General features: G+C 45.7%; 6 protein-coding genes across 14 annotated transcripts; 2 read left to right on the forward strand and 4 right to left on the reverse strand.

The window, feature by feature from the left end:
- Positions 1 to 3,287: 3,287 nt before the first annotated feature.
- On the reverse strand, positions 3,288 to 99,527 carry Kiaa0319l (KIAA0319 like). 4 transcript variants are annotated; one of them, XM_040756618.1, is made up of 21 exons: positions 99,409 to 99,527; positions 96,072 to 96,241; positions 63,231 to 63,757; positions 42,303 to 42,552; positions 40,102 to 40,203; positions 34,105 to 34,202; positions 30,010 to 30,097; positions 28,894 to 28,986; positions 26,774 to 26,906; positions 21,409 to 21,637; positions 20,393 to 20,516; positions 19,706 to 19,838; positions 17,882 to 18,030; positions 16,821 to 16,972; positions 16,432 to 16,570; positions 14,972 to 15,131; positions 10,529 to 10,671; positions 9,780 to 9,902; positions 9,307 to 9,397; positions 8,321 to 8,412; positions 3,288 to 4,412 (listed from the first exon to the last, which is right to left on the reverse strand). In XM_040756618.1, exons 2-21 carry the CDS (start codon positions 96,211 to 96,213, stop codon positions 4,225 to 4,227), a joined length of 3,156 nt encoding a protein of 1,051 aa, XP_040612552.1. In that variant the 5' UTR covers positions 96,214 to 96,241; positions 99,409 to 99,527; the 3' UTR covers positions 3,288 to 4,224. The 4 variants fall into 4 exon arrangements, with proteins under 4 accessions (XP_040612552.1, XP_040612551.1, XP_040612553.1 ...); XM_040756617.1 differs by lacking the exon at positions 99,409 to 99,527 and adding an exon at positions 99,068 to 99,268; XM_040756619.1 differs by lacking the exon at positions 99,409 to 99,527 and adding an exon at positions 99,209 to 99,232.
- LOC121143933 (40S ribosomal protein S12-like) lies at positions 72,980 to 75,688 on the reverse strand. Its single transcript, XM_040756621.1, has one exon. It carries the CDS (start codon positions 73,384 to 73,386, stop codon positions 72,991 to 72,993), a length of 396 nt encoding a protein of 131 aa, XP_040612555.1. The 5' UTR covers positions 73,387 to 75,688; the 3' UTR covers positions 72,980 to 72,990.
- Positions 99,528 to 99,615: 88 nt separating the features above from the next.
- On the forward strand, positions 99,616 to 109,134 carry Ncdn (neurochondrin). 4 transcript variants are annotated; one of them, XM_005079456.4, is made up of 7 exons: positions 99,616 to 99,746; positions 100,946 to 101,086; positions 102,143 to 103,111; positions 104,393 to 104,634; positions 105,685 to 105,909; positions 106,324 to 106,466; positions 107,641 to 109,134. In XM_005079456.4, exons 2-7 carry the CDS (start codon positions 100,964 to 100,966, stop codon positions 108,075 to 108,077), a joined length of 2,139 nt encoding a protein of 712 aa, XP_005079513.1. In that variant the 5' UTR covers positions 99,616 to 99,746; positions 100,946 to 100,963; the 3' UTR covers positions 108,078 to 109,134. The 4 variants fall into 4 exon arrangements, with proteins under 4 accessions (XP_005079513.1, XP_012975645.1, XP_012975643.1 ...); XM_013120191.2 differs by lacking the exon at positions 99,616 to 99,746 and adding an exon at positions 99,777 to 99,912; XM_013120189.2 differs by lacking the exon at positions 99,616 to 99,746 and adding an exon at positions 99,929 to 100,094.
- Positions 109,135 to 115,769: 6,635 nt separating this feature from the next.
- Positions 115,770 to 133,947, forward strand: Tfap2e (transcription factor AP-2 epsilon). Its single transcript, XM_005079453.4, has 7 exons — positions 115,770 to 115,796; positions 116,099 to 116,581; positions 117,134 to 117,185; positions 127,920 to 128,142; positions 129,725 to 129,843; positions 130,827 to 130,968; positions 133,202 to 133,947. The coding sequence occupies exons 1-7, from the start codon at positions 115,770 to 115,772 to the stop codon at positions 133,482 to 133,484; spliced, it is 1,329 nt and encodes a 442-aa protein (XP_005079510.1). The 3' UTR covers positions 133,485 to 133,947.
- Positions 133,948 to 138,524: 4,577 nt separating this feature from the next.
- On the reverse strand, positions 138,525 to 171,522 carry Psmb2 (proteasome 20S subunit beta 2). The gene is made up of 6 exons (XM_005079451.4): positions 171,326 to 171,522; positions 165,592 to 165,714; positions 163,326 to 163,396; positions 141,926 to 142,088; positions 140,699 to 140,748; positions 138,525 to 138,760 (listed from the first exon to the last, which is right to left on the reverse strand). Exons 1-6 carry the CDS (start codon positions 171,414 to 171,416, stop codon positions 138,653 to 138,655), a joined length of 606 nt encoding a protein of 201 aa, XP_005079508.1. The 5' UTR covers positions 171,417 to 171,522; the 3' UTR covers positions 138,525 to 138,652.
- Positions 171,523 to 270,914: 99,392 nt separating this feature from the next.
- On the reverse strand, positions 270,915 to 276,316 carry CUNH1orf216 (chromosome unknown C1orf216 homolog). Of its 3 annotated transcripts, none has more exons than XM_013123834.3 (2): positions 276,178 to 276,316; positions 270,915 to 273,316 (listed from the first exon to the last, which is right to left on the reverse strand). In XM_013123834.3, exon 2 carries the CDS (start codon positions 273,309 to 273,311, stop codon positions 272,637 to 272,639), a length of 675 nt encoding a protein of 224 aa, XP_012979288.1. In that variant the 5' UTR covers positions 273,312 to 273,316; positions 276,178 to 276,316; the 3' UTR covers positions 270,915 to 272,636. The 3 variants fall into 3 exon arrangements, with proteins under 3 accessions (XP_012979288.1, XP_012979289.1, XP_040612557.1); XM_013123835.3 differs by having other exon boundaries at positions 276,124 to 276,258; XM_040756623.1 differs by lacking the exon at positions 276,178 to 276,316 and adding an exon at positions 275,887 to 276,003.
- Positions 276,317 to 288,358: the final 12,042 nt, after the last annotated feature.

Here is a 288,358-nt window from a genome sequence, read left to right on the forward strand (position 1 = left end):
CACTGGTTAGTCTTCCAGGGGTTCTGAGTTCAATTCCTACCAACCACATGGTGGCTCACATCATCTATAATGAGATCTCATACCCTGTTCAACACACTGCATGGTAGGTAGGTAGATAGATCTTTAAAAAATCCTTTGGTGTTTATCTTAAAAAGAAAATCCCAATATGAATGTTTATGGATTATTGATCAGTGTGAGCAAAGACACCACAGCTTCTTCCTCCCAGATGCTTACAGCCTGAGACGGTTCATCTGCAGAGACTTCCTGCTGAGAGTAGCCAACCCTTCTTGTGCTGTACATACTGAGTAAGCATAACAACCTTCCTGGTTCAACAGAGAGTTAGAACCACTCCTCCATCACAACTTCACTGTACATAGCTGTCCTTTCTTCATCCCTTCACCACCCCCTAGCTAGAGTTGCAGGGCTGAGGCACCTAAGATTGGGGCAGGGATCGCAATACATGTTATAGCACATATGGAGGACAACTTCATGACATTGGCTATCTCTTTGCACTGTAATTTGTAGGTTCCAGGAATTTCGCTTATACCTTCTCACCTGCCCCCCTTTCTGCCTATTTAAAGTTAATAATACAGGGACTGGAGAAAGATTACTCAGGCTGTCAAGAGCATCGCCTGCTCTTGAAGAGGACCCAGGTCAGTTCCAGGGATCTAATGGCCCCTTTGGGTCTCCACTGGCTCCTGCACACACATGGCACATGTACAGGCTTATACAAATACACATTAAGTGTTTTAAAGTATTTTTATTAAAAAATACACTCTTTTTCAATTTTATACTTTTGGTTGTGAGCCTAGCCTTTAACATGGTGCCATCTTTCTAGCCCTTTAATGTTTTAAAGAACAGCTTGCTACAGTTAAGCTGGCTTGGAACTCATGCTCTCCTTGCTCCTGCTGTTAGTCCTGGGGTTACAGGCATACTGCAGTGCTCCCAGCGAGCTGTGCCTCTTCATATTAAGCATATTTACCCTGTTGCTTTAGTGGACCTTAATCTTCCTGCTAAGATTTATACTCTTCTACTCCTTTGATCTTGTCTACACTTACTGTATTACAGTTAGGGTTCCAGAATGCTAATAAATGTTTTTTTGTTTTCATAGTATTGGCTATTTCTGAGTACAGTTTTCGCAATGGTTACACTCTATCTAAAATGTGCTTTTTGACCATTTCTCCATGAGAAATCCTCCCTTCTCCCATTCCCTCTTAGGTTGGCCTTGATGTTGGTATGTTGGTAAGGATGACCTTGAACTTGTGACCCTCCTGCTTTTTGAGTCTTATCCTTGAAAGTATTTATTACAGTTAGGTGAAATGAATTTGTGTATGTGTGTGTTCTGAGTATGTACCTCATTCATTACATTTTCACATACTTCTATGAGTTCTTGTTTCCACTTGTTAGATTTTATTCATATTGACTTTTTGTGCCACCACATCATGTTTAATATATAGGTGTGCATGGGTCTTTTGTCTGTGCACCATGTGTGACTGACACCCGAGGACGTTAGAAAGTGGAATTGGCACTCCTGGAACACGAGAATTAAAGAGTTATGAATCACCATGTGTATGCTGGGAATTGAACCTGGATATTCTGAAAGCAGCTGGTGCTCTTGACTTCTGAAGCGTCTCTCCAGCCCTGTTGCCTTAAATTGCTGTTGTGGAATTGCTGGTGTAGATAGTGTGTTCACTTGCTGTCAAATTTATGAGTGAGTAGGAGTCCACAGCTGTCTGACAGTCTTTTTTTGGAAAAAGAACAAAGCCAAGCTCTGTACTGCCCTTGTAAGTGGCTTAATCATGATCTCCAGGCATCTCTGGGTTGCTGTTGGGAACTATTGGGAGCTGGACCTCTGGGAAGCAGCAGCTCTGGGAGGAAGGAAGTTGTAGACATTACAGACCACCACCACCACCTGCTGCTGACAGTAACTTCAAGGTATGCTGATTAACCGTTGGCATCAGTCTCACATTCTCTATATTTGGGGAAATCTTGATTATTTTGGGTTTTAGTTTGTTGGTAGTAACTCCTCTTTGGAGAAAGAGATTTTATTAATAGGAAACAAAGCATTTTATGTTTTCAATCTTGGTTATATTTTAAGTGCCTCCTATAAATAGAAATTTACCATTATTAATGGTGTATGGGGCAGGCAGGATCAGGAGCATAAGACAGAGCCTCACTTTAAGGCAGGCCTGAAATTCACCATATAGCCTGGACTGGCCTCATGCTCATAGCAACCCTTCATCCTCACCAGTGCTGAGTCACTGTGATTAGTTCTGGTGATACTTGTTGCTTACACTCCTGTAGTTTTTAGTAACTGTTTCCACCCCAGTCCTGCCTTGTGTTTTTGTTTTTAAGGGTGTGTCCCTTTGGAGTTGGAATCCTAGAAAGCCACCCAATGTGGCAGTTGGGATTCCAACTGCCCTCCTCTGTAAGAGCAGCAGGTGCTCTTAATACTGAACCAGCTCTTCAGTTCATTTCTTTTTGAAGCCCCAGCCTGGTCTCAGACTTATGGCAAGGTTACCTCAGCCCTCTGAATGCTGGAATTACAGGCGTGGCACCACTGCACCTGGTTCTATCCCTGTTTTCTGATTGGTTGGTTGAAATAATCTCTTAGTTGGTTTATGAATTGTAATAGGTTCTTGTCCTGATATTTAGGGGTTCTCTCAAAATATTTACAACATGGAACAACCCGACTTAAACTCTAAAAGTTATGAGCATTTTCCTATAGATGATCTTACATACCCATGCTTACCTCTTCTTAGCCAGGCCATACAGAAAGGATTATTTATTAACACCCAGTAGGTAGACAGAAGTGATAACCAGATGTTCACACTTGGCTGTTAGCTTGTCAGTCTCTTGTGTCCTGGCCCTGCTAGCTGTTCCCTGATGGTGTTGGCTAGAGTCACTATCCGTTGTACACTGAGACCTGCATCCCAGCCTCTCTCTGGAATATGTGACAATGGGTACATTCATTTTGGTATTCTTGAAATGCTGAGAACTCAAAAAGGAACACTACTGCCCAAAAATTCTTAGTACATCCTAGAACTTAGGATGCTCTGTGCCCCTCAGCTTGGTCAGAAGTCATTTTTGTGTAACCAAAGGTCAAAATCAAGGAGCATCTATGGCCAGCCAGCACTCATATGGCACAAGCCCACCTACCACGGCAGGCTGGGGCCCTGTACCACCAGCCAGTGTGCTAAGGCAGGTTTTAGGATGATGACCAGTGGTGGGCCCTGCAATGCAGGTCATGGGTGTAGCATGAAATAGCATAACCTAGTAGCCAGGCACACAATTAAATAGCATGTTTAATTATCTCACAACAGATAGTGCAGTAGTAGAAATTGTAAGTCCTTTTTAAAAAGTCACTCTCCCTGAAACTCCAATTCCTCAAGTGCCCGACACCATGGCTGAGGAGCTGGTGACAGGGCCAGAGGGATTTAATAGTCTTTCAAGGAGCCGAGAGTCTCCAGGTTAGAGTTGCCTTGAGAGCAGCCAAGAGACCTATGAGGAACAGGTACACATACACTCAAGCACTCACACATGCAAAGGACACAGAAAAGACATGGATGGAGGGACAGGGAAGGGACCACAGTGGGGCAGTCACACACATGCACTCAAATGCCACACAGTTCCAGTCTATCTGTGGCTATCTCCTCTGGGAGAATGAGGGGTGGCCCGAGCCTGGAAGCAGGTGCTGGTCATCCCTAGCAGCCCCCTATATCCCTGATACAGTCAGTACACAAGCCAGCTCTTGAGCTGAGGGGCCGGGCAGCATCAGTAATGGGCAGGGATTGCTCTTGGCCTGGGGAAGGCAGGGCACACTGTCCCAGGGAGCAAACAAAGACTATGCCGAGGGCTAGGCTGGTGGCACTCGGTTCTGGGCTCACCTGCACTGCTCTAACAGCAGAGAAGAGGCTAAGGGGCTGGCTGTGCTCTCACTCAGGCAGGGAGGTGTGTGCAAAAAGTGAGGCCCTGAGATGAGGATATTTGGGGGGCCTATCACATAGGTTTATAGAGGAAACCTCTTCATTCACAGCTTCATTCAGGGGCTCCTATAAAGTATCTGTAGATTCAAGTACCAACAGCTCTGCAGGGGCTGTTGGGATGGAGTGACCAGCACATGCTGGGAGAGCAGCTGCCCTCAGACCCAGGAGGTCAGGAACCAACCTAGAGGTGCTCTGGCCCCTGGCACTGAGGCCCAGTTTGATGAGACAGACCCAGGAGCTATAAGATCTCCTCCCGTGGGCTCCTGGTCTTCAATGGTGTTTGCCCATTCGGCACAGATCCATTCTGACCATGCAGGAGTTTGCCTTTCTCCCGGTCAGGCCATGTAAAGATTGCATCATCGCTGTCCAGCTCCGACTCCGAGTGCATCAGGCTGCTGCTCAGCATGGGGCCTTTCTGTTTGCTGCCTGCCAAGAAGACAAGCCCAGTGTCAGCAAAGTCCTGAGGCCTGAGTCGCAGCTCACGCTCATCTCTACCTGGAGACAGGACGCGTGTACCCTGTGGAAGAGCAGGTGGGAGGAGGCCTGGGCTCTCTAAGAGACTCCAGAGAGCAAAGCCTAGAGATGAGACCTGAATTCTCCTGCATCCGAGCTTTAGCTGGTGTGATCCAGTGGTGCTCTGTTCTCCTTCAGACAGTGCTTATGTCCCTAGGGAGCTATACAGTGAGACTCTCACTCAGAGATAGTCCCAAACAGTCGGTCACTTCATCAGAGCACAGCAGGTCCTTTAAGGAGCACCCAGGCCTGGACTGCTCAGCAGTGAGAGCAGCAGTTGCCGTTCTGTCTAGCACCCACAACAAGAAGGTCCTGTAACTACAGCTCCAGGGGACCCAACACCTCTCAACTCCAAGGTCATGTGGACATACACTTGTGCAGATGTGTGCACTTGCACTATCTAAATAATCTTAAAGATCCATAAAACTGAGACTCTAAAGGCCACAGCAGTCACCTCCACAGCTTTTCCCTCACTGTAGAGGCCAAAGGGATGAACTGTTATCTACATTCTCAGAGAGATGATTGTAAGCAGGAACAGTCAACAAGATCACTCCAGCAGTATTCTGGACCCTGGCACTGCCCACCCACAGGAACTAATTTTCAATCCGTTACAAGTGGTGGCTGTCAGGTACTCCTGTCAGGCAGGCCACAACCTTGCCATCCATCCTTCTCCTAAGCATCGATGGCATCTTAAAAGGATTGGTGGCCAGCCTGGCAGCTGTGAATGCTCTCTGGTCGCCCAAGACTGACATTCAGACCCTGACCACCTGCACTGAGGACCACCATTCTGGAAGGCACGGCCCTGGGATATGCCTCAGTCGTCCAGAATCTCAACACCAGTACAGCAGAAACACAGAAGGCACCGGCAGCATGGCCTCTCCAGTGTAGTGGGGACAGTGACAATGGGACGCTCACAAGAAGGCCCTGCTTTTCCCCATAAATACTGTCCCTTCTCCCACAGTCCCTCGACTGGAGACCTTTAGAAAGCAGTCACTTCCTAGTAACCCCACACAGCCTCCTCTCTTCCCCACAGCAAAGGACACAGGCCTTTAAGGAGATCCTCCCGGCTGCGCAGCCGCATCTCACCTAACGTTAGCCTGTCTACCACAGCTCTTATTCATGTACCTCACCCATTAAAAACTGAACACTCACATTGCTGGGACACAACAGTTCTCTGAGTCTGCACTAAGAAGAGGTGTGTGTGTGTGTGTGTGTCTCAGTGATGAGCAGTACAACTGGTCAGTAAATACATTCCTGTCAGTAAGGAACGTGGGCAAAGCAACCCAGCACGTGCTCCATTTGTACTCTGATTAGATACTATTAACTTAGGCACTGCCTAGATGGTAGTGCACGGGGAGGGCGAGGGGCTTGTTAGGCGTGCTCCCCTTACATGCTGTGTTTCCAATTTTCTGATGACTTAGTTGAGTCACAGAGAATTGCCACTTTTATGGATAGTAAAAAGTAATTTTGGCCAGGCAGTGGTGGTGCATGCCTTTAATCCCAGCACTCAGGAGGCAGAGGCAGGCAGAGGTGTAGACAGAGCAAGTTCAGAAACAGGCTCCAAAGGTACACAGAGAAGCCCTGTCTCAAAAACAGACAAGTCAGTAATCCTTTGGCCCAGCCTATGATAATAGAAGGAACAAAGCAAAAGCAGATGCAACCCCGCTGTCAGACTCTCTGGGCTCTCCCTGCCGCATGCAGCACTTCACAGCTTCTCAGAAGCTCTCCTGCAGCTCCCCCTTCATGACACTCCCCGCCCCCAGGAATTCCACCACCTGACCCTGCCCTGCAAAGTGCAGTCTGGTCTCTCTTGGTCCTCTATCCAGGACTCAGTTGTGACTCAGTTTTGAAAAAGGCTTCAAAATCCATAGGGCATATGTTTCCTCACCCCCTACCTCTACAGTCATGCCCCATTCTGCAGCCCTGCAGGCAGCTGCTAGGGTCTCTGAAGTCATGACTTCTACGACAGCTCTTCCTCTCTGCAGTCCATCTTGGACCCCTGGGTCTCTTTAGGGCTGTGACCCACTTTTGAGGTTCTGATCCTTACTGGCAAGTAGAATCCCATCTTTCAGTCCTGACCATTTTGCTATTTTCAATTTAATTCTTCTTTTGCCTAAAAGTTCTGGTAACAGCTGTCCTGATTCTATCAACAGCTAGGCAGGATCAGCCTGGACTGCCTGCTCCTCTGTGCACTGGCACCACCTCCTCAGACCAGACTCCCTACCCGCAACATCTCCCTTGAGCCTGCTACATGTTATCACTAGACTCACTGTACTTAACAGCATCTTCGAGACACCTTATCTCGGTACCACCCAGACAGATGGGGTACCACCCAGCCCTAACCCCATTTAAGACACCCCACTACTCTTAGAGGGAACCTCAGCAAACACTGGCTCATCTATCCAGCCCTGGGTCACTCGCTGTGGCTCACGTGGCCGGTGTATATAGCTTTTGTCCACCTTCCTAAATGTGCTCTGCCCTCCAGGCAGCAAGGCCTCACCACACTAAATGTCCTCTGTGTCTGCAGTGCTCTTGACTGTCTGATGCTCCTTATCCCTCACACTCAGCTTAACTGTTACTTTTTAGATTTCTGAACTATTATCACCTTTCTTCCTTTTTATCTCCCTCCTTCCCTGCTGAGTGTGCGAGCGTATGCACGCACACACGCTTCTTCCTCCTTCCCTGCTGAGTGTGCGAGCGTATGCACGCACACACGCTTCTTCCCTCCTTCCCTGCTGAGTGTGCGAGCGTATGCACGCACACACGCTTCTTCCCTCCTTCCCTGCTGAGTGTGCGAGCGTATGCACGCACACACGTTTCTTCCACTCTGGTTCTGGAGCTTGAGTGCAGGTTGTCAAAATTGGTGGCAGGAGCCTTTGCCTGCTGCAGAGCAGAGCAGCTCTCGGCCTTCCTTCCAGGTGCTCATTACCGAGATTTTCCCTATCATTCTGTGTAGTTGTAAGTGTGGTTTCGGGAGGCTAAACAGGGATGAGAAATATCTGAACATGAAGAACCTGGTGAGAAAAGATTGGAGATGGACAAGATGGACGTTTACAGAGACAGAGGCCATGTAAGCAAGCCAGAAGAGCATGACAAGGGAACATGGACAGGAGGAAAGTGATGGGCCCCGAGGCTGGCCACTCTGTGGAAGCTAGTGGCACGTATTATTTGTTTTGGGGGGAGTGCTCTGATCGCTGCTCTGGTAACTTAGGCTCTCTTCAGACCCAATAGAGCTGCCTAGGTGCAGAGCCCAGTTGCTTGTGAACACTCATTCCCTGTAGCCGTGTCTTCTCTGAGGGCAGAGCGTCTTAGGCCTGACTCCACCACAGCCTCTCCTAACACAAATGCTTTCTGTAAACAGTTTAGAAATGACTTACATGGGAGAGCCACCCCACAGATAGATGACCCATCCTGTGGCCCTCATGAGGGAACCTCATCTAATGATCAGACCCAGGGAAGGAAGCCCATGGTGCACCTTAACTCTTCTGGCCCCACCACTCAGTCCAGGAAGGGCCTCTGAGAAGGAGCCCTAGTGGGGGGCACCTGACTGCCCAGCACCAGCCATAAGACAGCTGGGGATTTGCCTAACAATAGAGAGGGATGTCACAGGAGAAGGTTAGAGGAAAGCAGGTTATGATCTGCTCTCTGCCTGAAGGGACAGACTGACTGCTCAGGCTCGAGAGATTGAGGCCCCTGACAGTGACCACAGGGCCACTGAGCAAGAAGCAAACCTGAGATGAACGGGCGAGGGCGCAAAGGGCCAAGGAACTCGGGGACTGAACACCCAGTCGACCCCTCAGCACCAGTGCCCAGAGTCCTACCTGTTCGGGAGGTCGGCTTCAGCTCCAGGCTTTCCTGGTCCGTAGCATCCAGGATCTTGTATCTGCTTTTTCTCTTGGGTTTTCCTTTTTGCCTAAAAGACACAACACCCATCTGCGCTCAGGAAGGAGTCTGTGATTCTCAGGAGTGCCCGGGCTGCCTGGGGCAGGTACCTCTCTCTCCTCACTTCTCAGCCAGAGCAGATGGTACCCTGAGAAAGACAGGAGCTGGGACCACTTTGGGGTGAGCTTAGCAACACAAAGCCCATAAGTACGGGCTGGTTAGAAAGCACGGGAACAACAGTGCAGCTGGAGGGCGTGAGGAGAGAAGCAGGGCATCTTTCTAAGGTTCAGATAAGGCAATATGTCGGGTCAGCACCAGCCCTCTCAAACCGCTCTCAAACAGGTGATTCTATTAAGCCATGGTTTCCTTATCCGTGGATTGCGAGAAGGCTGTTGGGGGTATAAAAAAAGATAATGCCTTCTGAACGTTATGACACACAAAAGTCGTACTTTTGGTTCAGTTACTAGCACCACACACAAAATTTTTGCACATACCACGCAAGTGTTCTACCACTGCGCTATATATGCCCTTACCCTGAAACCATGCTTAACAATGAAAAACATACAATAATACATATTGTCAGTTAGGCTGTCTCAAGTAAAAACAAATGACTAGAACAACCAGTCATGAACTCAAGTCTGTAAGAAAGTGGCTCATCGCACTTCAAATGATATACGCCCAGCCACACCTACACCAGGGTCCCCACCTTGCAAACCTCTGCAATGACACCCCTTAAACGAGGGCAGTGCTTCTGGCACAGGCTTTGGGTGGTCAAACCCCAGTACAGTGACTGGAAGCCAAGTATAATCCTACAAGGAAGGTGCCAGATACCAGAAAGTTCTGGGACATGGAGCCAAATGGACTCCAAAAGAGAATTCATCTTCTCTGTCCTCCACTCATACTCGTCACCTCCCCATCGTCTTACCTCTTGCAACAACAGATAGTAGTCCAAGACAGGATTCCCAAGGCAACAACAATGACAAAGGTCGCAATAATAACATACAGTACACTCCATTCTGCAAAGAAAATCAAAGTGGCGGCTTCACAATGGTAAGAATGTGCCTGGCTCCCTGGGGAGTGTGAGTGGAAACCTGCAATCTTCTAAAATGCCCCTGCGTGCCAGGCCCCACTCCAGCAATGTGCAGAGTGCAGGGACACAACTTAAAGGTAAGGAATGTGGGTTTCCAGGAGGCCACAGCATGCAGGCTCTGACTGCTCCAGAAGCCCTCCTGCCGTTGACTAAGTGTGGAGGAAGGAAGGAAGAGACCTCCGCAAACAGAAAATACAGAGCTCTCCTGCCTGCTCATCTGCCTTGAGCACCAACACCCCCCCACCCCACCCCCAGCAGCACAATGCCACTCTGCAGCCAAGCAGGCTGGCCCAAAGCCACACACTCACCACAGTTGCTGTCTCCATCCCTCAGCTGCACCTTGATGAAATTCTCCATCCAAAATGGGTCACAGATACAGCGCTTGGTGAATGAGTCACAATGGCCGTGGTCAGAACAGTTCAGCTGACATGCTGAAGGTGGCAGGAAAGAGGTGATCATCCGAAAGAGCCAGGAGGACAACCCCCTTCCAGAACTCAGGAAAACTGAAGTCCCCCTTGTTTCAGGTTGGCTTCATGTGACAGACAGGTGCCAGACCCTTGTCAAACAGCTCCCACGAGTCCCCTTTGCTGTCTATACCAGTGGCCCTCAATCCTGCATGCCTCTTCTTCAGAGTGATGTAATTCCAGAAACAATAAGTAAAATATTATAGACTAATTTTGAAATCTTTAAGAACCCAGATTCTAAATTCTATGTGTATCTATTAAGACATTCATTAGGAAGAGGCTCTGCAGTGGGCCCGACAGCAGCTAACTCTGAAGCGGTGCCTGTGCAAATGCTACTGCGAGGGGGCAACTCTGTCAGTCAGTTCTCTGGCCTGAGTCGCCAGCAGCTCTGTTAATACTGCCTGCCTTCAAAACTGAGAGTGATGGTGAATTTGGAGGCCAGGTTGGATAAAATGGAGATGAACTATTTCCTTAGGCTCACAGTTCCCCAGAGCACTGTCAGGGCATGTGGGCCCTGGGGTAAGAATCTCCAAAGAATCTCCAGGTGAAAGGTTGCTTGCAGTGGGTTTTGCTCCCAGCTTCCCACGACTCACTGACAGTGTTGATTTCCAGGGCTCTGAATATCAGGAAATCAGCCTTCTGCTTCCGCAGCTCGCTCTTGAGCATGGCTGCCACCTCATGGCCTTTGAAGAGCTGGTGAGGAGGCTCATTCTGAACGAAAAATAACATCTTGGTGCTGGAGAGACAGACAACAGTGAGTGTGCTGGAGCGGTCCACAGTGCAGCCATAGCTTCATCCACTAAGCACCTTGGATCTGTGAGACACAGTGCTCAGCCTGTGGTGACACACACTGTCACAGCAAGCTGGTGAGAAAGATGCTTTCTGTGTACCTTCACTTCACAGAGCACAACATGGGGGCCCAGAGGAGTCGACTAACCTGCCCAGAGTCCCATCGTGTTACACAGGACCCTAAAGCTAACACTTTAAAAATACCCTGACTATCAGAGACACTGACACAAAAGCCAGCAGGAGGGTAAGAAGAGGAGGGTTGTAGTCCTATCCCAGCCACCAGGCTTTGTTAGCTAAGATAGCAATGTAGCTGGATTTGTGCGGGGTGACTACTAAAGCCCCCCACATCATTCTGCAAACTGCTGTAAAGATTGCTATAAGTCAAACAACCTACTGTGACTCACAAAGACAGACCCTACACAGTGGGGATGCTGACCTCAAGTGATGCCATTCCAAGCTCAGAATTTGTTAGCTTTCTGCCTGCTGTCTGAACTCAAGAACTGAGCACAGCTTTTTTTGTTGGTGGTTGAGTTTTTTGTTTGTTTTGTTTAAAGAAAGGAGTCCTGGGGTTGGGGAGATGGGTCAGTGGTTAAGACTGTACACTGACTGCTCTTACAGGGAGTTTGATGCCCAGCACCCTTGGGAGGTGGCTCACTACTATCTGTAACTTGAACTCCAGAGGAATCTGATACTTCCAACTTCTGCAGGCACCTGGACTCATAACACATGCATGTATACGAGAAATGAAAAAAAGAAAGAAAATGTCCTAATCATGTCACTGACCCAGTCGACTGTGTCAGATTCCTTGGAAGCTTGTGCACTGCAGAGGCCCGTCCCACTCCAGGATGAGACCTGGGCCTCACTAAAACTCCAGTGACTGCCACGAGAAGTTGGAGTGACTGCTCTCTCTGATGTCTTAGCTCTGACTCCAGTGCTGTGCAAAGTTAGCATCCCTCCCCCTGCTCCTGAGCTCAGCATGCATTTCCCTGCGCCCCACACAGACTCAACAGGACCTAGTGCCACCAGTGCTGTCTGAGTCCCACACCCCAGTTCCCTAGACTGGCACTTTGCCCCAGGTAACAAAAGGGGGGGCTATCTTTAAAAGGCATGCCTGTATCCAGTCTCCATCTTCCACCCAGCAGCAGCTTCTGCAGAGATTTCTATGCAGAGTAACACTGTCCTGTCTTTGGCGATCTGCAGAGCACACTCCTTGTGCTAATTTTATGTTCTCACTGCACTGTTGGCAGCCCCACCAGGCCATGCCTAGCTGTCAGACACTCTCTCCCTGTGGCTCTTTCCAGTTGGCCATTTCTTCCTGTTTTCCCCTTAAATGCTGTGGACTCCAGGGTTCTGCCATCACCCTACCCCTATGTCATGTCCTAATGTCATCCATCCATCTTTCTGGCTTTGGTTCCTGGTCTTTGGTGGGTTTTTTCTCCCCATTCCCAGGTTCCCACCTGTGATGGTTTGAAGGAAATGGCCCCCATAGGAAGTGGCACTATTAGGAGGTGTGACTCTGTTGCAGTAGGTGTACCCTTGTTGAAGGAAGTGTGTCACTGTGGAGATGGGCTTTGAGGTCTCCTTTGCTCAAGCTATGCTCAGTGTGACACACAGTTACTTCTACTTAATAGTGGGGCTTAACAGAGCTCACTAGTAGGAGCATGGAAGACAGAGTGATTTGAACTGTGGGTTCCTGGCTCAAGAGGTTTCAGAGGCAGGCTGGAGAGATGGCTCAGTAGTTAAGAGCACTGACTGCTCTTTCAGAGGACCCAAGTTCAATTCCCAGCACCCACATGGCAGCTCACAACTGTCTGTAATTCCAAAATCTCTCTGACATCCTCACACAGATGTACATGTAGGCACACCACCAATGCACATAAAATAAAAGCATAATATTTTTTTAAAAAAGGTTTCAGAGAAGAATGTTAGTATGTGATCTAGACACTGTTCTTGTGATATTTTGGCAAAGAATGTGGCTGCTTTTTGCTCTTGTCCAAAAAGTTTGCCTGAGGCTAAATTGAAGAATTCTGGATTAATTCTGTTTACAGAGGAAATTGTAAAACAGTCTAGTATTGACTTTTTTGTGTGGTTTATTAGTGGTCACTCTATAATAAAAGGGAGCAAGCTGAGAAAGGAAAAATACAAAATGTACAATTTGAGGAGAAAGGGGGCACCAGAAGTGGAATGGAGCTAAGTCCTGTGTTCAAGGAGACAAACAGATTTAGAAATGGAATAAAGGAGTGGTGACTCATGACAACACCCCACCCAGCTAAGCTTCCAATTTGTGAAGAGGAATTAAAGAAAATCTTAGAGCATGGTGATACATGCCTTTAATCCCAGCTCTCAGAAGGCAGAGGCTAGAGAATCTCTAAATTTAAGGCCAGCTTGGTTTACAGATCAAGTTCTGGAGCAGCCAAGCTTAGGCAGTGAAGGATACTGCCGAAAGCAGAGAGCCAGTGCTGTAATTGAACAAGGGGGCCATGCTTGAGTCCCAGCAAGCAGGAGAACTTGGCAGTTTCAGTCACATGGTTCTGGCTTTAGAGTCAAGCCTAGAAGAAAGGGGTTATGGAATTGTCCTCCATGACTAAGGAAAACTGTTGAGGCCAGCAAGTGTCAGGGGTGTTCCTGAATGGAGGACTAGAGAGGCCATTGCGTGAAACTGTGAAGGCACACACATTACATTGCCTGTGCCTGGATTGCCTTGGGGATCCCAAGATGTTAGAGATGCCAGACCCATGGGATACCTGCAGAGAAGCGCGCTAACAGGGAGTGGACCAGCCCAAGAGAGAGGAGTGTGTAGCAGTCAACAGAGCCGAAAGGACTTGGAGATCTGGCATTAGACATGGAGATGCAGAGTTTGGAGTTTGCCCTGCTGGTTTTCAGTCTTGCTTTGGCCCAGTCTTTCCTCACTATGCTCCCTTCCCTACATTTTAGAATGATAATGTATGTATGTTTTGTGCCAATATATGTTGGAAGCATGAGACCTGCTTTTTTATTTTGATTTTATAGGAGATTACAGTTAAAAGATTACATGAATGTCAGAAAAGACTTAGAACTTTAGACTTATAAATAAGGTTGAGATTATTATAGATGGTGGGGACTTTTGGAGTTAGACTGAATGCATTTTGTATTATGATATGGCTATAAGTCTATGGGGACCAGGGAGTGGAATGTGGTGGTTTGGAAGAAAATGGCCCCCATAGGGAGTGGCACTACTAGAAGATGTAACTTTTTTGGATTAGGTGTACCCGTGTTGGAGGAAGTGTGTCACTTTGCTCAAGCTACACTCAGTGTGACACAGTTGTTTCTGCTGCCTGTGGATCAGCTCCTTTTCTACATGCATGCTGCCATGACGACAATGGACTAAACCTCTGAAACTATAAACTAGCCCCAATTAGATGTTTTCCTTTGTAAGAGTTGCAATGGTCATGATGTCTCTGGACAGCAGTAGAAACTCTAACTAAACATCAACTATAATCCTATCTCTCCTATCTCTCAGAAGGTCTGGAGGAAGGAAGTTCAGGGGTTCAAAGTCACCTTAGGCTACATGAGGGAAAAAGGCCACCCTAAATTCAATAGTCAGGTGAGTCCCTTTTTCCTCTCTAAATCTTAGTCCAGAGCCTGCCTTTGGAGATGAAGGTGGTCGAGGGTAGGCAGGCAATTCAGGCTCTGGAGAAGCCCACAAGCTCCCACCTGCTCCTTCCACAGGACTCATTTCCCTGGAGACAAATCTAAAATGGGATTTCCTTGCTTTTAAAACAAAGTAACTCGAGTGCTTTTGTATGCAAGTCTCTTTATCTCCACTGGCCTTCCCTTTGACCAAAAGTCTTCCAGAAGCCCTTGCCATCCCACCCTGGGCCACAGCTCATGCTACTCCCTTCTCAATCTCTTAACTCCCATATGCTGGGCAAGGAAGTTCATTTCTGGAGCATCTTTGGGGTCCCTCCTCCTCCAGCTCTCCTGGCTGTTTTCTGAAGGCCATGCAGTGTGCCCCCTGCTGTGCAGTGAGGACATAACTTATTATCTCCCTTTTCAGACTATAGCTTATAAACATGAAGGATCTCTTCTGACCTTGTTCCCAGAGCCTGTTTAATTTCTACCACAGGGCCTAAGGCCTGACTGGCAAAATGACTCACAGTGGCTCCCAGTCAAAGTGCCCACCCTTCACCATCTAGCCCACTGTGACTCCACTGGGAAGCTGGGGACCCCAGGCTTTCCCGTCCTCCCCACATTCATTGCCCAGCTACCTCTGCTCTGTGTATGGCTGAATCTTTTGCACAACGATGTCGGAATCCAACACCCCCAGGAGGACCCCGATCTGGCGGATGAACATTCCCTTCAGCCTCTCTGTCAGCTGGCTGACGTTAACATCCAAGATGATCTCCACCAGGTTGTTTTTCCTGGGGTCTGGAAAACACAAGGACCAGTCATGGCTTCAGGAGTGGGAGAGTTAAAACAGAGCTGTCACTGTGTTTGCTTTGGCACAGGAGGGGAAGTGGTGACAGGGTTACGTGTTCTTCAGGTGGGAAACGAGGAGTGAATGAGCACCTAGTAAAGCTATCAGGAGCTGGCTTGGACAGCTTTCCACCACGGCCACACAAGTTCCAGGGTGACGCACAGACCAGGAGCCCAGGCTCCATGGAGGGCAGGGAGGGAAGACACAGTGGCCTTAGCTCTCCGGCTAACCATGTCAGCAGCCTCCCCCAACGCCACCTGACTTTCAGGGATGTGCTGTACTGTGTTTAGAAATACGGGAGGGAAACACCCCCAACTGTCCTAACAGTGGTGTGAATGCAGCACACACAGAAAGTTCAGGTAGCCACGAAATGACCTCAGCGCCACACTGTTCACCTCTAGAGCGGGGACATGATTATGTTTGCTGGGCACATCTGAAGCAACCATGAATTGCTCAAAGAACCTTGCCTGTACACTTGGATGGGAGAGCCAGGGCACACTACCTGTGGCCAGGTTTTGAACACAGATGAGACCCTGTTTGTCTCAGTCACTGTTCTTCCTAGAGGCAAGGCAAGGACTGAAAAGCCCTTCCTAAAAGTTGAGCCATGCCTGAGGCTGGCCGAGCATAAAGCGCTAACATCTCTAGCAGGGACCATCAGCCCTGCCCACCCTCCTCCCTATCACCAACACAGCCACCTCACAAAAGAAAGCTTCGATTTAAGGACATTTCTAACTGAAAATCCGACAAGTGTGCAGAACATCACTTTACCTTCCTGGATTGTCAGATAAAGCCTGAGGCCCAGCTTACAAAGATGTTTTCTGGGGCTGGAGAGATGGCTCAGAGGTTAAGAGCACTGACTGCTCTTCCAGGAGTCCTGAGTTCGATTCCCAGCAACCACATGGTGGCTCACAACCATCTACAATTCAATTTGGTGCCCTCTTCTGGCATGTAGGAAGAACAGTGTATATGTAATAAATAAATAAATCTTTAAAAAAAAAAAGATGTTTTCTGCACTTGGGTGCTGATGAGACATCCTGACTTATACTATCCCTGTGTTCAGATTCCCATGGTACCCTGAGCCCACTCTCAGTCATGTGCAGAGAAGATACTAAGCTGGGACACAACTGCTGTGTGACTCTCAGCAAGCCTGTCCTCTCTGAGACTAGGTGTCTGTCTGCGGTGAGGGGAGGCGGGTCTGTGTGACTGGAGGGATGGCGGTGCAGGCAGAGGCTGAGCTGGCTGAGCGCTCACCAGGCTTCACTTCCACGGTGGTCCGGTCTGTGTCGCTCTCGCCCTTTGCATCTGTTACTTTCAGATGAAACGTGTAGGTTCCCTCCACCAGGTTGGAAAGGAAGAGGACAGGGTGATGATCAGAGTGATTCAGCACCTCCTGTGGGGGGAACAACATGGATGTGCTCTGGGACAGGGTGCCACTCCTTGAGCCACACAGCTCCTAGGGTCAGGACACAGAAGTCACTGTGCACACCAGGGATGACCCACAGGAAGGCATTTGACTCCCTGATTCCAGAGCACAAGCTAGGTTTGATACAACAGCTTCATGGGTAAAACAGATACTGGAGGGTAGGATCCCCCTCTTCCCCCGCCCGTACCCGACTTCACACAGCGTTCCCACTACTCACGCCTGCAGCTGGGCTGGTCTCATCTCGAGTCCACAGGAAGCTGACTATCCCCTTGTCGTCTGAGGACCTGGAGCCATCCAACTCTGCTGTGCTTGTGGGCAGGGTAACCACCACATTCCCGGTGATCTTCGCTACTGGTGGTTTGTTTATTTCTAACCAAGGAGACATCATTGAAATAATGTGACATTCTGGGAAAGCAAGATGCCGCCTGTGACGCTGATGAGGAGTTAACACTGGGAGAACCTTCAATGGAGAGCTGTTTAGTACCTGTCTAGGGTTGTAGAGCAAAAACCACTAGACCCCTGAGGCACCCTCCCGGGCTCCTGTTGCCACACAGAGGGGAGAGTGTGCTTTCTTCCTGTGATTCTGAGAAGCTCTCTGCTTTAAAGGAGTTTAGTGACTGGAAAGGAAGGCTTTGTCAATTAACACCCTATCCTCTCCTTCTCTCCTTTCAAATGTTTCTCAGGGGTCGAGGTCCGTCCCCACCGTGTTGTCCCCCCCCCAGCCACCCTCCCCCGTACTTCACAAGGGAAAGAAGAGTGTGATCCCTCTGATCCAAGGCCCCACAGATTCTATGGCATAGAAGCTCGACTTGCCAAGTGTTAACACAGTTTCGTCAGCATGACACTGTTTGGATGTCATCCACTGATGCGGTGGTTTTCTACTACCAGCCCATGGCCTCTCCTAATTCTCTCCTGTGAGGCCAACACAACCAGGCAAATGGATAAGCCAGATCCCTGACAACTGCAGTGCAACCGTCATTCCAGCCCCTGACAGCAGGTGTCACTATAGTTACCAGAGAGTCACAAAAACCCCGGGTTTGCATAGGGGCAAACTCAAAATGTAAAGAAAACAAACCGCTTAATACTTGGTGCAGAGAGGAAGGGGGCTTAAAAATCACCTTAGAATTACTCTAAAAGATGGTCTAGAAAATTATAGCTGCCTTCCCACAGTCTGCTTCCCTATCTCACTTCTAATTAATCCTGCCCCAAACAGGATGAGGTGGATTCCTGGGCTGTCAGACAGAGAGAGGCTGAGGCACCGTGCACAGCAAAACGCACCTTCTTTGACAATGACGTTCACAGAGCTCTGGCTCTGCAGGTTCCTCTCATCCTTGACAGTCAAGGTGAACACGTAGGTCCCCACTTGCAACCCAGTCACAGTGGCAACACTGCTGTTGGCGCGCTCCAGCTGCACTCCACCAGGGCCCCTAGACAAGAGAGCAATCAGAGGGCGGAGTTGTACCTGTCTGCTGCTCTCCTGGTAACAGGAACAGCAATTATTGCCTCAGCTAAGACAGGAACAATTGTTTCCCAAACCTTGACAGGAAATGTTTAAAAATATTCTATTTGGAAAAAGGATCACTTGGCCCCAAACACAGGCTCCTTCTGGTCAGAAAAATTTCACTCATCAGCTTTTAAACCATCTAGGCTTATCTTTTATATGAGCTTCTAGAATATTTAAACTCTTCATTGTCTAGTTTTTATAAGAAATAAAGTCCTCTGAGTATCTCTGTGTTCAATAGAATGGTCCAAGGATGAGGGTTCTGAGAAGCATTTTGGGCCCATTAGTTGATTTGCTCTTGCTAGCAAAGAAGCAAAACACACTTCATATCCACATTCCCGAATCCCTGTTGGGGAAAAGTCAGAGGCAGGATGCCGGCCAAGGCTGCAGAGGGGCTCTTGGGACAAAACTATCTTCTCCCTGCTCTATAACCGAGTCTCCTCCAGCTCCTGGACAGCGCCACAAAACACCAGGACACCACCTCCTGTCTCCTCCTACTGTGTCTCACCCGTACAGCAGCCTTCAGCAGGCTTCCGGCCAACACACAGACAAGGGCTGCACATAGCCAGAGCCCTGCACACCCACGCATCCCTCCACCTAAGGACAACCAGGGAAAAAGCTGCCAGCTGCCAGCTCTGATTTTGAAACTCTAACCTGAGTGGCCTCTCCTGAGTCAGTCTCATCCAGGAAGCACCATCTCTATTGCAGCCACACTAACACTCTGCCTGAGGGCCTCTCAGGTCTGCCTTCAATAAATAGCTACAGGAAGAACACATTGAGCTAAGGGAGACTCAGCTCTCCAGAGCAGCCAAGGAAAAGGACGTCTGATGCCTAACATGGACATCCTAAGTAGAAATTAAACCCTTCCCCACCCATCTCCAAAGCTATAATAAAGTATCATGTGTGTGTGTGTGTGTGTGTGTGTGTGCACGCACGTCATATATATTAAGACTAAACCCTAGCTTGTCCTGTGGCTATTGTTTTTGAAAATAAGAATGTTTTCAACTTCCCTAGAATCCCCTCATTTCCTGCAGGATCCTGTATACAATTTAAGTTCCATTTGTTATGGTTCATAAGAACTGAAGGAAATTGTACAAACAAGAATGGCTCAAATAGGTAATTTCAATTTAAAAAGTATTATCTTGGCTACAGTCTTTGATCTTTGGTTAACTTAACTGAGAAACAATGTCCCCCAAGAACAATAACATAGGCATGCTTTTGCTTTATAGATAACTTTCAATTCCTCTTAGTAGCTGCTTGCCCACCCCTCAGCTAACCTTACCTGTTAATTTTGAACAATGGTATTTTTCTGCTCCATTACCCCTTCCAGCCTGCCTCAAGTGTAATTCAACTATGCATTTAACAAACAGACTGTACCTGCAAAAGCCCCAGGATCACACTCCCTGGGGCTAGCTGATGATACATATTCTTCTCTGAAAAACCAGAAAGTCTTTCTGAGAAGTTGAAATTTAGGATTATAAACATTTCTTTCTCCTCTCCTGAATAAACTAGTGGGATCCAGTCAACCCTTAAAAGCAAAGGAGCCTCTGAGATGAACCTCTGAGATGAACCTCTGAGGTGGGGCCGATGTCAACACTCACTGGGTCTTCTCCCAGACATAGGAGACAATTCTCTGGTCGTCTGTGCTCTTGCTGCCATCCAAGGTTGTGCTATCCACGGGCAAGGTCAGCTCTTTGTCTGGGCCTGCGTCTGCCTGAGGAGGCTTGTTGTTCTCTAGGACAGAGAGATGAGGTCATCAAAAGTAATACTCAGGTGGCAGAGGAGGGACCCGATGGGGCATCTGTTCTGGTAGCCATGGGAACTCTGCCTCTTAGCCAGAACATTACAAGGTGTGGGGGAGAGATGGATGCTGCCAGGGACTCACAATGAAGAGTTAGACTGAATCGTGTCAAACGATTCTGAAAACTGTAGTTTCAACACCACACTAGCTCTGAAGTCTAATGCAATAAGGTGACAAGAATGAGACCCTTTCTAGATGAAGTGGGCTGAACACCATCCCTCTGAACTGATGTGACATTTGCTACGGTGGTGACTCCCTCTCCCAGGCTCACATGAATGCCCACAACCAGCAAAGGAAGGGCACACACTGAGGCTGAGCAGCCTCCTCCAGCTGCAAAAGGGGGTGAGGCTGAAAGATGTGGCTCTCCGGCCCTGTGGGTGATGCTTTCTGCCTCTATGCTCCTTTAGCTCAGAACTTAAACCCTTCTCTCCCCAAGGCTAACGGGACCAGCCATGGCATGAGCTGGCACCTGAGGAAGGGAACTTACCAGGCTGTACGATCACAGTCACTTGAGCGGTCGCCTGCTGTCCTATTGTGTCAGTCACTGTGAGCTGGTAGGTATAATCTCCTTCTTGCATTGCAGACAGCTGCAGGGTTGGCGTTCTAACTCCCTACATGCAGAAATCCAGGCATGGGCAATGACTCCCAGGGTCACAGCACTGCATGCAATGCTCACTCTGGCAGAAATGGTTCAGCCAGGTCTTTAGACCTAACTTGGCCCCAGGTTGTTACCTCCCAGCTCAGCATCATGAATGACCATAGAACATGAGACATCGTACTATTAAGAACTTCTATAGATTCTGTGACTACAGAGAAAAATGTCAGAACACAGGAGCTACACCTGGGTAAAACATGCCTTGGGTCATGTCTAGAAGCCCAGAGATGTAGAATCCTCACATATCAGAAGGAACATTTAAATAATAGGAGGCAAACCTCCAACTCAGGTGCTTCCTATAGAATAATAGCAAAACCTGGTAACCTGGGGCTGAGGCCAAATTGTAGGCATTTTGCTTGGCCAATAGTGCTGAATAGCTGGAAAATCCCACCCAAAAGTCTCATTTCTGTCTGCTCTTATAAAGCAAGATAGGGCCAAATCTCCATGTGACAGCAGCAAGCAGGACTGAGAGGCCAAGGGCCATCCAGACCAGATGGCTCTATCTAAGTGTCCTGCCTATTCCTAAATTCTTGTGGGGAACACATCAATTAGCTTATGAAGATTTGCACTCTGGTGGCACCTGTGTGGTTTGAGTCTCCGGGGTGGGTCACCCATAACAGACACATTTCTTACATAGCCTTATAGTGTGAAATGTTTCATATAATCTGCGAGTCAGAGTTTCCTAAAACTTTCTGAATTAGTTTGAAGATTTTGAAAACAAAATCTAAATGCACAAACCTGACTTTGGTAACTAAAGTGGGGCAGAGATAAACCTTGAGTGGCTGACCCCAATCCAGTAGCCCCCGTCAGCTGAGTGGGAGAAGACACTTTTGAGTGTTCTCTCCTACCTGCATCTCCACCACCTTCCCTTTGCTGGTTGGGCTGAGTGACCACTCATAGCTAGTGATGCCATGGTCGTCGGTGCTCTGGTTTCCAAAGAGGGTGATGGAGTTCTGAGGCAGGGTGATCACTTGGTTGGGGCCTGCGTTGGCCACAGGAGGATAATCCACAGCTTTGTTCACTGTCAGGCTTGCAGTGGTGGAGTTGGTAGCCCCATCAGAGTCGACAACAGTCAGGCTATTGGTAGAGAAGAGTTCAACAGGGGGGTTACGGGAAACGGAACAGACTCGGAGGACTGAACATCAATACTGGGCAACACCACGGAGGCAGGAATTCCCACTCCTACCCATCCTGTTGGAAAATCAGAGTGATGTTAGAAGCTGAAACTGACTGAGGGTTTCCTATGTTCCAGGTGAAGTTCCAAATGCTCTCTATTTACTGAACACATGCAAAAGCTCTATAAAGTCTAACCTCTGTGTTTCTCTACACCCATATGAAGAGACTGAGAGGCGAAGAGAAAACATAAGTTGCCCACAGTTGCACAGCTTGACAGCAGTGGACTCAGAGGTTGTAATCTGGCCCCATATGCCAGCAGCAGCAGATTGCTCTACTGCCTGTGTGTACCCGTGTGCTAAGGTCCTAAACTGTTGCAGAGTACGCATTACGGATGCCAAAGCCCAGAAACCCTGGCTGGCCTTGAACTAACAGATCTGTCTGCCTCTCTTCTCCTGCCTCTGGAGTGCCAGGGTTACAGTCATCCAGCTTACCCAGCTCGGAAACCCATTCCTAAGAAGGAATAATCTCTGGCTCCCATTCTTGCGGAGCTCACAGACAGCACACCACTCTGCAGCAGGCTGTCCACCGCTGCTCTGTTTCAGCCACATGCTCATCACAAAAATGAATGTGGACGTCCTGGGCACAGAGCTCTGGGACAGACCAGGAAGGCTGGCTTTAGCAAGGCAGGCGTTTGAGATGGAAATGAATGCTCCTACGCAACATGCCCACAGCATGTGCAGTGAGAAGCAGGGTTTGCAAGGGGAAATGTTCCTTTATAAGAGCAGGCTTCCACCTAAATGATGCCTTCCAGCTGAACAGCCTGAAGCTTCTCACGCCACCTCAGATGTGAGTGTGAGCGAGCGGGGAGTTTGGGAACCTTCCATTTTGCTGACAGAAAGAGGAAAAGCACTGAAGAGACATGCCATTTGTTTAATTCTCACCAGCAGCCTCAGACATCCCAGCCATCTGCGGGGCTTCCGACCAGCCTTACCTTTCACCACAGGTCTGCAGGGAGAATGGGTGCTGCAGCCTTCCCAAAGAGGCACAGAAACTTGGACACATAAACAAGATCAAGTATAGGGAAAGGGGGATCGTGGTGTTTGCCTCTTTCCCTGGTCCCCTGACTCCTCATGGGTTTGTGATTGGGAGCTTGCCACCTATGTCAGGAGGAGTTACAGGAGCGGGTTACAGACACGTGGGCTGTGGTCCGTTGTTCTGACTCATCTGGAAGGGTCTCTGGATGGTCTTCAGAGCCTTAGAGTCAAATGGCACCTGGCTACAGGCAGGGCAAGCTAATGCCATGTAAAAGTGGAATGAGCAGATAGATAAGCAATCAAACAGAACCAAAATGCTAATCAGGTCTACTCTCATCGCATCATAGACTTTTTAAAGGTATTCCCTATACCCATTTACGCCCCTCCCCCCAAATTGTAGGTTACCACTGTGGTTAAAAGTTCAGACTCTGATGTTGTAGAATGTTTAATGATGTAAAGATGTGTTACATTGGTGTTCCAACATGGGGCTCATATTTCCACATAGGGCCTAAAACAGCTGAAAAAAATAAGGGGGACTGGGGGGAGAGAGAGAGAGAGAGAGAGAGAGAGAGAGAGAGAGAGAGAGAGAGAGAGAGAGAGAGAGAGAGAGAGAGAGAGAGAAAGCAAACAAACAAAAGCCAGATACAACTCCTTTAAGAGGTCCTGCCATACAGTGAGCACTTGAGTAGCCAGCATGTTAAATAGGAACAAAAAACAAAACGAAACAAAAATGCTTGCCACCATGAGGGCAGCAACTTTCTAGAGCGGGGGCAGTTACATGAAGCTACTAGTTGAATGCAGCCCTTGGCCAGGCTCACAGTACATAAAGCTTGGCTCTCAGGGATCCGAGCAGGAGGGAGCCAGCGCAAATGCCACTGAGCAGTTTAAGGTTTGGCTCACACAGTCAGAAAAGGCTAGAGACATGAAGTAAAGATAGGTTCAGATGAAAAAAACCCTCATCAGGTTACAATGTGTTTAAAAATGTGCTAAGGCTTAAGAAAGAAAAGAAAATAGGTATAGCCAGTCACAGAAAAAAAGTAAATAGTTTGTAAATAATAAATTCTTCAAAGAGATTAAAGTAATATAACGGGGAAAAGCCACATAAAGATGGGAAATATGGGGCTAGAGAGATGGCTCAGTGGTTAAGAGAGAGCACTGACTGTTCTTCCAGAGGACCTGGGTTCAATTTCCAGCACCCACATGGAAGCTCACAACTGTCTGTAACTCCAGCTCCAGGGGATCCAAAACCCTCACACAGACATACATGCAGGAAAAACACCAATTCAAATAAAATAAAAAATCATTTTCAAACAAAAAAAAAGATGGCAATATACATGGAGTCTGGATCCTGTATGGTAATGTACTGACTTTGAATTTTTTGAATGAACATAAGCTGCTGAGAGACTTGGGATTATAAAAGACATGCTGAACCTAGATACTTTATAGATGCTTTAACTTTAAAACAGAAGTAAAAAAAATGTATTGTGTTGGGGAAGAAGTTATACTTTTCTTTCCACAGGAAAAAAAAGGCTGTAGATTCCATCAAGTTTAATAAAGATCAGGTTTGATTGGGGGAGACCCGAAAATCTTGGCTACACACATAAAGAAATAAAGCAAGAAAAACTACAAGACAGGTGCTCTCTCTGCATGGGAAAAGTTCTGAAACTGGATTACAGATGTTACAACTAGTTTCCCAGTAGTTGAGCATTACCTCAATATTCGTAAGCATCCCCCTAAAGCTGCTGTTGCCCTCAGACAAAAGGAAGCAGTCTAGAGAATACAACACCCACATTCCTAAGAGGTGGGGTGGGTGGCTTTTGGTCATTTAGTGGGTTACAGATGTTTGGCATTATTTAGGGGGTATAGGAAGATAGGATAAAAAGACAACTATTGATCCCAACTATTTTACATTGGTATGGTTCTAGCATATTGATACAAATTTGAAGTTAGTTTTGCTGTACTGTATGTATGTTTCTACTTTTGTTTGGGGTATTGTGCTTATGCAGCTCAGTTAAAAATGTAACATATAATTAAGAAATGCAGGTTAGTAGTCATCTTGTTAGTATTAAGGCATCTGTACTGGCCTGTCCTTAGGGTTCTGACAGGATACGCCCTCAGCTGCAGCCACTAAGAGCACCACCTGTGCATATTCACTAGGTTCTCTTTTAAAAGGGCCCTGCCCACCTCCCATCCTTCTCTCTCCTTACTGTCTGTTCCCTACTCTCCCCCCCCTCTCTCTCCCTCCCTCTTTCCTTTTCTCCTCTCTCCTGCTGCTCCTGTCTCTGGAGGCCAGTCTCCCCATTTCCCTTTCCCCTTTTTTATGATCCCTTTCCCTAAAAAAAACAAAAACAAAAAACCTCTGCTTGAACCCTGTCACATGGCATCTTTCTCTCAAGTGTCACTTTTCTTAAATTACAACATATCTATAATAATCAAACTTGTAGTTATGTTAGATATATTTTCAAGGATAAACATAGATATGTTTTACATAGATGGATAGTCTTCAAACACTTCAAAGACCTATAGAATATGGTATTTAAAATGTTTAATAACCTAAGGTTTTTAATGACAGTGACATATTTACTCCTGGCAACACCAATCTACTATAGAAAAGGATGATGGGCATTGAAGAAGCTGCATTTGGAGTTTGCTTTCAATGTGAAAGGGCTAGCCATTTGGGCTAGAATCTTGCTCTTGCCTTGATTACTGACAGTACAAACTGTACAAGCAGGACACAAAGGAAAAGACTGCCAAAACAAGGTGGGACAGTCCTTCAAAATTCCTGCTACTCAGCAAAGTCTGCCAGACATTCTAGGACGAAGACGGATGCCCAGTGCTGCAGAGGAACTCTGGGTGATTGTCCAGGCAGCCAGATGTCTCTGTTTCTATAATACTGGAAGTTGCTTGCTTTGCACTTCCTGTTTACTCAGGTAATATTATGTCCTTCTCAGGTTTGAGACTCTGTATGTGTGAGAGAGTGTGTGACTATGTGTGAGTGTAAGAGTGTGAGTATGTGTGAAAGAGTATGTGAGTGTATGAATTTGTGAGAATATGTATGAGAGTGTGTTTGTGAGTGTGTAAGTGTGTGTGTGAGTGTATGTATGAGAGTGAGTGTGTGTGAGAGAGTATGTGTGAGTGTATGTATGAGTGTGTGTGTGAGTGTGTATGTATGTGTGTATGTGAGTGTATATATGAGAGTGAGTGTGTGTGAGAGTGTGTGTGAGTGTATGCATGAGTGTGTGTGAGTGTGTGTGTGCGTGAGTGTGTGTATGAGTGTGTGAGTGTGTATGAGTGTGAGTGTGTATGTATGAGTGTGTGAGTGTGTATGTATGAGTGTGTGTGAATGTGTGTGTATGCGTGAGTGTGTGTATGAGTGTGTATGAGTGTGTGAGTGTGTATATGTATGAGTGTGTGTATGAGTGTGTGTGTATGAGTGTGTGAGTGTGTGTGTGTGTGTCAAGTCCAGGAGTAAAGTGGGATGAGCCCTTACTGAAGAACTGAAGAATTAGAAAATCTTTTGGCTTCTAGCTGTGTGAGCTCAGAGGAGTTACTGAATACAAACAACTTCATTCTCCCCTATCTTCTGCATAAGATGCATGATACTCATTACAAATAGATTGTAACATAAATTATACAGATATAAAGTACGTACTAGAGTCAGCCTGAAGCCCTGTGAAGCACACTCCAAATGCCAATGCTAATTCTCCAGAGGACTTTCTTGAAGCAACTTTTCCAAAAGTCCCAATAAAGAAAGATTCTACAAATCATCTTCAGACCGCTAGTGAAAAGTAAAGCTACTGGCAGTGGTGGCGCAGGCCTTTAATCCCAGCACTCGGGAGGCAGAGGCAGGCGGATCTCTGTGAGTTCGAGGCCAGCCTGGTCTACAGAGCGAGCTCCAGGATGGCCAGGGCTACACAGAGAAACTCTGTCTCAAAAAAAAAAAAAAAAAGTCACCACTGTTGTGATCAGTCACCATTTGGCCGAATTTTCCACCAACCCCAACGTGGACTGTATTTTCAGAGTCACACCTACAAGGTCAACTTGAAGCTGAGTCCTAATTTACCTGAAAGTGTAGTTCCCGGGGATGAGCTTACTTAGTTTTAGTATGGCTGTGTCTTCAGAGATCTTCACTTCTCTCAGAGGCCCCTTGAGCTCCTCCCAGTGGTACTGGACAATTTTATCGTCGTCAGTGCTCTCTGGACCACAAGGAACATCAGTTACAACACAAGAATGTTGGGCCTCAGCATTTACCCAGTTTAAACAAACCAAGAGCTCAAGCTGGAAAAACAAAATTAAACTCTCTCTCCAAAGCTGTTTTTCCCCAGGAATACTGACTGGGTCAGCTGGCCCCTTATAAATGTTCCTTCCTGTGTCATTTTCTAATGATTCATACATAGTAAATCTCATTAAAATGCTATTGTATGAAAAAGAAAATAATTCTTAAAGGCATGAAAACATATTGAACCCTCACCTAAAAAGAAATGCAAATGTAAAAAACCTCTTTCAGATACTGTTTTTTTTAACCTATAACATGGGCTTAAAAAAAAAAAAGGTTTCAGGCCATCAAGATGGCTCAACAGGTACAGACATTTGCCACCATGCCTGACCACCTGAGCTCAATCCCCAATGTGACAGAAGGAGGGAGCCGACTATCACAAGTTGTCCACTGACCTCCACATGTGTACACCACCCTCCCCAGTACATACAATAAGAACTGCAATGAAATTTTGTGTTTCACAGTATGGTAAATGTATAGAGAAAAGGGCCCTTACTCATTATTCTACATGGCAATATGTATCGTCACTCCTGCAATGATTCTAGAAGTTTATCTTAAAGATATACTTTCATGTGTGTTAAACATGTTGACAATATTATGTGGTGGCACTGCTCATCATAGAAAAGAATTAAAGTACTCTAAATGGTCACCAACAGATACTGTAAACAAGCACAGATTCACACCGTGACATTCTATATTCAGCACAAGTCATCTTCGAAAGTGGGATAAGCATTCCATGCACTGATTAACAAATCCTCCATACACAGGGTCGAGCTTCATCACAAACGACAGTGCATGTGACATGTGAATAAGAGGAAAGACGCTGCATGTGCAGTTTCCAAATATGCAGAAAAGCTCTGCAAAGACACAGGCAACAATGCATTGCTGGCCGTCTAGAGGCCAGGGAGACACTCTCTTCTTGGTGTCTTTACATATGTTCAACTTTGACCTTCTAAACTATAAAGCAAAAAGTGATGTTTGGACCCCTGTACCCCTTCTTCTGACACCTGCTTCTTCCCCATCCCTTCCTCTTAGCTTAATCTTTTGAAAGTGTCCTCTGCTACAGCACAGGCTGCCTTAGCCAAAGAGTGTCAGTGAGCCGACACAGGCAAGTGATGGGGATGGAGCAGATCAGAGCACAGGACTGAAACTCCCTGAGCGCTTTGGGTTGGGGCTTGGTTTTCACTGTTTTCCCAGGGGACTAAAACACGGCATCACTGAGCCACATCCACAGCTCCAGAAACCTCAGTCCACAGTCACAGTTAACAAAGACCTAGGAGCTGGACAGAGGATGGCTCAAGATCACATGGGGCTCTTCCAGAGAACCAGCAGCGTTCAGTTTCCAGAACCTACCTCTGGTAGCTCACAACCATCTATAACTCTACTCCATCTGGAAATAGAATTCCTCTGGCCTCCTTAGACACCTGCACTCACATGCACATACTGACATGCACACACATATAATTTAAATAAATCTTCAAAAATCACTAAAAGAAAAAACACACACACGCAGATCAGGCAAGGTGCACAGTGGCCCCTCCAGGAGGCTGATCAGAGTCTGCTAGGAAGTGACGTCCACTGAACACTCCTTGGCAGTCCTTTTGGTTCCTGATGTAACCAAAAACTTGGTTTCAACAACCAAAAAAAGGAAACACCATCTAAGCAAATATGAAAACCAGTTTCAACTAAAGTAATTCTAAATGTATGCATAATTCTATTTTCTCAGAGTAGAAATATTGCTTCAAACAAGATTTTAACTGGCCTGACTGGTAACTTCCCAGTCAGTTGCTTTGGATGGCCGACCTTCCTGTAACTTGGTTAAGAAGACTGGCCTATGCAGAATATGGACACAGCTGGCTCTAGAGTTCACAGCGACTACCATTCTATAACACTAGACAAACACTCACGGCTGCCATCGATGATGGTTGAAGTGGTTGGCAGCGAGATCTCCTGGAACTGGGGCGACACAATAGCGACAGGAGGCCGATTCTTACGGGGCTCTGCCAGAAAGTGACCCAAAAGAAATTGAGAGAGAAATGTTTAAATGGCAGGAGAGGTAGGGCATATCTGTGTTGATTATAAATAATTTTCAATGGATGACTGATGAATGACTATCACCAGATAAAAAAGTATCAATATACCTGGTCAGGCCTGTCCCAAACCTGACTGTTCTAAGACCATGCCAACACAGAGCCTGCTAGCTGTGTAGTCTGGACTAACCCTCAACTCACAAACCCCAGAGCTAGACTGAAGTAAATGCATCACTATATGGCCTGTACGTTCTTTCAGCGTATCAAGCTAATGAAAGTACCATGGCTACCGATCACTACTTTTGGGTTAGCCCAACTAGAGGTGGGGGAGAAATGAGTACTAGCAAGCAAGTGTCCTGTGGCACAAGTCTGCCTAAGATATGCCATGACTCCCAACTATCTGAGCCAGTGTGGAGCTAACACGGCCCAGTGATAAGAAGGTCACAAACCTCTCCAGTCCACCTTAATGACTGAGATGGGAACCATCTTCATGCTGACCATGAGTGAATACATATTCTTCATGCCTTTCCTGCCATGCTTAGGATTGGCATATGGCTTCGCTCTTGCAAATGTCTGTCCAAATGCAAACTACGATGCTTTACTATTGTTTTGTCCTCTGCCAACAGGGCTCATTTTAAGAGAATGACATGGGTTTAGGGCTGAGTTTCCAATGAGGTCACTTGGCTGGTCACTTGGCCAGCTCTCCTGTGTGCTTCTCCAGGGCTTCCAGCTCCTTCAGCAGGAACTGGGTCATCACTCAGCCCTGCCCACTGGAGTCCCTGGTAGACAGGCCATTGCTTAGGCCTTAGGGTACAGACCCATGCCCAGTCCAGTATACTTTGCTACAATTACTCTGCTACAATTACTCCGCTGGTCTAGGAACTGCCCAATAATAGAATATGCCCCCCTTCCTAAAAGAACAGGAATCTAAAAGCCTGAGCCAAATGTCCCTCTTAAGAGTCCTGCAGAGGGAGTCATGGGGTGGAGGCATACCTGGCTTCACTGTCACATTCACGTAGCCTTCCCCATGGGCATTCTGACCATCCACAATCACCTTGAATTCATACAGGCCTGGAGTCAGCTGACAAAAGACAAGATCATTTAGATAACTGCAAGGAGCAGAAGCTGTGCTTAAGGCAGCAGAGCACCCACACTCTCTTGGGTACTGAATCCTGCACTCTTTTCCTGCCTTACTTTCAAAGTGGAAAAAGTAAAGTAGCTAGAGGAATTAAAGATGGGTTAAACTAATAAGAAACACAGTTTTTAGTGAGACCATTACTGACTGCTTCTAGAACAAAAGAAGCACTTCGCTCTCCCTATACTCCCATTTTCTCCTCAGAGAAACACTGAAGAGTCAACCATCCAACTTCCCAGTTATGAAACTAAAGAAAAATCAAGTCTTCAAAGAAAAACTTCTTATAAAAATAAAAATAACAAATGGGGTACTAGTGAAATAGCTCAGTGGTTAAAAGCACTGGCTGCTCTTCCAGAGGACCTGGGTTCAATTCCAGAATTCTCATGGCAGCTCACCATCTGTTAACTCCAGTCCCAGGGGACTTATTCCTTCTTCTGACCTCCTTGGGCACCAGGTATGCAAGTGGTAGAGAGATATATATGCAGGCAAATCACCAACATATACAAAATTATTTTTTTTTGGTTTTTTGAAACAGGGTTTCTCTGTATTGTTTTGGAGGCTGTCCTGGAACTCACTTTGTAGACCAGGCTGGCCTCGAACTCACAGAGATCCACCTGCCTCTCTCTGCCTCCTGAGTGCTGGAATTAAAGGAATGCGCCCGGCTTACAAAATTAATTTAATTAAAAAGAAAAGCAGGGTGGTGGTGGTGCATGCCTTTAATCCCAGCCCTTGGGAGGCAGAGGCAGGTGGATCTCTGGGTTCAAGGCCAGTCTGGTCTACAGAGTGAGTTCCAGGACAGTCAGGACTACACATAGAAACTCTGTCTTGAAAAAACAAAAACAAAAAAACAAAAACAAAAGCAAAACAATAACAAATAGGACAGGCAGCGGTGGTGCACACCTTTAACCACCATACTTAGGAGGTAGAAGCAGGCACATCTCTGAGATGGAGGCCAGCCTGGTCTACAAATTGAGTTCCAGGACAGCCAGGGCTGTTACACAGTGAAGCCCTGTCTCCAAAAACCCAAACCAAACCAAACCAATCCAAATCTTGCTTAAATATCTTATTTTTCCAGTTTCCACCAACTGTATAAACATAGTTCAAAGAGGAAGCACAGTGAAGCTACCCCACTATCCCAACAAGCCAATGCTTAGTATGGGTTCCGTCTCCTCAAAGCCTAGACCACATACAAAAGTAATAGTTTTATTCAGCTCATTTCTTTTTTTATCTTTCCTTTTGTGTGTGTGTGTTTTGTTTTGTTTTGTTTTGTTTTGTTTTGAAACAGGGTTTCTCTGTGTAGTCCTGGATGTCCTGGAACTTACTATGTAGACCAGGCTGGCGTCAAATACAGAGATACCCCACCTCTGCCTCCCAAGTGATGGAATTAAAGGTGTGCACCACACCTGGCTTCAGTTCATTTCTTCAGAGCCAATCATTATTTGACACTATCCCAGGTCAAATTTCAGTGGTATTGGGGCCTAGTTAAAATCAAGGTATCAGACGTTTGTTCTTTATTCTGCTCAGTTATCATATGGAATGTAATATCCCTGGTTATGATATAGTCTCTTTAACATTCACTATTCTTTATGACTGTCAAACAGTGCATGAGTGTATGTATCATAACTCATGTAAGCATTCCATATTGCTAGATACTTGGTGGTTTCCAAAGTTTTCTTGTTATGATTAAAATGAACACCATGGAAAGAAATAAAGATTTTGCTTTTTTTCATCTTTTTTGGGTGAACACTAATCAGCTAATCTCTCCTCAAAATGCTTTTGTCCCTGGCTTCCACATCTCCACCTTGCTCCTTTCACATGTCCTCTGCCTCACATGTCCCTGGATCCCCACCCCACCCCACACACTCCCACCGGCTGCCCTGAATGGCGAGTACAGCTTCAGCTTTAGGCAGATATAGAGCATATCTCTGACCCAGACTTATCTCCTGATCTCTAGTCCTTTCCTCCAGCTGCTGATGGCCCAGCACCACCCAATGCCTCCTATGCACCTCAGATCACATGCTCCAGACAAATCAATCACCTGTCTGTAAATCTCATTCAAACCTGTTTTTTTCTGTGCTCATTTCCTCTACCCCAAAAGTCTAATTTTAAAACCTAGAATTGGGGCTGGAGAGATGGCTCAGTGGCTGACTCAGTGGTTAAGAGCACTGACTGCTCTTCCAGAGGTCCTGAGTTCAATTCCCAGCACCCACATGGTGGCTCACAGCCATCTGTAATGAGATCTGGTGCCCTCTTCTGGCTTACAGGTATACATGCAGGCAGAACACTGTATACATAATAAATAAATTAATCTTTAAAAAAACAAAAACCTAGAATCATCCTAGACTTCTCTTCTCTCCCCAGTGTCCCCATCCAGTATCTCAAACTCATCCGCTTGTCGCCATCCACACCGCCACTGCCTTTGTTTCTTCATCCACTCAGCACAGCAGTTAGGAATCCAAGTGTGTGAGCACTTCTGGGTGCTAGATACAATCCATTTAATGACTTTGTGAACTCTGACCAAGCCATTTCCTTTTTAAATATTTTTATCTGTAAAACATACTAATACCTATTATCTTGAGATTTTATGACAATAAAAAGAAATAAGTATAACAATTAACAACATGTCTGCTTACATGGTCTGAACTCAATAGATGGCTTCTTAGTTTTACTTTGGTGGTTTTACTCGGACTAATATCATTTCCTACCTAAATTTGTCAGTAGATTCCTCCCTCATCTTCACACTTTGAATGTTATTCCTACCAATCTGTGGAAGGCTGTATTTCTTTCTTTTTTTTTTTTTTTTGGGTTTTTTGAGACAGGGTTTCTCTGTATTGTTTTGGAGGCTGTCCTGGAACTCACTTTGTAGACCAGGCTGGCCTTGAACTCACAGAGATCCGACTGCCTCTGCCTCCCGAGTGCTGGGATTAAAGGTGTGCGCCACCAACGCAGGGCTGAAGGCTGTATTTCTAAGCTGAGACTCTGAACATGCCTCCCACAGCTTCTCTGCTCTATAGACAAGACTCGGGGTACAGCCACTGAGATGGCTCAGCAGGTACAGGCATTGAAGCTCGACCACCAGGACCTGCTTCTGTGACGTGCTTATACCTCTGAGCTTCGCATGCAGGACCATGTGACATTCTTTCCTCCATAGGTTCCACCTGCAAGAGTTCTGGCCCAGGGTTTCTGTTGCTAGAGTATTCTCCTTCCATCCAGGAAATAGGGCCCCTTTCATGACCCAAGTAGGTTAACTCTAAGAAATGCACCTTAAGCCCCAGGACTTTAGTGATCCCATTACTCACCACCAGCGATTGGTTACTGACCATGAACCCTCTGTTGGAATTACCTGCTTCTTATGTCACCTAAACTCTACTGTTCTTGAATATTAAGACTATGATTTTGGTTGAACATGGTGACACATGCCTTTAATCCCAGCACTCCCAAGGCAGAGGCAGACGGATCTCTTGAGTTTAAGGCCAGCCTGGTCTACATAGAGAGACTGTGTCTCAAAATAAATTAATTAATTAATTTAAAAAAAAGATTATAATTAATTCACAGTAAACAATGGACTGTCACTGAATGTAAGAAGTGCTGGGCCAAAGGACATGAACATCTTATTGCTCAAAACAACTCGGAACCCAAAGGGACTGCGCCAGCAGACACAGTCATGTGGACACAAATAACCCAGCTTGTCTCTGGAACTCTGAAGTGCTTATGTCACCTCACAGAGTGTATATTTTCAGCCATCACTACCATGCTGGTGCAGGCTTCTCACCAGCAATGAAAATTTGAGAATCATATCCTAAACAAACACTGGCTGTCCGCCATGGCGACTTTTGAAGGATTCACAACTAAAAGACTGCGCTAAACTTCAGTGTGGACAGGAAACTGTGCACTCTGTTTCAGAGAGTCACCTCCCCTGCCCTCACCCTGCAAGTGAAAGAAGGCAGATTCACCTTGGACAGTTGGAGGATCTGGGAATGCTTCCTTTCCATCTCTCCACTGTAGTCTCTGGGATGAGTAATCAGTTGCCAGTCGTAGGTGTAGGTTTCTCCTATAGAAGGGCAGTTAGAAAAACCATGAAAACACGCACCTACACACAAAAGGCTGCCAATAACAAATCGCTTCTACTGCCTGCCAATAAGAAACCTCTTTTAAATCCTGACAAAGCTTTAGTTTTAACATTCTACCCCAAAGTCTGTAGGGAAGCCAAACCATTTCCTGAAAGGGTTTTGTTGACTCAGCTACAGCCAGGGTCTCTTTCATTTTCTCAACAATGCTCATCCTGCCCCAGACACACCCTCGGGCCAATCCTCCCTTTAAAAAAAAATCAGGTTGTTCATAGTATATCTTTCACTGAAAATACATGCACTACTAACCACTACAGATGAACTCATTGGGAACAAAGGTCATTTTCTTGCAAAACTTCTTTTGCAACAAAGAACAGCAATGACTTCTAAATAACATGGTTCAAAAATAGCTTTTTACAGCATGCTAACAATGCTCCTCTGGCTGAGGTCATCACACCCTGGTGAGTTAAAAGAGCTACTTCAGTCCTGCTGAGCAAATAACACACTGCAGAAGATGGCAGGGCATGGCCCATTTAAAACAGGCCCCACTGAAATTAATTAAGATCAAATGAAGCATTAAATGGCTCTTGTTTGCAGCTTAGACTGTATTACTGCATAGCATGAGGGTACAAGCCTCTCATCTATGTGGAATCCCCCGAGGAAAGTAACCTTCAACTGGAGACAGATGCACTTCTAGCTGGGGAAAGGTAGGATGTGATAGGAGGTCTAGCTACTTTTCAAGGGAGAGAGAAAACAAGTAATGCGCTCAGCAAAGCACAACCACACTTTTACTTCAGGAGCTCAGATGTTGAGCACAAGACATAATCCTCCAAAAACTCAAGAAGCAAATTTTGCTTTATAAGTGTTCCTGCACCCAACTAGCATAATGATTTGGCCTGCTGTCATCCCGAGCTGTCCTCATATACGCACACACAAAAGTCAAGTCTGAAGAGGCAGGGGAGCAGCAACAGCCAGGACTCATGCTAAAAAATAATTCCTCAAACTGCAATTTTAAAAACTTCACACAGAAAACACATTCACGCTTGGGAACTGATAATTTCATATATCAAAAGCTAAAAACAAACTTCAAAACAGGATGATATTCCTAGGTCAGAGACGCTCACAGATGAGTTATGTAGTAGAGGCAGAAATCCAGCCATGGGTAGGAGCATCCACATATACAGGTAGTCAGGCAGAGTGCGGACCATTGATCTAGGGCAAGGGTTGAAATCAGAGCTTCCCACCTTCCAGAGGTCATAGTGGGCTGCCACACAGCAGAAGAGGAGGAAGAACATGCAGAGGGGATCCTGCCTCAGTAGCCCCAAATTTAAAGTAAAAACATCTACCTTAGAGTACTAAAGAACCTGGACAGAGGAGAGCAAAGATATTTGAAAGAAATGTGTGCTTTGTAATGCCAATCTGCAATATGCTAACTCAAAATATGTATATAAATACAAGTTAAGACAAAGAAGTCCTGCAGAGTCGGGCTAACTTCCAGAACAGAGAAGTGGAAGCAGCCACTCTTAAGGAAGTGTTTGCCTCACCTCTGTCTTCAAGGCAGTCGAAATTAATTTATCTTGAATCCCAGGACCCAAAGAAGAGAGGAGAGAGTCTCTGAAGAGAGTGGGTTGAGCCCTTTCATTTCTGTCTTATTCTGTGTGACTTTGGGAGCCCCTCCTCCTATCCTACCGCCACTCCCTGAGGGCTGTGCCTCTTTTTTTTTTTAAAGATTTATGTATGTATGTATGTATGTATGTATGTATGTATGTATGTATGTATTTATTATATAGGCAGTGTTCTGCCTGCATGTATGCATGCATGCCAGGAGAGGGCGCCAGATCTCATTACAGATGGTTGTGAGCCACCATGTGGTTTCTGGGAACTGAACTCAGGACCTCTGGAAGAGCAGTCAGTGCTCTTAATCACTGAGCCATCTCTCCAGACCAGACTGCACATCTTCATGGGGAACCAGCTCCCCCAGCTCTTTCCCAGGCCCCTCTCTGCCTTTCCTTCTAGCCCATCTCCTTTCCTTTGTGTCACCTGCTAAGCCATAGATAAACTGGTTACTAGGAAATGCCCAAATCCGCCACACTTCGGATGCAAAGAAGGCAACAACCACCAAAGAATGGAGCACCCTAGCCGGGCATTGGTGCACGCCTTTAATCCCACTAGGCAGGCAGAGGCAGGAGAATCTGTGAGTTCCAGGACACCTTCCAAAACAATGCAGAGATACCCTGTCTCAAAAAAAAAAAAAAAAAAAAAAAAAAAAAAGACTGGAGCACCCTCCCAAGACACCAAGAAACACCTCAAACATAACTCCAGATGCTTACATCCCATCACAAAGACACAAATGTGATAGCCAAAACAATACACCTCAGAAACCACTAACCCTGCTGCACAGGTCTTGAGAATTTAGCTGAAGCACAGGACAAGACTTCCAAATTACAAATCTGGATATATTCAAGAATCTTAAAGAGGATATGAATAAATGTTTTAATGAAGAGCGTGAAAAAACAAATGAAATAGTAAAGACAGTTGAACTCATGGAAGTAGAAACAGTACTTTAAAAAAATGAGATAAACCTTGAAATGAAGAGCTGAAGGTGTCAAAGAAAAACCTCAGAGGTGCCGGGCAGACGGATCTCTGAGTTCCAGGACAGCCTGGTCTTCAGAGCAAGTTCCAGGGCAGCCAGGGATACACAGAGAAACCCTATCTTGAAAAACCAAAAATAAATAAAATGAAAATATATGAATAAATAAATAACATCAGAGGTAAGTCTCATCAACAGATTACAAAAAAACGGAAGAGAGAATTTCAGGCCTTAAAGACAAGGTAGAAGAAATGGATAGCTCATTCAAAAATAAAACAAACAAAAAAAGCTAAATCTAAAAAAAAAAAACCCAGGAACAAAACATACAGGAAATCTGGGACACTATGAAAAAATAAATCTATATATAATGGGAATAGAGGAAAGAAAGAAACCCAGGTCAAATGCACATACAATACTTTTTTAAGATTTATTTATTAGTTGGGAGGCAGAGGCAGACGGATCTCTGAACTCGAGGTCAGTCTGGTCTACAAAGCAAGTTCCAGGTCAGACTCCAAAGCTACAGAGAAACCCTGTCTCAAAGAAACAAAAAGAAAAAAAAAAGATTTATCTATTTATTATGTTTACAATGTTTTGCCTGCATGTATGCCTATATACCAGAAGAGGGCACCAGCTCTCATTAATAGATGGTCGTGAGCCACCATGTGGTTGCTGGGAATTTAACTCAGGACCTCTGGAAGAGCAGCCAGTGCTCTTAACCTCTGAGCCATCTCTCCAGCCCAGGTATAGTCATTTTAATATGTGACCACAAAAACAAAACAAAAGAACAAATAGCTGGGTGTTGGTGGAAGGTGACTTTAATCCAGTGGGTGGAAAGCAGAGGCAGGTGGATCTTTGTGAGTTCGAAGCCAGCCTGGTCCACAGAGCAAGTTCCAGGACAGGCTCCAAAGCAATACAGAGAAACCCTGCCTCCAAAAACCAAAAACCAGGGAAAAAACCCACACTGAAAACCAAAACAAACAAACAAAACAAAAACAAATAAAAAACCTAAACAGAAGAGAAGGGAAGAACACAACATAATCATTAAAGGAAAAATTCACCAAGAGGATACTGCAATTCTAAACATTTATACACCAAACATAATAAGGGCACTCAAATTCATAAGAAACATTGCTACAGCTAAAACAAGACTGGTGCACATACAAACTCACAGAGATTGTGCTAATGTGGACAAAACCTGCACAGGTTCAAGCCAAATGGGGTCCCAGCACTGAAAGAGGGAAGTAGACATGGGGTCCCACCCCTAACCAAGAAGCTATCTGCAATTGATACCCTAGCAAAAGGATAATCAGTTTTCACCAATGGAGTCCCCTAGGTATATCAACTACATTAAGGGCAAGCTCCATACCCAGGAGCAGGTTGGCCGAAACAAAACAAACTCAATGGTATCTTTATGGATTTTGTTTCATTTTGCTTTGTTTTTGGCTTTTTTTATTAGTGTTTTATAGTTTTTGTTTTATTTATAGTGTTGTTTTTCCTTTGTTTGTTTTTAAAGATTTACTTATTTCATGGATGAGTCCACTGTGTTCATGTATACAAGAAGGAGGAATCTAAGGCCGGGCGTTGGTGGCACACACCTTTAATCCCAGCACTCGGGAGGCAGAAGCAGGCGGATCTCTGTGAGTTCGAGGCCAGCCTGGTCTACAAAGTGAGTTCCAGGACAGCCTCCAAAGCCACAGAGAAACCCTGTCTCGAAAAACAAAAAAAAAAAAACCAAAAAAAAAAAAGGAGGAATCTAATCCCATTACAGATGTTTGTGAGCCATCTCGCCAGTCCTGTTTTTGTTTTTGTTTTGTTTTGTTGTTGGTGGTGGTGGTAGTGGTGGTGGTGGGTTTTTGCTTTTTGGTTTTTTGCAGGGGCAGGAGGGTGGGGGGAGCAAGACAGGGTTTCTCTATGTAGCCCTGGATGTCCTGGAACATCTTTTGTAGACCAAGCTGGTCTTGAACTCACAAAGATCTGCCTGCTTCTGCCTCCCAAGTGCTGGGATTAAAGGCATGAGTGACCACTTCCTGTCCAGCCCTTATTTTTTTTTTTTAGATAATTTTTTTTTTTGGTTTTTCGAGACAGGGTTTCTCTGTATTGTTTTGGAGGCTGTCCTGGAATCGGCTCTGTAGACCAGGCTGGCCTCGAACTCACAGAGATCCACCTGCCTCAGCCTCCCGAGTGCTGGGATTAAAGGGGTGCGCCACCAACACCCGGCTAGATAAATATTTTATTATTATATATTTTTTCTTTTTTTCAGTTTCTCAAGACAGAATTTATCTGTGTAACTACTCTGGCTGTCCTAGAACTGGCTTTGTAGACCAGGCTGGCCTCAAACTCACAGAAATCCACCTGCTTCTGCTTCCCAATTGCTGAGATTAAAGGTGTGCGCCACCACACCTATGGTCACCAGCTCTCTTATATAACTTATACATATAAATGCCATATTGAAGCTTATACTTTTTCTTTAAAATCTTTTTGTTAAATTTAGCTCCCCACCGTGTGTGTGTGTGTGTGTGTGTGTGTGTGTGTGTACATGTGTGTAGGTCACAGGACAATCTGTAGGAGTCAGTTCTTGCCTTTCATCGTGAGGGTTGTGGGACTTGAACTTGAGTCATCAGGCTTGGTAGCAAGAGCCTCTATACACTGAACCATCTCGGCAGTCCTGCCTTTCTCAAGTAACAAATCTATATCAGCAGTAGCCCTGAATAATTTCAAGCTCTACACCTGCTATTTACTAGTGTAGCCAAAATAAGTAGATTAAATCTGAGTCTCAGCTCCTTCCTGTCTCCCTGACCTGGGGTTCTGCCACTGAGCTCTGCCCCAGCCTGGCTGTTCCCCTTTACATGGACATAACACAGTCTTATATAAAAGACTCGCACTAAAGAGCATCAGCTCGGCACTGAAGGAAGTCACTCATGTACTGTCACGTTTTCCCTTTCAGGTAATATTGTAAAACAGAGATTACTGTTCCCATCTTTACTGAGAAAAATTCAGAAGTAATCTGCTTAAAATAATTTAGCTAATGATTGAGTAAATTAGGATTTGAACATAGGTCTGACATCAAAGCCTACAGGGTCAGGCTGGAGGAGCAGCTCTATGGCAAAGCACTTATGTAGGATATGTAAGACCCAGCACTGCTAAGATACAGAGTCTCTGATCTCCAGCTGTGTAGAACATGGCCTCCTGTGCAGCCTGCAGGTTTGTATGTCCACATGTCGCATCCTGTCTTCACAGGACTGTTACAAAAGCAAATGCACTGAGACTTATAGATACCTAAAGGGCTAGCTTACCTTGTTCTGGTTCTGGAAGAACGTAGGCATTTAACTGAACTTCATTCTTAGGCAGGGTGATCTGGACACTCTTCCCAGCAGACACCACTAGTTCCTTTATAGCTGGAACCAAGTGACAGCACTGTGATCAGAAGCACACCAGGACCCTGTCTCCCCTTCCTTTGTGATGAGACCCTCTCCTGAGTCATCCGCAGCCAGCGTCCTCGTCTGCCTCTTGTCTACCCTCCAATCTCTTCCAGTTTGATTCTGTGTCCGCTTCTCCATGGGAAAGAGTCTCTCGAGGTCAATGAGCTGTTTTTCAGCAAATCTAAGAGCAGCGTAAATCCCCACCTCAGGCTGATGGCCTCCACCTTAAAGCTCTGATTTCTTCTCTACTGTACTGCAACTAATGTCTGTCTCCACATCTGTGTTGTATAGTACTTTCCCAAGAGTTCAAATTGTTTCAACGACTACTTTTATCATGTAAATACCTTTTAATAATAAGACATAAATAACAAAGGATGAGGTCAGGCAGAAAGCCCACCTTTTCCAATTTCTGCAACTACTGACTCACTGCTCACAGTTAAGATTACTCCAAGATTCTTAATTCCTCTCCCACTTGTGCCCCTCCTTACTCCAGCCCATCCAGTCTTGCTATGACATGTATACACCCACAGTGTCACTCTCCTACTTAAGACTCCTACCTCTTGAACGGACGCCTACCCTGGCATAGGACCACCACACGGACTCACCTGTCCCGCCCAGTCCTCTAGCTGGCCTTCCCTCTTGGCATCACAGAAGCCATGGCCTCTGAGAAGCGCATGGAGCCCGCTGCAGCAGGTGGCTCAGGTGGGATGCTCACTTTTCTGAATCTGACATTTTATTTCTAGTTTAAACTGTCTCTTCTCCAAGAGCTCTTTCCAGACTACTGCTTTTTTGACTCAGTTCTTAAGTCACTTTTGCATTTCTGAAATTCCCAAATCAGCACATAGCTAGCTATGCATTGCTCTTGTACTATCTGCCACCTTTCTCCTATGTGTCTGAGTTCTCAACTTTGGCATTATTGATACTTTATACCAAATAATTGTTGGGAGCTGGGAGAGCAGATGGTTTAGACCCACTGAAAACCATTGATTTCATCTTAATCCTCTGGCAATAGTTGTTTACTTGGTATGAGGCCTCAATTCTAGGAGCCCTTACAGCAACAGCAGAGTAGCCAACTTGTATTCCAAGGCTGGGAGTGAAAAAGGATTCCTGAACAAATAAGAAACTGAGGTTTATCTGCGTCTGCTTGGGAACATCACACTTAGAAATGAAGCCATCTTTTATGGAAGCTGCAACCTGCAGCTGCCCCAGGAGATGGAATAAGAGCTCTCTGATGTGACTAATGGGGAAAAAAAAATTATACTCAGTATAACTGACCTAAACTAGCTAGTCAACACAGCAGAAGCCAAATGCTTCAGTTTCACAGAAACTCCATGGACATTTGCTTGAACACGGAAATCACACTCGGCTTCAGGATTGGAACAATGTCATGTTCCATTACCAAAAAAGGACACCTTAGAAAACTGAAACTGGCCAAAAAGAAAAAAAAAAGTGTTCACTGGTTTTGCTCTGCCCCTGACTTTTTTGGGGTTACCCATTAGCCCATTGATGGACTATATCTCCACCTGATCCCTCAGTCCTGCACCGTCAGGCAGACTTGGTAAGATGAACCTCTAGGTCTAAGCCCCTTCTGGTGGCTGGTTTGGAAATAAATGTGTTCTGAGCCAGGCTTCTGGGAGGCAGATGGGCGCATCAGCACTGGCTCCCTGCACTTCTATTTCTTCATTCATTTCTTCATTCATTTAGTTTTTGCTTGTTTGTTTATTTTAGATGATCTCATGTAGCTCAGGTCTGTCTCAAACTCACAGCCAAGGATGATTTTGAAGTCACGGTTCTCCCGTCTTCACCCCCAAGATAATAGGTGTAGACCACCATAGCCCAGTAAATCTTATGCCTTTAGGTCACAGTAGAATCTGGCTCTGAGAAAATGAGCTCCATCAAGTCCCTTAGGTTGGGCAGCCGCTAAGGTAGGGATCTGGGACTCCAAATCCCATATTTTCAGGGGCACAGGGTTATGTATAGTGGTCAGGCATGCCTCCTCTGTTCTCCCTAAATGGGAACACTTTAATCAAATACGCTACTCTGTCATCTCCAAGGACAGGAGCATCGAGCCTCACCTGGATGTGGTGCTGAGGTACTCTGGGACGAGGCCTGGGGCGTAGGGGTGGCATAGCTGTAGGAGGGGGCCACTGGAAGAGGGACAGCGGTGGGACTGTGCTCAGTGCTGTTTTTTACTTGTTGAGTACTGGATGTAGGGCTGGAATGCTCCTGTGGTTCAGGATGGACGGACACATTCTTTGGCCAATCAGAAGTCTGTGTAGTGTGGTCAGTGGTGAGGGGACTGAGAACTGTGACAGCTTTGCGGACCTAAAGAAATATGAAAGATTAACTGCAGTGAGCAAAAGTTACAGACTCTCAGGGCTGGGCTCATGAAATAGTATCAAGAACATTGAAGAAGTTAATCTTACCACCTGAAGTCAAATAGTATTAAAATTTGGAGTAAAAGGACTCATTGGCAGAATGTCTGCCAGACACATACAACCCTGGGTTTGATCCCCAGAACCATCAACTAAAGACAAGAGTAATATAAATCTTCTGTGTTTTTTCTTTTTCTTTTTCTTTTTTTTTTTTCTTTTTTGGTTTTTCAAGACAGGGTTTCTCTGTATTGTTTTGGAGCCTGTCCTGGAACTCACTCAGTAGACCAGGCTGGTCTCGAACTCACAGTGATCCGCCTGTCTCTGCCTCCCGAGTGCTGGGATTAAAGGCGTGCACCACCAATGTCTGGCCTGTGTTTTTTCATACAAAAAGTTTCTTCAGCTGGGCATTGTTACTCTCACCTAAAATTCTAGCACTTAGGAAGCTGAGACAAAGAGATTGCCAAGAATCTGAGGTTAGCTTGGGCTATGAAGTAAGAGCCTGTCTCAAAAAACAAAATAAAATAACCAAGGAGCTGAAGCAACAACTCAGTAGTTGAGGACGTGGGTTCAAGTCCCAGAACTGCCGGTCATTGGTGGCACATGCCTTTAATCCCAGCACTCGGGAAGCAGAGGCCGGCAGATCTCTGTGAGTTTGAGGCCAGCCTGGTCTACATAGTAAGTTCCAAAACAATACAGGGAAACCCTGTCTTGAAAAACAAAACAACAATTCCCAGCACCCACATGGTGGCTCACAATCATATGTGATTTTGGTTCCACATATGGCCTCTGTGGAGACCAGGCTCACAGTGTACGGACATACATGCAGGCAAAAGACCCATACACATAAAAGAATTTTTAAACTAAAAAAAAATTACCAAATACTATGCTCAACTGCAAGGGAAAGCAAACTAAAAGCATAATAAGGTCAAACAATAAATATTCCTATTAAAGTCATGAAGAACCAGGAAATAACTGAGAGCATGTCATCTTTTCTCCCTTGCAGGCTTCTGGGCAGGAAGAGTCCTAAGCTGAGTTTTTTGGTTTTTTTGTTTGTTTGTTTGTTTTAGATTTTTTATTTATTTATTATGAATACAACATCCTGCCTCCATGTATGTCTGCACGCCAGGAGAGGGCACCAGATCTCATTACGGATGGTTTTACAATGGTTGTGAGCCACCATGTGGTTGCTGAGAATTGAACTCAGGTCCTCTGGAAGAGCAGTCAGTGCTCTTAACCTCTGAGCCATCTCTCCAGCCCCTAAGCTGAGTTTTAAAAGGTGAACGGCTGCTTACTGCACAAAAGGCTCAGAGTAGAGAAAGAACATAGACACAGACATGAAATTAGCATAGAGCAGCTGAGGACTAAAAGCCATAAACCCAGCAGAGCGAGAGGCAGGAGGCAATGGAGATGAGCTGGCAGACAGGGAAGGGGCAGATGGAAGGCACTATTGGCCACTTTATGGAAGGCACTATTGGCCACTTTAAGGAGCCACACTGGTGAACAATTAAAGGACTTATACAGAGAATGATACAATCAGGTGTCTGTCTAGGTCACATTGCACTGCTGGAGTTCGAAGAAGCATAGTGACAACAGGGCAACCACCACATTCAACCAGCAAGGAGTGGAGAGTAGCTAAGCCAGCGTGGAGGTAGGGATTCTTACAAATCTACTTACTGGTAAGAAACATAATTTACATAAACTCACATCAGAACATGAGGTCAATTTTTGACAAATGTACACACCCACATAACAACTTAGAGACAGAACATCTCTCTTAGCCTCAAGGGTTCATTGATGTCCTTTTCACCAAGTCCCTTCCTCCAGCTCCAGACTCAGACAGCCACTGATTTGTTTTGTCATAGAAAGTCTAGTTTGGGTTTTCTTAAACTTGATATAAAAGGAGCCCTATGTATTCTATTTTTGTTTCTAGCTGTGTTCACTCAACATGGTTTTGAGATTCACCCATGGTACTGAATGTACCAGTAGTACTTTTTTGTTTGTTTGTTTTTCCAGATAGGGTTTCTCTGTGGCTTTGGAGGCTGGCCTGGAACTAGCTCTTGTAGACCAGGTTGGTCTCGAACTCACAGAGATCCAACTGCCTTTGCCTCCCGAGTGCTGGGATTAAAGGTGTGCACCACCACCACCTGGCTAGTAGTATTCAATAATATCCCATTACAGAGATACATCAAAATTTGTTTTCCATCATTCATTGGTAGAGATTTAAGTTGTTTTCAGTCCCCAGTTGTTATAAAGCTGCTGAGAATGTTTGGATACATATATTTTTACAAACAAGTTTTTTTGTTTGGAGACAGGGCCTCATTATGACTGTGTGGCCTTGAACTCACAAAGATGCCTTTGCCTCCCAAGGGCTGGAATTAAAGGTGTGAGCCACCACACCCAAATGTTTAACTTTCTGAACTGTTAGCTAAACTGCAGTGCCAGTTTACATTCCCACAGCAGAGCACAATAGCTCCAGGCCACAACTTCCCTGACACTTGGTGTTCTCTTTGCTTCCTTGTGTTTCTAGCAGTTGTGACTGGGAACCTTACTATGCATCTCACTAATGATATTGGACATATTTTCATGTGCCTACTGACCAGTCATTTTTTCTCCTTTGGCCAGTTCTATTCAAATCTTTGCCATTTTTAAGGTTTTCTTAAGGTATAATTGACATAAAAGATATTTAATGCTTATACTTGGTCAGATTTGAACAGATGTGAGCACCTCTGAGATCATCAGTTCAAACGAGAGTACCTTTCACTTCCAAAGATCCTCCATGTTCCTCTGCAATCCCTCTCCCTCCCCACCTACACTCTACAAGCAGCACCTTCAGCTTACTGTCGCTAAAAGTTATTTTCCATTTTCTAGAAGGTTACATGAATAGAATGACATGGTGACTGGGTCTCACTATGTAATCCAAGCTGGCTTCCAGGATACAACCCTCCGGCCTAGGCTTCCCTAGTGAGCGCCTGCCTACCTCAAAGAATTTCTTGCTCCTTCCTCTCTCTGACTCCCCTCTATTCTTGGTTTTCAAACCCCAGGACTCACACAGGCTAGCCCACTGTTCTACCACTGAGCTCAGCTCTCCCTTTTATAAAAATGTCTGACTTAGCTATGTGTGGTGGCACTTGTATAAAACCAGCACTTGGGAGACTTGGGAGGCAGGTGCAGAGGCAGGAGGATCACTGCAAGCTCAAGGCCAACTGTGGCTACACAGCAAGTGCTAGGCCAGCCAGGGGTGCACAACAAACAAGAAGAACGGTCAGGGTTTTCAAAAGTTGCTGAGGACCTGTGCAGTACCCCACTGGTGGGGGCATTCTTGGCATCCTGTGACCGTACCAACATTTGCCGTGGAGGACTTTCAGATTCCTTTCTAAAGGTGGGGTCAGCATACAGTGGTTTTCCTTGTGCTGTCCTAATAATTAACGTTGAATATCTGCTCTATATTTACTGGAGATCTGCACAATGGATTACTAAATTTCTAGTTATAATACATCTTCTAGTTAGTTTACGTCTTCTTACTTTGCCCTTTTTTTCCAAAATCATTTTTGCTCATCAGTATTGATCCATGAGAACACTATTAGTTTCCTAGAGCAGCCACTGACAAATTACCATAAATTTAGTGGTTAAAACAACAGACCTTTGTCTTGGTTCTGGAGACACAAGTCTGAAGGCAAGATGTCAGGACCACTCCTGCAGCAGAGTTCTAGAGAACTTTTGTCTTGTCTAGCTCCCAGAGACTTTTAACATCTGCAGTGAATTGAATGACAATGGCCCCCATAGGCCCATATGTTTGAATGCCTGGTTCCCAATTAGTGGAACTCTTTGGGAAGGACTAGGAGGTATGGTCTTGTTGGAGTAAGTGTGGCATTGTTGGAGGAGGTAAATCACTGGGGGTAGGCTTAAAGTGCACACCTGAGGTTTCAAAAGTGTACACCAGGCCCAGTGTTTCTCTCTGCTTGCTACCTGTGGAACAGATGGAAGGCTCTCAGCTACTGGTCCAGCACCACGCCTATCTGCTTCCCACTATGATGACGACCATGGACTAACCCACTGAAACTGTCCCCAGTTAAATGCTTTCTTTATAAGAGTTTCCATGATCATGATGTCTCTTTACAGCAACAGGACAGTAATTAAGACAACATCCCTTGGCTTATAGCAACCCAGCTCTAATCTCTGCCCCCATCTTCACAAGATCCTCTTTTTCTGGGAATCCAATCTCTGTTTGCTCCCTCTTGTAATGCCACTAGTCACTGGATTCTGAGGTCAATTCAAAAATATCTCTTGAGTTCCTTAAATTACATTTGCAAATGCCCTGCTCCAAAATACGGAAGGATGCTGAGGATCCAGATAGGTGAGAAAGGATGGGAGTCCTGGAGATAACACTAAACAACCCATGGTTTCTCTGTCCATTTACTTACTTCAAGTTTCTCTCAGCAATGCTTTATAGTTCTCAGCATATAATTTCTGGATGTATTTTGTCTGTTATTCCTAATTAGTTCATGGCTTTCAATGTTTCTACATTGTTAATACATCAAACAATTCATTTTTGATTGTTTTGACCTTACATCCTACACCTTTGCTATCTCTAATGCAGAATCCATACAATTTTTTTGGTGCATAATTACACCTGTGACAAAAGCTGTTTGTTTCTGTTTCTTGTCTGCATTTCTTTTTCTTACACTCTCAAATGGGCAGTTTTCCTTTGAGTTTCTGAATACACATACAGCAACTACCTGGGCATTTGGACTACTAATTCCATCATCTGAGTCAACATGGACTCAGTGTCTGTTGACAGCCTTTTGTCCCAGATTTTAATCACTCAGGTTTGGGGCCTGTTCTCACTCTGATTTCCTTTAATTTTTTTTGACAGTTTTACACATGCCTACAATGAATTTTTGTCATCCTCCCATTGTCCTCTCCCTTCCCCTCCCCATTGCACTAACACCCTCTTCCCAGCAATTCTCCCTCCTACTCTCATGCCTTTACCCACTGGGTTTAATTATGCTGATTGCATGACCATGGCTCAGCAGTTATTTGCTGGAGAAAGGGCAACTTATCGGTGGATAAGGAAAAGGAAATGATAGCCCCTCCCTCCAGCAACCACTAACTGCCCACAGTTCCTTAGGGAGGGGTAAGGTCTCAGGGGCCCCTCCTCCACACAGAATAGAGTGGTGACAGGGCTAATCTTCCAAAGGTCTCAGGAACCACAGCTGCAGTGAATTCATGAGAGCAACTGTCACACTATCTCCAGAATAGAGTCCTGTTTGACAGGACTCTCCCTGACCTCTGGCTCTTACATTCTTTCTGCCATTCTTCTGAGATGTCCCCTGAGTCTCAAAGGTGGAGATACAGGTGTCCTGTTGAGAGCCATCACTCTTTTCTTTGCTTACAGGGGATCCCCTCTAACTTTTCAGTACCAGAGCCTGTTTTCTGACATCTGCAACCCTGAGACTTCAGACTTTGACCACCTGCTTTCCCCATCTTTAGGAGATAAATTTAAGCTCAAGGTGGCACAGACTGTCTTTAGAAATCAGACTCTGCTTCTTCACCAGGCCCCCTGCAGTCTCCCACATGGGTAATACAGAGAGGTTCAGTCAGGCTATAGCTCACAGGCATGTTATGGGCGCATCTTCTTCATGGTTTATTGGTTTGTCCAACCTTAAAAGGTCTTCCTGCTAAAGTCCATATAGTATTATGGTGCACCCTGGTCCTAGCCACCATGAGACAAGTCCGGCTTTCCCTAGGCATTCTTCTCTAGCAGGGAGCCTGTGGGATGCCCTTAGGCAATACTTTTTTAGAGTGCAAATGATCATTTTATCAGCTCCACTATCCATCTTTCAAAATTAAACTTTCCTCTAGCTTCTATATTCTTCTGGGTTCTTTCCAGTTCCTTTATGCTCTTTTTCTTTTAAAAAAATGTTATCATTATTATCTGTGAAGGTTCAGGAGACCACTTCACTCTGCTATCATCACTGCAAATTCCTCCTGTGGGATAAATTTCAAAATATTAAAGATCTAATATGTGTAAAGCCAAATAGATCTGGGATTTAGGAGGAAATGAGTCTGAGATACAGCAGTGTTTTCAGCCTGAGTGAAAGGCTGACTGTGTCAAAAACTAAGATGGAGTACAGGGAAATAATGGGCAAGTTATGTTACAGACATATTGAATCTACAACACCTCTAGGAAACGTCAGTAAAGGTTCAGAGTTAGATTCATGTTCCCAGACAGCAGCCAAAGCCACAGAAAAAAGCAAACTACAAAAAACAAAAACAAAACAAAACAAAAAAAACATATGAGCTAAGGAAACAGAAGTTCAAGGCAGAATTTGGGAATTCCGATGCATGAAATGACCCCCATACTAAGATACTGTTGTCAGAAAGAAAGACATGAAGCAGGAAAGTGCACACTAACAAGAAACAAGGTGCAGTGCAGCCATGTGAGACAAGGTAGAATGGCCTATCAAATGCAGGCTGATGGGGACACACTGCAATAGGCAGTTGGGAATTTACCAATGGCCCCAGCAAGAGTGACTTCAGTGGAAATTCCACAGGACCAGGGGTTAAATAAGAAAGAAATTTGTGTGTAAAGCCTGGAAGTGGCCTAGGACAGTACCTGAAGATTCAAGAAGACATGGTCAAGGACATTTGGTAGTTAGTGCCCAGTGGCCTAAAAGCAGAACAATGAGACCAAGCTTGCAGTGCGGTCTCAAAGAATGAGGAATAGGCTTGATACTGTAAATGCCAAAAAAGACCAAAAAACAAAAAACATTATTTTTGAGACCTGCTGGCACTGAACTCACAGAGACCGGTATACCTGTCTCTGACTCCCAAATGCTGGGATTAAAGGAACATGCCACCATGTCAAATCATAAAAATGTTTTTAAAAGTCTGAGAAAAGGCCGGGCAGTGGTGGCGCACGCCTTTAATCCCAGCACTCGAGAGGCAGAGGCAGGCAGATCTCTGTGAGTTCAAGACCAGCCTGGTCTACAAGAGCTAGTTCCAGGACAGTCTCCAAAGCCACAGAGAAACCCTATCTCAAACAAACAAACAAAAATGTCTGGGAAAAGCCAGATCTGGTGGCACACACCTGTAATCACAGCATTTGGGAGTCCGGAACAGGAGAATCAAGAGTTTGACAGCAGCCCAAATTACATAGGGAGACTGTGTCAACACATACACACACACAGTTGACTTCTGCTTCTAGTAAAAATAAGGGAAAATTTTATCCTTCTGCCCCAAAATTTTAAAAGCCAGAAAAAGTTTATAAAATAATGGTCCTTGTGGAAAATGGCAATTCCTATAAGATCAAACACACAGGTAAACCTTGGCTTATGATTGCTCCATCTGACTGTCAGAAGTTTCTAAGCTATGGCCCAAGAAAGAACCCAAGCAAGACCAACAGCCTGCCTGAGCTGAAGAGTTGCAGCTGAAGTCTAGAGGAGAGGGTTGCAGAGGGCAGAACCACCCCAGAAACGGTTACAGGTGCAGTACTGAAACAGCACCTACTCCACAAAACTGGATTGGAAACTTTCTGATTTATAGGGTATTAGTTAGAGAACTAATAATAAAGGGATTGCTTCAGTAGCTGGAGAAATTAACCCTCAACTAGTTGCACCTCTGAGCTCAAGTGACAAAACCCAAAAGTAAAATTCAAGAAGATCAAATTGGTCAGGTATGGTAGATCATGCCTTTAATCCCAGCACTCAGGAAGCAGAGGTAGGCATCTCTAGAGATCAAAGCCACCTGGGTCTACATAGTAAGTTCCAGAACAGCCAGAGCTACCAAATGAGACTCTGTCTTGAAAGACCAAAAAACAACAACAGAAGATCAAATTGTCAAACACAGCTTGACCACATTCCAGAGCAAAGCTCAAGAAAACCCACAGTGACACAAAGTCACCAGAAACCTCCTAAGTAAAACTTGTAATAGCAAGTGCCTAATTAATAGCCAAACATGAGATACAAGCAGGAACTAAGTCCTGACAGGGAAAACCTCATTCAATTCAAACTGGTCCTGGGCAGATATACGTAAAGTGCTAGCTGTGCAAACCTGATGACCTCAGTTCAAGTCCCAAAATAACTCTATGATGTTGCCTCTTACTCCCACGTGCACTGGCGTATGCATGTCCTCTACTCCACAACACACACATGCATTCCATGCACACATACACATCAATAATAATTTTTTAAAATTATCAAATTAAAAAAATACTCGGGGAACGAGATGGGGGGTCAGTGAGAGGCTTTGGAGGATGGGAGGGAGAGGGAACTGGGATTGATATGTAAAATAAGATTGATTCTAAATTAAATTAAAAAAAATACTGATCCAGTCTTTTGGTGTAGCTAGCTCAGTGGTAGAGACCTAATTCAGCATGTGGGAGTCCCTGGATTCCCACCAAGCACTGGGCCTTTGGTAGAAAAAAGAAAAGTGAAAAAAACCCAACAACGAAATATGGTGAAGTATACCTTTAATCTGAGCACTCAGAAGGTTGATGCAGGTCAACCACCTGGCTATATAAAAGACCCTGTTGCAAAAGAGCCAAAAGGGTTAGGAATACAGCACTTGCTTCCTGTGCACAGGCCATAGATGTGATCAAGCCCCACAAAACGAAAATCACTTTAGTTCATACACATATTCAAGAAGCTGTAGAAGGTAAGCATATAGTAAGTAGTTCTTCCTAGGCCATAACTTTGCTTGCTGGGGTTTCAGTTACTAAAGGTCAGTGCAGTCTGAAAATATTAAATGGAAAATTTCAAAACTAAACAACGCATAGCTGCACATCATTCTTCAAAGCGTGATAAAAATCCCATGCCAGCCTAGCCTATTCTTCCTGCAACCTGAATTACCCTTTGCAATGTATGCACGTTGTATTTGCTACCTGTCCATTAATCATAGCTATCTTGGTTATCAACTCATCTGTCAATGTAACAGTGCATTGTTCAAGAAACCCTTATTTTACTAAATACAGTAACTATTCTATTATTTCATCAGTTATTGATGTTAGTCTCTGCTATAGTTTGGGTTTGATATACCCTCCAAAGATCCAAGTATTGAATGGAGGTTTGGTCCACCAACAGAAACTTTAAGAAGTAGGAAGTAAGGTCTAGCCAGAGGAAGTCAATGGAGAGGAGCAACCAGATCCCAGGCCTCTCCTCTGCAATATACTCCCACCATGATAGACTGTGCCCCATAGACCCAAGAGCAACAAGTTAACCAACCATAGACTAATTTCTGAACCTCTGATCCACAATAAACTTTACTCTTCATAATTTGATTAGCTCCAATATTCAGTAAGGTAATAGAACACTGGCTAACACAGTCCCTGGCTGTGCCAATTTATGAATTCAACTTCATCATAATATAGTTTATTCAGGGTTTGGTATTTCTGACAGACAAGAGAAACTACTCCTGTATTCAGTAAGGATACAGGAGGTAAGCTTCTGAAAATGACTACTACAGTGTCTAAGATGAAAAATACACCTGGTGATTTTTGTTTGTGTTGTTTTCGAGATAAGGTCTCTTGTAGCCCACGATGACCTTAAACTCATGATATAGCTAAGGATAACCTTGAACTTTTTATCCTCTCATCTCCACTTCCCAAGTGCTGAGGTTATGTGTCTCTGCCACCATGCCTGGCTTTTTACTATGGTGATTTAATGGCAGGTTTGGAAAACGTAGAGAAAATTTGAAGAATTTTAGTAAAAGGTTTCAACTGAAACAAAGAAAAAGGACTAGAAAGAAATGAGCTGAGCATTAATAAACTGAAAATATACTAAGTTGCTACATGTTTGCAATAGAACAGGACAGGACAGGAAAGGAGGGTAACTAACATTTGAAGAAATGTGCTCAACTACTTTCCAATCTGAAGAAAGCAGCAAGCCCACATCTAACATAGAACTGTGATATACAACTAGCCCCAAGCATAAAACAACCCCAGAATAGTTAGTGAAATGCTTTAAATGGGTGCCAAAGAGAATATCATCTAAGCAACCAGAGAAATAAGACATACATAACCAGTAATAGAAAACTTAAGAGTCTAGAAACAAAAGGCAAACTAAAAGACATTAACATGCGTAAGAGTGCATACTGGTTATGTAAATAAGAGTGTTTCTAAAATTAAAAAGAAGCCGGGCGTTGGTGGCGCACGCTTTTAATCCCAGCACTCGGGAGGCAGAGCCAGGCGGATCTCTGTGAGTTCGAGGCCAGCCTGGTCTACAGAGTGAGTTCCAGGACAGCCTCCAAAGCCACAGAGAAACCTTGTCTCGAAAAACCAAAAAATAAAAAAAAATAAAAAAAATTAAATTAAAAAGAAAAAAAAAGAACTCATACTGGCTGGGCAGTGGTGGCACACACCTTTAATCCCAGCACTCAGGAGACAGAGGCAAGTGTATCTCTGAGATTTTGAGGCCAGCCTGTTCTACAAAACCAGTTCCAGGACAGCCAGGACTGTTTCACAGAAAAACCCGTCTTAAAAACAAAGAAAAGGGGGGGCTGGAGAGATGGCTCAGAGGTTAAGAGCACTGACTGCTCTTCCAGAGGTCCTGAGTAAAATCCCAGCAACCATATGGTGGCTCACAACCATCTATAATTCAGTCTGGTGCCCTCTTCTGGCATGTATACAGAACACTATATATGTAATAAATAAATATATCTTTTAAAAAAAAGGGAAGGAAAGGAAAGGTAACCAAATATTTTAAATGTAGACATTTTAAAAAAGTGTATATGGATGTTTTGCTTGCATGTAAGTTTGTGCACCATATACACACAGTGCCTGCAGAGCCCAGAAGAAGGCTTTGAATCCCCTGGGATTGGAGTTATGGACGGCTATTAGCCACCATGTTGGATGCTGATAACTGAACCCAAGACCTCTGGAAGACTGGCCAGTACTCTTAGTTAACTGCTAAACAATTTTTCCAGCCCCTAAAACACTGTTATTTTACTTTTTGAAAAACTGTTTTTAAACCGGTCGGTGGTGGCGCACACCTTTAATCCCAGCACTTGGGAGGCAGAGGCAGGCAGATCTCTGTGAGTTCAAGACCAGCTTGGTCTACAAGAGCTAGTTCCAGGACAGCCTCCAAAGCTACAGAGAAACCCTGCCTTGAAAAACAAACAAACAAACAAAAACCCACTGTTTTAAAAGGTATGGTCAGTGAGCCAGAGAGATGGCTCAGCAGTTAAGGGCATTTGTTGCTCTTGCAGAGGACCCAGGTTCCATTCCCAGCACCCACATGATGGCTCACAATCTCCTGTAACTCCAGTTCAGGAAATCCGATGCCTTCTTCTAACCTCTGCAGGCATGATGTGTACTAACATACAAACACCTTTCTTTGTTTTGTTTTTCCAGACAGGGTTTCTCTGTATAACAGCCCTGACTGTCCTGTAACTCACTTTGTGGACCAGACTGGCTTTGAACTCACAGAGATCCACCTGCTGAGTGCTGAGACTAAAGATGTACACCACCACTGCCCAGCTAATAAATCTTAAAACAAACAAACTAACTAACAAATGGTTGAGACCTGGAGGGATTGCCCAGTGGTTAAGAGAGCTTGTTGCTTTTGTAGAGGAACCGGGCTTGGATCCTAACACTCATGTCAAATGGCTCACAGCCATCTGCAATGCCACCTCTATGGGACTGAACACCTTCTTCTAACCTCCACAGGCATTACACATGTGCACACATGCATGTACACATGCACAGACACACACACATAAATACAATAAAATACGATCAATCTTAATAAATAAAAAATAAATATCTGGTGGGAGGGGGTGTGCATGACTTTAATCCCAGCACTCAGGAAGAAGCAGAGGCAAGTGGGTCTCTGTTGAGTTCAATACCAGCTTGGTCTACACAGCAAGTTGTAGGCCAGCCAGGGCTATATAGAGATTCTGTCTCAAAAATAATTAAGTAGGGAGCTGGAGAGATGGCTCAGAGGTTAAGAGCACTGGCTACTCTTCCAAAGGTCCTGAGTTCAATTTCCAGCAACCACATGGTGGCTCACAACCCTCTGTAATGATATCTGGTGCCCTCTTCCAGTGTGCAAGCATACAAGCAGGCAGAGCAATGTATACATAATAAATAAATAAATAAATCTAAAAAAATAAGTAGGTAGGTAGGATAGATTTTAATTTTAAAAAGTATAGTGGACTGATAATGTAACCCAATGGTAGAATACTTAGTGTTAGCATGTACAGTTAAGATTGTTTGATCCCCAGCACAAAAAAAGTTAAAAAAAATGAATAAGGAACATGAAGTCTAGAAAGGGCAAGCACTCTTTCTAGATGGAGCAAGAAGCAGGAGTAACAAGAGGGCCACTTTTGCACTCAGAAGTTACTGACTGTACAAAGCCTGCCTTCCCTTGCTAACAGACTGTTTCCATTAAAGATAGAGATAGCTATTGCTATATAAGATTGGCTATTTGCACACAAAGATTATATATCACTTGGAAACATACATGTTGGCTTGAGAAGGGCTGGAGAGAGTCATCTGGCCTACTGGTCAGTTTTTTCATCCCTACCACCCTGATCTTGAAAGAGCATATACTCAAGCCAGCTGATGTAATCTGGGCTCCAGGGCTGAGGAAGCAGATCACCAATGATTTCATCACCCAAAACAAGCATTTGCTGGCAGCAAGTCTTACTAGCCACAACTTGCCCCGTGAGCTCTGCCCCATGAAGTAGTTTCACTGACTGCAAAGGCTAACAAACCCTGCAACTGTGAGGTTCATGCATGTTACAGCAACTGGCAAGATTTGCCAGTACCTTGTTGCCTGGAGTTAAGGCATTTCACATGAAAAGAACTCATGACTCAAAAAATAAAACATAGCTCCTCTGTCCTCCCAAGCTATGCTTCCCAATATTGCCCTTTTTCCCCTTCTGGTGGCTTTACATACTTCTGATTATATCACAGAGGACCCCATGATGCCTTTGACCCTTTTCAGCAGGGTCAGTGTCCAGGCTCTCAGTCCCTCCGGATAAAGCGGCTTGGTGAGGGGCTGGGGATGAAACTCAGTTTCTAGAGCACTTGACTAGTATTCATGAGGGCCTAGGTTTAATTCCCTGCACACCTGTAATCCCAGAACTGTGAGGTACATTAAGAGGATTACAAATAAACTCAAGGCCATCCTGAGTTACATCATTCAAAGCCAGCATGAGAAAGAAAGAAAAGGAGGAAGGAAAGAAGGAAAAACTGGGGGCTCTCAAGATAGAATAAGCCATTTGTGTACGATTACAATGGGGAGAGGGGATGCTTGGAGGTATATATAGATACAATACTAGAAGAGTCTAAGTCAGGAGTGAGAAACCCACACAAACTATCCAAAGCAGAGACCTGGCAGGGGACCTAGGGCCATAAGAGAAAAAAAAAATGGTTAAGTTTGTTTGCTTGTCTGTTAGATAACTAAGAGCTGGAATTTGAAAAAAAAAAATCTAGGCCCCAAGGGATTCCAAATTTGTCAGAGTAATAACCAGAAGAATAAATGAACTCTTGGCAATAATTTCACAGCCTAAAGGATTTAGAGAAAATTGAAAAATACAAACCAAAAGCAAGCAAGCAAGCAAGCAGAAAACCACGGAGAGTTGTGGTGGGGCATGACAAAACAATGAAAACCAGATTGCTATAGAAGCTGTCCTTGGTTATGTAAGTTGTTCTCCATGGCTGCCCACACCCATGCCTTATCTTCTCTTCTGATAAGAGGTAGGCTCAGGCCTCACAAAGAGTCAGCAGAGGAGTTCTCAGGAAAAGCAAACAGCAGACAGCTATAGATGAAAGGCTTGTAGAAGCTGAACTGCTGCGATTGGCGACTGGAATGGGGAATGATCACAGTAAAGAGAACACCCAAGTCTTCCTGAAGTCAAACTGTCATCACACAGACCTTCCTATCTGGCCGCCTTCACAAGGCAGGACCAGCAGCAGCTAATTGCCAGGGGCTGAACCACGCCTACGGTGCCTGTTCCAGGACCTAATTAACCAGTCTCCTTGCCCTCCTGCCACAATTCAGAGGCTCTTGACACAAAACGAGTACAGTGCTCAAGCCGAACAAGACTAATGTCTCCCTCTTTTAAGTGCAGAAAAGGGAATAAATGACACTCATTCCCTCTTCAAAAACACCAAATGTCCACAGTACCTGCTCTTGGCATCATAATGTATGTGTACCTAAAGGATAAACAATTAATTCATCCTGATAAGCCAACACCTTTACAGTAAACAGGCATTTCAGGAAAACTCAGAGCAATGCATGCCAATTTCTCCCAACTTTGGACACAGAGCTACTTGACCTACCTTGATGAAAACAGAATAGAGTAGAAACCAGGGGTGCTGGCCAGTCATCACTGACTAGGATAAACGCTATAGTGCATATATATTCTTCTGCTTTTCCCTACTGCTTAAACAGAAGCTTGAACTCTCAAGCTGTCTCCTCAGAGAAATGCCTACCAGTTAAGTACTTGGAATGCACAGGTAACCTTACCACCTTCCAGAGCTTTCCATGGCCTTGAGGGTAAAGCACTAAGCTCCTAAGCATGGCATGGAGGGTCTCACAGAGTTTTATGGCTCTGAAGACTGCCCCATTTTTTAGCAATGCTTGTAGTCCTCATGTGACAGTAAATGCTGCAGTGTCTCTGTGCAGCACTATTGCAGCAAAGACACACTCCTATGTCCCCAGTTCATGTGCAGAAGTCTCCATGTCCACCCACTCTATCAGACCACAGAGCTCTTGAAATTCTGTTCAGTAAACGCAATTTGTAGTCACTGTTACTAGCCAATACAAGCCCAGTGTCTTCCTCCCAGCATGCAACTGAACTCAATAAAGCCTGAGCTATCTCCCAAAAGCCTGTCTGGGATAAATCTACTGTATCTCCAGTTTTACTGACCCACTGCTAATGTCAGTGATCATAATTAGCCTGTGCTGCCCTCTCCTATGTTGTTTGCAAACCATCACTCTTCCACCTTTCTCTAAGTACATCTTCCTACTAACTTGCTGGACTCATTTGGAGTCCTATCACAGCTGTCATCCCAGCTTACTCATCACTCCTACTTTCTACATGGTGTTGACATCTGGCTTTCAAATCCTCTCCTCATCCCAGGTCCCTCCTAAGGAGTAAGAGGGTTCCAAGAACAGACTGGATGGAATCACACTGCCCCACTGCCTGCGTCATTCACAGACTAGCTAGAGGGGTGGCTGGTCTTTTTCTCCCCCCTTGAGTTTCTTTTAACAAGGATAGTAACAATACTGCACAGATCTGTTATGTGAATTGAGAACAACCGTATGGAAAGGGCTCAGAATGGCACTTGGCACACAGGAAGTGTCAGTGAGCATTAGTGTTGCTGTTAACACCATCATGTTAACAACCATCTCAGTTCCCACAAGGACAACTGTTGTTTTTAACAAAATCTCAATCAATAAAGACTCTCCTACCCGCCGGGCGTTGGTGGTGCACGCCTTTAATCCCAGCAATCGGGAGGCAGAGCCAGGCGGATCTCTGTGAGTTCGAGGCCAGTCTGGTCTACAAAGTGAGTTCCAGGACAGCCTCCAAAGCTACAGAGAAACCCTGTCTCAAAAAAGCAAAAAACAAAAACAAAAACCTTAATTTCCATGCCCCAATTTCCTTTTGCACAAACCATCTAGCAAATTTCCTAACTTGGATGAGTCAAACTATCAGCCTTTTCCTGGCAGGGTTGCTGGGAGCTATTGAGAAGACTCACACAACTGGAAAGATCAGCACACTATTGTAAGTGCATGTCTCCATCTACAAGACTACCTAGAAGGCTTCCTATTTCCTTACCTAGTCTATCATCTGTCACAAAGGCTATTTCAGACCCTTGCCACTCTCCTCAAACCCCTGTCCATTGCCCACCTACGCCACCGTACCTGTTTCTGCTTCCATTTTCCATAATTTACCACACTTCAGAAGAAGGAAGAAATAACTTAACAATTCCTTTTAGAAAACCTATAAATACCCACTTAGCTATATCCATGAACTCCATATCACAATGAGGGAACTATCCTGTTTATGGTTGATCCCATGCGTCGTAAGGCTAATCCAATGCTCTGTATTTATACTAACCCCCCACCCCTACCTTTCTATAAGGCAGAGACTCTAAGGTATGGTCCCTGGACCAGAGTAGGAGTATTCTCTGGAAACTTCGAAAATCAAATTCTTAGGCCTCACTAAACCTGTGGATTCTAAAATTCTGAAGTTGGGCCCCAGTGAACTGTTTTGAACACAGCCTTCACTGAAGCTGATGATGCTAAAGTCTGGGGACCCCGTGTCTAAGGGAATTCTGTTTTGTTTTTTCCTTTGTTTTTTTTTTTTTTTTTTTTTTTTTTTTTTGGTTTTTCAAGACAGGGTTTCTCTGTATTGTTTTGGAGGCTGTCCTGGAACTCATTCTATAAACCAGGCTGTCTCACACTTACAGAGATCTGCCTGCCTCTGCCTCCGAAGTGCTGGGATTAAAGGCGGGCGCCACCAATGCCCGACTAGGAAATTCTTGCTTACCCTCTTTTCTGTATCTTTCACTTACTTTGATAGTAAAACATCTCTCTTGTCTGGAGCCTACTTTATTTAGGTATATATATCTTGTTCATTTCTGATCTACTCATTGCACAGAGACATTTGACTAGAGCTGTCCTTATCTATGGTTTCACTTTCCATGGTTTAAGTGACCTCTGGTCACTGCAATCCAAAAAAGATAAAGTGGGAAAGTCCACAAGATGAAACCTATCTGGCACCATTGTTGGTCCAAGAACCTATAGTTATACAGGTCATAGGCCCTGGGAGAACCTACTACTGTTTCTTTGCTAAATGGACACAGAATTAAACTGACTCCTAATGAGTTAGCACTATAATCACAGATCAATTCATCTCTCAACTCTCATGAGAGAAGCTTCTATTTGCAGTAGATGATGGCTGACATAAAGACCCACAACTGGGTGCAGACAAAAGAGACTACAGAATGTTCAGCCTTAAATGGAATAAGAAGAAAGGGAGAAGAAAGAATACGATGTAGGGGATGGCTATAAGGAGACGGTGTCTGCTGGACACAGCAGGGCAGCTGCACACATGAACCCACAGTATGGAGAGGAGAGCTGAGCACTAAGTTTTGCCTCTAGGCAAGAACAATTGGCAATTATTAGCTCCTGGAGAGAAAAGGTCAATTTTCTCTAATAGTATAATCCCATGCTCCAGTGGAAGAGGTCACATCAAGAATATTTGGGCAACACACGTTGATCCAGATGGGTGTTTTTTATTTTGTTTTGTTTAAGGGCACACAGTTGGGCAAATAGGAAAGAGGAGGGGGGGGTGGATATGATTAAAACAAATAGAATGAGACCCTCAAAATAGCCGGTGTGGTGGCGTACCTTTAATCCCAACACAGGAGGCAGAGGCAGGAGGATGTAAATAGTTGCCCAAAAGAAAGATAGTGATCCTGAGAATACAGCTATGCCAAAGAGAAGCCAAGTGCTTCCTTCCCAGTGAAAATGTGGATATTCTCAATTAAAAGAAAAAATCCTAAACTAGCAATGCTATTGCAAAATCTACATTAAGAATAAAATGACTTGGAAATCAGTATGGAGCTTTCTCAGGAAAATGGGAATCAGTCTACCACAAGACCCAGCAATTCCATTCTAAGGCATATACCCAAAGGATGACCATTCATACAAGGACGTCTGTTCCACTACGTTCATAGCAGAATTATTTGTAATAGCCAGAACCTGGAAGCAACCTAGATGCCCCTCAACTGAAGAGTGGATAGAGAAAAATGTGGTACATTTACACAATGGAGTACTATTCAGCGGAAAAAAACAATAGAATCTTGAAATTTGCAGGCAAATGGATGACACTAGAAGAAACCATACCGAGTGAGGTAACCCAGTCACAAAAAGAGAAACATGGTATGTACTCACTCATTTCTGGATTTTAGACATGAATCAGGGGAGTGTCAGCATACAATCCCACTGCCAGAGGGTCTAGGAAACAGAACCTTCATCCAGCGACTGATGAAAGCAGAGGCAGATACCCACAGACAAACACTGAACTGAACTCCTGGAATCCAGTGTCAGAAAGAGAGAACTGATGGGCAAAGGAGTTAAGAGTGGGCTGGTTTGACACACAGAAACAGTTGACCTGAGCAAGGGGGAGCTCTTGGACCCCAGATTGATGGCTGTGTGGAAAGCATGGGACTGACCCAGACCCCCGAATGTGGGGTGTCAGTTAGGAGGCCTAGGTAGTCTACGGAGCCTTGGGTAGTTTTTATCCCTGGTGTACAAATAGACTTTGAGTGCCCATGCCACAATATGGGAGGCTCTCTCAGCCAAGACTCTTGGGGGAGGGCCTAGGCCCCGCCATGGATGAAATGACAGTCACTGGAGATCCACCATGGAGTGCCTCACCCTCCTTGGGGATCGGAGTGGAGATTGGGTGGGGGACTGGGGGATCTGGTGGGGAGTGGGGGGGGAAGAGGGAAGGGAGAGGGAGCTAGGATTGACATGTGAAACAAGATTGTTCCTAACCTAAATTTTAAAAAATAAATAAATAAATAAAATGGCAGCTGGTTGTTGGTGGCACATGCTTTTTTTTTTCTTCTTCTTCTTTCTTTCTTTTTTTCCAGACAGGGTTTCTCTGTATTGTTTTGGAGACTGTCCTGGAGCTCGCTCTATACACCATGCTGGCCTCAAACTCACAGAGATCCGCCTGCCTCTGCCTCCCAAGTGCTGGGATTAAACGCATGCACTTGGGAGGCAGAGGCAGAGGCAGAGGCAGATCCGCCGATCTCTGTGAGTTCAAGACCAGCCTGGTCTACAAAGAGTTCCAGGACAGCTTCCAAAGCAATACAAAGAAACCGAAACCCTGTATTGAAAGATGGAAGAACAGAGAGAGAGAGAGAGAGAGAGGGAGGGAGGGAGGGAGAGAGGGAGGGAGGGAGGGAGGAGAGAGAGAGAGAGAGAGAGAGAGAGAGAGAGAGAGAGAGAGAGAGAGAGAGAGAGAGAGAGAGAGAGAGAGAGAGAGAGTAAAATAGCAAGCTGGGCAGTGGTAGCACATGACTTTAATCCCAGCATTCAGAAGGCAGAAGTAAATGGATCTTTGAGTTCGAGGCCAGTCTGGGCTACAAAGGAGTTCCAGGATAGCCAGAGTAGTTACACAGAGAAACCCTGTCTTGAAAAACCAAAGAGACCAAACAAACAAACAAAAAGAATAAAATGGGAGGAGCTGGAGAGATGGCTCAGCAGTTAGGAGTATTTGTTCTTGCTGAGGATCAGGGTTTTATTCCCAGAACCCACATAGTAGCTTACAACTGTCCAGAACTCCCGTTCCAGGAGATCTGATGTCCTGCTCTGACCTCTTCAGGCACCAGGCACAGATGTGGCATACATACATACATGCAAGCAGAAACTCAAAAAATAATGTGATGACATGCAGCAGTCTATATGAGACTCATTATTGATTTCAAAGTCTACTGAGGTCCTCAGTATATACTTCCCTTGGATGAGAAAAAACTGTTATCATTCCCTGTTTAAACTCCTTAAGGACTTAGTCCTAATGTACATAGGGCTAGGTTCCATTAATGCCATAATCACACACTGCTGGAAAGACTTGGCTTCATGTTTCAGTGTCCCCTGAGGACACAGACCATGTCTTACACACCTTCATACTTGTAGTGCTTAGAGAAGTACCTCCCATTGATGTAGGTCTCCATAAATGGTCGTAGGCATATTAAACCAAGAGCAGTGTTCTCTAAAGCTTCAGTGAAAGGTTTTCCCAAACGGTACAGCTGGATTCCAACCCAGACCTGTGGCTCATTAGCTGCACAATCACAGGCAAGCTGCATAACCTCTTTGGGCCTCAGTTTCCTCACTAGTAAAACAAATAATACCTACTTGGAAAATTTGCCATGAAAATTAAACAAAATGACACAGTACAGTGATTAGTACACACAGTGCCTGGCAAGTAGTAGCCTCCCCACTCTGGTTTCAACTTCACAGAGACAACTAGGACAAAACAAATACAAAAATAAGTCACAGTAATCAAGGCAGACTGAACATAGAATGAGTCATTCCTTTTAATCATTTGCGCAGGAAGATCAACAACCAAGAAACATAAAAAGCAGCAGAATAAATCCTACTGGCGGCCTGTCCCCTAGCATATAAGCTTGGTGAGATCCCTCAGACACCTCTTGTCTGATAAACGTCCTGTGCCCCAGCCCAGCAGGTGAGATCTTGGTCTACAGTACCAGGCATAGATCATTCAAACTGGAATAAAAGCCAACTCATAAGGAATGTGTTTACAGGCAGGGGATGGAGGAGGAAAAGTGACTGCAGTTACATCAATCGCCTGTTTTGCAATCTGGCAGAAAACACTGCAAAACCATTGGTAGAGACTCACACCCACACAGCTGCACTTACCTGTAGCCAAGAACAGCTTAGAACAGATAATGAGCAGCTTTCTGCTTTAACCAAACAGTTGTCAGACCTGCATAAAATGAACATTCCTAGGACCTATGAAGAAACACTACCCAGCTCTACACATACATAGGGCCTGTGAGCACTGGCCATAGCATCAGCTCCACTACTCATGCAAGGATGGGGAAGAGCAGATTGAAGTAATGCTCCCTGGGAACCTGCTTACCTCTACAGAGGCGCTGGCACTCACAGCACCTTCTTCCTCCGAGCGATTCAATTTAGGATGCTGCACTGCTCCAGGTGGAGCCGCTTCACTGAGATGATCTCTCTTCTGACGAGCCCTGGTTATGCTCTGACGGTCATTAGAGGGTACAGCAAGGGTGCGGGGAGCCCTAGGGAGGCTCTGCCTCCTCCAAGACGTCCTGCCCCAGCCTAGCCTCAGAAGATGTGGCTCATCATCTTCGGGTAGAAGGCCCAAGTCATTAGCAGTTTGGGATTTTTGAAAAAATATCAGCATGGAATTGGAAGAGTCTGTCCTAAAAGGCTGGCAGCTCTGGGGCTTGCTGCAGTCGGCCTGAAAGCACATCCCTTCCAGCCACCAAAGAGCATGACAAGCAGAGTCCTGGCAACAAGTAGCCCAACAGGCTTGGAAAGACAGGCTTCCTTTAAAAAGCCAAAGGTGATTTTCTCCCCCAGTTCTCAAGCCAACTCCATAAAGTGTCTTCCCCTGATGGCATCTGCTCTCATTAGCATCTAAAAACAAAGAATGAAAACACTTTAGGATGAAACCAGACAGGGATTACTGGTCCATAAAGATCAGTAATACCAACATTTGAAGTCATTTTGAAGATGGGTTTGTTGCTGTTTTGTTTTATTGGGACAGACTCTCACTACATACCCTAGCTGGCTGGAACTCACTATGTAGACCAGGCTGGCCTTGAACTCACAGAGACCTTGCCTCCTGAGTGCTAGGATTAAAGATATGAACTGCCATGCTTGGTTGAAGATAGACTTTTAAGAGGGTAAGAAAACTGTCTATTGAGTAGAACAAGGGAAAGAAAACATCTTATGGTTCAGGATATTTTAGCTTATAAGACAATTGTTCCATATTCATAGGGAGGTCCATTCTCAACAAGATTCTGCCACATAAAGCCTTTACAAAGAGACCTAACTTATGAAACAAAATAAAAAGCAAAATTTTAAGAAGGACTGTTCTGATGAAAGTGCATGGACAGAGTCCCCAAATTTGACCTTCTACTTGCCTCCAAGGTGTACATCAATGGACTAACTAAGGGACCAGAAGTGTAGGTAGATGAATTAGCTGCAACATTTTCCCTATTGAACTAACAGCCACACAAGCTGAGTACTCCCGACCACATGAAAGTAACACACACAGGTATTTTCTAATCAGTCATTTGCCAGTCACAGGACTTTGTATATCATGTCATCAGCCATAGTGGTAAAAATTTCCAAAGCTTTAATCAAGAGAGAAATATCCCAGGTGGATTATCTGAATGACAATCCATACCATACCAAATAAAGAAAGAAAAACATGCAATAGTGTTCTACTGTAGATAATAACATGATCTCAGATTCTCAGTTGAACTACTTCATTACCCCTGGCAAAACCAGTTCTATATGAAAGTTATTTTAACTCTGTCTTAGTTAGGGTCTCTATTGTTGCGATGGAACGCTATGACAAAAAACAAAAAGGTTTTGATTTTTTTCACTTACACTTCGATGTAACAGTTCATCATCAAAAGGTAGGACAAACTCAAGCAGGGCAGGAACCTGGAGGCAGCAGCTGATGCAGAGGCCATGGAGGAGAACGGCTTACTAGCCTGCCCCCATGGCTTACTCAGCCTGCTATCTTATAGAATACAGGCCATCAGTCCAGGAATATTTCCACTTGCAATAGGCTGGACCCTTCCCCATCAATCACTCATTAAGAAAATGTCCCACAGGCTTGCCTGTCCACAGCCAATCTTACAAAGGCATTTTCTCAATTAGATTTCCCTCCTCTCAGATGACTAGCTTGTGTCGAGATGACACAAAACTAGCCAGCACGAAGTCCTCCCTCCGCCCCAGCCCCCAGGACTGGAGATTAAACAGGACCTAGACATGTATGTCAGTACTCTACCACAGGGCTATCTCTTCAACCACTTTTAATCTTTTACTTGGAGATACAGTCTCACTAAGGGATTCAGGATGGCTCTGAATTTACTGTGAACCAGGCAGACACTGGCCTTGAATCCTCTCAGTTTTCCTAACAGCTGAACTACAGGCCTTCCCATTTTAACTCAAACTTACTATGTAGCCAAGGACAGCCTTGACCTCCTGATTCTCCTGACCCCACCTCTGAAGTGCTAGGGTTGCAGTCATGCACAACACTCTCCAACTGAGAATGCCTCTTTAAACTTCCCGTTGACCCGCAATGGATGCTGTCTTTTATCAGCTTAACCCTGTCCCTGAAGTTATAATATAGAAAATATGTTTGAGAGCTGGGAGATGGCTCAGTAGGTAAGCACTTGCCACATAAGGGGAGGACCAGATTTTGGAACCTAAGAACTCATATAAATGCCATGTGGGTGTGCCCCAGAAGGCACAGAATAAGCTAGCTAGCAGTATCTATGAGCTATGTTGAATTGTGACACCTATCTCACAATGAATAAATTGCAAGAGTAATAAAGGATGATTCCTGACAACCTCAGACCTCCACATAGACTTTTGTAGAATCACACAAAACATATAAAAATGGAAAAAAGAAAATGTAAATATACAGATAGATGTATGAATGTGTGTGCATGTGTGTATATTTGAAATATCGAAAACATGCAATAGAATCAAAGCACTGGTGGATAAATACATCTGTATATATACATAACTGAAAACATTAACTAAAGCAACAACCTGTTAATTGGCCAAAACCAACCTGACTCCCACGAAATCTTCACTAAATATCCAACAGACTAAATGTGGACACTAATCAACTGGGGAATTAAAAAGAAGATAACGGCAGGCTTCTAGACTACTGAGTCACAAGTTCTATGTATGGAAGCCAGCCTGCCATTGTTCTCTGAAAAAAATGAGATACATTGGCACCTAACACCAGACAAGGCAATTAAGAAAAGCAGAGAAAATAGGACTTCCTTAAGAAAAGATGAATAAATAACAATTCTGAAATAAAAATGAAGCCACCAAAATATTCTTTGTGTCCTTATCCACCTTCCCACAGTCATCTACGGAATGTGTCTTGGTAACAGCTGTGTCTACAGTCATTGCTATGATTAATACACTGTGGCTTAGTGATTTATAAACATTGGTAAAAGCTGGGTATGGCGGCACACACCTTTAATCCCAGCACTCAGGAGGCAGAGGCAGGTGGATCTTTGTGAGTTAAGAGCCAGACTGGTCTATATAGTAAGTTCCAGGGCAGGCAGGGTTACATAATGAGATGCTCTCTCAATAAGTAAATAAATCAGTAAGTATTGTATCATCACAACACCTCTGAAATACATGTTCTGGGACAACGAAGATGTAGAAAGTCTTCAGATACAGCTGTTCCTTTACTAATCACCAGAGACATCACAGAGATAAGAGACTCATGAAAGAAAATGACTGTGTTGTGATCTTCATGAACAAGCCATCCCACTATCATCTCTCTAAAAGCACTCTAAAATTCACATGCAAGCAACTGTATAGAAGAGAAGCAATGAACACAGGAAGTGTCCCGAGTATTCAACAGTCACTAGCCACCAGAGAATCCACATTAGAGAAAACCTCATAAATCCAATGAATGTGAAATAGATCTTGAGAAGAACTCTGTCCTCTCAATGTCATCGGAGAAGTCACAAGTCAGAAATCCTGGTTATGTCATAGCTTGGGGATCCTTTGTTCAGAAAGCAGCCCTTACTCATAGGAGACTGTATGTTAGAAAGAAGCCTTTTAGAGGTATAAAATATGGGAAAGTTTTTAGACATAACTCAACTGTTTTGGACTATTAGAAATCCAATCCTGATAAAAATGAGACCAGAATAATACATGTAATGAAGCCTTTCACACAGAAGCTGAAGAAACATGACTTCTAACTCTCCTGGCCTTGGAGATGTTGGAAGCCACAGTTCTACACTGTGAGGTTCTGATCCCTAAAGTCACTGAATATCCCTTCTACAGCAAGCATCTCTGGGATCAGGTTCAAGTTCCTGACTGTTGCCCTCAGTCCAGGGAATCATCCTAGCACAGGGACATCATAACTGGTATTCCTGTAAAGAATCTGGCATCCATTGCCAGACAAACCAGCCTCAGGCAATCCCTATGCTCAAAAGAACAGAGATGAGCAACACGTAAGGGAACCAAGAAGTCTTCTGTGAAAAGGATGACACCATTCTCTGTCCTCTCTGCATAGCTCTTAGAAATAAGAAACTCACAGACACTCTCCTGTTGAAGGAGTACTGAGGAGCATAGGGGAAAGCCACCATGGGTGAGATCTCTATAGAAAGAAATCCAGGAAACAAATGGAATCTGAATGAGGTGGTCAGAGTAACCAGACTGTGGACACAGTATGTCTGTCAACAGGAAAAGATAGTTAGGATTAAACAGAGTAAGTGGCAGCCAATTGTTGTGGGATATATGATAACACTATGAACCCCGTGTTTGTATTTGCACTAATTAAATAGAATCAACGTTGGGTCAGGAGGTGGAGCTAGCAACTAGTTGACAGAAAGTAATCATAGAGTCAGACAGAGTCTGGAAAATGGATAGAGATGCACAGGAAGAACAAGGAGGGTTCTGACCTCTCTGAGCTAGCAGGTTTTCACCCCAGCCTTTAATCCCAAAATCTTTATTGGTAAATAGAACAACAGAGATTTAGTAAAAACTACATTTAGTGGCAGCGGCAGGAGGCAGTTCCAGCAGGTTATAAAAGTATTGCCAGGCAATGCCAGAGAAGCCAGCCAGTAACTGTGTAGCCACAGTCAGTAGCTGAAACAGCAGTAGATTCAAGTTCAGTTGCTGTGCTGGAGATAATACAACCTCCAATTTTCAAAAGAGAAGAACAGTAACATTCGGAAGGTACCACAAAAGGAAGTCTGACACATCCTACAGCCACTCAAGAGAAGTGAAGTCAAATGGTTCAGAGAAACAGCTAAAAGAGATCTACGAGGAAATTAGGAAAATGTGCCCGCCATAAGCCAGAGGAGACCTGTTGGCATGGAGCAGGTCCTTCCAAAGGCACAAGCTGTAGCCTGTGAAGCCAGAGTCTGTGATAAGACAGGGTCAATCATTTCCAAGAAGAAAACTCCTTCAATTATGAAGTAACCAATCACAAGCTCAGGCTGTCGGCAGGTATAGGGACTGGGATCTAGGGATCTGTGAGGATTCCTGGATGAGAAATACTAGTATAATGTCTAAATATGATAATGAGAAAGCATTTCTTCTTGTGTGCATAAAGGATGATCACTAACTTGTGAGATGCCCAGTGATTCATCAGTACAAAGAAGTCTCAGGCCGGGCAGTGGTGGTGAACACCTTTGATCCCAGCACTCTGAGGCAGAGGCAGATGATCTCTGTGAGTTTGAGGCCAGCCTGGTCTACAGAGATAGTTCCAGGGTAGCTAGGGCAATTGTGTGTGTGTGTGGGGTGTGTGTGTGTGTGTGTGTGTGTGTGTGTGTGTGTGTGTGTGTGTGTGTGTGTGTGCGAGTGCTGGCTTAGAGTGTGTGTGTGTGTTGGGGGGACCCACTCACAGAGTGTATGTGGCGGTCAGAAGACAACTTGATGGAGTCAGTTCTCTTCTTCCACATCAAGATTGCAACAGGCACCTTTACCTACTGAGCCACCTTGACAGTCCGTGGGAGTCTTTTTTAATATGGTCAAAGGTTCCCTTATACAGATATCCTAGAGGTTCTTGGTGTTTTTCTGTGACTGACCAAACACAATTAGGTAAGCCAGGAACCTGCCTGTGTGTGAGGAAGTTCCATGTCTCAGGAAGCCCTTCTCAGAAGAAAAAACCAAAAACATACTCTTCTGTTTTCCTTTTTTTTTTTTTTTTTTTTTTTTTTTGGTTTTTCGAGACAGGGTTTCTCTGTGGCTTTGGAGGCTGTCCTGGAACTAGCTCTTGTAGACTAGGCTGGCCTCGAACTCACAGAGATCCGCCTGCCCCTGCCTCCCGAGTGCTGGGATCAAAGGCGTGCGCCACCAACGCCCAGCCTGTTTTCCATTTTTATAAGTTTTTTTTTTACTATTATTGAATGGGAAGATATTGTGAAACTCAAAGTTTTGGTTTATTTTTTTCTAGATTAAAATATCATCTGTGCTTTATTATACTTAATGGAAAGCCTTTAGGGTTTCTCTGTATTGCTTTCGAGTCTATCCTGGAACTCACTCTGTAGACCAGGCTGGCCTCGAACTCACAGAGATCCGCCTGCCTCTGCCTCCTGAGTGCTGGGACTAAAGGCATGTGCCACCAATGCCCGGCTACAACCTCGACTTTTATTAGTCATCAAATAATACTTATAGGAAAGAAATCCTATCACCATGTAAATGTGGAAACTCCTTCGGAGTAGAGTACATCCTTTGCTGAATGTTGAAAAGCTCAGTTGAAACAATTCCATCAGTGTGATGGCCATGGGATATGTTAACCCAGAGCTCAGTACCTTGTGAACAGGAGGGACCTCATTCTGAGAATAAAAACACTATCACTTGCAAATTTGGGGGAAGCCTTAAGGCACAGCACACAACTTACTGAACTTCAGAGAACACACACACATGAATATAAGGAATTTGGAAAGTTTTTTCCCCCAAAGTTCAGTCCTTAAACAATGTAAGAAAATTCATGACAAAGAGTAACTCAGTTGGTAAGAGTGCTTGCTAAGCATGCACAAAGCCCAGAACCACATAAAATCAGACAGGATGACAGGAGGTAGAGACAGGAAGATCAGAAGTTCAAGATCACCTTCAGGTACCAAGCAAGTTTAAACCCAGCCTTCCATACATGAGCCCCAGTGTTGAAAGGCTGAGAGACAGAGAGAGACCACATCATCAAATGTAGTTAGATGTAGTAAATCATGCAAAGAGTAGTTTATTACATTGTCTACCAAAAAGGAAGTATTCAGTACAAGTGATATGCTCAACAGGTAAGGCCAGGTGACTAGAGTGTGATCTGTGGAACCCACATAAAGGTGGACGGTGAGACTGGACTTCATCCACAGTTCTTCTCTAACCTCCACACACATGCCTGACATGAAAGCCAGGGCACCTGATACATGCATGGGTGTGGCCCATGCATGCACATACACACATAAACAAAATATAAATGTAACAAAAAATTAGGACAGTTTGCAGAGGTTGGTTCATTTCTTCTATCAGGTGGGTCCTGAGGAACAAACTCTAGTTTGGTGGCAGGATCTTTACCCACTGAATCATCTTGCTGGCTCAGCAAAGCTTTTCTTAAAGGGTCAGATAGTATTTTAGGTTCTGTGGACTTTAGGGCTTCTACTGCAACTACTTAACTGCGATTACAGAACAAAAGAAGCCATTAAGAAAACATAAGTAGAGCTGGGCGTTGGTGGCGCACGCCTTTAATCCCAGCACTCGGGAGGCAGAGCCAGGCGGATCTCTGTGAGTTCGAGGCCAGCCTGGTCTACAGAGTGAGTTCCAGGACAGCCTCCAAAGCCACAGAGAAACCCTGTCTCGAAAAACCAAAAAAAAAAAAAAAAAAAAAAGAAAACATAAGTAATAGCCAGGCATGACAGTGCACACCTGTAATCCCAGCACTCAGGAGGCAGAGGCAGGAGGATCTCTGTGAGTTTGAGGTCAGCCTGGTCTACAAAGCAAGTTCCAAGACAGCCAGAGCTGTTATACAGAGAAACCCTGTCTTCAAAAGCAAACCAAAAAGAAAAACAAAAACACATAAGTAAATATGACTGGTCTAATAAAACTTCATGTACAAAAACAGGTAACAGGGATAAGTAAGGAAGGTGAAGGGATGAATACAATCAAAGTATGTTATATACATGTATGAAAACATAGTAAATCCACTCTTCTATATTATTAAAATATCCTAAATATTTAAAACAAACAGGGAACAGCCAATGTAGGCTCCTGGGCAGTTTATAGACCCTGGTTTACTGATCTATACCTTCTGAGTTTTTTTGTTTTTTTTTTGTTTTTCGAGACAGGGTTTCTCTGTAACTTTGGAGCCTGACCTGAAACTCGCTCTGTAGACCAGGCTGGCCTCGAACTCACAGAGATCTGCCTGCCACTGCCTCCCAAATGCTGGGATTAAAGGCGTGTGCCACCAACGCCGGGCTCCCTCTGAGTTTTTTGTTTTGTTTTGTCTTTTAAGAAATGGTCTCACTTTGTAGTCTAGGCTAGCCTTGAAATCACAACAATCCTACCACACCCTCTGAATACTCGGGTTATAAGAGTGAGCCAACATACTCAGTTCCTCGTTTTTTTAAATGCTCATTTTTGTTGTTTTCAATTTTGAGTGTAAGCACACATAGTGTAGGTCCCTGGAATCAAATTACAGGCATCTGTGAGCCACCTGACATGGATGCTGGGACCCAAGCAAGTGCTGTTAACCTCTGAGTCATCTCTCTAGTCCTACTCTTTTGCATCGTTGGTATTTTGTGGCAGTGTTCTTTTTTTCCCTGTGTGATTGGTTTTAATTTATTAGGTTTATTGATCTTTTTCAAACCACCTTTTATTTTCATTGATTTTTTTCCTCTATTGTTTTTGTTTGCTTAGTTTTTGCTTCATTAATTGCTCTTAATGTATTATTCTTTTTCAATGTTTTTGTTTGTTTTTTGCTTTTTGTTTACTTTTGTTGTTGTTTTGTTTTTCGTTCGGTTTTTCAAGTTTCTCTGTGTAGCTTGGAGCCTATCCTGGAACTTGCTCACAGAGATCCACCTGCCTCTTTGGGATTCAAGGCGTGTGCCCCCCCCCCGCTCTCTTTTCAATGTTTTATAGATGCATAAATCATTGGCTTTCTATCATAAAAAAATGAGCCTTTCATATTTGATAGTGCACATTTCTTTTTTTAATTATTGTTTATTTTATAGACACTGGTGTTTTGCCTCCATGTATGTCTGTTTGAGGGTGTCAGGTCTCCTGAAACAGGAGATAGAGACAGTTGTGAGCAGCCATGTGGGTGCTAGGAATTGAACCCAGGTCCTATGTAAGAGCAGGCAGCCAGTTGTCTTAACCACTGAGCCATCTCTCCAGCTCCCACATTTCTTAGCTCTTCTCTTCTCTTCTTTTCTTTTCTTTCTTTCTTTCTTTTTTTTTTTTTTTTTTTTTTTTTTTTGGTTGTTTTTTGAGACAGGGTTTCTCTGTGTAACAGCACTGCTGTCCTGGAGCTCACTTTGTAGACCAGACTCACCTCAAACTCAAACTCACAGAAATCTGCCTGGCTTTTCCTCCCAAGAACTGGGATTAAAGGTATGCACCCCACCCCCACCCTGGCTAAGAAGCAGTGCACATTTCTAATCCCACCACTTGGGAGGCTAAGGGGATCACTGTGAGCTCCAAACCAGTCTGGCTACAGAGGAAGAGCCTATCTTTAAAAAGCCTTTAATCCGCCGGGCGTTGGTGGCGCACGCCTTTAATCCCAGCACTCGGGAGGCAGAGGCAGGTGGATCTCTGTGAGTTCGAGGCCAGCCTGGTCTACAAAGTGAGTTCCAGGACAGCCTCCAAAGCCACAGAGAAACCCTGTCTCGAAAAACCAAAAAAAAAAAAAAAAAAAAGCCTTTAATCCCAGCACTCAGGAGAGGCAGAGGCAAGAGGATCTCTGTGAGTTCCAGACTAGCCTGGTCTACAAGAGTTAGTTCCAGAACAACCTCCAAAGCCACAGAGAAACCCTGTCTCAAAAAACCAAAAAAAAAAAAAAAAAAAAAAAAAAAGCAAATAAATAAAACTTGGACATTATTTGCATAAAACACCTACACAAACAAAACTAACATTTTTTTGAGCCAAATTTTTTTATTTATTCATTTCTTGCACTGGAAGTCCTCCTCGATGACATCCTTGGCCTGAGATTCTTTGCCATAGTCCTTAACCACTACACAACTGCAACCAACCACTTTCCGTGGTTTCCTCTCTCGATCAATTTTACAGAGGCCTACCCATTCCCCTAGTTTCTTGTCATCAACCTTAATTAGGTTGATCAGGTGCTCGGCACTAAGGGCCTCCACCAACTTGACATACATGGGCTCATCACAATTTGATGCAAGCACACAGAAATAGGCTTGGCGCTTGTCTAAGGCTTTGGCAGCTTCGCAGATGCCACGTGCGAGGCCATCGTGGATGAGGGCGGTCTTCAGCACCTCCTGAAGTGCAGTATTGATGTCCATTAGTCCTCCAGCAGCAATGCCTTCCTCGGCCATGGCGGTGGATTACGTGTGAGGCTGAATCTTAAACACACCCGAGCCTCCGCCTCCGCACAACTTGGCGGCGGCAGGGGGAAAGCCAAAACTAGCATTTTATCATTATTAAAGGAAAGGTTTGTATATGTCCCCAGTTCAGCAGCGTGCAGTCCACCATGGAGAGGCATGGTCTCTGGTGCTGAACAGCAAGCAGAGAAAAGAGAATGCAGGTACTCAGCAGGCTTTTTTCTCTTCCTTTTCTACATAGTCTGGGCCCGGAAACGACCCCCACACACACCAATGCCATCCACATCAGAATGGGTCTTCAGTTAAGCCCCTCTGGAAATACCTTCACAGATACACTCAAGTGTGCGCCTCATTAATGTGCTAAGTGCATACTAATCCAATCAAGTTGACCACAGAAATAAGCCATCACATGGTGGTTCCACTGGGTATTCAATAATTAGAAACACAGGAAAACAGTTCTTCTCTGGTCATTCATTGGATGAAGAATAAGTCCTCTTCTTGGATGATGAAAAGATAATTAACCAGCTCTGAACACCAGTTACTAGAAGCTTAACCTTTGAAGGACAACTTAACCTCTCCAAGATTCAATTGCTACTGCTCTTGGAAAACAGTCTGCTAGAGGAGGGCGCAGGGGCACTGGGGGAGTCAATATTGGATTCCAGAAGTAATGTGGATAAAAGGTGAGGAGAAAATAAACTCCAATTTTAGATCAGTTCCTCTTCCTGCCCACGCCTCTATAGGCTGGCTCTGCTCCCAGGGCTTAGGCAAAAGCAATATTAAATGCTTACAAAAAAGGGCTTACAGTTGGTAGACCCGGAGACTGAAAATCATTTGAGAACAGCTGGAGCTCACTGTAGGTAGGAACATGTAGAAAGCTCAGCTAGGGTGACAGCAACAGGCAAAGCTGATCACTGACTATCATGCTGGCAAAACAAAAAAGACAGAACTCCTCTTTGTGTTACCTAGATGATCCCCAAAAGAAAAGGCCCCGGAACTAGCAATGCTTATTCTCATTACTCCTCAAAAGGCAGAATTCTAATAAATCTGGTACAAAATCTAGACCAGGTTCCACAATTCCAAGTAGCAGAGTAGAAACTGTAGAATAAAAGAATTGTTGCCAGGAGGAAATTCACTAAAGCTTTCAGTAAACTGTGAACAACTCTGGAAATATTTAGATGCACTAGGGTTGCCTCTGGCATTCTTAAAACTCAGGCAGGTAATAAGCAAACGTGAAGATGCCACTGGCTGGCAACCACATGTCCAGTAGAGACAAAACACCCACTACCTCAAAAGTCAATTGACAAAGTACCCTGAGGCACTGAACCAAATCCATCATACTGCATCCAAAGGGAATGGCTAGGGTGGTGGAAATAGGAGTAGGGACCAGTGTTGCTTCAGAAAAAGAAAAAACCCAGAGCAAATGGTAAGTTCTTCCCTGGGGTGGGGTTTTTTCTGCAGAAACAAGCACAATGAAGGCACTGTATAATAAAATCTGCATGTTTCACTGAATGTCTAAATTCACTACTCTGTAACAATATACAGAATTCATTGAATGTTTTCCCCTGGACCTACTAATGAACTATTATTAAGCAGTAAAGCAGAAGCCTTAAATTTGGTGCTGAACCTGTGAACTATGGCTCTATACCATCTCCCAGCAGCCATCATATGCTGCATCTCAGCCAAGATGGCCACCAAAGAGAACTGGGAAACCAGGCACACTATTAGAACTGCTCAAAAACCAACTTGGGACAAGCTGGCCTTCCTTTTGCTGTCAGGATGTCTGTCACCTGCACACCCACTAATAAACAAATACAAAAATGGTGCCACATTCCTCCCCACACAAGTTTTCTTCTGTAGAGTACACTTGCAAGGCCAGGCAGGGGGGTAACAAAATCCTTCCACAGGGTGCAATTAGGTATTATGAAGTTTAGAAAAGGCCAGAGTAATAACCATTGCCCCCTCTCCTCTTTCTCAAAAGGGCCAACACTTTTATTTCCTAACTGCATACATCAGAGTGAAGGTAGCAGTTGCCTCACAAAGCAATCCTTTGAAAAGAAAGTAATTACTATGCACTGCCTTTGCTGTGTGCCTAGGTTGTTAAAAGCACAGTTTGTTAAACATTATGGTGTAGGTAACTTGCTGAAACTAAACTCTCTGCTAAACAAGAGTTATTAGGCTTTGATTCTTTTTCCTTGACTGCAGTGTTTCCATGTTTTCAGAGGTCTTTATGACAACTCCCTAGGACACAGCTGACCAACACATATGTCTCTGCTGTTATTTACATTAACTCTTGATGATCTGTAAAATTAAAAAGATGGGCTTTTTTGTTTGTTTTGAGACGGTTTCTCTGTGTAACAGATCTGGCTGTCTGGAACTAGCTTTGTAGAACAGCTGGCTTCGAACTCACAGAGATTCACCTGCCTCTGCTTCCCGAGCACTGGGATTAAAAGTGTGGGCTGTCGCCACCGCCACTCCCACTACCCCACCAGCCCCGTGGAAAAAAGGTTTTCATAGTTGAAGAGATGGCTCAGTGGTTAAAAGCACCGGCTACAGCTTTGCAGTGGTGGCATACTCCTTTAGTCCTTGCATTCAGAAGGCAGAGTCAGGTGGCTCTCTGAGTTCCAGGACAGCCAGGACTATTACATAGAGAAAGCCTATCTTGAAAAACAAAAAAGAACACTGACGACTCTTCCAGGGGACCCAGGTTTAATTCCCAGCACCCACTTGACAGCTCATGTTGTCTGTAACTCCTACATTTCTTTCCTGGATGGTCTCCGTTTGTCCATGTCATGGAGTCGTCCTTCTGTAAGTGCTGAGGGTTGGACATTGTATCTTGGGATTCACAGGCTTCACAAGACTTGACTCTTAGTAGACATTCATAGAATGTTCCTAGCTTTTAAAGTTCAGCCAATGTTTAAATCAATTTGTTATTTCAAGTGGCAAAACTTAGCAAAAGATGTCACCTCCAGTATGATCACTTGGGTTTTAGTCATTTGAGTCAGGTTTTAATGCTGATTAATTTCCTTGGAAATCAGTTTTGAAGTTATGTGTGGTGATGCTACCTGCAATATCAGCACGGGAAGCTGAGGCAGGAGGACCTGAGCAAGACCCTGTCTCAGAAGACAGAGGAGGGAGGGAAAGGAGGAGAAACTGAAGGAGGCAGAAGCATCATGAGTTGTCTAGAGCAAATGAAGAAATGCTAAGTTGTGGGAACACCAGACCTTGAGCAGAGACCCACTTCCCCTTCTGCCTGGGAGTAGGCAGCTGTAAGACAATGTATACTAAAAACAATACAATGCCTGAGGGCATTAAGTTCCTGGAAAAGGCCTGCCCGCAGAAACCACCCTGAGCTCGACCTTGTCCAGAGACTAACCGCCTCTTCTGCCACGCCCAGATCAGTTTCTGGGGTCAGGGGAGAACCAGCCAGGGTAGAGGAGAGAGCAGAAGCTTCTCTGGTGGGAGCCTTTCTTAGGAAGTTTTCTTGAACCTTTTTGGAGCCTGCTTAAAGTTTTCTTTACATCGTTGAACGAGTCTCTGTGTTGTCAATCCCCGACACCCTCCGCACGTTCTCGGACACAGGCCGCGCAGCAGACGCGACACTAAGTGGCTGAAGAGATCACTGAGTAATGAGCCAGCTAGGAAATAGGTTTTCTTTTTTTCTTTTTTTGGTTTTTCGAGACAGAGTTTCTCTGTATTGTTTTGGAGCCTGAACTGAAACTCGCTCTGTAGACCAGGCAGGCCTCGAACTCACAGAGATCTGCCTGCCTCTGCCTCCCGAGTGCTGGGATCAAAGGCGTGCGCCACCAACGCCCGGTGGAAATAGGTTTTCTTGCCCAAACCCTAAGCTATAAAGTCCTTTGAAATCACAGTGCAATTCATTCTTTGTGCAAGGACCAACCAAGTTTCATCACCCTGAGCCATCTACTTCAGACCACTCCACTTCAAGATAAGAAAGGTTTTCACCATAGAAACTTCTGAACAAGGTCAACAGTAGAGAATAGCTTCCTAGTTCACCCAGGCGGAGAGAGAGCCATCCATTGCTGTTGACACTTGGTTCACTTCCGTGCCCTTTTAAAACAAGCAACTCAAAGTTCAGGCCACCTAAGCAAAAACATGGAGACCATCCTATCTCAATTTTAACTCAGCTTCTGCCTGCTACTTATTAATAAATGAAAAGTTTGCATTAATTGAATATAGTTATCATTACATTTCAAAAGGCCCATCTGTCAAGGTTTAGCCCAGAGCCATTTTTCACAACCAAGTGTTAATCGAATCACTGGTTATTGCTGAAAATAGCTCTCTTACCATAAAATCACCTGCTCAGAAACAATCCAGTCATCAGGAGCTTTATAATACTTAAAGGCAGATTAAAGACAAATGATTAAAACATGTACTTTAAAAAAAACACACTGTAACTGGGGGGGGTTACATTGCTGCATATGATGTACTCAGAGTCCAAAGCTTTTTCTCCCACCACCTATGACTAAAAGACTCTAGAGAACGCTGTCAGCTAGCAGAGCACGCCTCCAAGCCACAGCGTGAAAGGGAGCCCACACCTCCCCATATAATGCTGTCTTTGTACTTCAAAAAGTACAGGTATCAAATGATAACAGATACATTTTGGTTTGTATATAAAAGTTCAGGCTCTGTAAAAGGAAAAAAAATGCAAAACAACAAAAGCAGCTAGATATGATGCCAAGGATCTAGCAATTCCCGTGAGGCCAATACAATGATATTGTTAAGACACTGCCGTTGATTGCCATCTCTGACTGCAGTTATTATGAGCTGATAAGTTATTTGCACTCAACTACAATCACACCAACCTCCTTCTGAAACCCACACAAAGAACCTTGAATCAGAGCCCTGTTTTGTTTTGGAGAGGGTTTTTTTCCCCACCCCTGATTTGTTTTCTTATTTCTAAAGAAAAGGTCATTTAGAAGGCTACAGCAGAGACACACAGATTAAATAAATTAGCAATAAGCATGAAAGGAAACAAAGAAAAATACAGCTAGCTATAAAGTGTTATTTAAGCAGATACAACGAACGGAGAAAGTTTGTCAATTCATCCACTGAAAGCCTCTCTTTGCAGCATTATGTAAGTGTCATAAAAAATTAAAAAAATAAAACATCTGCAAGAGGCTGAACTGGGACATATGAGGACTTGATACAACTGAGCTTCCAAGCTTAAATATCTCAAACCACTTTTTGCTTATAGCAAATAAAGTGCAGAGCTGCAGATGCCTTCTCATCTGTGTGTAAATGAAAGCGGAGCCGTGGAGTAGTTAGTATTCTTAGAACTTCTGAGAGCCAGCTTATTTAAATTAAGTCAAAGCCAATCTGTATCTGTACAAAAATAATTTTCTCAGGGCTCTGACTCTCTAGACGCTACAGAGCTGCAGTTTTCTCCCTCCATCCCTCCCTCTGAGATAGACAAGTTAAAAGAGCTGAGCAGACTGAAGGCACTTCAGATAGGTCCAGGAGAGGGAGGTTCAAAGGGATCAAAATAGCCCATGCCTCACCAGCCTCCTGCTATAGGGCAGGGCTTGGCTGCTCTGCCCTATTCTTTGTGCTCCTGCAGCACATCTTGGAATTTATCATGCGGCTGTCTTTTCTACTTCTCCCCTGGCTCCATGCTGTGAAATCTAATGGCAGGAACTGAGTTTTATTTTAGCCTGGTATGGTATCTGTTGACCTAAAAAAAAGTATCTATAGTATGTAATAACACTTGGTATTAGTTCTCACTAATTATTTGAATGGCATGTCTTAGACAAAGTCTGGAGAGATGGCTCAATTGGTAAGACGCCTGTTGTGCAAGTATGAAGACCTGAGTTCAAGACCCCAGAACCCACATAAAAAAGCCAGGGGCAGTAGCTGGAACCAGTAACCCAGCTCTGGAAGGGGTGCTGGTGGGGAGTCAGGTAGTTCCCTGAATCTCACTTGCCAGCCAGTCTATAGTCTAGTCAACTGATGCTCCAGTTCAGAGAGAGGCTCTATCTCAATAAATACGGGTAAGGCAAGGCATGGGAGCATGTGCCTGCAATCCCAGCACTCAGGAGCAGAAGCAGCAGGTCTCTGCGAGTTTAAGGCCAGCCTGATCTACATAATTATTTCCGGGCTAGCCAGACAAAAAATAAAATTGAAAATAATAAATGTCTTAGACAACTTATTAAAAATGCATCTGATAGAGACATAGGATCACATCGAACACCTGTGACAGAGTACTTGCCTAATATGCTAGAGACCCTGAATTCAAACCCCAGTACTAAAAAGAATTAGCATATTTTAAGCTTCCAAGTATAACAAACACTCATAAGAGCCAAGGACGACAAATATTAGAAAAGTGTAACAATGCAGTGTTCACACTTAAGTCCCTTGGTTTAGTACAGACATGTGGCTCTCAATAGGCTTTACTTTTATGACATATTTTGATATAGTGCTCTTTATCCTATACCTCCACTTGCAAGTTTCATAATTTTTAAGCATTCTATGGACAAAAATAAGAATGTATAAATTGGTCAAGGTTCCTGACCACTAATTATCTAGTATGAACTCTCTCTAAAGACAGAGAAATTGCTGTCTGTATCTATGAAATGGCATCATTTCTGTGTTCAGTCAAAATAGATTAATTCCAAGATTAAGACAAGGTAGGGCACCAAAATGTGTCATGTGTCCTATCTCTGGAAGTCTGTGGCATACGGGCTTTCACTCTCCACCGTTTCTTCCCCACTGATGGAGGCAGCCATGCTGCCAAGTACTTCCCACAGACGTACAGAAGGGTGGGGGCGAAACAACTCAATCAAAACAACTCGGGAAGGAGAGGAGAGGAGGGGAGGGGAGGGGAGGGGAGGGGAGGGGAGAGGAGTGGAGATGAGAGGACCCTTGTCAGAGAAGACTGCACACAGGGAGGAGAGACAAGACAACTTTTGCTTCTGCCTTGGCCATCCTGGGTAAATAGTCCCAGGCTGGGCCAACTTTCCTGTCCTGAAAGGCCAGGCTTTCTGTCCTTTAACCTTTACTGGAAGATGTTAAAATCCACCTTGTTATCTGAAAAGCACCTTGTGGGTAATGTCAGCAAGCCGCTTCTGCTTCTGAGCACACCCTGGGGAGCACACCCTGGGGAGCACAGTGGAGGGGAACTCTGAAAGTCAAGCAGCAGCTGGCAGAGGGTAGCACACAGGGAGAGGGAAGCTGGGCTACTGCCCTGCAGACTGACCCAGCAGGGTACAGATTACTCTGTTTTCTGAAATGGAGTTTGGCTCTTGAGTGCCCATCTACAAGGCAGCTTCCTTTATTCTGACTGAGACTCATTCTCACTGGCAGGCCCATTTCCATAGCCTCCAGCTGACTCAGGTTGCTTTGGGTCAATAAACCACGGAGGGTTTCTTTGAGGGGGTGCTATTTTACTTTGGGGGGTGTTTCAAGACAGGGCTTCTCTGTGTAGCTTTGTAGACCAGGCTAGCCTCAAATTCACCACCACCACCACCACCACCACCACCACCACCACCCTGCACTGGGCAGTTCCCTTAAAACTGTAAAACCTGAATCAGAAACGGAAACTACAAAAGTAAAACTAAATCAATGTAAATACCCTCCTTTTCACCAAGCCTGTAAATAGTCTCGTCATTCCCTTTATTAACTACCTACAAGTGAGAGAATTTAGGAGCATGCACTTATCTCAAACTCAGATATGCTGTTGGATTAGAATCAAAGCATAATGACAAGCCATTTGGAAGAGCATTCCTAAAAACCCCATCTGCTGAGTGAGTTTTCAAAGGGAACTGGGGCAAGACACTCTGGGTACCATCTTTAGGGACAGTCTCCAGAGTTTCAAATGGGCCTTGGCCAGGGTTCCTCTGCTTCTTACTCCTTAGACAATGTCAGTGATGTTTAACTCCCCACTCATAGTAATGTCACTTTCCTCTTTGTGATTGACAGGGAAATTCAGGATGCTGGAGATCTTTATATGAGTAACAAAATTGAAACCAAAAGACAAGAACATCCTGATACAGGTAAGATCTTCCAATATTGATTGGCTAAGTCTATCCAGTGCCCAAAAATAGCTACAACTAAATGTGGAGCAAAGGTTAACCTATAGTATTTGTCCTGTCCCTCCAGATAATTGCTCTCACTGCTGATTGGGGGTGTGGGTTATTCAAGGTGAGAATAAGTTGGGTTGAAAGAGAACTAGAGACATATGCCTGCATAATTCTGACCTGTGGTACAAATTGATGGAGTCCATGGCCTCCTGCATGCCAGGCAAGTGCTACACCACTGAGGTGTATCCCCAGCCTTTGCTTTTTGATCACCTGGTTCAGGATGGCCGAGAACTCCCCACCAACACAACTTCTCATTACCCCCCTCAGCCTTCTGAGGGGATTACATGCAAACATTACCATGCCAACCCTCTATCCACATAATTCTTAGCAGAGTATTACTCTCCTAAAACTAATTTGAGGCATCAAATTGTTCAGTCTCAGGCCAGGCATGGCAGCACACACCTTTGATCTCAGCACCTCATGCAGAGGCAGGTGGGACTCTGTCAGTTAGAGGACAGCCTGGTCTACATGGCAAGTTCCAACCAGGGCTACACAAGTGAGATCCTATAACAACAATAATAATAGTAACAGTTTAGTTTCCTACAATCCTAGAATTCTAGAAGGTATACTGTGTTTTCATTGTCATTACATTATTTCAAAACTATAAGAAGTCTTCAAACCCCCATTTTTTAAAATGTGTATGGGTATTTGCCTGTGCACCATATGCATGCAGTAAAAAGGAAGCCAGAGGCGGGTAGTGGTGTCCCCTGGGACTGGAGTTACAAAGCCACTAGGTGGGTTGCTGGGAATCAAACCCAGATCCTCTGGAAATGCAGCCAGTGCTCTTAATTGATGAGCCATCTCCACAAAACTCCAAGTATTCCTTGGGAAGAGAATTTCCATTCCCCAGGGATGTGAAACATATCAACGGAAAGGTGCTCAATGAGGGCAGAAACCAGTCTAGCTCACTACTATTTTTCTAATTTTTGCAATAGCTAACACACAAAAACTACCCTTTGAACAAAGGTAGGGACTAACTCTGCTATCTACTTCCAATACAAAATCCAAAACTAATTCAGAATCAACTCCAGTCAAAACACTATCCTGAGCCAGGTGTGGTGGCACACATCTGTAATCCCAGAGCTAAGACAGGCAAGATGGCGACAAGTTTGAGGCCAGCTTGAGCAGCAAAGCAATACTCTGTTGCAACAAAGTAAGAACTACTATCCTGACCAAAAGACAGAGCCAACATGGTCTGACACAAGACTTTGCCAAGCATGAACATACCATCATGTTGAAGGAAATGAAACAAGGTGGAGGCCACAGAGGATGAGAAAGAGTAAACAGATTACCTGTGGTGCTCCTCAGAAACGTACCACAACCATGGAGAGTACCTGATGGAGATCATTCACTTATAGACTTGAACCAGTGTTAAGCTTGTATAGAAATGAATGGAAGTCTACTTTCCCTGACAATGCAGAAAGGGTACTGCCTGCATTATACTTAGAAATGAAGACTGAGATCCCACTGGACAGAGACTTAAGCCAGCACAGAACTCAAACTTCCTGCTGCTAGGTCACTCTGAAATTAACAAGACTTTCACCAAACTGAATTCCACATGAAAATAACTACTGCTAACATTTATTGACTGAATCTAGAAGTAGGGTGAGCCCTTTGCATGATATTTCATGTAATCCCTACAACAACCCTACAAGAGGCACTTTCATCCCTACTTTAGGGATGGAGTTTAGCAATACCAGTCCATAAGAAGTCCAGGGCATAGTCAGGCTTGTCTGCTCGTGAGCCCATGATCTTGGCTGACATCTACCTCTTACTAGCTTATGAACAGGCAGGTAGTCAAGACCAAGGTTTTTTGTTTGCTTGTTTGTTTGTTTGTTTGTTTGAGACAGGGTCTCACTAGGTAGCCATGGCCAGGCTGGCCTTGAGCTCACAGAGCTCCACCAGCCTCTGGATTCTAAGTGCTGACTAAAAGTGTGAGCCACCATGCCTAGCAAGACCAATTCTTATATCTTCTCTCTGAAACATATCCAGTACTGTCTGTAGTTAACCATAGTTCTGGGAGCTTAACCACATGGGCTGACTCTTATTATGGAAGTCTCTGAGTGAAGAATCAGAAAGACAGCTTAAAAAGGAGACCATTGGCCGGGTGGTGGTGGCGCACGCCTTTAATCCCAGCACTCGGGAGGCAGAGGCAGGCGGATCTCTGTGAGTTCGAGGCCGGGCTGGACCGATAACCTCCAAAACAATACAGAGAAACCCTGTCTCGTTTAAAAAAAAAAAAAAAAAAAGGAGACCATTGGAGGTGTAGTGGTGCATATCTATAATCCCAATACTCAAGTTCAAGGCCCACCTGAGCTATCACACACAAACACACACACACACACACACACACACACACACACACACACACTGCTGTAGCTCAATGGCAGAGAGGTAGAACTATGCTTGTCATAAGTATGACCCTGGGCCCAATACACACATACATATTAAATAAACAAACAAAAATAAATTAAGAGCAATGAAACTTCTTGGCACTGCCTGGCTGGAAACCAGTGTCTGGGCACCAGCCACATGCACTCCTGAGCATATTCCTGGCAATTTCTAACACAATGCTTTAAACTAGCAGCTAATCTAAATACTGAGATTTTTGTAAAAACCTATAAAACAATCCAACAGTTATGTTTTGACCAGTAATTGTTTTGCTTTCTTTTATTTAAACCCCACTGTTGCCTTATTATTCCCCTAAAATATCCCCAAAGAAGAGTCAATTTAAAATTGTTTTTAACCAGGCGGTGGTGGCACACGCCTTTAATCCCAGCACTCGGGAGGCAGAGGCAGGCGGATCTCTGTGAGTTGGAGACCAGCCTGGTCTACAGAGTGAGTTCCAGGATGGGCTCCAAAGCCACAGCGAAACCCTGTCTCAAAAACCTCCCCCCAAAAAATTGCTTTTAAATCATGCTAGGTTTACTGCCAATCACTCCATTTCCTCATCTCTCTCTACTTTCCTGCACAAGTTAGTAAATAAGTTTGTTATGTTTGCATAGAGTTTCTAAAGGGCAAAGAAAACCCACCAAAAATACTGTTTTCCAAGATGGAAGAACTGAAGATGATCATCTCTCGCTTCAGAATGTTTAAGCAACAGAAAACAATTTCTTGTCATCAGGAGAGAGGCTACCTGTGGGAACTCTGACCCATCTTACAAACTTGCATCAATTAAGTGTTATATAACAAGATCCCTTAGACTTGCTATGCCAGTTAGCTGAACTCTAGAATCAAAAGGCTGCATGGTTTGTGTCAACAGCCAGAAAACTCTCCTATCCCTCAGCCACTATGCACTCAAGTCTAAGGAGACAGACTGAGGATTAAAAATTCATTACCTGCCGGGCGTTGGTGGCGCACGCCTTTGATCCCAGCACTCGGGAGGCAGGGGCAGGCGGATCTCTGTGAGTTCGAGACCAGCCTGGACTACCAATCGAGTTCCAGGACAGCCTCCAAAGCCACAGAGAAACCCTGTCTCGAAAAACCAAAAAAAAAAAAAAAAAAAAAAAAAAAAAAATTCATTACCTTCCTGTACTGCATTATAGTTTAGAATACAGGGCAGTTTGGCAGGAGAAAGTTCCTGCTGAAGGCTCATTGCTGGAAGAGATACATTATTACTCATCTACCTTAAATTGAGTGCCCAACACATAGAACACACAGAAGATAAATGGAAGTACCTAAAAGGGCCCCCAAAAATGCTTTTCCCTGATAATAAGACCCAATGTATATTCAAATATATCATATTCTTTAAAAAGAAAAAAAGATATGACTTGCTCTTATTGGCATAAGAGGACTACAGACTACAAAGAATAACAAAAAAGGAATATGGAAGACAGTGGGGGTCAAGACCAACAGCTGCTTTGCCTCTTGTGTGGGGTACCAGGAACACTCCCGGCATTAGGAACACTTATCTAGGCTCATGAACACAAGCACAAAAGAACAGAATGGTAACTAGAAAGGACGAGGCCTCTTGCTGAGCCTGGAGCCATCTCTGTGTTCCATCTGTGGTCTTTTGGGTTCTGAAGTTGTTAATCTCTCCATGTAGAATCTTGGACTGATTGGAATATAAGACACTGCAGTTAGGGAACATAGAGATCAAAATATCGCCTTTATAGTACAAATGATAACAGTGGCTGGAGAACATGGTAGGGATGTATAGCCACAATCTTTTTTCTATTTTTCCCTACAGAATTAAATTTACTCAACAGGGCAAATGCAGGATGTCCTGGGGAAGTAGACCAGCTAGAGCATGGAGTGGGGGGAGTCGTCAAGACAGGCCACTCTATACAACAGGATTCATTCCTAACTTCACGAACCAGAAAGAAAAATCCCTGCCATTTGTGACATGAATTAGACTAAGAAAAGGTAGATACATTTTCCTCATTGGACATGAAGAGCCCACATAATAGGCTGTTTGAAAAAAGACAACACAACCCAAATACTCAAAGGGGCTCTATGGTTACTTAACATCAGAACTTGTTATCTACTATATGCTATGTGCTGGGGAGGTAACTCTAAGCAAGACAGTTTCATGGAGCCGGGCGTTGGTGGCGCACGCCTTTAATCCCAGCTCTCGGGAGGCAGAGGCAGGAGGATCTCTGTGAGTTCAAGGCCAGCCTGGTCTACAGAGCGAGTTCCAGGACAGCCTCCAAAGCCACAGAGAAACCCTGTCTCGAAAAACAAAAACAAAAAAACAAACAAAACAAAACAAAACAAAAAAGACAGTTTCATGGAGCAGATACCCAGTTAAATCATCATAGCAGGCTCCTGTTCCTAATCACGATGGAGAACTCACCATCCCATCACAACCACTATTACCATACAGAATACACCATAACTGCCATCTATATATAGAATACACTGTAACTGCCATCTCCCATACAGAATATTTGCAACAATCAGCAATAAGGCTGCATCCCTAAGGTAAGGAAAGCTTGAAATGACCCCCACAGTAGCACACAAAACTGGAACCTAAGCAGGCCAGGGGGAGTCTCCCTGATGTTGGAAAGCAGAGATCTGCATTTGCCTAAAATTTGAGGAAGTCATTGTAAAAAAATGGAGTGGGGCAGCAGTCCAGTGAGAACCAGTCTGTGGCTAAGGACTGGACTGCAAAAAACATAAAGTAAGATCACCAGGTGTTTATTAAATGGAGAATGATACAGGATTGAGACGCAAACGAAATCATTAGGGGTCAAGCAGTGCCTAGGGTAGGAGGCAGGAGCATGCTGGGACTCAGTCCTGCTAGTGTTAAGCATTTATATTAACATCATCTGCTACCAGAGACGCAGAAAAGACTTGCCTTATGGTAAGACCTGTGCTGGAGTTCTCTTCACAAAGCCTAACATTACAGCGTACAATGCAGGGTACACAGAGAGCTGCACAGCCATCACGAGAATTTTACAACAAAGGAGTTGAGACCAGAAGTCTCAGGGAGTCTGAAAGAAACTTGTTTATGTGATTCAGAAAACATGAGGCAGGATGATAATGACACATGCAGCAGAATGGAGCATAAAAACATGAGATGAATGGTGATCTTCTGATACGGAGGAGGGAAGAAATAGAGAATGACTCAGATTTCTACCTCAGAGTATGGGTGGAGATGCTCTTTTTATGTTTATAGGGAATAAAGGAGAAGAAAGAGAAGAAAAGATCTGGCTTCCGTTTTGACATATTAAGCTAATGGTAGTTATGAGACACACAATTGGAGACGTGTGACATCCAGGTGGCTAAGCAGTTCAGTGCTCAGCAGCAGCGGCAGAGAGATCTGGGAGTGGCAATCACAGTTATCAACCAGGGCATGAGTGCGGCTGCTGAAGAGCATGAGAGAGTGTGGTGGGGGAGTTTGAATCAAAACCCTGAAGAACAAAATGTAAGAGAGAAGCTGAGGGGGGACTGAGAAGTAAATGAAAAGTGCTGAACTATCAACTAGGAGAACACGGAAAACAGCGAGCATCCTTTAAGGCAAGGGAAGACAGGGTCTCAAGAAAATAGACAGAGATGCCAAAGCTGAACAGATTTGGACAGGGGGTTGAGACAGGGTTTCTCTGTGTAACAGCTCTAGTCGTCCTGGAACTCACTCTGTAGACCAGGCTGGACTTGAACTCACAGAGATCCACCTGCCTCTGCCTCCCGAGTGCTGGGACTAAAGGCGTACACCACCAACACCTGGCAAATAAATCAATTTTCTAAAAAATCTTCTAAAAAAGAATTTCACAAGAAAAGCAGACCACAGGAGAACTAGGAATCCATCATGTCTAACACCACAGACCAGCAAAACACCTAATAGAAATGAGAGAGAAAGGAAAACACAAACAACAACCTATTGTGAATGTTCAGACACAACATTAACTTACAAGATCCAGAGCACCTGGGAGACAGGCTTCTGGGCACACCGGTGAGAAAGATCTAGATGAGGTTAAACTGAGGCAGGGAAACCAATTCTAAAGGTGGTTAGTGCATCCCCATGGGGTGCCAGACTGATTGAGCGCCATTACTCTCAGCTTTCAGCTGCCTGCACACTCAGACCACGTTCCTTCCCTGATGAATAATGTGTCCTTCAACTGTGAGCCAAAATGCACCCTCCTTCAAAGTGCTTCTTGCCAAGTATTTGGTCATAGAAACAAGGAAAGTAACTAGTATATCTGTGTAACAAAGAAAACAACTGACAAATCTATAGTGATTAGTAGATGTCTCTCAAAATAAACCTAAATGTATACAGTCTTAATCTTCCAATTAACAGATGCATACTGGCCTATTGGATTAAAAAAACAAGGTCCAACTCTAAGAAACACATCTATCTCCCTGGCAAAGATATCTACAGACTGAGCATGAAAGGATGGAGGTCAATTTATCAAGCGAGTACAAGCCAAAACCAAGCTGGCATATTTGTTTTATGCCTGCTAAAACAGACTTAAGACCAAAACTAGAAAAGATTTAAGCTTTTTGTTTTGTTTTTCTGAGATGGGGTCTCACTAGTAGTCCTGGAGAACTTACCTCTCCTGAATGCTGGGATTAAAGGTGTGTACCACCATGCCTAATTAGAAAAGATTATTAAAATGCACTATATATTAATAAAGAAAAATAAATTAGACATAAAAATTATAAATATACGTACAAATGTTGGGGCTCACAGTTTAAACACAAAATACTAATGCACATGAAAGGATAGATCTTGGGGCTAGAGAGATGCCTCAGGGGTTAAGAGCATTGACTGCTTTTCCAGAGGTCCTGTGTTCAAATCCCAGGAACCACATGGTAGCTCACAGCCATCTGTAATGAGATCTGGTGCCCTCTTCTAGCATGCAGGCATATTTGCAGGCAAAATACTGTGTATATAATAAATAAATATTTTAAAAAAGAAAGGATGGATCTTGACACAGTAAAAGTAGGTGGTTGCAATACCTCACTCTCATAAAAATAGGACATCAAGGGTCAGCAAGATGGCTCAATGGATAAAGGAGCTTGCCACCAAGCCTGATGACCTCAGTTTGATTCCTAGGACACATGTGATAAAGGAAGCCCTCTAACATAGACATAACACTGGTGTCCGTGTGCACACTCAAACACACAAACATACAAACAAACAAACAAATAAATGTAACAAGCAAACAAAAATAGGTCAAACAAACTAAACACCCATTTAAAAAGACATCAAGAAGCCAGTGGTGATATGGCACACACCTTTAATCCCAGCACTCAGGAGACAGAGGCAGGTGGATCTCTGTGAATTGGAAGCCAGCCTGGTCTATAGAGTGAGTTCCAAGACAGTCAAGGCTATACATAGACACCCTGTCTCAAAAAAACAAAACAAAAACAAAATGAAAAGAAACTTCAAGGCTTCAGTTACAGTATCAATGGCAGAGTGCTTGCCTACCATAAGACCCTGGGTTAGATCCCCAATCATGCATAAACCAAACATGGTGACAGACACACTTTTGCATCCCAGCACTCAGGAGATGAGGACAAAAGGATCTGGAGTTCAAAGTCATCCTCAGTTACATAGTGAATTAGAGACCAGTCTGGGATACATGATAACCTATCAACAAAACAAATTGTCACTTTTCTTATTCAAAATCTATTTGTGACTTCCTCCATAAAAAATAAATGAGTTCAAGTATTTTTAATAAGCAACTCAATATAAAATATTAAACAAAACAAAAGAAACTTCTGTGTTAATCTGCACAATAGCTCAAGTGGACCTACGTGACATTTACAGAATGTTCCATCCAAGAGCAAAGTAAAAATTCTTCTCAGCCAATCAAGGGAACTTGCTCTAAAACAAGCCATTAAAGCGAATCATAAGAAAGGAAATAACTTCTTCTATTGTAACACAACACGGTGAGCTAAAACTCGAATTAATTAACAGGAAAACCACAGGTATTATATAAGTACTTAAAGACTAAACAATAGACTCTTGGATGGCCAATGGATCACTAAAGAAGTGAGAAAGGAAATTCAGAAGTTTCTAGAACTAAATGAAATGAAAGCACAACTTACAGAACCCTTGGGACATAGCAAGGCAGTTCTACAAGCAAAGTTTATAACTGTGAGTGCTATGTGAAAAAAACAGACATCTCAAATAAATTATTTAAGTTCTTAGAAAAGTAAGAACACAGAGAACCAGCTAGATGCCTATCAAGAGACAAATGGACAATGATAATGAGGCACATATACACAACAGAACTTTATTCAGCCATAAAGAATGAAATTCCATGATTTCTAGGAAAGTGGATGGAACAGGAAGCATCATGTCACCAGAATCAGAAAGGCAAATACTGCTTGTTTTCTTATGCAGAGTCTAGGTTTTATAGATACTATATATATTTATATGCCATATGTATTACACATACATGTAAGATATATATATATGTATACATATATATATAAAATGAAAGTGTAAGAGGAATTATCTGGGGGAAGGAGAGATGAGAGTAGTAGGGAGTGAATATAAATGAGATATAATGATATGTATGTAAAAAAGGGTATTGAAACTCATTATTCTGAACACTGAAAATAATTAGTAAAATAAGTTAAAACTCTGGACTGGTGAGATGGCTTGGTAGGGTAAAGTACTTGCCATGAAAGTCTGACAACCTGCCTTTGATCCCTAGAGCCATGTACAGGTGGCTATCAGAGAACCCACTCCACAGAGTTGTCCTCTGTTCTCCATATGTATGCCACGGATGCATGTGTCCATATGCATGTCACAGATGCAGGTCCATACGTACATGGACACTAAAAATAGGTCTTAAAATTTTTAATTGATTATTTATTTATTTAATTTTTTATTTGGTTTTTGAGACAGGGTTTCTCTGTGGCTTTTTTTTGGTTTTTCGAGACAGGGTTTCTCTGTGGTTTTGGAGGCTGTCCTGGAACTCGCTCTGTAGACCAGGCTGGTCTCGAACTCACAGAGATCCACCTGCCTCTGCCTCCTGAGTGCTGGGATCTCTGTGGCTTTGAAGGCTGTCCTGGAACTAGCTCTTGTAGATCAGGCTGGTCTCAAACTCACAGAGATCCACCTGCCTCTGCCTCCTGAGTGCTGGGATTAAAGGTGGCCATCAATGCCGGCCTAAAAATAGTTTTTAAATATTACTTCATATTTACTTTTTATTGATCCCTTTAAAATGTTGTTTTGGGTTTCTCTTACACATACAGATATTCATATAATGTTATTTGATATGATGTATATATAAGTATATAATCAAGAAAATTTAAACCAAGTGTGCTGGCTCATGCTTATAAACCCCACTGCCGGGGAAATTGAAACACCAACTACAGCAAGTTTAAGGCCAGTCTGGGTTATTCATTCAGTTCCAAGCCAGCCTGGGCTACAAAAGCTGGACCCTGTTTCAAAGGAGCCCAAACCAGAGCTGTACATAGCTCAGTAACAGAGCACTTACCTAGCATGCACAGCACTGCAGAAAGAATGGGAAATGAAGAGACTGGAAGAGAGAGAATTGAGCCAGGTCTAGGAGCACAGGGTCATAACCCTGGGATACTTAGAAGCTGGGGCTGAGTCAAAGGATTGAAAGTTCAAGGACTACCTGGGCTACAGAGGAGATAATCTGTGGACAAACTCTCTAAAAAAGATTAAAACTGAGGCTTCTGGGCATGGCAAACAAGACTCCTTGTCTCCTGGCCACTCTCGACCCCTTCCGGAACTGCTCTTCCAGTAGCAGTAAGCAGGGCATATCCTCTACACCTTTGCTCTCTAGTGCCCATTGCCTGGGAATACCATCTGAGTCATTCAAGTTCAACTTTCAGGACATCTTAGGTGCCAGCTTCTTAGAAAGGATGCCTTGGCTCTCCCCTTCACCTCTGGTGGTTTGAAAGAAAATGGCCCCCAAAGGGAGTGACACCATTAGGAGGTGTGACCTTGTTGGAGGAAGTGTGTCACTGTGCAGGCAGGCTCTGAGGTCTCTTGTGCTCAAGCTTCCCTCAGTGTGACAGTCTGTGAGAGGTAGGCGTCTCAGCTCCAGCACCACATCTGCACCGCCTGCCTGCTGCGTGCTCCCGCCATGATGGTGCTGGACTGAACCTATGAACTGTAAGCCAGCCACCCCAATGAAAAGTTTTCTTTAGAAGAGTTGCCATGGAGCCGGGCAGTGGTGGCTCACGCCTTTAATCCCAGCACTCAGGAGGCAGAGGCAGGTGGATCTCTGAGAGTTCTACAGAGCGAGTTACAGGACAGCCTCCAAAACAATACAGAGAAACCCTGTCTTGGGGAAAAAAAAAAAAAAAAAGAGTTGCCATGATCATGGTGTCTCTTCACAGCAATAGATATCCAACCTCTAAGCAAAATGTTTCTTCTCTGGTTCCAATAACACAGTGCCTGAATCCCTCCATTTTTCCAGGACAGGGGCTGTGCTGTACTTGTTATGCTACTGCCTCATCGAGAGCCAGAGTCATACTAACTTCTCTAATAATTATCAGGTATGCTATTTATTTCCTAGAGGCAGAAGATCAGGAAGTTTCCAGAGTCAACTGCTACCTTTAGGCCTAAAGGTTTTAAGACTCCAAGGCCAACTAGATCTGTGCCGCAGCACACTTAACTCTTCAGATACACCCATTTTGGTTTAGATATGTTGATATAGTTCAGATTTTAATTCTATCTGATGGTTTCAAAGGCATTCTATCTCCTTAAATTGTCTTTGTAGACCTCTACTTTGGTTATGTTGGTTTTAGTTTAATTCTCAAAAGAATAATTTCCTTATTGCTAATGAACACATTATTAGTCAACAAATAATTTTATACTACATTTATATGCCAAATTTTATAGGTGTTTGGAATACCTCACATAAACAAAAAAGGCTGGGCAGTGTTGGCAAATCTTTAATCCCAGCATTCAGGAGGCAGGTGGATCTCTGTGAGTTCCAAGACAGCCAAGGCTACATAGAGAGACCCTGTCTCAAAACACACACACACACACACACACACACACACACACACACACACACACACACACACACACACGCTGGGAACCAAACTCAGATCTTCTGGAAGACCAACAAATCAAATAATCAAATGCTTTTTTTTTTTTTTTTTTGAGACATGGTTTCTCTGTGTAACAGTCCTAGCTGTCCTGGAACTTGCTTTGTAGACCAGGCTGGCCTTGAACTCATAGAGCTCCACCTGCCTCTGCCTCCTGAGTGCTGGGATTAAAGGTGTGCCTCACCATGCCCAGCACACAACAAATGCTCTTAACCACTAAACCATCTCTCTAGTTCCCCAACTCCCCCACCAAAAACAACAGCTCCTTTTTTTTTTTGTCTGCATGAATGTTTGTATACCATATGCATGCTGGTACCCACAGAGGTCAGAAGAGGGCATCCCCTGGAGCTGGAATTACAGATGGTTGTTGTAAGCCATCATATGGGTTCTAACAAATACACCTGGGTCCTTGGAAATGTAGCCAGTTCTCTTAACCACTGAGCCATCTCTCCAGTCTCCAAACTCTTGAAAGGGGAATAGGTCAAGGGTTATGAACTTTTTAGATCTCCTGATATTTATGCCAATATGTTTTCTGTTCAAATTTCCTAACACTATTTGATGGTGGCCACATCCCTTTTAGCTTTGCTTTGCAGTGTGGAGTTGAACAAAGTACCTTTTGTATGCTAGTCAAGTGTTCTACCACCAGCCCAGATCCCAAGCCCCTAGACAGTTTCACTTTAATCTTTATCAGGCTAGATTAAAAGTAATTTCTTATGTAAATCTGGAACTCCCCCACAACTCTACACTTAACTAAATATAAGTGAAAAACACAGAAAGACTCAGAGTCACTTTTTCTTCCCCTTCTGCTTTGAATCTTTCAAAAAACCAACTTCTTGTGGTGGTTCTGGGAAAAACAACAACTACAACTTTGGTCCTCTAAAACTCACCCAAGGTCAGAAGGCATCATGGCAGAAGAGAAAAGGAAAACAACAGCCAACGCTGGGTTAGGCTCTTGCTCCACCATGTGACTTCTTGCTATGTGACTCCAGTAAATCATTTTGCCTTTCTGGGTCTCAATTTCCTTATTACTACAATGAGCATAAACTATTTCAGAGTTATCATAAAAATTAAATGAGAAGGTATGTGATGATTTTAGAAGCCTGGTAGGGAGGGGGTTGGTATACCACCAAAGAAGTGTTTTTCCTAATGTGTGGTACTAAATTAATTACTTAATTCAAATTCTCTTACATAAAATGATGCTCAGAATTAGTCAACAAAGCATCATCTTCCATAAAAAATATCTGGGTCAGCTTTCTCTCAACTCAGTCTCCACCACTATAATCACGCAATCATCAGCTACCACAGCAAGACAACAAAACCCACAGTCAATGCTACTAAAATTGCTATGCACAGTAATTACTTGATTCTCAAGATAAAGACAACGACGACAGAAATCTTCGTAGCCGTTAGTACACAAGCTGGATAGTTAGCCATAACAGCAGTCTCTACAGCAGAAGGCTAGTCACTGCCCAGAGAAAGGGCATATTCAAAGTCTGTCTCAAATTGTTGTTTTCTCACATTCCATACTGTGAAAGGAACCATGTCAACAAAAGAACTGAAAGTGTAAAGAAAGTCCTTTTGTTTCGTTCTGGTTTGGTTTGGTTTGGTTTTGATTTTTCAAGACAGGGTTTCTCTGTGTAGCCCTGGCTGTACTGGAACTCACTATGTTAAGCAGGCTGATCTCAAACTCAAAGAGATCCACCTACCTCTGCCTTCTGAATGCTGGGATTAAATTCGTGCATCATCACCGCTGGGCCAGAAAGGATATTTTGAAATTTGGCTTTTGACATTTAGCCTTCTTTGGCACTAACTCCTGACAAAAGGCTCTAAGGTGAAGTAGTCTTGAAGAAGAAAGTATATTCTGTGAAGTCTATCAACATGATTCCTTTCTATGCCAGGCCAGCCTGGTCTATAGAGTGAGTTCCAGGACAACCTCCAAAGCAATACAGAGAAACCCTGTCTTGAAAAAAAACAAAACAAAAACCCCACGATTTCTTTCTATGAACAACAACAACAAAACACACAGAGCCAGTGAGATGGCTCAGCGTAGCAGGCCTGACCACCTAAGTCAGGTCCTCAGAGTCCACAGAGAGGTGAAGTTAGAGAGCTGGAGAGAACTGGACAGAACTGGCTCCACAAAGCTGTCCTCTAACCTCTACAAACGCCATCATGGCATGTACATGCAGCTCTCCAAAATAAAAGAAATAAACCAGTTTGCTAAAGTAAGATTCCACTAGGCATGGTGGCTCACACCTTTAATATTAGTACTGGGGAGACAGAGGTAGTCAGTGGATCTCTGTGAGTTTGTAGTCAGTCTAGTCTATATATCCAGTTCCAGGCCAGCCAGGGCTACACAGTAACACCCTGTCTCAAAAACCAAAGCAAAGAAAAGTATGGATTCCTCTAGGAAAGGAAGCAAATTGTCACTACTAAGCAGTTGTGTCCACACAGCTTTACATGCCTTCACTATATTGTTCCTCAGGTCAAGTTATGAGGTAGATCTCATAGTTCATCAAGGTAATTCGAGTGAGGCAGCCTGGGCTACATAGTGATATCCACTTAAAAAAATAAGAAACCGCCGGGCGTTGGTGGCGCACGCCTTTAATCCCAGCACTCGGGAGGCAGAGGCAGGCGGATCTCTGTGAGTTCGAGACCAGCCTGGACTACCAAGCGAGTTCCAGGACAGCCTCCAAAGCCACAGAGAAACCCTGCCTCAAAAAAAAAAAAAAAAAAAAAAGAAACCATTAGGTAATGTGCCCCAGGCCTCAGTCATCACATGACAATGTCCAGCTCCAGGACCCCAATCTACCCAAGTCTGAAAGGTTTGTTTTGTTTTGGTCAGTGTACCTCTATAAAATGACAAAATGAATACCAATTCTCCCTTATGAGAAAAAAAAATCCAATTCACATCTTGATTCCAAAACAAAACAAATCCAACAATCAAACACCTACCAAAATGATGACCATTCCTATCAGCAGGTCAATTTTCTTTCTTTTGGTAGGTATTTAAAACCAAGCCAGGAATTCAGGATGCTGACTGTTTGGAGGGGGGTAAGGTAGAAGAGGTTAAATCTTAAATCTCAAAAATGATACCTGTTGACAACCACAGAGCGCTGAAGCAGAAGAAAGCGTAAAGCAGGTACAGGCTTCTCAGCGGCTTCACTGATGCCTGCCAACAATAGCCTGGCAAAATCCAGGAAGCAGGACTTGGCTTGACTCCCAGCCTCTTCTCCATGGCCTTCCAGAGAGGCAGACCCAGTACACTAGAAAGACAGAAAGAGAAGAAATTAGATGCCAAGTAATTAATAATTGATTCCTGGAAATGTGGAATGCTAGAAAATGTGACAGATCAGGAGAAAGAGAAATTTCAAGTGTGTCTTTCAATGTTCATTCCTGCCAGTAAATTTTCAGCCTGAGCTTTGGCACAGCCTATAATTATCAGTGTAACAACAGAGCAAGGGATATAAAATGAATCTGCTGTTAAAGTGAAACATTTTATATCCCATTATTGTCTAATCTAACAGCAAATCCATTAGACAGAATGGGAAGCAGCACTAACCTGAGAAGGCAGCTCTTATTTTCCACTTCTACTCTACTGCTCTGTGACTTTGACCAAAGTACCTTGTTATCTACAAAGAGGTTGGGCTTCCTCTAACTAATCATGATTATTCGGTCCAGTCTTGCTATAATTTTTCAAGGTGATTCTCTCTGGGCCAGCAAGCACTGTCCAGTTTGCTACCATCTCCACCATCAATACCTTACAAATGTACCCAACATACACTTTTACTTCATCTACCAGATCCATGTCAATTGCAATTCCTGTCTTAAGACTCTTGTATAATCCTCCCCATGTTTAATTTTGGCACTGTGCTGGCTACTCGGTAATCTAGTGGCTGTAGGATCTAGGGGGTAGGGGAGAGGAGAATGACACTGATTTTTTTTCCAGAAGTCTTGTATAAATCTTGACAACATATGAGTTGACAGGGCTTTGAAAAAGCAATTTTAAAAAATCTGTTGATTAAGCATGGTATTTCATACCTGAAGTCCTGGCTACTTGGAAGACGAATGAAGGATTGCTTAAATCCAGGACTTCAAGGCCAGCCTGGTTAATATAATGAGACTATCTAAAAAAAAAATTAAAAACCTTGTGCTTTCAGTAGTGGTGCATGCCTGTAATCCTAGCACTGGGGAGGCAGAGGCAGGTGGATCTTTGTGAGGCCACCCTGGTCTACAGAATGAGTTCCGGGACAGCCGAAGCTATACTTAAAAACCCCATCTTGAAAAAGAACATTTAAATCTTCCTAAATATGAACCTGTTATCCATAGATGGCAAATAGCACAGGTTGACACCCCCAACCCTCACCTCCAGCCAGCATACAGGAAGACCAGCATTGCCTGGAGTGGATTTCAGCGCCAATGCCAGGAAATGAAGAAACACAAACATACCACTTCAAATTGAGACAATGTCTTTCACTAAGCCATAGGCACCTGAAGGACTTTATCTTTCTCATCCTATTCTACCCATTCCTATTTCTAGTTTTTCTGCCATTGTCCATTAAGAAGCAAGGAAAAGAACAGAGGTGTGCAGCCACAAACACATTCAAAAGATTATGAAATGTAGCCTAAGAAAATATACCCAGGATGGAGTGTAGAGTGTGTGTGTGTGAGCGTGTGGATCTTACCCAACGCATTTCTGCCTACCACAAAAGGATTTGAAACTAAAGGTGACTCAACACCTGTCATCAATATCCTGGCAGGTGGGTGGAAAAAGAAAAAGAGAAATGAATCGTCTTTGAGAACAGGAGTAATAAACACCATCGGACTAGCAAACGGATTAGAGGTGCATGAGACAAGCAGTGCTAATTTCATTTGCACTCCCAGCCATTTATTCAGCTGAAACCCACAATTGCCTATGGGCACAAATCGCTGCTAGGGTCCAGCCAAAGGCTTGCTGACCAGAGTCAGGAACAACAAAACACCACTAAGATCCGAGTGTTTGTTACCAAGTCAAAGCGTGACACCCAGGGAGAACACACCCCCACAGTACTTGACAAATGAAAGTCTAGAAAATCTCCCAGCAGTTCTGGCATTTAGGGCGTTACAAGCACACCCAAAGTAAAAAGAACTGTTGCAGCAGCTGTTCTGACAGAGCAGGGGGTAATGTTTACTTAATACTTCAGGGTGATGCAGAATGTATCATAGTTCAGTCTGTCAGCTACATACGTGGAACTCCATTTATGTACACAGCGATAAGATATGTTTGAATAACGACAGAGCACGTCTATTCAGCGGGTGTGAGTAATCAAGAATAAAGCTTTAAGGGGAAAAAAAAGTCTTACATATTTGAGAAAGTTACAGAACAGACTGCCGTGAATAGCTTTGCTTATATTTGCAGACACTGTTTTCCAAATAGCTGAAAAAATGAACAGATTGTTCCAGGAGGTCGTCTTTCCAATTTGTTCCTAGTTTCCAGTCTGTTAATCACAAGAAAGCACAAGGAGAGTCGGCTAATGTACTTCAACAGCATCTATTGTCGGTTGGGCACAACCACCATGAGGTGAGAGCAGGCAAAGCATTCCTGGACCCCCGCCTGAGGTTTTCTATTTTAATTTTCTTCACTTCGCTTTTGTGCTCACTGCAGCCACTGCAGGACCCTCTAAGGGGCATGACTGTCAAAACTCTCAAGGAGGGAGGTTTCGCCAACGTGCCCAACCCCGCCCCCTTTATTCTGTATCAACTTTTTTTTTCTTTTAATCTCGATGGAGAGATAATCAAACATCAGAGACAGCAACTGGGGCGAGGTTGCAGGGATAGGGGGTCAGGACCGCAGCGCCTGGAGCCTGGTCCGCCACTCAATCAGGGATTGGAGGGAGCTGCCTGACCAGGCCTGAGCCCCAAAGCGGGGGTTCAGCTCGGGACTCTGGTACCTGCAAGGCCAGGAGCAGCTGGCTTGCCCTGGCCGGGTCAGGAGCGTCACCTCCAGGTCCCAACGCCGGACCAGCATACCCCTAGGTATCGCCCGTTCCGCTTCTGCCCCTCCCCTGAGCTCATGGTTCTCGGCCTGGCAGCCAGTAGCCCCGGTCACCTACCGGGGCTCAGGGCCACATAGAGGGGTGCCGGCTCTCGGCGGCCTCCGCCTCCTCCCGGTCCATGGGCTCGGGGACCCCAAACCTTCTCTCCCCCTCACGCAGAGGAGGAGAAAGAGAAAGAAGAAAGTGCTGGCTCCCCACCCGGACAGCTCCCTCTTGCCTCAGCCTCCCTGGACAGCGACCGCGGCCGGAAACGCCGCCTCCTCCCACCTCCCGGGGCTCAACCCGGAAACACACTCTTCATGCTGATCCAGCCCTCCCGCCCCCACCCTCCGGAAGCGCAATTCCAGTCGCGAGCCCGGGGTGGGAGGAGGGGCAGTGGTGAGGAGAGAACTACGCACAAGCGAGGACGTCTGGGCCCTCAGCCTTTCGCCTCGAGCCCCGGCGGGGCGACCTGCACCTTGCCTCCTTTGCACGAGCACCGAGGCCCCAGACTCGGGCAGTGCCCACAAGCAAGATGGCCACACCGGAGGCACCCCCCCTACTGCTTAGCGCCCTGCCGTGCCATTGGTCAGCGTGAGGAGTGAGCACAGCGCGGATTGGTCGAGAGCGATGCGGGGGTGGGGGTGGAGCTGTAGCAGCCTGGAGCCAAGAGTGGGCAACGCGGCGTGAGCAGCGGCCCCAGGCACCCGGAGCATCGCGCCCGGAGAAAGACTTCGCCGCTCGGGGCCGCAGCCTGGTGAGCTCAGCCCCCTTCAAGCCCTCCCCTGCATCTTAGCCGGAGCCTCTCCGAGCCGGCGCTGATCGATGCCGAGGCTCCCCAGGGACCCTATCGCGACTCCATCGCGCCATATCTCGACATCACCGTGCCCTGTCGAGGTTCCATTTTGTCACAGCCCCTTTCAGTATCTATCTATCTATTCTTTTAAAAATTGCCCTATCATATTTGGGGGCTGTCCCCCTTCATGTCGTGATTTCGCTGTGATCTCTCCGTGACATCACCGCGCCATCGTGAAGTGTGATCTCATCGCTGCTCTGTCGTTCGACTTCATCAATGTCGTGTTGTGACCTGGCTGCGGCGGGACAGGTGGTGACCGCCAGGATCCCTTCTCCCCTTCTCATCTCTCCATCACAGCAGCCCCGCTTCGATTATCCGGCCCTGAGAGCTACCTGACCCCTCCTTCCTTCTCTAGCCAGTGCCGGCACACACAGGCTGGTAGCGGGATGGACAGGGAGAGTACAGGGAGCACAAGGGGTTAATGCTACTGCTGCTGCTGCTGCTGCAGCTCCTGCTTCAGCAGCCTCTGCCCGAGGGAGGGAAAAAGAGGCAAAGGAGGCTGCGGGGGCGATTATGAGCCCTGGCTATAGGGGTGGGTCTTCAGGGGAGTCTTCAAAGCCTTCTCTGGAGACCTTTCCTTCTCACTTCTGCTGAAGCCAATCTACTTTCTCTGAAGAAGGGAAGGGAAAGGAGCCCTAGAATGTCCTTTGCTTCCTTGTCAGTGTGAGTCCGGATAATCGAACTTCATCCGTGTGTGTCTGCATCCCTCCCTGTCTGTCCTCACCACTCACTCCCCATGTGCCTCCTGGAGAGAGATAAAACCCGGGGTCTGTCACCAGGGGCTGCTGAACAGCGGGACCAGCTCCTTCCCACTTCTCGGCTGGTGAGGAGAGCTGTCTAGCTGAGCAATAGCATGCATGGTCCTCATTTCCCACTTTTCTGGAGGTGACCTTGGACCAGGGTCCCTTCTTCATCCTAAAAGAATTTGCAGGTCCAGCCTCTTAAAGGGGCTCCCCCAAGGGAGGTCAGTCATGAGGAAGCCACCCTTCCAAATCCACCCTCCCCTCCCTCTGTGCTAATCCCTCCCTACATCCTCCACTTCCACCCCCGCCCCCGCCCCTCCTCTGCAGAGGGATGCTCAGTCCCTCTTGTGTTCACAGTTGGGCAAGGCGGGCATCATGGCCTCGGATTGTGAGCCAGCTCTGAACCAGGCAGAGAGCCGAAACCCCACCCTGGAGCGCTACCTGGGAGCCCTCCGTGAAGCCAAGAATGACAGCGAGCAGTTTGCAGCCCTGCTGCTAGTAAGAACCTGGCTGATAATTGCAATGTGGGAGGGCTGGACAGGAGGGCCCCCAAAGAATGGGGTCAGCAAGTCCCCAGGGATATCTAATTGATATTAGCAACCTGGAGGCACCAAAAGGATGTCTACCTTTGTATTCTTCTCCCTTGGGAATGGAGGGGTGGGGGGGAGTGGAGGTGAATAAGGCTGTGGCGCTGGGACCATGGAGGAGGCTGCCTGGATTTGCTTTCTGGGGCGTCCCAGAGCAGATGGGAGCTGACTCATAGGGTAACAGCAGCAGGTTGTAACTAGTGCAGAGTACTTGAGGGCTGGGGTGGCTTTTCTTGGACCCGAAAGAGTAACAAGATTAGAAGTAACTAGTGACAGGTTCTAGAAGATGGCCAGAGTGACGATAGGTCTGTTAAGAGTAAAGGAGTGGTCTGGGTCTTAGCCTGTTAGAGGGACCCAAGCTGGGGACAGCAGAGCAGGAGCTGCAGTGCTGGGGGGGGGGGGGGGTGAGTTGGTGTGTGTGTGGTGAAGGGAGGAGGGAGTGCAGCAGTTGCTTGTTTGCCATGGCAACAGGGAGAAGGCTCTGGAGTCAAGGGCTCACACTGCAGCAGAGGAGGGGTTTAGGTGAAATGTAAGGGGAAATGTTTTGACATGCCGAGCAGCGAGATACAGGAGCCATTTCCCGTGAGAAGGTGGCGGAAGTGGATCAGAGACTTCTCTGGAGACAAGTTGTTGAGGAAGGACCCTGAGTCCTTAGAGGATTTTAAACATGGGTTCTACAGCCCCTTGCATCCCGGGTTGTGGGCATATGGATTCATGGATTAGCAACCAGGTGACCATTTGCCCAAACGCTCCCTTCCATGTGATAACCATGGGATGACAGGGATTCCCAGAGGTCACCTCTGTCAGTCTCCAAGGAGAAAGGAGGATCTGGATGAAATGACCCCAGCATGGATCCCATTGCATAACCATTCCTGCTAGCCCTCAATGCCAGGGAACAGGGAAGGGACAGTCTTTGTTACGTTTCTCTTCAGTCTGCTGATAGTGCATTACCTCCCACCCACCGTAGGTGACCAAGGCAGTCAAAGCAGGTGACATTGATGCCAAAACTCGACGGCGGATCTTTGATGCCGTTGGCTTCACCTTTCCCAACCGACTCCTGACTACTAAGGAGGCACCTGATGGCTGCCCTGACCACGTTCTCCGGGCCTTGGGTGTGGCCCTGCTGGCCTGTTTCTGCAGTGACCCTGAACTAGCCAGCCATCCCCAGGTCCTGAACAAGATCCCCATCCTTAGCACGTTCCTTACAGCCCGGGGGGACCCTGATGATGCTGCCCGCCGATCCATGATTGATGACACCTACCAGTGCCTGACAGCTGTTGCAGGCACACCCCGAGGGCCCCGACACCTCATTGCTGGTGGCACAGTGTCTGCCCTGTGCCAGGCATACCTGGGGCATGGCTATGGCTTTGACCAGGCCCTGGCACTCCTGGTGGGGCTGCTGGCCGCTGCAGAGACACAATGCTGGAAGGAGGCAGAGCCCGACCTGCTGGCTGTGTTGCGAGGCCTCAGTGAGGATTTCCAAAGAGCTGAGGATGCCAGCAAGTTTGAGCTCTGCCAGCTGCTGCCCCTTTTCCTGCCCCCAACAACTGTGCCCCCTGAATGCCATCGGGATCTGCAGGCCGGGCTGGCACGCATCCTAGGAAGCAAGTTGAGCTCCTGGCAGCGCAACCCTGCACTGAAGCTGGCAGCCCGCCTGGCTCATGCCTGTGGCTCCGACTGGATCCCAGTGGGCAGCTCTGGGAGTAAGTTTCTGGCCCTCCTGGTGAATCTGGCATGCGTGGAGGTGCGGCTGGCTCTGGAAGAGACGGGCACAGAGGTGAAAGAAGATGTGGTAACCGCCTGCTACGCCCTCATGGAGCTGGGCATCCAAGAGTGTACCCGCTGTGAGCAGTCCCTGCTGAAGGAGCCACAGAAGGTCCAGCTTGTCAGCATTATGAAAGAGGCCATTGGAGCTGTCATTCACTACCTGCTGCAGGTAAGGGCCCTCTGGCCTACAGAGGAGCTGGGAGAATAATGGGGAGATGGCATACTTTGATGTACATGCTGGCTGATTCTGTAGCAAGCACTCCAGCTAGGAGTAGTGTGTGGCCGAGCCTCCTTCCCTCTCCCCTCCTGCCGTAGGCCTCCACACAAGCACCATACCACACACCATATGTGCACTCTGATCACCGCACACACACACACAACACAGTAACCTCCCACTCATATATTCCGCAGTACACACACGCTACACATCACACACCAAATCGAAGCAGTCTATTCTGCTCACTCTCCACCATTGTCTTACATATAAACATGCCTGCATACTTATGTGTCTTACATGTAAATTTATAGAATGCAGGAGAAAGGTGGGGGCAGCGACTGGCCTGGTTCCTGCCTCTGTAGAGTTTCGGCTAAATCTGTTTCCCCCACCATCCCGTCCACTCTCTGTATTTGAGAGGCCACCTCTTCTGCTCCGTTAGGGTTAAGGCATGACTGGTCTGTCTCTTCAGTGGCCTGCTTCAGCCTCTGGACTCATCAGCCTTCTATCTGCTAACTTAGACTAAGCTCTGGTCTCCTTTTCTGATTTAACCAAAATGGGGGTACTTCCTCACTACTTAATGGTGAGTTTCTTCCCCCACCCAATTCAGAGCCTCTCTAAAGGAATGCTGTCTAGCTGTGGACCCCTGAGTTTCCCCTGGTCCCCTTAGAGGTAGAGTGAGGGGTATGTGACCTGAGCCAAGCATGTTGTCTGAGATCCACTTGATGCAGTTGTCCACACTGAAGTCCTGCTAGGTGGCTCGTCCCCGGGGGGGTGAGTCCCTCCCATGTGTTGGGTTTTGGGTAGAAGTAGGCTTGATGTCCTTTGGGGGGTGGTGTTTTTTGTTTGTTTGGTTGGTTGGTTGGTTGGTTTTGGCTTTTCTGTATGGCCCTGGCCTCGCTCTGTAGACTAGGCTGATCTTCAACTCACAGAGATCCACTTGCCTCTGCCTCCCGAGTGCTGGGGTTAAAGGTGTGCGCCACCACCACTCAGTTCTATTTCTTCAATGGGTGGAGGGGCGGTCCATGCATGCCACAGCACACATGTGAAATCTAGAAGACAAGTCAGTTCGCTCCTTTCACTGTGATTCCTAGGAATCCCACTGAGGGTGTAAAGTGCCCTTCCCACTGAGCCACCCTTCTTTGATGGACATACAGTATAGTGTTATTGGCAGGCTGGGGAGACAGAGAAGGGTCCCTGCTTCTGCTTCATCTCAGTGGGGTTTTGTGACAACAGGTGGGACCAGAGAAGCAGAAAGAGCCCTTTGTGTTTGCCTCGGTGCGGATCCTGGGTGCCTGGCTGGCCGAGGAGACCTCATCCCTGCGTAAGGAGGTGTGCCAACTGCTGCCCTTCCTCGTCCGCTATGCCAAGACCCTCTACGAGGAGGCCGAGGAGGCCAATGACATTTCACAGCAGGTGGCTAACTTGGCCATCTCCCCCACTACCCCAGGGCCCTCATGGCCAGGGGATGCTCTCCGGTGAGTTTATAGTTATGCGTTGTCCAGTCAGACCATTCCAAAGAAACGAGTTTCTGGGCGTGGTGGTGCAAGACTATAATCCCAGCACTTAGTAGGCTGAGGCAGGAATATCTGAGAGTTCAAGGCCTAGTTGGGTTACATAGAAAGTACTAGTCCCTCTAGGCTATGTAGACATAGCAAGACCCTGTCCCCCAGAAAGAGAGGAAAACTAACTAAATAAATAAATAGATGAATGCAGAGAAAAAGACAAGAGCCACACAAGGATACCCTGTTTCCCCTAAATTGGGCTCCCTGACAGGTCATGTGCTTTCCCTTAGGATTATTTCTTAGTTCTGTCTGTTGTTTGTGGGCTTCTTCCCACAGAGCTCCTGAACTATAATGTGTCACTTGCCATCCCCCCAGATTTCTTTTTTTTTTTTTTTTTTTTTTTTCTTTTTTAACAGGGTCTCATCATGTAGACCTGGCTGGCCTGGAATCCCCTTTTGTAGACCAGACTGGCTTTGACCTCACAGAGATCTGCCTGCCTCTGCCTCCCAAGTGCTGGGATTAAAGATATGCACCACTACACCTAGCTGATCTCCACATTTTTATTAGAAACAGAACTTGGGTTTTCTGAGCGCCTGCTACAAGTCAGGTGTTTTGCTGTATACTTGCCTAGAACAGCTTCATTTAGTTGACAAAGCAGATCTGACAGAAATCTCACTCACATTTTTTAAAGTAAAATGGCTATGTTTGGTGGCTCTCACCTTTAATATCAGCATTCGGGAGGCTGAGGCACAATTGCTATGAGTCTGAGGTCACCCTGGACTCAAAGTAAGACCCTGCCTCAAAGCTTCTGAAGGAAAGAAGATGATGGAAATGAGCCTCAGGTATCTGAGAAGCACATCATACCATGTGGCAGGGTCCCCATGAGCTCTAGCCTGCATGACTGGCATCTGTGGTTTCTCTGCATACTGTGAAAGTGTGTCCTCTTCGCCTAGCTTCTACATTTTTTAGTCCGGGTACCCTTATCTCTTCCAATCTCACGTTCATCTGTCTCCATGTGCTCAGGCTCCTCCTGCCTGGCTGGTGTCATCTGACTGTTGAAGATGGGCCCCGGGAGATCCTGATCAAGGAAGGGGCCCCCTCCCTCCTCTGCAAGTACTTCCTGCAGCAGTGGGAACTCACATCCCCCGGCCATGACACCTCAGTGCTGCCAGATAGCGTGGAGATCGGCCTGCAGACCTGTTGTCACATCTTCCTCAACCTGGTGGTCACTGCGCCAGGGCTGATCAAGTGAGGGGCTTGGGAGAGGCTGGGAGGAAAGCCAGGGAAGCAGAGCGGGGAGTGCCCTGTCACCCCACTCTCAAACCTTCTCCTCAGTTTCTCTGTATCTGTAGTGTTAGTGTCAGCAGGTTTCGGACAGACAAAGCTGGTAACCACTTGAGGGTTTGTTGTATTCAGAGCCTCAGGTGTCTATCTCAGGGCATGTCTGTCTGCCCCAGCCATCACTCAGCTCAACCAGTTGGCATCTGGCCAACCCAGGTGGCAGGATTGAAAGTCAAAAGTTAACACTTCACCCTGCTGCATGATGTCCTGGCAAACCCTGGTCAGGTGGAGCTAGAAACCAGACGCCAGGTTTTCCAAAGGGCTTGACCCAGCCTGCTAACCCTCTGCCTGCCACCCGCCCCCCACTCCTTTTCTCCCCAGGCGAGATGCCTGCTTCACATCTCTTATGAACACCCTGATGACTTCGCTGCCCTCACTAGTGCAGCAACAAGGGAGACTGCTTCTAGCTGCTAATGTGGCCACCTTGGGCCTCTTAATGGCCCGGCTCCTCAGCACTTCTCCAGGTAAGCCTTGGAAACAGAACACACGAGTTCAGAATCTAAGCCCTCACTTTCAGAACGTGGTGTAGCAGAATTTTCCCATTGAAAGGCAGTTTCTACAGTATCGCTCCATCCTCCACCCCCACCCTTCCCAAAATGATAACAGTCTCTTCCTTTTAAAGACGTTTAAGGCAAGGCCTGGTGGGTGTTCGGTACAGACCTGTTCAGAGTCACAAGCATAAGCACCTGGGATCCCTGGCAGCCTGGGAACTCTGAATCCCGCGTTTCCAAGGTGGAGCTGTCCCCACCCAGGCCCTGAGTCACGGGCCCGGTTTACTGCATTGAGATTTTTACCACTTAGCACCCCACCCCACTCAGTGATACGGATCGGCTTCTCTCTGCCCCTACCTCCCTCTGGCGTTTGCAGGGGGAAGGGCGTCCCCTCCAGCCCCTGACAGCCCTCGGTGTCTCCCACTTTGACCGTGGGTGTCTTGCTTGGGTCCCTCTGTCCCCGCCTGTTCCCTGTGCCCCATCTGTCAGGTTGGAGGAACAGAGCAGATGCCTGGGAACAGGGTGTAATGTGCCCATACCCTCAGCTGCCTGTTTTTTGTGTGGGGATCCCAGCAGGGTACCTTGCTGTGGAAGGGGGAACGAATCCCTGAACTAGGAACCCCTTGCATTTAGCCCCTAAGGAGAGTCACTATGCTATGGATCCAATGCTGGCTCACCCACAAATGATACCACATTGGTTAAACAGCTTCCTGGAGATCCGAAGAGGGGACTCCTGAGCCCTTGACCAGAAGTCAAAGTAGTTCATACTCAGCCTGGTGAAGGGCTCTGGGCCACCAGCAGCTTGGGTCCCTGCTGTGGAAACCCAAGGAAGGTTCTTTCTTACGTCTGACATGAGGCTTACTCCTACCTCTTGTGCATTTAGAGGTCTTGATGATGGAGTGTACCTAGATTATTTAATTCTCACAAGTTATTGTTAAGATTGGCGTACTGCTGGCCCCATCTAAAAATGAAGAGACTGAGACCCAGCAAAGTTTAAACACCTAGTGTCACCCTGTAAGTGTCAAAGGTAGGCTTTGAACCTAGGCAGTGTGGATCCAGGTGGCGCTTCTGTTCTCTGAGCGTGGGAGGGAATCAGTCCAGTGTTTGGCCTGTCTGGTTCATGCCACTGCCCTCTGCGTTCTTTCAGCTCTCCAGGGAACCCCAGCCTCCCGAGGTTTCTTCGCAGCTGCCATCCTCTTTCTGTCGCAGTCCCACGTGGCACGGGCCACCCCCGGCTCTGACCAGGCAGTGTTGGCCCTGTCCCCTGACTATGAGGGCATCTGGGCAGACTTGCAAGAGCTCTGGTTCCTGGGTATGCAGGCCTTCACAGGTTGCGTGCCGCTGCTGCCCTGGCTGGCCCCTGCTGCCCTGCGTTCCCGCTGGCCACAGGAATTGCTACAGCTGCTCGGTAGTGTAAGCCCCAACTCTGTGAAGCCTGAGATGGTGGCTGCCTACCAGGGTGTGCTGGTAGAATTGGCACGGGCTAACCGGCTGTGCCGGGAGGCCATGAGGCTGCAAGCGGGTGAAGAAACAGCCAGCCATTACCGCATGGCTGCCTTGGAGCAGTGCCTGTCAGAGCCCTAAGGGGCATCCAGTAGGGATAGACCCAGGGGCGGGTAGCGAGGGAAGGAGGGAGGAGACATCTTCCCTGAAGCCCCCAAACTGGACCCCTTCTTCAGACTTCCCCTACAAACACCCCAGCTTTCTGGCTTTTCTGAGGGCTAGGGCATGATGCCCACCTCTCAAGTATAAGGAACTGCATCCTGCCCCCAGCCCCCTTGGGGCAGGGATTGGCTTGGAACAGAGGTTGGCCCCGCCAGGCCGGGGAAGGTTGGAGCAGCCCCCAGAACAAGGGCAACTAAGTGTCATTATACCCAATGTCTGGCTCCCTGACAGAGGGAGGTTCCAGGGTAGGAGTGGGCTGGCAGGCGCTGACTGCCTCAGCCTATGTGCCCTGCCGGCCAGGGCGTGGCCTCCCCAAGGCTGTGGTGCCCCTTTTGGCTCCCCAAGGTCCGAGCCTTTTAAACTGGCCATTTGGTTCTTGCCTTTGGTCCTCTTGGACAGAGAGCAGGCTCAGGCCATTGACATCGCAGTTCTTCCTTTCAACTTTGGCGACCCAGGGTCTGACATGCCCCTGTCCTTCCAGGGCAGTTTGGAGCAGGCTGACCAGTAGGGGGTGGGGAACCTCTTTCCACCTGCGCTTCCTCGGTCCCAGGTCTCTTCAGCTTTTGTGTCATGTTGCAGCAGAGTGAAGATGGGGTGGGGGTTATTTATTTCTGCTTGTCCTTATCCCTGCTTGGAGACCTGAGCATCAGATCCCTGTGCCCCTGCTGCCACCTGGCCTGGCTGGAGCCAGGAGCAGGAGGTTACACCGCCCTAGAATCTGCATGTTTTCCCAGTGATTGCACTCCACTGCCACCGTGGTGCCTGGCTTCAGCCCCTCTACCCCAATCCCTGCTTAGACTCCTCTCTGCAGGGAGACGCGACTGGCGGCTCCAGCAGGAACGACCTTTCTGAACCCTTGGAGACCCGCATACACCTGCCCCCTTGCTTCCCCCCCCGCCCCCAGTGTGTTCTGTGACCGCCAAGTTCAAAGCTGTGCACATGTGGACACTCAATAAATGTTCATTGGTGATGAGAAGTCGCCTTTGTGCTGTGACCTGCACCACTCTGCGCATCTCACACTTAACACGCTCACCGCTGTCTGCTGAGTGTGTGTCCTCCTGAATCCTTAGCTGATGCTCTCATTCATCGCTCCCAGGAGCTAGGAAGAAAGCTCCATAGCTCTGGTCTTACAGTATGACAGGTTCATAAGACCAGATGTTGATGTCAGGCACTTGGACAGAAGCACTGTCTGTTTGCGTCAACCTAGTTCCAGGGTCACTGCCATATCCTCCAAATTAAAAAAAAAAAAATGTTATTAGGGTATGTGGTTGGGGTGGGGTGCATGTTCCATAGCACCCTTGGAGGTCAAAGGACAACTGTAGAGTTAGTTCTCTCCATCTTTGGGTGGGTTCTGGAGATAGACATCGAGTTACCTTGCTTATGTGGCAAGTGTCTTCACCCACTGGAGATAGGCTTCCAGTTACCATGCTTATGTGGCAAGTGTCTTCACCCACTGAAATAGACATCGAGTTACCACGAATATGTGGCAAGTGTCTTCACCCACTGAGCCATCTCACAGTCTGTGTTCCAACTCCTAAAGAAATCAGAAATCCTAATTTTTATTTGGAAATTCAACTCAAACATTAAAAACCTTATTTTTCAATTAAGTCACTGTTGGCCTAACAAAGCAGGGAAGCCAAATGTGGCTTTCAGGCTACCAGCTGTTGGCCTGTGTTCATGCCAGATGAGAAAGGATGGGCCTGAAAGGGCAAGAGGGAAGCCAGGTACCCTTTGCTATTCCCCGCTGGAGCCAGAAGAGCCCCAGGTCCGTTGTGTGTGCAGGCTTCATCTAGGCTCTCAAACCTACAAACATACACTGAGTATGTCCTGTTGCTTACCTGTGGTTGGCTATGCAAAGCAAGAATATTCATTTGAAAATGATGCTCAGGTAAACAGAAGACAAACTATCCTGCACACAGTGGCTTAATATCCACAGGACAGATAATGCAACATAAAGGTATTCACAATGACTTTGAGGGAGGTCAAAACAAAATGTCTGGAATCTCAAGCTCCCCAGCCTTGCTTAAGCAAGTCCAGAAAATAAATACTGGCACTGTAGACCAGGCTGACTTTGAACTCGAAGCTCTGCCTCTGGAATTCTGGGGTTAAAGGTGTGTGCCACCACCACTGCCCCTAGCTTGATACCCAGCTTTTTTCTTTTCTTGTTTTGGTTTTTCGAGACAGGGTTTCTCTGTGGATTTGGAGGCTGCCCTAGAACTAGCTCTTGTAGACCAGGCTGGTCGAACTCACAGAGATACTACTGCCTCTGTCTCCCGAGTGCTAGGATTAAAGGCGTGCACCATCAACGCCCAGCTTCTTTCTTTTCTTTTCTTTTTTTTTTTTTTTTTTTTTTTAGACAGGGTTTCTCTGTGTAGCCCTGGCCATCCTGGAACTCAGTAGATCAGGCTGGCCTCAAACTCAGAGATCCACCTGCCTCTGGCTCCTGAGTGCTGGAATTAAAGATGTGTGCCACCACCTCCAGATGATACCCAGCATTTTAAATATGAAACCATGCTGAGGGGACAGACTGCAGATTTTGGAACAAATTAAATGGAATCCAGTTTGTATTTTAGAGATGACTGGTTGCAAATGAACTGGCTGGAGTTGGCTGGGTATGACACATGACTCTGGCCCCAGCACTCTGGAGGCTGAAGCAGGAAGGAGATTTGGGAGCCAACTTGGGCGATATAGCAAGTGCAGAGAAAGTGAGTGGATGGGGCAGGGAGCGAAGATGAGGATCTACTGAGGCGGGGGAGCTTGGACGGGAGGTAATCTGAACTAAGCCAGTGGTAATGAGAACAAGAATGGCATCGGTGGTAATTAGGAAGTAGGACTGAGAAATTAATCGTGAGCGAAGCCAAACAAAGAACAGGAAGCCAAAGATTCTTGACTCTGACCATTGAGAATCATGGGACCACTCTATTGTGGGAAACACTGGGAGAGGAACAGGCTTGTGAAGGAACCTGTTTAATAAATGGTTTGTGTTGCTCACAGAACATCCAAGAAGCAGTTTCCTCCCCTTGCCTAGAGCATGAAAAGAAGTCTGAGGGGCTAGCAGATTTGAGAGCTGTCGATTAGAGGTTCTTTAGAATCATGGGTGTGAGAGATTGGGGAAATGAGAAGGGAAGGGCTACACAGCAAGTGATAACTGCCCATGGTCCTTGCCGCGCATTCCTCTCCTGCGTGTCAAATCCAGGAAAGCTTGAAACAAGGAAGACTGAGTTCTGTCCTCTAGGAGGCAAGGGTGAGAGGGTTCTGGGCTCCAGACTAAGCAGGAGGCCAGGCTCGCTCCTGGTGCTTCCGCTGAGATGGGAGAGGGAGCTCTGAACCGCAGTGGAAAGCTCCAACCAGCAGATGGCACCTCAGCATCTTGTGCCAGATTTCATTTCCCAGCAAACACACCCAGACTGACGCGTTAGGAGGAGCAACATGACTCTGTCATCAACGGAGGCCAAAATGTTTTCTTTTTTAAAAAAGAGAAGCCAGGCAGTAGTGGTGCATGCTTTTAACTGCATCATTCAAGAAGCAGAGACAGGCAGATCTCTGTGAGTTCCAAGACAGCCAGGGATACACAGTGAAACCCTGTCTAAACACAGACAGACAGACAGGCAGACAGACAGGCAGAGGGTGTAGGAAGGAAAGGTGAGCCTTGGAAGAAGAATAAATCAAGTATGTCAAATGAGAGTCCATGTATATTTGAGCATGCATACTATGTGCCAATTAATATCCTGTGTACATACATGTCTTATGAATGTATCTGTGCCTGTTGGGTTCCTCCATTTCCCCAGGGGTATCTGAATATGTATCTCTGTGCACAACCCAAGCCTCCATCCAAGTGCATGTATCTCAAAGAATAGGCTGTAAGATATGGTCACCTTTCCAAAGGGAAGAATTCTTGTCCCTGAAGCAGAAGGAACCCAATCTGAAACCCTAGTTTTGATGGTTCTACTGATCTCCAAAGAAGCAGAAGCAGGTCATAGAGAGCGGAATCACTTGTCACATGAGCTTCTTTGTGTAGCTACCCTGGGTCATGTCCTGGGTGGGGCAGGGGCTTCCAAAGAGTCCCTTAATAAACTGGGGAAGGTGTAATTATCCATTCACTTACTTATTTAATAGGCATTCGTTGGCTGCCTGACATGCACTAAGAAAAGTACTCTATACACTGTCCACTTCTTTAGATCTCTTTTTAAAAAAGATTCATTTATTGTTTTATGTGTATGGGTGTTCTCTCAGTACCTATGTCTGGGTTAGGTTTAGGGTTTGGGTTAGGGTTAGGGTTAGGCAGGCAGGCAGGCAGAGTTAGGGTTAGGGTTAGGCAGGCAGGCAGAGTTAGGGTGAGGGTTAGGTTATAGGCAGGCAGGTTAGGGTTAGAGTTAGGTTATAGGCAGGCAGGCAGGGTTAGGGTCAGGGTTAGGGTTAGGCAGGCAGGGTTAGGGTTAGGAGGCCCCTGTGAAAAGGTTCTATGCCCCCCCATCAAGACCCACAGGTTGAGAACCCCTGTACTAAGGGATCAAACCTGTATGTAAGGTTTTGGATTTTTAATCAGATTGACAGACTGAGGAGGACACATTTGGGTGTAACAGGGAAACAAGTGGTCATTAGACTTGGGAGGGGAATAAACTTTCTCCTGAAGACTGTGGATAGGGGGCTGAAGGGATGGCTCAGCAGGTAAAGGCACTTGGTACCAAGCCTGATGACGTAAGTTCAGTTCCCAGAACCAATACGATAAAAAGAGAAACCAAATCCTTATAGCTGTCTTCTGACCTCTACATATGCACATGTGCGCGCGTGCACGCGCACGTGCTCACACACACATGCACACATTTAAATATAATGTAGACAGGAAGAGATAAAAGTTGCTCTGAACATGGACAACCAACATTGAGAGTAGGAATGATTGCTGGGCTATGGTGGTGCATGTCTTTAATCCCAGCACTTGGGAGACAGAGGCAGAAAGATCCCTGAGTTTGAGGCCAGCCTGGTCTACAGTGAGTTCCAGGACAGCCAGGGATACACAGAAACCCTGTCTTGAAATCAAAAGAAAGAACAGAAGGGAGGGAGGGAGGGAGGGAGGGAGGGAGGGAGGGAGGGAGGGAGGAAAGAGAAAGGAAGAAAGGAAAGAGAGAGAGAGATTGTGAATGATGAGAGGAGGTGAAGATGAAAGGGAAAATGGTCAGGGTTAAGAGAAGGCGGAGATGAGAAAGAGGAGGGGAATCCAGGGAAGCCAGAGACAGCCGCCCATCCCAAGCCTGTTGGAAGAGCAGAGGGATTCCCCAAGCTGGGTCCAAGGCTCATCCTCATCATGGCTTCTTGGCTTTTCCCACAGAAGTCCACCAACTTGTGAGCTATGCAGGGACATCTATCTAATGGGACTAATTTCAATGTCCTGTGGGTGAAGTAGAGAGTAGAGGATGAGGGAAGTTGCCACAGACTCACAGATGTGAATAACACGTATGAGTTATTATATATTAGCACGAGTTCAAATAGGTACTACTAATAAAAACCCGGAGTCAGATATCAGGGTAAATGCTGAAAGATCAGAGACACAAAGGAGCCTGCCACAAGAGAGACCCCCTTACTTCTACCAAATCCTCAGACCAAAGGAGTAACCCTGTCCCTACTGAATCCTCAGACTGAATGTGCAAGCTCACATTAGATCTGTCATGGGCAGGAAGACTGCACAGCTGCCCCATCTGCCCCTGTCTGCTCTCCAGCTTCTGGCTCTGGCCTCTGAGAAGCTCTTAAGATGAATCTTTGGTTGCTAGCTACAACTCCCCCCTCCTCCCCCTGCCAGGTCAAAAGAAACCCGTCTGAGCTCCATACTAGCCACGTGCATTCTGGGATACATCAGGCAGGTCAATGATCTAACCCCTCAATGGTGTTACCTTCTCATCTGTTCCTTTTCTAGAAAGGAGCCTAAGAAAACAATGGCTCCTCTCCACTCCCCCCTCCTCCCTTTTGTTGCAGCTTGAAGAAGAAGCCAGACCTGCCCAGAATTACACAGTCACTCGAGAACGTGACTAAACTGTAACCCCTGAGTCTAAGACAGAAAGGAATAGCAATCCTGAGCACGGAGGGGGCCTGGAGAAGGGCCACCTCAGCATCGCCACCGAGCTAGCTGTTTGACCTCAGACCAGTAAGTCATCTCGCCTCTCTGTGCCTTACCCCTCACCTGAAAATGAGGGTGCCAAGGGACTTGGTGTGTTAGGTAACTCAGTACTCACGCTGTGTGTTGAGTGTGCATGATTGTTTCTACTAACCCCCATTTTTCAACACTGAAAAAGAACTCTCCCTTCTGCTTTTTCAATTCTCAGTGTCCTTAGCATTTCTCCCACTTGCCTTTCTTTAATCTCCATCTCCACTTCTCAGGACAGAAGGGCTGAATTTGGGGAGAAGAGAAAAGGGATTGGTGATAGGGATTAGGACATACTTGACAGACAGACAGGGCCTGCCATGGTAACACACTAACTCACCCTTCCATCCAGTATCAGCCAGGCACTCCACCATTTCTGTGTCACAGATTCACAGACGGCCCGGCTCCTACAGCTTCAGAAACATTTTTGGCTCCTTCTTAGATAGGTGGGGCTCATGCCAGACACAAACTCTTTCTGACTAGGTCATGTTTCCAGTATCCAAGAATCCTGGCTTGGCATTGAGGGTTACCATCTCAGGAAGTCAAGAAGCAGGCATCTCCAGAGTGCTTTTGATCCAAAGCCATGAAGGAGAGACTCTCACATAACCTCCTACACCCAAGCTTTACGTTCGCCATTGGGTGGCTGCAGAAAAGACTACTGCTGTTTAACAGGAGAGGAAAGCTGACGCCAGAAGTAAGGAATGCTTTGCTTAAAGTCAAAGTCAAACACGTGCATTTATTTATGCATTCACTTAAAGGGATTTGGAAAGGGGTGTTGAGATAGTCTGTTGGGTTCAGGCACTGGCCACCAAGCCTCAGGACTTGAGTTCGAACCTTTAGACCCACGGGTGGAAGAAAAGAACTGACTCCTCCAAGTTGTCCTCTGAGCTCCACAAGTGCACCATGGCACACGCCCCCCCCCACTAAATAAACAAATGTAGTAAGCAATTGTAAATAAAAATTGCACAGACCTAGGGAACATAGGCCCCTGAGTTGCATTCCAACCTTCCATTTGATCTCAGCTGCAAGCCCTTCATCAGAAGGGCTCAAATTCATTCACTCCTCACCCCACTGGTTCCCACCAGAGCCACGCCTCCCTTTTGGCGGACCGCAGGGGAAAAGGATGAGATAGGCCATAGCTTGTCCCTTTAATGCGCGCCCCCAGAGGCCCAGCGCGCCCCCGCCACTATAACTAGAGTGCATGGAGCGGGCTGAGCTCAGAGGGAGAAGGGCGGGCGCTGGGCACCCGCTGACCGACGTTTTCAAGTGCGATCAGCTCCCGTCGTTCCACCTCCATGGACCCACCCGCTGACGCCCACCATTGAGGACCCCACGCCCGCTGGGCTCCCGGCGGGGTTACACCCAGCTGCCAGACAGTGATCCCTGCGGGCTGTGAGGGTTCACGGCTCCAGTTTTTGCACTGCCGTCGGACGAGGGCTGTGTCGCCGCCACGCCTCACGCCCCACACTACCCGCCCCATGCTGGTGCACACTTACTCCGCCATGGTGAGTAGTCTCGGGTCCTGGGCACACAGGGCGGGGCGTGGGGGGGAATCGAGGAGCCTGAATTCTGGACCTTCCGAACCTCCTGCCCCTGCGCTAACGAAATCGCGAGGGAAGGATGGCACAGGGCCTCTGCCAGCCCGAGAAAGTAGTGGCAGGAGCCCGAGATCTCCAGCCTAGGACTCCTGCGCCCACAGGGCATTCGCCGGTGGACAGCAGCAGGACCATCGAGAGCTGAGCACCTCACGGGCTGGTGTCTTTTCAGATTTTAATGGCTCGCCTAACACACGCTTCCCCTTCTGCAGGAGCGCCCCGACGGGCTGGGCACAGCGGCTGGCGGGACCCGCCTGTCGTCCCTGCCCCAGGCGGCCTACGGACCCGCACCGCCACTGTGCCACACGCCCGCCGCCTCTGCCGCCGCGGACTTTCAGCCTCCCTACTTCCCGCCGCCCTATCCGCAGCCGCCGCTGGCCTATGGCCAGGGCCCCGACGCCACCGCCGCTTTTCCGCACTTGGCCGCGGACCCCTATGGCGGCCTAGCGCCACTGGCACAGTCACAGCCCCCGCAGACCGCTTGGGCCGCGCCCCGGGCTGCCACCCGCGCCCACGATGAGCCGCCCGGCTTGCTGGCGCCACCCGCCCGCGCTCTGGGCCTCGACCCACGCCGGGACTACGCTGCCGCGGTGCCCCGGCTCCTGCACAGCCTGGCCGACGGCGCGCACGGCCTGGCAGATGCTCCCCTTGGTCTCCCGGGGCTAGCGGCGCCCCCCGGCCTGGAGGAACTGCAGGTAAGACCAGAAGGGGCCGGAAAGGACCGGGATGGGCGGGGATGAGCAGCAATTTAGTATCCTGGCTTGAATCAAAGAATGACAACAGTGGCAGCCCGACTCTTCTCCTAGCCCGCAACTTTCCCTTGAAAGGAAGTCCTTGGTTAGACGCTGTCTGGCCCAAAGGTCTTGAAACTGAGTAGGTGCGAGGTGCCTGGATGGCAGCAACCCTCTTGGAATAACTTCTTTCTCGCCCCATTGTGGGATTGAGCCACGGTGGGTATCCATGCCCAGCCCCAGTCCTCCGGAGCAGCCTAGGCTGGGGTTTAGAGAGGCTCAGTAGCTGTCTATCTAAGGCAAGGAGATCACCCAGGCAGGACTGCAGCTTGGGCGCAGATGGTCCCGAGCCCAAGCGATTCCTAATCACCCCCGTCCTCCTGGTAGCCGCCTCAGGCAACCGGTGGTAAGCTTAGAGCGGAGCAGACGCGGACTAAAGGGCAGCCCGGCATGGGAAGCTACAGCCGACTGGGTCCGTACGGTGCACCCCTCACTGTCATCCTCTTCTATTTGCAGGCGATAGATGACCCGGGAATGAGCCTCCTGGACCAATCCGTGATCAAGAAAGGTAAGGAATGGTGTGCAACTTCAGGGCAGAGTCGGGCATGATAGCGCAGGCCCTGGGCGCAGACACCCAATTTCTTCTCCCTGGCGGTTGTTTGCTGTGCATTGCCAGCCTCGGTGGCCATGGAACATCCTTTTCTGCCCAGGAGAAGGGCAGTGGGGCTAGCTGGATGGTTTTGCTCACAAGTTTGTCTTTCATCGTGGGCCGCACTCCCTAAGCTACAATTGCACTGCCTCTCCTTTCTAGAAGGGAGGGTGTTCTTGTGGATCTGGAGTTGATTTGCAGAACGAGTTAAACCACTTCCCTGTTTCCTAAGAAATGGGAATGGGAGTGCTGTTCCCACAGATTTTGTTCAATGATTTCCATTTTATTGAGCTTTAACACTTTGGAGCCTGGCAAATGCTTTTGGTTCCTCTCTTCCCAGCAGAACCTAGGGGGGTAAAGGGGCCTTCCCTCCTCCTGATTTCCCAGGGCAGGCGATTTTCTTTGCTCTGAAGCCTCCTAACGCATTTAGAGGAACTATGGCGGGCTCCGGGCTCCAGGTCAGGCCTGCTGTCTCTTCGGTGTCTGCATCTCTGGGCTCAGGCTTCTGCGCAGACCTTATATTCTAGGCAGCAGTGTTTCTTGGTGTGCATGTTTGTTGTTGTGAGTGTGTTTGTGACTTTTATCTGTGTATGCTAGGATATATATTCTGTTTGGGGTTCTCCGTGTACCGAACACATGTCCTGGAAATTGTCATTGGTATTTAAGGCATTCTCAGGATGTCAGGCTCTCTCCTTGGTGGTTTTGTTTTGTTTTGTTTTGTTTGCCTCCATATCTGTGTGTGTTTTTGCAATAATAAAAGGCAGGGGTGTGAGACACCCCTTGAGTGGGGTTTCTGGCCTGAAAACAAAGTTCTGACCATGCTGAGGAAAGGTGAGAAAGAGGCAAATTGGACAGAAACCCAGAGACCCAGGCCTTGGGCAAGCTCCTTAGATTTGGGGTGGGTTCCCAAAGGAATTCAAAGGCAATGGGAGCCTGTAGTGCCTGAGGGCAGGCACACCTCCCACAGGATTTGGCCATAGCTGTTTTCAAGCAAGTGAATTCAAGCCTGAGCTATTTGCCTTGTGTGGAGGTTCGCAGGGGAGGCCTGTGGTGGGAGTGGACGGTAGAAAGGGCTGGACTTCCAGGAATTAGAGCTAGGTATGGACATTGGGGAATAAGATGACAGCCTCCCAGAAGTCGGTGAGGGGTGCCCTTAGTAACCTGGGATTGTCACCAGAAGCTGGGAGTGCAAGGAAGATGCCAGGGACCCACTGTCTCCCTCCCCAGTGCTATAGGCTCTTTGTTGTTTCCTGACAACTCTTGTTTTGACCTGGTAGAAGGAAAAGTTAGGCCTGGAGTCCTTAAATAACCTGCCAATGGGCTCTTTGCAAGGCTACAGGTCCTGGTTCCTGCCTAGCTCAAGGGCAGGGAACCCAGGTTCACTGACTTCCTAGAGAGACCCAAACCCTGCATTTGGGGAATGGGCTCAGGTATCCCCAGGTAGAAGAACCTGTTTTAGGTCTTGAGAGTTATTTGTAGGTTCCTGGAGTCTGCCCTGCGGGCCCAGATCCTAAAGTGCGCATCCCCATCCGGGAGACAGTAGTGCTTATAGTTCGGTGGCCACAAGCAGTGAGCTGAAGGACCCAGAGAAACTTAACTCAAACTGAGGGGACCTGGAGTCACGGCCTGAGGCAACGGTGGGAAAGAAGGGAACGGAGCCGGGCAACCTGCGGAAGGAGGAGTCTGATCCTGGGGAGCGTGGCAGTCTGCCGCACAGCGGGTCACTGAAAGAGAAGAGGGGGCCAACGCCCAGGGATAGCCACGGTCCACCCCGAAATTAGCGGCTTTGGCGAGGCAAGCAGTGCTTCCCTGGGGGAGCCTCGCAACACGCAGGTTTTGTTTTCTTTTCTTTTTTGCCGCGTTCTCCACGACCAACGCGGGACTCGGTTTTGCCTGTTGGGTGGCCCGGTGTTGGTACTTGGGCCCTTCCGATGTCATCTGATGGTTTCGGAAGACTGGGCTCTGCTTAGTGCGGTGAGCGACCGCCCAAGTCCTGCCTTATTTAAAGTGGGTTTGGAGGGCCTGAGGTGTTCTGGTGTGGAGGGGGCTTGCACCGCTAGGGCCTGTGGTCCGGCACACGAAACCCTTGCAGCCCCTTGCCCCCAGCAGAAGCGGTCTTCCTCCTGAGGATGCGGGGAGGCCTCGGGTGTCCGGCTCGCCAGTGCTGCAGGACACTGGCGCCTGGACAGTCCCACAGCTCAGATCTGAGAGGTACATCTTCACGGACTACAGGACTACTTGTCCTGGAGGGGAGTGGGCAGGGACATCTTACCTAGCCCGACTTCTAGGTCGCCCATTGCAGCCACCTTGTGGGTTGGAGGTGACCGGTTACTCTGAAGAAACCCCGAAACCCCGGAGGGCAAATGAGTAGCGCTCCATTTTCTGCGCACAGCTGTCACTTCCAGTTTTACAATCTATCGCAGACACAGAGAGTGGGGGTGTGGGGGATGGAGGGGGACTGGAGAGGGTGGGGTTTCTGTGCGGAGCTCACCGGAGAGGCGGTCAACCCCAGAAGTTGGGAGGCGTCCTAAAGGACAGACATTTGTGAAGTGCTGGTTGTGCGTCTTGCTCAGTAAATGAGCACTGGACTTTGAAGTCTGACCACATTGGACAGAGGATAGACAAAGGACTCAGTTACTCCACTAAAGCACAGCCGCACAAGTGCTTTACCTGTGAAAAAACGGGGGAGGGGATGCGTTGTGGAGATTAAAAACCAGGGAGGTATGGAGAGATCGGAAATGCGCTGGAGGCCTGGTGTGGTGGCGCATGCCTTTAATCCCAGCACGCAGGAGGCAGAGGCGGAGGCAGGCAGATCTCTGTGAGTTCCAGGACAGCCAAAGCTACACAGAGAGAAACCCTATCTCAAAAAGTAAACAAACAAGCAAAAAAGAAGAATCGAGCTGGAGGGGAGTAGTGTGATACAAGACTTGAGGTACATCTCTCCTTTCTCCCGGTGGCTCGGGGCCTGACTGGGTTGGGAAACCCCTCTGGACACGCAGGTGGTCTAGATCTCAAGGGGTCTCTGGAATCAAGAGGGAAATAGGCAGCTTTCCTCTGTACTCTTTGCTCTGGGGAAGGTTCAGAAAGGCAGAGAGGGCCTGGGCAGGTCAGTTCAGGACTTAAGAGAAGGGAGTGAGGCACTTGGCCCTGTAGCAGGGTATTTAAAAAGTCTAATAATCAAGACAGTAGATTTTTTGATAATTTCACGCATGTATACAATGAATTTTGAGCATTTTTACCCTTACCTTAGCCCTCTCCCATCCTCCTTGTAGTCCCCATGAAGCCTTTTTTTTTCTCATTTGTGGCCCACTGAATTAAATTACAGTTGCTTACAAGAGCAGAGGTGTGCTGCGTAATTTCTTTCCTGCTCAGCAACCATTATCTACCTACCCATAGTTCTTCAGGGTGGGTTGGTGCCTCATAAGCTCCTCCTCCATAAGAAATCTTTTTTAAAACCACTTTTTTGTTGTTGTTGTTCTTTTGGTTTTGGTTTTGATTTTTCAAGACTGGGTTTCTCTGTGTAGCCCTGGCTGTTCTGGAACTCACTCTGTAGGCCAGGCTGGCCTTCAACTCACAGAGATCCTTCTGCCTGTGTCTCCCGAATGCTGGGATTAAAGGTGTGTGCCATCACCTCCTGGCCATTTTCCATTTTTATTCACTTGTGCGTGTATGTGTGTCTGTGTGTGGAGATCAAAGGTCAACTTCCAGGAGGAGGTTCTTTTTCCACCTTGGTATGGGGTACAGGGATGAAACTAAGGTTCTCGGGCTGGACGGCAAATACCTTTTCCTGATGAGCCATCTCCCCGGCCCATAAGTAGAACCTTAACATATTATTTAAAAATTGACAAAATTGACAATGGTAGAAACAAATCCACTATGAACTATTCAATTTTTACGTAAAGTCAGAATCTAGATCAGCATTTCCCCGGTTCTTCATTTGTCTACTAGGACTTTTTACCTTGTAAGGCAACTGAGAGAACTGTTGACCATATAGAAATCATGTTCCTGAGGATAGTAGGGGCCGTGGAGTACATGAGGATTTAAGGCATGTGCCAACAGAGCCAAGCTCAATTTAATGGTTTGAAACTTTTATATTTATTTATTTGCTTTGTGTTTGTAAAGTCAGAGGACAACTTGTGAGAGTTGGATCTCCTTCCATCCCATGAGTTTCAGGGATCAAATTCAGGTCACCAGGTTTGCTGCAAGCTCCCTTCCTCACAAGCCACTCACCACTCAATTTAATGATGTTTGAAAAATTAATGTATAGAGGTGTAGAATCACTGCCACTAGCCATTTGAGACACATCTGTCCCTCCTCAAAGTTTCTTCATTCCTGTCTGTAGTTAATCTTTATTCTTGCCTCAAACCTTAAGCAATGCCTGATCTGCTTTTGTTTCACAAATTTACATATTCTGGACAAGTCTATGGATAAGTGGATTTGCAGACTTTTTCATCTAGGTTCTTTTAGCAAATGTTTTCAGAGTTTGTCTCCACTGTAATGTGTGTTAGCTATTTTTGTTTGTTTGGGTTTGTATTGCTGAGTAGTATACTATTGCTACTGTTGTGCTATTTCCCTGAATGACTTCCATTTTAATCTCTTTCTTGGAAGCTGGAGAGATGGCTCAGTGGTTAAGACCTCTTGCAGAGTCCAGAATTTGATTCCCCACCATCATCTATAGTTCCAGTTCCAGGGGATCCAAAGACCTCTTCATACTTCCCAGGCACCAGGCATGCATATGGGACACATACTTGCATGTAGGAAAAATGTTTGTATACATAAAGAAGTTAAAATAACAGGGCATAGTGGCACACACCTTTGATCTCAGCACTCAGGAGGCAGAGGCAGGCAGATCTCTGTGAGTTTGAGGACAGCCTGGTCTATGTAGTGGGTTCCAGAGCAGCCAGAGATGCATAGTGAGACCTTGTCTTAAGAACAAAACAAAAACAACCAAGAAGTTAAAATAATTAAACCTTCTTTTTTAGATTATTTATTTTATGTATATGAATGGTTTTCCTGCATGTATGTTCATCACATGCAAACCTGATGCCTGTGGAGGTCATAAGAGGTGTAGGGTTCCCTGGAGTTGGAGAAATGGATGGCTGTAAGCCGCTATCCTCTGCAAGAATATCAAGTGTCCCCAAGCCCCTCTTCAGCCCCTGAAGGGTTTTTATGCCTTGATGAGGTGGTAGATGAGCTGAGTCAATTTCCCCTTTTGTCTGTTAGAAATAATGTTGCTATAGACATTCATGTAGGTGCCATTGGGTAGACATGTGCTTTTCCTGCTCTTAGGGAAATTCCTAGGAATGGAATTGCCGCCCTATGTGGTCCATTTTATTTATTTACTTATTATTTATCAGGTGAGTGTGCATGGGTTGAATTATTTTATGTCCCTACCAGTACTGTGTGGTTTCTCCACACCCTCACACTTCATTTTGTCCTTTTTACTGTAGCCATCTAGAGTCTCCATATTGCTTTAATTTACACTTCCTAATAACTAATAGTATTGAGTATCTTTTCATGTGCTTTATTGGTCAGTCCTTTTTAATGAAATGTCTTTATGTATTTTCTTCCAATCCATGATTCTTCCCTTTTTTTCCCCTTCCTCCTTCTCTGTTTTATTCTGGAGATTGAATTCAAGACCTAGGTGCTTAACCAAAGTTCTGCGACTAAGTCACATCCACAGTCCTGGGCCTTTGTTTCTTTTAAGATTTACATTATACAGGCTGAGCAGTAGTAGCGCACACCTTTAATCCCAGCACTCGGGAGGCAGAAGCAGGCGGATCTCTGTGAGTCTGAGGCTAGCCTGGTCTACCAAGCGAGTTCCAGGACAGCCTCCAAAACAATACAGAGAAACCCTGTCTCAAAAACCAAAAATCAATCAGGATTGCAGGGGTAGTGGCACACACCTTTAATCCCAGCACTCAGAGACAGGTGGACCTCTGTAATTTCAAGGCCAGCCTGGTCTACATATCAAGTTCCAGGCTATCCAGAGCAATATAGTGAGACCCTATCTCAGATAGATAGATAGATAGATAGATAGATAGATAGATAGATATAGACAGACAGACAGACAGACAGACAGATAATCAGGATGGCTCAGCAGGTAAAGGTGCCTTCTTCTAAACCTCTGATGTGAGTTCAGTCCCTAGAAAGGGCAGAACCAGTTCCTGAAAGCTGGCCTCTGATGTCCACACGCATGCCGTGACACACATATGTAGGTGCGAACACACAATAACAAAGACGTACAACACCTGCCAGGCTTTGTGGCATAGGAGACTGAGTAACTTAGTGAGGACTTTTTTAAAATAAATAAATACCTGGGTAAGTGAGAATATACGTCAATGGCAAAGTGTTTGCTTAGTATTTGTGAACGCCAGGGTTAGATCTTCCAGACTGGGAGAAATAGGACACTTGCATGGTGGCCATTATGGTCCCAGGAGTTCTAAGAGCCCTTGCTTCACGCACTTATCCCACGTCCACTGATGGCTACCTGTGCCAAGGTTCCCCTCCCCCAGACTCCTAGCTGATAATAATACAGCTGTGGACACAGGCAAGGACGCGCCCTGGGTTTGCAAGGGGCTGCAGTGGAAGCAGGGCAGGAAGCTCCGCCCACAAGATGTTGTTGAAGCTGAGGCTGAGTACAGCAGGCTGGGCTCGAACAGCAGAAAATTTTGTCTGTGTCCTGGAGAGTACATTGATCTGACTATAGGTTCTAGGCAGTTGCCTGCTCCAGGCGAGCGTCTCTCCTGATCCTACATCTCCTTACTCGTGGGGGTAACTTATGAAGTCACCTTTTGAAGTCTAGGGCTGTGCCATTCACTATAGCATAAAGTTGTGGGTATTTGAAAAGTGACAGGCCAAATGGAGGTGGGCTGTGTGTATAAACTGCACATTGGATTTTGAAGACTATATACAAAGAAAGAATGTAATATATCTCATTAATGATTTATTTATTTGTTAATAATTTATTTAACTGTATTTTATGTGCATTGGTGTGAAAGTGTCAGATCCCTTAGAACTAGAGTTACAGAGAGTTGTGAGCTGCCATGTGGGTGCTGGGAATTGAACTCAGTGTCCTCTGGAAGAGCAGCCAGTGCTCTTAACCACTGAGCCATCTCTCTAGCCCCTCATTACTTTGTTTGTTTGTTTGAGACGGGATTTCCGTGTGTAGCCCTGGCTCTCCTGGAACTTACTCTGTAGACCAGGCTGGCCTTGAACTCGGAGATCTGCCTGCTTCTGCCTCAGAAGTTCTGGAATTAAAAGTGTGTGCCACCACTGTTCTGCTCATTACTTATTAATGCTGTGGCCTAAATTATGTTCCTATAGATCAGTTTTAGTATTAACCAATGAGAAGACTACATTTCTCAGTGTACAGAAGCATTATCCCACAGCAACGTGTTGCATTCTTTTATGCTGCACTTGTTTAACTCTGTGATGCTGTGTTAACTTTGCCTATCTAAAATACCTGATGGTCGAATAAAGAGCTGAATGGCTAATAGGCAGGAGAGGGATAGGTGGGGCTGCCAGGCAGAGAGAATAAATAGAGGAAAAATAAATAGAAAAAAGAGAAGAGGGAGAACAAAAAAAAATGGAGAACAGGAAGTCAGGGGCCAGTCACTCAGCTACACAGCAAATCATAGAGTAAGAAGTAATGTATAGGCCAGGCGTTGGTGGTGCACGCCTTTAATCCCAGCACTCGGGAGGCAGAGGCAGGCGGATCTCTGGGAGTTCGAGACCAAGCCTGGTCTACAGAGCAAGTTCCATGACAGCCTCCAAAGCAATACAGAGAAACCCTGTCTCGAAAAAAAAACAAAAACAAACAAACAAACAAAAAAGAAGTAATGTATATAGAACAGAGAACGATAAAGTCCAGAGGCGGGGGCTGGAGAGATGGCTCAGAGGTTAAGAGCACTGACTGCTCTTCCAGAGGTCATGAGTTCAATTCCCAGCAACCACATGGTGGCTCACAACCATCTGTAATGAGATCTGGTGCCCTCTTCTGATGTGTAGACATACATGGGGGCAGGGTGTTGTGTTTGTAATAAATAAATAAATCTTTAAAAAAAAAAGTCCAGAGGCAAAAGGTATATGGGAAAATTTAAGTTAAGAAAGCTGGCTAGAAACAAGCTAAAGTCAGGTATTCATAAGAAAGGAGAAGTCTCTGTGTGATTATTTGGGGGCTGGGTGGCAGGCCCCCCAAAGAGCAAAGAGCCAAAAGAGTATAGAGAAAAAAACCAACCAAACAAACACAAACAGACAAACAAACAAATAAACAGAAAACCCCAACTACACCAGGCAAGAGGCAGAAAAGGAGGCGGGAGCCAGGACACTAAGGAGGGTAAAGGAGGCAAAGATAGATCAGGGATGTGATCTTCGGGAGCAGTGGCCAGAGTCCCGGACCCACTTCTGCTCAGTGGATGATGTCATTCTGACCTCTGAACTTTCAGTTTCTTCCTTAACCTGGGGATATGGAGAACAGGGATGCTCTACAGAGCTGCCCAGAAGGAGTTTATGGGGTGTGATTGGCCCTTGTTGATAGAGAGTATCATCCTATCTGGTTATCAGGTAGGATTTGATTCTTAGGAAGCTAGTCAGGCACTGGGGAAGGCAGGCTATGGAGTGATCCATGGATCAGAAAGACCCTCTAGACTAGGGCAGGGGGACCAGAGCAAAGGCTGCACAGAAATTCAGGTGAAAAGTAAGTGTCTGTGTGCGGAAGAGGACAGCCTGCTTCTCAGGTAGGTTAAGAATGGAAGCCACAGGACATGGTCCTGTGTGGGGTCTGGCAATTAAGAGAAGACTAGGAGGATGGGCAGTGGTGGCACAAGCTTTTAATCACAACACTTGAGAGGCAGAGGCAGGTGGATCTCTGTGAGTTCAAGGCCAGCCTCTTCTACAGAGTGAGTGTCAGGACAGGCTCCAAAGCAAAACAGGGAAACCCTGCCTTGAAAAAAAAAAAAGATGACTAGAGGTATTACAGAGATTTCTGGCTGAGTGGCCAGATGGGAATGGTCCTCCAGGGAGGGAAATGGTTGGGGCTTTGCCAACTTGGGATCAGGTTCTCTTTAATCTCTATACTTGAGGTCTAGGACGTCTTGGTTTGAGGGTGCTTGGAAAGTATTTTCTCAACAGTGGGAAGGCTCAGCGCCCTGCCTTTGAGACCCTGGTCCTGGGTTTGCTGCTGGTTCTGTCTACCAGCTAGATGCTCTCAGGCTCACTATTTCACCTTTCTGGGCTTCAGTCTCCCCACCTGTAGAATGGGAACAAGGGAACCCCCATCATGGACTGTCCTGCAGGTTCGAGGGCTGAGGTATACGCTGTATGCATGCAGTACTGAGTGTTAGTGCAGCAGTCCAGACTCCCAACTGGCTTCTGCTCTCACCACACACAGGCCTTCTCTAGCAAGGCCTCATTTTCTTGAATGAATAAACAAAACAAAACAAAACAAAAAACAAGAAACCTCTAAAGAAGCTTGTGCCTGGCCCCTTCCTTTCCCTGTAATTAAGAAGGGAGGGGCTGGGGGCTGGAGAGATGGCTCAGAGGTTAAGAGCACTGGCTGCTCTTCCAGAGGACGTAAGTTCAATTCCCAGCAACCACATGGTGGCTCACAACCATCTGTAATGAAATCTGGTGCCCTCTTCTGGTGTGCAGACAGGCATGGAGGCAGGATGTTGTATACATAATAAATCAATAAATAAATCTTAAAAAAAAGAAGGGAGGGGCTGGAGAGATGACTACTCTTCCAGAGGACCTGAGTTCTATTCCCAGCATCCATATGGCAGTTCACAACTGTCTCTAATTCCAGTTCCAGGGGATCCAACACCCATGGCAAAATAGCAATGAGTATAAAATAAAAATAATTAAAAAAAAAAAAGGAAGATGGTCTGGGTGTTGGTGGCATACGTCTTTAATACCAGCACTCGGGAGGTAGAGGCAGGTGAATCTCTGTGAGTTCGAGACCAGCTTGGTCTACAAGACAGCCTTCAAAGCCACAGAGAAACACCTTGTCTTGAAAAACAAAAACAAACAAACAAAGGAAGATGTATCCAATGGAGAACTTCCTTTCTGAGGCAAGAGTTTAGAAAATCCTGATTCCCCTCCTTGCCCTAAACAGAGAACATGTAGGAGAAGGTGTTCTGGGGGCATGTAGACCCTTATTATTTAGATCCTTATTCCTCTTTCGAACCTGGCAGGGCCCTAACCCCCAGGACGGGAGGATGAGATTCATACTAGAGAAGGGAACTTGGGAGTCTGCGTGATTTCCCAGCCCTGTCACAGTGACTCAGGAATCCCACCTCATCTTAGATTCCATTTCCTTATGTCCCTCTTTTTCTCTGATGATGTCAACACCTGGCTGATGCCAGGCTTTAAGAGGGAACCAGCAGGACTCAGAAAGGGGATACCAGGGCAAGAAGCAGACAGCTCTGGGTTCAGGGCTGTGCCTACCAGTTCAGTTGAGCCTGCCACTTTTGTCTCACTGTGCCTCAGTTTCTCCCCTTATAGACCCCCGCTCCCTCTGGAACGTGTTGGAATCACTCACCATACACACACAGCTGGTGAGTCAGTCTGCCTGCACCAAAGCTGACTGATGCCTGGCCTGTGGCGGCTGACTCAGTGTCCCATGCTCTCTCTTCCCTTGCTTCTGCTCCACAGTCCCCATTTCCTCCAAAGCCGGCAGCCTCTCCACCCTCTCACTGGCCAAAGACAGCCTGGTTGGCGGCATCAGCAACCCCAGCGAGGTCTTCTGCTCCGTGCCTGGCCGCTTGTCGTTGCTCAGCTCAACATCCAAGTACAAGGTGACCGTGGGGGAGGTGCAGCGACGACTCTCACCTCCGGAGTGCCTCAACGCCTCCCTCCTGGGGGGTGTCCTCCGAAGGTAGGAAGGCCAGCCCCACAACCCTACACAGCACCCCAGTCAAAATCTCCAGTCTCTGCGGGACGTCACACCGGGCCCTCACATCATCCCCACTGCCGTGTCTCTGATAGAGCAGTGCCCGGGGACTGAAGATTGTTTGTACATGGTCGGGAAGGAGGCGTGGACAGGTCGAGGTCCCCAGCACCTCCCTTAAATTGTTGGGTCTGAGACTGAGTAGGGGCAGAGAAGGAAGTGTGAGTACCAAGGAAAAGATTCCTCTACACTAAGCAGAGTGGACAGGGCTGGTTCTGGGAAGAGTGGCTCTGTCTTCCCCAGGCAGGCAGCACAGGCCATGTTGGTACGGAGTAGGCAGTCTGGTGGGCCATGGTGGGCCATGGTGGGCCATAGTGGGCCATGGTTTTCTTTGTGCATGTTCTCGTGCCTGGGAAGGGGATCTGCTTCAGGGATAAGGTGTAATCATCTAAGGACTGCATGTGCACGTGTGGTAGGGGATGGGGATGGGCAAGAGTGTGTTTCTACCAGGGTGAGGTTCTGTGTTAGATGGGAATGTGTGCCATACAGTAGGTCCTCTGCACATACATGTGCGATTGCATGTGCACTGCAGTTCTTCCTTTCTGTTTTTCTTTCTCTTCCTTCCTTCTTTCTTCCCTCCCTCCTTCCCTCCCTCCTTCCTTCCTTCCTTCCTTCCTTCCTTTCTTTCTTTCTTTCTTTCTTTCTTCTTCCCTTTCTTTCTTTCCTTTGCTTTTTTGAGACAGTTTATCTGTGTAGCCCTGGCTTTCCTGGAACTCGCTCTATAGACCAGGCTGGCCTTGAATTCACAGAGATTCTCCTGCGTCTGCCCCCAGAGTGCTGAAATTAAAGGCGTGCATTACCACCCCAGCCTGGCTTCTTTTTTTATTTATTCCTCTCTCATACATTTTTTCTTTTCTTTTTTCTATGCAGCTAGTTGTTTGCATGTGTGTACCTCTGTGTGTATGTGGGGATGGGGCACATTTGTGCAGTTAGAGGCTATCCTCTTACTCTTGGTCTCTGAATATCCTATGTGAACCTGTGTTAAGTCCCAGGGAGTCTGTCCTAACCTCCAGGGTCCTGATGTGCACGTGTCTCTGCGTGCTCCTTGGCGTTCGTGTCTGTGTGTCTCTGATGTTATCTATGTGTCTTCCTGTTCTTGGAGACACTGAGGGTGGGTTCATCTGTGTATATGTCACTGACTTTGTGCATAGTTGTGTTTCCTTGTGTTTGCCATGTCTGTACAGTTTTATGTGTCCCCAGAAAGTGCGCTAAGGTGGGGAAGAAGGACCCTCAGATGCTACCCTGTCCTCCCACACTGGGATGCCCCTTCTATTGAGAGGACTGGAGAGGGGAAGATTCCTAAAGTGGGGTGATGCTCCTTATTCCAACCCTGACTGCACAACAGAGAGGTCAGAAGAGGTTGGGATTTGCTCAGAGACCCCCAAGGCTACCCCCAAGCCTCAACAGGGGCTGGTATAGGGAACAAGGAAGGTCCTTTGGTGCTGCCTAACCTGTAGGCTGCTCTCTCATCTTCATAGTTACGTGTATGTCTCTGTCTGTGTACGTTAAGGGCAAAGTCCAAGAATGGGGGCCGGTGTCTGCGGGAACGTCTGGAGAAGATTGGGCTCAACCTGCCAGCTGGCCGTCGGAAGGCAGCCAATGTGACTCTGCTGACCTCACTGGTGGAAGGTGAGTAAGGCCTGAAGACTATGCATATGAATGTGAAGGGACATGTCATCTAGTGAGACTTCCTAATGTAGGAGGGTATTGTTTAGTTATGTCTGTGATCATTGCTGTACCTGTGCATGTATTCAGTGTGTCATGTATAAAGAAGTATGTGCATGATACATGTGGACAGTCAGCACATCTGAGGATTTAACCACCCATGCATGGTTCAAAATATTTGAAAAAGTTGCCCCTGTGCTGAACACATATAGACATTTTTGGTCCTTATTACCAATAGTGCATATAGCTATGTACATACATAGCATCTAAATGGTATTAGGTATTCTAAGTCACCAAGAGACAATTTGTAACATTACAGGGGGATGTAAGTAGGTTTATATGCAAATGCCATGCATAAATTTCATGTAAGGGATTTCGGTACCCATTTATTTTGGTATCTGTGGGAAATTCTGAAACTAATCCTTTTTGTTTATGTGTCTGTGCATATGTGTGCACACAAAGTACAACTACTTGGGGGTGTGTGGCGGGAGGGCAAGTGGCCAGTGTTTGGACATGGAAAGTAGGTGAGGGGTGCATCCCTCTTCCCTGGAGGTTGGTGACTCTGGACTCCGGTTCTGGGATACACATTGGTCCCAGGTCCATGTCTGAGCCGAGGGTGAAGGGCATGAAGCTGGAACTGAGAAGAGAAACCAGAGAAAGTGTCTCCAGAAGCAGATGCTCCTTAGCCAGGGGATAAGAAGTTCAAAACTAGCTGGGCGTTGGTGGTGCACACTTTTAATCCCAGCACTTGGGAAGCAGAGGCAGGAGGATCTCTGTGAGTTCGAGGCCAGCCTGGTCTACAGAGGGAGTTCCAGGACAGCCTCCAAAGGCACAGAGAAACCCTGTCTCAAAAAAAAAAAAAAAAAAAAGAAAAGAAAAGAAAAAAAAAGTTCAAGACTAGGCTCTGGTCTCAGAGGTACACCTAGTAACAGCTCCTCTTTCCCCAGGAGAAGCTGTGCACCTGGCTCGGGACTTCGGCTATGTTTGTGAGACTGAGTTTCCAGCCAAAGCAGCTGCTGAGTACCTGTGCCGACAGCATGCTGACCCTGGGGAACTGCACAGCCGCAAGAGCATGCTGCTGGCTGCCAAGTGAGTGAGGCACTGTGCATGGCAAACATGGATGCAATGCAGACACACATGTCAGACCTAGGATACTACTTATGACTACAGGCATGTTTATACAGTACATATGGTACCATACATGGCAGCTAGATTTCTTGTTGAAGTTTACATGGTAACACTTGCACATGCCATATAGGCACACATGGATATTTGTAGATATCTTTAGTAGCATGTTCATCACATTTGGACTTTTATGAACACTCCCACAAGTTCCCAAGGGCACACACTGACATCATAAGTGAATATATTTATTATGTGCATACATTAAAAAGCAGTGTCAGATACCAGCTTGCAGCCCATGTGTGGGTGCATACCTACACGAACCCGTGGCATGACCAGCCCAGGCCCTGGCATGAGTCCACAGGGGTTATTCTGCTTCTGTGACCTTTCTCCCGAAATCCTCAGGCCATACCTGACCCCTCGGCAGGTCCCACTGCCACTTCCCCCAGAACTGACCACATGCGGCCACTTCAGGTCTTCTCATCTTACCCCGAGGTTGCTATAATAAAATACCCTAAGCCAGGTAGAAGCTCATTTCTCATGGTTCTGGAGGCTGTTCAAGATCAAGACAGCTCCTGCTTTCTTTCTTTCTTTTTGTTTTTTGTTTTTTCGAGACAGGGTTTCTCTGTATTGTTTTGGAGCCTCTCCTGGAACTCGCTCAGTAGACCAGGTTTGGTCTCGAACTCACAGAGGTCCACCTGCCTCTGCCTCCCGAGTGCTGGGATTAAAGGCATGCGCCACCAACGCCCGACGAGGGCCTGCTTTCTAACATACAGCTAGCACTTGATGCTGCTGTGCTCTCCACATGGTGGAGGAGCATAGAGGAACCAGTAACACCTATAGCAAGTGGCTCTCAACCTGTGGGTCACAACCCCATCAGAGGTTCATGCATCAGCTAGCCTGCCTATCAGCTATTTATATCACAATTCATAGTAGCAAAATTACAGATATGAAGTTGCCATGAAATAATTTTATGGTGGGGGGTAACCAAAGCATGAGATCTGTATTAAAAGGGCCTCAGTGTTAGGAAGGTTGAGAATCGCTGGTCTGTAGGGTTCTATCCCCACGACCTCATCACCTCCCAAAGGCTCTATCTTCTTATCTCAGGAAAGATTTCAATATGTAAGATCCAGAAGGCTATAAACATTCATTTGGAAGTCAGAAGAGAGGTGGGAGGACTGAGATGGAAGAGACTGAGAGCTCAGAACCATCTTCTGCAGGCTGAAGATGCCTTGGAGGACCTCACAGTCTGGACCACTCGAACTTCTAGTCCAGCTGACCTTTGTGGGTTCGGCCTTCAAATCACAACTGTGCCTCTTACGTGGGGCTTTCCTACTTTAGGCAGCAAAGGATCCAGACTCATAGGACCACTCAGTACAGAGTCCTGGAAGTCTCCTGTGATAGAGGAGCCTGTCCAGACGGAGCCCACTTCATTCATGAATATGAGTCAGCTCTTGCATCAAGTGCTCTTGGGACCTTGGTTTGTCTAAGACACATGGCCAGACACAAAGATGAGTGATGATGGATCCTCTGGCCTGAGTCACATATATGATACACAAAGGAATGGGCTGGATCTGTCTGGAACCACATGAAGAGGATAATGCTATAGATTTGTTGGATGATATAAAATGGCACATAGTATACATGATATTGATCTAGGAATATTTGCTGCTGTATTAGTTATGCAAGGCAGATTTTGAGCTTTTCTCTAATTTCACAGACAAGGTTCTGTGAAGTGCTGTGTTTGGGGTGGAAGAAGAGATTGTAGGAAGTTTAAGGGAATAAGCAGCTGAGTTGCACTCTGGAGACAGGGCATCCAAGGGAGAGAGATTAGGGTGTCAGCATGTGTTGTTCATAAGTGTGTAGCACTGAGCTGCTAAGTGAACTTCTGTGAAAGTCAGTTTCCATTTTGTGCAAAATGGTACCATTGTTACTTGTAGGTTGTCAGAAAGGTCAATAGTGTAAATAAAGAATCCAGTAAATTGTTGGGTGAAGTGATCTACGCTTTTAATCCCAGCATTTGGAATGCAGAGGCAGGTGGATCCCTGAGTTTGAGGCCAGCCTGGTCTTCTACATAGATAGTTCTAGGACATCCAGGGTTACATAGAGAAACCCTGTCTCAAAAGAACCAGCAAGTAGGCCCTCCTCTGGGCTTAGAACCTTGTCCTTTAACCTCTGACTGTTCTTCTTTCCCCACCAGGCAGATCTGCAAGGAGTTTGCAGACATGATGGCTCAGGACCGCTCCCCCCTGGGCAATAGCCGCCCAGCACTCATCCTGGAGCCTGGGGTACAGAGCTGTCTGACACACTTCAGCCTCATCACCCACGGCTTCGGGGGGCCTGCCATCTGTGCTGCCCTCACTGCCTTCCAGAACTACCTGCTAGAGTCACTCAAAGGACTGGACAAGATGTTTCTAAGCAGTGCGGGGAGTGGGCATGGAGAAACCAAGGCTTCAGAGAAGGACACCAAGCATCGGAAGTAACTGTCTTGTCCTACTAAGTAACTCCCAATGCCTGAGATGAGGCCTTGGCTACTGTGGTGGCCTTGCTGGGATTCCAGTAAGGCCAGGGAGAACATTTATCCAGAAACCCAGAGTGGACCTGGTTGGGTCCAGAGGAGGAGGTTTCTGGTAAGTCTCCAACAGGAAAATGTCATGGAAAAGTGTGGTTTATGGGACAGAGCTCTTCCCACTGAGATGCCTGGGCAGCAGTGGGTGCCCCAAGCCAGAGGCACTACTGAGAAGTTAGTGACCTTCACTCCAGAAGTCTAGCCCGGGGGACATGTGGGCTGGCAGGAGGCCCCAGTGGGCTCTTTGGATCCTTCCTGCTCCTGGGGGCAGGAGAGGCCCCCAGGAACAAAGATGGTACAGCACAAACCACAGAACTTGAGCCCAGGCTGTACATCACAGACTTGCTGCTGTCCGTCCTATTTATTTATGTATAATATAATTACATTTGAAAATCTAAGATTGTCCAGCTTCAGTTATTTCTCCTAATGATTTGGGGGTTCATTTTAGACTTCTGCTCCCATACCAAAAAGTCCACCTGGGCATTGATGGGGGGCGCTCTTGTTCACAAAGGTCTTTGAGTAAGGTGAGAAGGTACTGTAAGTAGGTTTTCTGAATGTGGGTACTGATGCTAGGAGTCTACACGCCTTGTCACATCAGTATGACTACTTGTGTGTGCATCAAGTGAAGACTGCACATATTACATATTGTGACTTGCTGGGCCTGTGTGTTTGGTCTGTGCAGTGTATTACCACGGTTGTAGGTAGTCTGTCTGTGCCAGTGTGAATACAGATGACTGTCTGAATTGGGCAAACGCTGACTCGGCTCTCATCTTCTGAAGGATTTCACTCTTGAGACATCCTTCCTGATTAGTCTCTCCCTCTACTTAATCTACTAGATCATACCTAAAGCACGTATATTCTAAGATTCACCTTGCAAAACTCACATCCTGCTTATTTCTTTTGCAGTTAAAGTTTTTGGAAGACACCCCTTCCTCTATTTCCTCCCTCCTGACTCAATAGCACCCCCGCTGGTCCATTTAAATCTATTCAGCGTGGCCACCAATGATCACCTAAAAGCTAAAGACTTTTTTTTATGTGACTAGCCAAACAATTGCTCCTAAAAATTTTTTGGACAGTTTTTCACAAAGTCCAGGCTGGCCTCTGAAACAGCCAAGTTCTGGAACTTGCCTCACCGTGTGCACTGAAATGCTGTGTGATTCCCAGCCTTTCCCCGTCTCACCTGGCCTGGCCAGTTCCCATTCCGCCTTCTTTGCCAATCCTTTTCCACTCGGCTTCTAAATCTTGGTTCTCGGGGCCAATGTTTCCCAAATAGTGTCACTCCATTTGGGGCTTTCTATGCCACATGTATGCTGCAGACCTCTCCCTTCAGCCTAGACAGCTCTGAACTGCAGGTTGGGCCATCCTCTGTCTCCCTGGTGTCTGTGCCATATGGGCTGACAAGCACCTCAAACTCAGGTCCCATATGGGGTGCCTGACTCAATGGCAATCTTGACTGCCTCCTACCTGTCCCATCTTTGCTAATGGCACCACCTCTACCAGGAATGGGGAGTCCTATTTGATCTCTTCTCTCCATCAGTCCTCCTCAGGCCTGCAACAGCGGCCTCCCAGTCTGATTTCACGAGTGCACCTCCATGCAAAGGCCTCACTACGCAATGATCTGAACTTTGCTGTCTTCTCCAATCTCTTTAATCGTTCTTTTCATCGCTCACTTTATAGCAGTCACACTAATTCCTTTTTTGGTTAAGGAGACATTTTTTTGGCGTTAAGGAGAAACTTCTCAGGATCCAACTAAGCGGACCCTGACAAGCAAGAGGGAAAGGAACCCAGGGAACTCAGAGGGCTGGGTACTATGCAATACCTAGTACACCAAAGCAAACAACTGGGAGTTCAAGGCCAGTCTGGTCTACCTGGCAAGTTCCAGGACAGCCCAAGATACACAGAGAATTCAAAGGGATTTAGGCAGCAGACATGGCAAAAGCTGGTTACTATGTGAAGACAGGAAGAAAATAAAGGGCGACATAAAAAATGATGCGATGTGGGTAGCATGGACTGCAGAGAGCAGAAAAAGGGCAAAAAGAAAACATGAAACCTGAACAAAAGCTAGTGTTAATACTAATGGACCAGTGCCAGCTTCTTGCTTTGGACAAATGTGTACCATGGTTATGTAAGACACTACAGTGAGCAGAAACTGGGTAGTAAGGCTCTACACTGTTATCATTGTAACTTGTCTGTAAAACTAGTTATTCCCAAATCAATTCATTTAAAATAAACGAGGGCCAGTGAGATGGTTCAGTGAGTTAAAGGTGCTTGCCATTATACCTGACTACTGGAGTTGATCCTCAGGACAAGGCAGAAAGAGAAAACTACAAGATGTTCTCTGACACACACAAACATTGGTGTTTTGCCTGCATGCATGTCTATGTGAGGGTGTTGGAGCTCCAGGAACTCGAGTTACAGACAGTTGTGAGCTGCTGTGTGGGTGCTGGGTATTGAACCCGGGTCCTATGGAAGAGCAGCCAGTGCTCTCAACCACTGAGCCATTTCTCTAGCCCCAACACACACACACATTAAAAAAAAAAATAAATGCCTAGGTTTCCGGCACAGGTAGCTGTTAAGAGGAAAGACTAGATAGGTTTGGAGTGGGGTAGGTAGTAAGGTTAGCTTTAGACATATTGATGTGCATGCGGTCTCTAAAGCAGAGGTTGGAGTATCTTGATTCGTAACTCAAAAAAGAGATAGAGGGTGAAGACAGACAGCTGGGTTTATGAGTTTACATGATGCTGTCTGGTGACATGTACATGGAAAGGTAGTGAGCTTTTCACTCCTGGTTAAGTCCTGTTTGTGGAGCAAGTTTAGCTATGATTATGTTTATTGAGCATTTCCTAATACCAGGTTCTGCACTATATCACTGTATAGAATACTAAAGACTTCTATGAAGTAGGTCTTCTTTCAACCATTTTATAGAACACTGATGTTTCAGCAGGGCCCCACCCAAGAGGTGATGAGAAACTCCTGTGGAGCTCTTCAGGCAGATACCTAGAGATCCAGGAACCTAGCAGAGGTTTCAAACCTCGCCACACGATGTTGGAGGCAGAATCATTTGTGATGTGACTCATCTCTTCCCATCCAATTCTTTTACATCAAGCACTTAGCATCAGTGTATAAGGAAGCCTATAAGACACCAGAACTGGTTTTTCACTCAGTATTGTAAATATGAATGATGACAGAAATCTCAGAAACAGGATAAGCTTCTCTCAGAAAAACCGAAAACTGATCCACATGAGATTATTTAATTTTGGTTTTTCAAGACAGGGTTTCTCTGTGTTGTTCTGGCTGTCCTGGAACTTGCTCTGTATACCAGACTGGCCTCCCAAATACTAGGATCAAAGGTGTATGCCACTACCACCTGGCTGTATACTTGTATCTTTTTTTTTTTTCTTCGAGACAGGGTTTTTCTGTATTGTTTTGGAGGCTGTCCTGGAACTCGCACTGGAGACCAGGCTGGCCTCGAACTCATAGAGATCTGCCTGCCTCTGCCTCCCGAGTGCTGGAATTAAAGGCGTGTGCCACCAACGCCCAGCTTGTATACTTGTATCTTTAAAAATGGGAAAAAGGCTGTACCTGGTTTGACTGCCAGGACTCAAATAACGGCTCAAAACCATCTGTAAACTCCAGTCCCAGGGGATCCAATGGCCTTTCCTGGCACTGGGCTCAAACATGGTACACAGCCATACACTTATACACTAAAAATAAAAGCATGCATGCAAGCAAGCTAGCTGGGCCTGATGGTAAAAACACAGAATCCTAGCTACTAGTGAAGCTGTGGCAGGAGGATCACAAATTCAAGGCCAGCCCGAGTTACATAGTTCAAGGCCATCTTAGGCAAATTAGCAAGCACTTGCGACAAAACAAAAAGTAAAAAGAGGATTAAAGATGGAGCTCGGTGCTGAGCACTTGCCTACCAGCACAAGCCTCTGAGTTCCATCCCTGATATCCCCTTGCCAACACCCAAAGTACAAAGGGGCATAGTGAAGCAGGCCTCTGTCCACTGCTTCATGCAAAGTGAAGAAAGGATACAGGTTTGAAGGTCATCCTTAGCTACATAGAGTTCAAGACCAGCCTGGGCTACATGAGATCCTGTCTCAAACGAACAAAGAAACATGTAAGAAACTAGTAGCTGAAATGTTCTGAGAAAGTGGTCAGATACAACAGGAGGAATACTTTCTTGCTGTTTCTCCACTGCAGACACATTTCCCAAGTACATTAATTAATCAACTGGAAAAGCCGTAAGGGTTTGGGACATAGTTCACTTGGTAAAACGCTTGCCTCATAAGCATGAGACCTGAGTTTGATCCCTAGAATCCATGTTTTTTAATAAACCAAACATGGTGAGGCCAACTGTGCTGCTGAGGACATCGCCCAAGGTATCCTCTGTCCTCCACATTGCACACATGTGTTTCAAAACAAAACAGATTCCCCCCACCCCCCCAAGACAGGGCTTCTCTGTGTAACAGTTCTGGCTGTCCTGCAGTGCTTTGTAGACCAGGCTGACCTCAAACTCACAGAGATCCACCTGCCTCTACTACTGACCAGCTTTTTTTTTTTTTTGAGACAGGTCTCTCTACATAGCCCTGGCTGTCCTGGAACTCACACTGTAGACCACACTGACCTCAAAAACACAGAGATCCTCCCACCTCTGACTTCTAAGTGCTGAGATTAATGACATGCACCACCATATCCAGCCAACAAAAAACGATTTAACCTTAAAAGCAAAGAGACCCATGCTTTAGAGAAAACAAGACGCTAACAAGCAAAGACGGAAAGAGCTGGATGGAAGAAGCTGGACAAGGAGACAGTGTGGGGCTGTGAGCTGGCAGAGTCCCTTAGATCATTAACAGGAATGGAACGGGAGGGAGTATCCCAGCAAGGTGATAACCCTTCTTCTAGTTCCTTTCTACACGATGTTAAGTAAACTGAGACCAAACCAGAAAACTCAATTTAGCTATCTTCAGCTTTATTTTGAATTAACCATCTATCAAGAGTATACGGCAAAAGGGTAGAAAAAAACTGTAAGGAGCCTATCAAAAAAGTTCCCTGATGAGTGGGAGGAAGGACGAGACGTTAGGAGCCCTTCTTAGAGAAGGTGATGTTCTCCAGGTTATGGATGCCATTTTTGTCAATGACCCGAACACTGAAGGTAGGCAGATTCAAGATGAAGCGCTTCTGGAGCTGCAGAGATAAGAAAGAAATCAGTGAGCAAATATTTACCGAATACTAAGTGCATGTCAGGTTCTGTTCTAATGTTTATTCCCACAGTCTGCTACCAATCAGTCTACAAGAAGACACTCGCCTCTTCAAAAAGTCTTCCGGTTGTAAGCTAGCAAGGAACTGATCTAAGAAGAGACTCTGGACCTGGACAGGACAGCCTAGGTCCCAACAGTTTATGCTAGTCATTTACCCATGTGTTTGTGTGTGCAGCTGCAGAGGCGGTGGACGACGTCCACAGAACACTCCTGGAACAAGCCCTGCCCCTGTCTCTTGCAGTTCAGGCTAAGGCTCTTCTGGAGGAACAGTCTATACACATGGAAGCAGACACTGCCACAAGCTGACTACCAAGAAGTTGGAAATCTTCACAACTGTGGCTGCCCTTGTTGAACACCTCCCTAACGGCTTCCAGAGAGCCCCAGGTGGAAAGTCCACCTGCCCCTCAGGTGGTGGAATGACCTTCTCAGGCGTCTGACCTTCCGCTTCATGTTGCCCATGAGGACTGGACAATACAGCCCATTATTCCATTTCCACAGTTCTTTCTGGCTGATGGCTCATGTCTAGAATCAAGGTCAAACTTCACGAAAAGGTAACAATAAGCAAAGGATGATTTCCATAAAAAAAAAACATTTTTTTCTTATTAAGAAGACAAGGTCTCCTTTTATAGCCTCGGTTGGTTGGCCTGATACTTGCTATGCATACTAAGCTAGCCTACAGCTCACAGAAACTCACCCACTCACTCCTGCTTCCCTAGCACCAGGACTAAGGGCATGTACCACTATGCCTGGCCCTCATTTTTTTAAGATCCGCAGGAAATAAAATCTCAAGAGCACCTGATATTATGGTGCCTCTTTGCTAGCTATCCCTCGCCTCTTAGAATATCTGTGGTGACACTGCCTATCAGTTGAATGGCTAAGAAACCCACGGGCTGACCCTCAGTAACACCCATGGGAAGGAGATTGAAGAGGAAGAGGGAATGGGGCACTGTGGTCTGAACACACAGGGGCGAAGAGAAACTGACGGTGCTGCCGATGCTCTCACCGCTCTTGTCCTTTAGCTCACTAGAGGGTTAATTCAAGCTCACTCTTAGTCACAAGAAAAACAAAAGAATGCTGACTCTAATGAGGCTACTTTTTGCCACCTCATCCTATATCCTTACATTCTTACTATGATAGTTTGGGTTCTTGGCCTCCCAAAACAAAGATTTCTCTCCACTTCTGATCCAAAGCTTCCCAGGTGTTTCCTAGGGTCATCTGAATGCACTGTTAAGGGGGTAGGTGTTATAGGAGTCCAGGGTGATGTCTCTTACTGTGGGGGCCTCATTATCACCTGAACTGAAATCACTTGGTTGTCTAGCCAGGTGAGCTAGCTTGTGCTAGTGCACACTTTTAATCCCAGTGCTTGGGAGGCAGAGGCAGTCGGATCTCTCTTGAGTTTGTGGCCATCCTGGTCTAAGAGCAAGTTCCAGGACAGCCAGGACTGTTACATAGAAAAACTCTGTTTCAAAAAGCAAAACAAAACAAAAACATCACTTGGTTGCAAGTTACAACAAGAGACTCAGTCTCTACCTACAGATGTAGGATTAGATGGATGCTAGGGCCTACCAGGGATAAGGAAAGTCGTCCTGTTCGTGGTGTGTCACCCCCCCCCCCCAGGTGTTACACAGTGACCTTTGAGAACCAAAAAGGAAAATCAGTATAATTGACATTGCTGAGGAGGTGACCCATGAGAGAAAAATAAACACCATTCCCCACATCAACCTCCATCACTGGTAGCAACTTCACATCTGGCTGGTGGGTATTTATTAACCGCCTGGCAAGGAGCAGAGAAAAGCACCCAAGAGCAGGAACGGCTTCAAACTGAGACAAAACCTTCCTTTGGGATCCCCTGGGAGCTACTCACCTCCTCCAGACACTTCCTGAGCAGCTCCAGTGCCCTCTCACGTGAGATAGCTGAAAGAGAACAGAGGCCAAGCACTGAAGGCCGTCGTGTGTCCAGCTCACAGCTCTTAACAGCTTGCGATTAAGTTTCAAACTTCCTCAGGTCTGAGCGCCACACAATTGAAACCAGCAAAACATGCCCAGACTTCAGGCCTGTAACAAGGTTACTCCATATGCAGAGGAGGGCGCCCCAGACTCAGTGCTCACATAGCCCCGAGCCATTACAAATTGATTTACTGCAGAGAAGGGTAAGCATGACGGAATTTTGTCTCCCCTGGCCTGGGCCCGCCTCTCAAGAAGTCCAGCAGCCTGCCTCTCTTTTTCATAGCTCACTCTCACCAGTCCCCTTTAGTCCAGGGCTTAAATCAATTCCATCTGCCCTTGCCAGCTGCAAATCAGGGAAAGGGAGGGCAAGGCCAAAGCGTCATCCTCACACTCCCAGCTGGGTCTCAGCAGAACAATGGGAAGACAGTTAAGAGGATGGGACTGAGACTCTTCTGAACAGGATCCAAAGGGATTGTTGGAGGGCGTGGCAAACCAGGATGACATATTAAGCATTAGGCTTCAAGGGTGGCTGGTGGTTATTTTGGTGGGGGAGTCAGCTGTATTACTGACAGATGCCGAATCAAGAGACAGTCACCAGGAGGCCAGGCTAATTCTTATCAGGATGTGGCTCGGACCTCTAGCATGGCTGAGAAAAGAATATGCTGATTGTTATGCTGCTGCCAGGGAAGAACGGGCCGTAAGGAGAGAGGCACTCAACCATGCAGCATCTCTAGCCTGTGAACATTTGCTAGGAATTTCAAGTCCCCACTGTCCACAGTGGCTAAAGCTGAGGGCTGGGATTGGGTCAGAAGCTGACAGTTTAGGTACAAGCAAAGAAACGAAAGTCCTAGCTATGTTACAGGACCCGTTCATCCTTACAAGTCCAAAACATATAGATAAACTGCTTGGTTTACTCAGTCACTCTCTATAGCTGGCAGGCAGATTTTTATCAATAAGGTTTTTGAAGGCTGTACTGAGAGAGAGACAGAGACAGAGACAGAGAGACAGAGAGACAGAGAAGCTTTCAGAGAGGAACTATCCTCTATGTAGGATGCAGTCAGCCAACTCTAAGGTTTGACAAGATTGGGAAGCAGCTAAGAGCAGGGCTCTGCTACTGTTCTCTCCCTAGAATGCTAGTACTTACTTGGTGTGTAGTATCGGTCAAGGATACTGAGAGTCAGGAAGGCACCATAGCCATGAGCTGCAAAAGGAGCCTTGGCCAAGGCTGCCAGGTAGTCCATATAGTAAAGTGCAGGCCCTTCATGCTCATCATAGCCAGCCAGGAGGAGGTTCACATGATATGGGGTCTGCAAAGAAAAGACAGGGCAAGTGCTGATTAGAGCAGAATGTACAGTGCAAACAGGAGTGTTCTGACTCTTGACAAATGAGCAAATATTAGCAGCAACTGGCTAAATCACACTGGAAGTAAAAGTTGATGCCCACCTGGAGAACTTCTAGCATGGTCAGAGGTGAAGGAAAAGGCCTTTTTGTTTCTATGTAAAGTCCATGGGAAAGAACGTGATATGGGCTGTCAAGATGGTTCAGCAGGTGAGGGGACTGATAGCCAAGCTTGGTACCTAGAACCTGACTCCCACCAGTTGTCCACATACACATGCATGCACACGGGGGTGGGGGGTGGGGATGGTGCTGATACAAAAGCATTTCAAAGACGTAGATGTTCTTGGGTCATTCTTTACTATGGAAATCAAGAGCATGGAATAATGGTACACACTTTAAATCCCAGCACTTTGGAGGCAAAGGCTGGCAGCTCTCTGTGAGTTCCAGGTGAGCAGAGGCTACATAGTGAGACCCCGTGTCAAACAACAACAAACTCTAACAGAGACTGGGTTCAATCATGTCATTCAAAATAAGCAAACTGAGACCAAGAGTTTATGACTGGGGTCAGTTTGGACAACACATTGAGGCATACCTAAAAAACAACCAATTCCTCACACACCCCCAAAATCCCACCCCAAAACTAGTTTAGGCTAGGCATTAGCCTAACATCAAACAATAAACTGTATATTCTATAATTACTGAGAGAGGTGAAGGGGAGAATAGAGGTATAGCAAATACTTAAGTTAAAATCACTACACCTATCTTTTGGTTTTTTGAGACAGGGTTTCTCTGTGTAGCTTTGGCTGTCCTGGAACTCACTCTGTAGACCAGACTGGCCTCCACCTCACAGAGATTCATCTGCCTCTGCCTCCTGAGTGCTGGGAGTAAAGGTGTGCACCATTATTCCATGCTTCTTGATTTTGTGGGGTTAGTTTTCTCCCTCCACCATGTAGATTAAACTCAGGATGTCAGGCTTCATGGCAAGAAGCTTCTCCCACTGAGCCATCCCCCTAGCCCAACACCTTTCTAACATAACAAGACTTTTCCTCAATGACACAAATAAAAAGATGGCTGTAACTTGCATTTAATAAGTATTTGTTCTTCCTTTTACCTGTAAGTGTGAAAACAACGAACTTTAACTAAGTCTGCATTGCTCTTCATTTCCAAATGGGATTTACTTTTCCTGTATCAGCTGGGGGATTTGCCATATTAAATTCAGTCTGTTTATGCCCAGGCCCCATGGGAATCCCATTTTGTGGGCTTCCTTTTTATTTACTCTTATATTTCTCATATCTCTTTCAATGGGTAGCATGCTATTGTCTGTGGTTTGTGCCTATCCCTTCACTTATGCTTGTGTTCAATTAAATGAGACATTTTTTCATGGAGCGTGAAGTTGGAACAACCAATGGCTTCAAAAGGGACACTGCATATTTTTTTGCACACTGACCAATGTAGGCATTTGGTGGCTTGAAGAAACTCAAGTTATAGCACACGAATATACCTACTGGAATCCTGCTAACCCAGCTGTGCCACTGAGCAGGAAGAGTTCTAACGTCCCTCAAAAATTACAGGAGTTCCAACCTTCTAACAGGTACATGTCCAGGAGTAAAACAGTAGACAGCTCACAAAAGAATTAGCCATCAGTAGTAAGGACTTATGGGAAAACAGTGGCCAATGAGGCATGCTGTATTCTGGAACTGTGCTTGGGACTTCCTTCACTGTAAGCCCAACCATGGGCAAGAGGCTTAAATGTTAAATGCTATGAGTATCTGTTTTCTTTTATTATGTATGCTTACTTTGTGTGTGTGTGTGTGTGTGTGTGTGTGTGTGTGTGTATGTGTGTGTATGTGTGTGTGTGTATGTGCCTGTGCGTGCACGTGAGCGCTCAAGAGCACACACCATGTCGTATATGTGGCTTTCTAGGACAACTCTGCAGTTGTCTCACCAGGCGGGTCATGGAAGCTGCTCTGAGGCTTAGGAGCCAGTGCTTTTACCATCTGATCCACCTCACTGGAACCTGAGCTTGTTTTCTTAGTGCAAAACTAAGTTGATTATTATCACCTCTTTTTATCTTTTAAGGCAAGAGAAAACAATATAGGAAGAGTCCCAGATTCTGGGACAGGGGAATTACCTAAATTTCTAGTGTGTTAGGTACATTCTAACATTTTAATAAGTCACACTTTAAACAACAACAAAAGCTCTGCTTAAATTAGCTAAAGATAAAAACATATACAGTTAATAGTTTTTTTAAGTGTGAAAACAGTATTGCAAAGTCTGACAAGACATAGAATATTGTGATGGTCTTTTGTTTATTTATTTATTTTTTGTTTGTTTTTCAAGACAGGGTTTCTCTGTGTAACCCTGGCTGTCCTGGAACTCATTCTGTAGACAATGGTGGCCTTGAACTCAGAGATCCTCCTGCCTCTGCTTCTTAAGGTGTGCAACACCATTGCCTGGCTAAATTTTGTGATGTTCTTATAGCTAAAATTAGGAGGATTAGGGAGTGGGAGAAAGACTAGCCTAGTGTCTTTAATTCACATCCTTCCCATAAGAGAATTCATGATACAGTTTCTTAGCTACCACAAAGTAAATTTAATCTTTTTTCTAAGTGTATAACTAAGTCCTCCCAACTCAGTATAGCCAGAATATTTACTACATGATTACCCAAAACAATTTTACCAAGTGGAACGGTGTATTAGGAATCCATATGGACACTCAAAGAGGCCTCAAGCAGCAGATTCCAGGTATTTCTTTTTAATGAAGTTCTTTCCATGGCATGAGATTAAATTATGTTTCAGAACAAGTAACATTACTCAACAGTCATTACTAGATTTTACACGGGACTCTATGTAAACACAAGTCCAGAAGTAACTGTGGTGCTTACTTGATGTAACTAATGTAATTTATTTATGCTTAAGCATCTCAACCACACTCAGTGAAGTTGGTAGTCAGAAAGTACAACTTGGAGGTACAGAAGATAACTCACAAATACTGTGTGACTTCGAATTACCAACTTTTGCATGTGTGAGATGCTTAAGCATAAATAAGTGGTGTTATCTAGACTAATTAAGTCAATACATCTGTGTAACAACTTGCAGTTTCAGAAATTCTGACAATGCTCCATCAAAGACCTTTGACTTATGCTATGTTTTTTCTTTTATACATTTAAATTTCAAATAAATTTTTGTGCCATTCTAGGCAATTCAATAAGGTAATTTAGCAGTTATATATTCCTACAATTTTGTTCTATTCTAACAGTTTACACAGCTATGACTTCTTGTGGTGTGATTGGGGAAAAACAATAAATAGAAGATACAGCTCACTTATTCACAAATATTTTATATATCATAAACTCTATGAAGGCAGAAGTATGTGTCTTCTTCAATGATGTACAGGTATACAGCATATACTGAATAAACATTTGTGAAATGAATGAACACTAATAATTATACAAGATCTTAAACATTTTAATATATATGTGGTTAATGTTTATTACAGGAAAATATTAAGAAAACCACTAAATCAAGGAAAGATATGATAGATCCTATTTCTTTTAAAGTACATGTGTGTGTGCGCGCCTGAGTGCACCATGTGTGTATTGGATCCACTGGATCCATTGGACCTGGAATTATTGAGTTGCCCCGTGGGTGCTGGAAGCTGAACCAGGCCCTCTGCAATAACAGTAAATGCTCTTAACTACTGAGCCATCTCTCCAGTTCCAATAGGTCCCACTTCTGAGAAGTAGATCAAGCTTAAATTAAATGCCTATATCTCCATAAACAAGTGGGTTTATTGCTTCTCTTTCCAACCTCCCTCTTGACATGAATTGCTAAGGAAAAAAAAGTTTAGGAAGAAACAGGTCTCAGACAGAGTAAAGGGCTGAATCCTGAGTTTGAATTCTAACTCTATTAGCATAGTGTTACTTTAGAAAAAGTACTTCACTTGTTTGAATTTCAGAATTCTCAACTGAAATATGGGATAATGCATAGTACAAAAAGGCTGCAGCCGGGTGTTGGTGGTGCACGCCTTTAATCCCAGCACTTGGGAGGCAGAGGCAGGCGGATCTCTGGGAGTTCGAGGCCAGCCTGGTCTACAGAGCCAGTTCCAGAACAGCCTCCAAAACAATACAGAGAAACCCTGTCTCCAAAAAATCAAAAAGAAAAAGAAAAAAAGGTTGCAGTGAAGGGTCCAAGATAATACACGAACATGGAAAGTTTCTAAAGCACATACAGGTTTAAGAGACAATAGATAATTACTATTAATGAAATAAAACAATCTGAAAAAAAAAACTACTCCTGGCACAAGGCAAGTTCCTTATAGGTATGAGTCTTTATAAAAGGATACAGAGGGATGTTTGTTTATTAAAAGTACCCAGAACACTGTCTGGAACGTCAGAACAAAGTAGTAAATGATAACTTTCTAGTCTCAGCACGGTATGATGGTGCACGCCTTTAACCCCAGTACCCAGGAGGCAGTGGCAAGCAAATCTCTGAGTTTGAGGCAAGCCTGGTCTACAGAGAGAGTTCCAGGACAGTTAGGGCCACACCCTGTCTCAAAAGACAAAAAGAAAAAAAGGGGAGTAGGAGGAGAAAAGTTTCCTAGCGTCTCCTTCCTAGGATTCGTTACCCATGCCCTAAGGTTGGCAGGTGCACATGGTTGAAAGCAATCATATTAGACACAATTATTATTTTATTTCATGGTCAGTCTATCCTATGAACTTAGTTTCTCACATTTGTAAACTAAGACAACATATGCTAAGTATTTTCATACTGCCTCTTCAGATGTGGCTATCCTAAGCATTAAGCATCTCTTTCCAGCCTATGTACCTTTTCATCAGTTCTCATATTTCCTATGCACAGCATTGCACACTAAACTAAATGTATATTAAATGGAAGAATCTCCCTAACTATTTAGTACAAACAAATAACAGGACCAAAAATCCTGTCTTTACAAAGTAACTTCTATTCTATCAAAGATGCAAGACAAAATTAGGAGGTCTGCCAGTAGAGACCTGTGTGTTAAATGACTAGATATTTTCTACAGCAAAGGTTGAGACTGAATATTATATTTATATTTCAACCAACACAAATATTCAACTGCCCATCTAGTAGAAGAACCTAAGCTCAAATAAACTGAGGATCACAATCAGTAGTTACAAACACCAACATGCTTAGCTTTAAGTTGTGTATGACATACAAAGAAAAAAAATTCCAAGCAAATCAAACGGGGACTTAAAAATAACTTCTAGCCTCCAGAATAAGGCATTGTAAAATCTGCCTTTCTCTTCTTGGGAGGCAGGTGGAGACATGGTCTTTACACAGCCCTGGCTGGCCTGGAACTCACTATGTGGACTAAGCTGGCCTTGAATTTGCTGTTAACATTGTCTCATATCTCCAAGTGTTGGGATCATAGACATGTGTCACCATACCAAGTTAAAAAAATTGCCTCTTATTACAAGTGTGTGAGGGGTTAGACAGACATATTCCCCCTCTTAAAAATGACACAATAAACTTATTTACTAAGTGAAGAGCTCCAGGCATTTTAAGATTTCCTGGGGTTTAAATAACACATGTGAAGGACTCAGCAATATCAAAACCTAACTACTCTCACCTGTCCATTTTTAGGGTCTGACTGCACTAACAGATTTGATGAGATAATACAAAGATCAAGGAGATGCCATCACAGAGAATACAATTACCTATCTACTTTTTTATGGTTCCCGAAGGGATAACGTTTAACTGGGGTATCAGCCGTAAAGCATATATACTTCCTCCTGAAACAGCCCCACTTGTGATTTGTACAGTTGGGAGTGGGTGGTGTACATCACATGCACAAACTTTGCTTAAATCTAACTTTTTTTGCGTACAATTCCTTGTCTGTTTCCTTATTATGAAAAGGGAACACTGTGGTGTTTAAGAAGTGTGTGAAATTCCATAAATTTTACAGCTAAAGGGAACAGTTGTTACAAATACACCGAAAAAACAAAATCAGCGATGATGAGAGTCTGGGCGGTGACAAGCAGCGGTGTGACATCTGGCGGAAGCCAAAGTCACAGCAAGGGGGAGAGAGGTGGGCGTGAGGAAGCATCCTGCCGAGCGTGGACACAGAAAAGGAAAGGAATTGACAGTCTTCTTTTGGAGCCAGGCCAGCCTTTGCCACCTCTAATTGAATGGGACGACATCCTATGACTGAGGGGCCTTGAAGGAAAGTGCAGTTTCTTGGGGCCATGTTGCACCTTGGAATCCTAAGCAGTGTGGGAAGCATACTTCCATACCTGGTAGGTCAGTAAAGTGGAAGTAAATACTAAACCACCATGGGACAAATGAGATGAGCATTTTAATTAATGGATTTCTAAACACATCAAACAGACAATGTATCTTGAAAATATACTGTGGTACTTTTGTGGGTGGTGGTGCTGGTGGGAATCAAACCCAGGGCCTTGTGCATACTAAACACATGGCTTAGTACTGATCTATCCTTCCAGTCCCATGCCTGCTGTTTCTTTTAGTCCAGCAGATTGCCAACGTCCCATCTTTTATCCTAAGATAGCTCATAAAAATGCAATTTGTCCATTTGGAGGATCTATGAGTTCAGTGAGCTTACCCAGCATACATACTTTTACACATGGGGTCAACTGTTCAAAGAGAACACTGTGATCCACATGACTCAGGACCAGAATTCAGGCTTCCCTACAAGTCCCGTGTGCTTCCCCAGGAAACCATTCTGCTTCCACAAAATGGAAATTATTGTAAATGTATGATCCATATTAGCTGTGAATTTTATACTCAAACATCCCCCAACTTTTTATACGAGTACCTACTGTTCTATATTTCACGTACCACATCAACTGTGACCAACGATGTTTCAGGACTTACAAGAGCAGGTTTAAAGTCACAGCTGTGATTCTTCTATAAGGTCTAAAGCTACCACATACCTATAGGTGCTACTCAATAAATACTGTGTCACCAATCCTTTAACTGCTTTGTCAATATCCATTTTCATTGTTGTTACTAAGTAAACTAGATCAATTATTATTCTCCTATACCAATGCTCTGAGCTGACTTAGGAACTTGCTTTCAGTAACCAACAGAATTTACTACCTTTGGGTGGTTTCAGAGTATAACTGTGCAACTTCATTAGCAGATTAAAAAATATTTGTGTGTTCATGAGTGCCAGAGTGCACATGCCGGTAGAAATCTAGTTCTCTCTACTAACATTTGGGCTCCAGAAACCAAACTCAGTCATGGCAGCAAGTGTCTCTACTTGCTGTGCTATCTTGCTGGCCCTATTTACAGATCTTCATATCTAAAATAAAGTTCATCTCAAACATTTTAAAACTTAGCAACTTCCAATTATTGTAAGTAAATACTTTTACTTGATCTAAAATATTATGATCTCTATTCAAGTAAAACAGAATCATTTCTGTAAGACAGCGGTCTCACTAAGTAACCCATATTTGCCTTGAATTCATGGCAATTCTGCCTCAGCCCTCCAAGTACTCAGATTATAGGCATAGGCATGAGCCATCACATCCAGACAAAAATATTCCTTTCAACAAAATCAGGTACAGCTGGGAAGTGGTGGCACACACTTTTAATCACAGCACTTAAGAGGCAGAGGCAGGTGGATCTCCAAGTTCAAGGCCAGCCTGGCCTATAGGGTGACTTCCAGGATAGCCAGGGCTGTTACACAGAGCAACCCCATTTCAAAAAACAAAACAATAACGATAAAAAAACAAGCAAAAAAAAACCTAAGCATAGATTCAATCTCTTCTATCTTCAAGCATAGAAACAGTTTATAAAAATCTTAATCAAATCCTGTAAAAGTTCCCTGGAGTTACAAGACAGGATAATTATGAAATTGGCATATACTCAACCAATCTCACCTGATCCCTAGCTCGGGATAACCCAGGTATGGTGGCACATGCCTGTAATACCAGCACTAGGGAGATGGAAGCAGGGGATTAAAAGTTCAAGGTCACCTTCACAAATTAAGTTGAAGGCCAGCCTAAGCTTTATAAGATCCTTTCTTCAAAGGAGGAACACAAACAGCACACACCCACAGAGGAGATGGTGAAAACCCACGATTCTAGGACAGTAACTAACGTTTATATGTATGATGAATTAGGATGAAGCAAAGGAGAACATTTGAAGTGTAGCCCAGTAGTCTAAATGGAAGACAGTGAGGGCTAAACTGTGGCAGAAGGGGATGGGGTAGATGCGGAATATTAGTTGTATTTAGAAGGCAAACCGAGTAACAAGAGGAATAGAAAATGCAACAGAGTTAAGACTTTCAATATGGGGGAAAGTAGGGCTGCAAAGAGAAGATGGCATACAGTCAAAGTCACTAAGACTGAGTGACCAGGTAGCCAGTGAGGAGGGTTTACTCTCACCAACACCCACAGGTTCTCACATGTGGTAGACAGTAAAGAAAACAATCACAACGGGACACACGGCAGAAGTATGTGTAGGTTACCATGACAGCACAAAGAAGTTGAGGGTGACATTCATGTGGGGGAATGGGGTAAAAGGTGCAGAGAAAACTTTCCTGGTAAATGCTAAACTGAGTTTAATCAGCAGGGAAGAGCCAGTGTTATTGACTGGCTAAAGGAAAGTAGAGAGTTGGAATCTGAAGGCAGTTTCCTTCTTAATCCTCAACTCTATGGACAAATAGAAAAAGCAAAAACAAAACTACAAGTTTAAACTAATTAGAATCAGAATATTAATTCTGTTTCACAAATGTTCTTATCCACTGTAGCACTAAAAACTGTTTATAACCACAGCACTCAGGATGCAGATTCAAAACTAGGACTATAGAAGACACATTCTCAAAAACAAACAAACAAACAACAAAAAGCAGAGGACATGAGGTCAATTCCCAGCACTCATGACTGCTTACAACTGCATGTAACTCCAGGGGACCTGATCTCTCTGGACTCCAAGGGTACTTGCACTCCCCCTGTGCCTGACCCCACATAACTAAAAATAATACATTTTGACTGGAGAGACATCTCAGTGGTTAAGTGCAGTTGTTGCTCTTGCAGAGGGTCTGGGTTTGAATCCCAGAACTCACATGGTGTCTCACAACCATCCATCATAACTTCAGTTCCAGGGGATCCAATGCCCTCCTCTTACTCTTCAGAAACAAGGCACACACATGGTGTACAGATAGATACACATGCAGGCAAAACGCATGCATTAAATAAAATAGCCATTTAAAATAAAACAAATCTAGGGGCTGGAGAGATGACCCAGTGGCTAAGAGTCACTTGTTGGCAGAAGATCCACGTTCAATTCTCAGCACCCACACAGAGGTTCACAATCATTTGTAATTCCAGTTACATGGGATCTGACACCCTTTTCTGACCGCCACTGACTGGGACCAGGTATGCGTGTGGCACACATTTGTAATTCCAGTTACATGGGATCTGACACCCTTTTCTGACCGCCACTGACTGGGACCAGGTATGCGTGTGGCACACATACATGATATATACATGTCAAACACTCATACACATAAAACAAATACTAAAAAAAAAAGAAGTCTTAAAACTCACCAGCCAGGTAGTGATGGTGCACACCTGCCTTCAATCCAGTACTCGGGACGCAGAGGCAGGTGGATCTCTGAGTTCAAGGCCAGCCTGGTCTACAGAGTGAGTTCCAGGACAGCCAGGGCTACACAGAAAAACCCTGTTTTGAAAGGGAAAAAAACAAAAACAAACACAAAAACCTCAAACCAAAAAGACATAAACCACTAAATATTTGCTTGGGTTGTAGCTCAGTGGTTCAAAACTTCCCTACAATGTATGCAGTCCTAGGTTTAATCTCCAGTAACTTATTAATCAATGTCTATAAATGTTCATGCCTCACTGAAAACAAAAGGAGCAATACACTACAAATGAAATAACAATTGGTCTTTCTGAAACCCAGAGATATGTCCAAACATATTTTTGCTGTTTTTTTCTCATTGTCTTAGGTCTTTTTCTTTGAAAGTATATTGCTCGAATGAGAGCCTCTAATGGCCAACCCACTTGTCTAACAGAGCCATGATGAAATGAATAACAGTGCTTACCTGCATTAAAGCTCCTAGAAGTAAATAGTAAGTACTAAATAAATCTGAATGGTAGGAGCCAAAGGGAAAAAAAAGTAGCATGTAATTTCAATGTTTATTAATCCCACCCCATAAAAATGTCAATGTTATTAATTTTATTTCTCTAAAGCCATTGCTAAACTCAAGTTTGGTTGATTCTATTAAAAGCTGTAACCTTACTGTAATTAGTTGAGAAATTTAATGAGTTGAAATGCAACATGGCACAGATGCCTTATTATACCAACTAGTTAACACAGTATTTGTTTTCTACATTAATTTTACTTGCTAATCAAAAATACTGCTTTCTCCCAAATAACATCAAAATAAAATTGCTGACCTTGCATTGGCAACACCGACACCATGTTTGCAACAAGGCCCGCTGGATCCTTTCTCTTAAGCTGGTAGTTTTTAGGACAAATGTAGGGTTCCTTGTATACCAAGCTAGTTCCTAAAACTCAAATGCAGAAGCCCTGCTTTTCCACAGACACACGCCACACAGGTTACATATTAAATGTCCACACTGAGCATGTCCATGAATATCTAGGAACACTGAATGTATAACAGATTCACCTCCGAGTTAATAGACACTGTGGGTTTCTGTAAGGGAATATTCAGAATATACACAACTGTAGATGTTTTTAGATGTCAACAGTGTATACACAGAGCAACAATGAATTTTCAAGGAGAAAGGAATATTTAGGAACCCTCCTGTGAGAACAGTGCTCCCTATTAACACCTCATATCCAATGTAAGTTATTCCTACAGCCATGAGCTCCTAAGTCTCCCTATTCTCTCAATTCTTTCCTCAAATACCCCACCAAAGAGCAGGCAAGGATCTAACAAAATCTGATCTGATTATGCAAACTTCCTCTTCAGCCAAGAGGTTTTCAGAAAGGCCCACTGATTTTTTGTTCAGGATCTGTTTATTTCTATTTTGTGTGTACAGAATGTTTGTCTCCATGGCATTTATGTATGTATACCAGATGCATGCCTGGTGCCCAAGGAGGGCAGAAGAGGGAGTTGGATCTACTGGAACTGGAGTTACAGATGGTTGTGAGCTATGACATAGGTGCTGAAACCTGCGTCCTCCTTAACCACGGAGCGAACAGGCCTGGCCCACTGCTTCTATGATAACATGAAATACCTCTCAACTTTCAATCTCTTAAGGTCCCTCTAGCAGGGCAGTGGTGGTGCACCCCTTTAATTCCAGAACTTGGGAGGCAGAGGCAGGTAGATCTCTGAGTTCCAAGACAGCTAGGGCTCCACAGAGAAACCCTGTCTCGAAAAACAACAACAACAACAAAAAAAAAAAAACCCTCTAAAACTCTAAGCCTTATTTACCAAACTACAGATTTATATATACAATAGAATGTCATCTATTTACATTAAAAAATCAGTAATGTCCTAATTTGTATACTGTTCCCTATTACTTAAGACAGATAAAATTAGGAGTAAGTAGATCAGAGAGCTACCTGTTGCTGCCCTGAACATGCAAACACTAGCATGCTCTCAAACATATTGGTGTGTTTCCAGTTTTCTCTTTGGTTGCATCTTTTGTCAAAGCACAGGTTACATCTGTTCCCGGAACACCCTGTGTACACATGCATTCCAGCACCTTCACTCTGCAGTACAAATGACTTTTTACTTCTTTGTTTTCCCATCTGAAGGGACGCACAGTGAACTTTGCACCTGCTTCCTTAGTCCCAAAGACAGTGTGGGCTGGAGATCCACAGAATGAATGACTATCGGTAATTAAAGAGCATCTTGGCTATGAGCCACCCCTAGTTAAAGGCTTCAGAAAGGGTAGAACATTTCAGTTATTCAGGTTATTGTATTTGGGTCGGGAGTTAGGTCAATGGTGAACATTTGCCTGGCAAGCACAAGGCCCTAAGTTTGGCCCTCAGTGTCCTCACACAAGGACAAAAACAAACAAACAATAACACCAGGCAATTAGCACACAGAAATCATCTTTTCCTTCCTTCTTTCTAGTCCTGTTAATTATATTTATTACACCGCTTTTTCTCATTTTTAATGTAACAATATTATGCTTCCTTGTTCTTTTAGCCTTTCTTTTGTCTTTTTATGAATTAGACCTTTTTATTAAGAACAACATAGAACATACATGTATAGCTTAATGAACATAACAGATACACATTTAGTACCTCCCAGGCTAGGAAATAATAAAGCAGTTAATTCTTCCTCTACTTCGAAGCTTTCCTCACTGCACACATGCATTTTTTTTGGTCAGACAATAAAAAGGGTTTTGGGGACCCTTAAGCTCACAACACTGTGTGCCGGTACAAAGACAAAAATAGTCACCAAGGTGTCTGGACTTATATGTATTTTCTGTCTGAGTTTTAGGGCTTGCCCACAACTGTGTCTACCCGGATGAGGGCACTGGTGTAATGTAATCTTAAAGGTAGGGAAAGTTGGTGTTTCTAAGGTGAACATTGAAAAATAAAAACACACTCTCACTAAACAGACACAGCATCCTGCCGCTCTAGCCTTGCACCAAACCTTGATAGGAAACCATGTAATTTCTAAAGATACAGGTTTCAAGGTAATACAAACCTAAGCCAATTACCTATATTATTTCACCTCCAGTGCTTAGGAAAGATATTTTAGGAGAAAAGTTGGCATTATGGGATTGTACAATTCCAGCCATGCAGCAGGCTTATTCCATACAACCAGAACAGGGGTTCTCTCTGCTCACAGCAGGCATCCAACAGGGTAGCACATATATGCTCTCTGAGTGAGAAAGCAACACCTTCTCACATACAACCCCCTGGAGAGATGGGGAAGGGGAGGGGGAGGACTTTACACCTGCAAACTCCTAACTCTATCAGCACTGGGGCTGGGAAAAACACCACATAATTTTTTTAAAAGGGGGAAAGGGTTTTGAGATAAAGCCAGTAGTTTCAAAGAAGAATCATCTGAAGCCATTTTCTTTTCCTTAGGAGTCAGTAGATATAATGATTCAACAACCACTCTTTGTCTTCTTAATGGACTTAGTCAAGCCCTAATGACAGAATAAGCAAACTACTTAAAAGGACAGCTGTCATAATTCTTACCCTGGTGAAAAACACTATAAGCATAGTGCTGTCATATTAATTAAGGTACCTTAACTTCAAGGCACACCTGTCTCTGGGCCTTTGGATAATCAAAATGACCACTAAAAATAGAACACTAGTATCTCCAATGGGGCAGACATGAGCCACCCCCAATCCTAGGAGACTGATGTGACCTGGGATATACATATGTTTTGCAGTACAAATGAATACCTATCTAAATAAATGTAGGCCTGTTTAGTTTTTAGTCTGTCCTATTGATACTAGGAGATAAAGATACAAACACATATAACTCTTGGCCCACAATGAAAATCCACCGCACTTGTGGGGAAGGAAAACTACTCACTACCAGCAAAAAACTGCTACTTGTACCAAAAGTCCAGGAATTGATTAACATCTTCAATTTTGTTTTTCTCCCCAATTTCTCCATCACCAAGAGCAAGCCAGCTCTGTCTGACAAGATGCCCAGGCTGTGTGGCAGTGGTGTCAAAGGCTGCCATTTGCTCAAGGCACCGCCATCTGCAGCAGCACAACATTTTGTCTCCGGAAAATAAACACATCTGCCTTTGCCAGTGTCCTCCCACTGTGCCGCCCATCTGGAGCAGGTGAGCTGGAAGGCAAGCCTGGGCAAGGGCAAGCAGGGGCGAGCAGGGAAGAGGAGGCCTCCAGGGAGATGGCACATAGAGGAAGAAGGCAGTGCTTCGTCATGTCACATCCTGCTAACCACATTTGCCAAAAAGCATGTGAAATTACCCTTGTTAGTGACATTTTAATCACATGTAACAAATGGTTGGTTGTGTTTAGGGGATAAGACCTGCAAAGTCAAGGTTTCACCTGGCCCATCTGTTCACCAGGTCACATGATCCCAAGGATACCAATAAACAGATGATGGTCTCTGTGCCAGCCACGTAAGGCATAAGGAGAATAACTCCAGTGCAGAACAGCAGTCTCACAGCAATAGGATTCTTTTAGAAGAGGAGCACCCTGCACCTGCCTCCTGTTACCCAAAGCAAGTATATCAAATCCAGAACAGAGATGATGAGCAGGGGTCGCTTCAGAAGTGACCAATGCCCCAAATTCTTTTCCACATTTCTTTTTCTTTCATCGAAAAAAAAAAAACATTCAGATCTTGACATCAGATCTTTATATTTAATTTCTTGGAACCAGGATTGCACTAGGGCTTTGCTAAGTCGTGCTCTACTGCTGAGCTATTCCCCCGCCCCCGACACAAGAACTTTAGATCATGCTATTCCAGCCAATCAACCGCACACTCTCAGCATTGTCAACTAGCTCATAGCTCCTACAACAGGTTTTAACTATTAGATTTTAAACTATAGGGGGAAAATGATAAAGCCATTTTTCAGATTAAAATTTTACATGTAATTCCTGCATATGAAATATAAATGTAGAGTTAATTAGAGTGAAACTGAGTTGAAGTTTTATCACACTAGTTTTTCCTGGTGTTTAATGTCAGCTTATGGAACAAGGGTTGGAATCCAGGATGCCAGGTTAGTCTTCATCATTTCTGTTTAATAAGCATTCACAAGAGAGAGAGGGAGAGAGAGAGTTTGTGTCCAAAGGTTTATGAAACACTTCAGAAAAAGTTCCATGAGAACATTGACCATTCAGTAGCAGTAGTAAAGCCTGGAAGATTACACACCAGAAGCCAGCATTCTGCTGAAGCTTCAACACAAAACTCCACAATCCCCTAGGACACTATAGTGGACACCAGTGACATGGAGATGGTGCATAGAACAGATTTTTAGGGAAATTAGATAATCATATAAAAACGCCACAGTGGGGCCAGGCAAGCAAAATGACCCAAGGGTTTGCTACCAAGCTTAAAGTTTAATCTCTGAATCCCAAATGATGAGAGAACCCAACTCTGAAAGTTTCTTCTGGGCTCCACAGGTGTGCCATGCACGTGCAGGCCCACACATACAAACACTAAGGCTTGAGTTACAGAGCACACTTAGCATGCCTAAGGCTCATTCAAAACCCCAAACCAGGAAATACAAGTTACTTCTCACTTAATAAAAATCTAAGAGATACTTCCTGGACTTACTTATCCAATAAAACTAATTAAAATATTTTATTGGGTCCTAGGTTCAAGCCAAGGTGGCAGATGGCATGGAGAGAAAGGGTTAATTAGTTGGAATTTAAACAGCCCTTTATAGCTAGTGGTAATCATACATACTGGGTAAATCTAGAACAAAGCTTAACATGTAACAGATGCTCAATGTTGGTTTATTTCTATATTCTCCATCAACACCAGAATTTCTATAGCCCTCACTTTAGTAACTAATCAGTTCAATTAAAATTCAACAAATAAGCACACCTTTAATCCCAGCACCTGGGAGTCAGAGGCACATGGATCTCTTGAGTTTGAGGCCAGCCTGGTCTACACAGTGAGTTCCAGGATAGCCAGAACTACACAAAGAAACCTTGTCTCGAAAAGCCAAAACCAAACAAAATCAACAAATAACTTCCTATAAAGATAACTTTATATATAGTCATTAAATTGCTTCTTTAACCAAACGAATGGTAAGAGGCATAAAAACAAAATCATTTATTAATCACTACCTGTTTTATATAGTATACAAAGAGCTTTGTATGACTACCTCTTAATCGTTATAATAATCCCATGAAGTACTATTATTTTGTAAATAGGGAAATTTGAGCTTTGAATTAGTTCAAAGACTATTCAACCACAATTCCAAATTGTCTACATTTTAATGACTTCGTTTATATAAAACTCTCTGTAGTAAATGTCCTCCAACCTGATACCACCAGTAAGCATGAACACACACACACACACACACACACACACACACACACAATCTAAACTATAGACATCAAACTTCATATACATAAAATCTGGCTAATCCAAAAATGCATCACATGCCAAACAATGTCACCATGTAAATATACCAAATGTAGTGACTTTATATTAGGAATATGAAAACTATTATCATTTCTCTCTCTAGAATAAAATAAAGTACTGTGGTTAGAGGGGATGACTCGGCAGTAAAGAGCACTTGCTGCTCTTTCAGAGGACCGTGTTCTCTTCCTAGCACCTGGATTAAGTAGCTCACGACCACCTGTAATTCTTCACTCCAGGGAATCCAATGCCCTCTTGTTGCTTCCCTAGGCACAGACACACACATGGGCATGTACTTTATATACTTAAAAATAAAATTCTAGGGCCAGAGAGATGGCTCAGAGATTAAGAGCATTGACTGCTCTTCCAGAGGACCTGAGTTCAATTCCCAGCAACCACATGGTGACTCACAACCATCTGTAATACAATCTGGTGTTTTCTTCTGACATGCAGGCGGAACAGTATGTACATAGTAAATAAATAATGATTTAAGAAATAAAATAAAATTCTAAGTAACTAAAGTACAAATTCCTATTTTCCAATCGACTCTGATAAGGGACTAGAAGAACAAAGAAGCCTTGACAAGGCAGGGATAATCAATATTTACCAGAGTGCCTTGTCATTGTCTACAAGGGATATTTATTTGTTCAAAACATCAAACATTCCTTCTAGTAGAGAAGATTATATGGATTCACTGCATTTGCATGAAACAAATTCCCACTCTTATCTCAATTCTAAAAAGAGCTTACTTCATTTACTGTCTGCAGCAATTAATGGTAAGGCTTTTATTGTGCCCAAAGCTGGAATTCTTATTCCAGTTTTGCCTGGTATGTCAGGAACATTCTACACAAGGAGCTACAGCATACTTCTTGCATAACACAGGCATTTCTGGGTGGTAGGAAACCCACACTTCTCCCTCAAAGATTAAATAAAAGATCCCTAGCTTTTCATCCAGATCAAAATAACGTTCCAATCTTTCTTCACACCTTGTAGTCCATTATATTTGTGACTTCTTAAATATAATTATTACTTGTACGAACATGGTGCACAGACATAAATGTAGGCAAAACACACACACATTAAAAAAATTGTATATAAATTGCAGAGGCGTTGGTGGAGCACGCCTTTAATCCCAGAACTCGGGAGACAGAGGCAGGCGTATCTCTGTGAGTTCGAGGCCAGCTTGGTCTACAGAGCCAGTGCCAAGATAGGCTCCAAAACAACACAGAGAAACCCTGTCTCCAAAAAAAAAAAAATGTATATAGATCGAGAGCATGAAGCCCTTGGTCAAAGCTAGCAGTGGGGCAGATTTTTAGTGAGATGTTCGGGGTCTAGTATGAGGCACTGGAAGTAAAAATGCTTTAAAGATCTACAGTAGGTCTGGAGAGAAGGTTCAATGGTTAAGAGCCCAGACTGCTCCCAACATCCATGTGAGGAGGTTCACAACCTGTTATAGAGAGCATGAAGCCCTTGGTCAAAGCTAGCAGTGGGGCAGATTTTTAGTGAGATGTTCGGGGTCTAGTATGAGGCACTGGAAGTAAAAATGCTTTAAAGATCTACAGTAGGTCTGGAGAGAAGGTTCAATGGTTAAGAGCCCAGACTGCTCCCAACATCCATGTGAGGAGGTTCACAACCTGTTATACAGAGCTCCAGAGTGATCCAATGTCACTGGCCTCTTTAGGCACATGCAGTCATGTACACATACTAATACACAGACACACAAACACATCTTTAAAAACAAGTCTTTTAAAAAATCAATAGCAAGCAGGCTTATAGAGAGCTTAATACCCATACTTGTTTTGATTACCCATTGACTAAGTTTAAGAAAGTAGATGAAACCCAAATTGCCAAAAGCACTAATGTTCTAAACTGCCACTGAAGAATCAAAGAGTTGACCTTAAGGCAAACAGTCAAATTACGGTACAATTACAGTCCCTTTGTCTGACCTGCTGAGTGCCACTTCACGCTTTTCATGTATCAGCCAGAGAATCAACTACTGTCTGTCTCAGTGGAATAGTGAGTAGATTAAATTATTAAGCAAAATGCTTTGGGCAAAAGTCATATGAATGTTAAATATTATGATTTACAAGTATTCATTTTCCTGGCACTCCTGTGGGGTTAGGAAGTTATCTGTATATCACAGATGAATAAATAGGCACAGGGGGTAAGGTCACATGGGAAGAATCTACTAACTCAGTCCCTGTAGAGAAATTATACACCATTGGCAATCATATGAACTTTCTTGGCACATCCTACAGTCTTTAAGCACTAAATCTTTAAGTCAATTTTGCCTCTTTTAGCATTAGACAGAGAATGCTACAATACAAAATCAGAAAAATGGAGACAACATCCCATGCTTTGGCTGGACAGTCACAGAAAGCTATATATTACTTCCCTCCATTACCATGTAGGGAACTTCAGCTACAGTTGAACAAAAATAAAAACACTTCAAAAAAAATTTTGGTGCTTTCTTACAAAATTCAACATATTCTAACTTGGTGGTGGTGGAAGGCAGAGGCAGACAGATCACTGAGTTCGAGGCCAGCCTAATCTACAGAGCTAGTTCCAGGACAGCCAAGGCAACATAGAGAAACAGTGTCTTGGGGATTAAAAATTTCAACATATTCTTACTGCACAAACCAGCAATCACACTTCTTAGTATTTACCAAAAGAATTGAAAACACATCTAAAGAAATCCCAGATACAGGGGTTAGAGGGATGGCTCAGTGGTTAAGATCACTGGCTGCAACCAGGCGTTGGTGGCACACGACTTTAATCCCAGCACTCGGGAGACAGAGGCAGGCGGATCTCTGTGAGTTCAAGGTCTACCTGGTCTACAGGGAGAGTTCCAGGACAGGTTCCAAAACAATACAGAGAAACCCTGTCTCAAAAAAAAAAAAAACTAAAATAAAATAAAATAAAAAATAGAGCACTGGCAGCTGCTATTCCAGAGGACCTGGGTTCAATTCCCAGCACCCATATGGCAGCTCACAACTGTCTGTAACTCCAGTTCCAGGGGATCCAACACCATCATACAGATATACATGCAGACAAAACAATTCACATAAAATAAATAAATAAATGAATAAATCTTCAAGAAAAAAGAAATCCCAGGTGCAAACTACCTCAAATTGAAAGCAGCAAAGATACAAAGATGTCCTTCAGTAAAGGAGAAAGGATAAATAAATTGGTGCACAAAGGAGTATTACTCAGTGCTAAAAAGAAACTGTCAAGGGATGAAAACATACGGAGGAACTTGATTTTAGCACTTTTTTTCTTTTTTTGGTTTTTTGAGATGGGTCTCACTGTTTACCTCTGGCTGTCCTGAAACTCACCCTGTAGACCAGGCTGGAACTCACAGAAATCAGCCTGCTTCTGCCTCCCAAGTGCTGAAACCAAAGGCATGCTGTGATTTTATCACTTTTAACATTTTTTAAAATTTTATGTGCATTGGTGTTTATTTTATGTGCATTCATGCCTGTGTGAGGATGCTGGATCCCCTAGAACAAACAGTTGTGAGCTGCTATGTGGGTGCTGGGAATTGAACCCAGGACCTCTAGAAGAGCAGCCATTGCTCTTAACCACCGAGCGAGCCATCTCTCTGGCCAAGATTAATTTTATTATTTTAAATTCTGTGTATGTGTGTGTATCTGCATGTAGATACATGCAGATAAGTGCCTAAAGAGGCCAGAGGCATCAAATCTCCTGGAATAGGAGCTACAGACACTGTGAGCTGCCTAACACGGATGCTGGGAACTGAACTCAAGACCTCTGGAAGAGCAGCCAGCGTGCTACACCAGAACCACTTCTCCAGCCTGACAGGGGGACTGCATGTCACAAAGAGGCCAATCTGAAAGCCTAGCTTCAGTATGATTTAAACTCTACGCTATGGCATTCTGAAAAAGGAAACTATGACTGGACGGTGGAGGTGCACATCTTTGATCCCAGCACTCAAGAGCCAGAGGCAGGTGGATCTCTGAGTTCCAGGCCAGCCTGGTCTACAGAGCAAGTTTCAGGATAACCAGAGCTGTTACAGAGAAACCCTGTCTCGAAAAACAAAAACAAACTATGAAAATAGTAAAAAGACTACTGGCTAACAGGTTAAACAGATGAGGAGTGAATGGGCGGGGCACAGGAATTTTTCAGGGCAGTGAAAATCCTCTGAATGACACTGACTTAGGCCCTTCCACATTCATCTAAACCCACGGGATGCACGCCTCTGTGTAAACTAGGAACCTGGGCTGTCAATACAAGTTCATTTTTTGTAGAAATATACCACTCTGGTAGGTCCTGATAATGAGGATGCTATATACATGTAAATGGGCTGGGTTTATATGGGGGAAAATCTTTGTGTTTTCCTCTTAATTTTGCTGAGAGCCTAAAATTGCTTTGATAAAAATGAAGTCAGGTGGGGGGAGGCAGTGTATCACAGTCCTTCATATTAGTATGCCACAACACACACACACACACACACACACACACACACACACACACACACACACCCCTTTCTTTGGGCCAGTGTGATGTGATATTCAGCAGGTAAAGACAATTGCCCTCATGCCTGTCAAGCTGAGCTTGAGCCCTGCAACCCACACAGTGGAAGGCGAGAACCAACTTCTGCAACTTGTTCTCTGACTCCACACCACTTACAAACAAATGTTAAGAAAACAAAAAACCAAACCATTCTTTTAATTTTCTTCGTAAAACAAGGCACATTTTCAAGCTGGGCGATGGTGAAGCACGCCTTTAGTCCCAGCACTCGGGATATAGAGGCAGGCAGATCTCTGTGAGTTAGAGACAGCCTGGTCTACAAGAGCTAGTTCCAGGACAGCCTCCAAAGCCACAGAGAAACGCTGTCTTGAAGAAAAACCAAAACTAAACAAAAAAAACCACAAGACACATTTTCACTACATACCCTGCGAGGGTCTAGAACTAGCTATGTAGAACAGGCTAGCCTTGAATTCAATAGCCTTCATTATCCTCCCAAGCAACAGAACTAGACAGTAAAAAGCAACAATGACCAATGGAAAACAAACCCAAGGGGACTAAAAAGGAATGAACAGCAATGGGAAGGGCTCAGGAAAGCCAAAATACTACTTGTGTCTAAAAGGAATATAAAAGCACAGATCTTTCTGCTGTTACTAGAGGCTGCTAGCGGCACTGCTTACCCGACTCCGTAGACAGTCAGCCAGGTTTCGACGTGTGAAATTAGCTGCTGCTGTGGGGGACAATTCGTATCCTGGCACAAGACAAAGAATCATATTTGAAGTGAAGCAGAAGAAAGTAACAGCACCCACCCCAAGTCACTTCTCTATGCCTTTCTTTTTTGAGGCCCTCCTGCTTCTGCCTCTTAAGTGCTGGGATTACAGGAGTTCATACCACACCTATCCTAACTATGGTTATAGTCAATGCCATTTTTAATTTATTTATAATTTTTGAAATATGATCTCACGTAAACAGGATCTCTTAAGTCAGACTGGCCTCAAATTCATTATGTAGCTGAGAAAGGCCTTGAACTTGTGATCCTTCCACCCCCATCTTCCAAAATGTACTTACCCAGGTAACTTAAGGGTCTTTACAGTTTAACCTAACAAACACCATTTTTCTTTTAGGCACTGGCTTTTAGCACCTAAAACACATGGAACAAGCAACTCTCTTAATGGTACTCACTTGTCCCTCTCTCAGGACAGCCAATGAAACAGCACCACATGTCAGAAACAATCTCAGCCCCTTCACCCCAAGTATGTATAATCCCAAGTAGCATGTTTGAGGTTACAGAAAGGCAGGCTCTGAGTCTTGATCACCCATAAATCTTCTGCAGTATTAAGCACAGTGCTTAACACTGATAAGACCTTCAAAAATACTTTAAGTAATTGGGTGCATAATGCTAAATGCACTGCCTAAAAATATGTATGAATGTATATCATTATATATATATAATCGTATAAATATTAAACTAAAGCTATATTCTTTTTGTTTTTCTTTTTTTAAGATGGGTTCTCTGTATAGCCCCGGTAGTCCTTGAACTCAAGAGATCCACCTGCTTCTGTCTCCTGAGCGCGGGATAGCTATAAACTGTCATGTGGGTGCTGGAAGCAAACTTAGGTTCTCTGCGAGAGCAGCTCAAATGCTCGTAACTACCGAGCTATCTCTCCAGCCCCCAAAGAACACTTTTAAAGTACAGTGTCTTATAATTACAAAGACTTTTAAGTTCACAAAGCATTTTTTCTTTTTTTTTTTGCAGTGTTGGGATTAAACCCATGGCATCCCAAAAGTCCAGCAAGTGCCCTACCACAGAGTCATTATCTCCAAGCCAGAGTCTCACGCAGCCCTCAAACGCCCCTGTGTAGCTGAATTTGGCCTTTAACTTCTGATCCTCCTGCCTCCATCTTTCAAGTGCTAGGACTACAGGCATGTACCACCATTCCTGGTCAAAGCATTTTCATTACTATAAATATAGCTCCAGAGAGGATAAATGACTTCAAATATAGGACTGCAAAGCCATTGGCTGGAGAGACGACTCAGCAGTTAAGAGTAGTAGCTGCTCTTTCAGACCATCCAGGTTCAATTTCCAGCACCCACAACCCTCTGGAATTCCAGTTCCTGGGGATCTGATGGTCTCTTCTGGCTTCTGTGAGTACCACATGGTGCATAGACATGTATGCAGGCCAAACACCCAAACACAAAAAGAAATAAAACAACTTAAAGAGGTAAAAATTGATCTGGAATAGTCCATGCCAATATCAGTGTTACAATGGCTCTCTCTGCTCTGGGATTTTTGGAGAAAATCCTTAGGAACAGAAGAATTAGGATTTAGGGTCTAGATTTTTAAGACAGGGTTTCTCTGTGTAGCCCTAGCTGTTCTGAAAATTCAATCTGTAGATCAGCCTAAAATTCAGAGATCATACATCTGACTCTATTTTTTTTAAACGGGACAATTCAAATGAAAAAGCACGATCCCATCAATCCACTTATGAATATGACTGCCAGTAAAGAACACCCAACTTCAGTTCAAAATTAAACAAAAACCAACCGTTACAGGTTGAATAGTATCACTCACCCCAAATTCACATGCTAAAGCCCTAATCCCAGAACCTCACACTGTGATTGTATCTGGAGATAGCATATAAAGAGACAATTAAGTAAAAATGTGGTTATGAGGATGAGCCCTGATCCAACGTGACTGGTATACTTATAAGAGGCGATCTGGACAGACAACACAGAGGGAAAGTAATGTAAAGGCATAGGGGAAGAGGGCTACCTACAAGTCAAGGAAAAAACCTCAGAAAAATTCAACCCTGTTAACTCCCTGACCTCACACTGGAGTGTCCTGAAGGAATTGTGTTGTTTAAACTGCCCAGTGTGTGGTACCTTGTTATAGTGGCCCTAAAAAACCAATGCATCAGCCAAAGCTACCCTCTAAGTCTTACCCACCATTCCGCATCTTATAAAGCTGCACATTTTTCTGGATATATTCTGCGAACTGTACAGTGTCTCCAGCCTCTCCAACACATAGGAGTAAGATTTTTTCACTCATCTTAAACATCTTGTCATGATCTGCTCAAAGGAAAAAAAAACTCATATTAGAAAATACCACCACAGAAACTAAAAGCTATTTATATATGCAGCCATAAACAGATCTACTAATTACTATACTGAAGAATTTTACTAACCATTGTTAATATAAGAAATTAATAGTTTCACTAACCAACATAGCTACATATTTTACTAAGGTTAATTTCAATCGAAACTTGTATATGAAAGCAGACTATTTAAAGCACATTTTTGGGGAAAGGCAAGGCCTGGAGAGATGACTCAGCAGTTAAGAGCACTGGTTGCTCTTTTGGAAAACCCTGGTTTGATTCCTGGTACTGACATTAGGGTTCACAACCATCTGTAACCAGTTCTGGTGAATCCCATACCTTCTCACCTCTGGGGGCATTGCACACATGTGGTACACAGACGTACATGAACCTATACACATAAAAATAAATAACTATTTTGTTTTAGTTACAATTTGCAGCTGTAGATGTATCTCAGTGATACAGCATATGCTGACTGTGTGTGAGGTCCTGAGTCTAATCTCTAGCACTTAATTAATTAATTAAATAAACTTTAAGCTTGGCATGGGGTCACATATTTTAGTTCCAGTACTCCAGAGGCAGAGGCAAGCTGATCTCTGTGAGCTTGCGGTCAGCCTGCTCTACACAGTATGCTACAGGACAGTCAGAGCTATATAGTGAAACCCTATCTCAAAAGACAAAAATCAAACAACAAAAAACAATTTAAGAACATTTAAAATACAAGGAATAGAAAAATAGATGTGAGGCAAGCTGTAGGAATCCAGACTATGGTGATTATCTTGAGAAATGAGATTAAGTACAAAGTTCTGCTACTACAAATACAACTGTTATATACACATACCAAAAAAATGTGAAAAGAATGGATTCTACAGTTCAAATTAAAGAACCATTTTAAGGAAGAAAGAAAAAAAATCAGCTGAAACTCCACATCTCAAAATAAACAAGTAAATTTCCAAAACAAAAAAGAAAATTGGTTGCCAAAGCAGAAACTTTAAGGAATGTGTTAACAGTGAGCTATCTAAATACCTAATGACAACTGTAACACTCTAACCTTATCTAACCAAACCAGACTCATTCAGATTAAATAGATAAATAAATGCTCAGGTTATAATTGTTGCCTAGGGAAGAAAACTCAGTATTCAGTCTGCAGCTTCAGAGAAAAGCTTAAGTACCCTATCTTACCCCTACTTTCACTTTTCATTTTCCTAATAGTGCTGAATAATCTCTCCTGGGAGACATGTTTTCCTGTGTGAAAGCTTTTGAAATGTCAAAATCTCTTAATAGGATTTAAGGAACAAATGCAACTATCAAATACTTTACAAGTGTTGGAGAGTTGTAGACACCAATAATGTGGATTTTTAGACTGGAGGGGGGGTCCTTCATAAAATATGCCTATAGACAATGTTGAATTGCCTTTAAACTCCCAAATAAACAATTTTTTCTTGTTACACTTTCAAAGACTGTTAGTTTGCAAAGTTATAAAAGGAAGATTCACACACACTCTCTCTCTCTCTCTCTCTCTCTCTCTCTCTCTCTCTCTCTCTCTCTCTCTCTCTCTCTCTCTCTCGCTCTCGCTCTCGCTCTCTCTCTCACACACACAGGACCAGCAGTAGGTATATATTTTAAGTTCTTGACAGTGGTAAGAATATAAACAATTTTCATTTCCTTCTTTTGCTTATTAGTATTTTCTAAATCTCTGTACTTAATATGCTTCACTTTTGTAAGAAAACATTATTTAATAAGTTTACATTATTTTTAGAAGGAAAAAAAAGGCAGATAAGCAACATGGCTCAGCAGGTAAAAGCACTTGCCCCCTGAATCCAATCCCCAGAACCCACACAGAGGAAGGAGAGAAGTGACTCCTCCAAGTTGTCCTCTGATGACCACACATGCTCTGTGACATGTCTACATGAGCTCACAAACTACTAAATATTAAGGAGGAAAGCAGTTCTTGTTGGGGAATGAATTTACAACTTACAACATATTTAGGCAAAAAGGCTAAGATTCTAGGCAGTAAACTGCTAATTATAAAAGCAATGTAATCCAAGCAAGCTTATTTTAAACAGGGAGGATGTTCAGCAAAAGATAAGGCTTCAGAATAGAACCAATGGCCATGTATGGCCCTGGGGTGTACGAGATGCTGCCTGTTCAGCACTAGGACGTTCTTACACTTGACAAGAAACTCACAAGAGCCACAACACAGACAACCAGATGTGTGTCAGCATGTTATGCCATGATCAAACTGAGGGGAACCTACCAGACACAAATCCTGGTGGGACGTAGTTTGCAAATACTTGCCTGTCTAAACTTCAGTCACCAAAAATGTGTAAATGGTGACACTATCACTTACCAACGCCTAACCCACAGGTAAGGAAAACTATGACACTTAGTGTTAGACAATGTAGTCTAAATCACATACGTTGTAGGAATTCAGAATAGCAAGTTTCTGGGGACCTCTGAGTAACTTAAAAAGTCACTCTGTTTAGGCAAAGAGAGAAAAAAAGGCATAAACTGCAGCACACAGTTAACCAAACTGAGAGATGAACCAGCCAGCTTTACAAGCGGGCATTTGAGAAATGTCTTCTTCCCAGTACCAACATATTTTCCCAAGCAGCGAGAGGGAAAACAACGAAGGGCAGGAGGACTCTGCCCTCCACTAAAGCATTAACAAAACAAGCCGCTACCTAAATTACTACTGTTCATCATTCTTGCCTAGTCCACACAAACTCCCCCAGACAATTCTAAACTTCCTACCCTAAGTTTTTCACACCAGAAAAGGGTATCAGTTGAGTGTAATTATTTCCAACTCTTTTTCCAAAGTGAGTTCCAGGACAGACAAGACTATTACAAAGAAACCCTGTCATGAAAAACCAAAAACCAAACCAAGCCAAAAACAAAAAACAACAACAAAAAACATGATAATCTAACACTAACCAGAAATACTTGTATCATATAAAAACCATCTTGGATTCATTTCCTAGGATTTTCTTTGATGTTTGCTTTCTTTAAAAGACAGACTCTCATTGTGTAAACATACAAGGGCCTTGAATTCATTATGTAGATCAGGCTGGTCTCCAACTAGAGCTCATCCTGACTCTGCCTCCTATGGGATGGGACTACGGGAATGTACTACACCTGGCTCTCCCTGTCTTGGCTTTTCCTGCAGATTTTACCTATGCGGCTGTACCCCGGTAGCAACTGCAACTGCAAGTACCGTATGGATAAGGGTTTGGAGCACATTCTCCTTCTCAAAGTAATTCACTATTACTGCGATGAAACCGAAGACCCACTGGCTGGTGGCTGCTCCACCCACACTCCTCATGCTCAAGTCACCTGCTCCTCAGAGCCTTCCTATTCAAGGCCACCGGCAACTGCACTCAAATTGATTCCTTTGGAGACTGGTTTCCAAACAACTTCTATAAACTAACCATAAAGTTTCATAAAGTCTCTTAAACAATACCACAGATGTATGATTTCAAGTCCTTCAGAAAGAACAGAGCTCAAGCAAAGTTCATGGAGTTCTATTTTCCGAGATGGGAGCTACAGGCTCGCAACCAGATAGGCACCTTTTCCTTTTTAAAAGCAGTCATAGGTGCTTTCTCACCTCTGATCATACACATCAGCAAACCCCAGCATTAATACTTTTTATTCCAGAAGTCCAGGATTAATTGCCATTTGCCTTCAAAGCTTTCCCTGATTTCTAAAGTCTCCTCCTATTAGCCCAAAGTTTGGCTGCTCTCCTCACAATGCAGCAATCACTTTCTAGCTTGTGTTTTATTTATACACATACCTGAATCTCTTGAATTACTGTGTGTGTGTGTGTGTGTGTGTGCGCGTGTTATACACAAGAGTGATGGGTACACCTGCCTGTGCCCAAGACAGAGAAGTACATCAGATCGTCTTCCAATTTATTTTCATGAAGCAGAAGCTCACCCTTTGGCCTTGATCAGTGAACTCCCAGGATCTGTGTTTGCTGCTCCCAACTGTGGATAGCAAGCACTCTGACTTACTCAGCCATCATCCCAACTCTGTTAACTTCTTTTAAAACATGGATTATAGTACCCCCCCTACTCCTTTCAGCACTTAGCACTGTAAAGCACACAGAAGTGCCCAAAACCCATCAAATAAATTTTAATTCACTGGACAAAAGCAAAATAGCTTTCAAACAGTAACATGCCTATGATGAATCATGAAAACACTCTTAGATTCCGTGGGCCAACTGCCACTATAAAAGAAGCAGTAGAGTATAGCAGTTATGGGTAAAACAGATTTCACAGAATGTCTACTAACTTGTTTTTGCAGTGTGGAGAATGGAACCTGGGGCCTTCTACATAGTAGGAATGTACTTTGAACTGAACTGTTGCCAAATTACACAGGCTTCTGGGTTATTACCTGGGTTCTGCCACTTGTAAGCTTAGGAACTTTTTCTTTGATAATTTAAAAAATTATGCATTTATTTAGGGACTCTTCCTCTCTTGCTCTGCACGTGTGTGTGCCACAGAAAGGGTGTGGAGGTCAGAGGACAAACTGCAGAGAGTCGGTTTCTCCCTCTACCATCTGGGTTCTGGGATCAAACTCAGGTTGGCAGACCTGGCCAAAAGCACCTTTACTTACTGAGCTATTTTGACATCTTCTTAGGAAAGGTTTCGTTGTGTTTTTCTTTTTTTAAAATATCCTGTGTCCGGGCTGGAGAGATGGCTCAGCGGTTAAGAGCACTGACTGTTCTTCCAGAGGTCCTGAGTTCAATTCCCAGCAACCACATGGTGGCTCACAACCACCTTGAATGAGATCTGGTGCCCTCTACTGGCATGCTGAAGATTGTATACATAATAAATAAATAAAATATTTAAAAAAAATATCCTGTGTCCAACTAACTTTACAAAGAGGGGATATAATAGTGTTTATCTTTAAAAAAATAAAAGAATATAAATCGCTGGACACACCTAATACATAATGCTTCAGTTTGTTGGCTATTTATCCAATGCTAAGCATTTACACAATACAACTCGTTCCCTCAATCCTCTCAAGTTTTGAGTTAATATTATTAATCTGAGATAAGAAAATCTGAGCACTGAAAAAAATGTACAAAAATCAAAGCAAGTAGAGAGACACCATCTCTACTTGCATTAACTATTTAAATACAGGGAAAACTTAGCAGCCGGTGAGAGCTGGAAAAGGAGGAGCTGAACTGGTCAACGGAAGACCGCTAAAGTCTGGACCCAGCCTCACTCTCTCCAGGACCCCATCTTAGGGCGCCCGCAAACTAGCTTCTACTAAGTGACCACGGCAACCTATCAGAAACGCAGAGTCTGAGGAGCCCAGCACCGAGAACACATTTCAGCTCTTACAAACTGAATCCCCACCCTGGGCAACTCTCACCGAGCAAGCCGCACCTGGCCTAGAAGCGAAAGCCAGACTCTTAAGCTTGTCTGCCAGCTTCCTCAGTTCTAATCCTGCAGTGCTGGAAGGGCAGAGCCATTGAGCTCCATCTTCCAAGCTGCTCTGGGGTTCACCCTACACTGTACCAACTTCCGCCGCCTGCCCCCTACACCCAGGCCCGCCGGGCCTCCCCTGCTTCTTCTCACCGTCCTTCATCTGGACAATATTGCTGGCGGCCACCCGATCGGAGGCGACGAGGACATAGTCGGGGCCCTGGATGCCGATGAGGTACTCCATGGTGGCGGGAAGCGTGAGGCTGCAGGGTCTACAGAGAGAAGTACTTCCCGGGTTCACGGCCTCACCAGTGAGACAGCACACCCGGACGAAGCGGAGTGTGACGCTAGCCGCGCGACCGGTGGCGCCGACCAATGACGTCAATTCTCGCGAGAGGGTGGAGAGCCGGCGTGAGGTAGTGTCGGTGTCTTTTAATAACTTAGCTGTGAGTTGTGCCATGTTCGGTTTCCTTATCAACCAATTAGAGTTTCAAAATTTTTGTACGAAGGTAAAACCGCGCCTTGTGTGAGACGTGCCAGCACTTGTGGGTGCTGCAGAGGGAAAAGTCTTCAGGTTTCTGTTTCATGCCATTGCTCGGTAAACTAGCCGAAATCTTTCCCTGCAAGCCAGACTGGAAAAAAAATCATCGTGAGCCCTGGAGTTAGGGACCAGCCGGAGCAACATAGGGGGGAAAACTACTTGGCGGTGGTTCACTCTTGAAATCCTAATACTGGGTGAGCTGAGGCAGGAGGAGACGTGTCATTCAAGACTGAAGACCAAAATTCTCCAACCCACAGTAGAGAGAACTGATTCCTCAAAGTCTTCCTCTGACCTTCGCGCTTGCGCGTCCTGTGCCCACCCACCCCCCACAAATCCAATTCTAAATATTTACTTTTAAATTTTATTTTAAAGACAGGATCTTACTACTATGTAGCCTAGCCTGGCCTGGGCTATCTCTACTGTGTAGCCCGGGCTGATCTCAGATTCATAGAGATCTCCCTGCCTCTGCCTCCCTGGTGCTGAAATTTAAGACCTGAGCCACCATACCCCACTTAAAATAGCTTTTAAAGAGAAAACCTAAGATAGGCTAACAGACAACTCAGTGGTTAAGAACGCACTGGCTGCTTCTCCGAAAGACCTGCGTTCAATTTCGAGCACCCACATGGCAACTCATGGAAGGTAATCTACATCTCGGACACCTCTCTGGCCTCTTCATGCACCGCGCACACTCGGTGCACACACATACATGCAGGCAAAAACACTCATACACATTTAAAAAAAACTTTTAACGAAACAAAGGGTAGTAGAGGAGTGACTGCAATTAAACTACCTATAGAATGCCATAATGAAACTTAGAACTTTGTACACTTAATATACCTTAATAAAAAATTTAAACATTTAGGAGTTGGGGTGCCACTCGGTGGTAGAATTGTTATCTAGCATATTTAAGACTCCAGATTTCATCACAAAAATAGAAAATAAGAGTAAATTAAATGTACATTGCTTGTTAAATCTATCCAAAGAAAAGTCTGCATAATAACCCAAGTATTTGTGCACAGAGATATGTTGTGTTGCACCACAGTGGCAGCAAGGAAAAGAGGACCAACTTCCATGTTTAAATAGAGATGTTTTACAGATGGTGCTAGTTGCATACAGCGTCATATTATTCATCTCTTCGGAACGGTGACATGGGGCTGAGGAGATGGCATGGTTCATAAGCATTCACAAGCATCCACAAGGACCTTAGTTCAGAACCCCAGAACCCACAGGCCTGGCACAGTGCCATGTGTCTGTAACCCTGTGATGGGGAAATGAAAGGTAGGGACAATGGAATCCCTGGGAGCTCATGGCCTGTATAGTGAAGTTCAAGGTCATGAGAGACCCTGTCTCAAAACAAAAAGTGGAACGGGCCAGGAGATGGTGGGGCACACCTTTAGTCCCAGCACTCCGGAGGCAGAGGCAGATGGATCTCTGTGAGTTCGAGGCTAGCCTGGTCTACAGTGTGAGTGCCAGGAGAGGCTCCAAAGCTACACAGAGAAACCTTGTCTGGAAAAAACAAACAAACAAAAAGTGGAACATGCCTGAAGACTCACACACACACACACACACACACACACACACACATACACAGGATGAAATGATACTACAGAAATGATATAATGAATTATATGATAGTTCAAGATATATTTCATCTAAATGAAAATGAAATTATTTTCATATTTGTAGTAGGATGCCATTTTATAAAACAGTGAATGGTTGCCTATGAATGGAAAATATTTAGGAATATTTCAAGGTCAGTATATGCAGTCATTTAGTGTGTGTGATTTAAAGGGAATCCTCCGACCTCTCCATCCTGAATTTGTGGATTACAGGCATACTCCACTATGCCTAGATCACTTTTTTATTGTACATGCATCTAAATGTTTCACCATTCTCAAGTGTTACTTGTATCTCTTATTGCATATTTGTATATTTGTGTGTGTGTGTCTGTGTGTGTGTGTGTTTGAGTGTGTATGCTAGGGATTAAAACCAGGGCTTTCCTTGTTAGCATACACTTTACCACTGAGTTACACTGCTGCTAATTACTTAAAACTAATTACATGAGACAGTCTGGTGTAGCTCAAGATGGCTTTGAACTCACTCTATACTGAGGGTGATCTTTGAATTCTCCCCATCCTCTTGCCTCTACTTTCCAAGTGCTGGGATTTCAGGCATTTGCCATTACACCAGGATTTAATTAAAAAGAAAACAGTCACCTCTTTAAGCTTGCAGCAATTCTGAAAAAAGGGGGGGCTACCTCATTACTAGGTTCTGATATATACAACTGAGTCCTCATATACCATAATGAGACGTGGAAAGCAAGTTGCAATTCTGTCTCCAAAACCAACAATGGTTGGTTTTGTCTCTGTAGAAATTCTAGTAATTACTTCATTCTGCATGCTTCTTCCAAGTCTCTGCCCATAAAGGGACATAGAGCCTGAGGAATTTGGAGCAGTCTATCTATCATGGGATGTATGCCAGGGGCAAGCGAGGTCATTAAGCCAGCCATCTCTCTGAACGCAACTGCATCCATCATCTTCAGAAAATTCTTTTCTTAAGCATCACTAGAGAAAGCCCCACTGAAACCCCCTGTCTCTGTGACACATGCACACAATTGTATTTTTAATTGCTAAAATCACAGTTATTCTGTACACAACATGCACATATATTGCACAAGTAACTAGTTGGATATCTCTCTTTTTATCAAAGATAACCGCCCACAAACTGCCTGTATCTTTCATATTCTCTCTTGTACATATTGATGTTCATTCCTTTATTCAAGAAGATGCAGAACTTTGAATAGGAAGATCTGATACACACATTTCATATATTATACCTATATGCACATGTTTATAACATATATATATACATAGCATACATTTAAACAATCTCTTCAGTAGTCCCTTCTCTCCTTTCCAAGATTTTTGAAATCCCTTCTAGATCCCAGTCCCTAGAGATGCCTTAATTTCTTGTTAGTTCAGGAAAAAAATGGACTTGTAATTGAGGAGATGGCTGAGTGTTTAAGAGCATTAGCCGCTCTTCCAGAGAACCTGGGTCCAATAACCAGCACAGGCATCACAGCTCTCAACCTCTGTAACTCCATTCTAGCAGTTATGACACCCTCTCACAGACGTCCATGCAGAAAAAACACAAACGCACATAAAATAAAAGTAAATTTTGAAAAGCAGAAAAAAGAAAGAAAAAAATGGGCCTTTAAGACCTAAAATACGGTGACAGGGGAGATGACTCAGTCAATAAAGTGCTTGTGTTGAAATTGTCAAGATCTGAGTCCAATCCCCAGAATCCATGTGAAAAGCTGAGTGTGGTGGTGTGCTTCTTGTCCTAGCACTGCGGAGACAGAGATGAATCCCTAGGGCTTACTGTCCAGGAGCCTGGCTTACTTGATGAGCTCTCGGGAAAGGGGTGGACATGAGGAACAGCACCTAAGGAATATTGTCTGAGGCTATCCACTGCCCTCTGTGTAATATGTGCTCACGTCCACTGCCCTCTGTGTAATATGAGCTCATGTCCACTGCCCTCTGTGTAATATGTGCTCACGTCCACTGCTCTCTATGTAATATGTGCTCATGTCCACTGCTCTCTGTGTAATATGTGCTCACGTCCAGTGCTCTCTATGTAATATGTGCTCACGTCCAGTGCTCTCTATGTAACATGTGCTCATGTCCACTGCCCTCTATGTAATATGTGCTCACGTCCACTGCCCTCTGTGTAATATGTGCTCACGTCCAGTGCTCTCTATGTAATATGTGCTGAAGTCCACTGCCCTCTGTGTAATATGTGCTCACGTCCAGTGCTCTCTATGTAATATGTGCTCACGTCCAGTGCTCTCTATGTAATATGTGCTCATGTCCACTGCCCTCTGTAATATGTGCTCAAGTCCACTGCCCTCTGTGTAATATGTGCTCACGTCCACTGCTCTCTCTGTAATATGTGCTCACGTCCACTGCTCTCTATGTAATATGTGTTCATGTCCACTGCCCTCTGTGTAATATGTGCTCACGTCCACTGCTCTCTATGTAATATGTGCTCATGTCCACTGCTCTCTGTGTAATATGTGCTCATGCCCACCGCTCTCTATGTAATATGTGCTCACGTCCACTGCCCTCTGTAATATGTGTTCATGTCCACTGCCCTCTATGTAATATGTGCTCACGTCCACTGCCCTCTGTAATATGTGCTCACGTCCACTGCTCTCTATGTAATATGTGCTCACGTCCACTGCCCTCTGCAATATGTGCTCACGTCCACTGCCCTCTGTAATATGTACTCACGTCCACTGCTCTCTATGTAATATGTGCTCACGTCCACTGCCCTCTGTAATATGTGCTCAAGTCCACTGCCCTCTGTAATATGTGCTCACGTCCACTGCCCTCTGTGTAATATGTGCTCATGTCCACTGCTCTCTGTGTAATATGTGCTCACGTCCACTGCCCTCTGTAATATGTGCTCACGTCCACTGCCCTCTATGTAATATGTGCTCACGTCCACTGCCCTCTGTAATATGTGCTCATGTCCACTGCCCTCTGTGTAATATGTGCTCACGTCCACTGCCCTCTGTGTAATATGTGCTCACGTCCACTGCTCTCTATGTAATATGTGCTCACGTCCACTGCCCTCTGTAATATGTGCTCACGTCCACTGCTCTCTATGTAATATGTGCTCACGTCCACTGACCTCTATGTAATATGTGCTCACGTCCAGTGCTCTCTATGTAATATGTACTCACGTCCACTGACCTCTATGTAATATGTGCTCACGTCCAGTGCTCTCTATGTAATATGTGCTCACATCCACTGCCCTCTGTGTAATATGTGCTCACGTCCACTGCCCTCTATGTAATATGTGCTCACGTCCACTGCTCTCTATGTAATATGTGCTCACGTCCACTGCTCTCTGTGTAATATGTGCTCATGTCCACTGCTCTCTATGTAATATGTGCTCACGTCCACTGCCCTCTGTAATATGTGCTCACGTCCACTGCTCTCTGTGTAATATGTGCTCATGTCCACTGCTCTCTATGTAATATGTGCTCATGCCCACTGCCCTCTGTGTAATATGTGCTCATGTCCACTGCTCTCTATGTAATATGTGCTCATGCCCACTGCCCTCTGTGTAATATGTGCTCACGTCCACTGCTCTCTATGTAATATGTGCTCATGTCCACTGCTCTCTGTGTAATATGTGCTCATGTCCACTGCTCTCTATGTAATATGTGCTCACGTCCACTGCCCTCTGTAATATGTGCTCACGTCCACTGCTCTCTGTGTAATATGTGCTCATGTCCACTGCTCTCTATGTAATATGCGCTCACGTCCAGTGCTCTCTATGTAATATGTGCTCATGTCCACTGGCCTCTATGTAATATGTGCTCACGTCCACTGCCCTTTGTGTAATATGTGCTCACGTCCACTGCCCTCTGTGTAATATGTGCTCACGTCCACTACCCTCTGTGTAATATGTGCTCACGTCCACTGCTCTCTATGTAATATGTGCTCACGTCCACTGCCCTCTGTGTAATATGTGCTCACGTCCACTGCCCTCTGTGTAATATGTGCTCACGTCCACTGCCCTCTGTGTAATATGTGCTCACGTCCACTGCTCTCTATGTAATATGTGCTCACATCCAGTGCTCTCTATGTAATATGTGCTCACGTCCACTGCCCTCTGTAATATGTGTTCATGTCCACTGCTCTCTGTGTAATATGTGCTCACGTCCATTGCCCTCTGTAATATGTGTTCATGTCCACTGCTCTCTGTGTAATATGTGCTCATGTCCACTGCTCTCTATGTAATATGCGCTCACGTCCAGTGCTCTCTATGTAATATGTGCTCATGCCCACTGCCCTCTGTGTAATATGTGCTCACGTCCACTGCTCTCTATGTAATATGTGCTCATGTCCACTGCTCTCTGTGTAATATGTGCTCATGTCCACTGCTCTCTATGTACTATGTGCTCACGTCCACTGCCCTCTGTAATATGTGCTCACGTCCACTGCTCTCTGTGTAATATGTGCTCATGTCCACTGCTCTCTATGTAATATGCGCTCACGTCCAGTGCTCTCTATGTAATATGTGCTCATGTCCACTGGCCTCTATGTAATATGTGCTCACGTCCACTGCCCTTTGTGTAATATGTGCTCACGTCCACTGCCCTCTGTGTAATATGTGCTCACGTCCACTACCCTCTGTGTAATATGTGCTCACGTCCACTGCTCTCATTGTAATATGTGCTCACGTCCACTGCCCTCTGTGTAATATGTGCTCACGTCCACTGCCCTCTGTGTAATATGTGCTCACGTCCACTGCCCTCTGTGTAATATGTGCTCACGTCCACTGCTCTCTATGTAATATGTGCTCACATCCAGTGCTCTCTATGTAATATGTGCTCACGTCCACTGCCCTCTGTAATATGTGTTCATGTCCACTGCTCTCTGTGTAATATGTGCTCACGTCCATTGCCCTCTGTAATATGTGTTCATGTCCACTGCTCTCTGTGTAATATGTGCTCATGTCCACTGCTCTCTATGTAATATGCGCTCACGTCCAGTGCTCTCTATGTAATATGTGCTCACGTCCAGTGCTCTCTATGTAATGTGTGCTCATGTCCACTGCTCTCTGTGTAATATGTGCTCATGTCCACTGCTCTCTATGTAATATGTGCTCACGTCCAGTGCTCTCTATGTAATATGTGCTCACGTCCACTGCCCTCTGTGTAATATGTGCTCACGTCCACTGCCCTCTATGTAATATGTGCTCACGTCCACTGCCCTCTGTGTAATATGTGCTCACGTCCACTGCCCTCTATGTAATATGTGCTCATGTACACTGCCCTCTGTGTAATATGTGCTCACGTCCACTGCCCTCTGTGTAATATGTGCTCACGTCCACTGCCCTCTGTGTAATATGTGCTCACGTCCACTGCCCTCTGTGTAATATGTGCTCATGTCCACTGCTCTCTGTGTAATATGTGCTCACGTCCACTGCTCTCTATGTAATATGTGCTCATGTCCACTGCTCTCTGTGTAATATGTGCTCATGCCCACCGCTCTCTATGTAATATGTGCTCACGTCCACTGCCCTCTGTAATATGTGTTCATGTCCACTGCCCTCTATGTAATATGTGCTCACGTCCACTGCCCTCTGTAATATGTGCTCACGTCCACTGCTCTCTATGTAATATGTGCTCACGTCCACTGCCCTCTGCAATATGTGCTCACGTCCACTGCCCTCTGTAATATGTGCTCACGTCCACTGCTCTCTATGTAATATGTGCTCACGTCCACTGCCCTCTGCAATATGTGCTCACGTCCACTGCCCTCTGTAATATGTGCTCACGTCCACTGCTCTCTATGTAATATGTGCTCACGTCCACTGCTCTCTGTGTAATATGTGCTCACGTCCACTGCCCTCTGTAATATGTGCTCACGTCCACTGCCCTCTGTAATATGTGCTCACGTCCACTGCCCTCTATGTAATATGTGCTCACGTCCACTGCCCTCTGTAATATGTGCTCATGTCCACTGCCCTCTGTGTAATATGTGCTCACGTCCACTGCCCTCTGTACTATGTGCTCACGTCCACTGCTCTCTATGTAATATGTGCTCACGTCCACTGCCCTCTGTAATATGTGCTCACGTCCACTGCTCTCTATGTAATATGTGCTCACGTCCACTGACCTCTATGTAATATGTGCTCACGTCCAGTGCTCTCTATGTAATATGTACTCACGTCCACTGACCTCTATGTAATATGTGCTCACGTCCAGTGCTCTCTATGTAATATGTGCTCACATCCACTGCCCTCTGTGTAATATGTGCTCACGTCCACTGCCCTCTATGTAATATGTGCTCACGTCCACTGCTCTCTATGTAATATGTGCTCATGCCCACTGCCCTCTGTGTAATATGTGCTCACGTCCACTGCTCTCTATGTAATATGTGCTCATGTCCACTGCTCTCTGTGTAATATGTGCTCATGTCCACTGCTCTCTATGTAATATGTGCTCACGTCCACTGCCCTCTGTAATATGTGTTCATGTCCACTGCTCTCTGTGTAATATGTGCTCATGTCCACTGCCCTCTGTGTAATATGTGCTCACGTCCACTGCTCTCTATGTAATATGTGCTCATGTCCACTGCTCTCTGTGTAATATGTGCTCATGTCCACTGCTCTCTGTGTAATATGTGCTCATGTCCACTGCTCTCTGTGTAATATGTGCTCACGTCCACTGCTCTCTATGTAATATGTGTTGATGTCCACTGCCCTCTGTGTAATATGTGCTCACGTCCAGTGCTCTCTATGTAATATGTGCTCATGTCCACTGCTCTCTGTGTAATATGTGCTCATGTCCACTGCTCTCTGTGTAATATGTGCTCATGTCCACTGCTCTCTATGTAATATGTGCTCACATCCAGTGCTCTCTATGTAATATGTGCTCACGTCCACTGCCCTCTGTAATATGTGTTCATGTCCACTGCTCTCTGTGTAATATGTGCTCACGTCCATTGCCCTCTGTAATATGTGTTCATGTCCACTGCTCTCTGTGTAATATGTGCTCATGTCCACTGCTCTCTATGTAATATGCGCTCACGTCCAGTGCTCTCTATGTAATATGTGCTCACGTCCAGTGCTCTCTATGTAATATATGCTCATGTCCACTGCTCTCTGTGTAATATGTGCTCATGTCCACTGCTCTCTATGTAATATGTGCTCACGTCCAGTGCTCTCTATGTAATATGTGCTCACGTCCACTGCCCTCTGTGTAATATGTGCTCACGTCCACTGCCCTCTATGTAATATGTGCTCATGTACACTGCCCTCTGTGTAATATGTGCTCACGTCCACTGCCCTCTGTGTAATATGTGCTCACGTCCACTGCCCTCTGTGTAATATGTGCTCACGTCCACTGCCCTCTGTGTAATATGTGCTCACGTCCACTGCTCTCTATGTAATATGTACTCATGTCCACTGCTCTCTGTGTAATATGTGCTCATGTCCACTGCTCTCTATGTAATATGTGCTCACGTCCACTGCCCTCTGTAATATGTGTTCATGTCCACTGCTCTCTGTGTAATATGTGCTCATGTCCACTGCTCTCTATGTAATATGCGCTCACGTCCAGTGCTCTCTGTGTAATATGTGCTCATGTCCACTGGCCTCTATGTAATATGTGCTCACGGCCACTGCCCTTTGTGTAATATGTGCTCACGTCCACTGCCCTCTGTGTAATATGTGCTCACGTCCACTACCCTCTGTGTAATATGTGCTCACGTCCACTGCTCTCTATGTAATATGTGCTCACGTCCACTGCCCTCTGTGTAATATGTGCTCACGTCCACTGCCCTCTGTGTAATATGTGCTCACGTCCACTGCTCTCTATGTAATATGTGCTCATGTCCACTGCTCTCTGTGTAATATGTGCTCATGTCCACTGCTCTCTGTGTAATATGTGCTCATGTCCACTGCTCTCTGTGTAATATGTGCTCACGTCCACTGCTCTCTATGTAATATGTGTTGATGTCCACTGCCCTCTGTGTAATATGTGCTCACGTCCAGTGCTCTCTATGTAATATGTGCTCATGTCCACTGCTCTCTGTGTAATATGTGCTCATGTCCACTGCTCTCTGTGTAATATGTGCTCATGTCCACTGCTCTCTATGTAATATGTGCTCACATCCAGTGCTCTCTATGTAATATGTGCTCACGTCCACTACCCTCTGTAATATGTGTTCATGTCCACTGCTCTCTGTGTAATATGTGCTCACGTCCATTGCCCTCTGTAATATGTGTTCATGTCCACTGCTCTCTGTGTAATATGTGCTCATGTCCACTGCTCTCTATGTAATATGCGCTCACGTCCAGTGCTCTCTATGTAATATGTGCTCACGTCCAGTGCTCTCTATGTAATATGTGCTCATGTCCACTGCTCACTGTGTAATATGTGCTCATGTCCACTGCTCTCTATGTAATATGTGCTCACGTCCAGTGCTCTCTATGTAATATGTGCTCATGTACACTGCCCTCTGTGTAATATGTGCTCACGTCCACTGCCCTCTGTGTAATATGTGCTCACGTCCACTGCCCTCTGTGTAATATGTGCTCACGTCCACTGCCCTCTGTGTAATATGTGCTCACGTCCACTGCTCTCTATGTAATATGTGCTCACGTCCACTGCCCTCTGTGTAATATGTGCTCACGTCCACTGCTCTCTATGTAATAGGTGGTCATGTCCACTGCCCTCTGTGTAATATGTGCTCACGTCCACTGCCCTCTATGTAATATGTGCTCACGTCCACTGCTCTCTATGTAATATGTGTTCATGTCCTCTGCCCTCTGTGTAATATGTGCTCACGTCCACTGCTCTCTATGTAATATGTGCTCATGTCCACTGCCCTCTGTGTAATATGTGCTCATGTCCAATGCTATCTATGTAATATGTGCTTACGTCCACTGCCCTCGGTAATATGTGTTCATGTCCTCTGCCCTCTGTGTAATATGTGCTCACGTCCACTGCTCTCTATGTAATATGTGCTCACGTCCACTGCCCTCTGTAATATGTGCTCACGTCCACTGCCCTCTATGTAATATGTGCTCACGTCCACTGCCCTCTGTAATATGTGCTCACGTCCAGTGCCCTCTGTGTAATATGTGCTCACGTCCACTGCCCTCTGTGTAATATGTGCTCATGTCCACTGCTCTCTATGTAATATTCGCTCACGTCCACTGCCCTCTGTGTAATATGTGCTCATGTCCACTGCTCTCTATGTAATATGTGCTCACGTCCACTGCCCTCTGTAATATGTGCTCACGTCCACTGCTCTCTGTGTAATATGTGCTCATGTCCACTGCTCTCTATGTAATATGCGCTCACGTCCAGTGCTCTCTATGTAATATGTGCTCATGTCCACTGGCCTCTATGTAATATGTGCTCACGTCCACTGCCCTTTGTGTAATATGTGCTCACGTCCACTGCCCTCTGTGTAATATGTGCTCACGTCCACTACCCTCTGTGTAATATGTGCTCACGTCCACTGCTCTCTATGTAATATGTGCTCACGTCCACTGCCCTCTGTGTAATATGTGCTCACGTCCACTGCCCTCTGTGTAATATGTGCTCACGTCCACTGCCCTCTGTGTAATATGTGCTCACGTCCACTGCTCTCTATGTAATATGTGCTCACATCCAGTGCTCTCTATGTAATATGTGCTCACGTCCACTGCCCTCTGTAATATGTGTTCATGTCCACTGCTCTCTGTGTAATATGTGCTCACGTCCATTGCCCTCTGTAATATGTGTTCATGTCCACTGCTCTCTGTGTAATATGTGCTCATGTCCACTGCTCTCTATGTAATATGCGCTCACGTCCAGTGCTCTCTATGTAATATGTGCTCATGCCCACTGCCCTCTGTGTAATATGTGCTCACGTCCACTGCTCTCTATGTAATATGTGCTCATGTCCACTGCTCTCTGTGTAATATGTGCTCATGTCCACTGCTCTCTATGTACTATGTGCTCACGTCCACTGCCCTCTGTAATATGTGCTCACGTCCACTGCTCTCTGTGTAATATGTGCTCATGTCCACTGCTCTCTATGTAATATGCGCTCACGTCCAGTGCTCTCTATGTAATATGTGCTCATGTCCACTGGCCTCTATGTAATATGTGCTCACGTCCACTGCCCTTTGTGTAATATGTGCTCACGTCCACTGCCCTCTGTGTAATATGTGCTCACGTCCACTACCCTCTGTGTAATATGTGCTCACGTCCACTGCTCTCATTGTAATATGTGCTCACGTCCACTGCCCTCTGTGTAATATGTGCTCACGTCCACTGCCCTCTGTGTAATATGTGCTCACGTCCACTGCCCTCTGTGTAATATGTGCTCACGTCCACTGCTCTCTATGTAATATGTGCTCACATCCAGTGCTCTCTATGTAATATGTGCTCACGTCCACTGCCCTCTGTAATATGTGTTCATGTCCACTGCTCTCTGTGTAATATGTGCTCACGTCCATTGCCCTCTGTAATATGTGTTCATGTCCACTGCTCTCTGTGTAATATGTGCTCATGTCCACTGCTCTCTATGTAATATGCGCTCACGTCCAGTGCTCTCTATGTAATATGTGCTCACGTCCAGTGCTCTCTATGTAATGTGTGCTCATGTCCACTGCTCTCTGTGTAATATGTGCTCATGTCCACTGCTCTCTATGTAATATGTGCTCACGTCCAGTGCTCTCTATGTAATATGTGCTCACGTCCACTGCCCTCTGTGTAATATGTGCTCACGTCCACTGCCCTCTATGTAATATGTGCTCACGTCCACTGCCCTCTGTGTAATATGTGCTCACGTCCACTGCCCTCTATGTAATATGTGCTCATGTACACTGCCCTCTGTGTAATATGTGCTCACGTCCACTGCCCTCTGTGTAATATGTGCTCACGTCCACTGCCCTCTGTGTAATATGTGCTCACGTCCACTGCCCTCTGTGTAATATGTGCTCATGTCCACTGCTCTCTGTGTAATATGTGCTCACGTCCACTGCTCTCTATGTAATATGTGCTCATGTCCACTGCTCTCTGTGTAATATGTGCTCATGCCCACCGCTCTCTATGTAATATGTGCTCACGTCCACTGCCCTCTGTAATATGTGTTCATGTCCACTGCCCTCTATGTAATATGTGCTCACGTCCACTGCCCTCTGTAATATGTGCTCACGTCCACTGCTCTCTATGTAATATGTGCTCACGTCCACTGCCCTCTGCAATATGTGCTCACGTCCACTGCCCTCTGTAATATGTGCTCACGTCCACTGCTCTCTATGTAATATGTGCTCACGTCCACTGCCCTCTGCAATATGTGCTCACGTCCACTGCCCTCTGTAATATGTGCTCACGTCCACTGCTCTCTATGTAATATGTGCTCACGTCCACTGCTCTCTGTGTAATATGTGCTCACGTCCACTGCCCTCTGTAATATGTGCTCACGTCCACTGCCCTCTGTAATATGTGCTCACGTCCACTGCCCTCTATGTAATATGTGCTCACGTCCACTGCCCTCTGTAATATGTGCTCATGTCCACTGCCCTCTGTGTAATATGTGCTCACGTCCACTGCCCTCTGTACTATGTGCTCACGTCCACTGCTCTCTATGTAATATGTGCTCACGTCCACTGCCCTCTGTAATATGTGCTCACGTCCACTGCTCTCTATGTAATATGTGCTCACGTCCACTGACCTCTATGTAATATGTGCTCACGTCCAGTGCTCTCTATGTAATATGTACTCACGTCCACTGACCTCTATGTAATATGTGCTCACGTCCAGTGCTCTCTATGTAATATGTGCTCACATCCACTGCCCTCTGTGTAATATGTGCTCACGTCCACTGCCCTCTATGTAATATGTGCTCACGTCCACTGCTCTCTATGTAATATGTGCTCATGCCCACTGCCCTCTGTGTAATATGTGCTCACGTCCACTGCTCTCTATGTAATATGTGCTCATGTCCACTGCTCTCTGTGTAATATGTGCTCATGTCCACTGCTCTCTATGTAATATGTGCTCACGTCCACTGCCCTCTGTAATATGTGTTCATGTCCACTGCTCTCTGTGTAATATGTGCTCATGTCCACTGCCCTCTGTGTAATATGTGCTCACGTCCACTGCTCTCTATGTAATATGTGCTCATGTCCACTGCTCTCTGTGTAATATGTGCTCATGTCCACTGCTCTCTGTGTAATATGTGCTCATGTCCACTGCTCTCTGTGTAATATGTGCTCACGTCCACTGCTCTCTATGTAATATGTGTTGATGTCCACTGCCCTCTGTGTAATATGTGCTCACGTCCAGTGCTCTCTATGTAATATGTGCTCATGTCCACTGCTCTCTGTGTAATATGTGCTCATGTCCACTGCTCTCTGTGTAATATGTGCTCATGTCCACTGCTCTTTATGTAATATGTGCTCACATCCAGTGCTCTCTATGTAATATGTGCTCACGTCCACTGCCCTCTGTAATATGTGTTCATGTCCACTGCTCTCTGTGTAATATGTGCTCACGTCCATTGCCCTCTGTAATATGTGTTCATGTCCACTGCTCTCTGTGTAATATGTGCTCATGTCCACTGCTCTCTATGTAATATGCGCTCACGTCCAGTGCTCTCTATGTAATATGTGCTCACGTCCAGTGCTCTCTATGTAATATATGCTCATGTCCACTGCTCTCTGTGTAATATGTGCTCATGTCCACTGCTCTCTATGTAATATGTGCTCACGTCCAGTGCTCTCTATGTAATATGTGCTCACGTCCACTGCCCTCTGTGTAATATGTGCTCACGTCCACTGCCCTCTATGTAATATGTGCTCATGTACACTGCCCTCTGTGTAATATGTGCTCACGTCCACTGCCCTCTGTGTAATATGTGCTCACGTCCACTGCCCTCTGTGTAATATGTGCTCACGTCCACTGCCCTCTGTGTAATATGTGCTCACGTCCACTGCTCTCTATGTAATATGTACTCATGTCCACTGCTCTCTGTGTAATATGTGCTCATGTCCACTGCTCTCTATGTAATATGTGCTCACGTCCACTGCCCTCTGTAATATGTGTTCATGTCCACTGCTCTCTGTGTAATATGTGCTCATGTCCACTGCTCTCTATGTAATATGCGCTCACGTCCAGTGCTCTCTGTGTAATATGTGCTCATGTCCACTGGCCTCTATGTAATATGTGCTCACGGCCACTGCCCTTTGTGTAATATGTGCTCACGTCCACTGCCCTCTGTGTAATATGTGCTCACGTCCACTACCCTCTGTGTAATATGTGCTCACGTCCACTGCTCTCTATGTAATATGTGCTCACGTCCACTGCCCTCTGTGTAATATGTGCTCACGTCCACTGCCCTCTGTGTAATATGTGCTCACGTCCACTGCTCTCTATGTAATATGTGCTCATGTCCACTGCTCTCTGTGTAATATGTGCTCATGTCCACTGCTCTCTGTGTAATATGTGCTCATGTCCACTGCTCTCTGTGTAATATGTGCTCACGTCCACTGCTCTCTATGTAATATGTGTTGATGTCCACTGCCCTCTGTGTAATATGTGCTCACGTCCAGTGCTCTCTATGTAATATGTGCTCATGTCCACTGCTCTCTGTGTAATATGTGCTCATGTCCACTGCTCTCTGTGTAATATGTGCTCATGTCCACTGCTCTCTATGTAATATGTGCTCACATCCAGTGCTCTCTATGTAATATGTGCTCACGTCCACTACCCTCTGTAATATGTGTTCATGTCCACTGCTCTCTGTGTAATATGTGCTCACGTCCATTGCCCTCTGTAATATGTGTTCATGTCCACTGCTCTCTGTGTAATATGTGCTCATGTCCACTGCTCTCTATGTAATATGCGCTCACGTCCAGTGCTCTCTATGTAATATGTGCTCACGTCCAGTGCTCTCTATGTAATATGTGCTCATGTCCACTGCTCACTGTGTAATATGTGCTCATGTCCACTGCTCTCTATGTAATATGTGCTCACGTCCAGTGCTCTCTATGTAATATGTGCTCATGTACACTGCCCTCTGTGTAATATGTGCTCACGTCCACTGCCCTCTGTGTAATATGTGCTCACGTCCACTGCCCTCTGTGTAATATGTGCTCACGTCCACTGCCCTCTGTGTAATATGTGCTCACGTCCACTGCTCTCTATGTAATATGTGCTCACGTCCACTGCCCTCTGTGTAATATGTGCTCACGTCCACTGCTCTCTATGTAATAGGTGGTCATGTCCACTGCCCTCTGTGTAATATGTGCTCACGTCCACTGCCCTCTATGTAATATGTGCTCACGTCCACTGCTCTCTATGTAATATGTGTTCATGTCCTCTGCCCTCTGTGTAATATGTGCTCACGTCCACTGCTCTCTATGTAATATGTGCTCATGTCCACTGCCCTCTGTGTAATATGTGCTCATGTCCAATGCTATCTATGTAATATGTGCTTACGTCCACTGCCCTCGGTAATATGTGTTCATGTCCTCTGCCCTCTGTGTAATATGTGCTCACGTCCACTGCTCTCTATGTAATATGTGCTCACGTCCACTGCCCTCTGTAATATGTGCTCACGTCCACTGCCCTCTATGTAATATGTGCTCACGTCCACTGCCCTCTGTAATATGTGCTCACGTCCAGTGCCCTCTGTGTAATATGTGCTCACGTCCACTGCCCTCTGTGTAATATGTGCTCATGTCCACTGCTCTCTATGTAATATTCGCTCACGTCCACTGCCCTCTGTGTAATATGTGCTCATGTCCACTGCTCTCTATGTAATATGTGCTCACGTCCACTGCCCTCTGTGTAATATGTGCTCACGTCCCCTGCCCTCTATGTAATATGTGCTCATGTCCACTGCTCTCTATGTAATATGTGCTCACGTCCACTGCCCTCTGTAATACGTGTTCATGTCCACTGCTCTCTGTGTAATATGTGCTCATGTCCACTGCTCTCTATGTAATATGCGCTCACGTCCAGTGCTCTCTATGTAATATGTGCTCACGTCCACTGCTCTCTATGTAATATGTGCTCATGTCCACTGCTCTCTGTGTAATATGTGCTCACGTCCCCTGCCCTCTATGTAATATGTGCTCATGTCCAGTGGCCTCTATGTAATATGTGCTCACGTCCACTGCTCTCTGTTTAATATGTGCTCATGTCCACTGCTCTCTCTGTAATATGTGCTCATGTCCACTGCCCTCTGTGTAATATGTGCTCACGTCCACTGCCCTCTGTGTAATATGTGCTCACGTCCACTGCTCTCTGTGTAATATGTGCTCACGTCCACTGCTCTCTGTGTAATATGTGCTCACGTCCACTGCTCTCTATGTAATATGTGCTCACATCCACTGCCCTCTATGTAATATGTGCTCACGTCCACTGCCCTCTATGTAATATGTGCTCACGTCCAGTGCTCTCTATGTAATATGTGCTCACGTCCACTGCCCTCTGTGTAATATGTGCTCACGTCCAGTCCTCTCTATGTAATATGTGCTCACGTCCACTGCTCTCTATGTAATATGTGCTTACGTCCACTGCTCTCTGTGTAATATGTGCTCACGTCCACTGCCCACTGTGTAATATGTGCTCACGTCCACTGCTCTCTGTGTAATATGTGCTCACGTGCACTGCCTTCTGTAATATGTGCTCACGTCCACTGCCCTCTGTAATATGTGCTCACGTCCACTGCCCTCTGTGTAATATGTGCTCACGTCCACTGCTCTCTGTGTAATATGTGCTCACGTCCACTGCCTTCTGTAATATGTGCTCACGTCCACTGCCCTCTGTAATATGTGCTCACGTCCACTGCCCTCTGTGTAATATGTGCTCACGTCCACTGCCCTCTGTAATATGTGCTCACGTCCACTGCCCTCTGTAATATGTGCTCACGTCCACTGCCCTCTGTGTAATATGTGCTCATGTCCACTGCTCTCTGTGTAATATGTGCTCACGTCCACTGCCATCTGTAATATGTGCTCACGTCCACTGCCCTCTATGTAATATGTGCTCATGTCCACTGCCCTCTATGTAATGTGTGCTCACGTCCACTGCCCTCTGTAATATGTGTTCATGTCCACTGCTATCTATGTAATATGTGCTCACGTCCACTGCTCTCTGTGTAATATGTGCTCATGTCCACTGCTCTCTATGTAATATGTGCTCACATCCACTGCCCTCTATGTAATATGTGCTCACGTCCACTGCCCTCTATGTAATATGTGCTCACGTCCAGTGCTCTCTATGTAATATGTGCTCACGTCCACTGCCCTCTGTGTAATATGTGCTCACGTCCAGTCCTCTCTATGTAATATGTGCTCACGTCCACTGCTCTCTATGTAATATGTGCTCACGTCCACTGCCCTCTGTAATATGTGTTCATGTCCACTGCTCTCTGTGTAATATGTGCTCATGTCCACTGCTCTCTATGTAATATGCGCTCACGTCCACTGCCCTCTGTGTAATATGTGCTCATGTCCACTGCTCTGTATGTAATATGTGCTCACGTCCACTGCCCTCTGTGTAATATGTGCTCACGTCCCCTGCCCTCTATGTAATATGTGCTCATGTCCACTGCTCTCTATGTAATATGTGCTCACGTCCACTGCCCTCTGTAATACGTGTTCATGTCCACTGCTCTCTGTGTAATATGTGCTCATGTCCACTGCTCTCTATGTAATATGCGCTCACGTCCAGTGCTCTCTATGTAATATGTGCTCACGTCCACTGCTCTCTATGTAATATGTGCTCATGTCCACTGCTCTCTGTGTAATATGTGCTCACGTCCCCTGCCCTCTATGTAATATGTGCTCATGTCCACGGGCCTCTATGTAATATGTGCTCACGTCCACTGCTCTCTGTTTAATATGTGCTCATGTCCACTGCTCTCTCTGTAATATGTGCTCATGTCCACTGCCCTCTGTGTAATATGTGCTCACGTCCACTGCCCTCTGTGTAATATGTGCTCACGTCCACTGCTCTCTGTCTAATATGTGCTCACGTCCACTGCTCTCTGTGTAATATGTGCTCACGTCCACTGCTCTCTATGTAATATGTGCTCACATCCACTGCCCTCTATGTAATATGTGCTCACGTCTACTGCCCTCTATGTAATATGTGCTCACGTCCAGTGCTCTCTATGTAATATGTGCTCACGTCCACTGCCCTCTGTGTAATATGTGCTCACGTCCAGTCCTCTCTATGTATTATGTGCTCACGTCCACTGCTCTCTATGTAATATGTGCTTACGTCCACTGCTCTCTGTGTAATATGTGCTCACGTCCACTGCCCTCAATGTAATATGTGCTCACGTCCACTGCCCACTGTGTAATATGTGCTCACGTCCACTGCTCTCTGTGTAATATGTGCTCACGTGCACTGCCTTCTGTAATATGTGCTCACGTCCACTGCCCTCTGTAATATGTGCTCACGTCCACTGCCCTCTGTGTAATATGTGCTCACGTCCACTGCCCTCTGTAATATGTGCTCACGTCCACTGCCCTCTGTAATATGTGCTCACGTCCACTGCCCTCTGTGTAATATGTGCTCACGTCCACTGCCCTCTGTGTAATATGTGCTCATGTCCACTGCTCTCTGTGTAATATGTGCTCACGTCCACTGCCATCTGTAATATGTGCTCACGTCCACTGCCCTCTATGTAATATGTGCTCATGTCCACTGCCCTCTATGTAATATGTGCTCACGTCCACTGCCCTCTGTAATATGTGCTCATGTCCACTGCCCTCTGTGTAATATGTGCTCGCGTCCACTGCCCTCTGTAATATGTGCTCACGTCCACTGCTCTCTATGTAATATGTGCTCACGTCCACTGACCTCTATGTAATATGTGCTCACGTCCAGTGCTCTCTATGTAATATGTACTCACGTCCACTGACCTCTATGTAATATGTGCTCACGTCCAGTGCTCTCTATATAATATGTGCTCACATCCACTGCCCTCTGTGTAATATGTGCTCACGTCCACTGCCCTCTATGTAATATGTGCTCACGTCCACTGCTCTCTATGTAATATGTGTTCATGTCCTCTGCCCTCTGTGTAATATGTGCTCACGTCCACTGCTCTCTGTAATATGTGCTCAGGTCCACTGCCCTCTGTGTAATATGTGCTCATGTCCACTGCTCTCTGTGTAATATGTGCTCACGTCCACTGCCCTCTGTAATATGTGCTCACGTCCACTGCCCTCTATGTAATATGTGCTCACGTCCACTGCCCTCTGTAATATGTGCTCACGTCCACTGCCCTCTGTGTAATATGTGCTCACGTCCACTGCCCTCTGTGTAATATGTGCTCATGTCCACTGCTCTCTGTGTAATATGTGCTCACGTCCATTGCCCTCTGTAATATGTGTTCATGTCCACTGCTCTCTGTGTAATATGTGCTCATGTCCACTGCTCTCTATGTAATATGCGCTCACGTCCAGTGCTCTCTATGTAATATGTGCTCACGTCCAGTGCTCTCTATGTAATATGTGCTCATGTCCACTGCTCTCTGTGTAATATGTGCTCATGTCCACTGCTCTCTATGTAATATGTGATCACGTCCAGTGCTCTCTATGTAATATGTGCTCACGTCCACTGCCCTCTGTGTAATATGTGCTCACGTCCACTGCCCTCTATGTAATATGTGCTCATGTACACTGCCCTCTGTGTAATATGTGCTCACGTCCACTGCCCTCTGTGTAATATGTGCTCACGTCCACTGCCCTCTGTGTAATATGTGCTCACGTCCACTGCCCTCTGTGTAATATGTGCTCACGTCCACTGCTCTCTATGTAATATGTGCTCATGTCCACTGCTCTCTGTGTAATATGTGCTCATGTCCACTGCTCTCTATGTAATATGCGCTCACGTCCAGTGCTCTCTATGTAATATGTGCTCATGTCCACTGGCCTCTATGTAATATGTGCTCACGGCCACTGCCCTTTGTGTAATATGTGCTCACGTCCACTGCCCTCTGTGTAATATGTGCTCACGTCCACTACCCTCTGTGTAATATGTGCTCACGTCCACTGCTCTCTATGTAATATGTGCTCACGTCCACTGCCCTCTGTGTAATATGTGCTCACGTCCACTGCCCTCTGTGTAATATGTGCTCACGTCCACTGCTCTCTATGTAATATGTGCTCATGTCCACTGCTCTCTGTGTAATATGTGCTCATGTCCACTGCTCTCTGTGTAATATGTGCTCATGTCCACTGCTCTCTGTGTAATATGTGCTCACGTCCACTGCTCTCTATGTAATATGTGTTGATGTCCACTGCCCTCTGTGTAATATGTGCTCACGTCCAGTGCTCTCTATGTAATATGTGCTCATGTCCACTGCTCTCTGTGTAATATGTGCTCATGTCCACTGCTCTCTGTGTAATATGTGCTCATGTCCACTGCTCTCTATGTAATATGTGCTCACATCCAGTGCTCTCTATGTAATATGTGCTCACGTCCACTGCCCTCTGTAATATGTGTTCATGTCCACTGCTCTCTGTGTAATATGTGCTCACGTCCATTGCCCTCTGTAATATGTGTTCATGTCCACTGCTCTCTGTGTAATATGTGCTCATGTCCACTGCTCTCTATGTAATATGCGCTCACGTCCAGTGCTCTCTATGTAATATGTGCTCACGTCCAGTGCTCTCTATGTAATATGTGCTCATGTCCACTGCTCACTGTGTAATATGTGCTCATGTCCACTGCTCTCTATGTAATATGTGCTCACGTCCAGTGCTCTCTATGTAATATGTGCTCACGTCCACTGCCCTCTGTGTAATATGTGCTCACGTCCACTGCCCTCTATGTAATATGTGCTCATGTACACTGCCCTCTGTGTAATATGTGCTCACGTCCACTGCCCTCTGTGTAATATGTGCTCACGTCCACTGCCCTCTGTGTAATATGTGCTCACGTCCACTGCCCTCTGTGTAATATGTGCTCACGTCCACTGCTCTCTATGTAATATGTGCTCACGTCCACTGCCCTCTGTGTAATATGTGCTCACGTCCACTGCTCTCTATGTAATAGGTGGTCATGTCCACTGCCCTCTGTGTAATATGTGCTCACGTCCACTGCCCTCTATGTAATATGTGCTCACGTCCACTGCTCTCTATGTAATATGTGTTCATGTCCTCTGCCCTCTGTGTAATATGTGCTCACGTCCACTGCTCTCTATGTAATATGTGCTCATGTCCACTGCCCTCTTTGTAATATGTGCTCATGTCCAATGCTATCTATGTAATATGTGCTTACGTCCACTGCCCTCGGTAATATGTGTTCATGTCCACTGCTTTCTGTGTAATATGTGCTCATGTCCAATGCTATCTATGTAATATGTGCTCACGTCCACTGCCCTCTGTAATATGTGTTCATGTCCACTGCTATCTATGTAATATGTGCTCACGTCCACTGCTCTCTGTGTAATATGTGCTCATGTCCACTGCTCTCTATGTAATATGTGCTCACATCCACTGCCCTCTATGTAATATGTGCTCACGTCCACTGCCCTCTATGTAATATGTGCTCACGTCCAGTGCTCTCTATGTAATATGTGCTCACGTCCACTGCCCTCTGTGTAATATGTGCTCACGTCCAGTCCTCTCTATGTAATATGTGCTCACGTCCACTGCTCTCTATGTAATATGTGCTCACGTCCACTGCCCTCTGTAATATGTGTTCATGTCCACTGCTCTCTGTGTAATATGTGCTCATGTCCACTGCTCTCTATGTAATATGCGCTCATGTCCACTGCCCTCTGTGTAATATGTGCTCATGTCCACTGCTCTCTATGTAATATGTGCTCACGTCCACTGCCCTCTGTGTAATATGTGCTCACGTCCCCTGCCCTCTATGTAATATGTGCTCATGTCCACTGCTCTCTATGTAATATGTGCTCACGTCCACTGCCCTCTGTAATACGTGTTCATGTCCACTGCTCTCTGTGTAATATGTGCTCATGTCCACTGCTCTCTGTGTAATATGTGCTCACGTCCCATGCCCTCTATGTAGTATGTGCTCATGTCCACTGGCCTCTATGTAATATGTGCTCACGTCCACTGCTCTCTGTTTAATATGTGCTCATGTCCACTGCTCTCTCTGTAATATGTGCTCATGTCCACTGCCCTCTGTGTAATATGTGCTCACGTCCACTGCCCTCTGTGTAATATGTGCTCACGTCCACTGCTCTCTGTGTAATATGTGCTCACGTCCACTGCTCTCTGTGTAATATGTGCTCACGTCCACTGCTCTCTATGTAATATGTGCTCACGTCCAGTGCCCTCTATGTAATATGTGCTCACGTCCACTGCCCTCTATGTAATATGTGCTCACGTCCAGTGCTCTCTATGTAATATGTGCTCACGTCCACTGCCCTCTGTGTAATATGTGCTCACGTCCAGTCCTCTCTATGTAATATGTGCTCACGTCCACTGCTCTCTATGTAATATGTGCTTACGTCCACTGCTCTCTGTGTAATATGTGCTCACGTCCACTGCCCACTGTGTAATATGTGCTCACGTCCACTGCTCTCTGTGTAATATGTGCTCACGTGCACTGCCTTCTGTAATATGTGCTCACGTCCACTGCCCTCTGTAATATGTGCTCACGTCCACTGCCCTCTGTGTAATATGTGCTCACGTCCACTGCCCTCTGTAATATGTGCTCACGTCCACTGCCCTCTGTAATATGTGCTCACGTCCACTGCCCTCTGTGTAATATGTGCTCATGTCCACTGCTCTCTGTGTAATATGTGCTCACGTCCACTGCCATCTGTAATATGTGCTCACGTCCACTGCCCTCTATGTAATATGTGCTCATGTCCACTGCCCTCTATGTAATATGTGCTCACGTCCACTGCCCTCTGTAATATGTGCTCATGTCCACTGCCCTCTGTGTAATATGTGCTCGCGTCCACTGCCCTCTGTAATATGTGCTCACGTCCACTGCTCTCTATGTAATATGTGCTCACGTCCACTGACCTCTATGTAATATGTGCTCACGTCCAGTGCTCTCTATGTAATATGTACTCACGTCCACTGACCTCTATGTAATATGTGCTCACGTCCAGTGCTCTCTATATAATATGTGCTCACATCCACTGCCCTCTGTGTAATATGTGCTCACGTCCACTGCCCTCTATGTAATATGTGCTCACGTCCACTGCTCTCTATGTAATATGTGTTCATGTCCTCTGCCCTCTGTGTAATATGTGCTCACGTCCACTGCACTCTGTAATATGTGTTCACGTCCACTGCCCTCTGTGTAATATGTGCTCATGTCCACTGCTCTCTGTGTAATATGTGCTCACGTCCACTGCCCTCTGTAATATGTGCTCACGTCCACTGCCCTCTATGTAATATGTGCTCACGTCCACTGCCCTCTATGTAATATGTGCTCACCTCCACTGCCCTCTGTAATATGTGCTCATGTCCACTGCCCTCTGTGTAATATGTGCTCACGTCCACTTCCCTCTGTAATATGTGCTCACGTCCACTGCTCTCTATGTAATATGTGCTCACGTCCACTGCCCTCTGTAATATGTGCTCACGTCCACTGCCCTCTGTAATATGTGCTCACGTCCAGTGCCCTCTGTGTAATATGTGCTCACGTCCAGTGTTCTCTATGTAATATGTACTCACGACCCCTGACCTCTATGTAATATGTGCTCACGACCAGTGCTCTCTATGTAATATGTGCTCACATCCACTGCCCTCTGTGTAATATGTGCTCACGTCCACTGCCCTCTATGTAATATGTGCTCACGTCAACTACTCTCTATGTAATATGTGTTCATGTCCTCTGCCCTCTGTGTAATATGTGCTCACGTCCACTGCTCTCTATGTAATATGTGCTCATGTCCACTGCCCTCTGTGTAATATGTGCTCATGTCCAATGCTATCTATGTAATATGTGCTTACGTCCACTGCCCTCTGTAATATGTGTTCATGTCCACTGCTCTCTGTGTAATATGTGCTCATGTCCAATGCTATCTATGTAATATGTGCTCACGTCCACTGCCCTCTGTAATATGTGTTCATGTCCACTGCTATCTATGTAATATGTGCTCACGTCCACTGCTCTCTGTGTAATATGTGCTCACGTCCACTGCTCTCTATGTAATATGTGCTCACATCCACTGCCCTCTATGTAATATGTGCTCACGTCCACTGCCCTCTATGTAATATGTGCTCACGTCCAGTCCTCTCTATGTAATATGTGCTCACGTCCACTGCTCTCTATGTAATATGTGCTTACGTCCACTGCTCTCTGTGTAATATGTGCTCACGTCCACTGCCCACTGTGTAATATGTGCTCACGTCCACTGCTCTCTGTGTAATATGTGCTCACGTCCACTGCCCTCTGTGTAATATGTGCTCACGTCCACTGCTCTCTGTGTAATATGTGCTCACGTCCACTGCCTTCTGTAATATGTGCTCACGTCCACTGCCCTCTGTAATATGTGCTCACGTCCACTGCCCTCTGTGTAATATGTGCTCACGTCCACTGCCCTCTGTAATATGTGCTCACGTCCACTGCCCTCTGTAATATGTGCTCACGTCCACTGCCCTCTGTGTAATATGTGCTCATGTCCACTGCTCTCTGTGTAATATGTGCTCACGTCCACTGCCATCTGTAATATGTGCTCACGTCCACTGCCCTCTATGTAATATGTGCTCATGTCCACTGCCCTCTATGTAATATGTGCTCACGTCCACTGCCCTCTGTTATATGTGCTCATGTCCACTGCCCTCTGTGTAATATGTGCTCGCGTCCACTGCCCTCTGTAATATGTGCTCACGTCCACTGCTCTCTATGTAATATGTGCTCACGTCCACTGACCTCTATGTAATATGTGCTCACGTCCAGTGCTCTCTATGTAATATGTACTCACGTCCACTGACCTCTATGTAATATGTGCTCACGTCCAGTGCTCTCTATATAATATGTGCTCACATCCACTGCCCTCTGTGTAATATGTGCTCACGTCCACTGCCCTCTAAGTAATATGTGCTCACGTCCACTGCTCTCTATGTAATATGTGTTCATGTCCTCTGCCCTCTGTGTAATATGTGCTCACGTCCACTGCTCTCTGTAATATGTGCTCACGTCCACTGCCCTCTGTGTAATATGTGCTCATGTCCACTGCTCTCTGTGTAATATGTGCTCACGTCCACTGCCCTCTGTAATATGTGCTCACGTCCACTGCCCTCTATGTAATATGTGCTCACGTCCACTGCTCTCTATGTAATATGTGCTCACGTCCACTGCTCTCTGTGTAATATGTGCTCACGTCCACTGCTCTCTATGTAATATGTGCTCATGTCCACTGCCCTCTGTGTAATATGTGCTCATGTCCAATGCTATCTATGTAATATGTGCTTACGTCCACTGCCCTCTGTAATATGTGTTCATGTCCACTGCTCTCTATGTAATATGTGCTCACATCCAGTGCTCTCTATGTAATATGTGCTCACGTCCACTGCCCTCTGTAATATGTGTTCATGTCCACTGCTCTCTGTGTAATATGTGCTCACGTCCATTGCCCTCTGTAATATGTGTTCATGTCCACTGCTCTCTGTGTAATATGTGCTCACGTCCACTGCCCTCTATGTAATATGTGCTCACGTCCACTGCTCTCTATGTAATATGTGTTCATGTCCTCTGCCCTCTGTGTAATATGTGCTCACGTCCACTGCTCTCTATGTAATATGTGCTCATGTCCACTGCCCTCTGTGTAATATGTGCTCATGTCCAATGCTATCTATGTAATATGTGCTTACGTCCACTGCCCTCGGTAATATGTGTTCATGTCCACTGCTCTCTGTGTAATATGTGCTCATGTCCAATGCTATCTATGTAATATGTGCTCACGTCCACTGCCCTCTGTAATATGTGTTCATGTCCACTGCTATCTATGTAATATGTGCTCACGTCCACTGCTCTCTGTGTAATATGTGCTCATGTCCACTGCTCTCTATGTAATATGTGCTCACATCCACTGCCCTCTATGTAATATGTGCTCACGTCCACTGCCCTCTATGTAATATGTGCTCACGTCCAGTGCTCTCTATGTAATATGTGCTCACGTCCACTGCCCTCTGTGTAATATGTGCTCACGTCCAGTCCTCTCTATGTAATATGTGCTCACGTCCACTGCTCTCTATGTAATATGTGCTCACGTCCATTGCCCTCTGTAATATGTGTTCATGTCCACTGCTCTCTGTGTAATATGTGCTCATGTCCACTGCTCTCTATGTAATATGCGCTCACGTCCACTGCCCTCTGTGTAATATGTGCTCATGTCCACTGCTCTCTATGTAATATGTGCTCACGTCCACTGCCCTCTGTGTACTATGTGCTCACGTCCCCTGCCCTCTATGTAATATGTGCTCATGTCCACTGCTCTCTATGTAATATGTGCTCACGTCCACTGCCCTCTGTAATACGTGTTCATGTCCACTGCTCTCTGTGTAATATGTGCTCATGTCCACTGCTCTCTATGTAATATGCGCTCACGTCCAGTGCTCTCTATGTAATATGTGCTCACGTCCACTGCTCTCTATGTAATATGTGCTCATGTCCACTGCTCTCTGTGTAATATGTGCTCACGTCCCCTGCCCTCTATGTAATATGTGCTCATGTCCACTGGCCTCTATGTAATATGTGCTCACGTCCACTGCTCTCTGTTTAATATGTGCTCATGTCCACTGCTCTCTCTGTAATATGTGCTCATGTCCACTGCCCTCTGTGTAATATGTGCTCACGTCCACTGCCCTCTGTGTAATATGTGCTCACCTCCACTGCTCTCTGTGTAATATGTGCTCACGTCCACTGCTCTCTGTGTAATATGTGCTCACGTCCACTGCTCTCTATGTAATATGTGCTCACATCCACTGCCCTCTATGTAATATGTGCTCACGTCCACTGCCCTCTATGTAATATGTGCTCACGTCCAGTGCTCTCTATGTAATATGTGCTCACGTCCACTGCCCTCTGTGTAATATGTGCTCACGTCCAGTCCTCTCTATGTAATATGTGCTCACGTCCACTGCTCTCTATGTAATATGTGCTTACGTCCACTGCTCTCTGTGTAATATGTGCTCACGTCCACTGCCCACTGTGTAATATGTGCTCACGTCCACTGCTCTCTGTGTAATATGTGCTCACGTGCACTGCCTTCTGTAATATGTGCTCACGTCCACTGCCCTCTGTAATATGTGCTCACGTCCACTGCCCTCTGTGTAATATGTGCTCACGTCCACTGCCCTCTGTAATATGTGCTCACGTCCACTGCCCTCTGTAATATGTGCTCACGTCCACTGCCCTCTGTGTAATATGTGCTCATGTCCACTGCTCTCTGTGTAATATGTGCTCACGTCCACTGCCATCTGTAATATGTGCTCACGTCCACTGCCCTCTATGTAATATGTGCTCATGTCCACTGCCCTCTATGTAATATGTGCTCACGTCCACTGCCCTCTGTAATATGTGCTCATGTCCACTGCCCTCTGTGTAATATGTGCTCGCGTCCACTGCCCTCTGTAATATGTGCTCACGTCCACTGCTCTCTATGTAATATGTGCTCACGTCCACTGACCTCTATGTAATATGTGCTCACGTCCAGTGCTCTCTATGTAATATGTACTCACGTCCACTGACCTCTATGTAATATGTGCTCACGTCCAGTGCTCTCTATATAATATGTGCTCACATCCACTGCCCTCTGTGTAATATGTGCTCACGTCCACTGCCCTCTATGTAATATGTGCTCACGTCCACTGCTCTCTATGTAATATGTGTTCATGTCCTCTGCCCTCTGTGTAATATGTGCTCACGTCCACTGCTCTCTGTAATATGTGCTCACGTCCACTGCCCTCTGTGTAATATGTGCTCATGTCCACTGCTCTCTGTGTAATATGTGCTCACGTCCACTGCCCTCTGTAATATGTGCTCACGTCCACTGCCCTCTATGTAATATGTGCTCACGTCCACTGCCCTCTATGTAATATGTGCTCACCTCCACTGCCCTCTGTAATATGTGCTCATGTCCACTGCCCTCTGTGTAATATGTGCTCACGTCCACTGCCCTCTGTAATATGTGCTCACGTCCACTGCTCTCTATGTAATATGTGCTCACGTCCACTGCCCTCTGTAATATGTGCTCACGTCCACTGCCCTCTGTAATATGTGCTCACGTCCAGTGCCCTCTGTGTAATATGTGCTCACGTCCAGTGTTCTCTATGTAATATGTACTCACGACCCCTGACCTCTATGTAATATGTGCTCACGACCAGTGCTCTCTATGTAATATGTGCTCACATCCACTGCCCTCTGTGTAATATGTGCTCACGTCCACTGCCCTCTATGTAATATGTGCTCACGTCCACTACTCTCTATGTAATATGTGTTCATGTCCTCTGCCCTCTGTGTAATATGTGCTCACGTCCACTGCTCTCTATGTAATATGTGCTCATGTCCACTGCCCTCTGTGTAATATGTGCTCATGTCCAATGCTATCTATGTAATATGTGCTTACGTCCACTGCCCTCTGTAATATGTGTTCATGTCCACTGCTCTCTGTGTAATATGTGCTCACGTCCAATGCTATCTATGTAATATGTGCTCACGTCCACTGCCCTCTGTAATATGTGTTCATGTCCACTGCTATCTATGTAATATGTGCTCACGTCCACTGCTCTCTGTGTAATATGTGCTCACGTCCACTGCTCTCTATGTAATATGTGCTCACATCCACTGCCCTCTATGTAATATGTGCTCACGTCCACTGCCCTCTATGTAATATGTGCTCACGTCCAGTCCTCTCTATGTAATATGTGCTCACGTCCACTGCTCTCTATGTAATATGTGCTTACGTCCACTGCTCTCTGTGTAATATGTGCTCACGTCCACTGCCCACTGTGTAATATGTGCTCACGTCCACTGCTCTCTGTGTAATATGTGCTCACGTCCACTGCCCTCTGTGTAATATGTGCTCACGTCCACTGCTCTCTGTGTAATATGTGCTCACGTCCACTGCCTTCTGTAATATGTGCTCACGTCCACTGCCCTCTGTAATATGTGCTCACGTCCACTGCCCTCTGTGTAATATGTGCTCACGTCCACTGCCCTCTGTAATATGTGCTCACGTCCACTGCCCTCTGTAATATGTGCTCACGTCCACTGCCCTCTGTGTAATATGTGCTCATGTCCACTGCTCTCTGTGTAATATGTGCTCACGTCCACTGACCTCTATGTAATATGTGCTCACCTCCACTGCCCTCTATGTAATATGTGCTCATGTCCACTGCCCTCTATGTAATATGTGCTCACGTCCACTGCCCTCTGTAATATGTGCTCATGTCCACTGCCCTCTGTGTAATATGTGCTCGCGTCCACTGCCCTCTGTAATATGTGCTCACGTCCACTGCTCTCTATGTAATATGTGCTCACGTCCACTGACCTCTATGTAATATGTGCTCACGTCCAGTGCTCTCTATGTAATATGTACTCACGTCCACTGACCTCTATGTAATATGTGCTCACGTCCAGTGCTCTCTATATAATATGTGCTCACATCCACTGCCCTCTGTGTAATATGTGCTCACGTCCACTGCCCTCTATGTAATATGTGCTCACGTCCACTGCTCTCTATGTAATATGTGTTCATGTCCTCTGCCCTCTGTGTAATATGTGCTCACGTCCACTGCTCTCTGTAATATGTGCTCACGTCCACTGCCCTCTGTGTAATATGTGCTCATGTCCACTGCTCTCTGTGTAATATGTGCTCACGTCCACTGCCCTCTGTAATATGTGCTCACGTCCACTGCCCTCTATGTAATATGTGCTCACGTCCACTGCCCTCTATGTAATATGTGCTCACCTCCACTGCCCTCTGTAATATGTGCTCATGTCCACTGCCCTCTGTGTAATATGTGCTCACGTCCACTGCCCTCTGTAATATGTGCTCACGTCCACTGCTCTCTATGTAATATGTGCTCACGTCCACTGCCCTCTGTAATATGTGCTCACGTCCACTGCTCTCTATGTAATATGTGCTCACGTCCACTGCTCTCTGTGTAATATGTGCTCATGTCCACTGCTCTCTATGTAATATGCGCTCACGTCCACTGCTCTCTGTGTAATATGTGCTCATGTGCACTGCTCTCTATGTAATATGTGCTCACGTCCACTGCTCTCTGTGTAATATGTGCTCACGTTCACTGCTCTCTATGTAATATGTGCTCACGTCCACTGCTCTCTATGTAATATGTGCTCACGTCCACTGCTCTCTGTGTAATATGTGCTCACGTCCACTGCCCTCTGTGTAATATGTGCTCATGTCCACTGCTCTCTGTGTAATATGTGCTCATGTCCACTGCTCTCTGTGTAATATGTGCTCACGTCCCCTGCTCTCTATGTAATATGTGCTCACGTCCACTACTCTCTGTGTAATATGTGCTCACGTCCATTGCCCTCTGTGTAATATGTGCTCACGTCCACTGCTCTCTGTGTAATATGTGCTCATGTCCACTGCTCTCTGTGTAATATGTGCTCACGTCCACTGCTCTCTATGTAATATGTGCTCACGTCCACTGCTCTCTGTGTAATATGTGCTCACGTCCACTGCCCTCTGTGTAATATGTGCTCATGTCCACTGCTCTCTGTGTAATATGTGCTCACGTCCACTGCTCTCTATGTAATATGTGCTCACGTCCACTGCTCTCTATGTAATATGTGCTCACGTCCCCTGCCCTCTGTGTAATATGTGCTCACGTCCACTGCCCTCTGTGTAATATGTGCTCATGTCCACTGCTCTCTGTGTAATATGTGCTCATGTCCACTGCTCTCTATGTAATATGTGCTCACGTCCACTGCTGTCTGTGTAATATGTGCTCACGTTCACTGCTCTCTATGTAATATGTGCTCATGTCCACTGCCCTCTATGTAATATGTGCTCACGTCCACTGCCCTCTGTGTAATATGTGCTCACATCCACTGCCCTCTGTAATATGTGCTCACGTCCACTGCCCTCTATGTAATATGTGCTCACGTCCACTGCCCTCTATGTAATATGTGTTCACCTCCACTGCCCTCTGTAATATGTGCTCATGTCCACTGCCCTCTGTGTAATATGTGCTTACCTCCACTGCCCTCTGTAATATGTGCTCATGTCCACTGCCCTCTGTGTCATATGTACTCACGTCCACTGCTCTCTGTGTAATATGTGCTCACGTCCACTGCTCTCTGTGTAATATGTGCTCACGTTCACTGCTCTCTATGTAATATGTGCTCACGTCCACTGCTCTCTATGTAATATGTGCTCATGTCCACTGGCCTCTATGTAATATGTGCTCATGTCCACTGGCCTCTATGTAATATGTGCTCATGTCCACTGCTCCTGTGTAATATGTGCTGATGTACACTGCCCTCTGTAATATGTGCTCACGTCCACTGCCCTCTGTAATACGTGCTCACGTCCACTGCCCTCTGTGTAATATGTGCTCACGTCCACTGCCCTCTACAATATGTGCTCACGTCCACTGCCCTCTGTAATATGTGCTCACGTCCACTGCCCTCTATGTAATTTGTGCTCATGTCCACTGCCCTCTGTGTAATATGTGCTCACGTCCACTGCTCTCTGTGTAATATGTGCTCATGTCCACTGCCCTCTATAATATGTGCTCACGTCCACTGCCCTCTGTGTAATATGTGCTCACGTCCACTGCCCTCCATGTAATATGTGCTCACGTCCACTGCCCTCTGTGTAATATGTGCTCACGTCCACTGCCCTCTGTAATATGTGCTCACGTCCACTGCTCTATATGTAATATGTGCTCACGTCCACTGCCCTCTGTAATATGTGCTCACGTCCACGCTCTCTATGTAATATGTACTCACGTCCACTGACCTCTATATAATATGTGCTCACGTCCAGTGCTCTCTATGTAATATGTACTCACGTCCACTGACCTCTATGTAATATGTGCTCACGTCCAGTGCTCTCTATGTAATATGTGCTCATGTCCACTGCTCTCTATGTAATATGCGCTCACGTCCAGTGCTCTCTATGTAATATGTGCTCACGTCCACTGCCCTCTGTGTAATATGTGCTCACGTCCACTGCTCTCTGTGTAATATGTGCTCATGTCCACTGCCCTCTGTAATATGTGCTCACGTCCACTGCTCTCTCTGTAATATGTGCTCATGTCCACTTCCCACTATGTAATATGTGCTCAAGTCCCCTGCCCTCTATGTAATATGTGCTCATGTCCACTGCCCTCTATGTAATATGTGCTCATGTCCACTGCCCTCTGTGTAATATGTGCTCACGTCCACTGCCCTCTGTGTAATATGTGCTCACGTCCACTGCCCTCTGTGTAATATGTGCTCATGTCCACTGCTCTCTATGTAGTATGTGCTCACGTCCACAGCCCTCTTGTAATATGTGCTCACGTCCACTGCCCTCTGTGTCATATGTGCTCACGTCCACTGCCCTCTGTGTATTATGTGCTCACGTCCACTGCTCTCTGTGTAATATGTGCTCATGTGCACTGCTCTCTATGTAATATGTGCTCACGTCCACTGCTCTCTATGTAATATGTGCTCACGTTCACTGCTCTCTATGTAATATGTGCTCACGTCCACTGCTCTCTATGTAATATGTGCTCACGTCCACTGCTCTCTGTGTAATATGTGCTCACGTCCACTGCCCTCTGTAATATGTGCTCACGTCCACTGCCCTCTGTGTAATATGTGCTCACGTCCACTGCCCTCTGCAATATGTGCTCACGTCCACTGCCCTCTGTAATATGTGCTCACGTCCACTGCTCTCTATGTAATATGTGCTCACGTCCACTGCCCTCTGTAATATGTGCTCACGTCCACTGCCCTCTGTAATATGTGCTCACGTCCACTGCCCTCTGTGTAATATGTGCTCAAGTCCACTGCTGTCTGTGTAATATGTGCTCACGTCCACTGCCCTCTGTAATATGTGCTCACGTCCACTGCCCTCTGTGTAATATGTGCTCACGTCCACTGCCCTCCATGTAATATGTGCTCACGTCCACTGCCCTCTGTGTAATATGTGCTCACGTCCACTGCCCTCTGTGTAATATGTGCTCACGTCCACTTCCCTCTGTAATATGTGCTCATGTCCACTGCCCTCTGTGTCATATGTACTCACGTCCACTGCTCTCTATGTAATATGTGCTCACGTCCACTGCTCTCTGTGTAATATGTGCTCACGTTCACTGCTCTCTATGTAATATGTGATCACGTCCACTGCTCTCTATGTAATATGTGCTCATGTCCACTGGCCTCTATGTAATATGTGCTCATGTCCACTGGCCTCTATGTAATATGTGCTCATGTCCACTGCTCCTGTGTAATGTGTGCTCATGTACACTGCCCTCTGTAATATGTGCTCACGTCCACTGCTCTCTGTGTAATATGTGCTCAGGTCCACTGCCCTCTGTAATATGTGCTCACGTCCACTGCCCTCTGTAATACGTGCTCACGTCCACTGCCCTCTGTGTAATATGTGCTCACGTCCACTGCCCTCTACAATATGTGCTCACGTCCACTGCCCTCTGTAATATGTGCTCACGTCCACTGCCCTCTATGTAATATGTGCTCATGTCCACTGCCCTCTGTGTAATATGTGCTCACGTCCACTGCCCTCTGTGTAATATGTGCTCACGTCCACTGCCCTCTGTAATATGTGCTCATGTCCACTGCCCTCTGTGTCATATGTACTCACGTCCACTGCTCTCTGTGTAATATGTGCTCACGTCCACTGCTCTCTGTGTAATATGTGCTCACGTTCACTGCTCTCTATGTAATATGTGCTCACGTCCACTGCTCTCTGTGTAATATGTGCTCATGTCCACTGGCCTCTATGCAATATGTGCTCATGTCCACTGGCCTCTATGTAATATGTGCTCATGTCCACTGCTCCTGTGTAATATGTGCTCATGTACACTGCCCTCTGTAATATGTGCTCACGTCCACTGCTCTCTGTGTAATATGTGCTCAGGTCCACTGCCCTCTGTAATATGTGCTCACGTCCACTGCCCTCTGTAATACGTGCTCACGTCCACTGCCCTCTGTGTAATATGTGCTCACGTCCACTGCCCTCTACAATATGTGCTCACGTCCACTGCCCTCTGTAATATGTGCTCACGTCCACTGCCCTCTATGTAATATGTGCTCATGTCCACTGCCCTCTGTGTAATATGTGCTCACGTCCACTGCTCTCTGTGTAATATGTGCTCACGTCCACTGCCCTCTATAATATGTGCTCACGTCCACTGCCCTCTGTGTAATATGTGCTCACGTCCACTGCCCTCCATGTAATATGTGCTCACGTCCACTGCCCTCTGTGTAATATGTGCTCACGTCCACTGCCCTCTGTAATATGTGCTCAAGTCCACTGCTCTATATGTAATATGTGCTCACGTCCACTGCCCTCTGTAATATGTGCTCACGTCCACGCTCTCTATGTAATATGTACTCACGTCCACTGACCTCTATATAATATGTGCTCACGTCCAGTGCTCTCTATGTAATATGTACTCACGTCCACTGACCTCTATGTAATATGTGCTCACGTCCAGTGCTCTCTATGTAATATGTGCTCATGTCCACTGCTCTCTATGTAATATGCGCTCACGTCCAGTGCTCTCTATGTAATATGTGCTCACGTCCACTGCCCTCTGTGTAATATGTGCTCACGTCCACTGCTCTCTGTGTAATATGTGCTCATGTCCACTGCCCTCTGTAATATGTGCTCACGTCCACTGCTCTCTCTGTAATATGTGCTCATGTCCACTTCCCACTATGTAATATGTGCTCAAGTCCCCTGCCCTCTATGTAATATGTGCTCATGTCCACTGCCCTCTATGTAATATGTGCTCATGTCCACTGCCCTCTGTGTAATATGTGCTCACGTCCACTGCCCTCTGTGTAATATGTGCTCACGTCCACTGCCCTCTGTGTAATATGTGCTCATGTCCACTGCTCTCTATGTAATATGTGCTCACGTCCACTGCCCTCTTGTAATATGTGCTCACGTCCACTGCCCTCTGTGTCATATGTGCTCACGTCCACTGCCCTCTGTGTAATATGTGCTCACGTCCACTGCTCTCTGTGTAATATGTGCTCATGTGCACTGCTCTCTATGTAATATGTGCTCACGTCCACTGCTCTCTATGTAATATGTGCTCACGTTCACTGCTCTCTATGTAATATGTGCTCACGTCCACTGCTCTCTATGTAATATGTGCTCACGTTCACTGCTCTCTATGTAATATGTGCTCACGTCCACTGCTCTCTACGTAATATGTGCTCACGTCCACTGCTCTCTGTGTAATATGTGCTCACGTCCACTGCCCTCTGTAATATGTGCTCACGTCCACTGCCCTCTGTGTAATATGTGCTCACGTCCACTGCCCTCTGCAATATGTGCTCACGTCCACTGCCCTCTGTAACATGTGCTCACGTCCACTGCTCTCTATGTAATATGTGCTCACGTCCACTGCCCTCTGTAATATGTGCTCACGTCCACTGCCCTCTGTAATATGTGCTCACGTCCACTGCCCTCTGTGTAATATGTGCTCACGTCCACTGCCCTCTGTAATATGTGCTCACGTCCACTGCCCTCTGTGTAATATGTGCTCACGTCCACTGCCCTCCATGTAATATGTGCTCACGTCCACTGCCCTCTGTGTAATATGTGCTCACGTCCACTGCCCTCTGTGTAATATGTGCTCACGTCCACTGCCCTCTGTAATATGTGCTCATGTCCACTGCCCTCTGTGTCATATGTACTCACGTCCACTGCTCTCTATGTAATATGTGCTCACGTCCACTGCTCTCTGTGTAATATGTGCTCACGTTCACTGCTCTCTATGTAATATGTGATCACGTCCACTGCTCTCTATGTAATATGTGCTCATGTCCACTGGCCTCTATGTAATATGTGCTCATGTCCACTGGCCTCTATGTAATATGTGCTCATGTCCACTGCTCCTGTGTAATATGTGCTCATGTACACTGCCCTCTGTAATATGTGCTCACGTCCACTGCTCTCTGTGTAATATGTGCTCAGGTTCACTGCCCTCTGTAATATGTGCTCACGTCCACTGCCCTCTGTAATACGTGCTCACGTCCACTGCCCTCTGTGTAATATGTGCTCACGTCCACTGCCCTCTACAATATGTGCTCACGTCCACTGCCCTCTGTAATATGTGCTCACGTCCACTGCCCTCTATGTAATATGTGCTCATGTCCACTGCCCTCTGTGTAATATGTGCTCACGTCCACTGCCCTCTGTGTAATATGTGCTCACGTCCACTGCCCTCTGTAATATGTGCTCATGTCCACTGCCCTCTGTGTCATATGTACTCACGTCCACTGCTCTCTGTGTAATATGTGCTCACGTCCACTGCTCTCTGTGTAATATGTGCTCACGTTCACTGCTCTCTATGTAATATGTGCTCACGTCCACTGCTCTGTATGTAATATGTGCTCATGTCCACTGGCCTCTATGTAATATGTGCTCACGTCCACTGACCTCTATGTAATTTGTGCTAACGTCCAGTGCTCTCTATGTAATATGTATTCACGTCCACTGACCTCTATGTAATATGTGCTCACGTCCAGTGCTCTCTATGTAATATGGGCTCACATCCACTGCCCTCTGTGTAATATGTGCTCAAGTCCACTGCCCTCTATGTAATATGTGCTCACGTCCACTGCTCTCTATGTAATATGTGTTCACGTCCACTGCCCTCTGTGTAATATGTGCTCACGTCCACTGCTCTCTATGTAATATGTGCTCATGTCCATTGCTCTCTGTGTAATATTTGCTCATGTCCACTGCCCTCTGTAATATGTGCTCACGTCCTCTGTTCTCTCTGTAATATGCGCTCATGTCCACTGCCCTCTGTGTAATATGTGCTCATTTCCACTGCCCTCTGTGTAATATGTGCTCAGGTCCACTGCTCTCTATGTAATATGTGCTCACGTCCACTGCTCTCTGTGTAATATGTGCTCACGTCCACTGCTCTCTATGTAATATGTGCTCACGTCCAGTGCTCTCTATGTAATATGTGCTCACATCCACTGCCCTCTGTGTAATATGTGCTCACGTCCACTGCCCTCTATGTAATATGTGCTCACGTCCACCGCTCTCTGTGTAATATGTGCTCACGTCCACTGCCCTCTGTAATATGTGCTCACGTCCACTGTTCTCTCTGTAATATGCGCTCATGTCCACTGCCCTCTGTGTAATATGTGCTCATGTCCACTGCCCTCTGTGTAATATGTGCCAGGTCCACTGCTCTCTATGTAATATGTGCTCACGTCCACTGCTCTCTGTGTAATATGTGCTCAGGTCCACTGCTCTCTATGTAATATGTGCTCACGTCCAGTGCTCTCTATGTAATATGTGCTCACATCCACTGCCCTCTGTGTAATATGTGCTCACGTCCACTGCCCTCTATGTAATATGTGCTCATGTCCACCGCTCTCTGTGTAATATGTGCTCACGTCCACTGCCCTCTGTAATATGTGCTCACGTCCACTGCCCTCTGTGTAATATGTGCTCACGTCCACTGCCCTCCATGTAATATGTGCTCACGTCCACTGCCCTCTGTGTAATATGTGCTCACGTCCACTGCCCTCTGTGTAATATGTGCTCACGTCCACTGCCCTCCATGTAATATGTGCTCACGTCCACTGCCCTCTGTGTAATATGTGCTCACGTCCACTGCCCTCTGTAATATGTGCTCACGTCCACTGCCCTCTGTAATATGTGCTCACGTCCACTGCTCTCTATGTAATATGTACTCACGTCCACTGACCTCTATGTAATTTGTGCTAACGTCCAGTGCTCTCTATGTAATATGTATTCACGTCCACTGACCTCTATGTAATATGTGCTCACGTCCAGTGCTCTCTATGTAATATGTGCTCACATCCACTGCCCTCTGTGTAATATGTGCTCAAGTCCACTGCCCTCTATGTAATATGTGCTCACGTCCACTGCTCTCTATGTAATATGTGTTCATGTCCACTGCCCTCTGTGTAATATGTGCTCACGTCCACTGCTCTCTATGTAATATGTGCTCATGTCCATTGCTCTCTGTGTAATATTTGCTCATGTCCACTGCCCTCTGTAATATGTGCTCACGTCCACTGTTCTCTCTGTAATATGCGCTCATGTCCACTGCCCTCTGTGTAATATGTGCTCATGTCCACTGCCCTCTGTGTAATATGTGCTCAGGTCCACTGCTCTCTATGTATTATGTGCTCACGTCCACTGCTCTCTGTGTAATATGTGCTCACGTCCACTGCTCTCTATGTAATATGTGCTCACGTCCAGTGCTCTCTATGTAATATGTGCTCACATCCACTGCCCTCTGTGTAATATGTGCTCACGTCCACTGCCCTCTATGTAATATGTGCTCACGTCCACCGCTCTCTGTGTAATATGTGCTCACGTCCACTGCCCTCTGTAATATGTGCTCACGTCCACTGCCCTCTGTGTAATATTTGCTCACGTCCACTGCCCTCCATGTAATATGTGCTCACGTCCACTGCCCTCTGTGTAATATGTGCTCACGTCCACTGCCCTCTGTAATATGTGCTCATGTCCACTGCCCTCTGTGTAATATGTGCTCGCGTCCACTGCCCTCTGTAATATGTGCTCACGTCCACGCTCTCTATGTAATATGTACTCACGTCCACTGACCTCTATGTAATATGTGCTCACGTCCAGTGCTCTCTATGTAATATGTACTCACGTCCACTGACCTCTATGTAATATGTGCTCACGTCCAGTGCTCTCTATGTAATATGTGCTCATGTCCACTGCTCTCTATGTAATATGCGCTCACGTCCAGTGCTCTCTATGTAATATGTGCTCACGTCCACTGCCCTCTGTGTAATATGTGCTCACGTCCACTGCTCTCTGTGTAATATGTGCTCATGTCCACTGCCCTCTGTAATATGTGCTCACGTCCACTGCTCTCTCTGTAATATGTGCTCATGTCCACTTCCCACTATGTAATATGTACTCAAGTCCCCTGCCCTCTATGTAATATGTGCTCATGTCCACTGCCCTCTATGTAATATGTGCTCATGTCCACTGCCCTCTGTGTAATATGTGCTCACGTCCACTGCCCTCTGTGTAATATGTGCTCACGTCCACTGCCCTCTGTGTAATATGTGCTCATGTCCACTGCCCTCTATGTAATATGTGCTCACGTCCACTGCCCTCTTGTAATATGTCCTCACGTCCACTGCCCTCTGTGTCATATGTGCTCACGTCCACTGCCCTCTGTGTAATATGTGCTCACGTCCACTGCTCTCTGTGTAATATGTGCTCATGTGCACTGCTCTCTATGTAATATGTGCTCACGTCCACTGCTCTCTATGTAATATGTGCTCACGTTCACTGCTCTCTATGTAATATGTGCTCACGTCCACTGCTCTCTACGTAATATGTGCTCACATCCACTGCTCTCTGTGTAATATGTGCTCACGTCCACTGCCCTCTGTAATATGTGCTCACGTCCACTGCCCTCTGTGTAATATGTGCTCACGTCCACTGCCCTCTGCAATATGTGCTCACGTCCACTGCCCTCTGTAATATGTGCTCACGTCCACTGCTCTCTATGTAATATGTGCTCACGTCCACTGCCCTCTGTAATATGTGCTCACGTCCACTGCCCTCTGTAATATGTGCTCACGTCCACTGCCCTCTGTGTAATATGTGCTCAAGTCCACTGCTGTCTGTGTAATATGTGCTCACGTCCACTGCCCTCTGTAATATGTGCTCACGTCCACTGCCCTCTGTGTAATATGTGCTCACGTCCACTGCCCTCCATGTAATATGTGCTCACGTCCACTGCCCTCTGTGTAATATGTGCTCACGTCCACTGCCCTCTGTGTAATATGTGCTCACGTCCACTGCCCTCTGTAATATGTGCTCACGTCCACTGCTCTATATGTAATATGTGCTCACGTCCACTGCCCTCTGTAATATGTGCTCACGTCCACGCTCTCTATGTAATATGTACTCACGTCCACTGACCTCTATGTAATATGTGCTCACGTCCAGTGCTCTCTATGTAATATGTACTCACGTCCACTGACCTCTATGTAATATGTGCTCACGTCCAGTGCTCTCTATGTAATATGTGCTCACATCCACTGCCCTCTGTGTAATATGTGCTCATGTCCACTGCTCTCTATGTAATATGTGCTCACGTCCACTGCCCTCTGTAATATGTGTTCATGTCCACTGCTCTCTGTGTAATATGTGCTCATGTCCACTGCTCTCTATGTAATATGCGCTCACGTCCAGTGCTCTCTATGTAATATGTGCTCACGTCCAGTGCTCTCTATGTAATATGTGCTCACGTCCACTGCCCTCTGTGTAATATGTGCTCACGTCCCCTGCCCTCTATGTAATATGTGCTCACGTCCAGTGCTCTCTATGTAATATGTGCTCACATCCACTGCCCTCTGTGTAATATGTGCTCAAGTCCACTGCCCTCTATGTAATATGTGCTCACGTCCACTGCTCTCTATGTAATATGTGTTCATGTCCACTGCCCTCTGTGTAATATGTGCTCACGTCCACTGCTCTCTATGTAATATGTGCTCATGTCCATTGCTCTCTGTGTAATATTTGCTCATGTCCACTGCCCTCTGTAATATGTGCTCACGTCCACTGTTCTCTCTGTAATATGCGCTCATGTCCACTGCCCTCTGTGTAATATGTGCTCATGTCCACTGCCCTCTGTGTAATATGTGCTCAGGTCCACTGCTCTCTATGTATTATGTGCTCACGTCCACTGCTCTCTGTGTAATATGTGCTCACGTCCACTGCTCTCTATGTAATATGTGCTCACGTCCAGTGCTCTCTATGTAATATGTGCTCACATCCACTGCCCTCTGTGTAATATGTGCTCACGTCCACTGCCCTCTATGTAATATGTGCTCACGTCCACCGCTCTCTGTGTAATATGTGCTCACGTCCACTGCCCTCTGTAATATGTGCTCATGTCCACTGCCCTCTGTGTAATATGTGCTCACGTCCACTGCCCTCCATGTAATATGTGCTCACGTCCACTGCCCTCTGTGTAATATGTGCTCACGTCCACTGCCCTCTGTAATATGTGCTCATGTCCACTGCCCTCTGTGTAATATGTGCTCGCGTCCACTGCCCTCTGTAATATGTGCTCACGTCCACGCTCTCTATGTAATATGTACTCACGTCCACTGACCTCTATGTAATATGTGCTCACGTCCAGTGCTCTCTATGTAATATGTACTCACGTCCACTGACCTCTATGTAATATGTGCTCACGTCCAGTGCTCTCTATGTAATATGTGCTCATGTCCACTGCTCTCTATGTAATATGCGCTCACGTCCAGTGCTCTCTATGTAATATGTGCTCACGTCCACTGCCCTCTGTGTAATATGTGCTCACGTCCACTGCTCTCTGTGTAATATGTGCTCATGTCCACTGCCCTCTGTAATATGTGCTCACGTCCACTGCTCTCTCTGTAATATGTGCTCATGTCCACTTCCCACTATGTAATATGTACTCAAGTCCCCTGCCCTCTATGTAATATGTGCTCATGTCCACTGCCCTCTATGTAATATGTGCTCATGTCCACTGCCCTCTGTGTAATATGTGCTCACGTCCACTGCCCTCTGTGTAATATGTGCTCACGTCCACTGCCCTCTGTGTAACATGTGCTCATGTCCACTGCCCTCTATGTAATATGTGCTCACGTCCACTGCCCTCTTGTAATATGTGCTCACGTCCACTGCCCTCTGTGTCATATGTGCTCACGTCCACTGCCCTCTGTGTAATATGTGCTCACGTCCACTGCTCTCTGTGTAATATGTGCTCATGTGCACTGCTCTCTATGTAATATGTGCTCACGTCCACTGCTCTCTATGTAATATGTGCTCACGTTCACTGCTCTCTATGTAATATGTGCTCACGTCCACTGCTCTCTACGTAATATGTGCTCACATCCACTGCTCTCTGTGTAATATGTGCTCACGTCCACTGCCCTCTGTAATATGTGCTCACGTCCACTGCCCTCTGTGTAATATGTGCTCACGTCCACTGCCCTCTGCAATATGTGCTCACGTCCACTGCCCTCTGTAATATGTGCTCACGTCCACTGCTCTCTATGTAATATGTGCTCACGTCCACTGCCCTCTGTAATATGTGCTCACGTCCACTGCCCTCTGTAATATGTGCTCACGTCCACTGCCCTCTGTGTAATATGTGCTCAAGTCCACTGCTGTCTGTGTAATATGTGCTCACGTCCACTGCCCTCTGTAATATGTGCTCACGTCCACTGCCCTCTGTGTAATATGTGCTCACGTCCACTGCCCTCCATGTAATATGTGCTCACGTCCACTGCCCTCTGTGTAATATGTGCTCACGTCCACTGCCCTCTGTGTAATATGTGCTCACGTCCACTGCCCTCTGTAATATGTGCTCACGTCCACTGCTCTATATGTAATATGTGCTCACGTCCACTGCCCTCTGTAATATGTGCTCACGTCCACGCTCTCTATGTAATATGTACTCACGTCCACTGACCTCTATGTAATATGTGCTCACGTCCAGTGCTCTCTATGTAATATGTACTCACGTCCACTGACCTCTATGTAATATGTGCTCACGTCCAGTGCTCTCTATGTAATATGTGCTCACATCCACTGCCCTCTGTGTAATATGTGCTCATGTCCACTGCTCTCTATGTAATATGTGCTCACGTCCACTGCCCTCTGTAATATGTGTTCATGTCCACTGCTCTCTGTGTAATATGTGCTCATGTCCACTGCTCTCTATGTAATATGCGCTCACGTCCAGTGCTCTCTATGTAATATGTGCTCACGTCCAGTGCTCTCTATGTAATATGTGCTCACGTCCACTGCCCTCTGTGTAATATGTGCTCACGTCCCCTGCCCTCTATGTAATATGTGCTCATGTCCACTGCTCTCTATGTAATATGTGCTCACGTCCACTGCCCTCTGTAATATATGTTCATGTCCACTGCTCTCTGTGTAATATGTGCTCATGTCCACTGCTCTCTATGTAATATGCGCTCACGTCCAGTGCTCTCTATGTAATATGTGCTCACGTCCACTGCTCTCTGTGTAATATGTGCTCACGTCCACTGCCCTCTGTGTAATATGTGCTCACGTCCCCTGCCCTCTATGTAATATGTGCTCACGTCCACTGCCCTCTGTGTAATATGTGCTCATGTCCACTGCTCTCTCTGTAATCTGTGCTCACGTCCAGTGCTCTCTATGTAATATGTGCTCACGTCCCCTGCCCTCTATGTAATATGTGCTCATGTCCACTGGCCTCTATGTAATATGTGCTCACGTCCACTGCTCTCTGTGTAATATGTGCTCATGTCCACTGCCCTCTGTAATATGTGCTCACGTCCACTGCTCTCTCTGTAATATGTGCTCATGTCCACTGCCCTCTGTTTAATATGTGCTCATGTCCACTGCCCTCTGTTTAATATGTGCTCACGTCCACTGCTCTCTATGTAATATGTGCTCATGTCCACTGCTCTCTATGTAATATGCGCTCACGTCCAGTGCTCTCTATGTAATATGTGCTCACGTCCAGTGCTCTCTATGTAATATGTGCTCACGTCCACTGCCCTCTGTGTAATATGTGCTCACGTCCCCTGCCCTCTATGTAATATGTGCTCATGTCCACTGCTCTCTATGTAATATGTGCTCACGTCCACTGCCCTCTGTAATATGTGTTCATGTCCACTGCTCTCTGTGTAATATGTGCTCATGTCCACTGCTCTCTATGTAATATGCGCTCACGTCCAGTGCTCTCTTTGTAATATGTGCTCACGTCCACTGCTCTCTGTGTAATATGTGCTCACGTCCACTGCCCTCTGTGTAATATGTGCTCACGTCCCCTGCCCTCTATGTAATATGTGCTCATGTCCACTGCCCTCTATGTAATATGTGCTCACGTCCACTGCCCTCTGTGTAATATGTGCTCACGTCCACTGCCCTCTGTGTAATATGTGCTCATGTCCACTGCCCTCTGTGTAATATGTGCTCATGTCCACTGGCCTCTATGTAATATGTGCTCACGTCCACTGCTCTCTGTGTAATATGTGCTCATGTCCACTGCCCTCTGTAATATGTGCTCACGTCCACTGCCCTCTGTAATGTGTGCTCACGTCCAGTGCTCTCTATGTAATATGTGCTCACGTCCCCTGCCCTCTATGTAATATGTGCTCATGTCCACTGCCCTCTATGTAATATGTGCTCACGTCCACTGCCCTCTGTGTAATATGTGCTCATGTCCACTGCTCTCTGTGTAATATGTGCTCATGTTCACTGCTCTCTATGTAATATGTGCTCACGTCCACTGCCCTCTGTAATATGTGCTCAAGTCCACTGCCCTGTGTGTAATATGTGCTCACGTCCACTGCCCTCTGTAATATGTGCTCACGTCCACTGCTCTCTATGTAATATGTGCTCACGTCCACTGCCCTCTGTAATATGTGCTCACGTCCACTGCTCTCTATGTAATATGTACTCACGTCCACTGACCTCTATGTAATATGTGCTCACGTCCAGTGCTCTCTATGTAATATGTACTCACGTCCACTGACCTCTATGTAATATGTGCTCACGTCCAGTGCTCTCTATGTAATATGTGCTCACGTCCACTGCCCTCTGTGTAATATGTGCTCATGTCCACTGCTCTCTATGTAATATGTGTTCATGTCCACTGCCCTCTGTGTAATATGTGCTCACGTCCACTGCTCTCTATGTAATATGTGCTCATGTCCACTGCTCTCTGTGTAATATGTGCTCACGTCCACTGCCCTCTATGTAATATGTGCTCACGTCCACTGCTCTCTATGTAATATGTGCTCACGTCCACTGCCCTCTGTAATATGTGTTCATGTCCACTGCCCTGTATGTAATATGTGCTCACGTCCACTGCTCTCTATGTAATATGCGTTCATGTCCACTGCCCTCTGTGTAATATGTGCTCATGTCCACTGCTCTCTATGTAATATGTGCTCATGTCCACTGCTCTCTGTGTAATATGTGCTCACGTCCACTGCTCTCTATGTAATATGCGCTCACGTCCAGTGCTCTCTGTGTAATATGTGCTCACGTCCACTGCCCTCTGTGTAATATGTGCTCACGTCCACTGCCCTCTGTGTCATATGTGCTCACGTCCACTGCCCTCTGTGTAATATGTGCTCACGTCCACTGCCCTCTGTGTAATATGTGCTCACGTCCACTGCCCTCTGTGTAATATGTGCTCATGTCCACTGCTCTCTGTGTAATATGTGCTCACGTCCACTGCTCTCTGTAATATGTGCTCACGTCCACTGCCCTCTATGTAATATGTGCTCACGTCCACTGCTCTCTATGTAATATGTGCTCACGTCCACTGCTCTCTGTAATATGTGCTCACGTCCACTGCCCTCTATGTAATATGTGCTCACGTCCACTGCTCTCTATGTAATATGTGCTCACGTCCACTGCTCTCTATGTAATATGTGCTCACCTCCACTCTCCTCTGTGTAATATGTGCTCACGTCCACTGCCCTCTATGTATTATGTGCTCACGTCCACTGCTCTCTGTAATATGTGCTCACGTCCACTGCCCTCTGTGTAATATGTGCTCACGTCCACTGCCCTCCATGTAATATGTTTTCACGTCCACTGCCCTCTATTAGTATGTATTCATGTCCACTGACCTCTGTGTAATATGTGCTCACGTCCACTGACCTCTATGTAATATGTATTCACGTCCACTGACCTCTATGTAATATGTGCTCACGTCCACTGCACTCTATGAAATATGTGCTCATGTCCACCGACCTCTATGTAGTATGTACTCATGTCTACTGACCTCTGCATAAGTATACTCACATGCATGTGAACTTCCACATGCATGTGCATCTGTACATGTACAAACAGAAAGAGGGGGCTAGGCAGAGAGGGAGCAAGGTATCTCAGTGAGCAAAGACATTTGCCAACAAGCCTGATGACCTGAGTCAGATCTTCAGGACCCACAGGCTTGGTGCCTGTTTGGGGTCTCCTCCACACCTACACAGCTGCTGTGTAAACAGATGAATTGATGTGTATGTGTCTCAAAGACAAAAACTGGGCAAAGTTATGCTGATAGGCATGTAAGTTCAGTATTTCCAAGGCTTCAAGGCAAATAAATAATGGCAAATATCTGATTAATTCTTGTTTATCTTTCCCATTGGCCTTGCTGACTGAAAACCATAGAGAATCCACGATTTGAGATTCCCCGCATGCTTGTAAGAAAGCTGTTATCGAAGGCCATTGTAATAATCAATAGTTTATTCTATGTCCTTCCATTCAATGGATATAAGTTCTATATCCTTGCTAACAGTTAATTACCAGAACCATTTTTTAAATCTTTTTGTTGGTTGGTCAGTGTCACATACGTGTGAACTCACTTTCACCAGTCAGCAGAACTCATGGTCAGCTAATCAGACCACATTCCAATGAACACACTTCTGAATGCCAACCAACAATCTCACTTTAAGTGACCCAACTCTAAAGATTCTTCAGTCTCTGCAGAATCTGAGTTCCATGTTATTACTAAACTCTAAGACCAGTGGTATGCCTTTTTTAGGTGGAGACTGTCACCTTCCAGCATATACTTAAGCAAGCAATCAATTATGCTTCCTAGTTTCCTGTTTAGATATTGAGTGGTGGTCTCATACATTGACACATGAAAGATTTCCAGTTTTGAGTGTTGATGGAGCAAGAAAGGACTCTGCAATACTATCAAGGCTCCTTTCTGGAGAACTGTCATCTTCAACTAGACAGCTTCTTCTCCACTTTGGTCAACAGCTGATGAACAGAAGAGTACAAAAGTTGTGGCTGAAGAGATGGTTCAAAGGTTGAGAGTCCTGGCTACTCTGGCCCACTTTCCAGCACCTGCATGTTGTCTCACAGCTGTCTGCAACTCCAGTCCCAGGGGATCTTTTGCCCTCTGCCGGCCTCCTCAGACACTGCATGCACATGGCACACAGTCATAAAACAATTAAAATTTAAGAAATACAGAAGGCCATCTTGCTTTGGTGGGGGACTAGCTCTTTGGTCCAATTTATATCCGAAATCTATTCACATTCTTTGCAGCTTTTTATTTCTTGTCCCATCCTGCTTGTTTTGTATCTTTCTTCTAGAAATTATTCTCTCAATACATCCCTCAAACAAGAACCCTGTCTCAGACTTCTAGGAAAACAAACCCAAGCCAGCGCACACCTCTCAAAATACTTTTATGAGACAGAGGGATATCCCCCACAATTCTGGATTGAATCTTTCATTAACAGGAGGATTCAACTGATGCTTGTGTAACATGGAACAAGCATCTTAGGTTCTTTCCTGTTTTCCAGACTCTGTCAGTGGAAGTCCAGACTGGCACTCCCCTGATTCGTGTCTAAAATCCATATATGAGTGAGTACATACCATGTTTCTCTTTCCGTGACTAGGTTACCTTGCTCAAAATGGTTTCTTCTAGTGCCATCCTTCTTTTTTTTTCTTTTTCCTTTTTTTCAGTGCTGGAGATCAAACTTAGGGTCTTGCATATGATAGCCAAGTGTTTTACCACTGAGCTACACCCAAACCCTTGCATATGATAGATAAGTGTTCTACCACTGAGCTACACCCAAACCCTTGCATATGATAGACAAGTGTTCTACCACTGAGGTATACCCAAACCCTTGCATATGGTAGACAAGTGTTCTACCACTGAGGTATACCCAAACCCTTGCATATGATAGACAAGTGTTCTACCACTGAGGTATATCCAAACCCTTGCCCCACCCCCTTCACAACCTTTCACACATGCCGCCTGCCCCTCTAGCAAAGCACTGTCAGGGCTCTTGGTTTTATTAGACTCACTGAGAGGAAACACTTCATACTCAGGGCAGTTGTCATATTTTACTTTATCCCAATGGTATCACTGAGGTTGTCCAACTGAGTCGATATTCCAAGTTCACTTATTTATCATCCACAGTCTACATTAGATACCTAAAATCGTAAATGTAATTTTTCTTTTTTATTGTTTCACATGTCAATCCCAACTCCCTCTCCCTCCCCCTCCCTCCCCACCAGACCCCCCCAGTCTCCATTCTGATCCCCAGGGAGGGTGAAGCCCTCCATGGCAGATCTCCAGAGTATGTCATTTCATCCAGGGCAGGGCCTAGGCCCTCCCACAAGAGTCCAGGCTGAGAGAGCATCCCTCATTGGGGGATGGGCACTCAAAGTCTATTTGTACGCCAGGGATAAATACTACCTAAGGCCCCATAGATTACCTAGGCCTCCTCACTGACACCCACATTCAGGGGGTCTGGGTCAGTCCCATGCTTTCCACACAGCCATCAATCTGGGGTCCAAGATCTCCGCCTTGTTCAGGTCAGCTGTTTCTGTGGGTTAAACCAGCCCAGTCTTAACTCCTTTGCTCATCATTTCTCCCTTTCTGCCACTGGATTCCAGAAGTTCAGTTCAATGTTTAGCTGTGGGTGTCTGCCTCTGCTTCTGTCAGTCTATGGATGAAGGTTCTGTTTCCCAGACTCTCTGGCAGTGGCATTGTAAGCTGTCAATCCCATGATTCATATCTAAAATCCATATATGAGTGAGTACATACCATGTTTCTCTTTTTATGACTGGGTTACCTCACTCAAGATGGTTTCTTCTAGTGCCATCCATTTGCCTGCAAATTTCAAGATTCCATTGTTTTTTTCCGCTGAATAGTACTCCATTGTTTAAATGTACCACATTTTCTCTATCCACTCTTCAGTTGAGGGTCATCTAGGTTGCTTCCACGTTCTGGCTATTACAAATAATGCTGCTATGAACATAGTGGAACAGACGTCCTTGTTGTGTTAATGGGCATCTTTTGGGTATATGCCTAACAGTGGGATTGCTGGGTCTTGTGATAGGCTGATTCCCATTTTCCTGAGGAATCTCCATACTGATTTCCAAAGTGGCTGTATGAGTCGGCATTCCCACCAGCAGTGAAGGAGTGTTCCCCTTTCTCCACATTCTCTCCAGCATAAACTGTCATTGGAGTTTTTGATTTTAGCCATTCTGACAGGAGTAAGATGGTATCTCAGAGTTGTTTTGATTTGCATTTCCCGGATAGCTAGGGATGTTGAGCACTTTCTCAAGTGTCTCTCAGCCATTTTAGACTCCTCTACTGAGAATTCTCTATTTAGTTCTGTACCCCACTTTTTGATTGGATCCTTTGGTGTTTTGGACACTTGCTTCTTGAGTTCTTTGTAAATTTTGGAGATAGCCCTCTGTCAGATGTGGGGTTAGTGAATATCTTTTCCCGATCTGTGGGTTGCCTTTTTGTCTTGCTGACTGTGTCCTTTGCCTTACAGAAGATTCTCAGTTTCAGGAGGTCCTATGTATTAATTGTCGATCTTAGTGTCTGTGCTACTGGAGTTATGTTTAGGAAGGGTCTCCTGTACCAATTCGTTCAAGGATACCTCCTACTTTCTCTTCTAACAGGTTCAGTGTGGCTGGATTTATGTTGAGGTCTTTGATCCATTTGGATTTAAGTTTTGTGCATGGCAATAGACATGGATCTATCTGCAGTCTTCTACATGTCAGCCTCCAGTTATGCCAGCACCATTTGTTGAAGATGCTATCTTTTTTCCATTGTATATTTTTAGCTTCTTTGTCAAAGATCAGGTGTTCATACGTGTATGGGGTAATGTTGGGGTGTTCATTCCGATTCCATTGGTCTATCTGTCTATTTTTGTGCCAATACCAAGCTGTTTTCAGGACTATAGCTCTATAATACAGCTTGAAGTCAGGGATGGTGATGCCTTCGGATGTTGCCTTGTTGAACAGGGTTGTTTTGCCTATTCTGGGTCTCTTGTTTTTCCATAAAAAATTGAAAATTGTTTTTCAAGGTCTGTGAGGAATCATAAATGCAATTTTTAACATTTTAAATTTCTTGTCTTTCTTTTTCCTTCCTTCCTTTTTTCTCTCTTTCTCTCTTCCTCTCTATCTCTCTTTCTCCTCCTTCTCCTTCTTCTTAATTTTGAGACAAGGTCTCACTATGTAGCTCTGGTTTTCCTGGAACTCTCTATGAAAACCAGGCTAGTCTTAAACTCACAAAGATCCACCTGCCTCTGTCTCTGAATGCACTTAAAATTGTTTCTAAAATTTGATGTGTTGAGTGTTTTTCCTGCTTGTACACAAGTGGGTCACATGCATGCAGTGTCCGTGGAAACTGGAAGGGGGCATCGGACCTCCAGAAGCTGGAGTTACAGACCATCCTAATTTACCATTTGTGAGCTGAGAACTGAACCCCAGTCCTCTGCAGAAGCAGTCAGCGCTTTTAGCTGCTGAGCCATCTCTCCAGCCCCTCCAGAGCCGCTCTACAAGTGCTTTCACACAGGAATTATCACCAGCCTCCTCCTTTCCTACAGTGACCTCTTTTTCACATCTTTGGCCTTTGTGGTTCCTTATTTTGTTTTAGTTAGGATATCACCTTTCCTCCTCACCTCTTTGTTTGTTTGCTTGTTTTGTGTTTTTTTGTTTCTTGAGACAGGGTTTCTCTGTGCATCCCTGGCTCTCCTGGAACTCACTCTCTAGACCAGACTGAACTCAAAGTCACAGAGATCCACCTGCCTCTACCTCCCAAGTGCTGGGATTAAAGGAGTGTGCCACCACTGCCTGGCTTCCTTCTCACCTCCTTATTCAGCATCATCTTCACCAGGATAGGATTCCTTCCAAATATATTCCTTTGGGTGATTTACATAATGGTCTCTGTGTTTGTCATCAGGTTCTGAAAAGCTCAGTGACTCCACGTTAAATAGACGGTACAACATGATGGCTCAAAGCTTGTGTAATATTTGTAAATAAAACAAGCATGAGTTTGAATCCTAGCCCAACCATATAGTAGCTCGGAGAACTTGAACAAGATGCTACATTCTTTTGAGTCTTAGTCTTGTCTTCTGTAAAATTGGGTATGATCCTGACCCTACTTAAGCTCATAGAGAGTTCGCGAAGATGAAATTATATAAAATGGTACACTTAGCTCATTGCTTGGTATATTGTAGGTGTTCAATACATATCTTATTCTTAGTCTTATCATCAGTGTTCACTATCTGCAAAGGCCATTGTTGAACGTCCAGAGCTGCCCCGAAGTTATGGAAGAGTCAACCCAGTAAGAGCTATCCATCAGTGCCATCTATCAGTATGGAAATGTGTCAGAATGATGTCCATTACAGAGTAGGTTGACCCAGAGGTAGGGAGATGGAAGGCAGAGGGGATGGAAGGTAGCAAACTGAAGTATTGAAGAGGAAAGGTAACCAATCAAAGCTCTGCTGGAAAGGCAGGACAAAAGAGAAGACAAGAAATAGGGTGGAGGTGTGTTTGGGGTAGTTGAGGATTACAGCTTAAAGGAATGAAGGACACAGATTGGGTCCATCGTACCTCTAGATAATAAAAAGCTGAGAGCCAGAACAAATAAAGCCCTTTGATTTCAAACTCCCTCTCCATCATGGTTTTCGGTTAGAAGGCTTTGTAATGAAGTCAGTCCTAGGGAAAAGGTCTCAATGAAAACCCCATGCACAGAAACTGGATACACTTTGTAATTGAGGAGCTGGGGTGTTGTGATATTTTGTTTCTGATATAACAAATAAAGCTTGCCTGAAGATCAGAGTGCAAAGCTAGTCACAGTCAGGCAGTGGTGGCACACAACTTTAATCCCAGCACTCAAGAGACAGAAGCAGATGGATCTCTGTTAGTTCAAGGCCACCCTGGGCTTCATGAGAGTGAATCAGTCTAAAAGAGAAACAAAGCTTACACCTTTAATTCCAACACTAGGGAAGTGGAGACAGGAGTGATTTGGCTGGGCAGACAGGAAGACATTGCAGTCTGAGGTTTTGTGGAGAGCAGCACAGTTGGAGAAGCAATGAAGTCTGGAGATGCAATCTGAGGGCAGGATCGCCCCTTTGGTCTGAAGTAGAGATAAAAGCCAGTGGCTGGCTGCTTTGCTTCTCTGATCTTCAGCTTTAACCCCAATATGTTTCTGAGTTTTTATTATTAATACTAACTGTAATTCGTGCTATACTGGGGCATATTGATGCATATTTGTAATCCCAGAACTCTGGAAGCTGAGGCAGAAGGAACACTCAAGAGTCCCAGGTCAGCCTGGACTACACAGTGAGACACTATCTCAAAGACAAAACAAAAACCAAAAACTTTGTAATTGAGTCTTGTACTCTAGGAATTAGCATCTCCACCTGGAGAAGAGAACCCCTCATTGGAAAATTGACTCTTGGACCACCTCCTGCCCCTCCCATCACCCCTGGGATACTTGACTGACTTAGAATATAAGCATTGGGGGGTAACTAGTCTTTTTCAGAGGGTTCTGGCATCCCGTGGGTTTCCAGACAAATTATGCCTTCTCATTTCTTGCATTCTCCTCAGGGGCCAGAGCAGTCACATCTGCTGATGGTCAAAAACACAACACTCTCCTTGAAGGCCCCACAGGAACAACCACAGCTCCCATAGAGCTGAACGGGTCCATGCTCAGAGTCCTGTGTCATACATGTCTGCAACTGACTTGCCAAACACACCACTGGCAAACAATTGTTATTTTTCATCTGTAATTGTTTCAAACTCTTGCCCAGAGGCAGGGGAATGGATCTAATGGCTTTCAGAGAGTTCCATTCACCTAGGAAGTCTGTAATAAGTCAATGTCGAGATGTTGGGAGCTCCAAGAAAAGTCACAAGGGACTTAGGAGGATTCTGCATAAACATGGCAAGTGTTGTTTGTGCCATCTGACTTCTGATTCCCCCAAAGGAGATGAGAGAGTACCATGAAGCCTGGTGTGTCTGCATGATTTGAGACCACAAAGGATCTCAGGATTTGCTAATCTCTGCCTTATCTGTTTCCTCCGATTGTCTTCCCAAATTCAACTTCAGCCTGGAACCCAGCCCTATCCATGCCATCCACCACCCACTCAGGCTCTGAGCCAGGGGAAATTGGTGAGCCTTTTTGCTCAGAACCCTGTAATCTATCGACTCTTACCCTATAGCACCCCATTTTTATGCTCACCCCTTGATATGTGAAGGGCTTCAAATCACTGCAACAAGAGAAAGATGCCAATGTGTCCTGGACCAGTGGCCAAGAACTGATGTTTGGATTGCTGGCGTTGGGCAGAAAGCCCAGCCAGAGTCTGGCCCTCCTCACTGCTCATCTTTGAAGAGTATTTGCTTCCCTGATGCTTCTGCTATGAGGAAGTGTGGCAAGCCATCTTGCTGCTGGCACCTGCCACACTGTAGCATAACACCAACACTAATGGCAAAAATAATCACAGTGACATTGACGGCTTGGTTTACATGCAGAAGGCACTTGTCATCTCCTTGGGAGCCTCTCAGCCTCGGGCTCCATGCTGATGGTATACTTGGCCCTTGGCCCACAGTACACACTGTCACAGTCACGCATTGGTTTTATCTGAATAGTTGACATTATCATTACTGTCATAGCAATTACGGATAACTCTTGGTTTATTCATGCAAAGTACATCTACTGAGGACAAACTGAATTCCAACTTCCATGCAAGATTACAAAGGAGTCCCACATTTTAAAAAATACTTTCAAAAAATTGTTTAAGGGATTATGGATATAATTCGGTGGCAATACATTTCCCTGGCATGTACAAATCCCTGGGTTCTACCCACATCACCAAAAGGAGAGAGAGGAAGAGGAAGAGGAGTAGAAGGAGGAGGAGGAAGAGGATAAGCATGAGGAAGAGGGGGGTCGACAAATACAGTTGCGAATGGATAGCTTCACAATGACTAGAAAAAACAGGACACAGTGAGTGCTCAATCCATAAGCTTGGATGAAATGGGATACAAATAAAAATGGATGATTGTACAAAGGGCTATAGGATCAGAAACAGAGAGCAGAATAATTTATTAACAGAATTAAGGAAGGTTTCTGAGGAGGTGACTGAAAGTTCTTTTTCTTTCTTTTCCCTCTCTCCCTCCCTTCTTTCCTCCCTTCCTTCCTCCATCCCTCCCTTCTTTTTTGAACAAAAGATCTCATGTAGTCCAGGCCCTTAACTCATTATGTACTGAGGATGTCCTTGAACTCCAATTCCTCCTGCCTCTACTTCCCACAAGCTGAGATTATAGTCAGGTGCTGCCATGCCTGATGCTAAATCCTGAAGAATGAAAAGGCTGCACCCGATATTGCCTGGACCCTGACACTTGGGTTGGAATGTCACTTGTGCATTTGTAAAGTATTTGATATATAGTCAAACACTACATAAAGGTCCAATAAATAAATATGACACTTGGAGCTCCGCAGACTAACAGGGTGGAACACTGAGGGCATGAGGAAGGGCCTTCCAAACAATGTGTTGAAGTTTCAGCAGAATGGCTTCCTCATGAATATTGGGAGGCAGTAAGAGAAAGGGATTGGGAGGGATAATTTGAATAATCAAGGTGAGTGATGCTTTTTAGGATAACGATTTATGTGCAGATCATGTCAGATTTACAAAAAGGTGCATAGTATGGAGCATTCTAGTACACCCTTCACATAGTTTTACCAAATGGTAACATCTTAAAGGGGCCATTGTGTTCAAAGCAAGACATAGTCTGACAATCCTGGAAAGCTTGTAGCAGTTGTGGAGGAGGAGAAGCAGGAGGAGGGAGGGAGGGAGGGAGGGAGGAAAGGAGGGAGAGAGGGAGAGAGAGAGGGAGGGAGGGAGGGAGGGAGGGAGGGAGGGAGGGAGGGAGAACACTCATTCACCAGGAAGAGGGACTGTCAGCATCATCCCAGTGGGCAAAATGAAGGATGCAAGTTCAGACATGGGGTGGATAGGATGGCAGATGTGTGTGGAAACTCCTGAACCAGGGCAGCTATTTATGGATGCTCTGGAAGAGAAAGGACCAAGGGTAGGAACAGGGGCAGGCCTCTAGTGGAGACAGTGGTCCATAATCTCTCCGTATGAGTAGCCAGGTATTGCTGGGAAGGAAATTTCTCTGGATAGTTCAGGAGACTGACAAGCCTGGAAGGGGATGGACAATGACTAGGGTTCCTTTCCAGTACCCCATGCCTATGTTCTGTACAATATCTAGCAGAAAGGAACTTCCTTTTGTTGCTCTTGGTGGCCGGCTAGACATGGGGCCTCATCTGGGGATATAGGACCAGGTGAATAAGATTATCCCAAGTCTTGAGGTGTGACACCATTTGTACTGAGAGGTATGACATGTAGGAATGATGGCATCAGACAGACTGGTTTAGAATCTCAGCTCTGCAATTAAGACTTTAACCTTGGGGCTGGAGAGATGGCTCAGAGGTTAAGAACACTCGCTGCTCTTCCAGAGGTCCAGAGTTTGATTCCCAGCAACCATATGGTGGCTCACAACCATCTATAATGAGATCTGGTGCCCTCTTCTGACCTACAGGAATACTTGCAGGCAAAACAAATCTTTAAAAAAAAACCTGTAACCTTGGGTTGATGTCTTAATTTCTCTATGCTTCAGTTTCCTAATTTGTGAAAAGAAGAGAGTTAGCTAATAGTTACACTGGTCTTGTAAGGGAGATACAGGATTCAATCTGTTTGTTAATATATGCAGTGAATTAGCACAGTCCCTAAGACATTGTTAGGACTTATCATGTTTAAGTCGTTTGATTAGTGTACTTAAATTTTCTTAGATTATTTAATACTGAGGTTCTTGATTTATATCTGAGGAAGTTGTCTCAATAGGAAACATGCAGAGATTTTTTTTGTTGCACCCAGTATGTCTAATGCTTTTTATTAGTAGTTAGAATAGTTAAGTCAACATAGTTTTTTGAGACAGAATCTCGTGTATTCAAGGCTGATCTCTCTCTCACGATGTAGGATGACTCTGATTTCTAATCCTCCTGTCTCTTCCACCCAGGTGCTGGGATTACAGATGTGCACTGCCACACCAGGTTTATGGAGTGCTGGAGGTCAAATCTGGGCCTTGTGCATGCTACACAAACATTCTACTGAGATACATCTTCAGGCCCAATTAATATTTATTGGATATATATTTTATTTATCTCTCTATTTATTTTGATTTTTTGAGGCAGGGTTTCTCTGTGTAGCCTTGGTTGTCCTCAAACTCACTCTAGACCATGCTGGCCTTGAACTCATAGCAATCCACCTGCCTCTTCCTCCCGAATGCTGGGATTAAAAGCATGCACCACCACTGCCCAGTTTAAAAATTTATATTTTTAAATGAATGAACAAGTAACAATCTGGGATACATGTGGTACTCAGATGCTAATTCAGAAGCATTTCAGAGGACCAAAATGGCCATCCAGCCTCCAATTCAGCATTTTATAATTGATCCTGTTGAGTGTGTTGGTATTAACTCTATATAGTTTTTGTTTTGTTTTTTGTTTTTTTGAGACAAGGTTTCTCTGTAGCTTTGGAGGCTGTTCTGGAACTAGCTCTGTAGACCAGGCTGGCCTGGGACTCACGGAGATCCATCTGCCTCTGCCTCCCAAGTGCTGGGATTAAAGGCGTGGGCCACCACCACCCAGCTAACAGTATGTAGTTAAAAAAAATCACCAGTTACAATTAGAGCATCTCTTTTATACAGAGGACTATTGGACTGTAAGGAGACCCTCTCTCCCTCCTTTCTGATGCTAGGGATTGAGTCACAGGCATTGTGTATGCTAAGCTAGACCAGGTTATCCCCCCTGAGCTGTATTCACATATATCCACCCTCTATTTTTGTTTTGAAAGGAATATTACAGATTTTCTTTTATTTTATTTTGACTGCAGAAGAGGGCAGGTTCTCACTTGGTAGTACATGATGGTCTCAGACTCATAAAGAACCTTCCTTCCTCAAACTCCCAAATACGGAGAGCTGCGATGCCCGGCCTCTCATGAGTTCTTGCCTCTACATTTTTCTGCGCCTCTGTTCCAGCCTCCTCTCTACAAACCAGCTCCCTTTGTTTTCACATAAGCTGCCGTGGAGGGCCCAGAGCACATGGCAGGGAAGAATCTGTAGTCCATCTTAGGCAGGAATCTTGGACTCCATTGAGTCATCAATAGAGGGGCATAAGAAAATAAGTGGTGTCTCTGGAACACCATCCTCCCTCCTGAAGTTAGATTAAACTGAGGAGCCTCACCAAAATATTTAGCTGTGTGTGATGGCTTGTTTACTTGCTTGTTCTTTTGAGACAAGAACTCATAAGGCAGCCCAGGCCTTTCCCAAATTCCCTATGTACCCCAGGATAGCCTTGAACTCATGATCCCCCTGCCTCAGCTTCCGGAGTGCTGGAATCAAAGGCAGCATCACTGCTGGAATGCTGTTTTGAGTGTAGGAGGTAACACAGATATTTGCCCAGAGCTTTAGAAACAACCTTTCCCAGGCGCTCCACTTGCGCTGGCTGTTTGGTTTCTGCTGCCTCTATGCCCGGTTTCTAGAACTCTAAGGACTACCAAGCGATCTGACCATGTCAAAGGGATCAAGATCTACTTTTTGTGACCTGACATAACCCAAGGGAAGAGAAATTCTCTCCACGTTTATTTCAGCAGAACTGCTCACCCAGCATGTCAGACCTCAAAGATAGGGCTGAGGTGAGAGGAAAGAGCTTGGGGAGGGAATAACCTACTATCCTAGAAGCAGACAGCTGTACTTTGGACTTATATTGGCTACAGTTTGTAGCATTTTTCTAACCTTGACATCACTACTTATAGTTGGAGCCTATAGAAACCCTGCAGAGCTGACATCTTTATCCCCATTACTCAGTTGATAAAATTGAGGTTCCAAGAAGTGAAAATTGAGGTTAGAAAAAGTGACATGAGAGAAAAAGTGACATGATTGGTACAACATCACACAATTAGCTGCTGACCAAGGAGTGGAACTTAGGCCTGTTTCACTTCCAGCCTAGAGTTCCCCTGTATTGCTCCACGGAGCAAAGCTTCCAGAGGGAGATTGTATCTTTGGGAGAATACAGAGGAGGGAAAAACTCACAGGTGGCCAGAGGTGCAGAGCTAACCAGTTTCTCATTCCCTGGAGGAGAGAAGTCCTGATGAGGCCAGTTGGGGACTGCAGAGAATGAGGAATCGATCCACCATTCCATGTGAGAATGGATTGTAGCCCCAGCCTGTGTGTGTCAATGGATCTGATTAGCACTTGCGTGAGTCTCCAGCTATCGATTGGCAGGTGAGAATCGTTCTGGGACCAGCAGGGAGTCAGTCCCCTCTGTCCCCATTCCCATCAGTTTACTCCCTTTGCAGAGGCATCTTCCTCCCCTCTCATGACACCCCTGCAACCTGGAGGTCTCCAAATTCCTCCAACTCCCAGATCTAATGGGAGTCAGGTCTCCTCTGGGTGCTGCTGACCAGGGAGGGGCACATGATTGGCACACATCCCATCCAGCCAAGCCAGGTTCAGCCCTTAAGAGAGCCTGTAAGGGTGGATAGATGCATTCACCTTGGAACCTAAACCACACAAAGGAAAAAGCAAAGGCTCTGCAAACATGTGTATCATGTGACCTTGGGCAAATCATCTGCCCTTCGAGCCTCAGTTCCTCAATGTGCAAATAATAAAAATGAACTTCTTCCACAGAATGTGTGGAAGTATGTGTAAAGTCCTTTTGAGTCCCTAGCTCATTTGGTCTAGAATGTTGGATGGAAACTGACTCTCCAACTCCCCTGAGGATGTGTGCTCACTCCGAGTAACCCTCTCTAGTTGACCCCACTTCTGCTTCTGTTCTCTTCATTTAAATGTCATGCATAAGAGATAGACAGTAATCACCTCCACATTTGGCGGGACCCAGAGCAGTTAAGCCTTCAAGGATCTTCAACCCATACTATTGGATTTTCTCTGGGGGCGTTGAGTTGTCAAATAAAGAAACAAGACAGGCTCAGCTTTGTCATGCCCTAAGAGTTCTTTGAACCCAGAGGTCATGTGCTGTCTGGAGGAGGGTGTTTTAGGCATTTTCCTGCCAGCCAGGCTGGGATTAGCACACAGCCAGTGGCCAGAGGCTGTGACCTTTTTCATTATCCCAACTGTAGCAAGTCCATGTGACAGGAGTACTTTCTATTTTCTTCCCCGTCTTTCCAAGGCTGGAGCTCTGCCCAGCTCACAGTAACTCTGCTCCTTTGCCTTGATGGTGCCAGACTTCTCCCCTGGGGCCTGTTGGACTTGTCTACTGATGGCTGGCCCTCAGACCATCTGTCACAGGAGCTAGTCTTTAGCCTTGGCTGAATTGGGCTCTGTTAGACCATTAAAGTCCCTGATGGTGCAGCAAGAGGGAGAGCATTGTGCTCAGAACCATGGACAGATGCTAAGGTCCCAGGATGTGTGGTTCTAACTCTGTGTGCAAACACAAACCGGATCCCACAATCAGCAGCACCATGGACAGACACTGCCAGCTGAGTTTTCTGGAAGAGGAGTATGATTTGTTAAAATTCTTCTGATTATAAGAAATAAAAATCTGGGGCCTGGAGAGATGGCTCAGCAGTTAAGAGCACTTGCTGTTCTCAGATGGAGAATGGGGATTCAGTTCCCAGTGACCACATCAGGCCTGTTCACAACAGTCTCAGCTCTAAGGCATCCAACACCCTCTTGGGAATGACCTCCTGACCTTGTGGGAATCTACATGTACCTGTGCATGCAAAATGTGTACATTTGGGAGGTACAGAAAGGGAAATCTCTGAGTTTGAGGCCAGTGTGGTCTACATAGTGAGTTCCAGGACAGCCAGGACTACACAGTGAGACCTTGTCTTAAAGAAATAAATACATGCATTACATACATGCACACACACACACACACACACACACACACACACACACAACACATCTTTGAAAAAATTTTAGCAGGATGAGGTGGTACTCACTTTTAATCCCAGAACTCGAGAGGCTGAGGCAGGTAGGTCTCTGTGTGTTCAAGGCCAGTGTGGTCTACATATTGAGTTCTAGGTCATAGTAAGACATTGTCTAAAGAATAAATATTTCTTTTTAGAAATGAAAATGGACTTTTGAGTTGACTCAGCATGTAGGAGTAAACTGGGACCCAAGTTTACTCCTAGGAAGCCATATAAGAAAGCCAGATGTGGTGACATGTATCTCTAATCCCAGCAGTCCTATAAGAAATGGGAAGTAGAGCCCGGTGGTGGTGGCGCACGCCTTTAATCCCAGCACTCGGGAGGCAGAGGCAGGCGGATCTCTGTGAGTTCGAGGCCAGGCTGGACCGACAGCCTCCAAAATAATACAGAGAAACCCTGTCTCGTAAAACCAAAAAAAGAAAGAAAGAAAGAAAGAAAGAAAGAAAGAAAGAAAGAAAGAAAGAAAGAAAGAAAAATGGGAAGTAGAGACAGGGGACACAGCTGGAGTACATAGTTTGGGACAAACAAGAGAGATGGCATTTGGGGAGACGCAAAGAACTGACTGCCAAAAGATGCCCTCTGACCTCCACATGTGCATATGTTATGCATGTACATGCACATACATGGTAGTAAATAAAATTCAAAGAAACAAAGAGAGATGGAAATCTATTTCAAACTAACCAAAGCTGTCTTCTGTATAAGCCGAGGGTGGCACTGATTGTCAAAATTTGTTGCATTAAGCAGTGTGAAGCTAAAGGCACGTTCTCCTTTACTTTTTTTTTCTTTGAAATGGAGACTCTTTACATATATGGTCCTGGCTGTCTTAGAACTCACACAGTAGAACAGGGTGTCCTTGAACTCACTGAGATCTGCCTGCCTTTGCCTTCCAAGTGCTGGGATTAAACACATGTGCCACCATAGCCAGCTCTCCTTTAGGAAAACAGAAATGGGGCTATTTAAGTTATCTGTTTCTTAAGTGAGCTTGAGTCATTCAAGAACATTCTTTGCATTCTTTGCATTCAAGTTTTCTGATACATGACACAAACTTCTTCACAGTTTGCCCTTTCAATATTTTTTTCTTGAGACAGTCTCATGAAGCTCAGGCTTGTTATATAGTCCAGGATGGCCTTGAACTTCTGATCCTTCTGCTTTCACCTCCTTGGTGCAGTGATTACAGGCATGTACCATCATTTCTGAAGTTCTGGAGTTCAAACCAAGGGATTCATGTGTGCTAGGCAGGTACTCCATCAACTGTGCTATACCCCGCTTACTTATCCTTTTGATGTCTATCAGTATTGTATTGATAGCTGCTCTCTGGTTCCTGATGTTAATTTTGGTAGCTTGTATCAGCCTGATCAGAAGTAAATTTAATTAAATTGCACATGTTTTCCCTGTTTCTGCCTCCACTTCCCAGCTTAGAACATTATAGTTCACTGTGGCAACTTCCCAACAGGCTTCCAGGCTCTGTGTTCCCAACTACAGTACGTTCTGCACATTGCTGCCAAAGGAAGCTTCTCAAAAGGACTGTTAGTGGTGCCCATCTCTTCTGAATAATTTCCAGCCCCCTTTATTTTCCTTTAATGCCCACCCCCACCATCTAACAAGCAGTCATGTCTGCTGGTGTCATTGCCAACTCCTCCACTGAACAAATTTACCTCATTTGCAGCTATGCAGGTCCACTTTTCATTTACATTAAACACAAAAGATTACTTTTAACTCTGCTTCTAAAACTCCAACTTTGTTGAAATAAGAATACCTGATTTTGAGACCATGGTCAAGACTGGAAAGGATGGTATCCCAGCTAGTTTTATATCAACTTGACACAAGGTAGAATCATTTGGGAAGAGGGATTCACAAGTGAGAAAATGCCTCCATAGATTTACCTATAGGCAAGTCTTTAGAGCATTCTCTTGATTCGTGGTTGATGTGGGTGGGTCCAGTTCAGTGGGGGTGGTGCTAACCCTGGGCAGGTGGTTCTGGATGATATAATAAAGCTGATTGAGGCCAATCAGTGGTGATACACTCTTCAATCCCAGCACTTGGGAGGTACAGGCAGGCAGGTCTCTGTGAGTTCAAGGCCAGCCTGGTCTATAGAGTGAGTTCCAGGATAGCTAGGGCTACACAGAGAAACCCTGTTTCAAAAAACAAACAAGCTGGGGGGGGGGGGTTGGCAAATGCCCTTAGTCCCAGTGCTCAGGAAGCAGAAGCAGGCAGATCCCAGTGAGTTCAAGGCCAGCCTGTTTACAGAGTGCCAGGATAGGCTCCAAAGCTACACAGAGAAACCCTGTTTCGGAAAAACAAACAAACAAACAAACAAAGCAAGCAAACAAGGAGCCTGAGAAAGCCGTAAGGATCCAGCCAGTGAGCAGCGTTCTTCCATGGGTTCTGCTTCAGTTTTGCCTCAAGGTTCCTGCCCTCCGTTCCCTTCATGCATAAATAACTACAACTCTAAGCTGAAATAAACCGTTTTCTCCCCAAGTTGATTTTTTGATAGTGTTTTAGCACACCAGTAAGAACCCTCAGAGAGAAGGCAGATGGTAACTATACCCTGTGTATGCTCAGTATTCAGCAACAAAATGGGATAAACCAGTGATTCTCAACCTTCCTAATGTCGGAACCCTTTAATATAGTTCCTTGTGTTGTGGTGACCCCAACCATAAAATTATTTTCATTGCTACTTCATTTATTTATTTATTTATTTATTTATTTATTTATTTATTGGTTTTATCGAGACAGGGTTTCTCTGTATTGTTTTGGAGCCTGTCCTGGAACTGGCTCAGTAGACCAGGCTTGGTCTCGAACTCACAGAGATCCACCTGCCTCTGCCTCCCGAGTGCTGGGATTAAAGGCGTGCGCCACCACTGCCCGGATCATTACTACTTCATAACTGTAATTTTGCTACTGTTATGAACTGAAATGTAAGTATCTGATTATGCAACCCCTGTGAAAGGGTTGTTTGACCCCCAAAGAGTTCTTGACCTACAGGTTGAGAACCACTGGGATAAACACTCTTATTTGCGGAGTCTTTTGTTATCTCTCCAGTTCCTGTATGTGTGTTGCTTGAGTGTGCGTGTGTACCCATGGAAGACAGTGGTTGATCAGATGATGCCTTTCTCCACTACCCTCCACTTATTTTCTGAGTCAGGGCCTCTCATTGAACCCAGAGCTCTCTGATTCAGCTGGGCTGGCTGACTCTTAATCACTGAGCAGTCTCTCTAACCTCTGTTCTCAGTTTATTATGAAAGATAATTTAATATTTTGTCACCCCATCACACACTGCTTCTTTGTCCCTCAGTCCAGCCCAATTATAATGCAATTGTTGCAGTCAGCATCCAACACTTACACGACTGATTCGGTAGTCACAGTTCACTGGTGAATCAAATCTACATTATCTTTCTTCACAGTTTTGTCCTCTTTTGTATTAGTGGCTTGGTTGCTTCTGTTTCTCATCTACGTTCTTAATTTTCAACATCTTTATTATGATGTTCTTCCAAACTCTTTAATGTAAATGTAAATTGTATCTAAACACTAATTTCCACATGAGGAAACACATCAAGTAAGCTATTGATTCCCTTCCCTGAAGGAAATTTGGGGCCGTCCATCTTCCTTGGGATATTCTCCATAGACCTTACTCAGAGGATTCTCGAGGTTGATTTTCCGGTCCGGGTCCCCTTTGGGTATTTTTCTTCCTGGTTTAGTCTTTCATTTTGACACGGCACATTTTATCCTCAGCCTTTTAGTTAAGATTAAGAATAGGGGTGAGAGTCTGAGTAGTTAATAACACTTTCTGCCCTTGCAGAAGATCTAAGCTTGAGTTCTTTCTTTCGTCTTTGTTTTTCGAGACAGGATTTCTCTGTGTAGCTTTGGAGACTGCCCTGGAACTCACTTTGTAGACCAGGATGGCCTTGAACTCACAGGGCTCTGTCTGCCTCTGCCTCCCGAGTGCTGAGACTAAAGGGGTACACCACCAACCACCTGGCACAGGCTTCATTTCTAGCATCCACTTGGGAGATCATAATTGCCTATAACTTCAGGTTTAGAGTATCTAGCACCCTCTTATACATATTATACATATATTCATTAATTTTTTTTAAAGAAGACTACTATAGGGGCTGGCAAGATGGCTCAGGGTTAAAGACACTTGTTTCCAAGTCTGATAAATTGAGTTTGATCACTGGGGCCTATATGATAGAAGGAGATAAATGACTTCTGCAAGTTGCATTCTGACTTCCACATATATGTGGTGGCAGACATATGCCCACACATATATACACTACAAAATGACAATGGTATACATTCTTTAACTACTTCCTAAGAAAGAACTCATGAAGAGAAATCCCCCCAGAAAAGTCTTTATGATTCTACTTTTGTAATTGGTTTATAATTTGGGCAGAATGGGAATTCCTTCAAAGTTGGAAGACTGTAGCTGTTGACAAATTCATTGCTTTTTATGGTTCTAACATTTTTCAATGTGTATATCCCACTCTTTTGGTCAGGAGGCTTTTACCACTCTATTTCTTTTTTTAAGATTTATTTATTTATTATGTATATCATGTTATGCCTGATGTATGCCTGCATGCCAGTAGAAGGCACCAGATGTCATTATTGATGGTTGTGGTTGGTGGGAGTTGAACTCAGGACCTCTGGAAGAGCAGCCAGTGCTCAACCTCTGAGCCATCTCTCCAGCCCCCCCCCTTACCACTCTATTTCTATCTTTTCCATCTAAAATGTCTTGCTAGTGAGACTTAGTGGGACTCACTTTCACTCATATATGTCACACCGTTGGCTTTGGTTTCTGCACTGGTAACTTGTGTCTGCCTTTGTGTGAGCTGTTTCTCTTTTGGACTGGATAGATTTTATGTAGCTCAGGGAGTCTCAGGGAGACTTTCAATCCATTCCCACAGTGTTTGTTTGGTTTTGTTTACTATACTCTAGATTTATTTATTTTATTTTATATGTAGAATATTTTTCAAATGTATGTCTGTGTATCACACGTATGCCTGTGTTCTCAGAGGTCAGAAGAAGATTTTGGATCCATGGTTCAAGACCTCCCCTGTGAATGCTGAGAATTTAACCCAGGTCCTCTGCAAGAACGACTACTGCTCTTTGCCAAGACATCTCTCCAACCTGTTTGTCTGTTCTCTATGTAGCCATGGCTAGCCTGGAACTCTCTCTGTAGATCAGGCTGCCCTCAAACTCACAGAGATCCACCTGCCTCTGCCTTCTGAGTGCTCAGATTAAAGGCATGTGCCACCAAGCCTGGCCATTCCAATGATTTTAACACAAACTTGGCTCTCACCTTCTGTGGTATTTGCAATGTCTAAGTTTTCTCTAGTCTTGGGTGTCCAATTGGCTGCATTCTCTTTGATATCCTTGGTATGCAGCTCTCTCGGTTTCCTCAACTTCTGCCTCCACTTTCTATCTTCCAAAAATAAATCTTCATTATTATTATTATTGATTATTATAATGCAAGGTTCGTTGAGAGAGTTGACATGCATGTGTTTATTCCACCTGTCATAGTTAACTATATTTAAAAAAATACTCTAATTACTCCACTATCCTGTCTCTCAAACAAGACAGCATGTCAAGGATTCTTCAGTCTAATGAGTATGAAATGAGATTACACATGTGAACATATTGTGTAAATAGGAGTCAATATAAATTCCCCTGCCAAAACACCTCTCTTTCTCCTCTCTGTTCACTGATTTCTTCCCATCTCCAAGGTACAGCTCAACCTTATGTCTTCCTGGCGGCATTCTCTGCTGAATGAGCTCACTGGGATGCCCCCGAGCGCAGAGCTACTGAATGAGATCCTTTGCCCCTCCCTTGGCCTTAAGCGGTGCTGCTTTCTTATATTGTAGCCGAAATTCAGAATCACTTGTGGGTTTTTGGGTGGGCGTTTGGGCCCACAGGCATGCATCCATACACCTGCTCACACAGCATCATCTTTCCTCTTCCCACAGGAGACGTGGCCTTATTTAAAGAACGATAAAGTTTAGGAGCTTAGGTGAGTCCTTTTGTTTGCTTTGTGTGTGTGTTTGTTTGCTTGGTTAGGGGGTGTGGAGTTTGAAACAGGGTTTTACTATGTAGCCTTGACTGGCCTAGAACTCGCTATGTAGACCAGGCGGGCCTTCAGTTCACTGAGATGCACCTGCTTCTGCCTCCCAAGTGCTGGAAATAAAGTCACACATTACCACACCAAGCCAGGGGTGAGGTTTTTATTTGTTTGTTTGTTTTCTTTTTTCAAGACAGGGTTTCACTCTGTAGACCAGGCTGTCCTCAAATGCAGAGATACTCTCACCCCTCCCCCAGGTGCTGGGAATAAAGGTGTGTGACACTACACCCACCTCAGAGGTAAGTTTAAAACACAGTGTGGCTTCTGTTGCCCTGAAGTCTAAGCTGTGGCTGTGGCCCTCAGACAGAGCCCATCTTCTCCCTCTTGTATCTTCTCCCCCAGGCCTCTCATCTGGACAGTAGGGCTAGTGGCTGTGGTTATACCAGCACCTGTGCTATTACCCAGAGGCTTTACCCTTTACTATTAGTATTCATTTGAAAGTTTTGTTTCTGTGTATATGATGTGTGTGCATGCATGTGTTTGTGTGTGTGAGTCGAGGTGCACTCTTGCCTAGCAGGCTGTGGAGAAGACAACCTCCATGTCAGTCCTTGCCTTCCACCTTGTTTGAGATCAGGCTCTCTTTTCTATTGCTTGCTATTGAGTGTGCAAAGTCAGCTGGCTGGCAAGCTTTCAAAATGGGCCTTAGGGACATTTTGGGATTGCAGATGTGTGCTATTGCACCTTGGCTTTTATATGGACTGGAAAGATGGCTCGGTGATTAAGAGCACTTTCTGCTCTTGCAAAGGACCCAGGTTCTTTAGTCTAGCTCCCTGCACCCATGTTAGGCAATTCACAGCTGCCTGTAACTCCAATTACATACACACACACACACACACACACAGAGAGAGAGAGAGAGAGAGAGAGAGAGAGAGAGAAATAATAATAATTTTAAAATAATAAAATTATTTTTATATCACTAAAGTTATTTTGTTTCTGTTTACTTAATTACATTTGTAATTTATATTCTATTGTTTCTACCAGAACCTGACCTGATCCAGCAATGTTTGGCTGGGATCTGATCCCCCACTCAGATCTTGACATTCTTTTCCACAGGCCTGGGACCCTTCCTTGTCAATACTGTGGGCCCTTGCAGAACGTAGTAACGGATGGATGACAATATAGCCAGTCCATAAGCAAGTCACTTCTTTCCTGGGCTCCTACCCAGAGATACAAAGCACCCTCCTCCCAGCTTGAAATCCCATTGACGTCCCAGCAGGCCACTGCTCTCCAGCCCAGACTCAAGCCCAGAGCTCCCCAGGAGGCCCCATGTAGTCTCAGCCCACGCTGTCTGGTGGGGATGGCCAGGTGGCCACGCGAGCTGCCTCTTTCCCTGATTTTAACTTCCTTCTTCTTGTTTGCCCTTTCCTCCCCCACCCTCCTCTTCTTTTTTAAAAGTCTAATTCTGAGCAGCCGGCTCCGTTCAGCCTGACTGGTTTGTTATGGCTTATAATCTGCACCAGGATTAATTACCTAATTACTGACAAACGTCCGCTGGCAAGATTCCGCTCCAGCTTGTCAGCTTGAAGTGTTTAATTATTTTAATCATTTACTTTCATCTTCAAAATTTATGCTGCCAAGGGAGTTGCAGGGCATCTTTTAATTATGATTTGGGTTTTCTGCTGGGCTGTGTTCAGTTCCTGGGGAAAGGGAACATTATTTTTTACCATTCCACCAAAGCCTGAACACCCTTCGACTCCCGGGGTCTCTGTTCCAGAGGTGGGAGGTAGGAGGATCTCAGGTTAATTCTCATCACCACTCCTGAATCCTCAGAACATGATGTGTGTGGGCGTGTGATAGGGATCTGTACCTTGGACTACTTATTATGTGCTAGACTACATGGTGTTTATTAGGAACAGTGTTCACATTTGTGAACATCAAGAATATCAAAACCCCTGCCAAATGTACCAAGCATCCTATTGCTATAGTAGGGAGAAGCAAGGAAGAGGTTCCTTTTATCTATTTTCATGATGTGACATTTTCAAACCTTTTATCACCATATATTAATTACATATACTAATGGCATCAATTATTGATTTTTTTTTAGATCTTTTTTTTTTCCGACATGGTTTCACTGTATAGCTCCAGACACCTTGGAACTCACTCTGTAGACCAGGCTGGCCTCAAACTCACAGAGATCGCCTGCCTCTGCCTCCCGAGTGGTGGGATTAAAGGCATGTTCCTCTTCTGCCACACCCCGCCCCGGGCATTTTTTGCATTTCTTATATTGCTAATGTGGTGGCTTCTGCTGAAGGGTCTGAGATTTCTGAACAAATTTTAAGTAAGGAGTTCTTTGTTGGGGGCTGGAGAGGTGGCTCGGGGATTGTGAACATGCACGGCTCTTACAGAGGACCCTAGTTCAATGCCCAGCACCCACACTTGGTGACTCACAGTCACTGCAGCTTCAGGGTACATGATGGCTCTGTCCTTCTCAAGCGGCTGCAATCAAGTGCACAAACTCACATACACAGACACAAGTTTTAAAAATTTAAAAAAGGGCAGACTCAGTGGTTAAGAGCACTGACTGTTCTTCCTGAGGACCTAGATTCAATTCCCAGCACCCACATGGCAGCTAACAACTGTTAGTAACTCCAGTCCAGGGGATCGAACACCCTCACACAGAAATACATGCAGGCAAAACATCAATGCACATAAAATAAAAAGAAATAAATTTTAAAAATAGAACTGGTTGGTGTTTGTATACCTTTAATCCCAGCACTTGAGAGGCAGAGACAGGTGGATCTCTGAGTTGGAGGCCAGTCTAGTCTACAGGGCAAGTTCCAGAACAGCCAGGGCTACACAGAGAAACTGTCTTAAAGCAAAACAACAACAGAAAACAAAGTAAGCAAACTGGTGGTTTGAAAGAAAATGGCCCCCATATGGAGTGGCACTACTAGGAGGTGTGGCTTTGTTGGAGTGGGTGTGACCTTGGAGGAAGTGTGTCACTGTGGAGGCGGGCTTTTGAGGGCTCATATCTGTTCAAGCCACCCCAGTGTTCAGACCACTTCCTGTTGCCTGCACAATCAAGATGTAGCTTCTTCTCCAGCACCATGTCTGCCTGCATATCGCCTGCCATGTCTGCCGTAATGACTCTGAACTAAACCTTTGAGACTGTAAGCCACCCAGTTAAATGTTTTTCTTTATAACAGTTGCTGTAGCCAGCTGGGCAGTAGTGCTGCACCAAAAAACAAAACAAGAAAGTGTTGCTGTGATCACGATGTCTCTTCACAGCAATGGAAACCCAAACTTAGGCATAAATAAACAAAAACCCTAACAACTACAAAAACGAACTGCTTTGCCCATTTATTACGATTATTAACTAATAGAATGAAAAATTAAAGTAAGAGCAAGACAGTCTTCTGTCCTGAAAAGAAGACATGTTGGAGGCTGGCCAAATGGCTCAGCTGGTAGAAGCAGCTGCTGGGCAAATCTGACCACCTGAGGGTATTCCTGGAACCCACAGTGGAATGAGAGAACCAACTCTGAAAGCTATCCTATGATCTCCGCAAACCTGCCTGTACACACACACACAGACATACATATAGAAACACACACAAATACACACACACACACACAAACCACACAAGAATAGGAGATGGAGGAGATTCCTAACCTCTCTGACCTCAGAATGTGACCTTACCTAGAGATAGGCTCATCACAGAGGCAATCTAGTTAAAATGAGGTCATTTGGGTGGGACATAATCCACTATAATTGATGGCCTTATAAAAAGGTGAACTTTGGACACATCACCCCCCCCCTATGGAGAGAGAACACTAGAAAAGATGAAAGCAGAAATAAGATATACATCTATAAGCCAAAGAACACTAAAAATTACCAACAAACCACCTGAGGCCCCAGGAAAGGCACAAAATCAAAGAGGGGGTGCCTCCAAAGGACCTCTTCATACCTCCATCTAGATGTGACAGAACAAATTCTTGTCTCTTCAGCCTCTCAGTTTGTGGTGTCTTGCATAGCATTAAGAAGCTAGCTACATCCCCTAAGGAGGTTCCTGCTGGTCCTGTGGAATCTGAGTCATGGCACTGACAGCAAGCAGCCTATGCAAGATCCTTGATGTGGGAGCCACCGAGGGTTCCCCAGCCCCGGGCTGAGAGTGACAGAGGTGACAGCTCAGAGCTGGGAGACTAAGGAGAGAAGGAAGATCAATTTAATGAGTTTAGCAATGCCATTAATGAGGCATTAAATACCCAGGGGCTTCTAGCATGGCCTGCATCAGGGCAAGACAAGCTGAAGGGTGGCAGGAGCTAGGTCATGCCGGGTCTTAATGTGTTGTGATCTGTCTTTTGGGTGACTCACTCTATGGAGCCTGGGTTGGAGAATCCCCTCCCCTTCTCTGGACCTGGGTCCTAAGCCTGCTCTTGGAACCGCACTCCCTAACAGTTGATATCTGAGCCCACTGTTGTATGCACCTGTCCCTAACTGTACTAGGTGGCCTTGGGCCAGGCTCAGCAAGACACTCTGAATGTGCCTCTCTCCCCTACTGCCACTCCTGGCTACCTGGATTCTCCAAAACCTTCTTTGTCTGGGACCCGGGCTGATCCCTGTTAGAAACCACTTCATCCTCTCTTCCCACCTTTTCTGAAAGCTCCATCCGTCAGATCAAAGTCAGATCTGCCAGAGTTCAAAAACCCTGCCTGAAGATCAGCTTCACCCCCTACAGATCTGCCAGAGTTCAAAAACCCTGCCTAAAGATCAGCTTCATCCCCTACAGCCACTGGTTCTCTGTGTCAGTCATCCGGGTGGGGACACAGACACTGTCAGTCTTGGTTGCCTATAACTAAGCATAGCTTATGATGATGTGTGATGAGGGGCATGGGGCAGGTGCAGCCCAGTGTGGGTCTGTGTCTGGATGGCCCCCATAGTGAAGTAAAGAACGATGAGGAAACAAAACAAAACAGGACCTGGGTCTGGCCCCAGTTCTGCCTTTAGTGAAAGCACTTTCCTTCTAGACCCCAACTTCCTTGCCTAGGAAATAGAGTGTGACTTCTACTTTATAAAACTAAGTAGGCTGGAGATGAAGCTCCATTGGTAGAGCACCCTCCTAGCATAGACAAAGCTCTGAGTTCAAAAGCCACACTGCCTAAACAGTATGGCGGGGTACACTATTATTCCAGCACTGGGGATGCTCAGGAAACTCAAGGTCATCTTTGGCTACAAAATGAGTTTGAGGTCAGCACGGGCTATATGAAACCCTGTCTCAAAAAATGAATTAAACACATACATACCTGTATCCATAAAGGTTTAAAAGTAAAAGTAAATATTAGGGACTGGGGTAGAGTTTAATAAGAAAACACGGATTTGGCCTGCCTGAAGTTCTGGGTTCGATCCCTAGCACCAACAAATTGAATACCCAAAGTAAAATATAAACAACAAAGTTCTAAATGAATGTGACATTGATACGATTGTTTTTGCCCTTGGCTCTGGGGACCTGCCCCCATAGCACAATCCTCCCCTTTCCCATTCATCACTGTTTAAAACAGTCTCCCGGGACTGCACGTCTCGGCTCCACCTCCCAGAAGAGGGGCTCACAGGGCTTTGTTCTGATTGGCTGCGCTCTAGGTTCTCATGGGCTGAGAATGGTACTAGCCATTCACACAGGCCTAGTGAGGATAGGAAAAAGTGCCACCATGGGGTATGGGCACAGGGATTGGCACAGGAGTAGTATCTAGGTATGAGGCAATATTAGGCACAGAGACTGAATGAGGGTTATTTTCTATTTGTTTTAGGAAGGATCTCGCTGTAAAGCCCTGACTAGCTTGAAACTCACTCTATAGACCAGGCTGGCCTTGAACTCACAGAGATCTGCCTGCCTCTGCTTCCTGGGATCAAAGATGAGAGCCACCAGTCTAAATGGAGATTTTGTCCGTTAGTTTGCCTGTTGCTATCAGACACTTGAGAAGAGATGGAGTGAAGGGGGCTGTGGGCTGGGCACCTGCCAGCCAGCTCCCAAAACTGACATGGCGACTTCTTATTAATTATGAAAGTTTGGCCTTTAGTTTAAACTTGTCCCACTAACTCTTATAAACTAACCTGTTTTACCATGCGTCTTTTTACTTTTTTTTCCATTCTGTATACCCAACTCTCTCCTTGCCTCATTGGCTTCTCTGTGCCTTGATTATCTCCTTGTCCTTCGTTCTCTGTGCCCGTAAGTCCCACCTATACCTCCTGCCTAGCTATTGGCTGGTGAGCTTTTTATTAAACCAATCATAGCAATATATCTTCACAGAGTACAAATATCCCACAACAACTCCCTCCCCTTTTGAAACAACCGAGGCTACCCTGGATATTTGAACCTGATACTACCTGCCAGGAACCCTCCTCTACCCTAATTTCCTGTCCATAATCGCTTCCTTCTTGTCCTTCAGGTCTGAACTCAGCCTTCTCCTCCTTAAAGCCATTACCCCATCTACCATCCATTAACCCATTTCTTTGTGTACTTCGTGAGGGAAACTGAGCGAACTTTGAGAGCTTCCAAGAGAACACTCCTCCTACCCAGATACTTCCTAGGGAAGGGAAGAAACTAGAGGAAGGAGACCATGTAGTCCTGGTGGTTTAAAGGTTTGAAGTTCTGAGGCAAAGCTCCTGAGAAAACAAGGGTTCTCAGAACAGACTGATGTCATTTAAACAGTGAGTTAGGGGATCAGCTAGCAAAGGCGCTTGCTGAGGGATGGTGGCTTGAGTTTCATCCCAGAGACCTACACAGGATACAGAAAGAAATAACTCCTGAAAGCTGACCTCTGACCTCCACAGGAGTGTCATGGCATGCCCGTGCACATGCATACACATAATAAGTGAATAAACAAAAATATAATAAAAATAAAAGCAGGTTATTAGTAAACACTGTGGGAAGTCTACTGTGTGTGTGTGTGTGTCTGTGTGTGTGTGTCTGTGTGTGTGTGTGTCTGTGTGTGTGTGTGTGTGTGTGTTTGTCTGTGTGGTTTATGAGGCAACAAAGTAGTTTCTCAAGTAGTTCAGGCTGGCCTCAAATTTGCTATGTAGCTGAAGATGACCTTGAACTCCTGATCCACCGGCTTCCATGGTCTGTGAATTGGGATGATGGAGTGTTCTTCTGAGGTGCTGGAGATCAAACCTAGGCCTTTGTACATGACGGGCAAACACTCTGCCATGAGTATCTGTTGTCTTTGTGCCATTTTGTTTTCATAGTACTGAGAGCTGAGCACAGGGCCTTGGACATGTGGGACAAACCATCTACCACCCATGTTACATGTTTAGCCTCTCTTGTGCTTCTTCACAGGCCATAAGGGACTTTGAAAATGTCTAGTAGGGAAGCCCAAAGTGGCCAGAAAAACTGGCTAAATCACAAAGCCGTACTCACTGGTACCACAGGTCCTGAGTAGATGGTGTTATGCACATTCCTGACCACAGTCCTGGGACAAGATACGAGGTCATATCCCTGCTTCGAGGATGTGGAGAATTCAGAGAAGCTCTATGTTTGCCTGAAGGCTCATAATAGATGACTGTCATTCAAAAGTCAGACCCAACTCTGAACCCCAAAGCTCTTGATCTTTGTATTCTTATGCCCATCTTTGCCACTGGGGTGGGCTTGAGGGACAGAGTCTAACCTGCCAAGGAGCCAGGGAGCCTGTGGGTAGTTCCCACACTTAATGTCCCCATGGCACCTATCCTGTGTGTGCTGACAGTTTGACAACTTACACAGCAGCTGGTTTGCTTGGAGGAGATCTCCATTAATTAAAGAAGCACACAGGGAGAACAGCCTGCACCATGTTGTTGGGTAATTAATGCAGAAGAGGGCCCAGGCGGCCAGAATGCTCAAGAGCTACCTGCCATCACCAAGCTCCGTTCATTGCCCCCGGTGCACAGCTACTGCTCCGTTTCTCTAGCCACAAGCCACTGCCATCTGATGATCCCCACGGATGGAGAGGACAAGTTGTCCATTGCGCCAGAGCCTGGATCACTTCTCTGGTTCCCTCGGCCTCTTTGAACTGCCGGTCTTTCCCGGGAGATAATCGGTGACACAGCTGGTGCTCATGCACCCAGGACCCAGAGCTTGGAGGCACCACCTCTGAAGAAGTGTGTGTCCCCAGCTACTTCTGCACCATCAGGTTATCTGCCCAAAGGTGTTGTCTCGAGTCCCAGGACAAGATCTCAAATCAGCCTGCTTGAGTGTCCAGTATCCTGGGAAAAAAATGCATGTGACCTGCTGAGGATTTCCATGTGTCTCCCTTTCTGGACCTTCGTCCCGGTCCCAGATCACACTGGCTAGGGATTCTCACTTCTTTCTTGTGCTTCCTTTTTTTGTTCATTTGTTTTGGTTTTTTTGAGGCAGATTTTCCCTGTGTAGCTTTGGAGCCTGTCCTAGAACTAGCTCTTATAGACCAGTCTGCTCTTGAACTTACAGAGATCTGCCTGCCTCTGTCTATCGAGTGCTGGGACTAAAGGCATGTGCTACCGTAGCCTGCTCTTGTCCTTTCTTCTATTTCTCTTTACTATAACCCCGGCAGTGCACTGAGAAATTATTTTGCAAACGAATACACCAAAGTTCTGAGCTGTGAATGTGCTCATCCAAGGACAAGGGAAGTTTTCCCTTCTATCTCTGGAGACTTCTCCGGGATTTCAGCCATCAGGCCAGCCATAGCTTGCTTTTCTGTTTCCATTTCTTCCTTCTCCTTTTGGAGATAGAGTCTTGGTATGTTTCCCAGTCTGGTCTCACTCTCTTGAATTGCAGTAATTCACCAGACCCTGCTTCCCAAGTGGTGCTACCTGTGTGGACAACAGCATCTGATCTTGCTTTTCTGGTTTTTTGTTTGTTTGTTTGGTATGGTTTGGTTTGGTTTTTCAAGACAGAGTTTCTCTATGTAGCCCTGGCTGTCTTGGCACCGGACCCGAAGACCTGGCTGGCCTCAAACTCACAGAGATCGGCCTGCCTCTGCCTCCTGAATGCTGGGAGTAGAGGAGTGAGCCACTGCTATGATCTTTGATTTAAGAAGATCTCTATATATAGTACAAAAGCTCTTACATACTCAGTCAGGTGCCTGCCCCATTGTCAACATTTCATGTTACCATGGCATGTTTGTCAAAACTAAGAATCTGGGATGTGACTGGAGAGATGGATCAGCAGTTAAGAGCGCTAACTGCTTTTCCAGAGGCCTGGGTTCTGTGTCCAAAACCCACGTAGTTGCTCAAAACCATGTGTAGCTCAAGGGCAACTAACGACCTCTTCTGACCTCCATGGGTACTGCAAACACATGGTACACAGGCAAAATACAATCACATAAAATTTAAAAATAATAGCTGGGCATTGGTGGCACACGCCTTTATTACCAGCACTCGGGAGGTAGAGGCAGGTGGATCTCTGAGAGTTCGAGGCCAGCCTGGTCTACAAGAGCTAGTTCCAGGACAGGCTCCAAAACAATATAGAGAAACCCTGTCTCAAAAAACAAACAAACAAAACATAAAAATAAGAAGAAGAAGAATCTAGTACCTGAGCAATGGCTCAATGGTAAGAGTGCCTACCTCTCTTGCAGAGAACCCAAGTTCTGTCCCAAATACCCCTGTAGGGTGACTTAAAGCCACTTGTAACCCTAGCTCCTAGACTGACCTCCTGGGGTACCTACACTCACACGCGCATCCGTACATAGGTGGATACATACACATAACTTTTAAATAAAAAACTATGAGTCTAACATTATGTACTCTTGTGACAGCTCTGGGGATCAAACCCAGGGTTTGTGCATGCTCAGCTACATAAATGTCCCACCCCTGTATATTTGACTTTTGAACCAGGAAACATTTTCCCCTGGGAGACAAGCCCTGCATTTCTCTTTTCTCCATCTTCTCCATCCACAGGTTCAACGGGAAGTGTGAGAACTTGCAATGATGCCCCTTCAGCACTAGCACAGCCTTTCCCTGAATCATTACATTGGCCAATACCGACGTCCCAAAGCCAGAAAGGCTACTTAGGAAGAACCAGCCTCAGCACCAGAGGCTCAAAACTTTGCTCTGTCACCTTCAAGTGTCCACACATCTGTGTTCTCTTTCCACACTTAATCAGTTATTTCCACCAGTGGTTTTTGCAGGCCCCACTCACCATAACCATTCCTAGGCAGATGGTCCTGACCTGTGTAAAAATGGCAGCTCAGCATAAACTAGCCGGTGAGCAAGCAGCATCTTCATGGCTCCTGCTGTACCTCTTGGCTGTGGAATCAAGTCCTTGACTGGAGGTTACTCTGTGTAGAATAACAAACTGTCCTGCCTGGGCTTCCATCAGTGGTGGACTGTGATCTGGAATTTGAAGCTAAAATCAACCCTTCCCAGGCCAAGCAGTGGGGGCACACACCTTTAGTCCAGCACTCAGAAGGCAGAGACAGGCAGATCTCTGAGTTCGAGGCCAGCCTGGTCTACAGAGAGAGTTCCAAGACAGGCTCCAGGTCAACAGAGAAACCCTGTCTCAAAAAACAAAACAACAAACAAAAAAAATCAACCCCTTTCTCTCTAAATTGTTGTTTGGTTGATTTTTCATGACAGGGTATCTATGTGTAACCCTGGGTGTCTAGGAATTTGCTCTGTAGACCATGATGGCCTTGAACTCATGTAGATCTGCCTGCCTCTGTCTCCCTAATCCTGGCTTGAGCCACAACCACCTGACTCTAAGTTGTTTTTTATCAGAGTATTTTTTTATTACAGCAGCAGAAATGGAAGTAGAACAGATGCCAAAATTTCTTTCTTTGTTAATTCAACACCTCTCCATCATAAAAACTCTCAGCAGACTAGGAAGAAAATTTTCTCAGCGTAAGAAAGCCTGTATATTATACACTCTTTTTTGTTTGTTTGTTTTTTGTTTTTCGAGACAGGGTTTCTCTGTGGCTTTGGAGGCTGTCCTGGAACTAGCTCTTGTCGACCAGGCTGGTCTCAAACTCACATAGATCTGCCTGCCTCTGCCTCCTGAATGCTGGGATTAAAGGCATGTGCCACCACCCCCCAGCTTAGCTACACACTCTTAGTGGTGACACTGGAACAAGGGTATGAGACCTCTCAGGGGTAGGTAGTGGAACTCTGGCCTAGGATTCCTGAGGAATGGGTTCAATGTCCTTCAAAGAAAAAAAGTTCCATGAAGGTGAGAGAAGGCGAGACAGTGGGCTATGACTCTGTCTTCACATTGGCCAGCACCGTTGGCCCTGGCCAGTGGCAGGAGAGACAAACCCAGAGAGCTCTTTCCCCACAGAGTAAGTCAAAAAAGAGTCTCGAGGACGGCACAAGTAGGCAGGTGGCCCCAGGTGGGCAGGAACAACCGGACTGACACCATCCTCCTGGAATTTTGTCCTTCTAGGTCCTGCACTGTTAATCAATTCCTTTCTCTGTCCCCTCCTGCTGCGATCAGGAGCTCAGTGCCAGTGGGGTGGGCGTGGGGGTCAGGTTGGGGTGGGAAGTGGAAGTTGTGGGGTGTGCTTATTTGCAAAGCAGCTCCCCACTCCCAGCCCCAAGTTCGGATCTGGAGAACTGAGAGCAAGTAGCTGCTGGGATACTGGGTGACACAAGCAGCTGAACCCTTGTGGGGGAGGGGAAGGCAGCGGCAGAGCCTCCCGCATCTCCACCTCTGGGGCATGGAAGCTGCAGAGGTGTCAGAGATAGAGACTTAATGACAAGCCTGGGGTCTACCTGCACAGATGAGCAGGCTGGGAGGTGGGAGCTGTGGGGAAATTGGAAAAGAGACACATTCATTTTTCAATGCACAGCCACACACACACACCACACACACACACACACACACACACACACACACACACACACACACACACACACACGAGAGCCAGAGACTTCCTTTGCTCTGGCTCCCACTCCTTTTCTACAGAGGACCTGTGGGAGAGAACTTGTGAAGGCATTAGGCTGCTTCTCCCCTGGGCTTTGCCACAGTCTGCACAATAGCCTGGGGGATGCTTTTTTTGTTTTGTTTTGTTTTTTGTTTTTTGTTTTTACGAGACAAGGTTTCTCTGTATTGTTTTGGAGGCTATCGGTCCCCTGGGGGACGCTTTGCCAGTCTTGCTGGCTAAGACCTAATGTCCGTGTCTCTGTGTGTGTGTGTGTGTGTGTGTGTGTGTGTGTGTGTGTGTGTGTGTGTGTGTGTGTGTGTATTAGGGGGCTGGGGACACGACGACACTGGAGAACCACACATGAGGAAAGGCTGGAAAGCTACCTTATACTCCAGCAGGTATTTGGCCAGAACCATAAGCCACTGGAGTCCCGGCTCAGCTCCTCAGAAAAGACCTAGCTGTAGCCTGGGAAGAATCCTCAGTGCCCTGCTCCTATTGCCCACAGGAACTTAAGAGACAGACCAACTCCTGGCCTGGGCATGGTAGCACTGTTGTTAAATATGGAATAAGGACCAGCGCGATGGATGGAGCACAAGCCACGGAGAGCATTTTTTTTTTTTTTTTTTTTTTTTTTTTGCTTTCTACGAGACATGGTTTCTCTGTATTGTTTTGGAGGCCGTCGGTCCAGCCCAGCCTCGAACTCACAGAGATCCACCTGCCTCTGCCTCCCGAGCACGGAGAGCATATTAACCATAGTTTATTATAGCGAGACCAAAAGGGGGGGACAGACATGACAGAGAGAGAAGATGAAAGAGGATGAGATAGAGAGAAAGACGAGAGTAAGAGAGAGACGAGATAAGAGACAAGAGGAAGAGAGGATGAGATGATCAGAGTAAGAGAAGAGTAAAAGAGTAAAAGAGATGATGAGAGTAAGAGAAGAGTAAAAGAGAGCGTAAGCGGGCAGGGGTCCTTTAAAAGGGTCCTTTGCACCTGCGTGGTTCTCACAGAACTCTGGGCTGGCCAGAGTACTGCCTGAGTGTATCCTGCCAGGTAACAGGGCAGGCCAGAGTAACAATACAGAGAAACCCTGCCTCGAAAAGCCAAAAAAACAAACAAACAAAAAACCATACACATGCATATACCATACAAAAAAGAAGACAGACACACAGACTAATTAGGATTAAGAAAGAAAGAATGAGATGTAAGTCATTTTAATAATAGACCTTGTTAATTATAATAACAAAATTGTCAATTTTAATATACATTTATTTGAATTATAATGCTTCCATAATTATGTCTAACAATTAATTTGCTGCTTATCTAATTGCAAGATGTGCTTTGCAAAACAGTTTAACAGGCGCTCTCAAGGACCATACAGCTCTTTTGATCCAGAAACTTTGAGTCTGGAAATCTATCACAAAGAATTTGAAATATGAAGAAAAATATGAAAAAAGAGATGCTCATAATAGTCACTATAGTTAAAAAAAAAACTTAGGTGGGCATGGTGGTACACACCTGTAATTCCAGCACTCAAGAGACTGAGGGGAGAGACTTGTCATGAGTTTAAGGGCAACCTGGTCTACATTAAGAGACTTTAGCAAAAAAAAAAAGGAAAGAGGGAAAAAAGACAGAAAAACACCCTGGCTGGTTTTATCTTGGGCCCTTCAAAATCAAGGCCCTGTTTTCTATTCAGCAGTTATGACATCCAGCTTCTCCACATGTCAGTAACACTTGTTAGCACTTGTTTTGACTATAGGCACTCACTGGTGTACAGTGGTGGCCCTCATGGCTTAATTGTGTTTTCCTAACAGCTTTTTCTTTTTAAAGATAGATCCCTCAATGTAGCCCTGGCTATCCTGATACTTGTAGATCAGTCTGGCCTCAAACTCACAGAGATCTGTCTGCTGGGATTAAAGGTGGGCACCACCACACTCTGGCTATTCATTTTTAACAAAACTAATTTTTAAGCAACATGTGTATTGTGGATGGGTTTTTTAAAAATTATTTAAAATTTAAATCACACCCAAATAGCACCACCTAGAGGCAAACACTGTAATACTTCCGAGTTCCCTTGAACCCTTTTCTGCCCTTTCTAGACTAAGTTGAAGTCAAGTAACATTTGGAATTTACGTTTCTTCCAATTAATATTTGAAATGGGACTTCCCTCAGTCCTTTCTTCCTTCCTTCCTTCCTTCCTTCCTTCCTTCCTTCCTTCCTTCCTTCCTTTCTTCCTTCTAGTTTTTTTGAGACAGGGTTTCTCTGTGTAACCATGGCTGTCCTGGAACTCACTCTGTAGACCAGGCTGGACTTGAACTCAGAGATCTGATCCGACTGCCTGTGCCTCCCGAGTGCTGGGATTAAAGGCAGGTGGCACCTGGGCCTGGCCCCTCAACCTTTCTTAAACATTATAGGATGTGGCAATTTCCTTAACCACTCAGCCATTGACAGTTGTTTGGCTATTTATAGCTATAGTTAATGTGATAAATAATTCAATAAGGGCCAGTGTGGTGGTACACCCTGACCAGGATCAGGACTCCAAAAGTGGACTGATCTACATACATATCCAACACCCGTGAGACTCTGTCTCAAACAAACAAACAAAAACCCCACAAATAATAAAATTGCAGTAGTTTGACACCACCCCTTTTGTTCTGCCTCGTAAGGTTAAGACTTTTGAGGACAAAGAACTTGTCTTCTGTGCCATAAATATGTACAATTACTACACGTCAATTAAAAAGTAATAAAGCGGGCAGTGGTAGCTCATGCCCTTAATCCCAGCACTCAGGAGACAGAGGCAGATAGATCTCTCTGAGTTTGAGGCCATCCTGGTCTACAAAGTGAGTTTCAGGACAGCCAGGGCTGCACAGAGAAACTCAGTCTTGAAAAACCAAACAGATAAATAATAAAATAATAATGATAAAAGAGGGTTAAGGATAACACCCAGAGTAGAGCATTTGCCAACCAATCCTGATAGCTCAAGTTCAATCCCAGGACACAGCTAAGGATGAAATGAAAGAAATAACTCCACAAAATTAACCTCTGACCTCTAGACACCTGGTGTGGTATGCCCACACGTGCATGCACACACCATAATAATAAAATTTAAAAAGTAATAAAAATTTCACTAGTGGAATAAAAGGAGGGGAAATTGAAGGAAGAAAGGGAGGGAGAGGAGAAGGAGGATGAGGAGAAGGGTCTGTATCTCTTCCCTTTAACCCTGTCAGCACCCTCCCAGGACAACTCTGTGAACACAGTAGACTCAAGCCCTTGCTGTGGAGTGAGCACTGTCCTGACACATGGCAATGCATTCATTGATCCTCTAGCTTCTGTGTGAGGTCAGTGACAGACATCATTCTCTATTTTATAGTTGAGAAATTTGTTCAATGTTATGTTTTAAGGGGCAGTCGCAGAATTCAAATTCAGGTAACCTGTTCCAGAGTCTAAGCTTCTATTAATTAATTACTGAATTAATTATACAGAGTCTTACTCTGAAGATCAAGCTGGCCTCAAACTTGTGACAATTCTCCTGCCTCAACCTCCCAAGGGTTGGGATTACAGGCATAAGCCACCACACACAACTAGCTCAGAGTCTGAATGCTTAACTCCTGTCACTGTTGCCCTGTCCTGCTGGTGGCAGAAGCTGAAGACAAGGACAGCCGTCAGGCTGCGTGGCTGGCTTGTTCTTTGCTTAAACCCTGGCACTTATGCCTCCTCCTTTATTTGGGAGCAGCACTGGGGAGGGAGAGTCAGGAAGGTTGGAGACGTGCTTGACGTCCTCCCCGGGGCTGGAGCTTCCTCCTGTCCAGGCAGTCAGTGTCTTGCTCAAATCAGATCTGACCCTGACTCTGTTCTGTTGAAGTTCTAGGACCGGGAAGGGATGCTCAACCTTTTGGCTTGTCTCGCTTTCTTTCAGGGTCTTTGACCTCGATGCTCTGTTTCCCCATTTGGGTCATTTTCCCAGAGAGTTTCCATCCATCTGTGCTTGGCCCTGCTCATTCTACATGTCCTCTAGAAAGTCTCCCCCAGGCCCTCAGTTGGACTGTATTTCCCTGCTACACACAAACTTTTCTGACAGGTATTATATTTCGTTTAATTTTTTTCCCAAGACAGGGTTTCTTTGTGTAGCCTTGTCTGGCTATCCTGAAACTCTCTCTGTAGACCAGGCTGACCTTGAACTCAAGAGAGCCACCTACCTCTACCTCTTTACTGATGGGAATTGAAGGCATACATCATTGCCACAGGGCTTATAATTGTTCTTTTTGAAAGAAAGAGAATATGATTGAAAAATATTGTGCACTGGCTAGTTTAATGTCAACTTGATAGTAGGTAGAGTCATCTGAAAGGAGGGAAACTCGACTGAGAAAATGGAGCCATAAGATAGAGCTGTGGGCAAGCCTGTTGACTTTTTCTTAATTGGTGATTGATGTGAGAGGGCCCACCCCACTGTGGGTGGTGCCATCCCTGGGATGGTGGTCCTGACTTCTATAAGAAAGCAGGCTGAGCAAGCCATGAGGAGCAAACCAGTAAGCAGCAGCCCTCCATGGTCTCTGCATCAGCTCCTGCCTCCAGGTTCCTGCCCTGTTTGAGTTCCTGTCCTGATGTCCTTCCGTGATAAACAGTGCTGTGGAAGAGTTGCTTCAGTCATGGTGTTTTGTCACAGCAACAGTAACCCTGACCAAGATATATTGTATGCATGTGTGAAATTCTCAAAGAATAAATAGATATTTTTTATTTCAAAATGACTGGGTGGTGGGGGAGGGAGGCAGGAACAACCATCCATGATGGCATACACCTTTATTCCATCATTCAGGAGCAGGAGGCAGAGCAGGAGGATTTCTGTGATTGCGAAACCAGCCTGATCTACAAAGTGAGTTCCAGGACAGTCAAAGCTACATAGTGAGTCAAATTTAAAAAGAAAGAAGAAAGAAAGTAAGAAAGAAGGAAAGGAGGAAAGAAGGAAAAGAGAAAAAAATGACAGCCTGCTGGGGAGGATCCGCCAGCTAAGGGCACGTGCTGTTCTTGCAGAGGATCCAAGTTTCATTCTTGACACCCAGTTGTGGCACACAATGGTCCTTAACTCCATTGCCTTTTCTGACTCCACGGGCATCAGTCATGCTTGTGGCATGGCATACGCACAAATTCAGGCATAATACACATCCACATAGAATAAAAAATAACTAGAAAAAAGATGGCTCAGTGACTAAGAACTTGTTACTCTTTCAGATAACAGGAATTTGGTTCCCAGCACTGAAGTTGGGCAGCTCAATAAATCTAATTTAATGTCCTCTCTGGTTTCTGTGGTCACCTGAGTGCATGTGGGAGTGTGCACGCGAGCACACACACACACACACACACACACACACACAAAGCCACACACACATGCACATAGGCATATACACACATAAATAAAAATAAACAAATATTTTTAAGATGACATTTTGAAAAAAGGAAAAGTTCCTTATTGTGGAAAAATTCAAGAAGTATTTTCATCATCAGGCTTCAAGAATTATCAGCCCACAGTCAATCTGGTTTCCTAAGTCCCCAATTACTTTCCTCCTCCTATATTATTTTTAAGTAAATAATCTTTTTATTTCCTCTGCAAATGTTTCACTCAGAAAGAATCGCTAAAAGTTATAAAGACTTGAGGGTTGGCGTGGTGGTTCGTTTTAATCACAGTACTTGGGAAGCAGAGGCAGGAGGATTGGGAGTTCATGGTTAGCCTTGGCTGTATAGTGAGTGCAAGACAATCCTGGACTACATGAGATGCTATCTCAACCCCTACCTACCCAAAGGATAAAGACTTTACAAATCATAGTTAAGATATCATTATCAGTTTGTTGTTGCTGTTTTGGTGGTGGTGGTGTCTACTTTCTGTAGCAGAGGCTGGTCTTGACCTTCTGACCCTCTTTCTTCTCTCTCAGACTTCTCCATGGTTACAGGTGTGAACCATCACACTAGACTCAGTAATTATCATGATTTTGAAATATTAATTATTGTCTTAGTTTGGGTTTCTATTACTGTGAAAAGACACCATGACCACAGCAACTCTCATAAAGGAAAACATTTAACTGGGGCTGGTTTACAGTTTCAGAGGTGTAGTCCATTGTCATCATGGAGGAACATGGTGGATGCAGGCAGACATGGTGTTAGAGAAGGAGTTGAGAGTCCTACATCTTGACCCACAGGCAACAGGAAATGAACTGTTCATCACCCTGGGCCTAGCTTGAGCAAAGGAGACTTCAAAGCCCACCCCCACAGTGACACTCTTCCTCCAACAAGGCCACACCCACTCCAACAAAGCCACACCTCCTAATAGTGCCATTCCCTTTGGGGGCCATTTTCTTTCAGACTACCACAATTATACACATTCTCTTTTTCAACTTTTTACATTGAAAATTTGCAATCCTACAGATAAGTTGTCGCCTATTCTTACCTAATTCACTCAGTTGTTAGCGTTTTGTCATACGTGTTTTCTGAACCATCTGAGACCAAGTTGCAAATGTGTTCCTTTGCCCCTAAATATTTCTGCATATATGTTCCTCAAGTGACCATATAACCATAATATAATAATTGTATTCAGAAAATTAAGATAGATGTAACAAAATATAATTTATGTTCAAGTTTTTCCAAATGCCCCTTGCAGAATCCTTTTCCAACCCAGTAACTGGTCCAGCATCACACCTTACATTTAGCTGCCTTGTCTCTTTAGTCCCATTTCACTGGAACCACTAACTCTTCTTTCATGGCACCTGTATGTCTGAAGAATACCCACCAGGTGTTTCATAGTCTGACCCTAGATGTGGGTTTGCTTGGTTTCCTCCTGGCCCCACATCTCTCAAGAATGGTACCCAGGTAACGGTGTGCCCTCCAGGCTTTCCTTAGGTAGGCAGGTGACCGTTTGCCTCAGAAAGATAACGGATTGCCATAACTGCTTTTTAAAATTTAAGTGTGTGAACTGGATGAAGATCGAGAGAGACCAGATCTTTTTTTCTCTATCTCTCTATGCCCCAAGCATAACAGCTTTAAACTGGAGAGGTGCAGCCACCACATGTGGGCCACCAACATGGTGGCTTCTCTCCATTCGGCTCACGGTAGTCCCTGGAGGGAGGGGCTAATTGAGATCTCAGACAAGGACATGCTTGGGACAGGGCAGTTTCCCCCGCTGCTTGTCCCGCCTGGAATGGCCCTTCCCTTCTAAGACTCTTCCAGAGACAGTCCCCTGTCCCCACACCCCATGATGGCTTCTAGTGTAACAGGCATCCCAGAAAGAAGACAAGCAAAGCACGTTAGCTGTCCGGAGCCCAGGGGCTGGGGGAAAGGAGTGGGAGGCCCTATTTGCATTTTTTCCATTAGCGAGCTGGAGTTGAGCTCACTCGCCTGGGGAGATAATTTGAGAGGAAAATCTTTGCATATTTTATTTAAAAGCATGCTGTGTTAGTCGGGTAATAATGCAGAGTGTGGCGATTAGGTAAGGCCTGCAGGGGGCATGGGGTGGGGTCCTTTCCTCTGAGCCTTCCACCAACCCACCCTTCATTTCCCCCTCAGTCCTGGGAACCAGCCTCCTTAAAGGTCCGTCCTCCTTAGGCAGGTGGCATGCAGTTCAAGAAGTATTAGATATTTGGGCTCCTTTTTTCTTCCTGAGAAAGCCCAAAATGAGGAGTGTCTTGGGCAGGAAGAAGGGTGGAGAGAGAGGGTCAATAGAAAGGGACCAAAGCCCAAACTGAGACTCTGGTTCTAAGTGGTGAAGTGGAGTAAAGGATGTGGAGAAGACTCAAGGTGGGATGAGCTTTTAAAAACGTGAGATGTTAGCGGGATGGTGGTGCACCCCTTTAATCCCAGCACTAGGCAGGCAGAGACAAGAAAATCTCTGTGAGTTCAAGGCCAGCCTGGTCTTCAAGAGCTAGTCCCAGGACAGCCAGGGTTCCACAGAGAAACCCTGTCTTAAAAACAAAAACAAAAAACAACAACAGAAAATGAGATGTTAAGGTGTGGTGGCATGGTGGCGTGCATCTTTTTTTTTTTTTTTTGGTTTTTCGAGACAGGGTTTCTCTGTGGCTTTGGAGGCTGTCCTGGAACTCGATTGGTAGTCCAGGCTGGTCTCGAACTCACAGAGATCCGCCTGCCTCTCTCTCCCGAGTGCTGGGATTAAAGGCGTGCGCCACCAACGCCCGGCGGTGGCGTGCATCTTTAATCCCAGCACTTGAGATGCAGAGGCAGGAGGGTCTCTGTGAGTTCAAGACCAGCCTGGTCTACTTAGTGAGTTTCAGGATAGCCAGGACTACCCAAAGAAACCCTGTCTTGATAAACAAAAACAAAAGTCAAAACAAGAGAGACGTTTAGTTCTATAGTGAGTAGGTAGACATAGTGAGTTTCAGGTCAGACAGGGCTACACAGTGAAGCTCTGCCTCAAACAAATAAACAAACAAGAAAACAATGGGGCCAGGCGTTGGCGGCTCAGAGGCAGGCGGATCTCTATGAGTTCGAGACCAGCCTGGTCTACAGGGCAAGTTCCATGACAGCCTCCAAAGCAATACAGAGAAACCTTGTCTCGAAAAACCAAAAAAAGAAAGAAAGAAAGAAAGAAAGAAAGAAAGAAAGAAAGAAAGAAAGAAAGAAAGAAAGAAAGAAAGAAAGAAAGAAAGAAAACAATGGGATCACCATAGAGGGACTGTCAAACTCTGCGTGCATATATGGATATAATTAAATTTGTTTATGTGTGTGCACATGCATGTGGGCAGTTACATACCACAGTGCTCATGTGGAAGTCAGCAGCTAACTTGTAAGACCTCCTTTTCTCCTTCCACCATGGGAGTCTCCGGGATTGAACTCCGGGCATTAGGCTTAGCAGCAGGCATCTTTACCGGCAGAGTCATCTCTCAATGGCTGGAATAGTATTAGAATGGAGAAAAGAGTCTTGGGCTGCTACAGTAAGCAATGCCAGACAGAGGATTGGTTTCCTTCCCTGGGATAGATGCTATGGTGGCTTGTTGGCCCCCACAAGGGGGGGGCACTATTAGGAGGTGTGGCCTTGTTGGAGTGGGTGTGGTCTTGTTGGAGGAAGTGTGTCATCACTGGGGAGGGGGCTTTAAAGTCTCATATATATACCACGCCCAGTGTCTACTTCCTGTTGCCCACATATCAACAAGATACAGCAGCTCCTTCTCCAGTACCATGTCTGCCTGCATGCTGCCATGCTCCCCGTCAGGGTGATAATAGGCTAAACCTTTAAAACTGCTAGGCCACCACTGTTATGATAAAGCATGAGGGGAACCTTGTTGGGTTCCATGGCAAGCAAGGGTGACCAAGGCAGGGGGCGGGGGGGGGGTGACAACGACTACGACAAACATACCAGGCAGACAGAGCTTAAGTTAGAAAGGGGAGGTTGGAGCCGGGCGTTGGTGGCGCACGCCTTTAATCCCAGCAGCACTCGGGAGAGAGAGGCAGGCGGATCTCTGTGAGTTCGAGACCAGCCTGGACTACCAAGTGAGTTCCAGGACAGCCTCCAAAGCCACAGAGAAACCCTGTCTCGAAAAACCAAAAAAAAAAAAAAAAAAAAAAAAAAAGGGGAGGTTGGGGAAGAAAGAAAAGAGATAAAGAGACACAGACAGGACAGAAGAGAAGAGGGAGACAGGAAAAGTCCTCTGCCCCCAGGGGAATAGCAGGAAAGAGAGGGAAAGATGGCAGGGGTCTTTCTTTTAAAGGGGTCCTTTGCACCTGCATGCCGACTACACAACCATGAAACCCTGGGCTGACCAAGATACTGCCTGAGTGCACTTTGCCAGGTGATAGGGGCAGGCCAGCATACTGCCTGAATCCTTCCAGCCACCTCAATTAAATGTTTTCCTCTATAAGAGTTGCTGTGGAGCCAGGCCATGGTGGTCAGAGAAGGTGTTTCTGAGGAAGAAGGATTTAAGATAAGTGTGTTGAGAATTACATATTAGCAAGAGGGAGGTTGGAGGCGAAGGCAAACCAGGAGATTGGACAGGGGCTTCAGGAGGCCCGGAGGCTGAGTGCATGAGAGGGGAACTCAGACAGAGGCTGTGAAGCAGGCAGGGTTTTCTCATGCAGGGCCTGCTGGACCTGAGGAGTTTAAACTTTATTCTGGGATTAAAGTCAAGTCCCACCACCGCCTGGTGGATCTCTGTGGGTTCGAGACCAGCTTGATCTACAAGAGCTAGTTCCAGGACAGTCTCCAAAGCCACAGAAACCCTGTCTCTGGAGAAAAAAAAAGTTGCTGTGGTCATGTAGTCTCTTCACAGCAATAGAAACATTAACTAAGACAGGTGCGAAGGCCTTGGTGTCCCTTACCATTCCTGCCGCACTGGATGAAGGGCTCATATTCGGAGACCAGCCTCTGTAGTCCAAGCTACTAGGTGTAGTAGGCCTTTTCTTCTGGGCCACCGACGAGCTCCCAAATCATGACACAGAGACTTATGGTTAGTTATAAGTGCTTGAAGCTATGTCTTTTTTATCTACATTTTGCCTTGGAGCTTTTTAATCTTTCTTTCTGTTTATCTATTCTGTGGACGACTGGCTTCTGGCCCCCAGCGTTGTCAACTCTTTCTCCCTTCTTTTCCTCATCCTTCTTCTCCCTAGCCTAGATTTCTCCTCCTACTTATTCTTTCTGCCTGCCAGCCCTGCCTATCCCTCTTCTGTCTAGCTATTGGCCATTCTGCTTTTTATTAGACAGTCAGGTACCTTAGGCAGGCAAGGGGAAACAGCAACCATCTTTCCATAATTAAATGCAGCATAAACAAACATAACACAACCTTTACATGGTTAAAGTAATATTCCATAGCATAAACAAATGTAACACAACTTTGCCTCGTTAAATTAATAATCCACAACAACTTGGCCTTGGCTGTAGTTTTCCCACTGAAAAGTGGAGCCCAGCTACTTCAGAGTCAAACAGTCGAAGTGGAAATGCCATGGCAGGGTGGGGGGGGATGGGAGGTGTTTGCAAATTCTGGAGGCCTAAGGAGTGTAGATCAATTGACAGAATGCTTACCTAGCATGCACAACATGACATCCAAGCCCTGGGCCACTCCCCAGCAAGGTATAAATCTGGGTACCTATCTGTAATCCCAGCATTTGGGAGGTGGGAGTAGGAGGATCAAGAATTCAATGTCATCTTCAACTACATTACAAAGAGGCAAGATGCTAAACAGCCTGGCAGTGGTGGCGCATGCTTTTAATTCCAGCACTCAGAAGGCAGACAGGCAGATCTCTGTGAGTTCAAGGCCAGCCTGGTATTCTGAGTGGGTTCCAGGACAGCTTCCAAAGCTACAGAGAAACCCTGCCTCAAAACAAACAAACAAACAAACAAAGAGGCAAGATAATAGAAGACACCCTGAGATAATTTGCCCTTTCCAGGTTAGCCTTTCAAGTGTCTTCCCTTATCCACTTCTGTCTTCTCATGAGGTAGACGGACATGGATTCTGACACCCCTCCAAAAATACATACATACATTAGCATGCCCACACATATACACATACCAGCTGGAAGATCTCATTAGGAATTAGATGAGAATCCAAGTGTCCCACATCAAGGAAGTTCCATTATGGAGCTCAGTGTGGTGATTGTACCCGAGGGGCACAAGGACCCTCTCTATCTGGGCGAATCTAATTACACCATAGAGTTCAAGGATAGGATGGTGAGTGGGTCCTGGAAGGCTGTACGAGGACTTTGCATATCCCAGGCCCAGGAACGAGCTTCATATAGTATCTTGTCTTTCCCATAGGAAGAACAAAACAGCTAGACCATGAACTGGAGCATGATGCAGACACCTCTATCGTGTCCTACTTTTTCTTCCTGAGTTCCCACACTCTGGGAATTGCTGATCCTGAGGTGGAAGTGCTTTCTGAGTTTGGATGAGTCTGTTTCTTAGGCAGGAGGTTCCATGGCCTTGGCTCTTCTTGGTAAAATAGGGATGGGAATGGTGTCTGTGACTATGTCTTGTCCTCTCATTGTCTTGTCCTTGTCATCAAGAGAAGACATTTCTATTTACTTACCTATAAGATGGGCAGCATGGGGAAGCTGATTCATGGTGTGGTGTGAGGGTGAGGTTGGCCGTCTTTACATTTGCTGTTCCTTATTCCCATCCCCACCGCCTGTCTCTCCCTCTCCCTCTCCTCATAGTGTCCTAGAGTTCTTCCATTCACAGCCACTTTGGGGAATAAGAAAGATGCCCTTTGTGAATAAATTAGGGAATAATATTGTCAATCTTGTTACTTCAAGCAACTTTTAAAAATATTTATTTATTTATGTATACAGTATCCTGTCTGCATGTATTTCTGCACCAGATCTCATTACAGATGGCTGTGAGCCGCCATGTGGTTGCTGGGAATTGAACTCAGGACTTCTAGAAAACAGGTATTGCTCTTAACCTCTGAGCCATCTCTCCAGCCCCAACTCAAGCAACTTCTTCTATTTGTCCTTAATTATTGATAACCACAAAAAGTAAATCTTACCATTTCAGAGGCTGAGATCATTGCTTAGTGGTAGAGAACTTGCCTGTCATATATAAGATTCTGAGTTCAGTCCCAAGTGTGGGTGCAAGCATGTATACACACCAAAAACAAACAAACAAAACACTTGCAACTTATAAGAAACTTCAAGAGATTGATCTGTTTAATTTCTCATTACTTTTTTCCCCCCCAAGACAGGGATTCTATGTGCCCATGGCTGTCCTAGAGGAAGCTCATTCTGTAGATCAGGCTAACCTCGAACTCAGAGTGTCAAAACCCTTTTATAGGGGGTCACCTAAGACCATTGGAACACAGATAATTTACATTACAATTCATAACAGTAGCATAATTACAGTTATGAAGTAGCAATGAAAATAATTTATGTTGGGGTCATCACAACATGAGGAACTGTATTAAAGGGTTGCAGCATTAGGAAGGATGAGAACCACTGGCCTAGGGTGCAGAAGAAAGCAAACTGAACAAGTCCAGGAGAAACAAGACAGTAATTGGTGCATGTTCCTTCATGACTTCAGCTTCCGTTCCTGCCTTGAGCTCCTACCCTGACTTCCTTCAGTCGTGGACTGTTATCTGGAAGTGTAAGATGAAATAAACACTTTCTTCCTGAAGTTGATTTTGGCCATGGTTTTATCACAGTGATAGAAACCCTAACTAAGACACGGGTCTAGCTCGTCAGAGTGAGCACGAGTATCACTTGAGTTATACAGTCCCACCTCATGCTGGCTCAAAAAGAATCCTCTGGGCTGAGGGGCAGAGCTTGGCAGTAGAGCACAAGTGTCAGGATGATATGATATCTGAAACAGAGTCTACAAGACAATTCATGAACCATAGGCTCCATCCTCACACAAGCTGGAGAAATCCTCTCAAACATGATCTCAAACACTCAAACTCACAGCACATGTGGAACAATAAAGATCTGAGTAGTCCTGCTGGGAAAATGCCTAGTCAGCTATTTATTTTATTTATTTATGGTTTTGGGGTTTTTCCGTTTTGTTTTTTGTTTGTTTTTGAGACAGGGTTTCTCTGTGTAACATTCCTGGCTGTCCTGGAACTTACTCTGTAAACTAGGCTGGTCTCCAGCTCACAGACATCCACCTGCCTCTACTTCCTGAGTGCTGGGGTTAAAGGCATGCGCCACCACCGCCCGGTCTACTTGGCAATTTTTAACTCTGATGCTTCCCACACATCTTGGAATCGCAGAAAAATGTTCTGAACACCTACTGGTGTGAACTTCTGTTAATGCTATCTCATTATTGTCACTGCCATTGCCCTTGTCTAGGTGTCCTACTAGACTGTTAAGTCCCTCAGGGCTGGGACTGTACCTGAGCTATCTGGTCCCAGTGCCCAGCACAGGGTCTGGCACACAGCAGACAGTGATACATACTTGTCTAATAGAGGAATTTCCCATCTGTAGCAAAGACCAGGATTGATGAACACCCCAGAGGCAGGCTCTTGGCAGCACCACGAAGGAGGTACTGGTGGTGACTGCAGAGACGGTGGTAACACAGGGACACAGACCTGCTTGCAGAACGTTTCTGGACCCTCTGGGAATGTGACATATCTTTAGGAGTCTAGGACAAAGAGGTGGGCATTCAAGCCCGAGGGGGTTCTATAGACCCTAAGTGGCCTCTGTGGGTACAATAGCTAAAGGAAGGGAAACAAAGAACCTCTCCAGCCTTGAAGACCCAGTGTCTGTATGTTTCAGGCACAGTGTGGGCCAGAGCACAACAACTTTAGAGGAGTCATCTATTGCACTGTAATTATCTGGAGCTTGGGGCTTTGAAAGACAGTTCTGTAAAAAATAAGGTTAGCCTGAAACACTGGACTCCCTCTGCAGAAATCTCATGAAGGTGATTTTGTTACTGTTATTGTTTGTTTGAAGACAGGCTAGGCTTGAAGGTCTTATGTGGCTGAGGATAACTCTGAACCCCTGATCTTCCTGCCTCTCTCTCCCAGGACTGGGATTACAGCATGTAGCATCACACCTACTATTTAGTACAGTTCCAGGACTCGAACCCAGGGCCTCGTTTTTGCTGTGCAAGCACTCTACCAACTAAGTCACATCTCCAGCATCCCCGAAGGCTGTTGAGAAAGGTTTTATGAACTGTGGGAGGAAATTATGTCAGTGACTTAAAGGAACTGAGTAACTGAAGCCTCTGGAGGAGAATAGTGGCCTGATCCTAAATCCACGGAGAGATGTGGCCGTATCTGTCCTATAGAAGCCCAGGCTAGCGTTAGGCAGTGCCTGGAGGAAGGGGTAGTTCATTTCTGCAGATGTGGGATTATGGAGCCTGGACCCCAGGTGGTCCAAGTGAGACTACTGGCTTTAGGAGGGAGGAAAAGGCCCGAGGCCCAGCCTATGCCTCTCACGCTACTATGACCCTGTGGAATAAACTACTGTGTGAGCGGGGAGAAAATGCGCTCCACTTGAGCTCCGAGAAACAGGAGGTTCTAAGGGTGAAGAGCTCAGAGGGCAGATGTGCAGGTGGGAACGGGAGGCCGAGGGTTGGGGTTCCTGAGGATAAGTGAGCACAGAGGCAGCGGAGATGCTATAGCTCCCATGATGTTAGTTAAGGAAGGTGTTTTGGGGACAGCCTATGGAGGGCATCAAGGTCTATGGGGAGTTCCCAGCTCTGGCTGTTTAACAAAATGTTGGGCTCCCTCTAATGCGGTTAACTCACACCCAGTGGTAAACACACACCCATGAATTCAGTCCCACCAGTGTTTCTGTGGGAGGGCTGATGTACCACGCATCTCTTCAAAGAAGTGAAGGGTTGCACCCCGCAGCCCTCTCTCACGCTCCACCTTCCAGCAAACCCGGGGGTTAATACTCCCATCCCCCAGAGCAAGGATGTCGCCCTGCTTTGTGCGCCCAGGCGCTCTGGAGGCGAGAGCCAGGGGACAGCTGAGGTGAGGAGGGTGACGGGGGCGGCGGGAACCAGGCACAAAGAGGGGGAGGGGCTCTGGCTGCAGCTGTCCCGCTAGGGGCCGGGACAAAGGGCCTGCTGGCGGGCAGGCCGAACCGTTTTCATGCTTGTTGGGATTAGGCGCAGGGAAAGGCGCTCGGGACCGTGATGATCTGCAGCCGGGTGCAGCACGGCGCGTGGGGCGGTCGGCGCCACCACCCCTGGCTTTGTGCGCAGCCCCGCCAGCGCCGCCAGCTCTGAGAGGTCACCTCTTTGTCTGCACCCGGCCGGTGGACCCCCGAACGTCGGCCGATTGCACCGCTGCCACGGGAGCCTTCACTGGTCCCTGATGACTGAACAGGTCCCCAAGAATTCAGCCCCTCCCAGGCTCTAACATGCCAGACCTCAATACGACGAGCCCTCCATTTCTCCCGCGCCACTCTGGTCGGGTGTACCTGCTATTTGCTCAACCCAGGGAATCTCACCTCGAATTTTTGGACGATGAAACACAGTTTAGGCTGGGGACTTGGTGGGGAAGAGTAGGGTTGGGTAGGTGGGAGGGATCTGGGATAGAGCAAAGTCTAAGTGGAGAATCCCTCAGGCCCTAACAAATTGCAGTCTTATTTCTGAGGGTTTGAGGGGTATGTTTGTCTGTGTCTGTGAGTAAGCGAAGGTGCAGGTGTGTTTGTACACAGATGTGGGAGCTTATCTGCCAGCACCTGGCGGGTATGGAGATGTATGCCAGGATGTATGTGAGGTTTGGCTCATGTTCCAGAGCATCTCCAACGTCATTCTGCCCTTTCTCACCAGAAGCATCCCTTAGACTCACCAGGCTGGTACTGGCCTGCAGTAAGGTACACGACCTGTATAGCAATGCGGGGTTTTTTTTTGTTTGTTTGTTTGTTTGTTTGTTTTTGACAAGATCTGACCTGGAACTTGCTATATAACTGAGGATAACCTTTGAATCTCTGATCCTCCGGCTCTTACCTCCTTCGTAGGTTTACAGGCATCTCCCCCACCACACCTGGTTTTATGAGGCTCTCGTGACCAAACCTAGGGCTTTATGCAAACTAGACAAGCACTCCACCAACTGAGCTACATCCCCAGCCCAGCAATGCTCCTCCTCCCAAATTAATTTTACTTTATGTGAATGAGTGTTTGGCCTGTTTGTATGTGCCAATGCCTGCGAAAGCCAGGAGAGGGTGTTGCATCTTCCTGGAACTGTAATTATAGAAAGTTGTGGGCTGCCATCAGAGTGCTGGAAGCCCAACCCTGGTCCTCTCTACAAGAGCAGCCAGTGCTCTTAACTGCTGAGCCGCTCTTCCAGCCCCAGAAACGCTTTTTAATTCACAGAACAGCTACAATCCTGCCTCTGAGGCTGTCATCCTCTCCTCATCAAATAATAACAGCTAGGGTGTCTGGGCTGCTTCTAAGTAGTTAGGCTCAGGCCTAAGCCTTCCACATATAATTTACTCATCTGACTCCTTCATGACCCTGTAAGGACAGCACTGCTGTTACCCTATTTTACGGGTGAAAACCATGAGGCACACCTAGTTCTGGGACATATGCGTCCACTGAGCACTGGAAACCACAGTCCTCTGGGCCTGCTCTTCTATGGCTTTCTCCTCCTCCAAGAAGGGGCAACACGGCATTGCTCCTCCCTATTCCTATGACTTTACAGGTACCCGGTAAGAGGCACTACACTGGATTTGAGTGAAGTCAGATCACAGGCTGCCATCAGGAGACAGCCACTCTCCTCAGAGGTAGCCACTACACAGTGCTCTACAGGTTTCAGGCCCGAGGCTGTGGAGGCCACTTAATTTATTTTGAAGCCTTCTGACCCTCCCAACTCTGTATTCTTCCTTTGTTCCCAGATCATTTCCTGCACCCCAGTTTTTAACCTTGTCCTCTCTGATAATGTTGTTGGGGCTGACTTAGTTCGGGTCTGTCCTGGTTAGTTTTTTCATCAGCTTGCACAACCTAGGTGTATCTGGGAAGAAGGAATCTTAATTAGGAAAAGGCCTCCACAAGACTGCCCTGTAGGTAAGTCTTGATCAGTGATTGATATGGGAGAGGCCCTGCCCATTTTTACATAGTTCTAGCCCTGGGCAGATGGTCTTAGATGGTCTAAGAAAGCAGGCTAAGCAAGCCATGGGGAGCTAGGCAGGCATGCAGCTCTCCTCCATGGCCTCTGCATCAGCTCCTGTCTTCAGGTTCCTGCCCTGCTTGAGTTCCTACCTGGATTTCCCTGAAAGATGGACTGTGATCAGGACATGTAAGCGAACCCTTTCCTTTGCAATATGCTTTTGTCATGATGTTTTGTCACAGCAGTAGAAACCCTGAGACAGAAACACTGGTGAGCAAGATCTGGATGAATGAAACCTTCCTCTCTCTCCCTGTGTAGGGCTATCTACCCCTTGGCAGATCCTTCATGCTTCATGTCTGGGACTGCAGAGTCTGTTATCGGTGCCAATATCACCCCATGTTCTTCCTAAGCAAGACCAGGTTCTTTTTTCTTTTTTCCCCTGAGACAAGGTTTCTCTGTGTAGCCTTGGCTGTCCTGGAACTGGCTCTGTAGACCAGGCTGGCCTCGAACTCACAGTGATCTGACTGCCTCTGCCTCCCCAGTGCTGTGATTAAAGGAGTGCGCTGACACCTCCAGGCTCCAAGTTCTTCACGTAGCATCCAAAACCTAGGTTGGATATCCTTGCTTGTGGTCATGGAATGTCATTCTTCAAGAGGGTAAGAGGCAGCAATGACTTTCAGCTCAAACCTTTTCATGTTCACAAGCCTCTCCTTATTCCCTTCCATCCCCAAGAACTAAAAAATCCCCACCCTAACAATTAATACAAGTTTCCAGATTTAAAAAAAAATCTCAAGCTGAGACCTGTTCAGAGTATCAATGTCCCCTTCCCAGACTCAGCGTGGCCTCTACATTGGCCTCATTCATCTTGGCAGGCCAGAGCTGTGCCTGGGCAGAGGCAGGGTGGGGCCCTGGAGGTCTTACTCAGAGCAGGAGTTTGATCTTAATGTCCACAGAACATCTTAAGGTCCATTTGCTCAAGCTTTGTAACTGCCACAGGTGAGGAAACTAAGGCTGCCCCATATGAGGTGCAGAGGTAGCTTCAGCTCCTCCCACATTGGTTTCCCACCTGACAAGGAACTACAACTCTGGATGTGGTTGGCTCAGGCACTGGGGTCCTGCCTCCTGGCCCCAAACCCTGCTTTACTGGTGTGGCTCCTTTCAAATCTACTTCCACGCCAAGAACTGGGCCTATCCCTAGACCCCAAATGACTATAAGTTCCTGTAACATACAATGTTCCTGCTTCCTTGGCCTGGTCCTCACATTTCACTCACCTCAGAGAGCTCCCCAGCTCCCACTTTGTACCCTCGCCATCTCATCCTGGGGCCCAAACGCAGCATCTCTCCCATGCTGAGCATCCTCAAGTTGGGGGCACATGTGCCACATATGGAGAGCAGCAATCAACTTGAGGGAGCGAGGTTTTTCTTGTTCCACCACGTGGGGCATGGGGACCAAACACATCATCAGACTTGGCTACAAGTGTGCCTACCCACACTGGGCCATCTCACAGGCGCCAGGGAACTCTTCATGGAAAGGAATATTAAGCCACTTTATTTGTTTATTTATTTTGAAACAGAGTCTCTGGCAGTCCAAGCTGGCCTCCAACTTACTCCAACTCCAACTCCAGACTGGTCTTAAATTTCTGATCCTCCTGAGCCAACCTCCCTAGCTGAGATTATAAGGACGCCCCAACCATGTGTGTGTTTCTGAGATAGGGTCTCACTGGTGAATCTCTGGCTGTCTTGAAACTTGTGTAGACCAGGCTGGGCTCTACCTCACCGAGCTCCCCCTGCCTCTGCTTCTCCAGTGCTGGGATTAAAGACCTGCAGGGGTGCACATGCCACAACTTTATTTTTTAAAAGGCTCCTCCTGTTTCTAAAGAGATATTCTAATTTTTAGATCCAAATTCCTTAATGGGGAAAAAAAGATTGCTTTTCTGTTAAAAAAAAAAGTTAGGGCTGGTGAGATGGTTCAGCAGGTAACGATGCAGTAAAGATGCATGGATGACTTTGAACCTCTGATCCTCTGTCCTCCACTTCCCAAGTGCTAGGATTACAGGTATTCACTCCTTCACTCCCATGCCTGAAATTTTGTTTTCAGTGCTAGAGACTGAAAATGATTGCACATGCTAAGTAAGTGCTTTGTTGCTCAGCTACATGTTTAGTGTCTGAATTTTTTAAATTTATTTTTTAAAGAATTATTTATTATCAGTATTCTGCCTGCATGTATGTCTGAGAAGAGGGCACCAGAACCCATTATGTGGTTGCTGGGAATTGGACTCAGGACCTTTGGAAGAGCAGTCAGTGCTCTTAACCTTTGAGCTATCTCTCCAGCCCCGTGTCTGAATTTTTGAGAAATTAAGGAATAATCATATAAACTACAGAAGACAATTGTCTAAATTTCCATCAACAGATATCTGCAATCAGGCATGTTATTAAATATTACATCCAGGGGCTGGGGCATGGCTCAGTAGTAGAGTACTTGTCTCGAATGTACTGGGTTCTGGGTTCAATTTGTAGTACCACAATAAAATAAAATAAAATAAAGCTACACCTGTGTCAGAGCCATGCAAAGACCCTCACTCACTCTTCTGCAGAGTATCTATTTAAAAAGTGTACCTTAGGGACTGGAGAGATGGCTCAGAGGTTAAGAGCACTGACTGCTCTTCCAGAGGTCCTGAGTTCAATTCCCAACAACCGCATGGTGGCTCACAACCATGTGTAATGAGATCTGGTGCCCTTTTCTGGTGTGCAGACATACATGGAGGCAGGATGTTGTATTCGTAATAGATAAATAAATAAATCTTTTAAAAAAGTATGCCTTAGGACAAGGACAATCCCCGATGGTGCTTTAGGGCAGGGGCCAAATCTTATCCACTGTGTAGTGGTGTCTTGCCTGTGATCCTGTAATGGTGGCCACACCCCTTTGGGCATGGCTTCAGGTGGACAGAAACAGAGAGATGTGTGAGGCATGGTCTCTCTCACATTCTTTCTGTTGGGTCAGCAGAATGATCGAAAGGGCGGAGAAATACTCCTGCAGTTCTTTGTTAACTGTGTAAGTGTTCCCTAGTAAACACCATTTATCATTAATCTTGGGTCTAGTAAAATCATCACACCTACACATTCACCACTGTCAGATGAGGAGCCCATGAGACTACTAAACAAATTCTGATTTCTTTTCCTCCCCAGTATCTCCCAGACTTCCAGCACTTGGCCCCAGCTAAAAAGGAGAAGACAGAGAGTGTGAAAGAGGTCACCGGGCAACAAATAGAACAAAAGCACATCCTCAATTTAATTATCTGCCTTAGTTTATTTAATCCTGGATTGGTCCAGAGGCCAGGTTCACATTCAACATGCAAGAACTATAGGAAGTCCCCCAGGCCCACATTTCACCCACCCACCCATTGAGGATGAAACTCTTTGGAGACAGAGTGGAAGGGCCCCCACTGCGCAGGTGGGTAGCCTGAGGGCTAGAGACACCATCTGTGCCTTCCGTGTCACTGCCACCATTCCCTCTTCATGTCATTGCTCGCCCACTAGGACCCTGTATTCTCTTGGCACCCAGAAACAAAACAAAAGGCTCTGCTACCTTAATTATTGGTTGACCCAATATGCATTCATCTCCAAGGCTTGAAGCCTCTGCTGGGGCCTGTCCATCCCTGTTCAAAGGGGCAATGTAGAAAAAGAGAAGTATAGCCAACCATTCCAGGGCTTCAGGAGGCTGAGCTGACACTGTCCCCTGAGCTTGGAAACTGAGTTTTGGCTCCTCTGGACAGTCAGATTTCAGAAAAATGAACCAAACCAATTGGACGTTGCTAAAGCAAGGTAGGCAGCAAGGGGGAGGTGATGAGAAGGGAGGTTTCCTCCCAGTGCCCTGACAGCCTTGGTGCATCTGGTCTATACCTGCATGCTTATATGCACACAGTGCCCTTCAGCAGAAACCTAAATGAACATGGTTGGTGTTCAGCCTCTCCTCACAGTGAGGTAGTGTGCTGTGTTCTGGAATTCCATTCTTCTGTTCTTCAGAGAGATCTAACATCTTCATTCTCTCCCACCCCCACCTCCCATGGAGCCAAAGAGGGCACAAGAGGACAGTTCTTTCTTTTTCTTTTTTAAAGACAGGGTTTTTCTGTACAGCCCTGACTATCCTGTAACTTGATCTGTAGACCAGGCTGGCTTGGAACTCACAGAGATCCGCCTGCCTCTGCCTCCTGAGTGCTTGAATTAAAGGCGTGCGCCACCACGTCCCTCGAAGACAGTTTCTTATGTCTTTCTTTATCCCTTCCTCCACTCCTGCCAGTTCCCTCCCTGACACCCATTTCCACCGACTGTCCCCACCAAACAGCAGCAAATGTGCAAAGGAAGGCTGGAGCAGCCCATGAAGCCTCTTAACAGGGGCCCAGGACGCAGTTCAGTGGTAAGACATTTGCCTAGCGTGCACAAGGCTTTGGGCTCAATCCTTTGTACCGCAATAAGCAGAACAAGTTCTTGCCAAAAGCCAACAGTGATCTTAGCAGACAGAGCAAGGTTAAATGAGGGGAAAGGATAGAAGATAGCCTGGGAAGCTCCAGGAGAGAATAAGGCTGGGGTAGACTTTGGAAACACAGGGGATGGGTGGATGCCCTTCAGGTACAATTGAACATATATTTGCACACACCTGCTCTTAAGTCTCTCTGCAAATACACATGTTCCTAACTTATGCTTCTTATGCCAGCACTGGCACATATAAATCTCAACACACAAAGGTTCATTCACACCCAATATAAACCTATATATTTAACTGATACATATGCATACAAATCTTTTGCATGTATATCTTATTTGGGAATATATACATATTCCTAGGCACCTAGCCACACATGCATACATAAACATACATGCTACACATAACATATAACGTCATCCACATATGCCTACATGTTAGCACATACATAATTAATGTTTACTTGCATACATACTTACTTGTGCATAACCACACACAGGCCTGCAAATACACACACTCGGGCACACCCTTAGCAATGGTCCTGGTGCCTGCAAGGTGCTTCCCTCTGTTGGAGACAGCGGATAAGTTCCTTTCGGTTGTCTAGGATGGTATCGAAGCTCTCTTGCAGTCGGGCCTGCTGGTCAACCAACTGGTGCTGGAGAGCCCGAATCCACTGAAGCAGTGCCAAGCGACGGTACATCACCAAGTGCGCATGGTGCTTCTCCTTCTCCTGCTCTTTGTAGCGCTCCTGAGCCTGCAGCTGCTGCACAGCCTGGGCCACAGAGGGCAGAAGGGGATCCAGAGGGCTCGGGCCTCGAGGAGTCCCGCAGATAGGTTCTGGACTGCTGCTAAGGCTGTCGATGCTCAAGGAACTGCTGGCGTAACCAATGTCCTCCAGAGGAGAGCAGACACTGCTGGCACCACTCAACTTCTCTGGCTCAGCGCCACAGATCTCTGCACCCTCCGGGGGACTGCGGACTCCCGCCTGGAGGTGCCCAGTGGCTTGGAAGACCTGGTTGTCAGAGGGTGACTCAGCGGGCTCCACTTTGCCTGGCACGCCATGCCAGTTCTTATTGGCATCCTTAGCACTGTCCACAAAGTTGGAATTGTTGTCTGGTTGGAGCTCAGGTTGACATATTCCAGGAGGCAGGCCGCCCAGGAACTGGGCCCCCTCTGCTAGCCCTGGCTGGATGGCAGCAAACATCTGGTCTGTGAAAGGGAAGCAGAAGCATGGGTGACAGGAGGTCAGGATGGAAGGGCAGCCTTGGTCCCAGTAACCTCTCAATGCTTTCCCTCCCTTCTCTCTGACCATGTGGTCTGTCTCCTCCTAGGGTTTTTCCTTTTTTTTTTTTTTTAAAGATTTATTTATTACATATACAGTGTTCTGCCTACATGCCAGAAGAGAGCACCAGACAGATTGAATTGTAGATGGTTGTAAGCTACCATGTGGTTGCTGGGAATTGAACTCAGGACCCCTGGAAGAGCAGTCAGTGCTCTTAACCTCCCCAGCCCCAGGGTTTTTCCTTTAAGGTTGTCTCTACATGCTTCTCCTCAGGCCACTTCATTCTCTGTGGTAGCTTCAAGAACCATCATGTGTGGGTGACTGGTAGCTATGTGTCCACCCAAATACAACCACTATTCAACATTGCAATCTACCAAAGGCTCTTCAAACCCTACACACTCAAACCGCGCTCCTCTTCAGGGTCCTCAGGCAAGAGAGCTCTGTCACCTGTTAAGTCAACCTACCAGGACCCAGGAGCACCCTGGACTATTTACCCTCCTTCCTCATCCCCCCTCCCCCTACTGTCCACTTTCTGACATTTTGGCCCTGGTCATTTTTTGTCTAGATGACTGCCACAAACTTTTCCCTGACCCTCTTCCAATTAAAAATATAAATGCAGGGGATGGAGAGATGGTTCAGCAGTTAAGAGAACTGGCGGCTCTTCCAGAGGATCCAGGCTCAATTCCCAGCACCCGAGTTGGATGGTTTACAACTGCCTTTAAACACTTTCTTCTGGCCAATTTGAGCACCCACATAACATGTGTGCATACACACACATGCAAATATTTTTTAGTTATTAAAACGATGCCCGGTAAAATAACAACAAATAATATTTTTTAAGAAGAACATATATCAGCTGGGGTGGTAGTGGCTCATACCTTTAATCTCAGCACTTGGGAGAGAGGCAGAGGCAGGTAGATCTCTGAGTTTGAGGCCAGCCTGGTCTACAGAGCAAGTTCCAGGACAGCTGGGGCTATTCAGAGAAACAAACAAAAAAACAAAAACAAAAACAAAACATCTTTCTTTGTCTATGTGTGTAGACAGATAGATATGTGATAAATATATATAGTATATGTTCTATATATGTATAATATATATTAAATATATAAATTCAGCCAGGTAGGACAGCTCATATCTGTAACCTCAGCACTCTGGACACTAAGGCAGCAGGGTTGCAAGTTCAAGGCCAGCCTGGGCTACATAGCAAAACTATCTCAATAAACCCAAACTACCCTTCTTGCAAACTGTGTAAATTTGATTGGAAATAGCTTTGAATGCTGCCCCTCAAGAACTGTTAGACCTCAGCAGTCCTTGCTTTGCCTGGCCCTCTGAACAATTACCACTCTGCCTCTCTCATCCCACCAAACCACTCAGAGGCCCCGGGCACAGCATTCTGCAGCAGTATTCACCTGGCCTACAGTATTCTTCTCCATTCCTCCCTCTAAGTGCCTCCTCTGCACCCAGAAAATTCTGTTTTCGTGTTTAAAATCTACCTGTCTGAAGCCTGCCAGATAGTGTGCCCCTGGGCTGATACATGCCATCTACATGGTAACCATGACTCCGCTAGCTCCCCCCTGCCCTCATGTACTCTGTCTTATCCACGTGAGTTTCCTAATCCTGGCATACACTGTTGATGGCCAGCAAATGCCTAGTCGGCTGGAACTGTTTGTTTAAACGATCTTGTGATCATTTCTAATCTGACTCCTTGGCCAAGACTAAGAACTCCTTTATATAACCTCTTGGCACAGTGATTCTCAACCTGAGCGTGTCACGGCCCCTTGGGTCGAAAAACCCTTTCACAGGGGTCACCTAAGACAATCGCTAAACATAGAGATTTACATTATGATTCATAACAGTAGTAAAACTACAGTTATGAAGCAGCAGCGAAAATGATTTTATGGTTGGGGGTCCTCACAACGTGAGGAAGTGTGTTGAAGGGTCGCAGCGATAGGAAGGTTGAGAACCACTGCTCTAGTATACACCAGGATTAGCAGATGTCAGTATTTGCCTGCTGAGAGGGAATGGGGGACTAGGGTGGGATTCCTGCACTCCGGAAGGCAAATGGGAGCAGCAGGACCCTGGCTTGCAGACCTGGACTCATTCTCCTCCTCCACACTAAGGAGCCCCCCCCCCCCAGGCCACAGCGACAGCCCCTCTGCAGGTTTGGCCCTTCCCTCCCAGAGCACGGGACATTCTCACTATACCCAGTGTGCTCCATCCGGAGCGCTCTCTCACTCCCGTCCCTAATAACCGCTTTTGGGTTTAAACTCACAAGAGGTTCTACTGGCCACATTACCATGACTGGAAGAACTGAAGACTCCTGAGTGAGGAACACTATTAGGTCAAACAGTCACCAGGAAGCACCCCCCCCACACACACAGTAGGTGGCAGGGACCCTCCCCACACCCAGCAATGGGCAGAAGTCCTCAGAGCGAGGTGAGGACAGATGCTTCAACCCTTTGATTTGTGAAAAAAAGGTCTGAAGATCCTCCCTCACCTCAATTTCAAGTTTTTTTTTTCTTCCTAAAAATTCTGGCCGGGCTCATAAAGGAAGCTGGGGTGAGGCGGGATGGGAGTGGGGCTAAGGATCTGGGCTCCGAAAGTGAGACTAGGATCTGGACGCGTTCCCTCCACCCCCGCCCCGCCCCTCCAGCTAATCCACAGTGTTGGGGGAGGGGGTGCAGGATAGGGATTGGCTGGAGACAGCACCCTAATCTCTGCAGGGAAAACTCGCCTCTCCGCTCTCCTGCGGCTGGGCCCCAGGTCCTCCACCAGGGCCCGGACTCACGGCCTCGAGGCGCCGGCTCCGGCAAGGCTGTCTACGGTTCTGGGACCTGCTCGCAGCGGGGTAGCGTGAGGTTCTTCGGCCTGTGCGTGCACGCGTCGTGGCGTGGCTGCGTGGTATCCGCACCGTTCGCCCAGCCTGGTCCGACTGCAGGGTCCACCGGCGTCTGCGTGGCTGGGCGGGGCGGCCTGACCCACGTGGGCCGGTTCGGTTCTCCGCGCAGGAACTGCCTCCTCCCGCTGCTTGACCCGATCCTTCCAGGTCCGGTGTCATCTCCTAACCATCCCGGCCGAGCGCCTCGGCTCCATCGGTTCGCCTTGCTGCAGATATGGCGACTCTGTGCCTCCTTCCTGGGTTTCCCGGTGGCTCGGGAACTCCGCGAGGCCGAGGCCGCGATATGCGTCCGGTCAGCTGCTGCACCGCTCCTCTCCTTTTGTGCTGAAAACTCTCCTTTCGTTTCCACTAACTCGTAGTTTGGATCCTCGAAGACCCTTCTGAATCCTAGACCTGGTTATTCCCTCTTCTAGCCCATCTCAGAGAGGGGGGAAAAAAGAACTTTCTTTTTCTTCACATACTGTGCTTATTTGATTACATTCTTTTGCTTGTTTCCCTGAAACTCACTATGTAGATCAGGTGGCTTCCCATGTACAGAGATATCGGCCTGTCTCTGCCTCTGGAGAGCTTGGATTAATGGTGTTGGCTACCATACCTAACTACCTCCCAAGACAGTGGTTCTCAACTGGTGGGTCACGACCCCTTAGGGGATCGCGTAAGACCATCAGAAAAACATATTTACATTGCAATTCATGATAGTAGCATAATTACAGTTATAAAGTAGCAACAAAAATAAATTTATGGTTGGGGGGTCACCACAACATGAGGAACTGTATTAAAGGGTCGAAGGTTGAGAACCACTGTTCTAAGACAGTATATCTGGGAAAGGGCTCAGAGTTAATGTCCTATACCCAGTACTGGAGGAGCAGGGCCTTCTTCCTTAAGGGCCAAAGAACTTCATGGCACCTGCACAGTGGATTTCTGTGCTTTTGTCCAGGTGAAGAGAAAAGTAATACAGGGTCCACATTCACAGACTCCAGTGGATTCTTCCCAGAGTTCTATTTACTAAGGTCTTGTTGCTGCTCCTTCTCCTTCTCTGGGGATGGGGGGTGGGGTGGGGGATTGCGGATATGTGGAGATGGGGGCACAGTCTTCCTTTCTTCCTTTTTTTTTTTTTTTTTTAGACAGGGTTTCTCTATTTAGTCCCGTGTAGCTCAAATTCCAATAGGTCTTTATAATAAAAACCCTGAGTCGGGTATAGGGGTAAATGCTGAAAGTTGGAGAAGCAGAGCAACCAGTCACTAGTTTTTAACCTCAACTGAATCCTCAGACCAAATGGGCAATCCTGTCCCTAGGAATCCTCAGACTGAATACAATGAGCTGCTGTCTCCTCCTGCCTTACATTCCTCTCTCCACCAGCCATATCACTCCTGTCTCCACCTCACCAGTGCTGGGATTAAAGGTGTGAGCCACCACTGCCTGGCCTCTATGGCTAACTAGTGGCTAGCTCAGAAATCTGATCTTCAGGCAAGCTTTATTTGTTAAAGCACAAACAAAATAACACCACAGCCATGGCTGTCCTGGAACTCACTCTGTAGACCATGCTGGCCTGGAACTCAAAGATCCATCTGCTTCTGTCTCCTGAGTGTTGGGAATAAAGGCATATGCACCACTGCTTAGCCAGTTTTCTTTTTAAAAAGATTTTATTCTTTATTTACCTCTCTCTCTCTCTCTCTTTCTCTGTGTGTGTGTGTGTCTGTGTGTGTGTATGTCTGTGTGTGTCTGTGTCTGTGTGTGTCTCTCTTTCAGGTGTGTGTGTGTCTCTGTGTGGTGTGTGTGTGTGTGTGTGTGTGTGTGTGTATGCTGGTGACCAGAGGTCAGAAGAGGGCATCAGAAGTCCTGGAGCTTCTGAGAGCCAAACTCTGGTCCTCTATAAGAGCAGCAAAATCTCTTAACCGCTGCCATCTCTCCAGCCCCAAGGTACCCAGTTTTCAACCAAATATCAGCCATTACTGACCCAATGATAAAGGCTTTTTTTTTTTTTGGTTCCAACTTGATTTCAGTTCACCATCTGCAACCTACTGACCAAATGACACAATAAATCATACCAGCAAATAAGGAGAGAAAAGGGGGAAAATGAGAGAGAAAAAATATGATGTGGTAATCACTATTTTAGAATGGCATAGCAAGTTAGATGTGGTGGCACACACCTGTGATTCCAGCACTTGGAAAGCAGAGGCAGAAGAATTTTTGTGAGTTCAAAGCCAGCCTGGTCTATATAGTGAGTTCCAGTCAAGGCTACACAGACTCTATATCAAAATCCAAACCAATCAGCAAAAGAAACAAATTTAGGGTGTTGCTTTTAAGTGAAAAATATATGTGACAACCTCAATCTCACTTCTACATCAGATGCTCTGAGGCCTAACTGGTCTAAGGCTATGCAGTGTTCTTCATATCATAGAGCTAGGAAGTAGGTGTAGTTGGGTGGTGATCACTGGCCTAGCACAGAGGCCTAGGTTCAGTGCCATCGCAGGAGAATGACAACTGTTAAACACCTCTCTCTTCAGACTCTACCCCTCTCAACCCTAACCACATGGCTCAAACCAGAGCCTGACACATCTAAGGATGGGAACCTTAAGTCAGGATTCTTCCTTTAGAGATGAAATTAGAAGACAAAATAATGAAGAGTTGAGTTCAGGGCTGCAACAGTCATATTTCCTGCCAAGTGGAAGAAGCTAGCCTGCATAGCAGGGGAAATGACACAGACACAGGAGCAGAGACAGAGACACACAGCTGGCTAACATCCTGGTCTCTGCTTCCTGACAGTTTCTAGTTTTGTTGCCATGACCAACCTGAGTGGAGTTTATCTCGCTGACAATCAGAAGGTTCCCGAGTTAATTCCCTGGCACAACAAGGTAAGCCTAGGTTTGGATCATGCACTGCGATTGTGTAGTGCAGTAGTAGAGGGAGAGTTGTGAGATACGGAAGCTAATGATTCCCCGGGGGAATGAAAGCAGTGTGGGGTTGCTGGGGCAACAGACTCTCTTCCGTGAAGCTGCCCTCGAGTTGTGCTGGAAGCTCCAGGCATGGATTCTGGGAGTGGTCACCTATGCTGGATTCAGGTTTTGAGTGATGTAACTGCCTCTGAGTCATCAGTGCCCCTGCAAGTGGGCCCCGACCTATGCTCCCATAATCAACCCAGTCAACTCAATGGTTTACCAAGCTAGACCTTGGTGGAACTGTCTCCTTGGTCTGGCATCACTGCTCTCCCTGGGGTGAGCAGACATCTGTTCATGTCTCCCCAGGGAGTGAGTGGCAGCAGTTCCTTCCCCCTGGATAATCACCACTAGGCCGATATGGCCCTTGATCCTCCACCATCTAGAAGGCGAAATGCAAAGAAATCGCCTCTGTGTTCCTGGTTGAAACATCCGTCCCTAGATGCCTCAGTTTCCTGACCTGTGAAACCTATGATCTCGGAGACTCAAGCGGACTTGCAGAGCTGCAGTCTTCAGGCGCAACCACAAGCGGCGCCACACCCACTACGTTTTTTCGTGTATTCTGACTTCAAAACGCAAGAATTATATGCTGAAGTCAGGCACTTGTGGTTCCAGCTGTGCAGAACACCCAGGCAGGAAGAACACTTGACACCAAGAGTTGGAGGCCAGCCTGGGCTCCATGGTAAACAGACTTATATATACATCAAGGCCGGAGAGGTTCCTAGCACCCACATGGCAGCTCACGACTGGCTGTAATTCCAGTTCCAAGGAATCAAATGCTCGCCGGGCGTTGGTGGAGCACGCCTTTAATCCCAGCACTTGGGAGGCAGAGGCAGGCGGATCTCTGTGAGTTCCAGGCCAGCCTGGTCTACAAGAGCTAGTTCCAGGACAGCCTCCAAAGCCACAGAGAAACCCTGTCTCGAAAAACCAAAAAAAAAAAAAAAAAAAAAAAAGGAATCAAATGCTCTCTTCTGGCCTCCACATGTACACGATGCAAGCAGTCATACACATAAAAGTAAATAAAAATTATATATAGGGGCTGGAGAGATGGCTCAATGGTTAAGAGCAAGTATTGTTGATCTTGCAAAGGATCTGGGTTTGGGTCCCAGAACCCATATGGGGCCTCATGGTCATCCATAACTTTAGTTCTAGGGGATCTGACACCCTCTTTTGTCCTCCATGGGCATCAGGTACATATGTGATACACATGCATACACACAGGCAAATACTCATACACATAAAATAAAATTTTCAATTGTGATGACTTGACACCTATATTGTACTTTGTATCATAACACCATAACCTAGTACAGCTCAGTACAGAACAATAATCCCATTGTTCTCTGTAAACCAAGCTGACCTTAAACTTGCAATCCTGCTGTAGCTAGGAGTAGCTAGGATGACAGATCCCTGTCACCAGGCCTATAAAGCTAGTTGAACTGGGCTTGGTGACACACACCTTTAATCCCAGCACTTGGGAGGCAGAGGCAGATGGATCTCTGAGTTTCAGGTCAGCCAGGGCTAGATCATGAGACCTGTTTCAAAACAGCAAAAACTGCCAGGTACTTCTGAATGACATAACAGCATATAAGTCAATGGATTCTAAGGGCCCCAGACATCGACCTCTCAGTCAAGGGTTATGTTGCAGGAGTTACTCCAGGATTGTATAAATAATGTAGACAGTGATTCTGGATGTTTCATAATTTTCAGAAACGTGAGACTGAGGAGAACAAAAAGTCCCAGAAAGCTGTGGCTATCTAAATCTGCATGGAGACAGAGAAGCAGCTACAGAAGCACGTGCCATTCACTCGACAGCAGCTTTTCCAGTCAGGACACTGGGCGATCAATCACCCCAAATGCAGGCGTATCCATGACTGCGCCCACCCGCTCCCCATGTATGCAGAGACACAGAAACTACAAGCTACCCAGAGCCTGGCTGCAGGCCAGGCGTCATGACGACCTGTAAGTGAACAATAGGGATATTGGCAAGCAGAGGATGGGGAGAAACTCAGTGGGCAACGTGCTCACTGTTCAAGTTTGAGGACCTAAGTCTGCATCCCCAGCACCCATGTGAAAGCCAGGCGATGGCAGTATTTCCCTGTAAACACTAGCACTGGGGAAGCAGAGAGGAGCTCGCTGGAGCTCACTGGCTACTCAGTCTAGCTGAATCACTTAACTCCAGGTTCAGTGAGAGATTCAAAAAGTCAGGTGAAAAAGCTGGGTGGTGGGGGCTCAGGTCTCGGAAGGCAGAGCCAGACAATCTCTGTGAGTTCCAGGTCAGCCTGGTCTACAAAACAAGTTCCAGGACAGCCAGGGCTACACAGAGAAACCCTGCCTCAAAAAGACCAAAAAACAAAACAAACAAAAAAGGGAAGGGACTGGCAGTAGAACCCCCAGCAGCTAAGGGCACTTGTTGCGCTTGCAAAGGACTGTGGTTTAGTTTAGTGTCCAGAACCCAAATGCTGGCTCATAACCGTCTGTAACTCCAGTTCCAGGGGATCCAAAGCCTTTTAACCTCCCCAGGGACACACATGGTGCGTATACATATATATGAGCAAAACACTCATATACATAAAATGAATCTTTAAAAAATGATAAGGTGAAGAGCAACAAAGGAAGATACTCAAACTCAATCTCTGATCTCCACATGTGTGTTCAGGGTTAAACACACCCACATGGGCACACACATGCACACACAGGCATAAGACCCAGACAGGCGGGGCTAGAGAGATGACTCAGTGGTTAAGAGCATCTGCTGCTCTTCCAGAGGACGGGGGATCAATTCCCAGCTCACGACTGCCTGTAGCCTCCAGTTCCACGGGATCCGACACCCTCACACAGACAGACCAAACACCAATGCACATAAAAGAAAAATAAACATAAATAAATAAATAAAACAAATACTTCTTAAGAAGGTCTGGGGTGTCAGATAAGGAGAAACGAGGAGAAGACTGCTCCAGGAAGCAGGACAGGATGAGGGCTCCTTACAGGCAGGTGACTGACTCTACAGCATCAACACATCCAGGAAGAGCGCACGCGCGGTGTGTGGTACCTAATCATCTCAGCTTCAGCAGCCTTGCCCCTTCCCATCCATCTGTTCATGTGCAGTGCACAGCCACAAAGTGCTCCGCGCGGTCTCCATGAGCATCTTGATGAGAAGAATAGACGTCACACCGCCATGGGCCCTGCAGCAGGAGAGGATGGGGAAAAGCTTCTGGAGGTGACATCTGAGACAGGCCTTGATGGAATCCAAGTCACCAACACAGGGCAGGCCTTGGAGGCAGGCCCATGTTAGGAGTACTAAGAAAATGGAGTGTGCCAGGGTGACTGGAGCTTGGAGGTAAAATGGAGGTAGGACATTCGACCGAAAACTCAGCCTTAGGTGTGCAGGGTCTTGCCCACCATTCCAAGAGCTCAGGCTGCGTCCTGTGACAGCAGGCCGGTAATCGGGGAAGTCCCCAGTGTCCATTTCAGAACATCTAGTCCTGGAGGACATACTTCTTTGTTTTTGCTTTCTTTTTTCCTGTTATTGAGTGCCAACTCCAGGAACTTTGACAAATGAAGTCATTTCTACCTTTTTGAATGAAATGACGCTAATGTGCCTTTGGAATAGTGGAGTTATTTGTGAATTTGTGAACTTTGTTACATGAGCTTCAAAACACGGGCACAGTCCAGGAGGACCCTTGACTTAACCAGAGCGAGTGCCCTAAAGGCAGATTAGAAGATTACTCCCCAGAACTGGCTCTTCTTGGGAAAGGAGGCCCAGGAGCCCATGACCTAGTTTTGTTCATCTCTGCTCCGGCATCTCTTAAAGGTAAAGGGCCACGTCAGACTCTTACGGAAGCACAGTGTGACTGGCTTACATAAAAGGGTAGGGTGGGCAATGAGGGTGACACACTTCCAACCAGAAGCTTTAAAGTCTTTGGTTCTTTGTTTTTGCCTTAGGTGAGAAAAAAAAAAAACACAAGGTTTTCAGTGTTAGGAATTAGACTCAGGGCCTCACTCAGGGCTGGAGAGATGGCTTAGACATTAAAGGCTAGGCTTACCACCAAAAATCAACTCAGGGCCTCTCCTGATGCTACACAGGAATTCTGCCAGTGAGTTATGATCTCAAGCCTGCCCCCACAGGCTTCCCGAGTACTGAGATTATAAATATGAGCTGCTAGAATGCCTGGGGATCGTTTTTAATTTTCTTTGAACAAAACTTTTCTTTTTGTCTTTTCTTTTTTTGAACAGGTAGCCGTGATTGTTCCAGAACTCACTATGTAGACCGGACCAGTCTCTTATTCAGAGATCACCTGCTGGATTAAAGGCAAATACCACCACACAGGGCTTCCCTGGACAAAATCTTTGGGACATGACCAGTTTGCGATCACCTCTCATGACGTCTCCACCCTAAACTGTTCCTGAGAGGTGTCAGAGACTTTCGTGTTTGTATTTGGTGTGTGGGTGGGTTTGCTTTCATTTGCTGTCCTGAGGATTGAACTGGGGATATCTTATAGGCTAAGCCTCTGAGCTACACTTCCACACTAAGGGAAAGTGTTCATTCATTCATTCGTTCATTCTTGTGGGGAGGGGAATGCAGGCACACACATACGTGTGTGGAAGTCAGAGGACAACTTGCAGGAGGGGACTGTTCCCTCCTTCCCACCATGGATTCCAGGGACTAAATTTAGGACCTCAGTCTTACGCAGCAATCATTTTGTTTTCTTGTGGTTGTGTGCGTGTTTTCTTTTCTTTGAGACAGGGTTTCTCTGTGTAGTCCTGGCAGTCCTGGAACTTTCTGTAGACCAGGCTGGACTCAAATTCAGAAATTTGACGACTTCTGCTGGGATAAAGGGCATGGGCCACCATGGCTTCCCCCGAGGAAGGTTTTTACGTTCAGTGGAGCACAGTTTCAACCCCACTGCACCAGAGGAACCGGGAAACCGGACCTTCTCCCTCTCCCCACCCCCATGCCTCAAGAGAATCTTGAAACCTGTAGACTCTCTGCAATACACTCAAGCAGTACATCACTTCTCCCAACACTCTCCAAGAGACCAGGGAAGCCAAACACACAGGATGAGGTTGTTTGTGGGCCATCCCAGGGCCCACAGCAGGATGACTATATGAGAAAACCCGAGCTGAGGGAGGAACGAGGGAAGGCACTGCCTGCTCATTCTTCCTTCATATAGGCTTCCTAGCAGCTGCTGCTGTGGGCTCCATAATCCCCTTGCCCTCACCTCCGCCCCATCCTCTGGCCGCCCACCTCTCCTCCACCCACCCCATTCATCAGTAGGAGGGCACCATATTAGAGCAGCATTTCAGGGCCTGACAGATCCTTTCTGGGTGCCCCCCACATGTAACCACTTAACCCCCAGCACAAAGGCCATGCTGAATGGGCTCGGAGTCAGTGGCTCGTGCGGAGGGGTAAGTCTCAATAGGATTTGGGGAGCTGGGTGTATAAAGCGCTCTGCTTCAGCAGCCCTCAATGGAAGAGCTGGAGTCGGGCATGTGCCGAGGGGAGGAGCCAGGCAGCTGCATCCCACCCCGAACAATGATTTATTCATTCTCTTGGCACGCTCAGAGAAAACAGGCTCTGGGGACCGAGGCCCCACAAATCACCCTGAGCCTCAGATAATTCCCACCACCGTCACTAAAGTTCAGAGGCCCCCACTCACCCCCTTAATTCATTGCCTAAAGCTTGAGGTTCCTCTTTCCTCTGATGGAGGCTTCTAGAAGCCCCGGGTGGGGGTTGGAGTGGGTCAGGCAGGCATTGTCTCCCATCCAAGTACTAACCAGGCCCCACCCTGCTTAGCTTCTGAGATCAGACGAGATAGGGCGCATTAAGGGTGGTATGACCGTAGACCAGGCATTGTCTTTCGAAGGAGCTGCATCCTGTCTCGATTTCTTCATGGCCCTTCTCATCCCATCTCACAGCCTGTAGAGACCCTTGTAAACACCCCCTACACACACACACACACACACACACACACACACACACACACACACACACACGAAGCAAGCTTGTTTTAGAACTGCCCACACAGGGTAGGGCAGAGGCAGAAGCAGGACGTGGAGTGGCTTAGCCTAGAAAGAACTAACTGGCAGTAGGAAAGCCATGGAAGCCTCTGGGTGAAGTGCAGGCTGCCAGCAAAAGGTATTTGTCTGCTGTCCCCACTATTCTGTCCAGCCACCATCCCGTATTGGAATCTCTGGAAACTCTGGGGACTTGAGGCCATAACAAAAATAGGTAAGCATGGTGGCGCACACCTGATGGTAATCCTAGTATTTGGGAAACTGAGGCAGGAGGATCATAAGTTTGAGGACAGTCAAGGCTCGGGGGTGGCATGGCAGGGGGGACAGGATGGCATACACACACCACCAAACAAACAAACAAGGTCAGGCAAACTGCTTCTTTAAAAAATTATTTTATATGTATATTTTTTTTTGTTTTTGGTTTTTTCGAGACAGGGTTTCCCTGTGGCTTTGGAGGCTGTCCTGGAACTCACTCGGTAGACCAGGCTGGTCTCGAATTCACAGAGATCCGCCTGCCTCTGCCTCCCGAGTGCTGGGATTAAAGGCGTGCGCCACCAAGGCCTGGCATGTATGAGTATTTTGCTCACATGTATGCACCATGCTATGTGCATGCCCGATGTCCAGCTACACAGTTGAGACCCTGTCTCAAAAACCCAAGTGGCCGGACGGTGGTGGCGCACGCCTTTAATCCCAGCACTTGGGAGGCAGAGGCAGGCGGATCTCTGTGAGTTCAAGACCAGCCTGGTCTACAGAGTGAGTTCCAGGACAGCCTCCAAAGCCACAGAGAAACCCTGTCTCAAAAAAACCAAACCAAACCAAACCAAAAACCAAGTGTCCTTGGGGTGGAGCTCAGAAGAGCTATATCCCCTGGAGCTGGCGCTGTGGACAGTTCTGAACTGCCTCATGGGTGCTGAGAATTGAGCCTGGGTCCTCTGCAACAGCACCGAGCACTCTTAACCACCATGTCACCTCTCCACCTCCAAGGCTAGTAGCTTCAAGAATGAAATTGTGACAAACAAACTCACCCTCTCAGCTTCATAGCTCATGTCACCAGAGCTAGACCTTTAAAAAGTCATAATAAATAAAACTAAAACAAAAAATCAATAATGTTAGCAGAACCAGAGTGTCAGATTGAAGTGGCCATCCTCAGACTGGCCCCTGGGTCTCCTAGCTCCAAGCTTGTAATTACCTTGTCACACAGAAAACAAATCTATTGTGGGCCTTACCAGAGAGAGGTGGGCGATCCTGGGCAAGGAACTTGCCGGGTGGGGAAAGGGAGGGAACAGCAGGAAGACTAATTGATCTTCCTGCTTTAGTGCTGGAGGTAAGAGAGCTCGAAACTGACTAACTAAAGTCTAGAGAGCTCAGAAAGTTTTCTTCCTTTGGAAGGGCAGACTCCGGGGGAGCTGATAGGGTGCCTGCAGAGGGGACTAGGCAGAAGGGCTCCAGCCCCCTCCTGGACGCCTGAAAAGGGATGATTGCTAAGAGGCTTCTGCCCTCTGGTGGTCATAAAGAGAACCATTAAGGCCTCCAACGCTGGAATTCCGTCGTGAAGGGAGCCTCTTTTCCTGTGGTAAGGCACCAAGACTCCATCCATCCTCACAGACCGGATTCCTCAGGAAGCTGACTCTGAGTTTAGCATTCACTCAGACTGTTTACTAAGAAGTTTATTTTTGTATAGCATGGTGGCACCAACCTTTAATCCTAGAACTCAGGAGGTAGAGGCAGGGACATCTGTAAGAATATGTGGTCTATACAATGAAGATTTGTCTTTAAAAAAGTGTCCTTTGGCTGGGGGCAGTGAACCACAGCACTGCATAAGGCAGGCGTAGCAGTACACATCTGTAACCCCAGATCTCAGAAGGTAGAGATAGGCAGATGAAAAGTTGGGGATCACTTTCAGCTATATAGCGAGTTCAAAGCCAGCCTGGGCAACCCAGTATTAAACAAGTGCCTTTGGCCTAGTATGTATGAAACAGGGAGCAGGCAAAGGAAGTTGCGTCACAAATAAGCTCTGAGGTTAGAATGGCTCTCCAGAGATGTCCATACCTGACCCGAGCTGGCCTGGCCTTGCAAGGTACTCTGTGGCTGAGATACTTGCAGAAGAGCTAACACAGGAAGCTGTCCTCATAGAGTCCCCAGTAGCTGGGCTGGTAAGGCCTTCAGTGAAGGGTTCACTCCACATACCATAAATGCTCATCAACTGTGTTAAATGGACCACGGCTTAGCTTGGGCCACAAACTCTGGGCTCCAGGCTCAGTGGGACAGTGCATCAGTCTCTGTTCCTAGCCTGTTACACACTGAGCCTTGGGGATGGCCAGGCGAGCCTCAATACTCAGCTTTTGGATCCATTCATGCAGCCTTCACTGAGATTCCCTGGGCCAGGCCTGGAGGCAGATAGTTTCCATTTTTCGTATTTAATCCTCACAACTGTGGAGTGAGAATTGTCAGATTACTCAGATGGGATCAAGTTATTAAGTGGCTTTCACAGTCCAATGACACTTTTAAAAGTGACACTCACAATGGGACAAGTGTCATTCCTGCTGTCAGAGACTCTTCAGGCCACAAAAGGGCTTGGCTCTGCTCCATCTGTGTGTGCTGTGTGACAGGACGACTTGGGGTCTGCAGTGAGTGTATATGCAACTGCAGCCAAGAGCTCTGTCCCACAGGCCCCTGCTTCAGTGCCTTCCTAATAGCACGCTGCTTCTCAGAGGAAAGAGAGCCACAGACTGTAAAGTCCTGGCATAAGCCACTGCCAGCCGAAAGAAAGCAGATCATCATTCCAGAAACCCCGCAGCACCCCAAACAGGACAAAGGCTGGGGAGAGAAAGCCATCGCCTGCTGCTCTGCTACAGCCCTGACCCTGGCCCTGACGGTGGTGTGTACCTGTAATCCCAGCACTTGGGAAGCTGGGGCAGGTTTGTGAGTTTGAGGCTAGCCTGAGCTACATAGTGAGGCCATCTCAAAAAATAAAAACAAAACCTTTTGGCATATCCAGTTACCAACATGAAGTGGTTTTAGTTGTTGTTGTTTGTTTCTTCATTTTAGTTTAATTTAGAGAGAGAAGAGGGGTACTTGAATGCCATCATTTTTTTTCCTGAGAATGACTGGAGACA

This window comes from Mesocricetus auratus, unplaced genomic scaffold (genome assembly GCF_017639785.1).
Source record: "Mesocricetus auratus isolate SY011 unplaced genomic scaffold, BCM_Maur_2.0 Super-Scaffold_100014, whole genome shotgun sequence".
Taxonomy (NCBI): Eukaryota; Metazoa; Chordata; class Mammalia; order Rodentia; family Cricetidae; genus Mesocricetus; species Mesocricetus auratus.

Excerpts from the sequence above, each read along its gene's own strand:
- LOC121143933 (XM_040756621.1), bottom strand. The coding sequence starts at position 73,386 with ATGGCCGAGGAAGGCATTGCTGCTGGAGGACTAATGGACATCAATACT.
- Kiaa0319l (XM_040756618.1), bottom strand. The coding sequence starts at position 96,213 with ATGGAGAAGAGGCTGGGAGTCAAGCCAAGTCCTGCTTCCTGGATTTTG. Across the intron at positions 19,839-20,392 it reads GACTGTGATCGTACAGCCTG|AGAACAACAAGCCTCCTCAG; the intron begins GTAAGTTCCCTT and ends TCTCTGTCCTAG. Across the intron at positions 9,903-10,528 it reads CCTGGAAATCAACACTGTCA|CATGTCAGCTGAACTGTTCT; the intron begins GTGAGTCGTGGG and ends TGCCACCTTCAG.
- Ncdn (XM_013120189.2), top strand. The coding sequence starts at position 100,062 with ATGTCGTGTTGTGACCTGGCTGCGGCGGGACAG. Across the intron at positions 100,095-100,945 it reads ACCTGGCTGCGGCGGGACAG|TTGGGCAAGGCGGGCATCAT; the intron begins GTGGTGACCGCC and ends TTGTGTTCACAG. Across the intron at positions 104,635-105,684 it reads TGGCCAGGGGATGCTCTCCG|GCTCCTCCTGCCTGGCTGGT; the intron begins GTGAGTTTATAG and ends CCATGTGCTCAG.
- Tfap2e (XM_005079453.4), top strand. The coding sequence starts at position 115,770 with ATGCTGGTGCACACTTACTCCGCCATG. Across the intron at positions 116,582-117,133 it reads CCGGCCTGGAGGAACTGCAG|GCGATAGATGACCCGGGAAT; the intron begins GTAAGACCAGAA and ends TTCTATTTGCAG. Across the intron at positions 117,186-127,919 it reads CCAATCCGTGATCAAGAAAG|TCCCCATTTCCTCCAAAGCC; the intron begins GTAAGGAATGGT and ends TCTGCTCCACAG.
- Psmb2 (XM_005079451.4), bottom strand. The coding sequence starts at position 171,416 with ATGGAGTACCTCATCGGCATCCAGGGCCCCGACTATGTCCTCGTCGCC. Across the intron at positions 163,397-165,591 it reads GCTTTATAAGATGCGGAATG|GATACGAATTGTCCCCCACA; the intron begins GTGGGTAAGACT and ends GTCTTGTGCCAG. Across the intron at positions 142,089-163,325 it reads CTGACTGTCTACGGAGTCGG|ACCCCATATCATGTGAACCT; the intron begins GTAAGCAGTGCC and ends TTTTCTTTGCAG.
- CUNH1orf216 (XM_013123834.3), bottom strand. The coding sequence starts at position 273,311 with ATGTTTGCTGCCATCCAGCCAGGGCTAGCAGAGGGGGCCCAGTTCCTG.